Raw genomic sequence first — 243,793 nt, 5'->3', positions numbered from 1 at the left:
CCAACTATCACTCCCAACTGAGTGCTAAATTTTGTCACACTTGGGCCAGTGTTAGGGATTCCATATTTTCATTTTGCTATTTTGGAAGGAAAAAAATATCGTCTCACAGGTCTTCGATAACTAGTGAATCTGAACATTTTTCATATATTTATTAGCTATTTGTGCTTTTTCTCTTTTGTTAAGTGTACACAGCTGACTATATATATTTTTAAATATATAAAACTTTATTACAAATGTAACATGTCAATGGGGCACCTGGGTGACTCAACTCTTGCTTTCAGCTGAGCTCATGGTTTCACGGTTTGTGAGTTTGAGCCCAGGGTCCAGCTCTGCACTGACAGTGTAGGGCCTGCTCGGCATTTGGTCTCTCTCTGCTCCTCCCGTGCTAGTTCTCTCTGTCTCTCAAAATAAATAAATAAACTTAAAAAAATGTAACATGTCAATTCTTATCTAGTCTCAGTTAAGACACCTGCTCAAATGGGCAAAAGCAGCAGGGAAGGCAACCAGATGGGTTCTGGCTCTGGAGATTCAAGTCCAGGAGGCTTGCGGCCACTGTGGGAGAAATCGGGCACATTCAGATTGAGACACGTGGCAGCAAGGACTTGGGTGTGGTGTTTAAATAAACCCAACACTAGGATGTACCATCTATGTATTGCTTTCTGCTAAAGCAACAGATGATGGTGGTCTGGGGCCATCATCCCTGGAACGGCCTTTCTTTCTGATTGTTGATGTCAGGCTGGTGATGGCCTCACGACCCGCTGGCTGTAGCGTCCGGAAACAGACGCACATTTTCAGCGCAGAGTAAGCTCTTCCAGGAGCCAAACTGTCAGTTTCCAGAACCTTCTGCCTGATTTCCCCAGCCACTAGGGTCATGACCGGCCAGGAGAAGGAAGGCTGCCTGAGGGCTCCAGGACTGTGGAGGGTGCAGAGGCCACGCCAGGCTCAGACTCAGGCTCTGGTTCACTCTTTGCGCCAGGAAGGGAGCAGGTGCTTTGCTCAGGGAGGCAGGGGAGACGGTGGCCTGGAGGTGCGGGGTTCCGGGAGGCAGGCCCGCGGGGAAGTGAGGCCAAGACACCAGAAGTGGGGAGGGCTAGCAGGAGGCTTCTGTCAAAGCCCGCTTCTCACTGTGAGTTTTGTGCGCCTGACAGCGGCCCTTCAGCAAGGTGAATTCTTTCGGAAAGGGTCTCATTCACACACTGCCAAGACAGCCGCGACCTATTCTTGAATTCACACAAAAATTAAAAGCAAGACAACAGCCCGGCTAATTTAGCAACTTGCGGGATGCAGCTGGTGCTCCTTTGCAAGCCGAAAAGGCTCGGCCTTCCGGCCCCCACCCCCGCCCCGGGGAGGTCTTGCTGGAGTTATTTCGTATCCTGCAGCTCCAGGCCGGATTGTGACAGCTGAGTGACTTAGCTGGCACCGTGGGATGCGGAATGACAAAGGCTCAGAGCATCGCCCGGTGGCGGGGGCTGGTGAGGGCTGGCGGGGGAGGGCACGGCGGGCACCCGGCTCTCGATGCTGCCTGGGGGAAGCCTTGGTGTCTTCCCCCCTTCCATCTGTCTCTGTAAAATGATTCTTGTAGGAATTAAGTGAGAGACTTTTCCAAACCAAAAAGTGGTTACTACGGTGTCCTTACAGCCTGGAAGTGGTTGGGCCTCAGGCTTCTTGAAGGCTTGGCCTTGGACGGTTCTTTTCTCTGCAGCTGCCAGCAGCGCCTCCCCTTTCTCTTTTCCATCCAGTGCCAGGGTTCCTTCCTTCTGCCCCAGAGACCATATTGCTCTCCCTGGCCTCCCTCCGTCGTGCCTGGAGGTCTGGCCGGTCTGGCCAAGGGCCTCGGGCCTAGGTGACTGGGAGAGGGCGTGGGTTCTCAGGGTTGCTCCTGGTCCACAGGCGCCCCCTGGACAGTATGAGGAGGGCAGGTTGCTCAGTACTTCCCCGGATCCTGAACAGCCCCAAGCACCCTCATGGGGCAGTGGCCTCAGGGGGCCAGGCTGAGTGTAAGGTTGAGCCAGGTGGGAATTCTGATCTCTTGCCAACTGCTGACTCAACACCTGGGGAGCCACAGTTTCTTTGTTTGTAAAATAGAAGTTAATAGTATTTGAAAAGGAATTTTGTGATGATGAAATGAGCCAATTCAGGGAAATCAGTGCTCTAAGTACTGCCCAAGTGCTAGCTATTATTAATAATATAGTTACACTGAGCACCCTAAAACCATGTTCAGCAAACATGCTCTGTCAGTCCACTTGAACATCCTAAGTTCCCACACTGTTTATCCTTAGAGGTTTCGCGTGGAACCACAGAATTATACAACCCAACAACCAACATGAGCCCCCTTACTCCTCTAATTAACAGGAATAGCATGTGCTTCTAGCCACATTGCAAATCAGCTCCTAGGTCATTTGTCATTTTTTAGAGCTCCAAGACTAGGTTGAAGGGCTACAAAAAGGGTACTGAATGGATTGGGACAGAATTTCTTTCTCTTAATGTTTTATTTATTTTGGGGAGATAGAGAGACAGAGTGGGGGAGGGGCAGAGAGAGAGGGAGGCACAGAATCTGAAGCAGGCTCCAGATTCTGAGCTGTCAGCTCAGAGCCCAATGTGGGACTCGAACCCACAAAGCGCAGGATCATGACCTGGGCCGAAGTCAGACACTCAACCGATTGAGCCACCCAGGTCCCGCTTTTAATAACTTTTTTAATGTTTTATTCATTTTGAGGGGCAGAATTTCTTTCTCTTAAGAAGCAGCTGTATTCCCAAGGAATGTCCGTATTTCCAAAATCTCAACTTAAACCCTGGTAAGAAAGTTAATTATTTGGAAGCCAACAAAGTCACACTGAAGAGCTAAGGTTATTCTGACTTGCTTTTCTCCCCTGTTGGGGCAAAGCAGTAGATTCTAGCCTGAGAATGACATCATTGCTTCAGGCTTCTTCAGCTTTTATTCAGATGGAGAAACAAATCCACTTTTTAATTCTTTTGGTCTCAGCAATAGTTTTGCTAACTTACTATAGGGAGGTTCCAACATAACTTGATATATCTGGTGTTTCTGTCACAACCGTGGCTGGTGGGCAGTCAGCTGGGGTGTTTGGAGGAAAGGATAATTAGTGGGAAGGGAAGTGTTTTTACCTCGATGGCACAGTCACTGAGATGTATGTAAGAAAGGTATTTGTAAAGTATTGTGTTTTACGAATATATTAATTTAGGTTATGCAACCCTACTACCTGCTGTGGTAGACAAACTTCAACATCTCTTTGGCTTCACACAACAAAATTTGTTTCTCCTATTACATGTCAAAGCAAGTGGTGTGGGTAGGAAGAAGATTGGGGAGAATCTGCTCCATTCAGTCACTCAAGGGTCCAGGCTAATAGTGGCTCTGTCAGCTTGTAGCTCCTTATCTGGGACACATGACTTCTCGGATGCTTTGGAAGGGAAAGAGGGAGATGGAGAATTAACACCCTGATTCTTAACTTTCTTGACCCAGAAGAAATGCATACCACTTCTGCTCATTATCCATTGGCCGAAACTAGCCACATGGTTCTAACCTAATTGAAAGGAAGGCTGTGAAATGTAGGGGAGCACAGGGAATATCTGGTGAACATTAATCTCTCTGCCAGAGACTGGGATACTACAAACTACAAATCAACTGAACATGGAGTTACTTCAGGTCATTTGCTATGATTCAGGAAACAAAATCAGGAGCCGTTATAGACTGTTTACTAAAGGTTATCACTCAGTGTGTGGCATTACAATTGAAAGAAAACAAGAACTCAGTCCCAGCCAATAGATATGTGTCAAGTGACATCAGCCACTGAAGTGAGGCACATAAAGCGGATTAATAGGCCACAAACTCTAGAAGGGGGCAGTTAAAACTTTTGTGGGAATAGAGAGGAGTGCCTCAAAGTATGGAACTCTTGATCTTAGAAAATTAGAAGGAACTGGTTTCAATCTATGTATGTATGTATATATACAGTAGCAAAAAAAAATTAGCAAATGTAGTATATGATAAATAAAACACACCCATTGGTCAAATGCTAAAATGTTAAAATGTTCAAAGATATTCCTCAACAAACATACATAAACTTAGAAAAAGTGGTTTTAGATTTGGTAACAGAAAGTACTGTTTTACAGTGGTTAGGAAATTATCCAAACTTCATATATTTAATGAATGTGTAAAACACTGTATAAGAAATCTTTAAGCTTATGAAGTATATAGCCCAATTTATGAATTTTAGAAGACAGGCTTTAGATAAGCAGATAGATAACAGATTATTTTTTTAATGTTTATTTATTTAATTTTTTAAGGTTTATTCATTTTTCAGAGACAGAGACAAGAGTGTGAGTGGGAAGGGGCAGAGAGAGAGGGAGACACAGAATCTGGAGTAGGCTCCAGGCTCTGAGCTGTCAGCCACAGAGCCCGATGTGGGACTCACAGACCTTGAGATCATGACCTGAGCTAAAGTTGGACACTTAACCAACTGAGCCACTCACGCATCCCAATGTTTATTTATTTTTGAGAGAGAGAGACAGGATGAGTGGGGAAGAGACAGAGAGAGAAGGGGACAGTTTCCAAAGTAGGCTCTGCTGCTGATAGCAGAGAGCCCAACGAGGGGCTGAAGTCTGATGCTTAACTGACTGAGCCACCCAGGAGCCCCAGATAACAGATTCTTAACCTCTATTTTACTCAGTATCATTTATTACCACCATGTTCAAGGCCAGTTGGGGAATATAAAGGTGAACCAAACCCAATCCCAACCTTTAAGGAGTTTATGGCTAAGTTTGTTATGATCAAGCTCAATCATGTTCTCCCACAAGCGGTTTGTTACTAATACCAGGAAGGGCATCAAGCTGGTAAAATGGCTCACCAGACTGATCTCCTTAGCCTTTTTTGGGGTGTTTTATGTTTGTTAACTGGAATGAGGGGAGGTTGACTGCTGGAAAGACTATGTTAGGCTCTTTGTAATTCCATTGAAAATTGGAATTTTTCTAGACATGGAATTATTATGATATATGCCTACCGTCTGATAGTCTCAACATTCTAGTATGTTCTAGTAAGTTACTTTTTACTACTCTAGTTTCCTTAGCGGAAAAAAAAATTTTTTAACGTTTATTTATTTATTTATTTATTTATTTATTTATTTATTTAGAGAGGGTGGGGGAAGAGAGAAGGAAAGAGAACTGCAAGTAAGCAGGCTCTGCACTGTCAGTGAAGAACCTGATGCAGGGCTTAATCTCAAGAACCTGTTGAGATTCTTAATCTCAAGAACTAACAGAGTTGCCAGTTTCCCCCAAATTTCAAAATTGAAACAACTGGAGATCATTAAATTAACAGTTGGGTAGTTCAAATTTTCTTTGGGATAGCCTGATGCTAAAAACTGAATCCTTATTAAGACTCTCTTATGATTAGTGAAAAAAGGCCACCACACCTTTGAGTCTCAACAAAAAAAGATCCCTGAGAACTCTGTCCTCTCTAAAATTAGCAACATTTAGCTAATTTTGATATCTTTTACCACCCTCATTTCTTCAGAATTTCTCACTTGATGTTGAGGCATCCTGCTGGTTTGTATAAATCAATGGTTTTTTACTCTGGTGGCACAGGGTACTTAAAAAAAACCTGAGGGGTGCTTGGCTGACTCAGTAGAGCAGGTGACTCTTAATCTCCAAGTCATGAGTTCAAGCCCCATGTTGGGTGTGGAGCCTGGAGTCATGAGTTCAAGCTCTATGTTGGGCGTGGAGCCTAATGCAACAAAAACAACACATATGAAAGAGACACCCCCCCCCCCCATGAATGGGCCACACCTCCAGGTATATTTATTTAAGCAGCCTCAGGTGGTTAAGGCTGCTTAAGGTGGTTAAGCGCTAGGCTGGTTGAAAAATTCCTCAGGTGATTCTAATGTACACCCAGTCCTGGGAACCACAGGTATGTATGGATGGTGTTTCTTTATTAAGTACCGTTTATTGTCAGGTACAGGGCAGTTACACAAATGATCAAGCTGGTCTATGAAGTAGAAAAGCTAATTGAGGAAAACAGGAAGGCAAAATGTGACAAGAGAGTGTGATAAGCACTTTTATTTATTCCGTAGTTCAACAAATAATAACAGTGTACTTAACAAATGCCAGGGCTGGAGTAAAGGGTATGCTCAAAGTCCTATGGGCTACCTGCAAAGACCAGGAAAACTTCATAGAAGAGGCAGTAGCCAAGGAGGGATTGGGAGTAATCCTTCTTCAAGGTTTCCATCAGGTAAAGTAGGGAGGGCGGGTATGGCTGTAGAGGGAACAGTGTGTGCTGTGTATGGAGGAGTGTGTTGGGCTGGGAGAAGCTAGAGATGAGTGATAGGTTGTGTGCAGATGTACAAGCCTTAGAGGCAGATTAAAGAGTTTAGACCCAATCCAGAATGCATTTTAAAGACATTAAAGGCTTTTAAAGGATGCACAAATGGGGTATAGATACAGAACATCAGTATTTAGGCTATTCATACACAAAACTGTAGATTGAATTTGTTAGCCTATTTAAAACGATGATGTGACCTATCATCCCCAACCCCCTCTGCCCTTGACTGATATAGACATTGTGACCTTGTGGGGACAGTTTCTGGTCAATGATGAGAGAGGATTCCATGTGGCAGTGGGAAGTGGGATGCAGACCAATGCTTTTTAAGTGACTTACTGAAGTAAGTAGAATTCGCCATGTACTGAAGTCTGGACAAATCAGTTCGGGTTCCCTGTTTGCTGCTTGCTTACCTAATTTCCTTCAGAAGGACTTGTTAGTACATCTGTAAATGTGATACCTCTTATCAGGCTGTTTGACTTGCCTCAGAGCTAGTAAACAAACCCAATAGATCAAACCCTCCAGGTTTCCTTCAGCTCCTGAAGCTCTTCTGCATTCTTTTTTTACCCTTACTTAGGACTCAAGGACAAATAGGCCAAACCATGGAATCATCCCAGTACTAGAGATATACTTAACCTGGTTAAGACATTCACGGAATAAACATTCCTTTTCAGCTGGGGAAGAAGAGGATTCAGCCTAGCCAGTGGTTCTCCAATTCAGTGATCATAAGCTTGAAGTCAAGTCATGGGCTAAAAATGTAGAGCTGGGAACCCCACTTGACACCTACTGAATCAGAATCTCTGGGTAGGCCAAGGAAACTGTGTTTTAAGCACTCATTCCCAGATCATTTTGGTGCCAGTGATCTGTGAACCACACTGAGCAGTATAAATGTAGTTGTCAGTAATTCTGGCCTGAGGTGGCCACTGGCAGCTGTTTTGGGGGAGGGAATAGTGGTTAAATGAGCCCCTGGATTCATAATCGTCCAGCACAGTCAGCTTGCGAATTTTGCAGGATGCTTGGTTTTCAGTTCAAGTTATTTCTAGGTTAACTTCTTAATTGAGCTGTTTAGCTCAGCAGAGGACTTGAGATACCACAGATAAGAGACAGGTTTAGGAGTAAGCATTAAGTATCTCTGGCTGTGTTTCTGTTATCCTTTCCAGTCCCACTTAACTGAAGAGCCAGGATTTCTCAAAGGACAAGTAACTTTAGAGGGAAGTATCAAGGGGAAAGCAACACATTCCCTTTCCTTGCCATGCCCGTTAGAGAACTATGTTTGTTAAGAAAAGAATCTCAAAAAACACATCAAGATGTTGGCTAAAGATGTTTCTTCTGTGTTTGCCAGCTCCTGGGGTTACAGGAGTACAAGTTTAGGCAAATAAGGCCCATTTCTCTCTAAAGGTGTCTCTTCTTGATGCACTGGAAATCCATGTGGCTAACTCATTAGTGATAGCAAGTGTTAGATGCTCATAAATCTCCCACAATTCATTGGCTGAAGACATCTTAAATGTGGACTTTTTGGCTTTTAGTGTCTTTGGTTGCTTCTTTAGCGAACTTCAGTTTGAGTGTACAGATTTGGGGTCTTGAAACTTGTTTTCAATTAAGACATGGTTTATTTTTATTGCTTGAGATAAAATGCAGTCTGGGGGACTCAAATCTAAGTTACAAAATAATGTGCATCTGGGCAGACCATAGGGGGAAAAAAAAGAACATAAAGGCTAACTTGTCTGCCAGGATTCTTAAGTTTACTTAGTAACTTCATGGAGAATAAAAACCCCAGCACCTGCATTATAAAAAGAGCACACCTTATAAATGTCCTACTCTTTGAAATACCTAAATGAACTAGGCTGAATTATGAACTAATGGCTTGTAAAAAATTCACCTTGAGCCAGCTACTGAAGATACTAAATAAGAGATAAAGGCTGAGGAAACCCAACACGCTGTTTGTTTGTTTTATCAGTAATGTAGCTCAAAAGTAGCCAAGCCAGTGGTGGATGGGGAACTTTCCCTGTGTTTTGTTTCCCTGAGCTGAGCCTGCAAATGCCAAGATTTAATCTAAAGAGGTTTGTGTTTTAAAAACTAACAACCAAGTAATAAAACACCTATAAAAGGGGTTTATAATGGAACTGGTGACAGTTTTGAGTGTAGTATTACAACTCTTCTGCTCCCCTCTCCCTTTTTCTATTCTTTCATCCAACTCCGTGCCCTTTGTCTTAGCTCCTTTCTCACCTTGTTGTCAAGAAGCATGTAAGTAGGGGCAGCTCACACCCCAGAGGTGCAAGCATCTTTAAAAAGTGAAGTCTGTATTGTGCTCTGCATTTGATGACAGGGTTGTGCTGCTTGTTTTGTCTGAGATAAGTTGCTCTAACAAAGTACCTACCTAGTTTGCACAGTGGTTTTGAATGGGAAGTTGGAGATGCTGCTGCGGTGTCAGTGGCATGAGGATGTTGGGAGTCAACCAGGGCAGGAGGCCCGGGGCCTCTCCCTGGCACCCTGCCTCACCCTGCCAGAGCCCAAGATCTGCCTGACTCAAGGGACAGACTTCAGTCAACAGGTGGTTTTCCACCCAGGCCATCAAGCCTGAAACTTGGTTCTTTTACAAAGCCAAAGTTCTCCCCCTCCGGAAGAAATGGCGCCTCAGAAGGGAAACTTCATACTCAAACTCTGTAGGAGCCATTTCTCGAGGCTACTTTTCCTATTTTCCGAAGTCGCCCCTGCCAGCATCCCATCCATCCTCAGGAATAGCGAGGGACGGTCTTTTCAGTCTGGAGGGCGCTGGGAGGCACGAGGGCAGCGTGAGAGTGGCCTCGCCTGGGCGGCCAGAGGAGCCCCGGCCTCCCTCGTGTGGGCCTCAGGAACTCGGGGGGCCCAGGGGAAGCCTGGAAAACCGAACTTAGCCATCAGCCTTCGTTCGAACGCTGGCTAGAGGGGGAAGGGCCCCCCAGCGGTCTTTCCCCGACTCCCCCCCGCCCCCAGCACCTCTGCGATCCCTCTGCACCGCCTAAGAAAGCACTCAAAACGCAGCTGAGCTCCACAGCTCATCTCAGGCTGGGAGAGGGCATCTTGAGGGGGCAGTTTCCCCCTCCAGCCCACGTCTGACATCCCCACTCCCACCCAAGGATGCTGCCGCCGTGCCCTGTCCGCGGTCGCTGAATGTCACTGCTCCCTCTTCCTCCTGATCAGGGTAGACACAGCTCCCGAGGCATCTCCCACCCCAAAACTGCCGCGATCACCCGAGGGTGTAAGGCCCGGGCGGAGGACGAAGTTTGGGGCCCACAGCAGCGGGAGGGGGGACGCGTTGGCGAGGACCGCACCTCTTAGTCCCAGCCCTGGCGGGCACACTCCCCGCCCCAAACGGCCCAGGCTTCCCCATCCTCCCGCGGACACCGGCATCCCCGCCCTCCCCCGAGGGCGGCGAGCGGAGCCCCCCAGGGCGGAGGCAGGTACCCCCGGGGCGGGGACTGGGGCGGGCGGGGTCCAGGCTGCGCCCCCGGCCGGGCCGGGCGGGCTAGCTGGCGGCGCGGGGGGAGCGGGGCTGGGCGGCGCTGCCTCGGGCTCTGTGCGCTGCAGCCCGGAGCCGAGGAGGAGGAGGCGGAGGAGGAGAAGGAGGCGGCGGCGGTGGGTCCCGGGCGGGGGGAGCGCGGCGCTGCGGACCCGGGCGGCTGGCAAAGGACGAGGCGGAGGCTGAGGAAGGCAGCGGGGAGACCCGGGCTGCAGCAACAAAGGGCAGCAAGCGATTGGCCGGGCTGCAGGCGAGGTTAGCCGGGGACCGGGGTGGCTGGAGGCAGCGGCGAACGGTGCACGTGCTTGCAGACACGGGCTAGTGTGGAGCCGGGGGGTGCACGGCCGGCGGGTAGGGGCTTGCTCCCCCTCGGCATGGGATGGCGAGTAGGCTGCAGCGACATCGCTCTGCCTGCACCCGGCCTTGGGCTTGCAGGGTAGGGGTGTGTGGGGGGTAAGGATGCGAGCCAGGGGGCGGGCGAGTAGTCGCCCGGGACGGGACGGGAGAGGGTGGAGGAGGGGGCGGGATGGAACGCTCCGGGCGGCGCGCCCGTCCGCGCGCTCCACCGCGGGAGCTGGTGACTGAGAACCTCGAATTTTAACTTCGCGTGCCCGCCCGCGCGCGCCCGCCCGCTCCCACCCCTAAATCCTGCGGCCGCCGCCAGCGATCAGCTCTCACACAAACTTTAGCTGCGGGCTAGGGGATTTGGGGTTGAGTGGGGGAGGGGAGAGGGAAAAGGCCCTCTGATTGGCGTTGTATGCAGCCAATAAGGCCAAGCGCCTCTTCTGCCAGTAGACCCAATCCATTTCTAAAGGTTGAGGGGGTGGGTAGGTGGAAGTAGAGGTGGCGCGGTGTCTGGGAGAGAGAAAAAGGGCTAGACCAATAGGTGCCCAGAAGAGGCGGGCCCAGCAGTCTGTTGATTGGTACTGGCAGTGGACCCACCCCCGGGGTGGTTCCGGAGGGGGGGGGGAATGATGGGTCGAGGGGTGTGTCTATGCGGAGGCGAGATGACCGGCAGGAACCTGCCCCAATGGGCTGCAGGGTGGTTAGTGTGTGGGTGACGGACAGACCCGCAGGCCAACGGGTGGCCATAAGTGTCTGTGGTCTCCTCCAATGGAGCAGCGCCGGGGCGGGGCCGCGGCTCGGGTTTAATGAGACTCCATTGGGCTGTAATCAGTGTCATGTCGGATTCATGTCAACGACAACAACAGGGGGACACAAAATGGCGGCGGCTTAGCTCCTACCCCTGGCGGCGGAGGCAACGGTGGCGGAGGCGACGGCACCTCCTCCAGGCGGCAGCCGCGGCTTCTTTCTCAGGCAGCGGCAGCGCCCCCGGCAGGCGCGGTGGCGGTGGCGCGCGGCCAGGTCTGTCACCCACCCCGCGCATTCCCAGGGGGAGGAGACTGGGCGGGAGGGGGGGCGGAAGGTGGGGGAGATCGGGAGCTTGTGACGCCCCTCCCACAGGCCTCTGCGCGAGGGTCACCGCGGGGCCGCTCGGGGTCAGGCTGCCCCTGAGCGTGACGGTAGGGGGCGGGGGGAAAAGGGAGGAGGGACAGGCCCCGCCCCTCAGCGGGGCCTCCAGGGCAATGGGCGGGGCTCGAGGGTGGAGGGGGCGGGGTCATATCTGGGTGGGGGCGGGGCTCGGGTGGTCGGAAGGCGGGGGTTTGGAGGGGTTTTCTGAGTGGGAGTGACCTGGTAGGAATGGGGGGTGGGGGGGGCAGTGAGTGTCTGGGCAGGACTGGTGAGGGGGTGGCGGGTGGGAGGAGAAACTGGAGGTGTGCAAGCAGGTGTAAAGTGAGAGTAGGGAGTGGTGCAACATTGGAGATGTGGAAGGGGGACCGAGGGCTATGTGAGGGCAGGTGAAATGATGCAAAAGGATGGGATTGCAGTTATCTGAGGACAGTAAGAATAGATTTGGGTGTGGTGGATGTGGAGTGGAGTTGAGAGAGCAGTAAAGAGTAGATATCGGATTGGGGGAAATATTGGGGAAAAGTGAGGAGCAAGTACAGTCGCTGTAGTGAAGCAAGTATCTGGGTATATTGGCATATTGGAATTGTAAAGGAGGTTTGGGGTCTATGAAGCATTAAAAAACATGGAAGAATGGTATGGATATGCTTGTGAGAGTCTTGAACGATAAGACAGCAGAGCAGAACTTGCATAATATATCTGTAGTAGATCTTAGGAAGATGGGGGGATTCAGGGGGTTGAGAAAACGCGGCAGGTGTGAAAAAAAATGGGTGGGGCTGGGCAGTGGATCTAGGTGAATGTGATTTGGTGGACTAAACCAGGATTGGAGATAGGGCAAAGAAAGGTGTTAGTTTGGGAGACCAGGTTGTTGACAGGCTGAATTTCTTGGGTGAAACTTGAGCTGGAGTCTTGAGGTAGGGCAGGGTGTCTATTTCAGGGGGACACCTTAGTACTACCTTGGGAAAGACATTGTGTCTTTTGAATGTACAAGTACTAAAGTACTTGGTATGGCAAGAGTATGGGCAGAGTGCAGGAAATTAGTTGTGGGAGACAAGGGGCAAAGGCAGAGGGACTAGATTGTAAGTGGTTTCCTATGCTCCATGAAGGTGTTTAAGCTCTGCAATCGGGAGAAGGTGTTAGGATGTGATAGAGTATTGCACAGAAGTTGTGAGAGAATAGTGATAAAGAATGAAAGATGTGGAAAATAGGTAACGAGAACCAGTGAACCAAGTTTTAAGTATGTTTGGGGTGGAGGTACTAAGAAATTCAAAGTAAAGAGTATAGAAAGACTCTTCGGAATATGGACAGGAGGTGAAAGTAGCAAATGGGAATTAATTATGCTAGGATAATGTTAGTTTTGTGGTGCTCCAAAAAAGTTATCATTATTGTTTTGGTATAAATGTGAGTAAAGTACATTCTTCCTGTCTTACTTGTGTACCCTAGATTTTCTGGGATAGCCCTGAAATAACACACTCCCATTTTTACATAAATTCTTCACACATGTATCAAAATGAATTGGGGCAATCTTTTTATGTTTTTAAGAAGGATAGGAAAATATTGCATATTTCAGTAAGCGATAAGATTTTTACCTGAGAACTTCTACTTAGGGTTGAAGGTTGGGGAGCTGAAATGATGATTTAAAAAAAAAAAAAAAGGGAAGATAAAGGAAGGTTGTAACGTTAAAGGAGGAACTTAAGGGAATGACTGGTCAGTGCTGATGACATGGTCAGTTGAAGTTTTGCCTACGAGCTATACTCAGGCCTCTGAGTAAAGTGGGTGTTATGTCATTGCCGTTATGCCAGATGTTTATCTCATGTACTTTTTGTGAAGATAAGATGGAAACTGTCAGATGTAAGGCATAATGTGAATGAAAAGTAAAATAGGGTGAGTGTTGGAAGGTAGCTGAGGAATTTTAATAAGTAATTTTAATGGACTTCAAAAAACTTCATGGGTTTTTACATACCAGTTAGAAGAATCCTTAACCAACTGGTCTGGCTTTATTAAATGCCAGGATTCTTAACAGGTGACTTTTCAGTCTCTTAGATCGTTTTCCTCAAAATACCTTCAGTTTTCCACATGCGTATAATTGCTTGTATTTGTATAAAGTGAGCAGGAAGGAAATTGTTTTATGAAAGTGGGGATGTGTGAGCTATAGTGATCAGTCTTTGGTTGCAGAATGGTAATGATGCATGGATGGGAGAAGTGTGATGAAGGGATGTTTTTCTTCTCTTATAATGCTTGAATCTGCATTTCCAAAGCACCTTACAGCACCTTTTTGTAGGACTCACAATCTTGCACAATTTGTTTTTTTTTTTTTTAATCATCCATTCTACTGTTGCTGGATATTTGAGTTTTTTTTAAAAATGTAGTTTATTGTCAAATTGGTTTCATATGACACCCAGTGCTCATTCCAACAAGTGCCCTTCTCAATGCCCATCACCCACTTTCCCCTCTCCCCCGCCTCCCATCAACCCTCAGTTTGTTCTCAGTATTTAAGAGTCTCTTATGGTTTGCCTCCCTGCCTCTCTGTAACTTTTTCCCCCTTCCCCTCCCCCATGGTCTTATGTTAAGTTTCTCAAGATCCACATATGAGTGAAAACAATATGGTATCTGTCTTTCTCTGACTGACTTATTTCACTTAGCATAATACCCTCCAGTTCCATCCACATTGTTGCAAATGGCAAGATTTCATTCTTTCTCATTGTCAAGTAGTATTCCATTGTATATATAAACCACATTTTCTTTATCCATTCATCAGTTGATGGACTTTAGGCTCTTTCCATAATTTGGCTATTGTTGAAAGTGCTGCTATAAACATTGGGGTACATGGGTCCCTATGCATTAGCACTCCTGTATCCCTTGGGTAAATTCCTAGCAATGCTATTGCTGGGTCATAGGGTAGTTCTATTTTTAATTTTTTGAGGAACCTCCATACTGTTTTCCAGAGCGGCTGCACGAGTTTGCATTCCCACCAACAGTGCAAGAGGGTTCCCGTTTTTCCACATCCTCATCAGCATCTATAGTCTCCTGACTTGTTCATGTTAGCCACTCTGACTGGCGTGAGGTGGACTGGTGTCAGAGTGGACTCACAATCTTGCACAATTTTTTTTTTTTTTAATCATCCATTCTGTTGCTGGGTATTTGAGTTTTTTCCACTTTGGGGAAATTGTGTACAAAGCTACTATGAGTGTTCTTGTACTGTCACGTGGGTACACGTGTGCATATGTTTCTCTAAGGTGTACACCTGGGAATGGAATTGCTGGTACATAGACAGGGTGACCATTTATCCTAGCTTATGCCTGTTGTCACAGTGTATAACCCGTTTAATTCACAAAAGTGTCTGGATGATGAGTTGTATGATCACTCTAGTCATGAGGTATGCTTGTCTTCAACTTGACTAGGTACCAGACTGTTTTACAAAGTGGTGTACCAGACCACAGTCCTTCCTATGGTATGTGAGAATTCCCATTGCTTCTTGTCCTCTCCAGAACTCCAATTCATAGCTTTTCAAATTAGCCAATCTGAATTGCATTTGACTGGTTAGTAATCAGGTTGAGTGGCTTTTCATATATTTATTGGCTACTTGGATTTCCTTGTTTGTAAAATTCCTGTTCAGTTCTGCCCCGTATTTATTTATTTTTTAAACTGGACCTTGTGTCTTTTACTGGTATTTCAAAGTTCTTTATTTACTCTAGATACCGATCCTTTGCATATGTATGTTGCAAACGTCTACTTCCATATTGTGGTTTGCCTTTTCACTCTCTTTATGGTGTCTTTTAATGAACAGAAGTTCTTCATTTTAATGGAGTCAAATTTATTGGTGTTTTCTTTATGGTTAGTGCTTTTTGTGTCCTGTTTTAAGACTCTTTTCCCACACTTAGGTCAAGAAGATATTCTTGTATTATTTTCTAAGATCTTGATTGACCTTAAAAGATCTATGATTATGAGTAAAATACACTGTTCTTGACCCCATCCTTGCCATTACAAATCTATTCTTGGTTTGGCCACTTTCTTCTGCTCTGTCTTGAATTTTTACTTGTGCTGACTTCCCCTGTCTCTTAGGAGAAAATGGTCATATAGACAGAAATTCAGCTAGATTAGATTTCACAGGTCTCCAGCTGACTTGTATTGCCCTTTTTCCTTTTATGAGCTTGCATTTTATTGTGTTCCTACTATATGTCTGCCACCATCCTTGGTTCTTTCATATTTGTTATCTCAACTATTCCTCTTAACAGTTCTGCAAAACAGAGATGTATAATCTTTTTCATGGAGGAGAAAACGGAGACTTAGATTGATTGACATGTCCGATATCCCACAGTTTAGGTAGCTGGCAAAGTGGGGACTTGATCCCTGAACTCTCTAGGTATGTCTCATCCCAGCATACCTCCTTGTTGAATAAGATTTCAGATGCCTATTTGATAATATCCAAAATCAAGGAGAGTAACTTTCTTACCTATAATGTAACATGTCCCAATTAAAGCACATGTAGTTACTGTGAAACTCAATAAAATTATTGACAATAAAATTATTGACTCTCTGTGTATATTAAAGTAAGTAAAGTTAGGGGCACCTGGGTGGCTCAGTTGGTTGAATGTCCGACTTCAGCTCAGGTCATGATCTCCTGGTTTGTGGGTTTGAGCCCCATGTTGGGCTTTGCACTAACAGCGCAGAGCCAGTTTTCAATTCTCTCTCTCCCTCTCTCTCTGCCCCTCCCCTGCCCATGCTCGTGCACGCACGCGCTCTCTCTCTCTCTCAAAAATAAATAAATGTTAAAACAAATTTTTAGAAAGTAAGTAAAGCTAGAGTAGTCAGTGAACCTTAGGGGGTCCTGGGATAGGTGATAGAGGTCCTGTAAACCCTTGAAATTGTATGCAAATGTCTGTATGTATATGGGTTCATTTTTAAAAATAGATCTTTAATTTTCTTGAGGTTCTCAAGGGGGAACCCTAATTTGTTTTCAGGCTGTACAGGATATCCTGTTTGAAGACATTTGTAATAAAGTTAATGCAGTGTTCTTCAATGATCTGTATTTTCAAAATAATCTTTTAAAAATTCAGAGTTTTTTTCCCCCAATACATTATTCTTAGTCTTTGTCATTAAAACCTGGTTAAAGCTAATTTACAATTAGGAAGAAATCCAGGATTGAATAGGAATTTTTAAATGCCAAAAAAAGACCTTCTAAATTTAGTTGATTATTTCTTAAATGAGAGTGCTTAGTTATAATATCATCATTACTAATCAGTGTACCCTGGCTCCAAAGGCCTGATGACTTCAAATGACTTTTCATCTTGTCTCTAAAATCCTCTGTTTTACAAGGGATCAAATTTCCTGTGAGGTTCCTAACAGTGTGATTAAAGTTTAGAGACTGAAACTATTGAGCGCTTAAATGTAGGAATGACTATGCAAGCCTAATTCTTGGGCTTCACCAGGAGATTTGGGGCATGTCTCTACTAATTTGTGATGATGATGCTGAAACTAATCTTTGCTAGGGATTAAGGAAGCCATAATAGTTTATTGATGGTTCAGTTATTGTTTGTTGAAGCAGATATACACAATTATAGTTTAATGACATAACAAGGATATTGTCAACTAGGAGAGCATGACATGAAAAATTAAACTTCCAATTAATATAATATGTATTAGTTGAAATGATAATTTTCATGGTGATTTAGCCTCTTAGAAATCCTTGGAAAACATTATTAGCTTGTGAATTGGAAACTCTCTATGTTAATGAGTAGTGAGAAAGAATTTAGTATTATTCCAAAAAAAAGGGGGGAATTTAATATTCATTTCAATTAACAGTTATTGAGTGCCTACTCTGGGCTTGCTGCTGAGTTAGACTCTTAAGTTGAACAAGATTGTTGTTGGGAGAGATGAAATACTGGTTGCTTTTGTTTGTTTAGTCATCCTTCACTCCAGTCTATACTGGATGGATATTATTGCCAGAGTGATTCAAACATTCAACAAATTTGTGCATGTGTGGGTGCACTTCACTATGCTGTACTGTGTCACTACTCCTGCGTTAGCTTCCTATTACTTCATATGTCATGTTCACACACCTCAGCCTGGCTTTTGTTACATCCAGCTTTATTTCTTCTCTTCAACACATACTGGCTCTAGGCATGCATATGGGCTCAGCGTCCCTTTTATTAGGCAGTTCATTCTTAGCTCCTGTGCCTTCTGCTAGATTCCCTTCATTCATTCACTGATGCATTCCTTTAACAAATAGGCACTGAACCCCTCTTATGTTCAAGTTGTGGTCCTGGGAAATCTAGGGGCATACAAAGGTGAAATCAAACATGAATCCTATTTTTTTTTTTTTTTTGATGTTTATTTATTTGGGGGAGAGAGACAGAGACAGAGAGGGAGAGAGAGAGAGAGGCAGAGAGGGGAGGACAGAGAATCTGATGTGGAACTTGAACTCACAAACCTTGAGATCATGACCTGAGCCAAAGTCAGATGCTTAACTGACTGAGCCACCCAGACGCCCCAAACACGAATCCTGTTCTTAAGAATTTCCCAATTCTGGTAAGGGAGAGGAGGTAAGCACATAAAGGAGCACAGTACAAAGTAGAAAATGAATGCTAAAATACTAAGATAGCTAAAAGCTTCCTGTTAGACAAAGACATGTAGGGCTTCTGAGAAGGTGTTCATTTTTACTGGACCATGAAGGATTTGAATTTTTACTTCATTTGGGTGAAGAAACTGGGCGGTTATCCAAGTTCCACCTGGTCTTTCAGGGTCCAGTTTATGTCCCATCCATCCAAGGGGTGTTTTACCCACTCAGCAAGGTAAAGTTACAGTTGTTTCCAGACTTTTTCCCTTTTGTAATCAGAGGAACCCTTTCTGTGAAGCAAATCTTATGGAGAGACCTATTATAAATGGGACAGTTAAAGTAGAGCTGCTTAGTTGGGTGCAAGGAGCTATGTGACCTTAGTGTTTAAGCCACAGGGGTACCTGCAGGTGATGTCCAAGACACTTACTCACAAGAGATCCAAGGAGTCTAGTTTGAAAGCCAGTGGAGAGACAGGAAAGAGTTTAGGTTTTAGCATTTGGATTAAAATCCTTCATGATTTAGTGGTCTGAAGTCTTGACCAAGTCATGTCTCAGTTTTCCTTTTGCAAAATGGGGCAACAATGCTACCTTACAGGGTTGTTTTAATGTTTACTGATAATCTGTGTAAAGTGCCTGTTCCACAGTACTATAATGGTTAGCATTATAGTTTAGTGCTTTCTTTTTTTTAAGTGATATATTGAGGTGAAATTTACATAATATAAATGTAACCATTTAAAGTGAACAATTCATTGGCACCTGGGTGGCTTAGTTGGTTAAGCCTCCTACTCTTGATTTTGACTCAAGTCATGAGATCTAGTCCCATATCCAACTTGGGATTCTCTTTCTCCCGCACTTTCTCTCTCTTTTAAAAGAAAGAAATTGAACAATTCAGTGACACTTAGTACATTCACAGTGTTGTGTGACCACCACCTTTGTCTCGTTCCAAAATATTTTTATCAATCTAAAATAAAATCCCTTACCCATTAAGCAATTTCTCCTCATTCCTTCACTCCCCGGGCCCTACCAATCTATGTTCCATGTATGGGTTTACCTATTCTGGATGTTCCATATAAATGGAATTATACTATATGACTTTTTGTGTCTGGCTCCTTTTCTAACAAATATCACCATATGGATGCTGTTCGATGTTGTCAGACAGCAGTATTTGTTAACTGAGGACACTATTTTGAGCAACTGTGCCAATAGTCTGTGCTGGATGGTTATAGAAGAAAAGAATTAAGGTCTCTTTAAGCAGTGTATGTTCTGTTTCAGAAGATACTGTTAAGATTTTTGGGTCCTCACTCAGTTACATAACAGCCTATGAAAAAATCCAGGAGCATATAAAAGTGAGAGAGCTAAAAATAACTTAGCAAGTAAGACCCAGGATGACAAAAGAGTAAACTCTATTGTTAATCTTTACTTTAAGCACTGTTTTTGGCTCATCTGTAATCTCATGACTCAAGTATTATGACATTGATTTTGAAACAACACACAGCTTTATTGAAAGCTGTGAGGAGGTTTCACATAATATTTATGATCCAGGGTATTTTGACTCTTCTTATGCTGACATGAATATTTCTGAATAGTGTTGATATTTATATGATACTAATGAAGCCAAAAGCTCGTGTTGGACTAAGCATTTCTCTAGATCTGTTTAGAATAGTTTGTAATGAATGATGTAAATACATCCATACAACCATATAATTTACTGATATTATTTTCTAGTTAAAAATAAAGTGATTGAAGCCCTTAGAAAATAGAATAATTTAATTTGATGTAGCGTGAGTCCTCAGAATTAATTTGGAATAATTCACTCCCTTTTTGGTAGCCTTTTAGTCCAACTTTCATTTTATAGAAAAAAATGAAAAGAGAATAATGATTTTTTAGGGTTGTTCTTGTGATAGAATGTCCTATCTACATGTGAAACAAATCTGGGTGCTCTGAAAAAGAGAAGTGGTGTGGATAATTGCAAATTGGGGAAAAAAGCATTTCTGTTGGACTTTTGAATGAATTATGCTTTTTTTTTTTTTTTTTGCTATAGATTTGTCTTTCTAGTTAGATACTGCTTAGACTAAAATTAGTTTTCAATCTATTCTCTTAGTGTATACCAATTTACAGCGTGGCCATTGGGATGTCAGAAACAAACTTGCCTAAGATTAAAAAATTTGCTGTGGATAATATACAAAGTGGATGTGTTTAGTTGACAATTGGCTACAGATAAGAGACTACTGATTCTGTTCCTCTCCTAGCTGTGTGTGTGTGTGTGTGTGTATGCTTTAACACAGATTCCGCTTGTAGCATAGAGCTGCTGAGTTACATCTGCTTCTGCCTAATTAACTCTGTTGGTTGGTGTCAGATGAGAGCTAATTTTAAGATTAAATTGAAGAGTGTGGTGTGTGTCTAGTTGGGGGAGGGGAGAAGGAGGATGTAAGGTTGCTTGGTTGTTTTGTATAAGATAAAAATGAAATTATTCACGGTATTGCTTTAAATTTATTTTTTGCCTTTGAAGTGAACATGATCACTGTTGTCCACTGTTGTCCTAAAGTATGATCTGTGTTAATACATATTTAGTATCGTGAAAGCTGGTACATCCTTCTCTTAGGTACAATTATTGGCCATATCTTGATTATCCAGTCAGTACATTGATGCCAGGTGACCTTTGGGTGAAATAGTGAAAGTTTCCTGGGAAAGTTAATACTGAGCTTCAAACAATAATTGACTTTTTTTCCCAGACAAAATGTTATACCTGCCTGGCTATTTGAGTAATACCATTTTTTTTTCCCTCATGATGAGATTCTTGCTTAGACTCTATCACAATCTGGAGGACAGATCTGGTTATCTTAAAGAAGAACAAAATTTCTTTCTTTTTTTTTGAGAGAGAGAGAGAGAGTGAGAGAGAGTGTGTGTGTGTGTGTGTGTGTGCGCGTGCGCGTGTGTAAATGAGCAGGGGAGGGGCAGAGAGAGGAGAGAGAATTTAAGCAGGCTCTGCTGAGCACAGAGCCCTATGCAGGGCTTGATTTCACAACTCTGAGATCATGACCTGAGCCAAAATCAGAGTTAGACGCTTAACTGACTGAGCCACCCAGGCACCCCCCAATTTTTTTTTTTTTAAGTTTGTTTATTTTGAGAGAGAGAGAATGTGCACATGCAAGCAGAGGAGAGCAGAGAGAGAGAATCCCAAGCAGGCTCTGTGCTGTCAGTGCAAAGCACCGCACAGGGCTTGATCTCACTAACCTGGAGATCACGACCTGAGCCGAAATCAAGAGTTGGACGTTTAACCAACTGAGCCACCCAGACACCCCCAAAATTTCTTTTTTTTTTTTTTTAACGTTTATTTATTATTGAGAGACAGACATAGAGCGTGAGCAGGGGAGGGGTAGAGAGAGGGGGAGACACAGAATCTGAAGTAGCTCCAGGCTCTGAGCTGTCAGCACAGAGCCCGATGTGGGGCTTGAACTCACAAACTACAAGATCATGACCTGAGTCAAGGTCGGTTGCCTAACCAACTGAGCCACCTAGGCACCCCCAAAATTTATTTCTTTAAGCACTGCTTTGGGGCTTCCATTTCCTGTTCTGAATTCCATGTTCTTAAAAACCCTTTAGTGGTAGGAAAGAGTTAATACAACACCAAAAGTAAAGTGCTAATAAACTCATAGTAGTTGTTTGTATTGGATAGTTGTGAAGATCCATAGATGGTTCCTGAATTTGAGGGATGTCCTTATGCCCAAATTAACATTTACTTTTTTTTCCTTTGGCAGATTTGCTTGAAGATCTGGACAATCTTCTTTTTTGTCATGGACTGTTAAAACATTTGGAGTTCCAATTCTGGTATTTTCCTTTATTTTATTATATTTTTAAGATATAAAATGTCAGTCTTATTGAAATGTGTTGATAATGGATATAAACAATTCTTTTGATTGTATGTAAAGATTGTGGTATTAGCTTGTCATGAAGGTATATTATGCGTATTTATTAGTTTTTGTTTTAATGTGTGTTCATTTACCTGTGTAACCAGAGTGCCTGAGAGCACTGTTGGATACTTTTCTGTGACCTCTTCTTCTGCTTCCTGCAGTTGTATTTTGTGCAATCAAATTAAATTAGTTGATTTATCCTAAATAATTACTTGGACATAGTGAAATGTCTTCTAATGAAATTTTGCCCCAAACCATTTTACTTTGGAAAGATGTGTCCTATTCTAAACTTACTAACACAGAATGATTCCATGTTCCATCTTGAAAGTAGCTGCACAATGAAAGCCAGTGATTTCATTCCTAAACACACCATTTTCCAAGTCTAACATTTTTTCAATGATTTATATAATGACACAAGGGGAGCGTTTATTAGATTTGCAGATGACATAGATGACAGAACCAGGATCCAAAATGATCTAACAAGTTGGAAGATAGACCCAAACCAACAAAATGAACTTGAACTGTAATAAATTTTAAATCCCGGCATTTATATTTGCACAAGGAAGGGAATGGAAGGAGTCAGCTTGACAGCATTTTTGAAAGAAGATCTGGGATTTTTTGTTGGACTGCATGCTTAGCATGAGTCAATTGTATGGCAAGGCTGTTAAGAAAGTTCATGTAACCTTGAGTTCCATTTATACTTGGATAATGCCCGGACTGCCAGATTTTAGGATGGACGTTAGCCAAACTAGTGAGCCAACCAAAAGAAGGAGGTGCTTGGAAACCATGTGGTAGGAAGTGTTAAGGGTGGATATGAGTGGTCTAAATAAAGTAGGTAGAATGGAGTTGACTTTTAGTGATTTTTTTTAAACAGTTCTTATTTTCAAATATTTGAAGGCTTGTCATATTTAGAATTAATAAGAGTTTTTTGAGATTGTTCTATGGAAGCCAGGACTAGAGGGTAGAAGTTAGGGGAGGACAGATTTTGGCTTTTGTGAACAAGAAATATATTATTACAGTTAGAGCTCTCCAACAGTGGAGAGAACTCCCTCAAAAAGCGACAAATTCTCCATCACTGGAAGTATTTTGAGACTTGATGGCCCATCTGTTGAGGTTATTGAACAAGGGATCTTTTACTGGATAACTAGGGATTAGATGGGATGACCTGTACAGTCCCTTTAGCCACACATTTCTGAATCTGAAAAAATGGAGTGAACCTACAGTTTACTGATTGCAAAGAGGACAATCCTTTTTAAACTGCCTCTTTCAAGCTGACTGAGCAAGTACGGTTCAGTGGCCCAGTTTTTCAGCAGCAGAGGAAATGTTATGTTTTTCATTATATCTGGCTAAAGTTTTGTGTTTTTTTTTTAATTTTTTTAAAGTTTATTTTTGAGAGTGAGAGAGACATTGCAAGTGGGGGAGGGGCAGAGAGAGAGAAACATAGAATCTGAAGCCAGGTCCAGGCTCTGAGCTGTCAGCACAGAGCCCGACGTGGGCTCAAACCCACAAGCCGTGAGAATCATGACCTGAGCTGAAGTTGGACGCTTAACTGACTGAGCCACCCAGGCACCCCGTATCTGGCTAAAGTTTTGAAGAAAGACACTTATTTTCCCTTTTAGATACATTAAATAAATAACCAGAGATAAATTTAATTTTGTATTTTATGAGACATGTTTCAAAGCATGTAGATATTCTATTAATGGAAGTGATGATAACTACTGTATATTGTATATTAGATATCATATTCACTTAATTCTCTTAATACTCCTGTGAGGGACATATTATTACCCTACAGGTAAGGTGACTGACACTCATCCAGGGTTTCTCCACTAGATGTTGGTAGAGCTGGTATTCATACCATTAGTCCGATTGCAGAGGCAGATCTAGCTGGAACAGACAGTTGTGGCTCAGGTGAAGATAGCACTGGACTTCGATTTTAGAATAATGGCATTTGAGCCTTAAGTTTTACTATTGACTGTAACCTTGAGTTCTGTCTTTTCCTGAACCTTAGCTGACCCACAGAATTGACTTGCAGATTAAATGACAAGTTAGGTGTGTGCATACTCTGTAAACTTTAAACTCTAAAAAGAGTTAAGATGTGTATATTACTAGTGGAAGGCAAGATTAGAACCCAGATCTGATCCATCTCCCAGGCGAAGGCACTTTCTTCTGGTGTTCTTTGCAAGTGTACCCAATATATAGATTGGCGATATAAGGTGGTTTTGTTGTACGCCAGAGGCTCTCAGAGAGCAATACCACTGTTTACCTGGAATCAGATTTGCATGAACCTTCCTTGTATTGAGCCAGGTATTAAGATACCTAGAATGGTATATTATTTAAAAGGTGAAGGGTTAAAGGGGTGCCTGGGTGGCTCAGTCGGTTGAGCGTCTGACTTCGGCTCAGGTCATGATCTCGCAGTTGACAAGTTCGAGCCCTGCATCGGGCTCTGTGCTGACAGCCCAGAGCCTGGAGCCTGCTTCAGATTCTGTGTCTCCTTCTCTCTCTGCCCCTTCTCTGCTCATGCTCTGTCTCTCTCTGTCTCAAAAATAAATAAACATTAAAAACAAAAAATTTAAAAAAAAGGTGAAGGGTTATGTTACCGTATTAGTTTCAGTTTTCCAACCTGTGGGTTAGAGAGTGTCACAGACCCTTTGCAAAGGGATGGGAGGATATGATTCCATAGAAGTGGCTAGATGACAAATTTTCTTATGTGTGACTTGGGTAATATCTAGCTGAAATAGAAGAATCAGGATTATTGGATTATTGCCTGTTTTAAGTTGAAGATTTTTTTTTTTAAGTATTTATTTTGAACAAGCATGCATGTCAGCAGGGGAGGAGCAGAGACAGAGAGAATCCCAAGTAGGTTCAGTGCTGTCAGCACAGAGCCTGACATGGGGCTCAATCCCACAAACTGTGAGATCATGATCTGAGCTGAAATCAAGAGTCAGACACTTAACTGACTGAGCCACCCAAGCGCCCCTCTCATCCTTATGATTTTCTTAATAACATTTTCTTTTCTCTAGCTAACTTTATTTTAAAAATACAGTATGTAATAAATATAACTTACAAAATGTGTTAATCAACTGTTTATGTTATTGGAAAGGCTTCCAGTTAACAGTAGGCTATTAGTAGTTAAGTTTTTGGGGAGTCAAAAGTTATAGGTAGATTTTTGACCATGTGGGGGTTGATGCCCTAATCCCTCATATTGTTCGAGTCAGCTATACTTTCATCAGATTTTTTGTGTCATAGACTTACTCTTTGAGGTTGGTTTTATGTTTAGAATAGACATATATCTTGAGCTACTCATGTAATGTTATTAATTTCAATAAAGGTTAATCCATTAAATAAGTACGTAGGTGTTATCTTTTCAGTGCCCCATAATGACTTCATAATAAATAACAAGTGAGAGTCCTAAAAAAATTCCCTTCTCAGACCGTGACCCAATTTCTGGTTAGGAAATATAGTCACTGTGGCTTTGTTACATAACACTTGCCTGTCATTACTTCTGTGGGCCTTTTGCATCTGAAAAGTAATACTAAAAAGTCTTTTATTTTTCAAAGTTCCGTTATTAAGGACCTTTTCCCCCTTTTTATCCTTTAAGGTCTTGATTTCCTTGTTAAAGATGTTCTTCACCCGAATGCAGTCTTTCCCGTTGGTCAAATAAGACAACTATCAACATTGCCTGTGTGTCCTGTTTTTAATCTCTTAAGGATGGATGTTTGTGAGGTTTTGTTTAATACGGTCTGGAATATTTTGCCCATTTGTTGAATTGTAAATGACTTTTAAATGTTCAAGTTCTGTTAAATACAAGGAGAACCTCTATGGGTAACTTTGGTATTGAAGAAGTCATTTGTCAACCATGGTAAAACTTGCAAACCCACTTTATACAGAGTGGATTCTTGAAGCTATACAGAAAATAAAAAAGCAAAAGCAAAGGCCCTCTGAAGAGAGAATCTGCCATGCAGTCAGCACTTCCCATGGGTTGGATAAGAAGACAGTCTCTGAACAGCTGGAACTCAGTGTTCAGGATGGCTCAGTTCTTAAAGTCACCAACAAAGGCCTTGCCTCCTATAAGGACCCAGACAACCCTGGGCGCTTTTCATCAGTTAAACCAGGCACTTTTCCTAAGTCAACCAAGGGGTCTAGGGGATCATGTAATGATCTCCGCAATGTGGATTGGAATAAACTTTTAAGGAGAGCAATTGAAGGACTCGAGGAGCCAAATGGCTCCTCCCTGAAGAACATCGAGAAGTATCTCAGAAGTCAAAGTGATCTCATAAGCACCACTAACAACCCAGCCTTTCAGCAGCGGCTGCGACTAGGGGCCAAACGTGCAGTGAACAATGGGAGGTTACTGAAAGATGGACCGCAGTACAGGGTCAATTATGGAAGCTTAGACTGCAAAGGGGCTCCCAAGTATCCCAGTGCTTTTCCATCCTCGCTACCACCTGTCAGCCTTCTACCCCATGAGAAAGATCAGGTAAGTAAAGACAATATATTCTAAGTATTGCCCATCTGCCTTGTACAGTTTCAGTTAAATTCTATATGTACAAAAGTTCTGAGTGAAGTTGAAGAAAATCAAATCTTTTGCTTTAGAGCAGGCTTTTATATTTTAAAATGTATATATTGTTTTTTAATATAAATTGTTCTATACTGTTTTACTATGTATTAGGGGTTTCCTTATTAGGAAGAATTTAATGTGATGATTATGCAATTTGTTTTTTAAACACTAGTTGCTAATTGGTGAGTGCTTGAAGGGACCTGGATAGTAACTTTAATCCTCCTTCATCAAGGCAGGACCATATATATTTCAAAAGTCTAAGAAAGGCCATTGTATATTTTTCTCTTTAAAAAATATTAAATTATTTGTAATTTATCTTTTCAGCTTTATTGAGGTATAATTGATACATTTTTCTCTTTATTATTTTCAGAGAAGACAGCTCTATAGACTAGTTAATTATATTAATACTGATAACCTGTGCATTCCTGGAATTGTTTTAATGTGTGACCTAAATCCTGCATATTTCAATTTGAAGTAATTTATTATTGTCTGATTCTCAGTGGGTGAAAGTGAATGTTTATTTTATGTCATGCCATATCTTTTACTGTTTAGTTTCTCTGGGTCTTATGTTATTTCTGGAGTATTTATACATATATGACAGTTTTCTCACTTATACATATAAATGACTTCTGCAATTTAAATCTTTGATCGAGTAGGATTTTTCTTTCATTTCAAAGCTACTGAAGGTGTCTCCCAAACTAAAACCTAAGTAGAGCAATAGCAAATTGTTTATAATAATTTAGGCCTTTCATTGTTGGCAGAAAGAGTAGTTGTAGGCATTGACTACATTTCTAGGAGTGATGGAGACACAAGTGTTAAGGAAAGTTGTGCACCTGATAGCTTGTTTTTCTTCTTTGGGTACTGCCAGCTCTTGAGATGGACTCTACTTCCCTCAGTGGTTTAAGCTGATAGAGACCCAGCTCTAGAAACTGGGTAGGACCAGGTGATTTGCCTTTCTAGCACTCCTTCCTTCCTTCCCTCCCTCCCTCCGTCTTTCTTTTTCTCTTTTCTTTCTTTTTCTTCTTTCTTTCTTTCTTGAATTTATTTATTTATTTATTTAGAGAAAGCATGAGTTGGGGAGGGGGCAAGAGGGTGAGAGAGAGAATCTTAAGCAGGCTCCATGTTCAGAGCCGAGCCCAATGCGGGGCTTGATTCCACAACTCTGGGATCATGACCTGTACTGAAATCAAGAGTGCTCACCGACTGAACCAACAAAGAGCCTAAATCATGATGATCAACAGACTGAACCACCTAGGTTTAATTTTTTTTAAGTACTCTCCATACCCAAAGTGGGGCTTGAACCTACAAACTCTAGGTTGAGGGTTGCATGCTGTACTGACTGAGCCAGCCAGGTACCCCCTAGTATTTCTTCCTTTCTTTTTTTTTTTTAACATTTGTTTATTTTAGAGAGGGAGAGAGAGAGAGAGGGAAAGCACACATGAGTGCAAACAGAGGAGAGGCAGAGAGAGAGAGGGGACAAAGTATCTGAAGTGGGCTCTGTGCTGACAGCATTGAGCCCCACCCAGGGCTCGAACGCATGAACTGTGAGATAATGACCTGAGCTGAAGTCGGATGTTCAACCAACTGAGCCACCCAGGCACCCCTGCATTTATTTCTTAATTTTATTTTTATTAGTTTTCCTCACATTTATTTTATCTTTTGGTGGTATTTGTGTTAACAACCCTCAATTCTTTGTGAGAAAATGTGTTCTTAAAGAAGTAAGTTACCTATAAAAAATTTTATTTTAATAATATTTGTTTCAAAAAAGTGTACTGAGTGACTCAAATCCTAATTCTTATGTCTGACAAAGCCACGTTAAGCACTTAGGTTTCTCATTAAATATTTTTTTATAAAAGCTTATATATACCATGAGGAAATTCCTTAAAGGAATGTAGATCCATTTCTTGATGGATTTGGATATCTTTGTTTTCAAAACCTGTACATTACCCTGAGGTATATTAAGATTTTATAATTACCAGGTACCTGGACTAATTCAGGCAGCTTTAGGTAATTTAATAGTATTTTTCAATAAATTTGTGATCCAGGTAGAAGTCACTACAAATTCCCCAGTCCCTTTTTTATCCTTTCTTTAACCTTGCCCATCATTTCTTGCTAACCTTATCATTTTTTTTTTTTCATGCGGCATCTCTTTAGAAGTATTTTTAGTCTAAAGGAAAATTCATGTCTGGAAGTGTCTAGGATTGAGAACAGAGTAATTTATTGCTTAGCATGCAATTGTTACTGCTCCTTCTATGATGCTGATCTTTTCATATTGTCCAATTAGCATCATCATAGAACAAGGAAAACAGAGGAAATGAGTCCTAGAATTTTTACTTTATGATTTTACCTGATCTAATTCTTAAAAAAGAACAAATAAAAATAAAAATCTTATCAAGTCAGTTTGGCCACAAGGTATTGGATTGTTTGTGTGGTATATTTGCAATAGTATTTTACCTTGGTGAAAATATAATATTGCCCTTTGAGATTACAAGTGGTAAATAGTTTAAAACCATGTAAAATTGGTAAGTAATTGTAATAGAAATTCTTAACCTGGGTCTATGAATGAGCTTGGGAAAGATAGGTCACAAATCCCCAGAAATCTAATATAAAGTTATCAGTATCCATGCGTTTTTCTAGGGTTAGGGCCTATTGCTTTTTGTTGTTGTTTTTGTTTTAATCAGATTCTCAAAGGGATCCAAAATGTCAAATAGCCAATGTAAGTATGTTAGTACTGTAGAAAATATTTGTTGTTTCTTATACTAAAACCATAATGTATTAATGGTTGGTTTTTTATTTTTCTTACTTTAGCTTCTGTACTTGGATCTGAATGTAGACTGGTTGTACTATGGTTTCGTGTATATAGGACTTTCTCTAATATATTCGAAGGGCAGATTATCATTGTTCTTGATGTGCTAGAAATTTATAGATTTTGCATTGTGGGAAGACATTTATTATATAAAAGACAACTGTACAGAGATGGAGTTATCTCACAATTTAGTCAACTAATGTCTCAGAGAAGTGTTTTTGCTGTGCAGTTCCATTTAATTGTGAAAATGAAACAAAAATAGTAAAAATAATAACTAACATTTCTTAAGTGTTAAATGCTGGCAGTATTCCAAGTGCTTTTACATTTATTATCTCCTTGACTTGTCACAATAACTGTGAGGGCCATAAGATTATTATCCTTGTTTTGCACATGAAAAAGTGGGACTCAAAGCCTAAGTAATTTGTCATATCACTTATAGAGCTAGTGAGTGGTGAAGCCAACATTCTAAGAAGATAGTGTGACTCCAGACCTCTTTACTGCTGGGCTGTATACTGGTTAACATTGCTGGCTTTTCATTAATAGTAAAAGTATTTCTTACATTTCCTCAACTGTTTAGAAGCTGTTTTCCCCCAACAAATAGATTTCTGGTATTTTAAATTTGATAGTTGCAGTGAGCTTATTACAGTTTTTAAAGCAGGTGCTATTTATAATATTAGCAATATGGAAAAATAGTAGGGAAAGTAGTAAATCTGTGTCTAATTAGATTTAACATCATCATCATTCCTATGCATGGCTGCTAGGAAGAATACAATGCAAGTTAAAATAGAAGGGCTTCTTCCTTTCTGAAATGTAATTGCACATCTTCTGATAGTCTAGAATTCAAATTGGATATTACCACACTGGCTCCTTAGCATAACTTCTTTGTATTTATTTAAGAAAGCTCTCTTTGGTGAGGTGATATGGAAATGAATTAAACCACTGAAGATAAAACTTTATCTTTGACTTGGTGAGGGAACTCCTAAAGGATAGTATTAGTGTTTCTCATTAAAAGTGGTAAAGCTCAATTAGGTCAGATTATGAGGACTTTGGAAAGTCAAATATTCTAAGAGAGACTTCAGTTATCACCACACACTTTGTAGCATTAAGATTCCATTTGAATATTTGAGCTTTAGCATTTTTATGAAATCAGTTCAATTTTAAACAGAGTCCTTGGTATTTCACTTTATTGGGAGTATTTTGCTATAATTTATTAAGTATCAAATATTGGTATGTTTCCAGTACAGTACAAAATAGGGGAATTCTCATTTTAGGTTGCTATAGTTGGAAAGGGAGATGCTTCTAATATCAGGTAGGTCTTTTGATGTTTTTTGTTGGAGAAATGAAATCTTACAGAAGCCTTCAAACAGAATTACAAAAACAATGATACTGTCCCTAAGAAAAAAAGTGAAGATGAGTTTATGGTCCAAAATGGGGCTGAGAGACAAAATTGTGTTAAAAATCACTTGTGGTCTTGGCTTGTTCAGTTTGTTATTCTGTTTGTCCCCCACTCCCTTCTAGGGAGATATTTTATTAGGGCTTTGGCAATGTTATTAGTATGAAATATTTCCATAAATATAATATTAACGTATGTCCTACATCACTTTTGTGTAAATGTCATAAATAAAAGAACTTTACTTTTAGATTCCTTTCTTTGGTTTTCACCACTTTGTCTTCGCCACTCCAGTCCCATTATCCCTGCCCTAGAGAGACCCTCCTTGTCTTTTTCTGGGACTTTTCCAATTGCCTGTACTTTGTGAAGGACCATTCACTAGTCCATATTGTTCTTTGATGTGGCAGGCTTCCAGAAGTCTCTCGGCCCTAGGGGAATCGTTCATAGTCTCAGACTCTGGATCTTTTTGGCAGAAATGTGTGTATTTTTTTTATCTGCTAATTATAGAGAGTCCAAGTGTCCTCCTCTCTGTTGACCTTCTTAGTTTTCCTTTGAATTGGTGTCCTTTGTATTGCAGATGTCACATTTCTCAAAGAGTGCTTAGCTATGTGTATTCAGCTGAAAGTTGGATAAAGCCCTAAACATTGCAAAATACACTCTTTGTATATATAACCTGAATTTTGGAATTGGTATGGATGAAAGTCAGTTTTAGAATGACTAAAGTCAGACAGAAACCTATTACAATGTGGAAGACTAGATAGATCAAATACCTGCTGTTTCAGGGTCAGGAAAGAAAAAAATATTGTAGTTTATGTTGTTCCTATAATTAAGCTTCAGTAGTTCTTCCAAATAGCAGACTATCTAAGCACTGCTTTTGTGAGCAGATAATACCAGTTGTTGAGACATTATTGAGAGAGCACTTGGATTGTCTCAAACTAGTTAGTTGGGTCAAGGGAAAGATAAAATGAGGAGTGAATGAGTCTTTTCTGTTGTACTCAGAGGCATGACAGCTTGTTCCACTTTTGAGCTTTTATCAAGATGAGACTTGTCTAGACTTCTAATGAAATAGGCTTCAGGTAAAGTAGCAACATTAGGTCAGGATTTTTGACTGTGAAAATGAGTCTTAAACATTCTTTTTAACTCTTTGGATCTTAAACAGTTTTGATACTTGCAGCTGCCTTTTTGGCAACACGTCATCTTGTCCTGAATGACACACACACACACACACACACACACACACACACACACACAGAGATACATGCATATACACACACATACATACATACACACATACATATGTATACATACACACATATGTATACACACACACACACACACACACACACACACACACACACACACACATATATATATATATAGTCTATTTTCTTATTTCCTAATGGTATTTTCCAAGCATTAGGGATGCCAAGGGTGTGGTGTTTTGACTAATTCTGGATATTTTCAGCAGCTTTCAGGGACTTACTGTTGTATTCCATATACCTGTTTGGCTTACATAACAGCTACATTTGTTATACTCACAGTGCCAAGAAAATCAATGTTTTATCACTTTGAAGTTACTTAACAGGTGATGTTTGCTAATTTATTATGATGGTATCTGGGATGGCAAAGGTTTTTATTCATTCTTTCTCTTCAAACCTTATGTAGTAAGTAGTATATTTTAATGTTTCTCAGAATGAAGGTCTATATTTTATGTATTTTCTTTGTACCTTAATGTACAAAGGGTACATGAGAAAATGCCATTGTTTTATCTTTGCAATGGCAAATTTTGATTGTAAATCCATGACTTCTTGTTTTGTTTACAAACAATTTTCTTGGCTGGTACATTAAACCACAGTAGATTTGATGAAACTGTTCATCTTTAGTTATGCCAACATTCAAATGTGAATCTGCATCTTAGGTACTTTGATCTTTCTGATCTATTAATATTTCTTAGTACATAAACATCAATTAGCTTACTAAATTAAAGTTAGCAAATGAGTCAGCCATGTAATTTGTTTGTGACATTTTGAGTTAGCAGGGCCATGAGAAAAAAATATTTTTATTTGTGTGGAGGTGCTCTTATCTCCCTGTCTTCAGGTGGTGATGGGAGTTTATACATGTAAGAAATGGAGGTATGGTGGTGCACTTTGTGAAATGCTAATCCCTATTATTGGGCTTCTGCTTGGGGCTGGACTGCTTTCCCTGAGATGTCTTCAGGAGTTGCAAACTGCATACTGTTGTTTTCCTTTTATAAATGAGCCTTTTAATTAGCAGAATATTAATGTAGAGTCTAACTTTTTTGTTTTATGAAAGGTAGTATTTTGAAAAATCTGCAAAATGAACTATATGGGCAAAAGTTCTAGAGTGGATGGTATTAGATTTAAACTGTGAATCTGGCCTTTACAAAGCTACAAAATAAATACTAATCAGTGGTGTAAGTAAAATCCAGGAAGGATTTGTGTTAATTTGACAAGTAGGTTTAGAGTTCTTTAGCCATTATTTTTTAGAAACCAGCTTTGTTCATACATCCTTTCTCTAATTTGCTTCACTTTTGATCTTTGATAAAACCAGCTGCAATTTTGTTTCATTAACAAACTTAACTGTTTAACAGATGTTTGTTTTGGCTTGATTGTGTCCTTTCTATTAGAAACAGCATAACATACATAGAAACCATGCTGAGCCTTTTCCTGTCTGTAGCTAGACAGGCGTTTCAGAAGAACAACTTAATTTTATTTACAAGTTCAATTTTTGTTCTTCTGTACTATTATTGTAGGTATACAAACATTTTAGCTCTTGTTCCCCCTGTCAGGGAGGTCTTTTGTTCTTAATCCTCCATCTGTTAGTCTGGTACCCTCCCCCTCCCCCTTTTTTTAGCTTTACAAAATCTTAGCATGCAGGGAAAAAGGTATTGCAGAAGAGGTAATTGAGATATCAATGACTCTTCTACAGTTCAAGGGAGGGAATGGGACTAGCCTGGTGAATTTAGATAATTTCTTCCATCTTCTTTGATGTCAGTAAGCTGCCATATGGACAGCAATGAGGCCTACAGGAAGGAGGTGAGCTTTGGTCTGGGCTGCCTGTGATACTCAAAGAGATGTGGGCTGGGAGCCAGAGGCAGGCAGTCCTTGAATGTTTCTGTAGTTGTTTCTGATGCGGCCAGTCCTGATTTTTGTCTGTGGTTTATTGCCATGCTTGTGACTCTCTTAGATCATACATGGGAATGATAAAATTCAAGAGAGGTAAAGTTTACATGCAGTAAGAGAAATAATAATAAGAGAAGCAAGGAATACTCAAACTAAAATAAAGTATTAAAGGACATCAAATTATGATTCCTATTTGATATTTGATCTTGTTTCCAAAACTGGTATTTTAATAATCATATAGGAGCTTCTACCTTCTATCAAAACCCAACCCTAGGAGCATCTGGGTGACTGGCTTAGTCAAGAGTGTCCCACTCTTGATTTCTGCTCAGGTCATGATCTTGGGGTTGTGAGATTGAGCCCCCGCCCCCCCCCCCCCCCCCCCGCATCCCCCTTGGGCTCTGCACTGGGTGGGGGGGCCTTCTTGAGATTCTCTTTCTCTCTCTCTCCTTCCCTCCCTCTTGCTCTCCCTCTCCCCCTCTCTTCCTCCCTCTGCCCCTCCCCTGTTTATGTGCACACAAGCTTGCCAGCCTCTCTCACAAACAACCCAACCCAGAGCCTTGAGATGTGAGTAATGCTGCAGAAAACAGGATCGGCTAGTGGAAGAATGTGGGATCTTTGAAGAACATTAGCTATTCCAGTTAGATTGCTGGCAGGTTGTGAGGAAACTAGAAAAGATAGGCAGTGGAGGGAACCAGAAAGGTATTTCCCCCTTAACTTTGTAATTTGTGAAATTGCAATATTTCAGAAAAGTTGAAAGAGTAATACAGTAAGTGCTGTATTTCTTTTACTTGGATTTACCAATTGTTAAGCATTTTGTTACATTTGTTCTTTCTCCCTCTTTTAAGTGTGTATGTATACACAAATACGTACACTTACTCATAATTTTTGGTTGAACTGTTCGAAAATAAGTGGTAGACACTATGATACTAAGATGTTATGACATTAAGTCATAATAATTATATACTGAGGAACATTTTCCTATTACTATTTTATGTAAGAAATTTAGTAGTGGAACAAGAGTGTTATCCAATAGACAGTCCATATTTTCCCAAATGGCTTCTTTTGTTTTTAATGTTTATTTATTTTTGAGAGAGAGAGTGAGCGAGCTTGAGAGGAGGAGGTGCAGAGAAAGATGGAGACACAGAATCCAAAGCAGGCTCCAGGTTCTGAGCTGTCATCACAGAGCCTCATGTGGGGCTCAAACTCATGGACCATGAGATTGTGACCTGAGCTGAAGTTGGGCACTTAACCACTGAGCCACCCAGGTGCCTCATAACTTTTGTTTTTAATCTGGGATCCAGTTAAGGATTGTACATTGCATTTGGTTGTTAAATCTTTTTTTTGTTTTATTTTAACTTTATTTATTTATTTTGAGAGCGATAAACTGTGCAGAGAGGGAGAAAAGAATTCTAAGCAGGCTCCACAGTGTCAGCACAGAGCCTGATGCGGGCTTGAACTCACGATCTGCGAGAACATGACCTGAGCAGAAACCAAGAGTCAGATGCTTAACCAACTGAACTACCCAGGCGCCTTCTTTTTTTTTTTTTTTTTTTTAAAGACAGTGAGAGAGTAAGCATGAGTGGGGAAGAGAAGGGGGGGGGTGGAGAGAGAGAGAGAGAACGAGAGAGAGAACATGAATCCCAAGCAGGCTCCATGCTTAGCATGGAGCTTGACATGACACTTGGGCTTGATCTCATATGACTGAGATCATGACCTAGGCTGAAATCAAGAGTCAGCTAAGCCACCCAGGCACCCTGATTATTGTATCTTTAGTAGAGAACCGTTTTCCCTCTTTTTTTTGCTTTTCACATCAGTGACTTTTTTTGTTGTTTATTTTTAAATTATTTTTTTAAATTATTTTAAAAAATATACTTTTGAGTATAGTTGACAATAATACATCAGTGACATTTTTGACAAGTCTAGGCCATTGTCTTATAGGATGTCCCACAGTTAGTGTTTATCTGATTGTGTTCTCATGATCAAAATCAAGTAAACATTTTTGGCAAGAATATTGTGGGAGTGATGTGTATTTCCTCTTGTCCTGTCAGGAGATAATATCCTTTTAGGTTGTGTCATTACTGGTGGTGCTTATTTGGCCATTTGGTTAAGGTGCTTATCTGTTAGATCTATGTTTATAATGGCATGTTTTTTTTTGTAGTTAGTAAGTAAGTAATTTGTAGAGTGATACTTAGACCATGTGAATAACTTTTCATTTGTGCGTATTATTTCCTATTAGTGCTACAACAAATTACCACAGACTTAGTGTCTTAAAACAATGCAGATTTATTGTCTTATGGTTCTATAGGTCAGAAATCCAACATGGGTCCCATTGGGTTAAAATCAAAGTGTGGGCAGGGGAGTCTCTAGGAGAAGAATGTGTTTTATCACCTTTTCCAGCTTCTGTGTGCTGCCTAAATTCCTTGGCTCTGGCTCCCTCCCGCATCTTTAAAACCAGCAGTACTGCATCTCTCAGACCATTTTTCCATAATCACATCTGACTCTGACCACAGCCTGGACAGCTTTTGAAGGATTCATGTGATTAGATTGGAGCCACTTAGATAATCCTGGATAATCTCCCCATCTCAAAGTCCTTAACTTAATCACACCTATAGGGTCACTTTGCCATATAAGGTGACAGATTCACAGGTTCTTAGCATTAGGAAGTGGACACTGGTGGTGTTGGTGGGGATGCATTATTCTGCCTGTCACACAGTGGTTTCAGTAACCTCACCTCAATTAGTTTTTACAGTGGAGGTTGCAAATCTTGGAAGGTTTGGGGGCTATGATATAACACGGTCTAAGTCTGCTTAGCAAAGAATGAATCACAGTTTATGAGGGTAATGCTAGCTGAAGGCTGGGAGTCAAGAGGCCTGAGCTCTAGGTCTGACGGTACATCCTAAATCATTTCCATGAGAGCAGGAACAGGGACTTGCCTCCTGCTTCCACTTAGCGTTTCTTTACTCACAAGTTGAATTGAAGGATGGATTTGGCACTAATAGCTTGAGAGTTTTTAACAATAGGAGTTTGGATATCCAAATGTTCCCTGAGAAGTGCATTTAAAGTTGTAGAGAGAAAGGTCTGTCTTTAAATGCCCACAGAATGCATAGGACAACTTAATAAGATAGGCTCTTTTGTGACATTTTAAATACTAAGTAACAACTGAAGAATTTTATGTCTATTATTTAAATTTGAATCCTCAATTAGAAAAATCTAAATAGGCTGAAAAAGAAACTGACTTATTTTAAAATGAATGATTATCATGCTTACAATGTTATGTCAATTATATCTCAATAAAGGTGGAAAAAAAGAAAAATATGCAGGTAGATGGATGTTGTATTTTCAGTTCTTAGTAAAAACTCAGGAAAGATAAATATCAAATCAAGATTCACAAAGGCAGTTAACCCCAAGGATTCTTTTCCTTTCATTTCATAGTGTTTTAGTAGAATCTTCTGCAGTAGCTGTACTTAGTTGGAATGTTTTAGAAATACTGTTCCAACTGTTAAAGAATAACAGTTTAGTTATCAGCCTATAAATGTGCTTTCTAGAGCTGATAAAAAAAAGATGATCTTCTCATCTAATGAGCTCTGACCCTCTGTAAACCTTCCAACTTACCTCATTTTCCACCAGCTATTGAAATATAACAAGATGCCAACAATTACATCCTCACAAAGCATTTATACCAACTTATAAAATTACCTCCTTATTGGAAAATTGTGTAATATCTTGATTTCAATTTAGCATGGCATGTTGGTTAGCAATAAATCTTACTGGGGTATGAACACAATCCTGCAGGCAGTTCACAGAGCATTGATCAGGTGCAAATTGTGTGTATTTTTCTAGCTTCTGAAAATTTCAGAGCAAAATGAAATAAATAGGCATCACTGAGATCAATGCTTTTTAGGTCCTATTTTAATCTGACATAGAAGAACATCGCCATGTATCTTGCAAGAAATGCCTTGACTCTCCTGAAATTCATTATTTGTGTTTTTGACTTTTGCATTTCCCCATTTTGTCTGTGATATACAACAGAAACAAAAGAATATGGTTAAAACATGTACCTTGTAAAGTGTGCATAATAAACAGTTCATACTAGATTTGAAGGCTCTATATAGAGTACATAAGAAGATGTTAATATTAAACTCTTACTGCTTACTATGGACCAGGCAAAGTTCTAAATATTTATTATATACAAAATACTATTCTATGGACTCTGAGAAATAAGTACTGTTATTAACGGAATTTTACAGATGAAGAAACAGACCAGAGAAATCAGTGATGAGGGTGGGAGCTAGATATTAGAAGTTCTTGAAAAGCTGGGTAATGTCAGTGTGCAGCAGAAGTTTGGGAATCACTGCCCAAGGCTAACTTTCCTTTATAGATGTGCAATAGAGTCTACTCAGGTGATTGAGGAAATAGTCTAGATGTGTTCATTGGACAAGGCCCTTGTTCCTCCTGAAAGGGATTTTGAGATGATTCTAAAGAAGGAGGCTCTGGAGCCAGAATGCTTAGTTCAAATCCTGACTTTTTCCATTGCCCAAGTCAAGTCTCTCTCAGTTTCCTCAGCTGACAACTGGAGATAGTAATAGCCCAGACGGGATAGGGATAGTTTGCTCCAACTGCCTAGCCCTCAGATAGCGAGGTAGTGAGCTTTTCCTGGGCCATGCTAGAAAGGGCACCTGAGCAGGGTCCAGGGTGTGGAAGGGGCAGTGGCCCTTCTGCTCTTGAGGGAAAAGTGTAAATTGATGTCCTTATCGTCTTCTAAAGAAGATCTCCTTTCCTACTGTACACTTGCTCTAGTCACACAGGCCATGAGTGGCTAAAATCCACATTTCTGTGTTGTTGTTTCCCTACTTCTTGTTATTTAAAAATCAGAAAAAGCATATGTTTTTAGAGGAATACATGCTCATTGTACAAAACTTTGAAAAATACAGAAAGGTTCAAGGGATGATGCACCATGACTGCAAATTTATTCCAAAGGTAATTACTGATAAAAACTGTTTTTTCTTCCACTCTTTTTTCCCTTACATGTATATATTTGTTATATTTAAATAAAAAGAGGAATATATTAACTATATATATTTATATGTTCCTTTCTACATTTAAAATCTATTGTGAGCCTTTCCCCATATTCCTTATTTTTTGCAGTGTGACTTTTTTTTTTTAAGTTTATTTATTTATTTTGAGAGAAGAGAGTGCGAGCAGGGGACAGAGAAAGAGAGAATCCCAAGCAGGTCCCCCACAGCACAGAGCCCCATAGTAACAGTGGAACCCAGAGCCTGCTGAATCTCACAAAGTATACCTGAGCTGAAATCAAGAGTTGGTTGCTTAACTGACTGAGCCAAGCCAAGTGCCTTACAGTGTGACTTTAAATGGCTGGTAGTGTTTCCTATGTCTTTGTGTTTTAACATTTTTTAAAATGTTTTTTATTTTATTTTTGACAGAGAGAGAGATACAGAGCACGAGCGGGGAGGGGCAGAGCGAGACAGGGGGAGACACAGGATCCGAAGCAGGCTTCAGGCTCTGAGCTGTCAACACAGAGCCTGACAAGGGGCTCGAACTCATGAACTCTGAGATTATGACCTGGGCCAAAGTCAGCGCTGAACTGACTGAGCCACCCAGGTGTCCCTGTGTTTCAACATCTAGGACATTCCTAACTGTTTTGCTATTACAGATAATACTGCTACTAAAAATTTGCATATACATAGGTAATTATTTCCCATAGGATAGATTATCGAAGGACATATACTGGGGCATAAACATGAATTCTTTTTCTAAGGCTTTTGGAACATATTGTCAAAAAGTAAGCTGAGCATGAGAGGCCTTAGGCATCTACTTGCTTCCTAGCCCTTTTTATCTTGCTAATGTGGTAGAGGGAAGAGTGGATTCCTGTTACTTTCCTTTGCAGTTCTTTGATTATGAATAACTTGAACATGTTTTATGTTTAATGGTCATTGTTCAATAACTGTAGTGTGATTCTCTCCTCATCCTTCATCCTGTACCCCAGAGGCAACTGTCTTCAACACTTTCCCCCCCCATCTTCAACTCTTTATGCCACATTTAGTCATTTCTTCTGGAAGTTAGAGTTCTGTATTTTTTTTTTTTAATTTTTTTTTTTTTAAGTTTTTATTTATTTTTGAGACAGAGAGAGACAGAGCATGAACGGGGGAGGGTCAGAGAGAGAGGGAGACACAGAATTGGAAGCAGGCTCCGGGCTCTGAGCCATCAGCCCAGAGCCCGACGCGGGGCTCGAACCCACAGACCGTGAGATCGTGACCTGAGCTGAAGTCGGATGCTTAACCGACTGAGCCACCCAGGCGCCCCTAGAGTTATGTATTTTTAAATAACATTCTTATAATGCTGTTTCTTGAATTTCAACTTTAGCCATTTTCTATTGACCTCTTGCCGAGGGAAAATAAGGATAAAGTTCTCTTATATGCATATTCCCTTCCCATTGTCTTTCATCTCAGTGTTAAGCCTTCATTTTTGCCTAGGTCATTATTTGTATTCCGTGTTTATATTTTTATGAGATTTTTATGAGTATGCAAATAGTATTCTATTGGAGCCGTGGAATATACTACATACTATTATCAATTTTTGTGATTTTTATTGGTTATTTTTAGAATACTCTTCCCCATCCTGAATTCAGAGAAGTCATTTACTAATATTTCCTTCTAGTTTTTTGTTGTCTTTAGTGGTGTCATACTTAAGTCATTAAAATCATCTATATTTTTATTTTGGTAAATGGTGTAAGGATCTGCTTTTTGTTTGCTTGCTTTAATAGCAAACTGATTGTTTCAGTAGAATCTATTACAATTCTTACTTTCCCCACTAATTTATGATGCCTTTAGGAAATTATATAGCAACTTTATATCAATCAGAAATCTAGATCTCTCTTAAACAGTTTCACTTTTTGCCTTTGAAAATTTTAATTAAATTAACTTTCCAACTTTTATTTCACTTAACCTCATTTAACCTGTGGTGCTGTCTGTCTCCAGTTTTACTTTGGAATGTAGGGGAGGAGGTGGGGGGAGCAAAATGCAATTGGCCTCCTTGGTGCAGTATTCCCATTTCCAAGGATTGCTGGAATACATAGATTCCTTGAAATCACTTGCCCCTTAAATTGTGCCGGACTCCAGAGGGTCTTAGCTGTGTCAGCCAGCCTGTGTTTCACTAACTTCCTGTCATCATTTTGTGAAACTGAGTGTTCCAAAAAAGGTTTATTTTAGCTGATTAGCTGTTGGCTTTAATGATGTAAATGCGTTTGTCAGAGATCCTTGCTGTATTAAATCTGACACAGTTGGAAGAGAGTGGGTTTCTTTTTGGGCATGCCTTGAGCTGTTGCTTATCAGACTCTGGCCCCTACCCTGCCGCCTGACTTTTCCAGCCACCTCATCCTCATTTACCATTGTTCAAAGGTTTACACTGGGCTGTAAATTTCCTAAACTTACCTTTTTTTTTTTTTTTTTAAACTGGTTTCTAATTTCATTCCATTGTGGTCAGAGAACGTAGTTTGTGTGATTTCAACCCTTTTTCATTTATTGAGGCTTGCTTTATGGCTTAACCTATGTTGTATCCTGAAAAATGTTCCATGTGCACTTAAGAAGGTGTACTCTGCTGTTGCTGGTTGGAGACATCTATAGATGTCTATTAGATCTAGTTGATTTGTAGTGCTGTTCAAGACTTCTGTTTCTTTGTTGATCTTATGTTTGATTATTCTGTTATTTAAAGTATAATATTCAAGAGTCAATAATTGTTAGATTGTCTGTGTTTTCAATACTGTCATTTTTTTCTTAAACTATTTTGAGGCCTGTTGTCAGGTGCATATATATTTGTTATTGCTATATTTTTGATTTATTGACCCTTTCATCATTATACAATGTCCTTTTTTTCTTCTAGTAAGGACTTTTATCTTGTCCTTTTTCTGTTATTAATGTAGCCAATTCACTTTTCTTTGGTTACTGTTTGCATGGTATGACTTTTTCCATGATGTTAATGAATACTAGTGATAGTGAATATGTTTTGGGGGTAATACTTCAATATGTCCCCTAAAACTTGATGCTGGTTTATGTACTTATTATGTTAATGAGGTTTTATCAGGTGTGGATTTTAAATTTTATTAAATGTCTTTTCAGGATTTGTGGAGATGATTTTTATCCTTTAATCTTTTTTTAAAATTATTATTTTTTTTGATGTTTATTTATTATTGAGAGACAGAGAGACACAGAGTGTGAGTAGGGGAGAGGCAGAGAGGGGGGAGACACAGAATCTGAAGCAGGCTTCAGGCTCTGAGCTGTCAGCACAGAGCCTGGCACAGGCCTTGAACCCAGAAACTGCAAGATCATGACCTGACCTGAAGTCGGATGCTTAACCAACTGAGCCACCCAGGCCCCCCTTCTCTTTTAATCTTTAATATCATTAATTATACTAACCAGTTTCTTAATATTTAACATCCCACATGTTCACGGTATGTTCTTTGTTTAATGAGTGACAAGTGCTTTGAATAGTACATTTTCCTGGCATATTTTAAAATTTCAGTCTTGGGATGCCTGGGTGGCTCAGTCGGTTGAGTGTCCAACTTTGGCTCAGGTCATGATCTCACAGTTTGTAAGTTTGAGCCCCACATCGTGCTCTGTGCTGACAGCTTCAGATTCTGTGTCTCCCTCTCTCTCTGCCCTTCCCCTGCTTACACTCCTTCTCTCTCTCAAAAATAAATAAACATTAAAAACATTTTTTTAATTTCAGTCTTACTAAATATACCCCCAATATTTTATAAACATGTCTGTTTAGTAAAGAAATGTTCTTATTAGTAAGCTTATTCCCTATTGCCAGTCCTTTTGTTATGCTTATATTAGGGGACCAGATTTTGTGTGTGTGTGTGTGTGTGTGTGTGTGTGTGTGCGCGTGCGCGCGCACGCGCGCGCACGAGAGGGGCAGAGAAGGACGGGGAGAGAGCCCTGCATGTTCTTCCCCTAAAACAGCTTTCCAAAGGCAGCCACAATTAGTGATTTGTATGTATTCTTCCAAGCCTCCTTTTGTGAATTAAAAAAAAAATTTTTAATTGCTTTGGAGATAGTTTTCTTAAAAAAAATTTTTTAGTGGTCGTTTATTTTTGAGAGAGAGAGAGAGAGAGAGAGAGAGAGAGAGACAGAGCATGAGTGGGGGAGGGGGCAGAGAGCAACAGAGACAGAATTCAAAGTAGGCTCCAGACTCTGAGGTGTCAGCACAGAGCCTGATGCTGGGCTCGAACTCATGAACTGCAAGATCATGACCTGAGCCAAAGTCAGACACTTAACCTACTGAGCCACCCAGGTGCACCCCCACTTTTTAAAAATTTTTCCTGAAGCCCTTTTAAAGCAGTTGTAAATAAATATTTTGTGTGTGTGTATAACAAAAAATAGATCCATACTTTGGTGTTTTTTTGTTATTTTGAATTTTTTTTTTTAAGATACATAAGAAATGTATGAGGGGCACCTGGCTGGCAATAGAGCATGTGACTCTTGATCTTGGGGTTGTGAGTTGGGTGTAGAGATTACTTATAAATAAAATCTTAAAAAGGTTTTTTTTTTTTTAATTAAAATAGTATGAGTGCATTCTTCTTGGGAAAGTTCTAATGCTAGAAAGAAAACAATGGCCCATACAAACTCCCTGAATTTCAGTCATCTTATCTGTAACATAGGAATAAAAAAATATTCTTCATGGGACCATCAATTAGGATTTGATGAGATAATGTGTTTAAGCACGTAGCACAGTGTTCAATAAAAGAGACGAGTTAGTTATTTTGAACACGTATCAGCTCTGGAGTTTCTAATGAAACGCATTTTGGCACGTAACTGTATGACCTGACAGTGATCTTTTGACTTTTGTCTTTGTTCAAGATCCTCTAAAAAAGAGAAGGTCTTAAAATATTTTCCTTCATAGCTTTGTGTGCTATAAATATAAGTTTAGTTTAATAGCAGAGGTCTTTTTTTTCTTCTTTATTAATTATTTACATTATTTTCCCCCTCATTCCCCTCCAGCCATTACTCAATTCATTGTTTTTGAAGTAAAATGTGCCTCCTTCACAATTTTTGCCAGTTTTATATATTGTCCGTATTAATGATTTTCTTAGTATTTTCTTTTAGATTATCCCACTAAGAGAGCTATAACAAACCAAATGCCTTGAGTAACTTTGGTTTCTGGACCAGATATTGGGGGATAATTAGATAATTTGAATTTGAATCAGATATTAGAGGAAATTAAAGCATTAATGGGGCTCCTGGCTGGCTCAGTCAGTAGGGCATGTGACTCTTGATCTCGAGTTTGTAAGTTTGAGCCCCACATTAGATGTAGAGATTACTTAAAAATAAAATCCTAAAAAAAAAAAAGACATTAATGTTAATGTGCTTCATGTGCTAATGGCATTTGGTTCTCTATGATCATGTCTTTGTAAGTTAGGATGCGCTTTCTGAAATATTAACGGTGAAGTGTTATGCTGCTGCAACTTGCTTTTAAATGGTTCAACAACAATTATAACAAAAGTGTGTGTGTGTGTAAATACGTGTGTATAAGTATAGATACAAGTGTAAATAAAAATATGAGGCAAAAATGTTAATTGGTGACTCTTGGTGAAGGGAATATAAGCATTGAGTGTACTACTTTAGTTTTTCTGTAGGCTTGAAATTTTTTAAAAATGTAAACTTGGAAAAAGAAATGTAATTAGAATACTAATTAAAAATTAAATCACCTCACTTTCTTTAATAGATCTGCTGAAAAAGGAAATTTTATTATTACCATAAGTGGAAAACAAGCATCCGTTGTCATAAATAGAAGGTAACCGTAAAAGTTACTTTCAAAGTTTTATTAAAATGTGGCTGGATCTTTTTATCTGCCAGGACTCTGAGCCTGAGGCTTGCTCTCTCAAAGGAACACTAGCAAACATTACAGAGGTGTTAAAGACATATTAGCACCAAACTGAAACTTTCTCCTTGACTTAATGAGAGAATATGAAAGAAAATTAAAAAGGGAATAGTTTTATGATTTTGTGTGATTCAGGTCACCTCAAAGCGTCACCATACTTGGGAAACACTGACTCCATTGATGTAAGTGTTAGAAAGAAAATAAACTTCTGTACTGAATTCTGCTTATAATGCTCTTCTATGTTGAATTGCCATCTTTATTATTTGGTAGTTTTGATCACTACAGATGCATGTAGAGCTGAATGGTATCCTGGCCTAAGGCAGATGTCAGATTTCGCAGTCTAAATTGTCGCTGGGTTTTTGCTCTGATGTTGCTCTTGTGGTTGAGGTTTTGCTGAGGTTTTGTTTTTTTTTTTTTCTTTCTTTTCTTTCCTGCTATATTGTTCCTGCTGTTATTTGGAAGCCACTAGGTTGCTTTGCCTCTTGAACAATGAAAGGATCCAGATCGAGTCTGCCTCACATTTTGTTATCCCAGTACAAGACTCAATTGAATAAAACATATTACCCATCTGGCCTGGAAATCTCAGTGGCACTCAAAATAACTTACTAACAAGTTGTTGGATCATGATATCTTGATTTTCTGAAAGTTCAGCTTCTTTTTAGCTGTTGCTAAGAGAGAAATTTCATTGACATGAGGGACACGAGGACATGTCTGCACGCTGCCAGTTGTTTTATAGGCATTTGGCTCTGCCGCCTTGCAGATGGTTAGACTCTGGGTGGTGGGTAAATGAAATGTGTGCTGATTATCTTATTGAATTAAGGTAACCTTTTGTCGTTCATTGAATTCTGTAGACCAGTTGGTCAGTGAGCAGCTGCTCTGTGTGGCTTGGTTTGAGTTTTGAAGCACACAAAGACTATCTTAAAGGGTGGTCAGTCTAATCCAGGTATTCAACAAAGCAATAGTGAAAGCCTTCTTCTCTTTTGACACTGTTTTCTGTTCTGATGGAAATGATTGAACAAAAACGTTTTTGCTTTTTGCTCAATTAACTAAGTGATTAAAGCAATGGTTTTTTGAGTGTTTGGCTGAATGCTTCAGAATTTTTTTGACCTAATGTTTTAAGTGGAAGAAAATATCTTATCCCAACATTTGATGTTAGAAGCGTTCTAATTTAATGGCAGAGTCTATGTTTGAAGATGCGTGATAGACTAATGGAATTGTTTTTTAAGATTATCTTCACAAATATTCTGGAAATTAAAGCATGCTTCAGTGGTGCCGTTTCTTGGCAAATTCTAGCTGTGAAAGTCTACCATATTTAAAATTTTTTTCTTAATGTTTATTTATTTTTGACAGAGAGAGAGACAGAGCATGAGCAGGGGAGGGGCAGAGAGAGAGGGAGACACAGAATCTGAAGCAGGCTCCAGGCTCTGAGCTGTCAGCACAGAGCCCGACACGGGGCTTGAACAGACTGTGAGATCATGACCTGAGGCAAAGTTGGACGCTCAACCGACTGAGCCACACAGGCGCCCCTAAAATCTACCATATTTTTATATGGATTCTATCTCAATGTCTGCAAACTGTTTCAGGTGGCTTCTTCTTCTTCTTCTTCTTCTTCTTCTTCTTTTTTTTTTTTTTTTTTTTTTTTTTTTTTTTTTTTTGAGTAAACTCTACCTCCGTTGGGGGGCTTGAGCTCACAACCCCAAGATCAAGAGTCACCTGCTCTACAGTTGATCTAGCTGGGTGCCCCAGGACTGCGAGTGGGGGCAGAGGGGGAGAGAGAGAGAGAGAAAGAGAAACAATCTTAAGCAGACTGTACACTTAGCCCATGACCCTGGGATCATGATCCAAACTGAAATCAAGAGTTGGATACTCAACCAGTTGAGCCACCCAGGTGCCCCAAATATTTTCCATTCTAAAAGTAAATTCTTTAAAAAGGCTTTTCCAGAACTCTTTGAACTTCCCATCTAAATGAAGTCCATTTAGTAATTCCAATGAAATGCTCTATACTTTTTCTTATTAGCCCTTCTTATAGTCTATATATTTATTGGTCTGGTTACTTTTTAACTTCAGTTGTCCCCTCCAGTTGGGAAAGCTTCACAAACACAGAGACCTTACTTCTTTGCTCACCTCTGTTGAATGAGTGAATGTGAATCATGTTTTCTGATCCTGTGTTAAAGGTAACATAAAGACATTTTATTTTATTTTATTTGTTTTGTTTTGCTTTGTTTTTTAAATGTTTTATTTATTTTTGAGAGAGAGAGAGCAGGAGTGGGGGAGGGACAGAGAGAGAGGGGAACAGAAGATCTGAAGCAGGCTTTGTGCTGACAGTAGGGAGCCTGATGCTGGGCTCCAACTCACAAACCTTGAGATCATGACCTGAGCTGAAGTCGGACGCTTAACCAACTGAGCCACCCAGGCACCCCAACATATAGACATTTTAAATGTGAGATTGAAATGGAAAGTCCTAAGGGCATGTTAGTTAATTGGAATTTCAGACTTTGGTTTGCATTTTACACTTGAAAGCTGCTCACTTGGGCTACTCTGTATCTTGATCTAGGATGAGGGAAGTCAAGAATCTATTTAATGATGACCAGTGAGTCTCCCAATCAGATACCTGCTAATTTCAAATAGATCCATTTTATCTCTTCATTTTCATTTTACTTGTTTGAACTTTAAATTGTCTATTGAAAGAGATTATTTTAGTTGCTTCTTTTCTCCTGTGAAACACTTTTATGAGCTAATGAAGCAAATTAAACAATATGAATGTTTGTAGTATAAAAGACATTAGGATTTATAACTATTTGAGACTTGAATTTGGTTGAAAGAAGAGATTGTATTATACCTAACCCTGTGGGATATACAGTGATTATTAGGAAGGTCTAAAATAAATCAGATACTTCAGGTGTGTAAGAAAGCCAACTGCCTGATACTATAACAATCTTACTAGGATAATCTGTAGATATCTGCAGATGGAAAAAAAAATAGAGTCAAATAGAAACAAAAGTCTTTTTTTTTTTAAGTTTATTTATTTTGAGATGGAGATAGCATGAGTTGGGGAGGGGCAGAGAGAGGGAGAATCCGAAGGAGGCTTCATGCTGTCGGCGCAGAGCCCAAACCCATGAAATGTTAGATCATGACCTGAGCCGATACCAGGAGTCAGAGGCTTAACTGACTGAGCCACCCAGGTGCCCCCAAAAGTCATTTTTAATGTCTGACATTCTAAAAACTGGTTTTGAACTTAGGGGTGAAGATCAGCCTTTGAGTCATTGGAAAGCAAATGGAAACAGGAGTTCATCTCAAACACCCTTCTCTTTAATTCTTCAGGCTTTGTCCATGTATCCTCTGCTGCCAGAGCCTGCTTGTTTCTTCTGTAAGCTCATCCTTCTCATGTTCCTGTGGATTCTTCCACAGCCCTTCCTCTCTCCTTTGTACTGTCCTATGTCATGATCCATGTAGCAGAGTGTTTGCTAAGTAACCACATACTCCAGAACTTGTGCTGCACATTCAACTGGAAGTTAGATGTGCCTCCTGTACTGGCAGTGTCGGTGCATGGATGTGCGTGTCAGGCCGAGACTAGAACCAGCAGCACTAGAAGAAAACTACCACTAGTATTAATTAGCAGAGATACACCCCTCATGTGGCCACATGTTACACGGCCATAACATTCTAGCAGCCTTTTTGCTTCTTCTGCTGCTTTTTTTCTTTTAACAGAGGTGTAATTGACATACAACATTATATTAGTTTCAGGAGTACAACATAATGGTGCGATATTTGTGTATATTGTGAAATGGTCACCCCAGCAAGTCTGGTTAACATTTGTTACCGTATGTAGTTACGGAATTTTTTTTTCCTGTTGTGAGAACTTGTTCACTTCTTCTTTGACAGCCTCCTCACCTCTAGTAATTTCTCCTCTGAACTATTGTAGCATTACTGTTTGTCTGTCTCATTGGTGCTACCTATAACTCCTCAGTTCTGTGGGCCTTGACATTATGGGTAATAGAGATGGAGACTATGTCGTTTTTAAAATTTAAATTAAAGTTTTTTTAAGTTTTATTTTAATTACCTGGTGCTCGTCGTCGTGACAAGTGGCACTCCTTAATCCCTATCACTTATTTCACCACCCCCTCCTCTGGTAACCAGCAATTTGTTTTCTGTAGTTAAGAGTCTGTTTCTTGGTTTCTTCATCTCTCTCTTTTTTCCTCCTTTGCTCATCTGTTTTGTTTCTGAAATTCCACATGAGTGAAATTATGTGGTATGTGTCCTGCTCTGACTTATTTCACTTAGAATTATATTCTCCAGCTCCATCCATGTTGTTGCAAATGGCAAGATATCATTCTTTTTACAGATGAATAATATTTTATTTGTGTGTGTGTGTGTGTGTGTGTGTGTGTACACCACTTCTTTATTTATCAGTCCCTGGACATTTGGGCTGCTTCCATATCTTGCCTATTGTAATAATGCTGCTGTGAACATAAGGGTGCATACATTCCTTTGAAATAGTGTTTTTGTATTCTTTGGATAAATACCCAGTAGTGTGATTGCTGGGTGATAGGGTATTTCTATTTTTAACTTTTTGAGGAACCTCCATACTGTTTTCCATAGTGGCTATACCAATTTGCATTCCCACCAACAGTGCAAGAAGATTCCTTTTTCTCCACATCCTTGCCAACACTTTTTGTTTCTTGAGTTTTTTATTTTAGCTGTTCTGACAGGTGTGAGGTGATAATCTCACTGTAGCTTTGATTTGCATTCCTTGATAAGTGATGATGAGCATCTTTTCATGTGTCTGCTGGCCATTCATGTGTCTTTTTTGGAGAAATGTCTGTTCATGTCTTCTGCCCATTTTTTTTTTAATTGGATTATTTGGTTTTTGGGTGTTGAGGTGTATCAGTTCTTCATATGTTTTGGATACTCTTTATCAAATATGTCACTTGTAAATATCTTCTCCCATTTTGCAAGTTGCCTTTTAGTTTTGTTGATTGTTTCCTTCAATGTGCAGAACCTTTTTATTTTGATGTAGTTCCAGTGTAATTTTGTGTTTATTTCCCTTGTCTCAGGGGACCTATCTAGAAAAAAGTTGCTATGGCCAGTGTCAGAGCAGGTACTGCCTATATTCTCTTCTAGGATTTTTATGGTTTTATGTCTCACATTTAGATCTTTAATCATTTGGCTTTGGCTATTTGGGGTCTTTTGTGGTTCCATACAAATTTTAGGATTTTTTTTGTTCTAGTTCTGTGAAAAAATACTGTTGGTATTTTGATAGGGATTGCAATAAATTTACATTTTGCTTTGGTTAGTATGGACATTTTAACCATATTTGTTCTTCCAGTCCATGAGCATGGGATGTGTTTCCATTTGTGTTGTCTTCAATTTCTTTCATTAGTGTTTTATAGTTTTCAGAGTATAAGTCTTATACCCATTTGGTTAGATTTATTCCTAGGTATCTTATTATTTTTGTGCAGTTGTCAATGGGATTGTTTTGTTAATTTTTCTTTCCACTGCTTCATTATTGGTAGAGAGAAATGCAGCAGATTTCTGTAGATTGATTTTGTGTCCTGTGACTTTACTGAATTTGTTTATCAGCTCTAGCAGTTTTTTGGTGGAGTCTTTTGGGTTTTCTGTATCATGGTATCTGTAAATAGAGGAAGTTTTACTTCTTCCTTACTGGTTTGGGTGCCTTGTATTTCTTTTCATCATCTGATTGCTGGGGCTAGAATTTCCAGTGCTCTGTTGAATAAATGTGTTGAGAGTAGACATTCTTGTCTTATTCTTGACCTTAAGGGAAAAGGTCTCAGTTTTTCCCCATTAAGGATGATGTTAGCTGTGAGTTTTTCATATATGGCCTTTATTATGTTGAAATATGTTCCTTCTAAACCTACTTTGTTGAGGGTTTTTATCATGAATGGATGTTTTACTTTGTCAAATGGTTTTTCTGAGGATAGAGAATATGTCTTAACCTTATTTTTATCATCCGCTCTGTGGTCTCTCTCTGCCTCTCCCCCCTTTTCTCCTCCCCCCCCCCATAAACAAACAAATTTTAATAAAGGATAATTTACTGTTGCCCAGTTGTGTGCCATAATTTACGTCCTCCTCATTTCTGTTCAGGAGCCTATTTTCCTTTTAGGTTTAAAGGGCCTGCACTCACTCTCTTGTTTCCCTGTTCTCTCAGATGGGCTAAGGAATAGACATTATCCTCACTAAACAGGAAATTGAGGCCCAGAGAGGTAGGGTCACACATACAGGAGTCAGACCCCATCTTCTGACTCCAAAACCAGTCCTTTTTTTTTTTTTTTTTTTTAATTATTATTATAATTTTTTTATACCACTGCAGGCTTCCCTTTCAGGCTGAGGATGTGTTAATCTTTCCAGCACTATAAACCACCCGGTTCTGGTGCGTGTTCTTGGGCTTTTTTTTTTTTTTTTTTTTTTTTTAATGTTTGTTTATTTTTGAGACAGAGGATGTGCGAGTGTGAGCGGGGCAGAGAGAGACGGGGACAGAGGATCCAAAGTGGGCTCTGTGCTGTGACAGCAGCAAGCCTGATGCAGGCAGGGCTCGAACTCATGAACTATGGGGTCATGTCCTGAGCCGAAGTCAGATGCTCAACCAACTGAGCCATCCAGGTGCCCCTAATCCATCTTGGTCTTATTCACCTTGGTAACCTTCACAGTGCTCACCTTCGGGCAATTGTTAATGTTGAATCCCTCCCAGTTGTGACTATATACTATCTACTGTCCTTCCTGTGGAAGAGAAGAGGTCTTATTGACTTTTATCTATCAGTGTGCAGTCTTACCCAGGGATGTCATTGACATGACCACTTTGGTTTTTTAGCAGTTTATTTATTAATTCTTTCATTTAGTCATTCAAAAATATTTATTGAGTGCATACTCTGAGCCAAGCATTGTTCTCAGAGTTCTCACCCTGCTTTCATGGAATTTAGATTTTCCTTGGACAGTTGATGATAAACAAATAAACCAACAAGGTAATTATAGACTGTAAGTGACATGAAAGAAATCAAGAGCAAAGTGAGAGAGAAATACCAAGGAGTGAGGCTGTAGACATCATGCTCTGGAAAGTTCCTGAGGAGAGATGAAAGGATGAGAAGGGGTCACCTGTGGGGAGAGCTTAAGGAGGGAACGCTTCAGTGCTTGTGTTTGAGGAAGAAAAAGGCATCTCATGTGGCTATAGCAGAGAGACCCAGAGAAGGGCAGCAGAGTTTAAAGCTGGGGAACAATATAGTCCGATTTGTGTTTTTAACATCACTGAGAGACATGATAATTAAATGAAATGTGTGTCCCTGGACTGGATTTTTTTTTTTTTTTTTTTTTTTTTTTTTTTGGCTTCCAAGGGCGTTATGAAGACAAGTGGCAGAATTTGACTATACATCAAATATTAGATAACAGTGTTATATCAATGTTAAGTGTCCTGAATTTGATAATCCAGTGTCTTTATGAGGAGAATGTCCTTGTTCTTAAGAGGGGTGAAGGGTTGTGATCTTTACAGCTTATTCTCAAATTGTTCAATAAAAAAAGAGGGATCAGAGATGGCAAATTGTTAAGAGGATATGTGTGTTTATTGTAATATTCTTGTAACTTTACTGTAGAGTTGAAAAATTTTCAAAATAAAACTTTAAAGGTCACTGAGGCTGAGGTATGGAAGAAGTTATGGAGGGGAAAGAGGCAGGCGGGCTCGCAGGAGGCTGTTGGGATGATGGCTGCACACACTGGGGTGTAACTGGAGAGGGAGAGAGGGGGACAGATCAGGAAATATGTTTTGGAGATGGAACAGACAGCTTGTTAATGGATTGGATGTGGTGGCCAAGGGGACAAGCAGGAGGTAGAAGTTGTTCCCTGGGGCTCCTTGATAGTTATGGACTGAATTCCAATAGAATCTTACCCTTCCTAAAGTGTGTTCACTCCCAGTCTGCCTTACTCAAGTCAGCTCCTCTATGGGTAGTTACCACAGGAATTTATTTCACAGGTGAGGGGAGGCCCAGGGAGGTGAAGTGACTAATTCGAAGTTAGCACATATAGGCAGAAAATTTATTTTCTTTCTCCCTTTCTTCCTCCCTTCTTCCCTCCCTCCCTCCCTCTTCTTGCTTTCTCTTTCTTTTCTTTTTCTTTTCTTTTCTTTTCTTTTCTTTTCTTTCTTTCTTTCTTTCTTTCTTTCTTTCTTTCTTTCTTTCAGAAAATTTACTTTCTTTACCCAGAAAACCAAAATGCAGGCATGGGATTAGTGCTCTTCAAACTGAATTCTCTCCCATTAGATTGTTGTGTAATCAATGAAATAAAGGGCTACTATCATCAAACAAACAAACAAACTGAATAAATAGCATGTACTTACCCATGTAGAAAGGGTAAATAATGTCTCATGGAACTTCTGTTTCAGTTAAATAGGTATATACTAGGTCATGATATAAAACATATTTTTTACTTTGAATTACAATCAAAAGTTGGAAAGCCATGCAGAGGATTGTTGTAAACAGAAATCTTGCAGTTCCCATGGGAGTAAGAAAGCAAAAGACAAACTCACTTGGGTGGCTACTGTTGGCTGTCTTGTGTTGTTTATTTCTTTAATGATTGATGGGCTATAAGTCAGTGTTTTCTTAGTTGACTTCATAGTCATCCCCTACTTTCAGTCTTAAAGTGCTTGCTTTGTGCCAGGCATTGTTCTAGGCAGTAGGAGTGAGGAGGACAGACATGACTCTCAAGCAGCTTACATTAAATGTGTTACCAAGTACAAACATAAGATTCCTTCAGTATTAAGTGATAGGTGCTCCAAAGATCCAGTAGGACTGGTCTGGGAAGGTGATGTTTGAGTTCAGACCAGGGTGAAACTGAAGATGCAGCTTTGCCTCAGGGAAGAGTGTCGCAAGCAGAAGCAGTAGCTGTGGCAAAAGCCATGAGTTGAAGACAAGCTAAGGGTGTCAGAGGGACAGAAAGATGGCCCTTGAAACTGTAGTGTGGGGATCCAGGCAGAGTGGAAGGAGAGGAGATCAGATTTAATATATTTTTTGAAGATAAAACCAACAGGACTTAATAATGAATTGGATGTAGGATGTAGAGGGAGGATGCATCTGGGTGGATAATGATGCTGTTTACTGGTAGGGAAGGCTGGAAGCTGATGCAGAAATGTGACTTGGGAGCCAAAGAAATCTATAGTTCTGTATCTGGCCATGAAGTTGAGAGGCCTGTTGGACATCCAGATAGAGACCCACGGTGGTCAGTTTGATAGTCAGGATCTTGGGTAGGAGGTCTGAACTAGAGATAGAAGTTTGAGACCCATGAGTGTATAGCTGGAATGGGGCTGATAAGCTTATCTGGGCAAGGATGTAGATCGGAAGAGCAGAGGTCTGAGGCCAGATTCCCAGGACAGGTAAGAGAAAGGAGCATCAGTGACAAAGGAGGAAAGCCATGTAGGAGCTTAGAGGAGAGGGGAGGACTTACTACCAATTTATGTAGCATTGACTCCCCACTTTTGAGCCCTGGACTTATTAGCAGTAAGGGAAGTTACTTATCTTGAGAACTTAATCCTCTGTGTGAGATATATATGCTTTAAACTTCTAAAATGTTTTATTTAATACATTGGTGATAATAGTACTCATTTCACAGAGCTGTTTGGTAAATTAAATTAGTTAATACACACAGAGTGCTTCAAACAGTCTCTGGCACATAGTAAGAACTTAATAACTGTGAGTTGTTTGTGGCAGTGGTGCTTATTATAAGAAATCAATTTGGGCTTAAGGTCTAGATTCCAGATTAGTAAAGAAGAAAGAGAATAGTAGTGTTGGCTTTTCATCTGAATGTGTTATGTGATTATCAATTTTGTTTAGCTGGTTCCCTGAGTTGCATGTTAAAGCAGTCTTGAACAATGAGGGGCCTTGTTACTAGAGTGCCATTAAATGGTGATATCAAGTGACCCTAAAAATCAAAGTAATGGAAAATTGTCTTTTTTTTTTCCTAAAATATTTAATTTGCTGTTTTTTCATAACATCTCAACCTTCCTTTCAAGGTCAGGAGGAGATACTAATTTTTACTATACTGCTACATCTTCACACAAATTATCATCTGAAGGAGCTTCTTAGAATTGACAAATGAACTTTGTTTTCCTTCCCAGGAGGAACTTGTTAAACCAATAAAGTTCAAAATTCTAATTCCCATTCCTTACTAGTGTGTACCATTTTATTCATCTCGAATAAACATACAACCTCAAGCACCCTACTAGGCAAATAGATTCCTTTTTAATTAGTGGTTCTATATACAGAATTTTATCATAGTGAAATTTATAAACCAAAAGGGAACAAATATTTACACTTGCAACTTCATGTCAACATTGCCCTGAAAATGTAAATGTATCTCCCATGTTTCTACTACAGCAGTAGAAAAATAAGCTTCAACTTCTTAGGAGCATGTCTGCTCTGTTATGTAGGGAATGTGGAAGATACATAGAAGTGTTCTTTCTTCGTGACTGGCATTAGTTTTTTTCACACAAAGACTTGTTTTATTAAAAGCTAATCTATATTTCTTTTTCTTTCTTTCTTTCTTTCTTTCTTTCTTTCTTTCTTTCTTTTTGTAGTACTATTTCTTAGGCATCTTTAAGTACCAAGGCAGAGTTTTATTTTGAGGAGTTATTGCTTTTGTAGTTACCATAAAGAATTATTTCTCAATTTAAGTAGACCTTTTTTATTCCAAGGCAAAATTAAGCCAACCACAAGGGTTTCTGGGAACAGAATAATGCCGAGGTTTCGTGTGTCAATATGAGCAGCCTAATACTTTACAAAGGAAGATTTTATTTATTTACTTAGTTATTTATGTTTTTTATTTTGAGAGAGAGAGCGCGCGTGCATGAACTGGGGAGGGGTGGAGAGAGAGAATCCCAAGCAGGCTCCGCACTGTCAGCATGGGGCTCCATCTCATGAACCACAAGATTATGACCTGAGCTAAAATCAGGAGTTGGATGCTTTACCGACTGAATTACCCAGGCACCCCTACAAAGGAACATTTTAAGTGATGCTTAAATAATAATGGTTTAAAGATCTCAACTGAAATGAAAAAGCTTATTAAAATGTATTGAAATAATTTAGAAAAGGGGGGATGATTTTGCCAAGATTTCGGAGAGGACTAATTTTTTTTCAAGGTTTTACTACAGTTTTGATTGAGCTGCATTAAATGATTCAGTCTAATTTCATCTATTACATGTAGTTATACTATTCCTGCATCCCAAAATGATTTTAGGTCACTTAGGTCATTAAAATATTTTTTATATAATAATCTGTTTTTCAGAGCATCAAAAATAATTAAGATGAAAGAACAAGATTAACCCTGTGTCTAGAATGAATAATTTAGTTCTAAATATCCTAGAAGCTAAGGAGAAAGTTGGGGTTTTTAAGATTTTCATTGTCAGATAGGGAAGCATAGAAGTTTGAGAAGAAAGAATTTTTTCCCTGCTTTTTCTGAATTTAAGGACAATTTATTTTGGATTCTAATCCTATATAGTCAACAATGAGTAATACCATTGACAGCCTTTCTTCCCACTCCTCTCTCCTCTTCCCCCAAAGGGAAACACCTGATTGTAAAAATAATGCATGCATACTGTTTATATTAAAAGAAAAATTTCAGACAAGTCAGAAATACATGTATTGAAATTTTCTTGAATGATACTATTTCTCAATTCACAGAAATGGGTGGCATTACATCATAACTAAATGGAGATGCTTTGTGTGTGTGTGTGTGTGTGTGTGTGTGTGTGTGTGTGTGTGTGTTTTTAAGACTTTTTAATATTTATTTTTTGAGAGAGAGAGCATGAACCGAGCATGAGCCGGGGAGGGGCAGAGAGAGTGCGAGAGAGAGGGAGACATAGGATCTGAAGCAGGCTCCAGGCTCTGAGCTGTCAGTAGAGAGCCTGACGCGGGGCTCGAACTCACAGGCCATGAGATCATAACCTGAGCCAAAGTTGGACACTAAACTAAGTGAACCACTCAGGTGCCCGTGTTTTTTGTTTTTAATTTTAACTAGGCCCCACACCCAACATGGAGCTCAACTCATACCCTTAAATGAAGAGTCCCATGCTCTACTGACTAAGCCAGCCAGGTGCCCTGGTGGAAACATTCTTGTGAGGCACTTTGATGATAATAAGTTTAGCATTTATTGGGCATCTCAGATTTGCCTGTACTAGGAATATAGAAATGAGTAAGACACCACTCTTTACCTTAAGAAACTCCAGGATTAGTGGGGTTCACTTAACTCATCAGGTAAGTGACTCATCAGATATTTCATATTCGCTGAGTACCTAATATGGATATAGTACATAGTGGTCAACAGGGTCTAGTAAGGTTTATCAGTAACTAACCATACAACTTATGCTAATGTTGTGTCTTGAGTGCCTGGGCTTGTAGGGAACAAATTACCTTGAGAGCAGAAAAAGAATTTTGTTTTGTTGGGGAAGACTTTCCCCAGAGGGAGGAACTTTTAGGTTGCAAGTTAGTATCACAGGGTACCAGATAGCCCAGAAATGGGGAGGGCGTTCTAGGCAGAGGGAATAGCAAGCCGAGTTTTGGAGGTGTGATCAGACCGTGTCTATGACCAGTGCTAAGTAGCAGATGGCCAAACACAGTGTATGGCTCAGGAAGTGTGTTGGGAAATGAAGCTGTGAAAAGATGGTAGAGTTGTGTCCAGCAAAAAGAAAAAAAAATTGGACCTTAATTTGTAAATAGACTTAAAAAAATTTTTTTTGTGTGTATTTATTTTTGAGAGAGAGACACACACAGAGTATGAGCAGGGGAAGGGCAGAGAGAGAGAGGGAGACACAGAGTCTAAAGCGGGCTCCAGGCTCTGTCAGCACCGGATTCCTATGTGGGGCTGGAATTCACTAACCATGAGATCATGACCTGAGCCCAAGTTGGACGGAGACTTAACTGACTGAGCCACCCAGGCACCCCTGGAAATAGGCTTTTAAGGCAGAGGAGGAAGGATTTATATTTTAGGTACAACACAGGTGGAAGAGCGGAACATTGATTGTGGGGTGGAAAGATTAGAGGCATGGATTGAGATGCTAAGTGAGGTAAGAACAGCATCTGTGTGGGTTGAGAGGATGAATCAAAATGCAGAGACATTTCTAATCTAAGTCGTGTGCTCTGAGAGCCAGGAGTCTGTGAAGGATGATGGTTGCAGAGGAGAGAACAGGGAATACAGACCTTCAAGGATTAGCCTAGGAAGTGGGCCTGTTCATTATTACTGTGTATTCTGAGCAGTTTTACTTTTCATTTTGTTTCCTTTAAGTAATAATTGTATGAGTAAATATCTTTTTTTTTTTTTTTTTAATACAAAAACTGCTCCCTCTTAGCTTATTCTGGGGATCGAGCCCACGATGTTGGTGTTCCTGCCACATCCTACCTAACTGAGCTAACTAGCCACCAAGCATCTAGCCCTCTATATTAGTAAGTATCTTTTTTTAAAATTTTTTAAATGTTTATTTATTTTTGAGAGAGAGAGTGGAGAGAGAGGAAGACACAGAATCTGAAGCAGGCTCCAGGCTCTGGTCTGTCTCCACAGACTCCGACATGGGGCTCAAACCCACGAACTGTGAGATTATGACCTGAGCCAAAGTTGGATACCCAACCGACTGAGCCACCCAGGCGCCCCTATATTAGTAAATATATTAACAGAAAGGTTACCTTTTGGGGGTACCTGGGTGGCTCTGTCGGTTAAGTGTCTGTCTCTTGGTTTCAGCTCAGGTCATGATCTCACAACTCGAGTTTGAGTCCTGCGTGGGGCTGTGTGCTATCAGCACAGAGCCTGCCTGGGATTCTCTGTCTCCCTTTCTCTCTGCCCCTCCCCTGTTCACATTCTCTCTCTAAATAAAATAAATAAATAAATATTTAAAAAATAAAATAATTAACATTAAGAAATTTCACTTTTATCCACAGGATACCTGATTATCTAATACATATAAATTTTTAAGTCTTTAAGAGTAAAGCCTCTTTATAATAAAATCAAACTTGTTTGAAAAATATTTTTTTAAAAGAAACCATCATAAAGATGCATGTGCCACTGTGTGGCCTCGAATTACCCTCTCCTCATTTAGGCAGATGTTGCAAGTTTTAGGACATCCTAGCCCATTCCCCATAGCCCTGGGGCAGAGGCAGGGGCAGTCTTCAGGCTGATACTGGATTTGGATACTGGCTCCTCCACCTTCAAACTACGTGACTTTGGGTCTTTCACTTTATCTTGGAGCCATAGTCTTCTCATCTGCCAAGTGGAAAGATTAGTATCTTTTGAAGCTTTAAAAGAAAAAGCATTTGTTGGTTCAAATTGGAACATATCTAAGAAAACTGGCTGACACTTTGAAGAGGCCAGTTTGAGGTTGTAGACTTGACATTCACACCTATTTCATGACCATGGAAAACAAACTATTCACATTTCAGCTTTTTAAAAATGACCCAGCTGTATACCCAGCAAACACCCCTAACCCATGTCTGGCCCAAGCCTTATTCATCCCTGAGCTCTTTTTTTTTTTTAAACCTCCTTGGTAAAATATACATACCTGCTGTAAAAAAAAAAAAAAAAAAAGAGAGAGAGAACAGTTTGCTCTTTTAAGTTCTTTTCCATGACTATCTTTAGGTCTGGAATAGCCAGACCTCTTAAGAGGTAGCTGCCTCTTAAGAAGTCTCACAGATAATGTAAGTTAGGGATATGCCCACCTCAAATAATGGAGAGCTTCAGTGGAGACTGAACATGTGGGAGTTCTTTGTCTCTTGCAGCAGTCGTGGGGAGTAACTCCGAGGCTGGCACAGCCAGCTGCCTGTACTGCCACAGTGTCATCCAGACCCAGGGCCCGTGCATGTCTCCCCTTCACCATCTTTAGCATAGAGGTTTTCCTCATGTTCTTAGAAGTAATTTCGTGTCTAGGCATCACTTCTCTATTCTAGCAGGAAACAGAGGGAATGGGCCAAGGGTAACAGCAAAAGATTTCTCTTGGTGAGGCTTTTCCTTCTTATCAGGAAATGAGGGAACCCCTTTCCCACCAGGGGCTTCTGCTTATATTCCATTAACCTGAGCTGAGTCACATGGCTATCCGTAGTGCAGGTAGTCACGGAGGTCAAGAAGTTAGCTTTCCAGTCTTCTTGGTTAGAAATGCAAAGGAGAAGGTGGTGGGAATGGGTTTGTTTGTATCAGTCTACACAGTAGCTGCTCTTCTTAGGGCAACATTATCTTACAGTTACCCATGTCTGGGTCTTATCTAGGATGACCAGTGTCCTGGTTTGCCTGGGACTGAGATTTCCTGGAATGCAGGACTTTGTGTGCTATAACCTGGACAGTCCTAGGAAAACCAGGATGATTGTTACCCTAGTCCTTTCATATTCTCTTTGGCAAATGTATCATCTCTTGAGGATGGAGCCACCTTGACTAGGCTTACAAAGACTGAAAAGCAGCTTAATAATTTAATTTAAAAAAATTTAATAACATAGGATAGTAACTTAATTATAAATTATACAAAATAATGACTAAACTATTAAATAATAATTCACAATGAGAAATAAGTGATATTGAATCAGTGGAGCATATTGGAAGAAGAACTTCATGGAGCTGCCTAATGCATGTGAGATTTTGACCAGGTATCTTAGAGCTGCAGTGTTGCCCAACTCTAGCGGGGCTCTGATCACAGCAGCCTGGGATTAATTCTGTAATATTTTTTAGTAATTGACAGATTACACCAAAAAGAATTGTATGTTATCTCAGGCAGGGTGTATGTGTGAAACTTTGTTACAGGCATGCACTAGCTAGCACACATGTAGGGGTGGAGTATTAGACATCAGAGGGTCTCCTGACACTGAGCTTTCTGCTGAGGTTGACCTTGAAAGCAGTCTTAATGGGGCACATGGGTGGCTCACTCAGTTAAGCATCTGACTTCGGCTCAGGTCATGATCTCATGGTTCGTGGGTTCAAGTCCCACATCGGGCTCTATCCTGACAGCTCAGAGCCTGGAGCCTGCTTTGGATTCTGTTCTCCCTCTCTCTCTGCCCCTCTCCTGCTTGCACTCTGTTTCTCGCTCTCAAAAATAAATATTAAAAAAAAAAAAAAAAGAAAAAAGCAGTCTTAATGTAGACCCTTGGTGGGTGACACGGTTGGGAGAATAGGATCAGAAAGAACCTTTTTTCCCCCTCCTCTACCCCTCTGCCTGAAGCTGAGATCTGGTCTGGATGGATGTATCTGCCGGCTGCAGGAATCCGGATCCTCCTCCTCTTCACTTCATTTAGAACTGGAGCCCTGCCCCTTCTTCAAGATTTCCTCTGCTCTCCTCCCTTCCCTGTTTGAACAGATTCCTCTTATTTCTCCTCTTACTAGGAGAAATAGGAATCTGGCTCACTGCCTCTTTTCCTTCACTTCATTATAAAACTGTGTGATGCATATTTTATATTTTCTTGCATGTTTGACTTTCAGTTAATATTTAATGATAATTTCATTCTGTAGACATCCTCTTATCTGATATCTTGGAACTCGTCCCTGTACCTCTTAATTCTAGCCTCTGATGATAAAGTTTTGTGGGGGTTGGGGGGGGGGAAAGTGTGCTATTTAGACATATTCTCTTATTAGTGAGGTATTACTTAGTATGTGACTAATGCTATGCGTCTGTAACCAGTTGTTGTTCCACCCCGTGAGTCCTGACGTAATTTAGAAAGAATTCTTTCTTTGTTAAAGACCTTTTCTACGTGGGCCACATGTTTACAGACCTATTTCGTAGTAATTTGTGGTTTTTTAGGTATGTCAATAGAGATGCTGTAGCAGTATGCCTGGATTCTGTTAGATAAACATTTTGTAAGATTGCTTACTTTAAAAAACTGTCTTTGTTTAAAAAGTTAATTTCTTCTCTAATGTCTTAGTAAAGAAATTTTTTAGTAAATCTGATAAATTCTAGTTAAAACATTTTGTTTTTAGTATTTTAAGCCTTTTAACATTTTGTTTTTTAATATTGTAAACCTTGAAACCTCTTGAAGGTTGATATATTACTACTTTTTTTTGTCTGCATACTTTCTTTTGAATTTTAAGAAATCTGTACTAGAATCTGTAACATGCTTAAAATATACTTTTGATGATCATATGGGTTTTTATTACAAACAGCTAAATAAAATTTTCAATGAATGATAGTGTACATATGGTAATATATTTCTCATAATTTATATGCTATTGGGAGAGTGACTCACGAACTGTTTTCTCTTGAGTTCCTGAGAGTTTATAAAAAGATTACAAACAATTGGCGACGGAATTGAAATAGTGAATGTGTAAGGTGGGAGGGAAAAATATTTCTCATTTGTTCCTCTCTTACCTTGATGAAATTTTTACCACTTAAAATTTTCCAGTAAATTCAAGGTCAGTACATGAGTCTAATATGGTTGTACCCATCATGGTCTAAGGATTTCCTGTCTTGTCACACGACATGTGTGTTCCCAGAGGAGAAAATACAGTTTGATTCCATGATGATAAATAGCAGTTCAAGGACACTGGAGTCAGGTAGAAAAGGATGATCACTGTTTGAGGACTATGAGGTAGTATGAAGGGGAAAGGAAGGGATGAAAGGGATGACATCACTAAGCTCCCAATTATTGGTCACCGCTAATAACTCTAGCTGCCCTTCTGGCAATATTTGAGGCATATATTTCCTTTGACCTTTACATTAGTAGGATGTCATAGGCCTTAGGATCCAGCATAAACCTGAGCTGAAAACAAATTGGAGTTGTTTGTGACTTGCTAGAGTTGTCCTTAAGGTAGAGCACATCTCTGTGAGAACTAGCGAATGACCCTGGCCAATTAAAGCTCAGTTTATTAGACAGTGTCATGGACAACCCAATGAGAACACACAAATACTTAGAAACATGTGTAAAATTCAGACTCCTAATGCACTGTTTTATACCTTGACACTCCTGGATAAGTTATCTTGGTTTTTACCCCCAGGCTTCCCCTTCTGTACATCGTTATCCACCTGGGTTTTGATTTATTTTTCATTGTGCACTTATTATCCCTCTCATTGCCTCACTCTGGGGGAGACACTTTTTCATTGCAGTGTGATGTAACTTTGCTGCCTGGGACTTTTAACTTGAAAGTCTTAATGTCCTAGAAGTCTACAAAAGAAATAGATCCTTTTTCTTTTACTCCCTATATGTGTGTTTTATCTTTTAAGGAATGATGGCATTTACTGAGGAGTGGGGTGGGGGATGCCCCAGGTAGAGGCTTTGTTTTCATTCACAGTTTCTTAACATACTCATGGCAACCTTGCTCCTAACTTCAGATTTTGAGTTCTTAGAGGACTTGGATGTTTTGGGTTTGTATGCATACATTTTGAAATCCCTGGGTTGAAAATTTCCTAGATGTTTGCACCCTCTACTCAACCTAGGACATTAAGGGTTATATACAAATTAGCCCCCTAAATGACCATTAACTAGAAATGTTATCTGTCCAAAGAAAGGATTCATGTGACTCCAAGTATGCGTTACCCTCTACATAGCATATTAATTTTGGCAACAGAGATAGATGAGAATTTTGCTGCGTTTAAATTTTTCATTGTGATGAGACAAATCTATTATTATAAAAGCTCTACTCATCAGTGAGAGTGTTTCCTTCTGTTGTTTTAATTAAAGGAGCAGTGTATTTTTAAATTTAATTATGGCACTTTGATGATCTGATACTGGCTTCAAGCTAAGAGTTCTTTAGGTTTCCAAGATTTATGATGCATCTAGAGCAGAGCTGATCAAAAGAATGACAGAAATCTTCAATGTCTACACTGTTCAACAAGATAGCCACATGTGGCTGTTGGGCACTTAAAATGTGGCTAGTGAGACTGAGGAATTAAATTTCAAATTTTCTTTAAAATTAGAATTTAAGGGGTGCCTGGGTGGCTCAGTCAGTTAAGTTTCTGGCTCTTGATTTCCACTCAGGTCATGATCTCACAGTTGTGAGATCGAGCCCTGTGTTGGGCTCTGTGCTGACAGGGCAGAGCCTGCTTCAGAGTCTCTCTCTGCCCCTTTTCCTGCTATCTCTCTCTCTCAAAATAAATAAACACTAAAAAATAAAATTAGAATTTAGTCACACATGGTTAGTGGTTACCATATTAGATAGCACAGATCTAGAGCATGTAGAAAATGTCCATTTAGTATAATGGCATCTTGGGCTTTCAAGTTTCCTTATTTTTTGTTGGGAAGTTGAGGCAGGTTAAATTTGAAATTGATAATGGATAGTATTGCTCTTAGCCATAGGGAAAGACTTCTTTAATGAAGATGTGAGTTTATCAGACTTAAATATATTAGAAGTGAACTTTTTTAAGAAGGTAAATATTCATTCCAAAAATAATTCCAGTATAATTAATTGAACAAATATTTCCTGTGTATAAAGAATCATACTAACTCTGGAGGTCAGAGGTGAGTGGAACTTAGGTGGTCCCCTCAAGGAGCTTTCTATTTGAGTTTCTGAGAGGCTTTGATAGGCCAAAGGGTGAGCTCTATCCTTGAGCACAGAATGCCTCGTGGGGCATTATCATCAGGATTTGTCCTCAGTGCTTTGCAGGAGGACTGGATCCATAACAGTACGAAGAGGAACTGTTTATATCTGGGAATATAGAGTTTCGTATCAACTCTGACATACAAGATTAATTTTGGTTGAGAGAGGGTTGAGGTAGGATTGGGATTTCTTCAGGTGTGCAAGAAGTCCTACTGAGTTCCAGATGTGTTTGAGCAGGCCCTTCGGGTCTTCTCCACTTCTGGGAGATGGACTTTCCCAGGACTCTGGAATGCTGGAGGAAGGGACATTGGACATGGACCCTTCCCCACCCATGCGCCCCCTTACCTAGGTGAGGAGGAATTCTTGATAATGCTGAGTTTGGCTCAACAACCAAGAGTGTCTAATGGAGGTAAATATTCCCTTAAACAGAAATACAGAGATTGTTAGACAAGCCAGATTTTTAAAAGTCACAGTAAGAATCCAGTTTTTTTCCCCCTCCCAACTGGCAAGACCCTACCTGAGTTCACTTTGCTGTGCTCTTAGTTGCAAACCCAAGGGCGAAGGAAAAGCCACAGAAAAACAGGTTGCATCTACTGCTACTGAACAGCCACCTTACATACTCTGTGTTTTTAGCTAAATAAATCATGAACTTATAGCAGAGAAGTGTATGTTCCCACCAGTCTATGACCCATCTACAACCCTGTGCTTCCCACTGAGCCACTAACCAGAGCTCACTGAACACTGCTTGGAGTCAGGGAACTCGGAACCCAACTGTCCTGGGCCCTCTTTCTGGCAGTTGGGTGAGTTGTGAGGGCCTGAAGGGTGAAGCTCAGACAGGCTGGAGCAGTAGGTTATAGATTAAGAAAGGGAGACTGTGTAAACAGTGGTGAGCTGGACACAGAGGAATTATTGATCTGATCTTATGGTGCAGATGGAGAAGGAGAAGAGCCCTCCTTTTCCCCTCTGCTCCCTGGAACAGGGGACTTGTGTCACGTGGACTGTGTCTTGGCAGCTGGGCCTGTCAGGATCAAGTCAGCAGAGTTACCCAATGCTCTGGGGTTTGTTTTTGCCAGGTCAGGGATACAGTAGTTCTGCAGGCAGTCTCTTATATCTGAGACTGAGAGAAAATGGGGAGATGGGTTAACAGTCTTCACACGAGTGACCAGACACTATTGGCTCAGGATCTCAGCCATGAATAGTGGGATGCTTGCCTCTCTGTGTGCTTGGTCCTTGGTGTCTGGCCTTGAGCCATGATGTCAGCCTGGCTAGGCTGGCACATGTAGCCTGGAATGGGTTGGCGCACATTGCCTGGAATGGGTTAAGCTTCTGCTTCAGACAGTAAGGAAGGGAACTGGCTAGTCCTTCCTGAAATAGTGCCCACAGGCTGGCAGAGCACTGACTGGCACCTGCCCCTTTCAGAGGTGGGCTGGGGATAATTGTAGAAATTTTCCAGTGTATGAGTTGTGAGAGTACCCCAAGCACTGTCAGGCCAGAACATCAGTGGAGCTTGCAAAGAATGGGTTAACTATTAGAAGAAAATATTTCCAAAAGTAAGGTAATCCCGAGTACAGATGAGAAAAGATGGGTAAATTTGACTTTTTAAAGATTTGGAATGTCTGTATCACTAAAGACAAAAATGCAAATATAATTAAAAGATAAATGGGAGACTGGGAGAAAATAGGCCATGTGTAATAGACAAAGGATAAATACAGAGAATATAAGGAGCCTTCTGCAAAACAATGCGATATTATTTTCTCCCATTAGATTGGCAGAAATTAAAAAGATTAATAATCTGTTTTGATAACTGAGGAAAATGGGTATCATTTATATATGGTGAATGTATTTGTTCAGACCTTTTTGGGAGGGCAGCTTGGCACTATTTATGTAAATAAGGCCAGGTATCTTTGATTCAGTAATTCTGTGTCTAGCAATATACACATGTGTACACTCTCATCCCATCATTGTTAGTAATAGTTAAAATATGGAATAATTAAATACATGGTGGTATAGCCAGCATATGGAATATTATGCAACACCTAAAAAAAATGTAGATTGGTAGGCAGCTGATGTGGGAAACTCCCCCTGATATATTTTTACTGAGAAAAATAAATTATAGAAATACCACATTCATGTAAAAAAAAAAACTTGCAAAACTAGATATATTTCTATATGTATTGTATTTTATAGATTCTGTATGTGTTGTGCATATGAAATCTCTGTATAAAATCATTTCAATTCAATCCATGCTTTTCATGGATTGTAAAGCATGTTTTTCACATGTCAACATTTCTAAAATCAGTATATCTAACAAGTGGTGGCATGGTTTAATAGTTAACTTTTTTTCTTTCTTGGTGAAGCATAATGTATATTCTAAGTGATAAGATTAGATTTAGTGGCCAACGATACATAAATGCATTGATAAAGGACTCTTAGGAAGGACTGAGATGGGATTGAGGAGATGTCAATAGACACTTGACTTCACCTGTATCATATGTATTATTTGAAAAAAAATTTTTTAACAGTGAAAATGAATTCCCTTCTCTGAGCCATATCTCTCTACCTCTGACCTTATACTTGATACTGAGCTTCCTCTGAGAACTTTAAGGCCCAGACAGCTAAGAGATTGTTCAGCTCCATTAAAAAGCTAAGTAGCTTTAAGATTCAATGAGAGAGAATTGTGTGCTGAGGTCCAAGGGGGAACAAGACTCTAGAGCCCAGGGCCAGTGCTCCATCTTAACCTCCACTGTCTATGTGAAGAGGCTGAAGGTTTCAATCTACAAGGTGGTGCCTGGTTAGCCAGGGGTAATTACTGCAGGGTTCCCCATCTACCTATTGGGGCTTCCCTCTGGCAAACCCAGTCGGTGGTATCCCATCCACTGTTTGGATGAGGAAATTGTATGGTGAGGCAGAAGATAGGCCAAACGAAGGAGCATTACCAACGACATTGAAAGGAGAATGGATTGTCTTGGTAGAGAACTGAACCTTAGTGGGGAAGAGCCAAAGTAGTTAAATGGGTTTTTATATCTGCGAGGTGTAACAAAGCAGGTAGAAGATGACCTGCCATAGGTGAGGGGTTTGGTGTGTTGTGCCCTGAAGGCTGGACCCTGGGATCCTTCTGTGTAAACAGGGTATTGTATGGGTGTCTCCCCATAAGTGAGAGCTGTGTTGTGAAGATACACACTGAAAGTTTAATAGTGATGTTATAAACAAAGGTGCCTATTAAAAAGGTACAGAGTGTAGTCTATTATAAGAGAACAGCCAGAGCTGTGGGAGCCAGAGGAAGGAAAGAGCAGTCGCTGGAAAATCCAGGAAGACTTCTTGGCCAAGGTGTCATTTGGGGTAGTAGAATTTGGATTTTTAAGGAGGGATGCAAAGGAAAGGAAGGAGGGCTCACCACTGTGAACGGAGGCACAAAGGAGAATATGAGCAACTGTGTGAGCAGTACAGTTTCCTTGGTACAGGCACACAAACGGGCATATAGAACAGGTATATAAAAGGGAAGCAGTAGGAAGTAAGATTTAAACAGGTAGCTTATGACCAGATCACAGAGAGCTGAGAATGTCAGGTTTAGGAGTTTGACCTTGACTCAGTAGGCTCATGTTTTACATTTAATCTTTGGGTTACCAGGTATTTTTGTAACATCACTGGTTTAGCTTTTATTTAATTCAGTCACTTCAAGTTCATTTTCTAAGGGTTTATGATATAGGTTTGAATTTTATGTTAACAGTATATGGAACATAGGAGTTTCTTGCACGTACTACAAACTTTGGTTTTTCTCTCTGCCTGCCTGCATTTGCAAATAACCACTTCACTTTCAAAGGAGATGCTAGTATTTACCCCTGCCTAAATGAAAGTGAAGAACGGACTCCTGCATGAAGAGGTGACATTGAACATGAAAGATGTACAGAGTAAAGTTAGTGAGAGATAAAAATGGGTGAACATTGTTTAAGCAAAGCTGTGATCCATATTCCCTTTGCTCTACCATGATCTGGAAAATCTTTTGTCCTGGCAATTCCTTACAGCCTTCTTTTAAACCTGGCCACCTTTCCATTGCCAGCTCAACCTCCATGTTAGCTGATGCTACTACTTCAAGCGCTGCTTTGGGTAGGGAGCCTCCTTTCTGGATTCTGGCTTGGGCTCCCCAGGTGCCTTGCTGAGCTGAGCTGACCTTAGGAATCTGAAATGTAGAGGGTCAGTTTGCAGTAGGGAAATGTGGTAGCAACTTGCTTTTTTTTGCCATGATGTAACTTAATCAGATCCTCTTGTTTTTCCCTGAATGGTATGAGCAGTTGCACTGAAATGCTTACTCATCTGTGCCTGTGATGCTTTAAAAAATAGTAATTTTACTAATATGTTACAACATGCATTATTTATTATTTTAACAAATGGATTTTTAAACAAGCAACAATTTACAAATTTAAACATGACAATTAACATGATATGACATAAAAAATTAAATAATCTCCTCGTGTCTTTGTTATCAGGATTGCATTAATGATCTTAGCCCTTCTGGGAGCTTTCATTTTTTAACTCTGACTGATGATGGCAGACTGTGGTGGTAATATGCTTTTATAAATTATTTTTTAGATAAAATGATATTGGCATGTAATGTGGACTGCCAGAAATAACATTGTTTATCATTGCCAGTATTGTTTTGTTTTGACTTATATTCTGAGTTCTTTAAAGATGTCCACTATAGGTTGCATACTGGTGGGCTGTGGTAGGGTTTACCTTCTGCTTGGAAGCCGGTGTAAGTCAAATTGATGGGGCTTTGGGGTGATGGTGGGGTTTGGATCTGACAGCCAAGAAAGAATTCTTGAAGACATCTTTGGTGCAAAAGTGATTTTATTAAAGCACGGGGACAGGACCCACGGGCAGAAAGACCTGCACTGGGGTTGTGAAGAGGGGCTGCTTATATACCTTAAGGTTGGGGGGGGCGGTGGTTAAGGACAGCATAAGTCTCTAAGGAATTTTGGAAGCAAGGTTTCCAGGACCTTGAGAGACTAGCTGTTGTTAGAAAAACACCATTTATTACTGTTTAGTAAAACCTCAGTCATGAGACCCTTCAGATGTATTACCAGGCCATATGCTTGGAGTATAATTACCAACATATAATTGGGGGTTAAAGATAAAGGAGGCTTGCAAAGGAATTTTTATGTGTTTAAGGAGACTCACAGGATCCTGGGGGGTCAGGATAATGTTAAGCCAAGATCCCCTTTTGCCCCTAGCAAAAGCGAAGTGTCATCATTGAGGCAGCTGAGCTCCTAGAGGAAGGTCACTGCCTGTTTCAAGGACTTGTCGATGAGCTGTAGGCAGTAAGGGAATTTAATTTTTCATTTGCCTGTGTTTCCCACATAAGCACTTAAACCCCCTTACATCTTGATGAGGGTGATATTAGGGCTCCAGGAAACAGAGTCTATAGGTTTCTGGAGATTAGGCTACGGATAAGATTGCCTTTTTGTTGCCGTTTACTAAGTTATGTTTACTAAGTTATCCGTAAACTGAAGGAGACTCCTGTCTTGCATGACTGTGATCTCTATCAGTCAACCATCTGCTTTCTTCCCTTTCCCCTACTCTTGGGCAGCCAGCCAGGAGTGTCCGAGGAATATCACACATATCCCGCCTGGGCGGGGGGAGGTGCTGTTACCCTGTACTTCGCCCTCAGCTTGTCCCGCACTACCTCATTAAAATGAGGGTTTCCTGTTCTCGCCTCCTAGGAGTTATGGCGTGGGTTCACTACTTAGGCCCAGCCCTCTGACTGCTCTTACCCTGGAGTTTGAATCGGGAGAGAAAGTTCTAAAATGCAGAGACAGTTAGTGGCAGAGTTATTAGTAAAATTACCAAGATTTCCTTCCTGCATAGTCTTACTTGAACATGGGCCTAGCCTTTACTTTTGTATATTTTGCACTGATACCTCTAACCACCTTTGTGCACATAATCAGAACTTTTCAGCATTGGGTGGCAGACAGTCCAAGCTTTTGTGTGGTAACACAGCCTTCCAATCAACGGTTTGTGTTCAGTAGTGTTGATATCTTCTTCTGTGCTTGTTTGTGCTGTTATTTGACTTTAATAGAGTTGAATTTCACATTGTCCTCTGAGGAATTTTAGGCCTCATGGAGGTACCTTGGGCACCTGATAACAAAGTACCTCAGTTTGATGGAGTCCTTATGGTTTTTCTCTCCTATTATTATACAGATATATTACAGCAGGTTAAATGGGAGTTTTCCTGTTGTCTAAAATTTTGATCCAGGTCCCAAAGCTGTTGCCAGTAGGTGTTAAGTACGCACATTGTCTGAAGAGAGACTCTAGAATCATCCATTGCAGGGTTTGTCAAGCGGTGGCCAAATGGGTTTAACAACTATTATGCCCTCCACCCTATAACCCAGGCTGTGTCAGGGAGACTAGAAATGGATTCCATGCAAGGAACTCCTAGGAGTAGAGAGTGTTCTTCCCTGGGGGAAGTGAGAGTCCCCTCTCTCTATCCTCCTCCCAGTCATTTGAGAGAGGCCTGAGCTGGTATGTATGGGATTAAAATGGAATCCTACGGAAGAGTTGTTGAGACTGTAGTGTGTCTCTCCTGGAGTTTGGAGATATTTGTGAGCACAGATACTGAAAGCAACGTTGTGGCTGGAGCTACCCTGGGGGGTGGGAGGTTAGTGTGTGGAGAGGGGACAGCAAATGCTTGACATTTCCTGCTGGCCAGGAGGTCTGCCTGGAGGGCAGCTGTGAATCATCTTGAAAGACTTTACCTGGTACAAAGACAGCCTGCCGGGCCAGCTGTGTAGGACCCCAGCAGAAAGAAGCTGTGGGTGAACTACAGGGGCAGGAGCTGAGAGGAGGTGGTGAGAGATAAGCCAAGGGCCCCCATTGCCTGCATTTGAACTCCTGCAATTGGCAGCTGTTTTACAGGCCAGGGGACCACAGACGATTGGATAGACTTCTCTGTTTCCTTTTCTTCACACTTGCCTCCTGTCACTCTCTGACCCCTGCCCTGTCCTTACACTGGTATCAGGGGAAAAGCTTCACATTGGATGAAATTGGTTTTGATTTAGACTAGATTGGACCTGAAAGTTTGGCTATATTCATTTAAGGTCATGATTTCTTTTTTAAACTCTAGCTAACCCTCAGTAGTTCTAGGTTACTGAACCCTGAAAACTCCATCCATGATGGAACAATCAACAATCTCAGCACCAGTAGACTAGAGCTGTATTTTGTAATTCTGTGCAGTTTCATTTATTTTGTGCCCTGCAGATTTCAGGCATTCAGCTTACCAGTAATTACTGTGTCATCAGAAAAAGTTGAAACTTCACTCTAAACAGAACACTGTAAATTTGGTAACTCACTGTACAGCTAATACGTGTTGTTTTCCCATATTGACATTAGGAACTCTTTATGAATTAGCCTGGAACTTTGTAACCTTTAATTGTAACTTTTTGTTTTTGTTACTGGTTTGTTTGTTTTATTGTGAAAAAGATAACATAAAATTTACCATTCTAACCATTTTTAAAGTGTAAAACATATAGTACAGTATGTTAAAAAAAGTATAGGATAGTAGTGTTATGTGTGTATTGTTGTGTAACAGTTCTCTACAACTTTTTTATCTTGTAAAACTGAAACTCATTACCCATTAAACACTAATCCCTTCTCCCCCAACCCTCCTCCACACCCTTAACTACCATTCTACTTTTAAAAAAGTTTTTTTTTAGTTTATTTTTTTATTTTGGGAGAGAGCACAAGTGGGGGAGGGGCAGAGAGAGACAGAGAGAGAGAGAGGCCAAGAAAGAGAGAATCCCAGGCAGGTTCTGCACTGACAGTGGGGGCTGGAACTCATGAGCTGTGAGATCATGACTTGAGCTGAAGTCAGATGCTTAATCAACTGAGCCACCTGGGCACCTCTAAATATTTTTAATATTTTATTTAAGTAAAGGGATTTAAGTGTAAAGACACCAAATGTGGGGCTTGAATTTATAATCCTGAGATTAAGATTATGCTCTGCCAACTGAGCCAGCCAGGCGCCCCTAACTATTCTACTTTTATGGGTTTGATTACCATAGATACAGTAAAGCCTTGGTTTGTGAGCGTAATTCATTCCAGAAATATGCTTGTAATCCAAAGCACTTGTATATCAAAGCGAATTTCCCCATAAGAAATAATGGAAACTCAGATGATTTGTTCCACAACCCAAAAATATTCATATAAAAATGATTACAATACTGTAATGTAATACAAAATAATAAAGAAAATACAATAGATAAAAAAATAAATTAACCAACCCTTACCTTTGAAAGCTTTTGTGGCTGGTGTGAGGGAGAAAAGAGAGAGGAGGGTTATTCTGTAGGACGACTTTCACTATCACTAACCAAATCACTGCTATCTCTTGGCTCAATGGAATCTTCTTCTGCATGGGGGCCATTGTATACTCTCACATGGATGTTGACTACAGTACAGTATTAAACTCTTGTCAAATATTGTATTTAATGTAACTGGCAATAAGGCAGCAGTGGAAAGGGTCTATATCTGTAGACACCCTGGTCTTGAATGAAGCAAAGCATTTCTCAGCTTACTCTTGTAGGGAAAAGCAAAGGACTGTCCATAGGAGCTTTGAAGTTACAAAACATACACTAGTGCCAGTTGTGGGCACCTCCCAACATTCTGAAAAATCACTGATTTCTGCCAAACACCACTGCTTGAGACTGAGCATCTGAGCATGGGAGACGATCACCCACAGTCCCACAGCGAGTGAGTGAGTGAGAGAGAGAGAGAGAGAGAGAGAGAAGAACCTTTGGCTCAGTTGTGATCATGTGACATTTGGCGTCATATACTACTCATACTGCAATTCATTGCTTGTTTGTCAAGTTAAAATTTATTAGAAATGTATGCTCATCTTGGGCAACAGTCACAGAACAAGTTACCTGCAATCCAAGGTTTTACTGTATTTCACATAAGTGGAATCATGCAATATTTGTTTTTTTTGTGACTGGCTTATTTAAGTTAGCATAATATCCCCAAAGTTTATCCATATTGTAGCATATGACAGGATTTCCTTCTTCTTTTAAGGCTGAGTAATATTCCAGTGTGTGTATATATGACAGTTTCTTTACTCATTCATCTGTTGATGGGCATTTGGGTTGCTTCCACCTCTTGGCTATTGTGAATAATGCTGCAATGAACATGTTGCGAATACCTCTTTAGGATACTGTTTTCATTTCTTTTGGATATATTCCCAGAAGTAGGATTGCTAGATCATATGGTGATTCTATTTTTAATTGTTTGAGAAGCCTCTATATTGTTTTCCATAATGGCCACAGGAAATTACATTCCCAGCAATAACACGCAAGGGTTCGAATTTCTCCACATCCTCACTAACACTTGTAATTTTCTGTTCTTTTGATAGAGGCCATCCTGATGAATGTGAGGGCTTCTCTCATTGTGGTTTTGGTTTGCGTTATTATTATGATTAGTGATGTCGAATTACTTTTCATGTACATGCTGGCCATTTTCAAGTCTTTTGCCCATTTTAAAAATCGTATTTTTGGTTGTTGAGTTGTAGCAGTTCTTTTTATATTCTGGATATTAACTCTTATCAGATACATGGTTTGAAAATATTTTCTTCCATTTCTTAAGTTGCCTTTTCATTTTGTCTTTTAATCATATATATATACACACACACACACACACACACACACACACGTGTGTGTGTGTGTGTATTGCAGTTAAAACAGTATAATTGTTAAATACTTTGGAATACTGAAAAGTTTAGGAGATAATAGGACAGATTTTGATCAGGTCTTAAGTATCTTCCCAGCAAGCCCCGTTGAGTAAGGCATAAAGCTTGAACTAATTCCATAGTTTGACTGAAAGAAATACTCTTCCATAATCCTGCTTCCATCAATTTCTCCAGCTTTGTGCATCCCATCTTCATGCCTCCTTATTATCCCCCACTCCTCCTCTGCCCAAAGATTCCCTAAAATACTCTGTTTCATCCTTGGTACTGTTGTTTCTTTTACTTGGACTATGGAATGCCTTCCTTCCCCTCTTGTTTCTTCCTTCCCCTCTTGTTTTACCTTGTTTTTCAGACTCCTTCTTCTGTAAGACATGGCTCAAAGGCATCCTGGGTAGCTCAGTCGGTTGAGCATCTGACTCTTGGTTTTGGCTCAGGATGAGATCATCATCTCACCGTTTGTGGGTTCAAGCTCCCCATCGGGCTCTGCAGCTGGCAGCATGGAACCTGCTTGGGATTCTCTCTCTCTCTCTCTCTCTCTCTCTCTCTCTCTCTCTCTCTGTTCCTCCCCCACTCGAGCTATCTCTGTCTCTCTCAAAATAAATGAATGTAAACAAACAAAACAAAACATGGCTCAAATGTGGAGATTCTCCACTCAACCAGTCAGTCACAGCTTCCTTCTCTCCATAACTTCTTAGATGTCGCTTGTGTTAGAACACTTGTCTGGAGGTAATATGAGGATCTTTATAACCCTCTTCCCTTCTTCCCCAGCACTATAAGCTTCTGGAGCATCCAGCTTGGTGTTCTCTTATTTTTCCTTCATTCCTGAGGATCTACCATAATATCTGGCACATGATGTATCTCTACTTTTAATGATTATGGGTGGAAAGAAAGGGCAAGTGCTTTTTTTTAAAGAAACAACAGAACTTTTACCAATTGTGCTTCTAAATATCCTTTCTCTTTTAATTTTATCTGGTAAGATTTTGGCAGCTAATTGTGGATTTTATGAACTTACACTGGGTTGCTTTTGTCCTCTGTTATAAAAGCAATAATTAGTGGAAATGATCCTTTTGAGAGGTTGCTTAATGAATTCTGCTTCATTTAAATGTGCTGCTTTAAATCTTATTTCAAATAAACTGTACTAATGCCCAAATTATTTCACTGTAGCTCAGTATTGAACTAAAGTATTATGATGATTAATTTCCTTCTGTTAAATTCCTCGTAGTCTTCTCTGGTGGTTGTGGTGGGGCTGAACAATCAAAAAAGAATTTATTGACTTTACATTTAGTATGGTTTACTCTGCTTGATTATATCGTTCCAAGTATGAATTTGTGTGTGGTATAAGATTTTGCTGTATTGGAGTTCTGTTAAACAAATTACTTTGTATTTTATTAACTTGGTGTTTAATGGTTTAAGATTTCAAAAAGCCTTTTCCTAAGTATTTGAATGCTTTTATTACAATACCATGGCCTAACCTGGTCTCACTGCATCCTTCTCCACCCTTGAAACAAGCCCAGGCACAGACAACACACTCAGGCACACATCCCAGGGAGCCCTTCCTGCTCCCCTCCTCCTCACCTTAGCATGACATGAAATGTCTGTTCCGGAAATAATCTGATTGTATACCTAGAGCAGTGCACATAGAGTGGTGGCCCATGTCTAGTAGCCATTGTTTTGCAGCTCCCCTCCCCGCTGTGGCAGCCCACGGGCATGTGTAGCTTCCTGTTGGTCCATTAGGTTGATTAGTTCCTTTAACTTCCATTAAGCCTTGTGGGCAGGGGACGTCCAGTAAGGCACAACTACCTGGAGACTTTCTTTTTTTCTGTTACCTCGTAACAAGGCATGTTGCTTGCATCCTGCAGAATATAAAAGATGTACTGAGCATCTATTTTATGTGGTAGCAGTGAGCTTCATCTGAGATGGACTTGATTTTTAAATGATTTCAACTTGCGTCATGATTTAAATCACTAGTCAGGAAATGTCAGCTTTTCTATAAAAAATACATCTTATTAAAAATTTAAATGTATTCATCACAGTTCACTTTCAGTAAATGAACACTATGAACCTAAAAGTAGGAATCTATGTTGCTTTTTTGATTCCAAAAATTGAAAATTTATGAACTATTCTGTTTCTTAGTACTTGAAAATTTCATAGGAAGTTAGCTAGAATTCAGTTGCAGATATTTTTGCTGTGTTAAATTAGCTTTTTAACCGTTATACCAAGCCTAGCATAGACATTTAAAATTTTTTTATTCTACAAAACACAATAGGCCCTTATATATATTTGCTGGACATTTTCTTTGTCAATAATAAACTGTTTAATAAAAACAGACAATAATAATACCTACTATACAACTTTTTTCAGTACATGTGAAATGTATTTGTAAACCAGGCAGAGTGACCTAGAATTTGGAGCCTCATGAGTTGAGGTGTGTAGCTTCCTTGTTTTGTAGTCACTGGAGGCAGGGCTTTGATGGGGAACTCTGTAGGCCATAAAAGGACCTGTCTCTTGTACCGGCCCTGTGACTTTGTACAAGTTGGGATTAATCTCTTTGAGCTTCGTTTTCTCATAAAATTGGAAGAGGATTAGGATCATAGCACATGATATTAACTACTTTATTTTTTCTAGATTCTAGATTTTTCTACTTCTATTTGTATATTGTTTTTATTTTTGAAACGATGTTTTATTTATTTTGAGAGAGAGAGCAAGAGCACGTGTACAAGTGGGGGAGGGACAGAGAAAGAGGGAGAGAGAATCCCAAGCAGGCTCCGTGCTGTCAGCACAGAGTCTGACATGGGGCTTGATCTCACGTGAAATGTGAGATCACGACCTAAGCAGAAATCAAGTGTGGGATGCTTAACTGACTGAGCCACCCAGGCGTCCCTGTGCGTTGCTTTTAGATGTTGAAATTCAGTGGATTTCATCTCAGTGGGCCTTCTGCCCACTTATATAGTGGGTAAGGTGGGTATTACTCTTGTGAAGCTAAGAAAACAGGGTCAAGAGAAATTTTGTGTATTGTCTGTTTTATCTTCACATGGTCAGTCAGTGGCAGAGCAAGAACTCCTGCTTGGGTCTCCTGACTTCATATCCCGTGGTCTTTCCATTGAAATGCTATTTAATATGCTGTGGCAGAAAAAAAGAAGCAATTCTCTACTAATAGTCACCTTCATTTTCCAATGTAATTATACCTTCGGGGAGAAAAATGAACCTTTGATTTTTCATCTCCCAAATTATTCCTTAAATTAGACAATATATCACCATTCTAAGTGGATTTTAAAAATTCCACGATCCAACAAATGGCTCTTGAATAATTTTTCCTTAGCTTCAAGTTGGATTGTAGAGGTTTTAATGCAGGAATCTGTACACTGTAACCACTTCTTTGGGGATGAAGTTGATCTCTACTCCTGAAGAGTGATCGTCTGTTTTCTTGTAAAGAAACCTTAACACATGATGTTTGGCAATATTGTAGTGAAACAGAGTCCACAAGTAACACATCAATACCAGCTTCTTTATTTTTGGTCAGTTCTTACATAGCTGGAATGTATAATCCTTGTTCTAGTCTATATTGAACTAACTACCTACATTATTTAAAACACCTTAGGTTTAGGAAGCCTTCATATTTCTTTTTTCTTTTTTTTTTTTTTAATGTTTATTTCTGAGAGATAGAGACAGAGTACAAGTGGGGGAGGGGCAGAGAGAGAGGGAGACATAGAATCTGAAGCAGGCTCCAGGCTTGGAACTGTCAGCACAGAGCCTGACAAGGAGCTCGAACCCACAAATCATGAGATCATGACCTGAGCAAAAGCTGGATGCTTAACTGACTGAGCCACTTAAGGCGCCGCCTTTATATTCTTTTTAATATACAGCAATAAGAAATTTAAAACTTTAAATCAATTACACATATGAAACAGTAAGAAAGCAGTGCAAAATAAGAATCTCTGGGTAATGTAGAAGCTGAAGTTCTATAGAACTTAAGAGAGATCAGTAGGATTTCGTACAGCAAGCATGTGATTTAACTGTGCCTTGGGTCAGAATAGCATGTTAATAGTTACCTAGAGACATCTAATATTCAAAACAGAAAGTGGAGGTGGACTAGACTCAATTGGCTCCTGTTGTCCAGAGGATGTGGTCAGGGCTGTTTCTCTGCATCTTGAGGTCTGCTCCCTCCCTACACGCATTTTGCATTTTGGCTCTCTTCTTGGGATGGGAAAATGGCTGCCCATATGTCCTGCCAGGTGAGCAATTCCAGCCCCCAAAGACTTTTCTATCCTGGCATGCATATAGAAACACCCTGCCTGAGGCATGTGCCCAACCATTAGACCAGCCACCGTCCCCAGAAGCCTGGGGACAAGGGAGTAGGGGTGGGGAGGGCACCGTGAGTGACACCTCTCCAGGACCAGTAATGGAAGTGGCGCTCCCCAGAAGAAAGGGGGTTGTGTATCAATAGAAGGGAAGATAGGAAATGTGCATAGCAGCCACAAATTATAGCAGTTACAGTCTATGGCATATGCAGTTTTTAAATTGTTCACTGGGTTCAGTTATAGGGGACACATACCTGTCACCTGTCAGGTATGGGAGACACCAAAAATACTCTTAAGTAATTCTAGACTGTTTGTCTGGTGTCATTCCCTGTTATAGGAGTTTTTAAAGTAGCAAGTCTTCAACTACTATTTTAACTAATGCACCATGAAAGTTTATACTCTTAGTGTCCCAAATGTTTGTGCTTTAAAATATTTATATGTGCCTTTTATAGTCATGCTTTTGTAAGTTAAAAAAATGTAGTCACCATGGTCATCTATTTGGATGTGGCAACCCTCCATTTTATAAAATAATTACTGTTGAATCAAAATTTTTGCTCAACGTGTGCTATCAAGTTACCTATCAAAGCCAACTGAATGAATGATTAAAAGGTTCAGATCAAAAGCAACTGGCTTAACTTCGTGGAGGTTTTCATCCTTTAATTTAAAATGTGTCTGTGTCTAACTGATTATCTCTCACATTTTGTAAAGAAATATTGACGTCCTGTAAAGTGTGCGGTGACCTCACTTCTGGCTGTGTGGGCAGGTTTCACTGCAGGCCTCCAAAGCATTGATATTCCTGTAACCTTTGAGGCAAGATGTGTGTATAGTGTATTAATGAGCTGGTTGAAGTGATGTACAGTAATTTCATCCTTGGGTAAAAACAGATGTGAAAGATTCTGTTTTAATATTTAATCAGGCTCCAAGCCTCTGTTGGCTTGTTTAAGTTGACCTGACAGCATTATACCTGGAAACACTTTGAATTAAACTCTGAGTGCTTGACCTTGTTCAAACAGTTGTAATTTAATAAGGCTGCTGTCTTGGTGGAGATAGCGTGGCTAATAGGCAAATCCTTTTCTGGCTGGGATTGCTCTGTTTGTGAGTGCTGGGGGTGGGGAGATTCAGAGATTCCCATGTTCCCACCAGCTTTTGGGAGGAACTAGACAAGAAGTAAAAAAAAGAAAAAAAAAAGAAGGAAGAAAGAGAATAAAAGCAAAATTAAGAAATTGTCTTTTAGAGCACCTTTAAACACTTGTCTTTTATTTTAATTTTTAGCCTTATAGAAATAATATTTTTAATGTCATTTTACTTGGACTCATTTTGGTCAAAAGGAATGAAAAATCGTTTATTAAAAAGTGGGGGCTGGAAAATTCTCAGAAATCAAAGGAAGAGCCTTAAGATGCTAACTCTGGCCGAAGGTCCACCTGTCCATCCATCCCTCTGTCTGCCCATCTGTCTGCCATCCACCCATCCATTCTCCTCTAGTCCCATCTGCTTTCTGTCTTTGCCTTCCTTTGCACAGGGCTTGCTCTATTCCCTGCTCTCCTGTGTTGCTTCCTCCTTCACTCTGTAGCTTTTCTTCTACCTCATAGCATCTGTTTATTCATCATTTCTGTTCCCCATGCTGTCAGTTTGTTGTGGCCCTTATTAGTTTCATCTCTCTTATATCCTTTCAGCTCTAGTTTCTGCTATTAACAAGTTTTTCTTGTTCAGATTTCAGATAATGGGGTCTCTACTAACATGTTGTGTTATATAAAAACTGCCTGTGTTTTCCAGATCAGGGGGCTGTGGCTATGCACAGGACAGGTTTTGGCTTAAAGGAAACATCCGTTGGACTAAATGCCATGACTTCCCCAATATAAATGTGTGTGTGTGTGTGTATGTGTGTGTGTATACTATATGTCTATATGTATTTTTTTCCCCTGGTTATAAAAGTGCTACATGCTTATTGAAAAAAATGAGAACATTTAAAAAATTAATAAAAATGTAATTTAATTAAAACCTGCTATAATCCCACTATTGAGCTAGCTAACAACTTTGGTATATTTCTTCTTATATTTTTTCTTGTTTACACATGAAAATTTGTGTATGCATTAAATACTCCCCAAATTAAGATTTGGTAATTTTTTCATATTGGTAATATTTTAAAGGTCTACATATATATTAGTCACCAGTGACATTTGTAGGAATACTTCTGGCTATGAGCATTGTGTTAAAAGCCCTGCAGTTTGGTGTGAATATTAATTCTTGTACTTCTGACTATATTAAGTGTGGCATCGTTAGTCATTTTATATTATCTTCTCTTCAAGTTGCATTACTTATCAGTCCCTTTGAGAGGGCTTAACTTGTGTGTATTTTCATTTTGTATGTATTTCCATGCTTAACGTAGCGCCTCATAGTAAGTGGTTGTTCAGTGTTTGGTCTATGCTTTTTGCTTAGTTCTTTTTAAATGTAATTTCTGTGTGTGCTCAAAGTATGTTGATAAAGGAAATACCCTAACTGCTTTAAGATGAATTCAATTTTTGACAGTCCATGTGTTATATGAGATATCTTCTGTAGGGAGCTGACTGGTTCTTCTCTTTCAGGAATGCTCCCAGGGCTAACCTTCATTATCTTACTAGATTTGCCGTGGTCTGGGGTCCCTGGGTGGCTCTGTTGGTTAGGCATCTGACTCTTGATTTTGGCTCAGGTCATGATCCTAGGGTCGTGGGATTGAGCCCTGCGTTGGGTTACACACTGAGTGGGGAGCCTGCTTAAGATTCCCACCCTCTTCTCCCCCTTTCTCCCTCAGCACTTCTCCACATCTCCCAGTCTCTCTCTCTCTCTCTCTCTCTCTCTCTCTCTCTCTCTCTCTGTCTCTGTCTCTAAAAAGATTTGCCATGGTCTGGTGTGGTAGGCAGAATTCTAAGAATGACCTCTTTAATGACCCTTGCCTTTTGTGTAACCCTTTGAGTTTGAGTGGAACCTGTGAATGTGTTGAGGTAGCACTCCCATGATTACATTACTTCGTATGGCAAAAGTATCCAGGTTGGCTAAACTAATCACACAAAGCCCATTGAAAACAGTTTGTTCTGGTTACTGGGAAGAAAGAGGTTAGAAGCATGAGTAGGATTCAATTAAGTGTGTTGTTGCTGGCTTTGAACATGGCGGGGACATGTACCAAAGAATGTGGTTAGCTTCTAGAAGCTGAATGTGACTCCCCCAGCTGACAACCAGGAAAGAAACAGGGACCTCAGTTCTATAACCACTGGGAACTGAATTCTGTCAAAAACCAAAATTATCTTGGAAGTGGATTCTTCCCAAGAGGCTCCAGATAAGAGCCCATCCTAGCCAGAACCTTTATTTTGGCCCTTTGAGACCTTAAGCAGAGAACCTAGTCAAGGCTGCCTGGACTTGTTTTAAGCCACTGTGCCAGTAGAAAACGAATATATTTCTGGGTCTGGCTGATTCTAAGCTTTGTGAGATTATTCCTGACTTTCTCAGGATATCAAGGGTAGAGCTTTCTTTTAGGGACAGACTTGCATTAGCCTAGCCAAAGAAATAGATATATGAAGTCAGGGGACCAGTAAATTTATTTGTTTGCCTGAGGAGTAATTGTCCCAAGGACCAAGATAGTCAGTTTGTATGGTCAATATATTATCTCCCTGAGGGGAGACCTGTGTAGGAAGCCAAGCTTCTATTAGTGAGCATGGCATTTAACCAGAACAGTTAGATGATTGGAGTTTTTCTGTCTCACAACAGGGATGCCTTACCTCTGTCCTGGACAATTTTTAGATGGTCACTGCCAACTTATCTGGAGACTTGCTGTATTAGTTTTCAGTTGCTGTGTTAACAAGTCACCACAGTTGGCAGCTAAAACCAACACATTTAACATCTGACTCCTCATAGGTCAGGAGTCCAGGCATGGATTAGTTGGGTCCTCTGCTCTGGGTCTCACCAAGCTGAGATCAAAATGTCAGCTCAGGGCTGTGATCTCATCTGAGGGTTAGGGTCTTTTTCCAAGCTTACTGACTATGGGCAGAGATCAGTTCCTTGTGGTTGTAAGACTGAGGCCCTGTGCTCCTAGAGGGTGTCTTGCTACATGGCCCACTCTACTGCATAGCTTTTTGTTTCTTCAAGGTCATTTTGACCATCTCTTATATGCTTCCCATCTTTCTATTCTGTGGTCCTCTAAAAAACCTCGGTTGGATTAAGGCAAGCCCATCCTGGATGATCTCCCTCCTGATGGGCTCAAAATAAGTGGATGTGGGATCTTAATTACATCAGCAACCCCCCCCCCCCCCCCCCCGCCTTGGTCATATAACATAACCTAATCATGGGAGTGAAATCCATCATACTCCTGGTCCTGCTCACACTCACGGGAAGTTGTACATTCTAGAAGGCCATCTTAGAATCCTGCCTACCACTCCATTAGTCTCTGCATCCACTGCTGACTGACCACCTTGCTGTCTGACACTTTCTTTCTATAGCTGCGTTAATGTATCCAGCGCTTAGTGGTCCAGGCTTGGAAACTATTTCGCGTCCCCAAAGTTACTACATAGTTCTACTCTTCTTCAGAATGTGTTGATCTTAAAGTTTATATTTGTGAAGGCAATTTTATTTCTCTTCTCTTTCTCCCTTACTAATTGAGGGATGGGATGACGCATAATGTCTACTGTAATTTCCAAGGTCCTGACAGCAGTGGCCTCTCTTTGTAATTTTATGGTCTAAGGATTTTAGATTGTTAAACAGATTCTACCCTCACTGAACTTTTGAGGATTATAACTTAACTTTCTACTTACTAGATAGAGAAATTGAGAAGAAATGAGTTGCTTGCACAGTTAAATTTTTAACCGTTGAAGAAATGCAAATACATTTTTACTTATTTATTTCCTGCATTCTCTCAATGTGATGACTTCCAGTAAAAGGCATAGTCTAAAACTGAAGCAATTAAGAAAAAAATTTTCTATTATGGGGATTTTGACAGTACATAAACATAGATGTCTTTGCTCATTAAAATGAATGCTAAGGAGTCTAGAATGTTTTCATGAGGTAGATTTTTGCCCATCTGTTGTGAGAGATCATTGCCTCAGGCCACAGTGGCCAGGAATATGGCAGAATTAAACCTGCCTCACTCTCTAGGGAAACTGTCAAGAAATGGGCAATGAATTAATAAGTAAAAAGTGTTCTGTGAGCTATAGGCAGTCAGTTGTTGATTGATAGAAAAGGTAGGAGGAAGGCTAATGGAAGATGACATTCAAACTCAGCTGTTGACTCTCAAGTTGAGTAGAACTTGGGATATTTGCTGTCTTTTGCTCATTTTTCCTGAGTGGTAGTAGCTTGTAGGTTAAACCTGCAGACCTGGAAATCGTGCTGCACAGAGTAAATCCTCATTCTCCCATTTACCCCAGTCTCCTGAGCCTCTCTTTCCCTATCTGTGAAATGAAGGTTAAAAGAGACATGCTGTAAGACACTTTTACTGGATGCTGAGTGCTGGTACTAATGGTGGACCAAGGAGAGGTGGCTATGTGGGAGCCATCAGCCCCAGCAGAGAGAAGTTAGAATTGTTTAGCATTGCCAGTGCAAAGTGATAATAAAAAGCAGACTGACTTTTAGTCAGTTTATTACTGTTTTTAAATTCTCTACAGACAAGGTATCCCCTTATTCCCTGCACCATGGGTAGACTACTCCTTCTGTCCTCTTGAAATGCCATTCACTGCCTTGCATGTAAGTGTCCAAAATGTATGCTGTTACTGCTCTTCTCGCATTTGAACTCAGCTCAAATGTTTTCATTAATATCTTTTCATTAGAGAGGAAATGCTTGGTAAACATGGTCTAATAGAAGTATGTACAAAAATTGATGGAATAAAAATAATGAGGCATTTTTAGTATAGTTTGTAAACGATTAAGGTTAAAATACAGCAAATCTGACCTGAAAAATAGAAAAATCAAATAACTGATTAATCAAAACATATTTTTGCTTTTTCTCTGTCTGAATCCTAAATTTTGTGATATTTATATTTCAGACATGTACACGAATACATGAAATGTATCTTTTGGTCTTCCATTTTTGTCTATAAACCATGCTTAAAAGACTTTAGTGAACAAACTTATAGTGTAAGCCTGTGCTTGGCAATCAAATGATTTCCAGTCTTGGCCTCAGCCCACTTTCCCTGACTCATTACCCCAGACTCTCTGTTCAGCTAAATTTATTGTCTCTCTGCTCTGCTACTTCTGGAGCTTCAGCCCCTGGAACACTTGCTCTCCACTCCACCTGTCCCAAACTACCCATCCGCACCCAGCTGCACAAACCTGCCCGGTCCCAGTTCTGCAATTTTTTTTTAAGTTTATTTATTTTTGAGAGAGAGAAAGAGAGAGAGAGAGAGAGAGCGAGCGAGAGAGAGCATGCAGGAAGAGCAGAGAGACGGGGAGAATCTCAAGCAGGTTCCCCACTGTCAGCATGGAGCCAAATGCAGGGCTTGAACTCATGAACCATGAGATTTCATGACCTAAGTCGAAATCAAAAGTTGGACACTTAGTCAAATGAACCACCCAGGCGCCCCCACAGTTCTGCAATTTTAAGTCCCTTTAGCTCAGGGAAACCTCTCATTCCAGACCCCTTTACTGCACTTTAGTGGTGCTAAATCCTTACTGTACTTACAGGGCTCATTCTTCCTGCCTACAGATGCTGGTTGAATTTTCTCATGACATTCAAGACTGGGTGGTCTTTAGGTACTGCAGAGGGTGGGCTAAAGCTGGTGGAAATGGTCACTCCTTTACTTGCCTTCCTCAATTTCTCTTGTCCCATTCTCTTTTCAGGACACATTCTTCTCACATCTACCTCTCCTCTCCACTCTCACTACAGACAGCCAAACCCACCAGAATTTGCTTAGACTAAGTAGGCGAGAACCTTCAGAATAATTCAGAAGGGATCTTAGAGATCACTCACTGCAGAAGTCTCTTGAAAAGGGTTATCCTGTTCTGTTTGCACACCTCCAGTTTCCAGGTTGGCTGCCCTGTTTGTCAGGTACAACCTTCATATGGAGCCTAAAACTTCTCTTCCCTCTGGTGCTCTCCAGTGCAGTTGTATCAGATAAGCCTTTCACAGTGTGAAATGTGTTAAAATATTAAGTTATTCATTTGAATCTTGTGAAATTGGTGATGTTGGACTGTTTTTGACCTATAAAAATGGCAACTTTATATGGGTCAACCTAATATATTCTTCTTGATTTTCTGCTTTTCCAGTTTTATATTCTTCTAGTTAAATAATGTTCTATCCTTTAAGTCTTTAATAGAAGTTCTTGGTTCCTTTTTACTTTCTATATATTTTTTTTATTATTTTGTGTTTATCCTTACCCCTGTAGACCCCAAGGATTTGACCCACTGCAGCTCAGATTCTACCTTGGCTTCTCTTCCCCGGATGAACTAGAGGAACTGTGAATTGTTCCCCAGATTCTCAGAATTTTAGACTCTGAACCAAGGTTTTCTTTCTTTCTTTCTTTCTTTCTTTCTTTCTTTCTTTCTTTCTTTCTTTCGTTCTTTCTTTTTTTTTAAATTAGGCTCCACACTCAGCATGGAGCCCAACACAGAGCTTGAACTCACCACCCTGAGATCAAGACCTGAGCTGAGATCAAGAGTCAGACACTTGGGGCGCCTGGGTGGCTCAGTCAGTTAAGTGTCTGACTTTTTTTTTTTTTTTTTTCAACTTTTTTTTTTTTTTTTTTTTTTTTAATTTTTGGGACAGAGAGAGACAGAGCATGAACGGGGGAGGGGCAGAGAGAGAGGGAAACACAGAATCGGAAACAGGCTCCAGGCTCCGAGCCATCAGCCCAGAGCCTGACGCGGGGCTCGAACTCACGCACCGCGAGATCATGACCTGGCTGAAGTCGGACGCTTAACCGACTGCGCCACCCAGGCACCCCAAGTGTCTGACTCTTGATCTCGGCTCAGGTCATGATCTCAGGGTCGTGAGTTCAAGCCCCACATTAGGCTCTTCGCTGGCAGCTTGGTGCCTGCTTGGGATTCTGTCTCTCCCTTTTGCCCCTCCCCCACTGGTGCTCCTTCTCTTTCTGTCTCTTCCCTGCTCACTGTCTCTCGCTTTCTCTCTCTAAATAAATAAATAAACTTTAAAAAAAAAAAAAAAAAGAGTTGGACAGTTAACTGACTGAGCCACCCAGGTGTCCCTGAACCCAGGTTTCTTAATCATAATATCCACAAATATAAAAAATATGATGAGGTTAAGGGTGGTGGGAAGTAAATAATGAGGACATGAAAAACCCGAAAAGTAATGGTAAAACATGGTTATCTCAGCCTTACTGAAGTGTAAATGGGGCCGGGCCTGTTCCCTAAAATCAATTGCAAAATTTATCCTCTTGATTGTGTAGAAGGATGGTTTCTTGTCCAGTTCTTTATTGGCTAGATATTAGTTCTTTACCTTTTCTTTTTCAGATGAACTTTTGTGGAGCAGTTGTAGTATTTATGTGATAAGCAGAGTGCCTAGCTTCCAAGCCCCACCCTTAACAACTTAGATCCCAAACCATTTTCAGGGAGGAAGTTAATATACTTTTGTATTCAGCTGTCTCTTTCCCCTAATGTTCTCACTGGTTTACTCTCCTGCTTTATTGAAGTCGTGGACCTACTGAGTAGGATGGGACATAGGAAAGACCTTCCATTGCCCTTGCTCTATTAATCAGTCTTCGGTTTTCCAATAAATTTGTGAATTCGCCTGTCTTTAAGCTCATTTGTCTTTAAACCATTTTTCTCATTTCTCCATAATTATAGCATGAAAAGAATGTATTACTTGGTTTTGTGGGTGGCATTTTCTGTCACTAAGTTCCAACAACCTTAATCAAAGTTGCAGTTTAGTGCTTAGTGACTCTCATGTTGGCTTCATTCATTCATTCATTCATTTAAAGTTTTTGCAGAGAGTAAGTGCAGTGTTTTCCTGTCATTTTCTGAATTTTTGTCCTATGTGTGTGCGTGTGCGTGCAGGCATACGTGTGCCATTTGCTCACGTTCAGATTTCTGGCATCTCAGCCACTCCCCTCGACTTTTCAGACTTACTGGACTACAAGTCTGCAACCTCCTTGTATATAAGAGGAAGTTTGTCTAGGCCTGGAAACTTGAACTTCTATAGAGCAGATAGCATCACTCATCTTTTATGGACGAAGGCAAGGAGTATAAATGTATATATATACATATATATATGTTTATATATACATACATACATACACATACATGCACAGAAGCCATGTCCTCTCTTACCATTTCTTCTCCCATCTTGGGCTTGAGTTGTTTATCTTGTCTAGCCTACTCCTTGCCATTTTCAAGATCCTTTCCTTTGACTCTTGAGAGAGGATTTTGTGTGTTTTTCTTCATTCTTGGAAGAACATATTTTTAATATATTTTGAGATTGGGTACTTTATTTTGTAAAAGATCTTCCTTCTGAAATCTTCACAGTAATATTTTTCTTTGATTTCTGTGAGTAGCCTAGCAAAATGTGGTATGTGTGAGAATATTTGGTAAACACTATTTGGATTCCTCTGAGATTCATGCTCTTATGTATATGTGGCTCTATGTGGGAACATTTTTTTTTTAATCAGTTGAACATAATTTTTAACTGTCTTCACTCACTTTAGGTCTTGGTCTACCTGCTATTCATGCCATGCTTATAGAACAATGTCATTGGTTTCTCTTGATGCCTTTTCTTCTCATTATGATTTATTATTATTCTTTTGTAATATTTGAGATTCTTGCATCCATTGCAAATTATCTTTCTTTTAAAATTTTTTGATACATTTTCTAGAATGACTGTGTTATGTCCATAATCTGGAGGAAGAACATAGTGTTTGTGATTATATATATATTTTTATTTTTAAGTAATCTCTGCACCCAACGTGGGGCTCAAACTCAGCCTTGAGATCAAGAGTTGCATGTTCCACCGACTGAGCCAGCCAGGTGCCACTGGGATTACTTTTTAAAAAGCAAATTGTTTTCCAGAATTATATTTCCTTTTATATTACAAAGGATTTCTAGACTGGTTTCCTTCTAAGCATATCTTTAGTAACTATTGAGTTCAGCGTACAAATAATCCTAATTTCTAGGCTGCCTGGGCATGTTCCTCGAATGTCTTGTATATATATGTGTGATAAAGGTTGAAGGGGAGAGGGTTGGAAGAAGAATCCCAACTTGTAATAGATTTTCTCAGCTATATAACTTCCTATATTGTGAATCTGTTTATGCAGAAGTTCAGCCATGTGTCTTGGATTTAGCTCTCTGTATGTATTGTAGAAAGGTTATTTATTCTGTGGGCACTTTGCTTTCCCCTTTTTCTCCATTTCTCCCTTTTTAACATCAATTATAACACTTGTGAATGCAGTTTGCAATATGGGCAGCCATATTCAATTTTTAGGCTTTCAAAATTGCAAGTGCAAAGGAAGCTATGATGTACTATCCTGTATTTTTTAAAAATTATTTTTAGAGAGAGAGTGTACTAGTGGGGGGAGAGAGGTAGAGAGAGAGAAAGAATCTTAAGCAGGCCCCACACTTAGCAGGGAGCTTGACACGTGGCTCGATACTGTGACCCTGGGATCATGATCTGAGCTGAAATCAGGAGTTGGACACTCAATCAATCAAGCCACTCAGGTGTCCCTGTCCTGTATTTTTACACATATTGGGGCACTTTCCCTCATTTCTTGCTACGTGGTATTGCCTAGTTATGGCCAAGTTCATTATTGACTCATGTAATTTAGTGCTCTCCCTGATGTCCACGTCTCTGTGATGGAGCAAGCAGAGTGATCGTGTCGCAGTGTGCCTGCTTGGCAGGGGCTCTTTAACATGGCTCCCCAACATCGACCCCAGGGGAGTCTGCACCTGGAGCAGCTGTCTGCCCCCGACAGTAGAGTGTCCTTGTTGCTATTGATTGGGTTGTTCAGTCAAGTACAAAAAAGGATCTAACCATAAATGGTAGTTATATGGTGATCCTGAAGATAAATGTCATGTGAAGTATTACTTGAATTTGGGATATAAAGAGAGGAAAAAGAGTAGGTAGAGTAGTTAGAGGGTTGGTGTAACAAGCTATTCAGTGTAGTTATTTTGTATGTTGGGAAAGTCTGCAGATATCTTTTATTAGGGAAATCTGTAGTTAAGCACCCGCCTGGTAAAACTTTCAAATAGATTTGTAAATACTGTCATAATGTTAATTGCTTCTAGAATTCACAAAGATTGAATTAGACTTGGGTCGTTGTAAAGAAGTGCATTCCCTGACATTGGTAGAGCAAAAACTTGTATTTTAGTAATTTGCCCTTTTGAGAGAGTGCACAATGGTGAAAGAAAACTTGTATGCCCAAGGCCTGCTAATAGATCTGCTTCTGGAGACATGAAAAACCTGACCTGTGGGCATCACCTAGGGCTTCCCTAGCAGACAGCTGTGCCTAGCACCTGTGCCTCCTGCTTCTCCAGCTCTCGCAGGCCTGTACAGCAGACCCGGCCTCTAGCCTAGCATGAGCTCTGTTATTTATTTAGCAAGACTGGTAGCATTTTCTTCTGACAGTGTATCACTGTGCTTTCTCAAAGTATAATTAGTTAATCCAGAAATTAAAAATCCTAGGACAGAAAACAGATGCTGTTCTCACACACACATACAAAAAAATGAGAAATAAAATTCAATCAAATTTATTATTTAAATGAATTCTTTTTAAATTGAATTGTTATGTGGGTAGCCTTCAGCATAATTTTCCTGATATTAGATGCTTAAAACTAATTTGGATTTAGTTAATTCAGTATTTATCATGTTTAATTCTTATTTACTGCAAAGATTAAAGCAATTTATTTCTTCTGGAAAATTTTAGGATCTTATGAGTAAGGGACTTCAGCCAAAATTGGTAACTTTTTCAAGCAGCTGGCTCAAGAAATTAGGAATTTCTTTAATTATAAGCCATCTTTTTTAGAATTCAGCAATTTAAAAGTCCTTCATAGCTATGTTATGATTCCAATGTGCACTCATTACAAATTGATTTGTTTTTCTGTTGACACATTCTACTTTGTATTCAAAGCCCAATTTTATACAGTTTCTTTAAAAGCAAAGAAAACATCTTTGAAAATACAGCTTTTCATTAAAACATTCTCACTTTGGCAAAAGTAGTGGTAAACATAATGATAAATTATTGCTATGTGTAGCTTAAGAGATCCAGCTGTTTAAAGCATCAGCGCAAGTCTGTATGTGTTTTTGAGAGTCATGCTATAGGCTGATAAATACATACCTCATCCATACATTCCATTGTAAGCATTCTGATTTTTCCTTGCTTCCTGGAATAGACTATGCTCCATGTACTTCCACTTCTCTTCATATAAGGTGCCTCATCTGCCAAGAACCCTACCTCACACCTCTACTCCCTTTGTCTAGCTAACTTGTGCTCACCCGTTAGATCCCCGGTGTAAATATGCCTGAATTCTGGGAGACCTTCCCTGCCTAGATCCTGAGCTTCCATTGCCTCCTGTTTTTCACTAACAGGACACAATCACATTTATTAGTATTGTCTCATTGTAAACCCCAGTAAAGCCAGGGCTTTATCTTTCTGTATCCTCCACTCTACCACAATGCCTGACGCATAATAAATTTCAGGGAATATCTGTAGAATGAAAGAGTGTTTCCTTTCTTCATCCTAGGTCTTTCAGACAAAGAATTATCTAGTTACCTTTGTCTGAAATCGAAACGGTTTCAAAAGATTACATGTGCTGGTGGATCAGTTCAAATCCACCACTCCAACATTGCCCATTGCCACTGTTACCGGTGTTCCAAAGATGATTTAAAATTCAGTTATATTCCTTGTGATTGGAGCACTTATAATTTTTTTTATACCTATGTTGCCATTGTCGTGACTCTGTGAAACATCATAATGCCTTAATGGTATTGTAGATCACTTTTGCATGTTCACTTCCATCTATAGTTCTAAATGTTTTATTGAATTGGTGCTTTCCTTGATAATTGATATTTTTCCATAAGTTAAACTGACCTCACATTTATATTTTTACAATCTAAACAATTTTACCAGTGACATAGTTTTCTATTCTATTTTGTAGCATGGTGCAGTGCTTTTTCTATAGATCTTAGTTTTATGTCAAGTGATGTGTCAGAATGAAATACCTACCCAGTAGTGCTGCATTTCATGTATTATGATCTACATATTCTTCTGTGTATCACCGAATTTCATATTATCTACAGAGTGCTTATGGTGATGGCTCAGAGCCATGTATCTTTATTGACTATATTGGCGGTAGGCATATTTGCAGCTGTATTAAATTCGCTTTGTACTTCTTACATAATTTATTTGCTTGGCCTTGTTTTTTAATTATACTTAATGCATGTGTTCATGAATTTATTCTTGGTGAAAATTCAGACTGTATACATATGGCAGTGGTTTCTTTGACCTGACCCATTATTTATTTACATTGTGCATCTGAGTACTTTGTATGAAACTGAACATTTCCTTGTGACATTTCTATAATTTTGATGAAATAATCCAATTCTTCAAGCATTTTTTTTTTTTAATTTTTTTAACGTTTATTTATTTTTGAGACAGAGAGAGACAGAGCATGAACGAGGGAGGGGCAGAGAGAGAGGGAGACACAGAATCCGAAACGGGCTCCGGGCTCTGAGCTGTCAGCACAGAGCCCGACGCGGGGCTCGAACTCATGGACCGCGAGATCATGACCTGAGCCGAAGTCGGACGCTTAACCGACCGAGCCACCCAGGCGCCCCTCTTCAAGCATTTTTAAAAAATTATTTTGAAAATAATACAGAAAAGTTACAAAAATAGTAGATTGGTATATACCCCTTACCCAGCTTCCCCCAAAGTTAACTACTTACATAACCATAATACTGTTATTAACCAGAAATTCACCCGTATAATGCTATTACAACTATTTTTTAAAGTTTATTTATTTATTTTGAGAGAGAGCACATATGAGCACATGATGTGAATGAGGGAGGGGCAGAGAGAGGGAGAGAGAGAATCCCAAGCAGGTTCATTATTGGTATAATGCTATTAAGTAAACTACAGTCCTTAGTTGAATTTCACCAGTTTTTCACCCACTCTATTTTTTCTGTCCCAGGATCCAGTTCAGGATCCCACATTGCCTTTAGTTGTTGTTTCTTCTTTATCTCTTCCAGCCTGCCACGCTTCCTTGTTCTTTTCATTTTCTTTCATCCCCTTAGCCAATAGTGTGGAATGCTTACTATGGCCTCATCACTAAGATTGGTCTTGGAAGCAGGGAGATAAAAGAATGGGAAAGACATGACCCTCACCTTCTTGCTCCAATGACATAGACAGCATATATACAATGGCAACACAATACTTTAGTACCTTCTATAGAAGGCATTTGTACCATATGAATAGAGAGAAGAGAGTTATAGAGGTAGGTTTTCCAGAAGAAATGACATCTGGTAGAGGTCTTACAGAATGAGAGAACTTTTGTTTTTGGAGAACTGGCATGAAAGAGGAAGACATTGTGAGCAGGCAACAATATTTGGCATGGGTGCATGAATGACTGTGGTGACTTTGCAAACTGGCAAATACTGAAAAGGAATGGAGCATAGGATATATGGCAAGCATAGTGAGAGATGAAACTAGAAATATAGTTAGGAACCACACATTTCATTGTTTTTAAATGATAGATAAATATATTTATTCTCATACTTCTGAGTCAAGTTTTGGCTTTTTTTTTCTTTTTCTTTTTCTTTTTTTTTTTCTTTTTTTAAGAGAGAAGGAGAAAGGGTGGGGTAGGGCAGAGAGGAAGACTGGGGATCTCTCCCATGTGAGGAGACGATGACATTAGCCGAAGTCTCAGCGATGACCTGATGCCCAATCACTCAATCAGTTGAGCTACTCGGGTGCCCTTTGGCTTTTTTTCTTTTTCTTTTTTCTTTTTTTTTTTTTAATTTCAAGTTAGCCATACTTGAACTTTTAATTTGTGATTCGTGTTTCTAATTCTAGAAGGCACATTAAGATTTTATTGTCTTTTTGGAGAAACAGAAAACAAATAATTATTTTTAAGTCTTTCAGTAGCACCTAATATTTTAAAAGTTCTCATAATAATGATAATATGAATTCATTGTATAATATCTATTGAGCAGCTATTATGTGATAGGCACTGTCTTAGGTGAGGGACATAGCAGCAAAGAAAACTGAAAAATTCCTGCACATTCCAGTGGTTCTGGTTGTAATATAATTTTACCTTTATTTCACATTCTTGGATTATTTTTGCCAGATATAGATTCTGGGTGGTCAATTTCTTTGGACATATTGAAGATGTTCCATTGTCTTATGACTTTGTTTGTCAGTCTAAGGCAGGTGCCTTTTCTGTTTTTTAAGCTATTTTCTTTGGTTTTTATCTTTAAAGTTTAGCTATGATATGCCTAGATACAGATAAATTTCACTTTGCTGTGGCTCTGAGGATTGGTATCTTTCATTAGTTCAGGAAAATACTCAGCCATTATTTATTTACATATTGTTTCTGCTTCATCCTTTTTCTTCTCTTTCTGGGTTTTCAATTAAACATGTTATAATTTCTCACTATATGCCTTGTGCCTTTTACCCCCTCTTCTGTATTTTTCATTTTTTATCTCTCTGAGCTATAGTCAGAATAATTTCTTCTCAATTGCAATTTACTAATCCTCCCTACAGTCTAATCTGCCATTAAACTCATTCATTGATTTCCTAACTTCAATTATTACATATTTGTATATTTTAGTAACATGATTTTTAATTTTTAAAAAATGTTTATTTATTTTTGAAGGAGAGAGAGAGTGTGTGAGCAGGGGAGGGGCAGAGAGAGAGAGAGAGACAGAATCTGATGCAGGCTCCAGGCCCTGAGCTGTCAGCACAGAGCCAGATGCAGGGCTTGAACTCATAAGCTGTGAGATCATAAGCTGTGACCTGAGCCAAAGTTGGATGCTTAACTGACTGAGCCACCCAGGAGCCCCTATATGATTTTTATTTAGTTATTTTTCTTTAAAAATTTTTTTTTAAATGTTTATTTATTTTTTGAGAGAGACAGAGGACAAGCTGGGGAGGGGCAGGGAGAGAAGGGGACAGGATCCTAAGCAGGCTCTGCGCTGACAGCAGAGAGCCCCATGTGGGGCTCAAACCCATGAACCATGAAATCATGACCTGAGCCAAAGACAGATGCTTAACCAACTGAGCCACCTGGGCACCCCAGTTATTTTTCAAACTTGTCACATTTTATAGTTGACAGTTGCCGAATTTTTGAGCTTGGTTTTTATCTCTTTGAATATAGTAAGGGTGATTGTATTTTAATCTTTGCTTGTATTTTCAATATCTGATATTTCTGTGGGTCTGATGCTGTTGTTTATTGTTTCTGCTAGTTCTGACTCATGGCATCTTTACTTTTCATGTACTTGATTATATGTTGGATTTTTTTTTTTTTTTTTTTTTTTGAAAAAATACTTATAATTTGAGGTCTAGAATTTCCATGTGCTTCTGCCTTATGCCTGTGTTGAGCAATTCAAGGCCTCAGTCCAGGTTCACAATTCAGGTATTGTGATTTAGGCTGCAAATCCATGTGTAGGCTCATTATGTATAGTTCATGCCCCTGCTCCCCGCCCCCCCGCCCCCCCCCCATCTTATGTGTGGCTCAGCTCACATTAGGGGTTAGCCTACTGGAGACCCCCAACATTTTAGCCATAGAGGCCACCACAATTTCATCTCAGGTTCTCTTCTAGATTGGTAGATAACCTCAGGACCAAAGTGTCTCCGAGGGTTGGGATTATTGCCCCAGCTTCCTTTTCTCACCAATCTTGGACAGATAATTTAACCCTATCTCAGCTCTTTTGGTGCTTATGTGAAGTTATATTTCTTTTCTTCAGCTTTTTACATGTCTTTTTAGCAGGAGGATTGGTGTGAATTGCCTATTCTGCCATCAGCAGAACAATGTCTCCAGCATTTACTGCCTAAACTCTATCAATGTTTTAGTTGGATTTTTTTTTTAACATTTGTTAATCTTAGCTTTTCAACCAGATCATAAGCTTTGTGGGTGAGGGCTTTGTTTTATATTTCTTATCTGTATCACATAGCATTTATTATAATGGTAACTGGAAATTGGTTTTTTATAACTATCTCTTGGTTGATTGATTAGATTAAAGCAGCAGTTTTCCAACCTCTGGTGTTTTCCCCTCTTTGTTCTTAAAGCTGCTTTTGTCCCTCAAAAAGAGATTTGTTATAACTTAAAAATAGCATGTCCATTTTTTTCCTTTCCTTTAACTGTTTCACCCCAGGGTGAGAAAACCCAAATTAAACTAACCACTAAAAGCCTTACATAAAGTGGTGTGGTACACAGGGAGCTTTTCTGAATATTAATTTGTGTGTGTTCTAAAAGGAAAGATTATTTAGATGTTTGGGAATCTAAGATTTTGGTAATGAAAAATTTATATAATGATTTCTTTTGAGCTTGATTTGCTGTTGATTTTTTTTTGTTTCTTCCATTTCGCCTTAAATGGTTTCCTAATGTAAATGGATTATTATAATCTAAGTATTTTTAAAGTTTTACTCAGTACAAAGTTTCTTCTTTTTTGTGTGTCTACCCAAGTATGTTCTAACCATAGAGTAAGAAGCTGTAGATGTGCTTCTCTTATTATCTTACATTAACATGCACCGAATACTTGGTATATTAAAATTGAACTTGCCTATTATATTCTTGATCCCCTTCCAAATTTATCCTTGCTTTGGTGGGCAGCGGGGAGATCCCAAAACCAGGACTGCAAGACCCTTATAATTCTTCCTCACCATTGGTTCTTCAGTACTTTTGGCAATTCTCTAATGGCTGCTTGAACTATTGGTTGTCAGACTAACCTGATTTGTTTCACTTGTAGACGAAATGGCTTAAGCCACTGTTGATTTTTGTGGCAGCTCAGTTGCTTGGAGCAAGGTGCTAATGAGACATGGGTCATAGGTCCAGGCTCTGAGTGGGTTGGTAAGCTTTGCTCTGGCCCATGGCCACAGACCCTGACTCCCCCTTGCCAGCTGTCTTGCACATGTATGCCATGGCTCATTATGGGGACAGAGCAGGGGGTGTAGATAAGACAAGGCAAATCTATCATCTCTGCCAGAAAAGACAACTCCTACTGATAGGTCAGTAACCTTTTCGTTGGAAGAACAGCACATTAGTGTTAGCTTCCATAGACATGTCCATCTGAGGCTTTTTCTTAAAATAACTTTTGTGATTGTATGGGCTGTCTGAAGCAAATCTAGAATAGTGCTCAATTAAAAAAAACAAACCTGAGTATAAGGATGCCACTTTAGTTTGTAAAAGATCTTTGTTCTCAAATCAGAGATTTTTTTTTTAAGTGTCTCGCCCATTATATTATATACCACGGGGAGAGCTTTTAATTTTTTTTTTTTTTACGTTTATTTATTTTTGATAGAGACAGAGCACAAGTAGGGGAGGGGCAGAGAGAGAAGGAGACACAGAATCCAAAGCAGGCTCCAGGCTCCAGGCTCCGAGCTGTCAGCACAGAGCCTGATGTGGGGCTCGAACCCACAAACCGTGAGATCATGACCTGAGCCAAAGTCGGACGCCCAACCGACTGAGCCATCCAGGCGCCCTGCAAATCAGAGATTCTTAAGTCAAATTTGATAACGCACTAGAAATGAACTACAAAATTGCTATTATGAAGAAACCTATCAAATTTAGGAACCATCTTCCAGGCAACTTTACCTCCACCCTAAACCAAAAAAAGGCCCTTTTGATCCTCCAAAGAGAAATAAAGGAAGTAGGGAGGAAGGAAAGAAGATAGATACATATATAGATAGATGGAATGGTGCTCAAAGATGGAACTTTTCTAGAAAAGCATCAGAGTTTGGTCTTTTAGAGCATTTTAGCAGGTAATATCTTGAAGGGCCCAACAGATAGTTGAACAGATTTTCCCTTTGGGGACTTAGTTTTTGTGGTCTAAATTAATCTGTCTAGGGGCGCCTGGGTGGCTCAGTTGGTTAAGTGGCCAACTTCGGCTCAGGTCATGATCTCACGGTCTGTGAGTTTGAGTCCCGCGTCGGGCTCTGTGCTGACAGCTCAGAGCCTGGAGCCTGTTTCAGATTCTGTGTCTCCCTCTCTCTGACCCTCCCCCGTTCATGCTCTGTCTCTCTCTGTCTCAAAAATAAATAAACGTTAAAAAAAAATTTTTTTAAATAAATTAATTAATCTGTCTGGGGATTTAGACATTTCTCCATGATATATTTCGAGTTCATAGATGATCTGATTCTGTTGCGACTTGAATTCTTACTTGGTATAAAACAAAGGAAGAGGGGAGAGTGTGTGCACACGTGCTTGTGTGTGTGACTTCCTAAAGGTATTGCAGGCTCCATGGTAAACTTTTTGGCTTACGTCAGTGAATCCTAGAGTATGGTGTTGTACCACTGGTGGTGGACTGTGGACAAACACCTCCTTTCTATAGTCCTACTTTTAATACATATTAGAGGTGGGGTGGGGGAATGCTTGCTTCAAACCTGTCATTTCATGGATATTATTGCTTAAGATGAGTTTCTTTTTATATACATTTTTTAAAAGAGCAAAAGTGAGTCAAGTTAAAAAGTTAGAAGATAGTAGCACAGGTGATATGTGGATGAAGCAAAATCACTGAGGGTAGTCTAGGAATGACAGAATTGGGAAACACTGAATTGTGCCTTGTGGCAGAAGAAACCACAGGCCTTCAGAAGCAGGCAGAGGTTATTGGAAAGATTCAAGTCCTGATATTAACTAGAAGGTAACTAAGTTGGTTTCTTAAGTTCCTGTTTACTGCATGCAGGCTCAAGATCTTAAGAGTTATATTTAATACAGATCTTTGAGAAATAAACTCAAGACAATTTTACTGAGGAATTATGGGCAAACAATCCTATTGTTAGAAGTAATGTGGAGTGCGAGAAGTCTCACATTCATTCATTCACTTATTCATTAATTCAACCAATATTTCCTGAGCACTTACTGTATGTCAGGCACTCTTGTAGGCACTGGGTATATAGTAAGGAACAAAACATGCCTCTGCCCTCATGGAATTCATTTACATTCTAATGGAAGAGACAGATAATAAACCAGTAAATGTATAGTATGTCACCTGGTGATAATTACTATGGAGATAAGTAAAGAAGGGTTAGTGAGTGACAGGGTTGGGGAGACAAGATGGCTATTTTAATTAGTTTGATTAGAAAGGCCTCCCTGAGAAAATGATATTTGATTCTGAAAGAAGTGAAGGAGCATGCATGCTTGGGGAAGGAGTATTCTAGAAGGAGGGAAAAGCCACCCCAAAGTACCATGATAATGAAAGTGTGTTCTGACATGTTTGAGAAATAGGAAGGAGGCCAGTGTAGCTGGATTAAGTGAGAAGGGCCAGTAGTAAGGGATGAGGGTAGAGACAGGAAGGAAGGGCTCCAGCCAAGCCTTGGGATCCAGCATAAGGCCTCTGGCTTGGTTTGGGAGCAAGTTGGGAAGCCTTTGCAAGGTTTTGAGCAGATGAGGAAGATAATCTGACTGACTTGTTTTAACAAGGCTGCTGTGTTGAGAATGAATTAACTGTAGGGTAGCACCGAGGAGGCCAGCTTAGGAGGGTATTGCTGTAAATCAAGCAAGAGATATGATGGCTTAGACTAGTGTTGACGGTGGAGATGGAGGTCAGATTCTGTATATATTTTGAAGTAGAGCCAACAGAATTTATAGATAGACTTCAGTGTACAGTATTATAAAAAGAGAAGACTTCAAGGTTATTGGCCTGAGTAGTTGGAAGGATGAAATTATCATTTACTGAGATGAACAGAGGTAGTAGTGAGAGTAAAGGGAAAAGACTGCATGTGGTAGAAGGTGGGCTGTACCTTTAAATTTTTTTAAACTTATCTTTATTTAAAATAGTCCTACTGCTTGCTCCAGTACACACAAAGGACCTGTACTTGCTTTTATTCCGAATTTGTTACTGTAGATTTCCTGGAATACTTCTTTAAAAACTATAAATAACATTGTCATAATATAGTTCATTTTGCTCAGAATTTTTTTTTTAACTTCCTTCATAAGCTCTTGGCTTCCAAATAGCAATGTATTCTGCCAATTTGGTGACTAATTGGGTTAGAGGTTAAGAGCAAGACATTCTTATAAACATCAATGGGAGTGGTGTATCCAAATGAAAGCTTTTATTAGGCAAAGATTCAAAGAATGGGAATGACTAAAAAATATGTTCCAAGTGAAGTGAATATTAAGAGTTTTAACTTTGAAAGGAAGGTACATTACCCTTGGAAATACCTTAGGTTGGATGTTTCTGACTTAATTCTTCTGGTCAGGTTTCAAAAATGAAGAGGTATTCATTACCAATGAACATCACTTTTTAATCATGAAATTGACATTTAAAACTTGGAAATTCTACTACTTGCTTCTCACTGTGCTAATTGGACATTCCAGTCCTTTTGCCAAAAAAATAGAATGTTGGGTTGCGTGTCTTGCAGCCAAGAGAGCCACTCTTCTGTCTTTCCATAGGCCAGTTAAATGTTTCCTACTGCTCTGTGATGAAATCAGATGATGGAATCTGTCAGTTTGCTCTATTGAAATATTTTTTTGCAACTTTGTTTTAATTGAGCCTTTGGGACATAAACTATTTCTTAACATTTGAAAGCTGAAGGTCTAATACTGGAATTTATGGGATGTTAGAAGAGATCTTTTAGCCTCTATATCCAAACCAAAATGTAAAATCTCTTTTTTTCATTGTGGGATAATCATTCTATACTTCCCTCCCCCTAGGCCTCACCCCTACTCCCCCCCCCCCCCAACCCACAAAATTTTCAATGAAGAGGATTTCCTAAGTAGGTCTAGGGTTAGTCTGTTCCAGTCTTTCTTTATAATAGCATTTCTTTTTGATAATCCTCACAAAGGCACTGGTAATCACAGTGGTTGGCAGAGAATAAAGCATTCTGTGAAACCTATACCTGGAAATTGAGTCACTTTTATTGCTAAATTTCTTTCACAGAATAACATAGGTTCTGCTGGACAAGTATTTGTTATAAAAGCAAATTATTAAGGGGCAGAAACTGTCTGTATAGGGTTATGTGTAGGAGGATAGCTGAACTGGATTATTTGTTCCTTTATCTGTGTTTTCAAAGCTCTTTAACAGTAACTTTTATAACACTCATTACATAGTGTTATCATTAGTTTTTAGGTGTCATTCTATTTTGTAGAGTGGGAATTCTTTTATAACACAGTGCCTGATAGACCTTTATTCATTCACTGAAAGAATGTATTGAGTGCTCGTTATGTGCCAGACATGGATATGCCATGTGTGCAGGAGATAGAGCAGTAAGCAGAACAGATGCAGTTTGTACCACAGTGGAGCTTACAACCCACGGCGGGGCGGAGGGCAGGGCAGCCAGGACACAAATCATCACACAGATAGATAACCATGCAGTTGCGATGGCAGTAGGTGCAAGGCACAGTGGCTGTGTAACTGGGTATCCAATATGGATACTAATAGGTACATTGTGAACGCAATAAATAATTGTTGAATTTGATCTTGGAATTGGATGGACACTTGAAGTTTTAGACTACTCAGAAATGAAATGTGTTTTTAAAAACAAGACCCCACTGTATGTATATTGCTTAGGAGAGAAGATATAAATGATTTATTTTATGTAGTTTTAATTTTTTTTTTTTTTCAACGTTTTTTATTTATTTTTGGGACAGAGAGAGACAGAGCATGAACGGGGGAGGGGCAGAGAGAGAGGGAGACACAGAATCGGAAACAGGCTCCAGGCTCCGAGCCATCAGCCCAGAGCCTGACGCGGGGCTCGAACTCACGGACCGCGAGATCGTGACCTGGCTGAAGTCGGACGCTTAACCGACTGCGCCACCCAGGTGCCCCTATTTTATGTAGTTTTAAAAATAACCTGACCCAGGTCCTTTCTTGGGCTCATCCTCTGAACATGTTGTACATGCTCTGGTCTTCTTCACCTACCCATGTACACAGCCTACACCTTTCAAGACCCAGCCTACACGCCACCTTCTTCCTTCCATGTCATCTCACAACCACTTTAGGACAAGGACCACTTTATATTTACCTGGAAAATCCTAGAGGTTGGTCCTCCACTTCACATGGAGGCAGACAGAAGTTCAATGAATCAGTGAATCTGTTTCCATACCTTCCTTGGTATATATTGGAGACCTCTGCTTGGCTCTCCCAGGAAGGAGTGACCTCTAGTCAAGTCCCCTGTGTGTCTCATTTGGGGATAGCCATCCTTCCTCTTCTTATACAGGGTTGTGAGGATTAAATGTAATAGTGAAGTGAGAGTTTAGCGTATTCAGTAAATGTAACAAGGCGGTGGAGTCATCATAATCAACATTAATTATTACTACACTACTGTTGTTCTTCAGAATGCACATTCCAGAAATATAATTGAAAATCTTACTGAGGGCACCAGTGTTCTAGGTTTGACCTGGATGTAGACGTAATGAACAGTTCTCTACCAATTAGTGTGTTGGCCCAGCATAGGTGCTTGACAAGGCCCCTTTCAGACTTCTGTACATCACTTCAACCCTCCACCCCGATAGTACAGACTGCTAATGAATTAGGAGTCCTATCTGTCAACTGGCAAGGGACTGCCTAGAGCAGATTCCTGTGGAGTGAGACCTCACTGTTTCTGTGAATATAAAGAAACCTCTCAGGAAAGCCTGAATGATTCAGGAAATCTGAACTGAGGAGCCAGCGGCTCGGCAGGGGGCACCTCTCTTTGGCTGACTAGAGCCTGCTGTAAGAAACATTTTTTTTGACCCTGACAGACTTGTTGAGGAAATTGAAAATCTCCTTTAAAAAAAAAAAAAAAAAAAGTTCATTTAAAATCCTTTCTGGCTTGGAATATCAGGAAGTCATGATGGGCTAGATTGTTCCCTGGGCGGCCAGGGGATAAGGAAGCCTCAGGAAGCCCTGGGTTCTCTCAGGCACCCATTTCCGCAGCCCCTCACCCCTCACCCTTCCTCAGGTGTCTTTCTCAGGCAGGCTTGCAGCGGAGAACGCTGTTTTTCCTATCCACTTGCCTTTGTGGATACCCCCTGGCCATTTGCAAGCATCCAGTACCACTGCAGTGCATCTGGAGACTGGCAGCTTTACAGTGATCTTTGCCCTTGGACCCTGTGCTCTCAGCCTAGGGACTATGCAGATCACAGTGGTCATAGTGCTGCTTTCCAGTGCTTGTAGATAGAGAAGAGGAGGCTTATGCCAGCTGACCCAGGTCATGAGTCAGATGTCTGAACTCATCAACAAAGAGTGCTCCAGGGGAAAGAAATGGTATATACCAGGCATTTGATTATTTGGAAATTTCTTTTAACTGGAGCTCCTGTATTTCATCAAGGGTAATAATGGATGGGTGTACAATGCAAAACTCGAGGAGAATAAATTGTGTTTTGTATACCTGGTAATATCCTATTCTTTACTCTGCTCAAAACGGGTGAAATTGTTAATCCTACCCTATTAACCAGGATATTGGAATCAAGCAAGTATCCCTTGCCTGTGCCAGATGCAAGAGTTGGTTTTCTCTTTGCCTGGTTAAATTATCACTTAATAGGTAAGCAATATTTTGAAAGTCTGTTATATCCTGATGGTGCATTAGGCCCTGAAGAGGATGTAAAACGTTTAAGACCCTCTTCCAAGAAACTAGTGGTGTGATTGAGGGGATAAGACTTACACATGTGAAACAGAGAATGCTAGATGGTTTCAGTAGGAATCATTGTGTAATAGTGTATGATTTCAGTTTTAAGTACTATGCGGGAAGGAAAAAAAGATGAAAAGTAAATATTATTTAGTAAAATCTTCCAGTACAGGAGAAATAAATGTTTGCAATATTTTCTATTCTCTCAGTAAGAAAAACGTGAATTACTGATTTAATCACCATGGAGAGCCTGGATTTTATTCTGTACCTTAAAATCCTTAGCTTAACCTTTTTGGAGAAAGACATCTTTAGTTTTCTTACATAATTCTTCAAAAGATTTCATAGTCCTTTTCTTGAAAAATTAAGACATCAAGTCGGCAAGTATTTACTGAGCACTGACCTTGGGCCAATGCATGTACATTTTTTAGTTGTTAGACCACAGTAGAGTAACCCTAGAATAATGCCTTGTATGATGACTTTGATAAGTGCAAGATGGTGAGTTGAGCTTTAAGCCAAGAACCTTGGTTTTCTCTTACTGAATGTTTTTCTCTTCTGTTGTATGGTAGGACTTAGAAAATGTTTGGACTGTTTTTGTCGAAGGTGTGTTCTCACCCTTGTCAGGGTTTGTTTAGTGATTTATAATTAGATAAAAATTTGCAAAGTTTTTCAGCTCTATGATGGGAAATGCTATGTAATATGAGGTAGTGGTGATTTGGGCCTCGTCACAGATCTGCTATGATTCTATGCCTATCTCTACCAGAGATTCTTTCCTCTTAATGGAATTTGAAAGTAATCATTTATCTTGAATGAAATTGGTTTCTTCTACCTAATGCTGGGGAATTTAGTTTTCTAACTGGAATGTCTGATCTATTTTATGTGCCTGCCAAAAAAAATCCCCAAATACTGGCCGCTTGAGCTCTGGCTAATGTTTCCAGGCTCTCTGTTTTGAAAACATTCCGTTTCCACCCTGTGTTACAGATGCTCTTGCATACAGTGAAATCCTGTGATAAATATTTTTCAGTGAACATAAAGTATTTGAAAAATAAACGAATGGCAGTGTTATCATTAGTCATACATTGACTGAGTGCCACCAGTGTGTTCATCGTCATGTGTCGGACATAGTCCAAGACACAGTGCCTGCATTTAGTGGTTTTAGAGTCTAATTATCTGTGAAATGGTCATGTTGAAAAAAACCAAGGAACCATCGGTTGAACAATTTGTTTGCAATTATGATTAATAACCTGCTCTGGGTAATTAATGGGAAAATATATGTGGCTCTTACTGGGCTGCTAGTTTCAGATATATAAGCAGTAAGTGTGTACTCAGAGTAATTCATAGTAAATAAAATAATTTTTTTATACATCCTAGATCTCTTTCTTAACTGTGTTTTAACCCACTCAAGAAAAAAGTGAGTGCAAACAGGTGGTTCTGCCATTCTTTATGGTAATGTTGTTTAGGGCTCAAAAATCCATCAATAACAAATTATATTATTTGAAAAATGATTGCTTTTCACAGACTCATTATCCTTACAATATTTCGCCTTTCGAGATTATTTCATGATACTGTGAAAATACTTAATATCTATTTAGGCTTCTTTTGTCCTGCACATACAGTATTTATTTTGCATTAGATAAAATGAAAATATATGAAGAATAGGTCTACAGAATGTAAATATCTATTTGCTTTCAGTATTCAGATGGGAGTTTTGTGGGCAAAGTATTTAACAATGTTTGTGTAAATTTACCTGTAAATTTGACTCACATAGACTTAGCTGAAATGAGATGGTGAGTATAGATATAAAAATTTATGGGGGCACCTAGGTGGCTCAGTTGGTTAAGCATCAGACTCTTGATTTGAGCTCAGGTCGTGATCTCATGGTCATGAGATCAAGCCCCATATTGGGCTCTGTGGTGACAGTGCAGAGCCTGCTTGGGAGTCTCTCTCCCCCCTCTCTCTCTGCCCCTCCTGTGCGTGCGCGCGCACACACACACACACACACACACACACACACACAGTCTCTCTCTCTCTCTCTCTCTCTCTCTCTCTTTCTTTCTCTAAGTAAGTAAATAAACATTAAAAAATTTTTATGTATTTGAGTAGGATTTCCCCCACTTGTATATAGGTGAAGTTTTTGGTAATTTTTTTTCCCAAGAATGATTATATATGGTCCACTTGATTCCATTATAGAAACTTTTTTTATTGGATGTGATAAGAATTGATTGGTTAATTAAAAAAATTGGTTAAAAGTAAGGAATAGAAAGGAGCGCCTGGGTGGCTCAGTTGGTTCGGCGTCCAACTTCAGTTCAGGTCATGATCTCACGGTTCTTGAGTTTGAGCCCCACATCGGGCTCTGTGCTAACAGCTCAGAGCCTGGAGCCTACTTTAGATTCTGTGTCTCCCTCTCTCTCTGTTCCTCCCCTGCTTGCACTCTGTTTCTCTTTCTCAAAAATAAATAAAGATTTAAAAAAAAATTTTTTAAACTAAGGAATAGAAAATGATATATAAAAACATTTAGTTAATATTTTAACTTAATAAGATACATATATTTGCCAGTTATATAATGGAGGCTCCAGGCTTTTCTTTGAGCATGGGTTGGATTTCCCCATCTTTTTTGTCAAGAATTTTCAGTCTCAGTTTCCTTAGAGGTACTTGTGAAGCAGTCTGAATACAGAGTTCTTCTAGATTATGATTTTCTCCAAATCTTATAATAATTTTTTTCACTGTTATTCACACTGATCTAAAAACATTCAACTAAATGTCTATAGAGACTATAACTCTTTTTGTATGCATAGGTTATTGGATGTTGGAGAACAGTGTTGGTGAAGGTATTTAATTACAGTAACAGGCATAACTCACATAAACAGATTTGAAAACACACAATTAAGGACAGAACTCAACAGGTGGAAGCAGAAGTGCACAGGTGTCCTGGACAATAGTTTATTAGCCAATAGCGTTGAGCATTTTGTGGGGAAATAAAGAACTCTGTATTGCTGAGGCTGTCACATGGTGGACAGAGAGCTTTGGGCTTTTTGTTTGTTTTTTTATTTTGAGAGAGTGAGAGCAAGCAGGGGAGGGGCAGAGAGAGAAGGAAGGAGAGAATCTCAAGCAGGCTCCTTGCTGAGCATGGAGCTGGAAGTGGGACTTGATCTTATGACTATGAGATCCTGACCTGGGCCAAAATCAAGAGTAAGACGTTAAACTGACTGAACCACCCAGGCTCCCCTGCTTGTTTGTTTTTTAATATGAGGCTTTTGCCAGTTTGGTTCTCCATCTGAAGGATCTCCCTTTTTTCCCTGTTCCTGCCTGGATCCTTGCTCAAGTCCCAAGTCCATATATTTTAATTGCAATAGCCACCACCCCTCCCTTTGTATCCATGTCCTTAACCTCTGCTGTTTGTTTCCAACTAAAATCTCTCCCACCTTCCATTTAAAAATTTGCATCAATGGGGTGCCTGGGTGGCTCAGTCGGTTAAGCGGCTGACTTCAGCTCAGGTCATGATCTCGCGGTCCGTGAGTTGAAGCCCCGCGTCGGGCTCTGTGCTGACAGCTCAGAGCCTGGAGCCTGTTTCAGATTCTGTGTCTCCCTCTCTCTGATCCTCCCCCGTTCATGCTTTGTCTCTCTCTGTCTCAAAAATAAATAAACGTTAAAAAATAATTAAAAAATAAATAAATAAAATAAAAATTTGCATCAAAATTCACCTCTTTATAGAAGCCCTATGTATTGACTCAACTCAACTTTATACTTCCATTGATAATTTATGTTCTATCTGTACAACTTTAATGAGACAAACTTCAAAAACCTGAATTTTAGTATCAAGTAAGTCCTGTATGTAAAAAGTGTGCAAATATTTCTTTGGTCATATGAACTTCTAAAAGAAAATAGGACAAGTTTTCTTCCCTAGTTTTATTGAGATACAATAGAATGTAACAATTTTTGGGATGTTTAATTGTCAAAACTGTTCCCACTACCTTCATTAAAAGAAATTTTTTTTAATGTTTATTTATTTTTTGAGAGAGAGAGAGAGAGAGAGAGAGTGAGCAGAGGAGAGGCAGAGAGAGAGGGAGACACAGAATCCGAAGCAGGCTACAGGCTCTCAGCTCTCAGCACAGAGCCTGACATGGGGCTTGAACTCATGAACGGAGCTCAAACTCATGAACGGCAATATCATGACCTGAGCTGAAGTTGGATGCTCACCCCACCCTGCCTTCATTTTAAAAGGGATAGAGGTAGGGAAAAAACTGTGACCAAGGAACTGGCCTTTGAGAATGTGACTTGCTAACTTTCCACAGTATATACTATTGAAGAATGCAAGAAACATGTGTTTGTGGGATTTTGTTGTCTGACAGCATGTCCTTGAATTGCATATGTATATTCATTCCCCATGTAATTTGTAAGCTCTTAAAGGCACGGGTCATATGTTCTCAGTCTTTGAGTTTTCTATGGCATAATGGGTAGAGAGTCGGTGCTCTTGTAGCATGTGAAATAAGTAGCAGGTACTGAAAAAAATGTTGGCCCAAAAAAAAAAAAAAATCTATATTAAATACAAAACAGCTCATAGCTGCTAACATTTTTTAAATTTAATTAACACATGCTATACACTGTCTAAAGTACTTTATATATGTGATCTCGTGTAATTTACACAACTGTTGTTACTCCCATTTTACAGATACAGAAACTAAAGGAAGAGTCAAATACTTGGCTGAGGTCATACTAGAAAATAGTAAAGCTAGGAATCAAACCTTAATAAGTCTGATTTCAGATTCTATGCCCTTAATTCCTTTCCTACACAACCTTTCAGAAACTTTCTTTAAGAAGTTCTGAAAACTTAGATGAAATATAAATTTTCTCTTAACCAGACTAAATGAAAAGCTAAAAAGTAATCCTTAGTAGAAGTAGATTTATGCTAAATAGGAAGCCTTGGAAAGACCTCATTAGCAAATGAGAGACTGGGAGACCAATCATGGTATTGTCTGCTACCCAATGAGAACAATATCTGCTTATGCTGTGAACCCTTTCATTTATACATACAACACCTGAATGAGGAATGTATATTTATCAGCTCTCACATCTCATTGCTGGGCGACATCAGGGAGCTCTTTTTTTAGGATAGCTGTCCATCTGTTCTCCTCTAGGAACTCCTGGATCTGTGCCACTGCCACTTGGCTGCTGGCTTCAAGAGAGCCTAAATCAGTGAGTTGCTCACACCAGGGAGAACAAACAGGCTCTTCTCCTTAAAGTGTCTGTAATTATATGACCATAATTAGAAATAAAACCTTCTTTATATAATTTGCAGCTCATGAGGAAAGACTTTCTGCTTACACACCATTTTCCCCTCTATTGTCTCACATGCAGATCAGGAAATAGGTTACTTGGCCTAACAATAGACCATTGAATCTAGTGGAGAGATCCAGATTCCCTACACCCCCTCATTTTGCCTTGTGGCCTTGGGGTTATCCCTGGCCCTTCCTCAGCCTTTGGTGTGTAGTGTTACAGGATTTGCTAATATAGCAATATAGGAGGTATTGCATGTGGTAACCTTAATTTCTTGCTCTTAGTTCTTTGGGAAAAAAGAGATAACCCAAAAATAAATAATTCATGAGTAAAGATACTAGTTTTGTTGCTTGTTTTTGCGGGTTGAGTTTGTTGTCATTATTGTAAACATTAACATTGTTGGGGTGGTTCTACAGTGTTCAAAGAGATTTAGGTCACTGTTGATTTTTGCCTGATGCTTTGGGATTGAGTAGATGCTGATTAATTCATGAGCCCCAACTGCAAGGTAGATGTTCAGTATCGATTAGATATGCCCCTGGTTGTATGCTGTTAAAAAGGAGGACTCAGTTGTGAAATACTCCTAAAGCTAAATCAATAAGCTACTAAAGTTGTTTCTCTCCATAAATGTTTATATTTTATCCCTTCAATGAAATGAGAAAGACTGGTAGGAATTCTGTGATCCGGACTGTTAAGAAAACTGGTCATATCTTAGGAACAGTATGCTTGTATGTTAACCATTCCAGATGAGTATAAATTATTCATATGCACATCTTAGCTGAGGATAACTGACTTAATGGAGGAGACAACATAACAGTTTTCTTTGGAAAATTATCATCTTTATTCTGGTGACATGGGTAGAGAACTTTGCTCAGAGCATGCCCAAATACCACTAAAAATTTCAAGGGATTTGAGATATAGTTCCTCATAGTGTAAGAGTTTTAAAATGTCTATGACTTCTGTTATGATCATGGCCAGTAACTGCTAAGCAATTAGCTGTACCAGCAAAGGCATTAGGAAATTTTCTGCCTTGGCAATATTTTCTGAAGACTATTGAATTTAGAGCAATTTCTTGCTTTTGCCCCTCAACATACAGACTTGTCCAGAATAACAGCAGTCTTTAGAAATCATCATGAAATCCACTAAATTCAGTAGTTTCTAGGCCTGTCCATCTCCTCTCCTTGCCTTGTCTTCCAAGTTCCTAGAGTGGGAGATTACTCCCGCTGTGAGGACTTCCTGACCATGCCTACCCCTTCCTTGAATCTTTACAGTGGTTTCTCATTTCCTTTTGGATCTACTATAGCTGTTCACCCCATGCATCAAAGCCAGTCACCAGCAGGCTCTGGATTATCTCATTACTCTCATCTGCTGCTTAGGTCCCCAGCTTTCTCTCTCCCTCTCCTGTCTGTCTGTCTGTCTCTCTCTCTCTCTCTCTCTCTCTCTCCCTCCCTCCGTGTCTCTCTCTCTCTCCCTCTCTCTCCCTCCCTCCCTCCCTCCGCCTCCGTCTCTCTATCTCTCTCTCTCCCTCTGTGTGTGTCTCTCTCTCTTTCCCTCCATCTCCCCCCCCCCCCCCCCCCCCACACACACACACTCATTTCAAGTTGCTCTAGAGAGCACCATGCTTGTGGAACTCATTACATTAGTCTTTTGAGCCATCTCCCAAGCATTGTCATTTTCTTAGACTCTTGTTCTTTTTTCTTCTGGTCTAAATAACTCCTGAAATCCCATCTTCTGTAAAAGTCAGTTTGAATTAAGTGGAGAATTGCTGATGGTCTCCTCTTCATCTCCTTTCACAATAATAGACATCCCATAGCTTCGTCCTCTAATATTCACTCCCATTATAAACTCCCCTCCTCTTCCCACTTCCCAAATGACCCTTGCCCTTGACTTATGTGTAATAACAGTGTATCCCATTCCTGTTCCGGTTACTGTTCTTCATTTAGAGACTCACATGGGGGTGAACTAAGCAGGTTCTAAGGTCAACTGCCTGACTTGGAATCTGAGCTCTACCATTTGCAGCTGTGCTCTTTTGGGCCCATTATGTGAGCTGTCTGTGCCACAGTTTCCTCTTAATAAAAGTGGGACAATAATAACACCCACCTGAGATTTTGAAATAATTGAAGCACTTCACACAGTACCTGGTGCAAAATAAGTATGCAATAAATATTAGCTGTTATTATTATTATTATTAACAGGGTGGAGATAATGAAGGGCACACCGCCATATTTTATATACACACACATCTACACATACACATTCATAGTTACATAGTTTGGAAAAACATTCAGAATTGCGATATAACTTTTTTTAAAAAAAGAAATGAAAAAATACATATTTGTAAACACAAAACACACAAAGTAAAGTTGAACAAAATCCTGGCTGAGGCAAGGGTTCAGGAAGCACTGTACCAGTTGTTTCTGCACATCCACTAAAGATCTGACATTAGTGGTTTGGTCTTTGCTTAAAAGCACCAGAGCCCCGCGTCCAACTTTTGATTTTGGCTCAGGTCATGATCTCACGGTTCGTGGGTTTGAGCCCTGTGTCAGGCTCTGCGCTGTGCAGAGCCTGCTTGGAATTCTCTCTCTCTCTCTCTCTCTCTCTCTCTCTCTCTCTCTCTCTCCCTCCCTCCCTCCCTCCCTCTCTCTCTCTTTCTCTGCCCCTCCCCCATGCACTCTCTCTCAAAATAAATAAATAAATATTAAAAAAAATAACTAAAAACTAAAAGCACCAGAGCCCCCATATGTATGTATGGGCACTTGCGTGCTGTTGTGTGTAATGATTAGGGTGACAGGGTTTCTTTAAGAAAATATCAAAAGCAGACACTAGTCTACCTAATTCAAGTAAACAAAAGAGGAATTACTTAAAATTTAAAAAGGGGATAGTGTAAGGGACAATACCTTCTTTAAAAATGACTTGGGGCGGGAACTGTTCACATAAATCTGGATCTTTTTATGCATACCCCTTTAAAGTCAGATATATCTTCAGTGCAGCTTGTATTTGGCATGAGAATAATGAATTGCTTTTGTTTTCCTGATTTTGTTGCTTGTAAATATTCTGTTAAGGAATTTTATAAACATGGTGAAGGTAATCCCGGGCTGATGTGTATATTTTCTTTCTTTCCTTTTTTTTCTTTCTTTTTCTTTCTTTCTTTCTTTCTTTCTTTCTTTCTTTCTTTCTTTGGTGTATTTTCTAAGTAGAAAACCTACAAGCTTATATTGATTACTTACATTTAAAATATTGACTAGATATTAGTGGATTGCTTTTAAATTAATGTGTTATTCCTGATTTACCAGGAGTGTATCAGTGAAACATTTATTTAGAAAACAGAAATAATTTTAAGTAGGAAAATGGAATCTTCTAAAAATAACAATAAATGATTTAATGTACTGATGTTGTTTGTGTGATATTGGTGGACCCAGAAGTATGAAGTGTGCATATGACTAGTAAAGCCATAATAAATATATATGTTTTTATTGACATTACTCATATCTGAGAGGCTGCTACTCTTGTTGGTATAAAAATTTCTTGGATTTCCTTATTTTTATTTATTTAGGTCATTTCACAACTTCTATCATTTTAGGTTTATTAATGCCTGTTTTGTAAAATTATTAGAGAAATTATGAGGGAGTGTAACATGAAAGAGGTGACCAGAGCTACCCTATTTCATGTTTATAATTTTCATTTCTTTTCAAATGTAGATTTATTCCTAGTGATACAAATTGCTGTTTTCTTTGGCAGGCACTAGAAGCAAGTCTATGTGAAATTATGTAATGTCTGAAAAGTTATATTCATGATTAATTGGCCTATCCGAGAATGGTATTTGTGTGGAATAAGGCGATCATGCTTTTTATTTGGCATTGAGTTAAAGCGCCCCTGTTCAGATTAGGTTACTCTACAGGGCTTTTTGACTGAGAACTGTATGTTTAGCTTGATCTCTAAAAAGCATAAAATGTAGCTTCGAAGCCAAATATGCTGGAATTCATATTGTAACCAAAGTTAGTCTTCGGATAACTTCAAAAGCAACCTCTTTCACTCTGTCACACTTTAGTTAACAAATAAAGCCAAGAGATTTAAAAGCAACATTATCAACTCTGTGGCCTTTGAACACATAGCCAGTCTTGATTATCCTGGGATGGATTAGTCATAGTGTCAAATAATAGTTTAAAATTCCTCCTGACCTTGATCCAAACTGATCAGTTAAAACGAACTATTTATTTATCTGAACTGGGCTTTACAGGAACTAGAAAGTAAGGCCTGGAAATAATTGTCTTCTCCTATGTGTCAACTTGAGAAATGATGACATCCATTACTACAGAGTGATGTTCAACTTGATAACCGGAGACAGGGCTCTGCAGTGGTCCTGGAGCCTAATTGTCTTGGGAAAATCAACTTCATTTTTCTCATCTATAATGTGGAAATAATAGTATTTACCTTCTGATACTTTAATGATTAATTAAGTGCTTACACAAATATCTGTTCAGAGTGAGTACTCTTCAAATGTTTGCCGCTACCAATCCCTGTCACTACCACTGCTGCTGCCACTACTGCTACTAACTACAAGTGCTCCCCTATCAGCTACTACTGTGACTATTATAATAGCTCCTCCTTCAAGGCCTTAATGCCAGGGTTTTGCTCTTTGGTGAATCCTCATCCTGAAATGGGAAATCCTATCCCAAAGTTGAATATTAGTAATTTGGAGGTTACTGTTTAAAAGCGTCTTTATTCTTACTACTTAAAGGTATGGACCACAGATCAGCAGCATCAGGATCACCAGGGAGCTTGTTAGAAATGTAGAATCCTTGGCCCCATCCCAGAACTGCTGGATCAGAATCTGCATTTTACCAAGATCTCTAGGTGTTTTGTTTGCATTTTAAGGTTTGAAAAGTACTAATCTACGTAATTTCCCGTCAGCCCCCTCCTCCTAAACTATCCTCAAAATCATCTGAATAATTTAGAGATCACTACCACCAGTGGACTACCAACAGTATCACGTGAGCCAGGCCTTCACAGTAGACATATGGCAGGTAATTGGAAAGAGAAGGAGGTAGGGAGAGAGGAATAAAAACCATGCCTGACAATACTAATGTTATAATTCTCTAGATGGGTCTGTGCTTGCTGACTTCAGATTGTTCTTTGTTGGGACACTGATTATGGAGAAGAATACTGAAATTTTATGAGTTGATGTCTGTCAAATTTACTTTGGAGAGTTTCCTTTTAACTCACAGTCTCAGCAATTATTACACACTCCCCCCTTTTTTTTCTCTTATACACACACACACACACAGCAGTTCTCTTATGATCATACTTTAATTAACTCTTTGGTTTAAAGATGTCCTTTATGTGCTGATCCTGCAAGATCATTGAATAAGAGAGTAGCAGTTAATTTACTGTTCTTCTCTCTGTTGTTTGGCTAGTGTTTTTACCGCTGTGTGGCTTGTTTCCTTCAATGTAAATGTTGTGAGGATATACAAAAACATTGATGAACCGCGAATTATGAATGGTTGTGGAAGCAGAGCTTTATTTGTATTATCATATAATAGGGGAGAAGGAAAAGTACTCATTTTTGTTTTAAAATATGAACTTTGAATCCATTGTTTGTAAATTGATTAGAAAAATTTAAGTTAAATTGACAAGAAAAAATTGATAAAATGTTAGCAATATACAATAGCACAACTTCATGCAGTTACAAATGTCTGTGTTGTGTGACTTGGCAATCTCACATCTAGGAATTTATCCTACGGGTATATTTGCACATTCAAATGCACACATGTACATTTTTGTAGAAGCAAGAGAGGTAATAACCCCAATATCTATTAGAATGAGAGTGGTTTAGTTGTACCTCACTTTTGTTTTTTCCTTTTTAAAGATGTTACATGTTTGTATATGCTAGGCCTGTCAACAAAACTTTGGAAAGGGGATTTGAGTGCCCAGGGATTAGACATAACAGGGAGACTTCTTTTCTACTCTGTATATCTTTGTACTTTTTTTTGTAACCAGGTATATATGTAATTTTTAAAACAACAAAATAACCCTAGCATTGAAGATATTTAAGCCATGTCTTTTTAAGTAAACTCTCAATGTAGGTCTCAAACTTGTGACCCCAATATCCAGAGTAGTATGTTCCACTGACTGAGACGGCCAGGTGCCCCTTAAGCCATATCTTTTAACACTTAAGTATTTTTTTGTTGTTGTTACTTTTAAAGCGTGTTCACGTATATAAACTCATGTCTCTGGGGCTCTTAGACCTACAGTTATTAAGAGTAGGCAATGAATCTCAGTAGTCTCATTGCTTTGTACTTAGTGTCCCACTCTTTAGACTCTCCTGAGCATAAACTGCTAGATATCCTAATCACTGGGAGCAGTGATTCTTAACCTGGGGTACCATTGGAATCTTCTTGAAGCTTTTAAAAAATTAAGATTCCTAATCCAACCCTAGATATATAAATATAAATTATAAATATAAATATTAATATTAATATGTGTGTGTATGTATATGTATATATGTTAGGGGAGGGGCAGGAAGAGAATCTCAAGTAGACCCCACACTCAGTGCAGAACCACACAGAGCCCGACCTGGGGCTCGATCTCAGGACTGCAAGATCATGACCTGAGCCAAAATGAAGAGTCAGATGCTTAACTAACTGAGCCACCCAGGTGCCCCTAGGCACACATATTTTTAAAAAGCTACATAGGTGATTCTGCTGTTCACACCTGGTTAAGAACCACTGTCTAGAGAACAATTCCTGGTAGGATTACTCTTGTACTAAAATACTAGCTGATATCCCCTCCCTCCCAAAGCCTCCAAGGAGTGAATGAGTGAATACTCTACATCCAAGGGAAAGGGAGTCTCACTCTGAATAGCCACATGGCTCTCTCTGTTGTATTAGGATAATTATGAAAATGACAGTGATGATAACAAACCAGGTTTCTGCATTGGAATCAACATTTTCTGCGAATTAAGAACATTGACAGTAAATACGGTAGATCAAAAGCTGGTTCTTTGAAAATCTCCAGATAGATTGATCCAAAAAAGGAGGAAAACACAAATTAACAGTATCAGAATAGAAGAGGGGACATCACTAAAGATGTAAAAAAGAATAATAAAGCAATATTATGAGCAATTTTATGCCAGTAAATAAACTTGGATGAAATGGGAAAATTCCTTGAATGTTCAAATCACCACAGCAAACCCACAAATGTGCCAGTGCACGCATGTGCGCGTGCACACACACACACACAAATCTGAATAGCTCTATATTTTAAATTTTTTTTTTTCAACGTTTTTTATTTATTTTTGGGACAGAGAGAGACAGAGCATGAACGGGGGAGGGGCAGAGAGAGAGGGAGACACAGAATCGGAAACAGGCTCCAGGCTCCGAGCCATCAGCCCAGAGCCTGACGCGGGGCTCGAACTCACGGACCGCGAGATCGTGACCTGGCTGAAGTCGGACGCTTAACCGACTGCGCCACCCAGGCGCCCCTGAATAGCTCTATATTTATTAAAGATATTGAGTTCATAATTTAAAACTGGGCTACAAAGAAAACTCCAGGTGCAGACAACAGAGGTAAATCGTGAAGTCTATCATACATTCAATAAGGCAAATATTAGAGAATTCTTTCAGAAAGTAGGGGGAAACACATTCCAATTCATTTTATGAGACCAGCATTACTTGGATACCAAAACTAACAAAAGACATTGCAAAAAAGAGAAAATACGGAACAGTATTCCTCATGACATAAACACAAATCTTTCAAAAAAATATATATTGGCAAGTTAACCAGAAACATATAAAAACGATAATATATTGAGGTTTATCCAGAATGGGATTTATCCAGAAATGCAAGGATGGTTTAATACTTTAAAATGAAGACAACATTTGATTATCTCAATAGACACAGGAAAAGCAATTGACAAAACTAAAAATCTATTTATGACTAAAAAAAAAAAAAAACCTCTCAGCCAACAAGGAATAGAAGGAACTTCATCAGCCTGATACAAAGCATCTTAAAACAAAGCACATAGCTAACATCATTACTAATGGTAAAAGACCAACCACTTTCTTCCTAAAGTGAGGAATAAGACAAGTATGCCTCCTTTCATCATTCCTATTTAGCAGTGTACTGGGGTTCCTAGCCAATGTAATAAGACACGATAAAGAAATGAGAAGCATACAGATTGGGAGAAAGAACTAAACTTGTCTCTAGATTTAGATCATAATTGTCTATACAGAAGATCTTTTTTTTTTTTTTTAATGTTTACTTTTGAGAGAGAGAAAGAGACAGAGTACGAGCAAGGGAGGGGCAGAAGGAGAGGGAGACACAGAATCCAAAGCAGGCTCCAGGCTCTGAGCTGTCAGCACAACTGACAGTCGGACACTCAACCAAGTGAGCCTCCCAGGTGCCCTATGTCTACATAGAAGACCTTAAGGAATCTTCTATAGTGGAAAGCTACTAAAACCAGGGTGAACTTAAGTAAAGATATAAGATTAATATACGAAACCTGGTTGTATTTCTATATAGTAGCAACAAACATTCAAAAATTGAAATATCATTTACAATAGCATCAAATAATATGAAAGGATATAGGGATAAATTTAGCAAAATATAAACAAAAGTTTAAAACTAAAAACTGTAAAGCATTTTTGAAAGAAATTAAAGAAGATGTAAGTAAATGGAGAAATATCCATGTTCATCAATTGGAAAACTCAGTAAAGTTTCAAAGTCAATACTCCCCAAACTTATCTACATAGTCAACACAATCCCAGTAAAGATCCCAGCAGACTTTTTTCTAGACAAGCCAATTTTAAAAGTTATATGGTGATGCAAAGAACCTAGAATAGCTAAAACAAATTTGTAAACAAAAGAGGAAAGTTGAAAAAGTAATACAGTGGAAAGAAGAAAATTCTCTCAATAAGTAATTCTGGAATAACTGGATATATATATATATATATATATATATATATATACAGAAAAAAGTGAATTTTGATTCTTATCTGACTCCATATGCAAAAATTAATTAACCAAAAATGGGTCATAGACAATATAAGAACTAAAACCACACAATCAGAAGAAAATACAGGACAAAGCCCTTGTACTTGGGAACAGACAAAGATTTCTTAGGTTTGACATAAAGATTAGAATTGATAAATGGGATCAAAATTAAAAACTGATATTTTTCAAAAGAAATTGTTAGGGAAATGAAGAGACAAGCCATAGTATGAGAGAAAATATTCACAATACATGTATTTTATTATATGTATACATATGTACAAAGGACTTGTATTCAGTAGACATATCTGAGAGACTCTTACAACTCAGTAAGACAACCCAATTTAAAAAATTGGTGTTGTTGGGGCACCTGGGTGGCTCAATCCAACTCTTGGTTGTTCAACTCTTGGTTTTGGCTCAGCTCATGGTCCTAGGGTCGTGGGATTGAGCTCTGTGTCCAGCTCCACCCTGAGCCCACGCCCAAGCCTGCTTGAGATATTCATTCTCTCTCTCTCTCTCTCTCTGCCCCTCTCCCCCACTTGTGCCCTCTCTCAAATTAAAAATTAAACATTTTTTTTTTAGAAAAGGTGTTACAGGTTGTGTTCTTCAGCAAGCAGTTTCTGAGAGAAAAGTTTTGTGTGTAGGATATTTATTAAGGGATGCCCTTAGTATTATCACCTGCAGTGAGAGGAAGGGCAACAAAGCTGCATCAGGTAGAGAGAGGAGTTGAGCAGTGATACAGCTTCATAATAACCTTGGCTGACTTCATATGTAGTTCTGGAGCTAGATTGGTTCTTCAGAGTTGGGAGAGAATCTAGACAAGAGTTGGGTCACGTTGAGCATGCCTTTATATTACTTTATCAGTCAGTAATGAGGACTTGTACTACTTGGATGTGGGCCACCCCAGAAAGGGGCATGTCCCATGACCTTGGGTGACATGACTCTACAGCTGAAGCAATCCCTGAAGAGAGTGACAACTGAAAACTACCGGTAGCATTCTCACTAGCTGGGGCAACAGATTTTTCACCATAAAAGGGTCTGGCAGTATGTTGCAGTAGACCTTGATGACAAGCTGAAGAGTCTAACAGAAAATGCACAAAAGAAGGTATATGAATGGCCATTAAGCACATGAAAACATATCCAACATCATTAGCTATCAAGGATATACCAGTTGATAAGCACAATGAGACAGGCCTATGCACTGTCTAGAATGGTTAAATTAAAAAGACTGGCAATGCCAAGTGCAAGTACTGGGAGTATAGAATGGTACTATCACTATGGAAAAACTGACACTTTCTATAAAGTCCAACATGTACTTACCATTATGACCCAGGAATTCCATTCCTGAGTATTTACCAAAGAGAAATGAAAACATACATACAGAAAGGCTTTGACACAAATGTTCATATAAGCTTTATTCCTACAGCACAAAACTGTAGGGTGCGAGGTGCTTGGGTGGCTCATTCTGTGGAGCAGCCAGCTCTTGTTTTCAGCTCAGGTCATGATTCCAGGGTTGTGGGATCAAGCCCCACATTGGGCTCCCTGTTGAGCATGGAGCCCGCTTAAGATTCTCTCTCTTCCTCTGCCCCTCTTCCATGATCGCTCTCTATCTAAAATAAATTTAAAAAACACAACACTACAGTGTGCAAATGTCCATCAATAGGTGAATGGATAAACTAATTTAGATATATGGATACATTGAAGAATAAACTATTCACATGCAACAATATGGATCGATATAAAAGAACATGCTGTGTATAAGGATATAACAAAATTGAGTACATACTGTATGATTTCATATATAAAATTCTAGAACAGCCAAAGTAACATAGTGTTAGAAAGCAGATCAACAGTTGCCTGCGTCTACAGAGGAATGGGACTGCAGAAAGGTTTAAGAGAACTTTTTTTATTTTTAATTCCAGTATAGTTAACATACAGTGTTATATTAGTGTCAGATGTACAATAAAGTGATTCATCAATTCTGTGCATTACCCAGTGCTCATCATAAGTGTACTTTTAATCCCCTTCACCTATTTCACTCCTGAGGCAACTTTCTGAGGTGATAAAAGGGTTTTATTTCTTAATTGTTGTGATAATTATATGACTATATGTATTTGTCCAAACTTTAAAAGGGTGCATTTTGTTATATTTTTTTATACCTTAGTAAAGTTGATTGTTTTTTTTAAGTAAAATTTAAGAAGAAAAACAAATGAGGGTTTACGTTAATGAGGGATATTAGTTGTTCTTTTAACTTTGTTTTCTGGTAATGTTTTCATCTGATTTGGTATCAGAATTATGCTGGCCTAGTAAAATTAGTTGAGAAATATTTCCTCTTTCTCTGTTTTTTGAAATAGATCATGTAAGATTGGTATTGTATTCTTTTTTAAGTTTATTTATTTATTTTGTGTGTGTGTGTGTGTGAGAGAGAGAGAGAGAGAGAGAGAGAGAGAGAGAACAGGAGGAGGAGGGGCAGAGAGAGAGGGACAGAGAGAATCCCAAGCAGGCTTCACACTGTCAGCATAGAACATGACGTGGAGCTTGATCCCACAAACCTTGAGATCATGACCTGAGCCAAGATCAAGAGCTTAACCAACTGAGCCATTCAGGTGCACCTGGTATCTCATTCTTAAATCTTTGAAAGATTTAGCCAGCAAAGCTGTCTGGACCTGGAGTTCTTCATAGGGGTTTTTAAGTTATGAATCCTTTTTTTTAATGGATTTAGAGTTATTCAGAGGTTCTATTTCCTCTTGTGTTGGTTTTGTTAATTCAGTCTGTCAATAAAGTTATCATTTTATCTCCGTTGTCTAATTTATTGGCATAAAGCTGTTCACAATATTTCCCATCATTTTAATATCTTCAAGATCTGTAGTGATATCTCCTTCTTATTTTGGTAATTAACTTTTTTCCTTTTCTTGATTAATCTAGTTACAGGATTTTAATAAAGTTAAGCATCTTCTTACCTTATGACACAGCAGTTCCATTCCTAGGTATTTACTCAAGAGATGAAAACACAGGTCCACAAAAGTACTTATGTAAGAATGTTCATAATAGTTTTATTCATTTTAACTCTAAGCTGAAAACAAATGCTGGTCAACCAAAGAGAGAATACACAAGTTTTTGTGTATTTTATAATAAAATACTAGTCAGTAGTAAATAGAAATGTATTATTGATATGTAGCAGTATGAATGAATATGATAATACAGTGAGTTGAAAGAAATCCCACTAAAAGAATTTGGTCTTTGGCTCCATTTACATGCAGTTCTAGAGCAGACCAAATCACACTATGGTGGGAGAAATCAGAGCAGTAGCTGCTTGGGAAGGAGAGTAGAAAGGAATTGACTGGGAGGAGTCAGGAGAGAACTTCTGGGGTTACGGAGTGTTCTGTATCTTGATAGAGATGTATGGGTTACAAGTGTATGTGTTTATTCAAAACTCCGATCTGTCCATTTTCATTATATGTGAAATACACATTAACTTGGTTGTACAATAATGTGAATGTACTTAGTGCCACTGAACTTTACAGTTAAAAATAGGTGAAGTGGTACATATTATGTATCTTTTACAATTAAAAAAATGTAAGAGGGTCATTGTGAAGGTTGTAAATGGGCAAACAATTAAAAATTCTTTATTGTCCCCCATAACCTTGTGCTGTTATATTCTTATTTCTTTATTTACCATTTATATACTAAAGTAAAAATGTAATTTAGAAGATGATGAGAAAGTACCAAGTATGAGAAGTAATGTTATATTTATATATTCAACACATTTATCAAATATCTACAGTGTGTATAATTCTTCATTACGTGTGGCAATTTAGATAAACAAACCAAGATCTCCTTCAAAGAGCTCACTGTGTACTAAGTTTTGACTTAAAATATTTTTAAAAAAGATTTCACAGAAATAAAGAGCTTTCCTCTACCTAATGAATACCCTTTAGTAGATTTTTGTAAGACTCGAAAAATTCTAGGAAATTGAGCTTAAAAATCTTTGCCCCAAGGCGCCTGGGTGGCGCAGTCGGTTAAACGTCCGACTTCAGCCAGGTCACGATCTCGCGGTCCGTGAGTTCGAGCCCCGCGTCAGGCTCTGGGCTGATGGCTCGGAGCCTGGAGCCTGTTTCCGATTCTGTGTCTCCCTCTCTCTCTGCCCCTCCCCCGTTCATGCTCTGTCTCTCTCTGTCCCAAAAATAAATAAAAAACGTTGAAGAAAAAAAAAAAAATTAAAAAAAAAAAAATCTTTGCCCCACGGGAAAAGCCTATGACATCTGGTGTTTCTCTTCCTGGCCTTGCTGTAACTTGCATTGGTAGGGGTGAGGCTTATGTTTTGTGCAATGATGTGCAGCCTGCAGTGATGCTGGAGCACCAAAGAGCAGAGTGTCACCAATAATGTTCATATAAGTGCTTGGGTGGTGCCTGACCTAAAGCATTAGTAGATCTAGAATCCCCACCACAAAAAGGTTTAGGGCAGACTCCAAAAAAACAAGGTCAGAGCTCTTGACATTCAGATAGTGATTATCCAAACAATCCTCATTTCCTACCGCTTATGACTCCTGTAATTGAAAGGGTCAAAGATAGTCTGAAAGTGAGGAAAAAACAAAAGCAGGAAAGTCAAGGGCATGGAAATTCTGTACACCAGATGGTTTATGTGCCCACAGGGCAATTGAGAATTAAGTATGTTAAAGGAACTACACTACTTCTGTTGGTTCTGTGACAACAAGCACTTGGAGTACCAATTATATTCTGTTTGGCATAGTTGGATGCCGAGTAAACATTAGTAACTTATTGAATAGTACATAGCATCTCAGCTGACATATAAAACTCTGTGAATGCAGAACATTGCCAGGGGCGGTGGTGGTGGTGGTGGTGATGGTGATAATATTGACAAAGTGACTAACGTGGTTTTTCTAGCTTGTTAATATCCACCTACCTGTGTCTCCTCTCTTCACTCTACTTCCCTATTTGGATCTAATTACAATATATTCAGTAGCTTGTGTGTCCCCTGAGCAGTTAATGTAGCAATTCTTGGTGGAATTGGTAATGAGAATGGCTGTGATTCACATTGTGCCTAGGTGGACTAGTAGGCACTACATCTAGATTAAAATGGATGCCTTGGGGCAACTGAGGAAGCCAGCTATAGGATTCAAACTATAAGACATTCTGGAAAAAGTAAAACAATGGATACAGTAAAGAAAGATAAGAAAGGGAGACAAAGGATCCAAAGCAGCCTCCATTCTTATAGCAGAGAGCCCGATGTGGGGCTCAAACTCACAAGGTCATGACCTGAGCTAAAATCCAGAGTTGGATGCTTGGGGTGTCTGGGTGGCTCAGTTGGTTAAGTGTCCGACTCTTGGTTTTGGCTCAGGTCACGATCTCACGGTTCATGAGTTCTAGTCCCACATCAGGCTCTGTGCTGGCAGTGCAGATCCTGCTTGGGATTCTCAATCTCTCTCTCTCTCAATAAATAAACTTAAAAAAAAAAATGAGTTGGATGCTTAATGTACTAAGCCACCCAGGTGTCCAGAATAGACAGATTTTTTAGGGCAGTGAAAATACTCTGTATGGTACCATGATGGTAGGTACATGTCATCATAAATTTGTCCAAACCCATAGAATGTACAACACCAAGAGAGAACCCTGATGTAGTCTGTGGGCGATAATGATGTGTCAGTGTAGGTTCTTCACTTATAACAAAGGTACCACTCTGGTGGAAAATGTTAATAATAGCGGGGGGTGGGGGGCAGGGGGGGTCTATGCATGTGTGGGGCAGGGGAATATGGGAAATTTCTGTACCTTCAATTTTGCTGTGAACCTAAAACTGCTCTAAAAAATAATGAAGTTTGAAAAAATACATTAAAGATTTGTGACACTTGAATATGAATTGATTTTAAAATTCCATTTTTCAAAACCTAGAATAGAGTTTATATTATATTGCTAATATTGTGACATGCTTGCCAAACAGAATAGTTTGTAAATCCTAAACAGACTTCCTGTAACCATGTGTTGAATTTCCAGCTGTGTTGAATCAGACTTTGATCCCTCTTAAGAAGATAAATGCAGTATCTGCAGTTTCTAATGGTAAGGGTGGAGGAGAGATGTTCAGATGAAATCTTAAAAGCCAAGTCCCTGTCCAGATAAGAAATTAAAGATGCTGGGTAAGCCAATATTATTTCATTGGCTTCCCCACCCCCATTCAAATTTGTAGGCTTTACCCCCAAAAGCAAAAACAAACAAATAACAACAACAACAACAAAATATGAGATGTTATTGTTAAATGCAGTGTACCAGATTAGATTTGATTCCTTCCAATAGAATCACTTTCCTTAATCAGCACTCTTATAAATGGCATACCTGCCTAATTAGAACAAGTTCTAGACTACAGATACAGTGTGAGCATTTCAATTAGCTCCACACAATTGATAACTGTTGGGGCTGAGGTTCTTAGAAAGTCTTCCCCTCCTTCCTTTTCTTATTTCTTTTTGGCCATGCTTTTAATGTTTTATACTTTTGAATCAGCCTTTTGATTGTGTGCATTTCCCAGTATTGGTCATTGATACTGTTTTTGTTTCTAAGTGATTCTTTAAATGAAAAAGGAAGTGACATATTTATGGATATGTATAGTGATGCTTTTAAATATTTTTATTTTATTAGATTTAATTTACTTGTCACTCTTAAAATACAGAGAACCCTCTTCATGGTGACAAGAAGGTAAAATACAGCAGTCACATTTAAGATCTCCATACATTAGCAATAATAAATCCTTTTGCCCAGAGTAATGCAGAAACTCAATCCAGAGCCAGTAGGATAATGTAGTGCTCCTTCACAGAACCAATTACCCACAGAGAAGTATAATAAGCAGGGGAGGCGATATAATAAAAATCTATATGGTAAGTGTAAAATTATGGTAAAATTGTTGCCTGTGAAAAGTCTTACACTAAGTATATCTCCAATTATCTTCTGGAAAAATTATTTAGACATATATTGAGGTCAAAATTCATAATAGAACTTCAAGAACAGCCTTAGAGTAAAACAAAAGGGTCCATTTGTGTAGAGAAAATGGCAATAGACATGTTACAAACAAGGTTCTGTTGTGACGCTGAAGGATCTGAAGTAGTCCTGATACTGCCATGAAAGTGAGCTGGTCACCAAACCTTCCTGCAGAGGCATGGCTGTACTGACCACAGTGTAGCACATGCCGATGGGAACAAGATAATCCTCTTAAAATTCAAGACATTTTAGATCATCACAGGAAGTCTCTACTTTTAGAGTTAGTGTATTTCCATAGACTACATCTTACGGCAGATTGCCCTAGAGGGAAATCCTGAGTGTTCATGATCTATATCCTAATTAGAAGTGGGCTTGATCAGTTGAATAAGTGGGTTAAGTGGCAGGAAATGAAATCTAGTTCTTTATTTGGTAGGTATCAAGCAGAGTACCTAAGTGGCCAAAAAAAAGAAAGAAAAAAAAAAGAGTTACCCTAAAAACAATGTAAACATTTTTCAATCTCTCTTGTCCCACTGCTATCAGTTGTGAAGTTTGTGGGAAATTATTCACTACCAATAATAAAGCACCAGAGTTTGTAAAATACTAGGGTGGCTCAATTGGTTAAGTGGCCACCCATTGATTTTGGCTCAGGTCATGATCTCATAGCTGTGGGATCGAGCCCTGCATCAGCCTCCATGCTTAGCGTGGAGCCTGCTTGGGATTCTCTCTCTCCCCCTCTCTCTGCCCCTCCCCCAGTTGCTCTCTCTCTTTCTCTCTCTCAAAATAGATAAACGTTAAAAAATCTAAAAAAAAATTGTAAAATGTTTTTAATAAATTGAACGGATTTAATGCTCTTGTTATAATTTTGTTATTCTCACTGCAATGTATTCATCTTCCTTGACTATTACTACTTTTTTTTGTATTCTTTCTTTTCTTTTTTTTTTAATGTTTATTTATTTTTGAGAGACAGAGCACAAGTTGGGGAGGGGCAGAGAGCCAGGGAGACACAGAATCCAAAGCAGGCTCCAGGTTCCCAGCTGTCAGCGGAGAGCCTGACGCGGGGCTCCAACCCACAAACTGTGAGATCATGACCTGAGCGGAAGAGGGTCGCTTAACCGACTGAGCCAACCAGGCACCCCTTTTGTATTCTTTCTTAAGAGGGAACAAAGGCAAGGAGGCTCACAATTAGGTACTGGCACGGCCTCAGATCTATTTTATATATAACCTATAGTGAGTGACTTATCGCTGAGCAAGCCCCAACCCATTGTGGTGAGATAATTTCCTTCCAGCTGATATTTAAATTTTGGTTCTGTCTTGTCAGGTTATACCCAGAAAAGTACAATTGTGCCCGAATGGTCATTCATTATAAATGATGAGAGTAGAAAAAAAACCTTCAGATTAGACAGTGATGGAAGCCATCTTGCCACTGATGACTGCTTTACATGTCATATTATAGTTATTAAGGATATATGTTAAAGGACAATACTCTTTGGAACCTGTTGAACCAGAGGATCCACTTCCTAACCTAGAAGCAGTTTGTTCATCTATTCAACAAATGTACTTTGAAGCTGGAGCTACAGCGGTGAACAAGGTCTCTGGCCTCAGAATGGAGCTTTGATAGTTCAGTAAGTGAAACAAAATAGGCAAATGATAGAATCTGTCAATATGTCTAGCAGTAAGGAATGCTATGAAGAAAAATAAAGCAAGGCCTGGGGGATCCAGAGTGGTGCTGGTGGAAAGCAGTTTCAGAGAGAGAATGGGCAGGGATCAGCCTTTCCAATAAGGTGATATCTGAATCAAGCTCCAAAGGAAATGAGGGACCAGCCTCGGGAAAGTGGAAGAGCAAAGGGCTTGCAGTCAGCCGAATGGGTCTTTCTGTCTTGATAGTTATGTGACCTTAGGGAGGCCTTGAATTTACCACAGCCCTGTCTCACAGGCTGTGTTTGTCACTAGTGAGACACTTGAGGAAAGCATTTTGGTAAACAGCAAAGCATTACCTAAACATCAGGTTTCAGTACAAGATGATAAAAGGGTGCAATTTAAAGACATGCATACGGAAGAGCCTTTTTATACAACTCATTCTGAGTTACTGAATTAAGTTGTCTGAGCTAAAGTGTTGAGAACACTCTCCAAAGATGAACTGCTTGACACTTAGGTATAAAGGATTTATGTTCGTCTTTGTTTACTGTTGTGGTAGTATTCATTTACAATTTTGTATTTGTGCCTTACTTCCTTTGGCATCTTTTTCTTTTCTCTTTCTTTGAGCTTTCCTTTTATTAGATCAGGCCTCTTGGCTCTCAGTTGAGACATTTTCTATCCTATTCTTTTATTCCCTGATTAATTCATTTAAAAAAAACACACATAACAACTCTCTAAAATTAATATTTATCATGGAGACTCACAGAGTCAAAGTCTATTATATAATAATTCTAAACTCCACAACAATTCATTTGTGCTGATATTTATTAAGGACTTGAAGTTGTTTGTTCTTTTTATTTTTATAAACAAAGTGAATTTTGCAGTAATCATAATATTTGAATAGAGCTTTATAGTTTACAAAGCACTTTCACACATTCACATTTGGACTTTAGTGACCCCAGAGCCAGACAACGCAGACACTATTGTGCTGCCCTATTTTACCGATGAGGAAACCTGAGGTTCAAAGATCAATATTTAAATCCAGGTTTTATAATGATGTAAGTATGAATAGATGAATGAAAAATGCTGAGTTTTTAACATTTGGAACTACTTAAACGGTGTGTATTATAAGTAGATTTAAGAAGGTTCTAGAAGACTCGAGATGAATCATTCCATAGGGGATGATGGAAAGAGAGAGCTGTGTCCCTGATCGTTGTGATCGGACGTCATGGAGACAGAGCCTCTTTTTGTGTCATTGTCAAAGAAGATGTGCACCTGGCTCCAATCTAGCATGAACTTTTATTTTTCTTTACTTACTTAGACTGATGTGATTTACAAACATGTTGTTTACTTTAGGGCAGAAACAAAAGTAGCCATAAGCAAATATAAAGCTAAAAATTATCTGAATTAATTAATCCAATTATTTAATTGGAATTAAACCCTGTTTTCTCAGAAAAGGTTATTTTATTTTGTGGTCAAGGGTGCTGAGGACTTTTAAAATATCTTTTTAAGTAAAATAGAATCAATAAAAAAAATTAGAGCAGAGCTGGGAAGAGCCTTAGATATTATCCATTCATGGAACCATTTAAATATCTGATCTCGAAGGGACCTTTGAAAAGTCCCAGATCTCCAATTTGTGTGAGGTTGCTTTGTCTACTGTGGTACCCTCACTGTCCTGATGGAGCCCATCCAGCCTTTCCATGGTCTCTACAGATTACAGGGGCCATCCCAAAATAATCCATTCCATGAAGACTGTATGATACCACTTGTATGAGGTACCTAGAATAGTCAAACCCATGGAGACAGAAAGTAGAAGGGGGGAAATAGGGAGTTAGAATCTAATGGGGACAGTTTTATTTAGTTTGGGAAGATGAAAAACTTCTGGTGATGGGTGTGGTATTGGTTGCATGAATATACTTAATGCCACTGAACAGTATACTTAAAAATGGTTAATGTGCCGGGGCGCCTGGGTGGCTCAGTCGGTTAAGCGGCCAACTTCAGCTCAGGTCACGATCTCCCCATCCATGGGTTTGAGCCCCGCGTCGGGCTCTGGGCTGACGGCTCAGAGCCTGGAGCCTGCTTCCAATTCTGTGTCTCCCTCTCTCTCTCTGCCCCTCCCCCGTTCATGCTGTGTCTCTCTCTGTCTCAAAAATAAATAAATGTTAAAAAAAAATTTTTTTTTTAAATGGTTAATGTGCTAAATTTTGTGTTGTGTATAATTTACCAAAATTTTTAAAAATAAAGAAAGAAAGCAATTAAAAACAATCCATTCGATTTCTGGACATTTCTGTTGGAAAGTTTAACTCCTTCTACCAGAAGCCCTGTTCAAGTTTATATTCCGGAGCTATGGCAAGTTTCCCTGGATGAAGACTTCTAGCTTGTCCCTTCCGAGCAATCTGTTCGAGGCTGACTAGCCCCAGTTCCTTCAAAAGGTCATCCTATTTTGTTTTATTTTATAATTTACCTGAATCATTATCAGGATAATCTTTTGGTTCTTATTCCATATGTATTGCTCTCTTTTCCTTGCTTGTTCAGTGTGTCTCCCTTTTAATTTATTTGTTGAAGGAAACTGGGTCATTTGTCCTCGAGAGTGTTGGTACTTGCACCAACACTATAATGAGTTGACAGTTCCTCTGTCCTCTATATTGCCTGTGAATCATTAATTGGATTGAGATTCTTTATTTTATAAATGCTTGTAATCCAATTACATAAGAATCCATTGTTGATCTTTTTTTAATAGTGGAAGGGGTACTGTTTTAGCCCCTACCCCCATCCTCAGTAATTTGTTTGGAAAATTGTACACATGCAGAAAAATTGAAAGAACAATATGTTGAACACCCATGTACCCTTTACATAGACTCACCAACCTTTATCACCTTTAATACATGTACAAATACACAATTTCCCCCCCTGCATCTTTTGAGCCAAAGTTATCAGGACACTTTACTCCAAAATATTTTAGCACATGATTGCTAAGAATAAGGACATTCTCCCATAGAAACACAATTGTATTGATGTAGAAAATTTATGTTCTACCTAATTTATATATTGTCTATGCTTTTTGTATTTCCCACATCATCCAAATAATGTCCTTAATGGCTATGGGTATTATTATTATTTTTAATCCAGAATCTATGCAAGGATCACAAACTGTATTTAGTTTTCAGGCCATCTTAGTCGCCTAAATTGGTTCTGTGCTTTATTGGGTCTTATGTGACATTGACATTTCCCAAAGATTCCAGGCCAGTTGTTTTACAGAATGTCTCTAAATTTGGATTTGCCTGATTGGTTCCTTATGATTAGATTCAGGGTAAATAATTCCAGCAAAAATACTATGTAGGCTGTGCTGAATCCTTTAGTGCAACACTTGGGAGGCACATGATGTTAGTTTGTCATGTACTGGTGATAGTGTTGATCACTTGGTTAAGCAGGTATCTCTATTGTAAAGCTACCTTTTTGCTTTGGTGAACACAGAGTTGTGTTTCAATTCCAGTTCCACAGTTGAACTCATGCAATTTTAGAAAAGCTACCTAACTTCTCAGATCCTCAATTGCCTCCCTAAAATGGGTGTTGTATAAATATTTCTGGCAGAAGTGTTAAGATAATTAAATGAGATAGCGTATAAAGTGACCTCTAATCTATCAGCTACACCAGGACCTTTGCACGGGAGATGAGGAGGAATTGCTTCCTGAGCAGGTTGCAGAGTCAGAACCTATCCATGGATGTTAATTCTCCAGATTAGTTTGAAATTTTCAGTAATGTTGATAAGACAATGTGATCAACACGTTAGGTACCTTTAGGAAATTTCAAAGAAAGTGATTAAGAATTAGGAGATGTTTGGTTTCATTTTCAGACCTCTTAAATATGATTTGTCTGCAGTGGTCTTACGTAGAATCGAATTGCCATTTATTCAGACCTCTTTCTGACTGCAATCCATTTTAATCTATTACCAGGGATTATTTTTTGAAACAGTTTATATGAAGTCTGATTGAGAATAGTGAATCATAATAATTTTGTGACCCATTTACATGCATTACTGTAAAAGTTTCATTTCTTACAAGTGACAATTTTTTAAAGTTAATTAGACTCGGCTACACTGAGGTTAGCAAAAAGTGCTTTGAATTATCAATAATTCAGCAGGGCAGACATTTCTGTATAATGCAGTGGTTTTATAGAGTATTGTGAGATAGTTATCCCTAAAATAAATGGTTGTGAGCATACATCAGCGTGGTGGGGTTCACTTGAATGTAGCGTGAAGTGATAGCATCTATGCTTTCTATTATTGGGCAGAGTGTGGGACATCAGTCTTTCTGGCCATGAACTACTAGCAACCTTTGTCCTTTGTGTTACCTTTAGTTAAAAACGAAAAATGAGCACGAGTGCTGGCTGATGGCCATGTCTTTCTCACAGCTAAAAATTCATCAGGGAAAGAAAAATGGGATTGCAGATTTGGATTTGTTTCATTGCATGAATGATATGTGACATTTTGTAAATTATTTATCACCGCAAGGATGGCAGCAATGGCTTGAGCATTGTTATATCAAATGAAAGCAGGAATCCCATTAGTACAAGGACTGGGTTTTAGCTAGAATCTATCAGGGGAATGTTGTCACTTTAAAACCAGATTGTTCTTTTAATTGCTATTTAAAGGAACAAAAGTGTTCCCAAGGTACTACAGTTGAGCAGTTGCAAGTAATAACTATGGATCCATAATTATGCAGTGCTGATTATCTGGCATTTAAAAAATTGTGGCTGGAGTCAGTGACCAATTTGTTGTTGCTTGTCTTTTTTGGTTTTTCTGGTACAAAGTGTTTTATACTCTGCTTTTTAACTGTGGCTACAAAAATACATTTGCATAGCTACTTCAGAAATTAAAGCCTGTGCATATTAAGAGAACAAATTAAACTGAAAATAAGGGCAAGATAACGAATACTCACATTGTAGGATGAAATTAATAATCATATTGAACAATTTTGCACATCCTCAGTCATAAGATGAATTGTGTTTTTTGATGACATGTTTTCACAGTGAACCAAGACATTTGTTGAAATCATTATAACCATTTGAAATCGTATCTTAGAGATGAGGGTTTCTTCTTTTAACTAGCATATGTTCCTTCCGTTTATTCAGCTAACATATATTTTGAGTGCCTACTATGTATCAGGCAATGTATTAATTAGGCATTTGGGACAGAGTAGCTGAACAACTAAGGGTTTATTTTGTGCTGATACATACTTAAAAAGTTAGACCTTGCAAAATCTTATTCTTAATTTACATTAAAAAGATTTATGATTATGCTAACTTTTCTTGCCCTGAATTTTTGATTCTTGAGATTCAAATATAAATACATATAGCTACATTCAGATGGCTAGAGACAACATGTGTGAAGCCTTGGAATATGCAATAAAATTTTAATTTTCATACAGTTTTGGCTGTTCAAAATAAATGTGACCAGATCTGTAGACACAGTCAACTTATTCATATGAATGGGAATATTAGCATCACTGGTAGTCATAAATAACAATGCAGACACTGAGATGTATATGCAGACTTATACATTGTTAAAAGCAATTTCCTCAGAGGCAAGGGGTACTAGGGGATTAGACAAATGTTTTGTTTTTTATTTTATTAATGTGGGGATGTCAGAGATTGAGACTTTATCTCCTTTGTGTGGCATGGTGTGGTTTACTTTGGAAGACCTTGGTGCCAGAAAGACCTTGTTAGTGATCCTTTGAGCTTCCCAAGTGATCTCACAGCATTTTAAAGTTCTTGTTTATTATGTCACCTAACAACATGCCAATATTGTATATCAAAAATTTAAGAGATGAATAATAGTGGCCTGCACTAGAACATTTGACAAAGTTTAGTTAAACAATCTGAACTAATTAGATGGTATTCATAAATTATAATGCTGAATAGATGAATCAATTTATTATAAGCGTATGGATTATGGGAACAATTGATATTTCAAGTGAATCTGTTTGTTTAATCTCTGTACCCAATGTGGGACTTGAACTCATGACCCCAAAATCAAGAGTCACATCCTCTACCGACTGAGCCAGCCAGGCACCCCTGAAAAGAGTCTTTAATAATATTCATTTCAGGAAGGTTATATAATATATAAAGGTCTTAGATTTCATTGGCTTAATATAAATTACTTCTGAATCTTACTATTAGACTTCAATGCATTATTCAGGTAATACTTTAGCATCAAATGACTGAAGAGATTTTTTTTTAATTAGGAAATGTTGTTTTGTATCCCTTACTCAGCATTTTCTCTTTGTTAAGGAAATACATAAGAAGCTTTGAGTTTAATATTTTGTCGTTAATTTTGAGATGGAAAACTGAGTATTTTTTCATTTTAATTTTGTCACAGCCCCGTGCCGACCCCATTCCGATATGTAGCTTCTGTTTGGGGACTAAAGAATCAAATCGTGAAAAGAAACCAGAAGAACTCCTCTCTTGTGCAGATTGTGGCAGTAGTGGTAAGTTGGTATTTTTTTGTATAGTTGCTCCTCTATAACTTGTATGCTATTTATATCTCTATCAAAACTGCATTTGTTTTTTAAAGCAATTATTTGGTAATAGCATAGGCTTTAAATTTAATAAGTAAGTGCAACTAGAGAGGAAACGTGTGTTTATATTAGCACTGACATAAAGGTACCATGTATGTTTATATAGTAGTAGTAGTAGTATTAATATTTATAATTAAGCTTTGATTTCATACCAGCATTGGTAACTCAGTGTGGAGTATTTTGCAGGAAAATTCAGTGTAGAGAATTCTATGTTTTCAGGCTGAATACAACTAGAATCGCTTGTTTTATATAATAGGCAGTCTCAACTTAAGAGATCCTGGAGTTGGAATATATAGTGTTTCAGGTCATGACACCTACTGGTGAGATACAATATTACAACCCAGCTCTGTGGAACTCTGAATGAAAGGGACAGTGTTCTGGAAACTGCAGGACAGAGTCAAGAAATCATCAGGCATGAAAAAATTCAGATTGCCTAGAATAAGATAGGAAAAGAGTGGTCTATAAAGAAGGCGATGTTGAAATCAAGGAATTGCTGGGTAAGGACACTGGACCAATCGTTGGCAAATTGTAGTATTCAGGATGCTGTCAAGTAGCTGTCACCTGTGCTTTTTTCCTCAATCTGAGTTTTTAAGACCACATCTCCAGTTCTAAAATGGAAAATAAAAGTCAAATTGTGCTTACCAAGCCGGTCTTCCTTCTTGCTAATTAGATGATAGTTGCCTACATTCTCTCTTTCTCTCTTCTCTCTCTCTCTCTCTCTCTCTCTCTCTCTCTCTCTCTCTCTCTCTCTCTCTCTCTCTCTCTCTAGTTGTATGTATGCATATACACACACAGACCCTCCAGCCGACTGAGTGGCAGTTAATTGGATTAAAAAAATAATCTCTGTTAATCTTTAAATTTCCTTCTCTCTGTTCTTCTCTCTTCTATCACTTTTCCCCCACAGTGTTATTTTAACATTCATAAGCAAGTATTTCTGTAGTTATAATTATCTTTAAGAACAACAACAAGACTGCAAAAAGCCACAGAATACCGTCATTTAGGAAATCAGTATAGTGTAGTGGTTAAGAACAAACTCAAGAGCCAGCCTTGCCCCAGTTCCTGTACATTGAGTTAGTTACTTAACTATTTTGTGCCTTGATTTCATCACTAGAAAATTAGATATTGGTAGCACCTACCTCTTGGATTTTGTGGGAGTTCAATGAAAGAACACAGGTAAATAGCCTAGCACAGGGTCTACAGTAACTATGGTAAGTGTGCTGTAAATGTCAGCCATTGTCATTATTTGCCATGTTTGCTGTTGTCCTTGATTGCTCCAAGTAATTTCAAATCTTATCACCATTTTTGACAGCTGTTTGATGGTTGGATAGAGGAAATGTTTCATGCTGAGGAATGACAGTGTTGTGTAATGATTCTCCCTCCTCCTATAAAGGTTTAACTTGGTAGGCTGTATGTGGTTCTGCAGTTTTCAGGACCCTTCTAGGAAGGGAGAGCCTTGGAAATAAGACATTTCAAACTCTGCCTGAGAAATGCATTCTGACAGTCTTTTTGATGGGCTTTACAGATTCATTAAAATTCTTTACCTGCCCATGGTATCATGGATAGTGACAAAAGGGCATGGAAACATTATCTGTATGTTCAGTTTAATAAATTTCAACCCTCCAATCTCCCTGTTTTATCCTGGTAAAGTAGTCCCTCACTCATCACTTCTGACTCTGGAGTTATCTTTTGGGTTTTCTCACGAGGCTCATTCTGAATGAATTATTCTTTTGTTTAACTGCCTGATCAGTTTAGTGGTGTTCACTTGTCTAGGGTTTACCCTTTGTTATTTTTAAGGTGGTACTTTAAAAACTACCTTCACTGGTTTTTTTTTTTTTTTTAGTGTATCTATTTGTCTGGATGCCGAGACAGATTAAAAGTGCACTTAAATGTGGGAAGAAAAGTTCCCTTCATATATTTCCTTACCTCTGCTGATACACTTACTTGAGTTGATAAGGAATTTGAGATCATGATCTACCAGATCATAACTTCAAGGCCTCCTTCACAAGGTATAAAGGTGTAATTCTAAACAGGTAGATCTTAGATTTTCTGATGTAATCAATCTCCTTCGTCTTTCCCAGATTGAAGACCTGCCAAAGGAGAGGTTTGATCTCCTTTATACTTTGAGGTCACCGAAATTTTTTCCCCCTAAAGTTTCTTATTTTACCAGGGTATGTAGGTGTAATGTTAGGTTTTCTCTTCAAAAACACTTTTGTTTTCTCTTTTAACAAATGGAGAATGGACTAAGGATACTGTCTGGAAGGCTTATATAACTAGGGTCATTTTGTGAGCCGGCCTTTCCTCCTCCTTTCAGGTAGAAAAAGCCAGAGGCTTTGGAGTCAAGGTATGGGTCATGGCAGAAATTCAAGCCCTTGGGGGCATCGTGTCCCTTTGTTTAGGATAGAGGATCTCCAAGAGCTGCTCTGGACTCCACCATGGGGACTGGCTCAGTGTTGAGGTTCACCTAATATTCCCTTCAATGTGCTTTGCCAGTCTGGATTTAGCTACTTTAGTCAAAACAACAACAACAACACTGTTCCTAGCTCAGGGCGATGCATTGTAGACATTTACTTCATCTGGTACATCAGAGGAGTAGACTTTGTTATTTGCTACTCTTTAAATAGAAGAATCAAAATAAAATATGGGTCTTCTTTGGAGAGCTTGGGGGGATTCTTGTAGTTATAATGTTCTGTTGTGACACTTGATAATTATAGAGGAAAAAACAATAACATAGGCTGGCATGGCTCAACAGTACCCTCTAATAATGGTAGAAACCCCATTGTCACAGTCCAGTCCAGTTTCTCCAATGGGAATTACAGAGTGGTACCCCTAGTTGGCCTTATGGAAATGGCCACTATCTCACACTCAGAAGAGTCCCCTGGTTCTAGGATTGAATTGAAACTGTTTGTAATGATCAAAGGACTCCCTAATGTAAAATGCTCATGTGAAAAAAATACCCAAAGCAGTATAAAACCAGAAAAAGGAAATATAGATGGCAGCCTATAAGGAGGATCATTCTTAAATGTGTTTCCCATATGTGCCTTTTGGTTTGTAGTGCCTCTGTCTGAAGTACCATTTGTATGATGTCACACTTAAGCTCTGCTTAGATTTCATAGATGAGAGTAATAAATGTTTCCTTCTCCTTACATCATAAAGTAAGCCAATTAGAAATGTCTCTATTTTTAAAGTGGCTTAGTGCTGCAAATGGGCAGTACTTTATTTAACTATGTTTTTCCTGCTGAAAGTTCCTTTGAGAAAATAATTCAGGTTTACAGACAGTAAAAATAAGAGGTGAGGTGCCGAGTGCACGGAGCCCCAAATGTGGTTTTCCAGTTTTCTGCTTGCTGGCTGTGTAAGTGCAGTTTTCATATCTGTAAAATGTGGAGGGTGATGTCTGCAGCCCTGCACCCATAGCGCTGTTGTGAGCATCCAGTGAGATAATGATATGAAGATTATCGGTAACTATAAAACATTACACAAGCATGAAGGATTATTCTAACCACTAATACGAATGAGGGAATCATCAGATAGTCTTCAGGTCTTTAGAAATGTTGGGACTAGGAAGTGATTTTACTTGACTTTCATGGATCAGCCTACTTTGAAATTAACACTGTTATATTCTCTTTGCCTCATTAAGACCAAATTATCTTTAATTAGCTTCACATAAGTATTAGATATTATACCAAATGAAATTTTGTGTCTGCTGCTCAGATTGCTGGGTGGTTAAATCTTACTTACAGATGAGTTGTGTGCATGTGTGTTTTCAAATTAGCAAATCTAAGATAAGTGTACAGTTCCAAATTACAGCTTTATTCTAAGTGGAAGCTCATGGAAACTGGAGACAGAGGCCGCTGTGATGCAGCTGGGAAGGCAAGAACCACACCTTTGTACAGTAAAGGGAGCACAAGCTGTGGCATCAGATGTCATTCTGCCCTCAGACCTGAAGTCTCTGCTGGGTTTCTTTAATTGTGTGTTAACCCTGAACAAAACTTGCCTGCCTTCTTCTCCCAGACTGAACTGGTAGGTGCAGTATGCAGATAAGTAGGTATATAAAGAAAGATCACTCGTTTCTTTGGGTCACTGTGAGAAAATTCCCAGGGATTGGTTGGTTAGTTATCCAGTTTCACACCAAGTCGATACTGATTGAATGATTAGGTTGGGAAGGAGACCCTTGACTACAGAGAAACCTAAAGATGGACTCCAAAGAGGAATACATAGATTGGAGGAGGAAGGACTGATGAACCCCACCTTCTCCAAGCCCGCAGCTGGATTGATTATCTAAGTGCAGAAACTTTGCTCATGGCCTTTTATTTCACTGAAATTGTGCTTGTTAGGATTAACAGTGACTTCCATGTAGCAAAATCTGAAGGTCACGTTTCAATCTGTATCAGATTCTAGTGCACATCTCTCAGTTGACACCAAGTAGTCCTCAGCCCCGTGTGGCCCGTTGAGAATCTTTTTCCTTAAGTGTTCTTTTCCTTTGGCTTCTGTGATCTCATATTCTCTGTGTTTTCTGTCACCACTTCCTTCTCTCTATATTTTTTGTTAGCTTCTTTGTCTCTATCCATCCCCTAAATGTTTCTTCAGGCTTCTGTCCTTAGCCCTGTGCTTCTTTGCTTCATAGCTTCAGATACTTAGATATAAATGCCTCCAGAATTTCTCCACTTGGATGCCCTGTAGGCTTTGCAGAGTTAAGTATCCCAAACAGGCTATCAACCTTGCAGTGCCCCTGCCACCCCAAAACAATAAACACTACGATAACAACAGAAATCTCAGCAAACTGACTTCTTTCTTCTCCTCAGGGATTTCCCATTTCAGCGAATGGCTATTCAGTCAGTTCCACAAGCCATCCTGTGTTCTATTCTCACACGAAGGAATCGCTGAAAATACATGGATTCTGTGTCCTAATTTATATTACACATCCTCAGTAAATCCACACACTCCCACCAAACCCGCTCAGATCTGCTATTATAATAACCTAAATATAATCTTGACTCTCTTTCCCCTCCTCATCTATTTTCCATGCTGCAAGGCTAAGTGAAAGTTTTAAACTTTAAATCTATTCACAGATTTAGTGGCTACCAATTACCCTTAGGAAAAATCCAAATTCTTTAATATAGTCCCCAAATCCTCTTCAGATTGGGCTCCTGTTCGACCTATTTTGCATCACTACCCCCACCCCGTATATTGTGCACACTAGTTCTGTTGAACCTTTCTTTTGTGAGTGTGCCATGTTCCCCTGTCCCTCAGCACATTCTGGCTTCTCCCACCTTGCCCCTCAACTGGTCCCATCTAATCCCATTCATCCTATGGGTCTCTTCTGTAGGAAGGTGTTCTTCTAACCTGCTAGATTCGCCTATATCTCTGAGCTGCCCATTGTCACATATTAGTTTTAATTCTTATTTAATGTGTCTCTTTCCTGCTAGACTATGCCTGTCTTGTCCTCACCCTGTCTCAGATGGACAGATGGTTGATCAGATAGCCAGTCCGAGGGTCCCAGTGTCAGAGTGTTTATTAGTTTTCCATTGGTGCTGTAACAAATTACCACAAAGTTGTTGACGGAATTCATTTCCTTGGGTTTGTTTCTAGGACCAAGACCCCCATTTTCTTTTTCTTCCTTCCTTCCTTTCTTTCTTTTTAAATTTTTTTTAACGTTTATTTATTTTTGAGAGAAAGAGACAGTGTGAGGGGGAGAGGGACAGAGAAAGAGGAAGACACACAATTAGAAGCAGGCTCCAGGCTCTGAGCTGTCAGCACAGAACCCGATGCGGGGCTCAAACCCCTGAACCGTGAGATCATGACCTGAAGCTGAAGTCGGATGCTCAACCAACTGAGCCACCCAGGCGCCCCGTCTGTCTGTCTGTTCGTTTTCTTTCTTTCTTTCTTTCTTTCTTTCTTTCTTTCTTTCTTTCTTTCTTTCTTTCTTTTTCTTTCTTTCTTTCTTTCTTTTTCTTTCTTTCTTTCTTTCTTTCTTTCTTTCTTTCTTTCTTTCTTTCTTTCTTTCTTTTTCTTCCTTCCTTCCTTCCTTCCTTCCTCTCCCTCCCTCCCTCCCTCCCTTTCTTTTCTTTTCTTTTCTTTTCTTTCCCTTTCTTTCTTTCTTTCAACAAATACTTGTCTATATGTGTGTATATGTGTGTGTGTGCATATATATAATATATTATTTTAATTCCAGTTTAGTTAATGTACAGTGTTATATTAGTTTCAGGTGTACAATATAGTGATTCAACAATTTTAAATATTACTCAGTGCTCTATCAAGGTAAGTGTACTCTTAATCCCCTTCACCCATCCCCCCACTCACCTCCCTTCTGATAACCTTCTGTTTGTTCTCTAGATAGTTAAGAGTCTGATTCTTGGTTTGTCTTTTTTCCCCCCTTTGTTTTGTTTCTTAAATTCCACATATGAATGAAATCATAGTATTTGTCTTTCTCCGACTGACTTATTTCACTTAACATTATAATCTCTAGATTCATTCATGTCATTGCAAATGCCAAGATTTAATTCTTTTTTATGGCTGAATAATATTCTCTCATACACACACACACACACACACACACACACACACACACCACATCTTTATCCATTCATCTATCAATGGTCGCTTGGGCTGCCTCCATAATTTGGCTATTGTAAATAATGCTGCTATAAACATTGGGGTGCATATATCCTTTCAAATTAGTGTTTTTGATTCTTTGGGTAAATACCCAGTATTGCGATGACTGGATCATATGATAATTCTATTTTTAACTTTTTTGGGAACCTCCATAATGTTTTCCACAGTGGCTGCACCAGTTTGCATTCCCACCAACAATGCACAAGAATTCCTTTTTGTCCACATCTTTGCCAACATTTGTTGTTTCTTGTGTTTTTCATTTTAGCCATTCTGACAGGTGTGAAGTGGTAACTCATCATAGTTTAGATTTGCATTTCTCTGATAAGTGATGATGAGCATTTTTTCATGTGTCTGCTGACCATCTCTATGTCTTCTTTAGAGAATTGTCTATTGGTGTCTTCTGCCCATTTTTTATTGGATTATCTGTTTGTTGAGTGTTCAGTTGTATCAGCTCTTTATATATTTTGGACACTAACCCTTAATCGGTTATGTCATTTGCAAATATCTTTTTCCATTCAGTAAGTTGCCTTTTAGTTTTATTGATTATTTCCTTCACTATGCAGAATCTTTTTATTTTGATGTAGTTCCACTAGTTTAATTTTGCAATTATTTTCCTTGCCTCAGGACACATATCTAGAAAAATATTGCTACAGACAGTGTCAGAGAAAGTACTGTCTGTGCTTTATTCTAGGATTTTTATGATTTCAGGTCTCACATTTAGGTCCTTAGTCCATTTTGAGTTTATTTTTGTCAATGATGTAATAGAAAGTGGTTCAGCTACATTCTTTTGCATGTAGCTGTCTAGTTTTCCCAGCACCATTTGTTGAAGAGACTATCTTTTTTCCTATTGCATGTTCTTGCCTTCTTTGTCAAAGATTAATTGACCATATAATCATGAGTTTGTTTCAGGCTTTTTATTCTGTTCCATTGATCTATGTCCATTTTTGTGCCAGTACCATATTGTTTTGATTACTACAGCTTTGTAGTATAATGTGAAATCTGAAATTTTCATACCTCCTGCTTTGTTTTTCTTTTTCAAGATTGCTTTCACTATTCAGAGTCTTTTTTGTTTTCATACAAATTTTAGGGTTGTTTATTCTAGTTCTGTGAAAAATACTACTGGTATTTTGTTAGGGATTAGGGTTAGGTTAAATCTGTAGATTACTTAGGGGAGTATGGACATTTTAACAATATTTGTTCATCCAACCTGTGGGCATGAACGTCTTTCCATTTCTCTGCATCATCTTAAATTTCTTTCATCAGTGTTTTATAGTATGCAGTGTAAAGTCTTTCACTTTTCTTGGTTAAGTTTATTCCTAGGTATTTTATTATTTTTGATGCAATTGTAAATGAGATTGTTTTCTCAGTTTCTCTTTATTCTGCTTCATTATTAGTGGATAGAAATGCAGCAGATTTCGGGGGCACCTGGGTGGCTCAGTTGGTGAAGTGTTCGACTCTTGATTTCCGTTCAGGTCATGATCTCATGGTTTGTGGGTTCAAGCCCCACATGTCTGCACTGACCGTGTGGAGACAGCTTGGGATTCTGTCTGTCTGTCTATCTCTCTCAAAATAAGTAAATAAACATTAACAAAAAAAGAAATGCAACGGATTTCTGTACACTGATTTTGTATCTTTCGACCTTACTGAATTCATTTATCAGGACTAGTTGTTTTTTCATAGAATCTTTTGAGGCTTCTATATATAGTACCATGTCATCTACAAATAGTGAAAGTTTTACTGTTTCCTTACCAATTTGGATGCCTTTTATTCCTTTTTCTTATCTGATTGCTATGGCTAGGACTTCCAGGACTCTGTTGAATAAAAGGGGTGAGAGTGGACATTCTTGTCTTCTTCCTGACCTTCGGGGGGAAAGCTCTCAGGGTTTTCTTGTTGTTTTGTTTTGTTTTAAGATTTTATTATTTTTTTAGTAAACTTTCTGTCCAACATGGGGCTTGAACTCACAACCCCATGACCTAGAGTCATATACTCTACCAACTGAGCTAGCCAGGCACACTCAAAACTCTGTTTTTCACCATTGTGTACGTTAGCTGTACCAAGATCCCCATTTTGTTGTTGGCTGTTAGGTGAATGACATTCCCTGCTTCAAAAGGCCACCCATATTTCTTGGCTTCTGGTCTCCCCTTTCTTCCATCTTCAAAGCTAGCAAAACTGGGTGGAGTCTTTCACATCTTCCTTTTATCATCTCATTTTACTAACCCGTCTGGGTTAGTCTGGAAAAGATGCTTCTGTTTTTAAGTACTTCTTATTAGATTGGGCCTACACATATAACCCAGAATAATTTCCTCATCTCCAGACCTGTACCCTTAGTCATATCTGCAAAGTTCTGTTTACTGTGTCAGGGAATATATTTACAGGTTATATAGGGATTACAGCATAGACATCTTTGGGGGGCATTATTCTGTCTACTACAAAGCCCATAGTTTTTTTTCTCCCACAGAGAAAAAGTTTTTACTTCCTCCAAAAATTATTTTTACTGGTTTGCGGTTTCATTGGTATTTTTTTAATTTTAAACAGTATTCCTTTGGTTTTGCTAGATAAAACTGCTGTAAGCGACTATGCTTCATATGTATTCATAATAAGAAAGAATGAGTGAATAAATACACATTATTCTTTCAAATCTGGTTGACTGCACATCACAAAACAAACTCCAAAAAGACAAACAACTATGAATTGTGTGAGCAGAGGGAACTTACATTTTAGAGGGAATTGTTGAGTTTTTGGAATGGGTAAATAGGAGGTAAGGAATTTCATTATCAATAGCATTTTTTGTCCTTTATCTAATTACTATAATTGTGTAGTGGTGTTTCAAGCTCAGTTACAGTCTTTTGTGTTAATTTAAAGTGGCCGTGAGAAAATAAAATGGAAATGTTTCTTCATCCCTCAGCATCCTTTACAGAATCATAGAAATTTAGAGCTGGAAGGGATCTATGGCCAATTCTCTTGAGCTAAATAAAGGTAAGATTGCTGCCTAAAGGGAAGATAGGCTGAAGATTTTAGAATTTGACAGGGTAGCTTAAATGGTAGTTTTGAGATATAATAGTGCTTAAAGTGAGAGAAAGCAATAAGAGGAGGAATATTCCTTGCTCTTGATTGACAGTGGCTGAAATCCTTTAATTTTTAAAATGTGTAATTATTAAAAAGTATTTTCCATAGGATCTTGGTGAGAATAAGTAGTAAACTAAAATAAGATGTGAATTACCTTAGTTACTGGATATTAAGCTAAGGTACAAAAGCAGATTTAAATGTAGAGAAATTCAGTGCATGAAATTGAGGTCATATGTGCTGGTGATGTATGACTTACAGGAAGTAATAAAAAGGGGGGGAAAAGAAGTAAATGGTATACTTTTAAGCTGATGGGACCCATTTTAAGCGTGGAATTTAAATTGCTGTTCTTTAAAACTTGAGTTCTTACCCCCATAACTATATGGGGGGGGGGGTGAGGGAGAACCCTGATCAAAGTAGATCTCTCCCCTCTCCTTTCAGAGTACACTTCTTAAAGTAGGCAAGCAAGCTGTCTTTGTTTGCTATTCCTGAGCAGAAAGAGGTGATTGATACCATTTTTATATATTTAAACTTCCTCCCCCTGTACTCGTTTGAATGAGAGGAACCCTTCTAAAAGAATGGTGTCATAGGTTAAATGCATCTGCCTGGGTGTCTCTGAAGCCTGAGTTTGTAATCCTATGACAACATTTTATTTGCTCAACATCTTAAATACAGATGTTTAGAATTTTTTTTTTTTTTTTTTTAGCTCAGGAATAGTGTGCTTTTATTAACGGTATTGATGATTGATTTTGAATGTTTTTACTTCAAAAAGCCAAATCTCCTAGTGGGTGGAATTTTATGAAGCACCTGTTAAGCTTTAGGGAGGAGGACCTTTTTGGCAGCAACCCAAAAAACATATTTAAACAATGAGCCTGCCAAAGTCAGGAAATTATAAAACAGTTTTGAAATTGCAGAATCTGCTTTTTTTATTACCCTCAGGTTTCTTTTGCAGCTTGGTTATAAGTTCTTTCACATGGGATTTACTAATGTTCTTACTATTTTAAGACCAGATTTAGAAAAAATAAAATCAGGTTTAGGGATCTCAGGTTTATGTGATAAAAGACCATCACATTTTAAACTGAACTCCCTTCCAAAGAGACTAGGCTCACACTCCCAAGCCTTTTGGAGGAATCTATTACTCAGTGTAGGTTGGGTGGCTTCCTCGAATGGTGTTGCTGCTTAGGGTCTCGAGTTTTGCTCTGTGAAGTGAGTGCTGCTAGATAAAGTGTGCCCAAAACTGTGTGGAAAAGGTGAGCACTCAGAAAAATGGGGGAAACCTGCTGAGGGTGTTCTTCTTGGCATATTCCATTTGACGTGGATCTTCCAACTTCTTAACTCTCAGATTCACAATTTCTGCTTCTACTTTCAGAATTTAAGTTCAAGGACCAGGGGCAAGATGGCAATAGTATCTTCTTTCCATATCCCAGCAATGGGGTATTCTCTGTATACTGTTGGTTTATTATTATTATTATTATTTTTTTTTTTTGGCATTTATAGTTGTATTATTAAGCTGCCCATTTTACTTAGCTGTCATTTTAAGTTTTATGATTCCAGTATGCAGAGCAGGAATTATTTGAACTTCCGTAACTCCTCTCACCATCCAGCACACCAGCAAACTTTGGGTCATTGGTGGCTGATGAGGAGGGCCAGGGCAAGAGGTTAACAGAAGGCACGGGAATGAGAACATGATTTGAGCATGTTATCTTCAAGTTCTCCAAGACTTTTGATTGGAACCTGGTATAAATTTGCCAAATTTCTCTTAAGGAATCATTTGTATAATCACTCAGTTACATACAGGGGAAAAAAGGCAGAGAGGGAAGTATCATTTGGATTCTCTGATCTTTTTGTATTTTCCAGTTCTTTAGGTCTTTAACTGGCATTATCACTATCTATGAACAATGAGGGAATGGGAGTTTAAAAAAATCTAAAGCACCATTCCCATAAAGCAATTTGCTTTTTATTCTTGTAGGACACCCATCCTGTTTGAAATTTTGTCCTGAATTAACAACAAATGTAAAGGCCTTAAGGTGGCAGTGCATCGAGTGCAAGACATGCAGTGCATGTAGAATCCAAGGCAAAAATGCAGTAAGTATGGCTTTCAGTAGTCCATCTCCAGGTAAATTGCTAGCTCTCAGTGTTAAGGTTTGTCATTCTTGTAGACAGTTGCTATTTTCTATTTGAAGATTTAAATACACGTGATTTCAAGTTTCAGCAGGGATCATGGTACCCCTTCGTTATATTTAATTACTGTTAAGCAGATAATAAGAGAATTTGTGGCCTTTTACAGTTAGTTGGTTTCAGTCTCAACGACTCTCTAATATGTTATCTTACAGGATAATATGCTTTTTTGTGACTCCTGTGATAGAGGATTCCATATGGAGTGCTGTGACCCCCCACTTTCCAGAATGCCAAAAGGTGAACTTTTAAAACATAGTAAAAATGTGTTTTATTACATACTCATTAGCCTTGTCCAGCTCAGAGGGATACAGATTCCTTAAGCACTTTTTCATCCCTTCCACCTTCTTATACTTGTGGGTTTGGCACATGTTGTGAGCAGAGAAGTGTAAAAGCATTTAGTTTATGGGTAATGTAATAAAGACTCTAATTCAAGCACAAGGGTAAGAAAGAGACCATTCCTTTCCCAAAACCATTCCCTTATTAGGATCAATTTAGATTAGGTAGGTCAGAAGTTTCAAACACTCTCCATGTTATTCAGTACCATGCTCAGAGGTGAGAAATCACCTATTTTCCATAATGGTTGTAATGATGTCTCCAAATTCCTACGAAATGAGCTACCCCCATTTTCTTGGCCATTAGTTGATAATTTGAACATGAGCATCGGAACTATTTTATATGGGTATATCCATATGGAATATGGACTTTTGTCTCTGTCTCAGTCTCCTTTCATCATTTTATAATATATTAAACATTAAAAATAACTGCCATATTACAAAATTTATTCATTTTTATTGTGAAAGATTTAGTAAATACAGAGTGGCAGAGCAGAATAAAAAGAACAGTCCATTAGGAATTCCCTCTCAGCTCGCTACACACCTTTAAAAAGAAACAGAACATTTTATACATGTTTTTGTAATCTTTTGTTTTTTCCATCTTTATAAGATTCTAACATCCTGACATCATTAAATGTTCTCCTAAACACAGTTTTCAATGAGTGCATAGAACTCCATAGTATAGATCTGGGGTAGCAAACCTGTTGACTATGGGCCACAGTTATACTTTGTTGGTACATATACATATACATATACATATACATATACATATACATATACATATATTTTGAAGTCTTCTTTAAAGGCATTACAGGTGAGCTGATACAATATTTTTAAAATTTTGAATTTGCTTCCTTTAGGTGGAGTATGCATGTTGCCCCAATCTCACTACTCCCTCTTGTCTTGAATTCCAGCTTGCTTCAGTTGGGTGGCTCCTGAACATATTTGATTTTGCAACACCATGTATAAACAAATCATAAGTTACTTAACCCCCAATGGTGGATATTACAAATGTTTTCAATTTTTTCTATCCACAATTATTTCCTTAAGATAAATTCCTAGGGGAGGAATTGCTGGATCAAAAGCTGTGTACATGAAAGGTTCTATCAGTTTTCAGACAGACCACCAGTGTGTGAGAATATCTGTTTCCCTGTATTGTAACCAACACTTACCATTACTCTATTTCATTGAGTCTGAGACACATTTTATAAAAAATCAGATGCATTTTATAGTCCATAGTGTCTCATTCTTGATGAAATACAGTGGTATTATTTACAATTTGTACCAATTTGATACAATAGAAAAAAGGTCTGATTCTTTTTTTAAGTAATGACATTGAACATATTTTATGTTTGATTATTAGCTATTTGTATATCATTGTAAAATGCTTGTTTTTACCCATTAATCATTTTTCTGTTGGGGTTTTAACCTTTTCTTACTGATTTGTAGAAGTTCTTTATATTTTTATATAGTCCAGTCCATGAATCTTTTTCTTTATGGCTTCAGTCTTAAACGCCAGTCATGCTTAAATTAAATAAATAACCACATATTTTTCCTGGTACTTGGTAACATTTAATTTTGTCATAATATTCATCTGCCTAGAATTTATTTTTATAAAGGATAAGAAATAATTCTTTTCCTTCCATATAGATGGTTATTTGTTCTGTCACCACTTCACTGAGTCATTTCATCCTTTCCTCACTGACTTGAAATATGACCTTTTTGATAGGCTAAACTTCTATAGGTTTCAGTTGTTTTGGTATAAAAATTCTTATCCAGTGACCTGTTTCTCTATACCAGATGTATAGTTTTAATTCTTGTAGCTTCAGAGTCCTTAAAAATTTTTTTTTAATTAAAAGTTATATTTTATACTGATTTTTTTTTTAAGCGTGGAAGATTTCCAGAAAGAAATAAAATAAATTCCTTTTTCCCAGAGATTCTAAAAACCAATTAACTTAAAAACATCTCCCTCTAATCAAAAGATATCTAATATCCGGCAGGATCGGGTTTTCATGTGTGTTTATGTGGTGGAGGGAGGTTTGGTGACATGTTGCAGAAAGCCTCATAGAAGGGTTCTGAGATAGGGACAGCCCTCTGTTCTCACCACCTTGACCCTGGTTGGGGCAGGGGCGGGGGTGGGGGGAGTGACCTTTAATGAAGGCTTCCTGAGGAGAATGACAAAAGGGAATATCTACGTTCTAGAGTAAAGTTCTGCATACAGGCATATATCCTTGGACAGCTTATTTCCACTGCAGTTTATATTTAATATCTCTCCTAAAATGAAACATTAAAATACTTTTCTCATATATATATTAATTCAGGGATGTGGATTTGCCAAGTCTGCAGACCAAAGAAAAAGGGAAGAAAACTACTTCATGAGAAAGCTGCACAAATAAAACGACGATATGCAAAACCCATTGGACGACCGAAAAATAAATTAAAGCAACGATTGTTGTAGGTTGAGATCTTATCAAAAGAAATCTTTTATCTTATGCTTTAAAATACAGGCGATTGTAACCCCCTCAGATTCTATTATCTTTTTAGCATCGTTTTAGAAACTCAAGGGACAAGGAATAGTGCTCTTTTTGCATAGCTGTGGAAATTTTTTGAAAATAACATTTTTAATTACAATTGGCATTTGGGGATCTTCTGTTGGCAGTATCTGTGATGATAAGTGACATTTTTCAAGCAGCAAGATGGAAGCAGAATGTAAGAATTGGAAAGAATCATTCTGCCTACTTTATTACTGGCTGAGCATTAGAAGAGCTTAATCACATAAATATTTTTGTGGGGATTTTAAAACAAGAGAGGGATTTGTTCACATCTATAGTGAATCTCTTGTCACTCCAGATAGCTTTTTAGAAACACGACTTCTCTTTTCTGGTGCTAATTTAGTATTACAACATTTAAGATCCCTTGTATGAAATAGGAGTTTCCAAGAAACCTATAAATGACTCTCCTCGTGTTTGCACACAAAGAGTTAGAACCATTCAGTATGTGCACATGTGTTCAGATATACAGATGAAATAATATGTTCGCAGTGGCCTGCACATCTACTATGATAATCTACTAACCTGTTGCCATGTAGTTGCCATTAAAGCCCAGTGGAACATTCAACCAGAGTTACTTAGAGAAGTAGAGAAAAGATAAGGGGAGAAGTGGATGTGTTTTTTTAACCTTCGAATATAGAATTGGCTTTCAACATCAAATAAGGTGTTAATAAATGAAATCAGCAGAGTTGCATATCTGAAGTAGTTCTATCAATAAGACCTTCTCCAGTCTCTTTAGGCTTTAGTGAAAGGGTCATTGTGATGTAGAAATGAATAGATGCTCTGCACACACTGTGAGCAAACACCAGTTATCTTACTTGTTACTCTTCCCCCTAATTTGATCTGAAGCACTTCACTACCTTACCTGCTCTCAGAAAAACAATATTCTCCTGCACCTCTGTCTCCCAGAGGAGAAATAGAACAATGAATAGAGTTTTCTGTGAAAGCCCTTTTAACTGGTGGACATATTTAAATGGAATTTTTGTTAATTTCTAGAGGCACACATGAAACATTTATGAATAAAATCTTTCATATTAGCATCATTTGAAGTAGAATTTATATGTTTTTGCATTCATCCTGTGTAAGCATTGTTCTCAAAATGGGACTGTATCCTTAGGGCCCAATTAAAAAAACCAAATTAGGATATAAACTTTCTAAACAAAGGACACAGCTGAAAATTGCATCTGGCACCAGTCCTAACTTTTTGTTTGTCCAAAATTGTCCTTTGAGCTTAGGAATTTTTAAGACAGTCTAGGGAGTTTTCCTTTTTACATGCTTTATAAGCATATTATCCTTTCTGGGCAATCGATTCCAGATACAGTCCAAATGCGGTATTGTAATGTGAAACATTTTAGCTTGGATGACTGTTTATTGGTAACCCTTCCTGTGACACAAGATCTCCAGTGAGATCTCCAGCGTTAACCCGATTTGGCTCTATCAATGGTGTCGGGCAAAGCTCCTGGCCGCAGAGCTGCCTCAGATGAGCCCGGTGGCTCACCCTGTCGTTCTGCACCAGAATCCACTTGAGCCGACTGCTGAAATTCATCATTAATGTGCAAGATGACCACTAAAATGTGCTCTTCTGTTTGTAATTAAGATATTTTTATAATTTGATATCATATCATTTTCAGGCTTCCATTTCTTCATTATGAGCCTTCAGCTAAATTGATAATTTTGAAAGTGCATTCTTGGGCCCCAGCACTACCATAATTCACATGCAAATGTTTCTATTGTATAAAATTCTGCTGCAAAATGGGTAGCTTTCCAAGCCCTAGCCTGAGGTGAAGGCAGGCAGCTGCTGTTCCTCTAAGCAGCTGTGGTAGTGGAGTGACCTCTGGTCCATGTTGACCACACAGCTGTATGGCAGAACCAGCGTCAAATGAACTGAAATAGCGTACAGAGATTCTGATGCCAAGTATCTGATAATGACCATGGTAAATGTGCTGCTTCTTCACCAGACTTTCCATGCCATGTCTGACCCGCTGTAGCTTTTCTTTAATCATTTCTTCAGTTTTTGCTATTGTTGTCCTTTTCTCAGCAATATTTTATGCTGTAATTAATCGTCTCCTCTACTTAGAGAGTATTATTGGTTATGTTATCATCCTAAGCATAAACTGCCCAGAGGAAGAAGCTTTCTTTAACATTTTCTTAAAAAAAAAAAAAGTTACTAATTTATAGACCTACCCAAATTCTATTTATATATAAATTTTCCAATTGAGTTAAAATTGCTTCTGATTAGATAAGCTTATTCTTTCACTTCTAGATAATACGACTTATTAAAAGACGTAGGAAACCATAATTATTTGTGACTACACAAGGGGTAACTTTTTTATTTAAGTATAATGAAGGCATTTGTGTTATTTTAGTCTCTTCAAAACTTTTCTTACTCCTATTGCCCTTGGGTCCACATGGCTTCTTCCAGTGCCTCTTGGATGGGTCCTGGGAGAATCATGACATGCAAATGTGGCGGCTGCTACTTGTTTCTACAAACATCTCGGTGGAGGCACACACACAAAAATAGTTCTTAGGGTTGCAGTCCAGCTTCTTAAGTTTAAGCACAATGAATGCATCTAGTTGCTATAAATTTGTTTTCGATACCTTTATAATTCTATTATTAAATGCTGATACTATTCTCTAAATTTTTGCCTAGGTCTGTAACCAGTGATGAAGGATCCATGAATGCATTCACAGGAAGGGGGTCACCTGGTAGGGGTCAAAAGACTAAAGTCTGTACCACACCTTCATCTGGTCATGCTGCATCTGGGAAGGACTCAAGCAGCAGATTGGCTGTTACAGACCTCACTCGGCCTGGTGCCACCACCAAAATCACCACCACCTCCACCTACATTTCTGCCTCTACACTTAAAGTTAACAAGAAAACCAAAGGGCTCATTGATGGCCTTACTAAGTTTTTTACACCATCACCTGATGGTCGCAGATCACGAGGTGAAATAATAGACTTTTCAAAGCACTACCGTCCAAGGAAAAAGGTCTCTCAGAAACAGTCATGCACTTCTCATGTGTTGGCTACAGGTACCACACAAAAGCTAAAACCTCCACCTTCTTCACTTCCACCCCCAACCCCCATCTCCGGTCAGAGCCCCAGTTCACAAAAGTCCAGCACTTCCGCCTCTTCTACCTCTCCCCAGAGTTCTTCCAGCCAGTCCAGTGTGCCCTCCTTTAGCAGTCTTACTAATAACAGCCAGCTGAAGGCACTCTTTGATGGACTTTCTCATATCTATACCACTCAGGGACAGTCTCGAAAAAAGGGACACCCAAGTTATGCACCACCCAAACGTATGCGTCGTAAATCTGAATTATCTTCCACGGCAAAATCTAAAGCCCATTTCTTTGGAAAACGAGATATTAGAAGTAGGTTTCTTGCTCACTCCTCCTCCTCTAGCTGGGGGATGGCTAGAGGACGTATTTTTAAAGCAATTGCTCACTTCAAGCGAACAACTTTCCTTAAAAAGCACAGGATGCTAGGCAGATTAAAATATAAAGTGACCCCTCAGATGGGGACCCCCTCACCAGGGAAGGGGAGCTTGACAGACGGAAGGATTAAACCTGATCAGGATGATGGTAAGCAAAAGGTCAAAGCTCCAACCAAACCTGCGTCCCGTCCCTTTCTCCCCAACCCCGAAAACAATAAATCAATCAATTCCTATTTGTCACATAGGTCTTAGCTATTTCTCTTGTTCTCACTTCACTTTCATACAGAAGCAGTGAAACTTTGACCTTTTTCTAATGCTGACTAAACCTCCAAAATCTTGGTTTTTTTCCAACTAATACTCTCCCACCTTTTATTATTTATTTCCATCTGTAGTGACACTAGGACCCCCAGATGCCTTCATAGTGTTGCTTATGGCTTTGTAGTCCCGCATGAGTAGCCACTGTCATGCTTCTGCCACGCACTTTGCTATGCCCACCTCCTCAGCCCCAGCGCTGCCTGCACACGCTGTCAGCGCTTCCCACGGCAGGGGGGTGGGGGGGGTTGGGGTGGGTTCAGCTGCTCATTTCAGCTCCCTCTGCTCCATTGCTTTCTCATGACAAAGTTCATCCTGCTTCCTTCTCAACAACGCCTGATCTGTGATCCTGTGAAGTGTGCTTTTGGGTGAGAGTGTGTCTGTGTGTGTAGTCACAGTAGGGAGAAAACTGATTTCATGATTTCCTTGAACAAATTGGCCCGTTACATTTGCTACCCTTTATAAAACAAAAAACAAAAATGTGTCATTTCGACAACGTGGTTGATATATTTTTTTTTTTTAATCTCAAAAGGGGTAATGGGAATTCTATAATGAGACATTGATGTAATTTCTGATCTCAGTTGAAAAATATGATTTTGCTTTGTGTTACTTTTACTTTCCCTCATTTATTTATTGAAACTATAAACAGATGACAGTGGTAATTCAGATAAAAATTTGGGTCCAGCAGGGAAAGGGCACTGCTGGATCTTTGAGCAGTGCTTGGATATGAAAGCTTCTAAAGCTTAAAAACAATCCCTATTTGCCCGCTATGCTAATTTGGTGCCATTTTGGTAATATATGGTGGTTATTCATGATTCAAGTCAGTGAATACGCTTTCTGCTGGTTTTACATGACAGATACTGAAATCAAAATAAGCATCAAACAAGAAAGTACAGATATAAATGTGCTTGGAAACAAGGATACCGTTACTGAAGAGGACTTGGATGTTTTTAAGCAGGCCCAGGAACTTTCTTGGGAGGTAAGGCCAGGATACCACATTATAGCAACAAGGATAATATGTGAGTTTTACATAGATGACCATTATGAAATTACTGCTTTGATTTGATAGAAAATCCCCCTCAAAATCCTTTGTGGTCCTTTAACTATTATCATGATGGTTTTTGTGGAAGAAGATATAGGTTCAAAAGCAGTGGCTCTGTAGAGTTTTCTGTACTCTCAAAAGTTGATAAGGGCTCAGCTGGTCTCACAAAAGGTAACAGCAGCTGAGGCAGATTTGGGAAGGTGCTTCTAGGTGTGAAGGACTAGATTTCTGATTATTTTTGCTGAAATTTAGAAAATAGTTTTAAATGGTTAAAAAGAAGAACATCACGTTTAAATTTACCAGTCCATCTTCCAACACAGATGGTCAGCCATATGAAAAATGTCTTGTAATTTTAACACTTTGGCATTGATTAAGGCAATATTTTGTTGCATGATCAGCTATAATCACTTTTAGTTTCATTGTCCAGTAATTTATTTAAATGTTCCCACTTAAAAGAGTAACTCTAGTTAGTTTATTGTCACCAAAACATTGAAAGGTAAGGCTTTGGGACTTCCCAAAAACAGATTTATAATGAAGTATGAATTTTTTATGTCAGTAGACCACATTTAGTTTCTTTGGCAAACTATTCACAAAGCGACTCCCTATCCTACCTAACCCACCTCACTTTCTTTTTTCTGGGGGGAGGGGGATAGCAGTAGTCTCTTAAGCTTTATTTTTCGTAGCAGCCACTTGGGCTAAATACTTCTGATGGTTTCTTATTTAAGGGGCTATTGGATACTTCCATTCCTCATTCTGCTCCTTCAGTATGCTTTGTAATTGTTTTCATTTGGCTAGGATAAATGTCAAAAATTCTCCCAGTCTTTGAGATGTGAAGTCCTTAAATATTATCAAATTTCCAGCCTACTCCTGGCATTCATAGGTAGACATGATGAACAACAACAGGCCATTATCTGAAACATGTAAACATTTAAGCCCTTCCTTTCTTTCCAACACAGTAACACCGGCATTTCATTCAAGAACATTTCTTGTCTGTATCAGGCACTGTGCTAGACACTGGGAATAACACAGTGAATCAGGAAGGCAAAGTTCTTAACCTCGTGCTTGGAGTGAGGGGAGTAAAGGAGATGGATATTAAAATGCAGACTTTCACAATCTTAGGATTGTGATTTCACAATTTTGGGATCACTGGTAGTTCATGGAGGAACAGTGCTCATGGAGGAACTGTAAGAGTGTGTAACAGCCATGTCATCTTATAATTTACTCAGTTATAATACATTGTACCAGATCATGAAATTCAGTTCAATAGACATTTTTATGTATTTACCTTTGTACTCATTTCCTGTCTTGGTAATACTGTTTCTTAGGGTATTTGTTTGTTTGTATATGAATCTTACACTGAATTTATTATTTTACAAGGCCCTATGATGTGTTTTCAACAACCTGAAAATTCACAATTAAGATTAGTGTTCTGTTCTTGATAGGTTTTCATATCCACTAGTGAAAGAACCAAAATGTAAGTGAATAAATTCTCTTCTAATACATGTATTTTATTTCCTTCCTTTTCTTTTTCTCTGACAGAAAATAGAGTGTGAAAGTGGGGTGGAAGACTGTGGCCGGTACCCTTCTGTAATAGAATTCGGGAAATATGAAATCCAAACCTGGTACTCCTCGCCTTACCCACAGGAATATGCAAGGTAATGGAATATCCTGGAAGGTCTATAACTTTAATGTCATGTATGTGAGGAATGGGAATACTCAGTTCTAAAGCAAGAATTAGATGATTTTTTTAGGACATAAATTTAGATCGTCGAATCCAAGTGCTTCCAAGTCCAAGACTATTACTTTGTGCCAGCATCGTTTTATACTAGTATTCACTGTTCTATGTAAACTCCTTCCACTCCTTTGTTACACAGGCATTGTAAATTTTTCCTTTTAGCTTTTAAGACCATGCTTTCTCTCTGGTTAATTGGACAACTGTTCTTTGTGTTTGAAACCAAATAAGGAGGAAAAAACCTAGCCATTGTAAAATACTTGGTAGTTTCTTCTCAGTTGCCCTTTTCATTTTCCTAATTAGGCTTGTTAGTTTTCTCTCTGATTTCTGACATTTTGTTTTCAAGTTTTTTACAGAAATGTAGCAGAAGAATGAAAAATCAAAGAAAGTAGGTGGTCGTGGGTAGCCTTAAGAGACCTTTCCCCAGATCTTTTAGAACTATTTGTGACTAACTTGTTAAAAATGAAGAGAAAATAGTGATATTAGAGTCTTCTTTTGTCTTGATTTAAGATTAGCTGTGAAATTGTCTTGAACTAATATATCTAAAAGTGGGTATCTTGTGAACAGATTTCTTCCTTCTGATACATCAGGATACACTTTAATAGTATCAAATGTTTTAGCCTGCAAAGTTTCTGGTAATCTCAAACTTGCTTTTCTTCTAGAATAGATCTTGTCCTTTTCTCTACCTGATGGGTGGCTAACCCGTCATCTACTAGAGAAAATGAGGAGGGTGTTTTTAGAAGTTCAGTGGCAGAGTAAGATTCAGGAGTCTTGGTTTCTCTTTCCAGCTTATATCACTTGCCTAGGTGTTCTTGAACAATTTTTTTAAAAAATACTTAGGAGCTTTAATTTCTATGGATAATCATAAGTCATATGTTCTGAGAGCTTTGAGTAAAATTTGTATATAACTCCAAGATTTGAAGTTACTATTATCTGAGTCTGTAGCTAATTTTCCCCCAAATCATTCTATCCTTTCCTATACCCCAAAGACCTAGAAAGTGCTTCTAAACATTTTCTTACAATACTAGCAATGTGTTTAAATGTGATCGGGCACACATTAAAAATGTTACAATTTTAAAGGTGGAGAAAAAGTCATCATGGGTGAGAAATCTGTGTAATGTTATTCAGAGTCAGTGGAATTGGTAGAAACTAAAATCTTTTTGATTTTTCTACATTTATTGTCATATATATTTATGATAACAACTATATCCATAAATGGAAATTTTAACAATTAAATTCCAGGACTTCTCTGCCTTATAAATCATTTTTTAAAATAATGAATTCACTTTCCTCCGGGTAAAAGACTATTACAGTTACACCACTGACCATATATACTGTTGAAACTATGACATGAAATCTGAAATTTGAAAAATGTGCATGGTTATCTGACAAGAGGCCATCTTTATTGTCACTTTTCCGAGTAGTGGTTCCAAGTCTAAAAACCTGTCTGTTTGTATGACATTTCTAAGGAAACAAATTATTTGTTCACAAAATAATGGCAGCAAATATTATTTTACTGAAAAAAAATGTAAGGTTTGTACATTCTCTTTACTACTGGCTTTCTTTTTTTTTTCTTCTTTTGAAACGATTTCTTTCAAATACTGTTGTAGAGTCTTATTATGATTTGGAGAAAATTGAACGATGTTTAATATTTTTTTCCCTGAACAGTATAATCAACCTGATAGATTCTTTGATTTTAAAATTTTAACAGATTACCAAAGCTTTACCTGTGTGAATTCTGTCTTAAATATATGAAAAGTAAAAATATTTTGTTAAGACACTCAAAGAAATGTGGATGGTTTCATCCTCCAGCAAATGAAATTTACCGAAGGAAAGACCTTTCAGTATTTGAGGTAAGCATGTGTAAATAAAAAACTCAGCTTGTGAAACCTAGTACTTACAGTTGTTGATTATGTACTGATTTGTTTCTAGAAGGTACACAGTATATTCGATTTCAGCATTCAAATTCAGACTGCTCTGTAAAATATCTCCATGTTTTGGAATGTTTAACCATATTGAGCAACCATTTAGATTGATGATGAATTCCTACTTCATCACATTAACTTTTTTGTCTTCTCCCAAATCCCTGTCTGCACCAGATATATTCACCAGTGAATTTATGATCTTCTCAGCTCTTTGTAAATTCTACTTTCTTTGGCAGGAGAAATTAGCTTTGTTCAGCAGCTCCAGCCAATGTCTGGCAGGTGCTCACTCTTCTAGGGAATTGAGCAGCTGTACATATCTCCTCAGTACACAACCACCTGTGTTTCCATCCATTTCTTGGCAGAGTGGATAATCCTTTTGGTGAGACCCCAGCAGATGTTGGGACTGCCCCCCTCATCTGGAGAGATGGCCACCCCTGGAGAAATCTGCTGTTCACAGGAACCCCTTGTGGCCACGTGTCTGTCATTGTGGGTTCTTAAAGACATTTTGTGTTTTCAGAATTGATTTAGTAGCAAAGGTCTTTGCCTGTATACCGTTTCATTGTTTAATCATATTCTGTTGTCAGTTTCAAGGATCCAGTTGAGCTGTGTCACTTGTGCCTTGAGGAGACCATGCCTCTCTTTTGTGTTATTACCTGTTCTCAGGGATCCTTAATTCTCTCCTTTATTCTCGTTTCTCCAGTTGAGCACTTCCATTGCCCTGTCTTATTTTCTTCTGTTACCCATCTTGGTGCATTGTTTTCATGCATGGGTGCTCAGAACAAGCCTTCCTTACATAGACGTGATGTCTTTTTTTTCTCTGAAATACACTTTTTCCTTAGGTTTCTCTATTTTTGAGTTGTTCCGACTGAAATTTATTATCCTGCCCCACATTTCACTTTAGTTCTGGTCTGTAATGTCTTGCATATATTTAATATTGGGAAGAGTCACACATAGGTTTCTCTTATTGTCTAAACTACCTCTCGCAGACAAGACAGGGCCCACTACTTGTTCCAAAGGCTGATCAGAGAACACAGTAACTCGAGCTGCACCTTAGCGTTTTTTAAAGACCCTCTTCCTTGTTATATCAGGCTCTTTTGATAAGCCTAAAGGAAGGAAGGGTATTGTTGCTGGGAAGATTTAATAATATAGTAGTTCTTAATAAAGGGTAGGCAGAGGGTTTCTCAGCCTGGGCACAATACACTTTTCAGCCTAAATAATTCTTTGATGTAGGGGCACCCTGTGCATTGTTGGGTGTTTAGTAGCATCCCTGGCCTCTATACTAAATGCCAGTAGCAGCACATTGCTTCCAGTTGTAACAAGCAAAATTTCCTCCAGACATAGCCACTGTCCCTTGGGAGTCAAAATCACTCCCATTGAGGACCCCTGGGCTAAAGGGAGATCTGAATGCAAGTTGCGTAGTCTTGGGATGCTACTTAGTCAGCCCCACCTAACTGAGTCAACAGAGCTATGTTCATTTTAAGTAACTGTTAAGTAAATTAGTATGAATCTGCTTGTGGGGTTGAAGCTCTCATAAATCCTAGGAGAGTCTTCCAGTCTCGTTAGGCTGTTAAGAATGGTCTGCTATTTCAGGGCAGGTGCTTTTGAACCATAGCCAAGATGAGAGGGGAAAAATGAAAAGCCAATTAGTAAAATTTATACATAAAAATATTTGAAGGAATTGGATTATCTGTGCCAAGATCTCTAGTGTAGAATCCGAGTTAATACTTAGAGAACAGCATGTAGGAAACTTTTCTCTTAGCAGTTTCCTAAGTAACTTATAAAATAAATGAAGAGTAATCATAAATTCCTATTTTCTTGTCTTTATCCCTCTTTAAAGCATGGATATTAGACCTTACACAGCTGATAAGAATTTGCTTCAGCATCGTCCTCTCTCTGTTTTTCTGCTTCATGGACACATACATCTCTGTCTTTCCTTTTTGTAATGTCCTATCATTTCCAAAAGGACCATACTCTCAAATACATAAAAACTTCCTTTAATTAAAGAGAGAATTGTATCCTCTGTATCTGTTGCCCATATTTGATTATGTTGCTATGTGTGGGACCTAGGTTTCATCCAAGGGAAATAGTTATATGAAGTCTAAAAATAATTTGTGCAATATGAGAACCTGTATGGTCCACAGGAGACTGGAGAATGGTCAAGTTCATTGTTACAGAGCTCTGGTTAGCAAATATCCATTTCCCCTAAGAATAGTGCTAGGGAAATTCTTGAATCTGCTGTGCTTTTGGTTTTCAACATGTAACTACATTTGATCAAAGAAATTGGCATCTGTGCCTAGCCTCCTGTCTATAACTATCAGTATCACAGCTTGATTCTTTTATTTTGAAGACAAGTAGACTGTAATCATGGTACTTATTGTAGGTTGAAATTCATCTCACTTTCTCAGTAAGTATTCCCAACATAGAAATTTGATCTCTTCCAATTATATTTAAAATGATGCTTGGGATAAAACCAAAATGGAATCCTCTTTTGCTAATCTACACTTCTGAGGAATCAGAATAATACTGTTCATTTATTTCATTTTTACATGAAGTCCTTTTGAAAACAATGTAAAGTTTAACTTCCTTGAGCAGTATTTTGATGTGTTGACATTTCTTTAATTCAGATTTACTTCTTTCAAACAGAGAAGACATGCCTGATCATTTTTTACTTGCAGTACATTACAATTAAAAATGACTCTTTCACTGGTGCTTTTGGCTCTCTTCAGGTAGCTTAAAGAGAAATTTAAGCTAACTTAAATTAAATTGAAGCTAACTTAAATTCACCCTAATTTAAGAGAAAAAATGGAATTTTTATTTGCCAAGTGACAGCTGTTTTCTGGTTGACTTTATATGTGCTTAATGGAGTATTTTAATCTCTCAGTTTGGGATTTGGAAATAAAATTATATACTTTCCCAAATATCATATAAAAATGATTTTATATTGAGCAATATTTTTATGTTAAATAATGTTGTCTGTTTCTCTTTGCTAGGTTGATGGGAATATGAGCAAAATTTATTGCCAAAACCTTTGCTTGTTAGCCAAGCTCTTCCTGGACCACAAAACGTTGTATTATGATGTCGAGCCATTCCTTTTTTATGTCCTTACAAAAAATGATGAAAAGGGCTGTCATCTGGTTGGATACTTCTCTAAGGTAAAACAAGAGCCAGTATGACCTTCATTTTCGTATTCAAAATGTTTTTGGGAGAGCCCAGTTCTTTGAACAAGGCCTTTTTTTATGACTATAATTTGAATAAGTGACACATTCTGCAAAGCTCGGGTTCTTGTTCAGAGCTTATTAAGACAAACAAACAGTAAAAGTTGTGCCTAGAAAGTGTGTAGAGGACCTCAGCACAGTTTGCTGCTGTCTTGACTGTCAGCAACCATGTAATGTTATAATTGCTGCCTTGCAGACCACCTAGCATCTTTGATTTTTTTTTTTTTTTTTTTTTTAATGTTAAGCTTATTTTCCTTTCCCTCCCTAAGTGGTGTCAACCTGAAGGTTTCAGAGTAGTGTAGCATTTAAGAGATGGTTCTCATTTCTCCTCACTGTATTCCCTCTGTGGTCATCAGTATCGCAGTGAGTTGGAACGTTGGCATTTGGACAGTCAAGGTGATATAATGACTGGGTTTACTCATTTGTCTTTTACACTCTATGCTATTGTTTTAAGATCTAAAGCAGCCTCGCCTTTAGAAAGCCTGAGTATCTCCAGCTGTTAATACAGGGAAGCCCTTGACATATTGAGTGGTTACAGTTTGTCTTTTTTACTCACATTCCTCTGTTCAAAGGCTTCTGAAAATAACTCATAGGCAATAAGGAAAAACTGAGTCAGGTAATAAGCTTAACTTTTCTTAGGCACCTACAAGATAGTTTAATGTGCCAGGGTGGTAAATTATAAGATTTCTATGCACACGGTAAATGATCTGAACCCTGTATTTTATTTATTTTTGATACATTTTTGCATGTTGAGTAATAAATGAATTTTAATGAATCTTACATAATGTAAATGGAATGCTTTACGGAAGTGTCATTTTCATGGAATATCAAAAGATAGAATATATATGAAGGTCCTTTACAAACTGCAATTCTTCTAAATTTGAGATTCAATCCAGAAGTCGTAAATGAAACTGTGAATGAGTGACAGCATTCATGAGAAATAGCCTCAGTATTTTAATCCACACATTTGGTAAAGCTCCAAAACAACAAAAAAGACAAAGTTAATTTGCACATAACAGATTCAAAAGATGACAGAGCATTAACACAAGATAAAACAATAAATAGGAAATCTGCTTATATAATGTGTAAAATATCTTACCTTTGTATAGGTTTATAAAAATCGTTTTCTCCAATCACTCAAAAAGAATAGTGGTCATGGGGTGCCTGGCTGCCTCAGTCAGTGGAACATGTGACTCTTGGTCTTGGGGTTTACATTCAAGCCCCACATGGGGTGTAGAGATTACTTAAAAATAAAATCTTAAAAAAAAGGAGACAAGAATAGTGGTCATGATTTTCCTTCCTGTTAGAAAATGGCATTTCTTTAAATGTGTCTGTATTTTAATGTAGATGCTTAATGGTGCCTGCTGTTTTTGGTCCTGCCTTGTCTCAAGTTGGCCTCTGGGTCTAGAGTTGATGGTGTCTGTTAAGGTTTTAGTCTCTGCCTCTCTTCTCCCAGGGGACCCACCATCATACTTAGAACAAGCTAAACTTTTCTCATTTTGTCACAGCTTCTTTTACAGCATGGCAGCAACTACTGTTATCTCTTACTGTACATGGAAAACTCATTCTTTGGCAGTGATGTAAAACAAAAATCTAAAAAACAAGCATTTAAAAAGTCTAGGTGCATGCACATTAAACCATATTGTAATGTGCCATTTGGAGTGTGAAGGACTATGGCCCTTTGGGGTTATACTTAAACCAAATTCTAGAGGTTATAGCCAGAGGAATGTCCAAGATGTCCTAGAAGAGTTCAGTGTAAATCATTCCATGCTTTTGACTTCCCAAACAGATAGTAGTAGATGATTTTAAGCAGGAGAGAAAGAAGAAACAGTTATTTTATCCATAGATTAGAATTTAGCTATAGTAACACGTGTTAAAGGGTGGGGTGGGGTGGAGGGGAGGGTTGGACTGTATTACAATGTCTAAAGGAAGGAATGGTTTGGGACCAAAAAAAATGACATAAAGGAGGAATCCTTTCAATCCACAATACTTGTCTTTTTAGATAGAGTGACTCATTTGTCTGACTTTGCAAAGAATACTAATTACTTGAACCCTTGGCACAATGTGCACATCCAGTGATGGACAGTCCAGTTTCTTAGGGAAACTGACACATGATTTCTTCCTCCTCATTTCTTAGAGACTCCCAAGGACAGCTACAAATGTGCAAGTGTTGGGAGCACATCTTTTTCACAAAGAAGTCTCTAATTCTGCCCTGTAGGGTTTTTTCCACAACAATTTCCTGTGATCTTTCAAATAGGTTCATTAAAGATCTGGGTGTTCTGAAGTTATTCTTTCATGTGGTTAGTACCATTTGTGGTCAGTCTTATTTGTGGTTTATATTTGGCCAGAGCGTTCACAACCTCAAAAGCCTTTTCCAGATCTTCTCGGTGCAGGCTCTGGCTGCTTCTGTGTACTCTCAGTTAAATATTGCTGCTCTGATGCCACATCCTATGAAGATTGCAAATTTTTCCTTAACTATAAGAACTGCTTCCCTCCATATTCTTCTCATTCTTCCTCCTGGTTTTATACTGTTGGTAACATTTTGGCCTCATTTTTGTGTGGAGGCTTTGGGGTTTCTTGTTGCTCTTGTCTTTTTTGTTTTGATTTGTTTTCCTGGTTTGAAACGCAGATTGATTATTTCTCGAGCTTTTTACTTTGAATGTTTATCCATGAGACAGATGTATTTGTGCCGCTCTACCTACACATACACTATTTTAGTTTTCACTGGTCAAGGCAGAAGACAGATGTTACAAATTTGTAAGTTATTTAGCAAGGTAGCCAGCTAAATCCTACCTTAACCCCGTGGGTGACTCTCTGGATGGTTTGTTGTTGTTGTTGTTGTTGTTGTTGTTGTTGTTGTCGTCATTGTTTCCCCACCTCCCAAGTTGTCTGAGCAAAGAAGTCATTTCTTGCATAATGTCTGTGTTCGGTTTCATTTGGCTCATATTTACTTGGATTCTTTATTCATATTTTATGGTACCAACTTTCAAGTATAAAAATGCAAATTGAGAGGCATGCCTGGAGTCGATGGTTTGTTGTTAGCTGATAGTTTGATTGATCAACACAGTAGGATTATTCTGCTTGATCCTGACCTAACACATTGGCTCACCTTAGTGGTCTATTGTACAAGGACACTGGCAGGTGCAGGGAATTGCCCACTTCAGCAGAGCTCTGACATACTTGATCTGTTTCTCCTTCCCTCAGGAAAAGCTTTGCCAGCAGAAGTATAATGTCTCCTGCATAATGATCATGCCCCAGCACCAAAGGCAAGGATTTGGACGGTTTCTCATTGATTTCAGTAAGTGAAGTGCTTTACTCACTTTCATGATCCAGGGAACTGATGGCTGTTAAAGGAAAGAGTAACACATAAAACTTTATTTAACATACTTTGTTGTTTTTATCAACAGATAACAGGTTTTCTTTTTATATTTGCATAGGTTAGAAAATCTTCCTCAAGTGAAAAATGTACTGCTGCTCACTTATTGTGCTCTAGGAAATTGAGACTAGATTTCTCAGCAGTGTCACTAGCTCACAAAGCCATTACCCTGAATGAACCGGCAGAATTACATTCCAGTCCATGGTGCTCATGCTCATTAGCACCAGAAGAGGCAATTATTTGTGATTAAAGCTAAAGGAAGTATTATTTAAAAGGATTTTCAGCTTTCTAAAATTTTACCTATAATCTTATCAGTACAGAGCAAGAAAGGGATATCTGTATTTAGAAAAACAATTCTTTAGGTGGCTTATCCGATGAGCCTTTGTACTAGAAATAACTACCTTGTTTTGTTAATTTCCCTTTTTTATTATAGAAATTATTACAATGTTTTATCTAGAGGTTGCCCAAGAAATTATTTTTTATACACAATTGTATCTTCAGAGTCTCTTCGATTAAAATTGGAATCCTCTATAAAAATATGCACAGGATAATGTAAAAAATATTGGTAGTTTTTCCTCCTTGTTTATATTATGTAGGGTATGTAAATGTAGTGCTAAGGCGACGTATGAAGAATTGATTCAAAATATCCAAGTAACACAAAGGCCAGGTATCTCATGATAATAGTAATTTCTGACCATGTAAAAATCTGTCACTAGGAACGGTGCACTCCTTCATTAGCAGATTGTAGTTTATCTGATTTTAAACGGAAAGAAGGAAAATGTAGGAAATGACTTCATCTTCATAAGGTGCATATCACATGCAAAAACCACAGTGTAAATATGCTCGAGGAAAATCATCAAGAAGTAATGTTGAGTTCAAATCTATATTATAAGATACTGAAATATTAAAGCTGGGGTATGAAATGACCATATAGTAGTTTTGGACTGATTTGCACACTTTATTGACATTGAAGGATATTGTTCTTTTTTTTTTAAGTATTTTTTATTGACTATTTTTATATATTCAGATAACATTTCTAGTTATTAATTAATTATCTTAGTCTTATTTTTTGTTTCCTGATCTAGTTATCCTATGGAGGGCCATCTTACTAGGAGTTTACCATTTTTATCTTACAGAGTTCTAGGTGCAATCACTTCTATGGGCAAGTCCCTTTTTTTGTGTGGCCACAATTTAGAAGCTGTTCATCAACATTATAGTTTCTAATGTGCATAGCAACCATCTGAGCCTTAACCTTTTGATACTTTGAGTATCTGCATGCCCACAGAATAAGGCAAGCTCCTTGGCTCAGTGTTCAAGGTCTCCCAACACCTAGTTCCAGCCAGTTTTTTGAAGTGTTTTCATGGGCTAATCTCTTTTTCTGTAGATTTTCTGAGCATGTTTCCATATTTCCGTTCTCTGTGCAATCCCTTCCCTGAAATGACCACTTTTTCCTTCTCCAGCCTCAGTCTGTTCAGAATCCTACCCATTATTAAGAGCCACCTCAAGAGCCTCTTCTGCTTGATCCCACCTCTTGGAGATTCATCTCATTCCCTTCTTGGCTCCATATCTCTCTGGCATAGCACTTAGACTCAATTCCTGCTTTTGTGGTGATAACTGATGTTGAATGTCATATTTCCAACTCACTGTAAACTCCTTGGGTAACTTCTTTGCTTTCAGTAGGACAGTACAGTCAATAATCTGCATTGGATGTATTTTTTTCTTGTTTTGAATTGAATCTCCAACGTGATATATGGTCACTGCCCACAATAACTTTCCACCTAAAATTAAAAAGGCACTAGTACTGACTGGATAAAAGTGCAAGTCTCTAAATATGGTAGCATCTTATTTGTACAACACAATCTGGTAATGAGGCGTTTTATTTTACATAAGAGAATAACCCAAGAACAAAGACATTCCCTTCAAGTACTAAATCTTTATGTTAGCCACTTTAGTGAAAACTGTATTTGAATCTGCCCTGTAATTTTAAACAGGAACTATGGAGCCCATTGGAACTTTTCTGGATTGCTCAGGGCCATCATGACAAATGCCATCCATTAGGGTGTGCCCGGGTAGTACAGTGCGGAGGGTATATTTTTAGATTTTCTCTTTCCTGTACCCTTGACATTGCCCCTAACATGAGATTGGGTTAAGGAGTGTGGGTGAATGATTTGAATGAAGTTGGAAAGGAGTTGGTGTTATTCCTTCAGAGGAATGGAAACTAGGGGACGGATTTTATAATACTCAAAAAATGGGAACTGGTGTAAGCCCAATAGAAATTAAATTTAAAGCCAAAAAAATTCCTTGGTCACAAAGGTTTTAAAGAAGATAGAGTAGGCTGCTGAAAAAATTGCATCTCCTTCTTTGGAGTTACTTAAAATAATGGTAGATAAATATCTTCCCAGAATGATTTAGATCCAATCTTACAGAGTAAGGAGATAAACCCCATGACCTCTCATAATCCTTGTCAACCTCATAATTAATTCAGAACTCAGGGCAAAACAGATAACCAAGGTTACTGCTTTTCTAAAATGTGCTATGTTTTTAAGTTCCTTTGAATGGTTAGATTTATTTTATTTCTATTTTGTACGTGAGCCTGAGGGACTTTTGGTCAGGGGATATATTTTCAGTAATTCAAATAAAGTTGTAAGGCAGGAAAATGTTTTGTCTATAGTAACTGCTAGTTTAGGAAGCCAAAACGAGATAGCAGTAGGAAGAAAGCTGTCGCTGCCCACTTACACAAAGGATTAGAGATACAGGTGCAATGCATTGTGTAGTGTGTATGTAAAGAACTGCAAATCCAGAGCTTTGAACGCTATTCTCCAGGATAGTCCAAATAGGAGGAATGGTCATGTATGGGATCAGATGCTGCCCTTGGAATAAGTTGTTTTCTCACTCTTCCCGGGATAGCCTGTCTCCAGTTTGTCAGAGCATGGCTCCCCAGTACGTCATTTGCAGAACTTGGCCAGAGTGATTGAAGGGTACCAGCTCCCAGCCTGCTTATAAACCACCTCATGGGTTTTGTGACTCTGCTCAGAACTTAAGTGGGAAGTGAAAGGAGTGACAAGGTTGAAGCTGGTAGCACATCTCTTTCTCCTGGAATCTGAGATTCCTTCTCTTAGTCAGGAAATTTTTAAGTCCTCCCCATCTCTGTCCACACGCACATACACACACACCTCAATCATGAGTTCATACTGTAACCTTGCATTCCAGATCAACACCACCACACGGTTTTATTCTATCTTTCCACATTTCCATATTTGTAAGTCTCTTCTCTGACAGTGAGAAACTGGACTTGCAATTATCCACAACATATTTCCTTATGTGCTCAGCCCTAGACTACACATTAAGTAGTTGCAGAATTGCTTACTCATACCATCTAGAAATCCAAACCTCCTAACTAGAGGTCAATATTTGTATATGGGTTTTTCTTTTTTTTTCAACTTTATGTTGAGTGTATTTAGTCAAAATACTGTGTTCAAATGTTACTTGACTTCATTCTTTTTAATTTTTCCACCTTCAGTGTATTCATTTGAAATATAGTTAGGCTTATTTGTTTGTTATCCACATTTCAGTTTTTTTCTCTGTCTTTGTTGCCTTTTGTTTTGAAAACATAAAACATGATTTTCAAAGTTAAAACTGTATTAAAGGGTACACTCAGAGAAGTGTCACTTCCCTTCTTCATTCCCTCTACCCACCCCCAGCCCTCAGTTCTTTCCTGCAAAACACCAGCCTCATTGGTTTCTCTTTTATCCTTCCCATGTTTCTTTTTGTACAAATGAGAAGATGTGTGTTTTCTAATTTCTCCTCCTTTCTTACACAAAAGTGATCATACTATAGATAGTCTTTTACAGTTTGCTTTTTTCCACTTAACTGAAAACGCTGGCTCACTCCATTACTACTTCCTAGGGATTTTCTTTCTGTCTTCTGTAGCTGCATGGTACTCCAATCATGTGGATGTCCATAGTTTATGCACCTGCTCCCCTGAGCATGGGCATAGAGGGTGTTTCCAGTATTTCACAGTTTTAAAAGGGTGCAATGAGTAGCCTTGGGCACATCCTAATGTAGCAGTTTTAGTTTGTTATGTATACTGTTGTTTAGGACTCTGCTTGGCTGGGCAGTAGATAAGCTGATAATGAGTTGTCTTTTACTCAGGCCTGCAGAGCCAGAACCCTGCCTGGGGAGCAGGATGCAAAACCCATCCTCCTCAACTGACCCAGTGAAAGCAAACTGATTCAGCAGTAGGTTGCAGAATGTTGTGCCAGGTAGTGGTGAAAGAAGTTGGCATCATTAACTTACTGGTGTGTTTGTTGTAAATGCACTTATCTGATTCTAAACTGGATAATGGAGGAGAACGAAAAGAGTGACTTCATTTATTTTTTACCTCTTCGTGAAACGTTTGGTGACTAGGGGCACCCTGGTCTACACTCTACTAAACACCAGTGCCAAAAATGAAGAAGACATAGTTCTTTCTGGGTGGTCAAGTTCACTAACAAGTCAACAGTTGCTGGATAGTATGTTCGTATAGTATATATTGGGAGCTCATAAGAAGTTGAATGAAAACATTCCTGACTAAGGGGATCTAAATCATGACCGTGTGAGGAAACACATCAGATGTTTGGGCAACTACGAAAGAAACTCCAGGTAGATGAAATACTTAGATAATTAACAAAAAATGAAAACACAAAAACTTTTAAAAAGTGAAAAAAGGATATAAAATTATATGGTCTTTGGATGGTCAAAGACATCCTAAGCAATAAGCATTAAACCAATGAAAGAAATCACAAAAGAATATACACATGGGATTGACTATATAAAATGGTAAAATGTATTAATATTTAAAAGCAACCATAATGGGAAAGACGTTGGCAACACACATGCCAAACAACTCTTTGATGGCTATAGTATTTAAACAAATATTTAAAAGGAAAGGTTTGATAGTGTTAAAGCATAAACCTTAATAGAAAAACGAGCAGACAACATAGAGGACATGAATGCAGAACGCACAGAAAAGGAGCATCCTTGGTGACAGCCACACTGCTGACATGTACTGAGAGTCTCCTATGTGCCAGCCACTTTCCTAAGATTCCTGACCCATCCAACCCTCACAACGCCAATTGAGACATTTTATTCTTGGTATATGTGTAAGGAAACCAAGGCACAGTTAACACAAACAATAAATAGTGCACCTGCAATTTAAGTCCGAGCACTTGGACTCTTAGCCTCTTTGCTCCAAAGTCTGTCAAGTACAAATGGCGAATTAAAATGTGGGGGGAAATGGTTGGTGATTTAAAAATATAAATTCAAATAACTGAAAGATTATAATTTTTTGCCTACCAAATTAGCAAAGCCTTTAAAATATACCCATATTTAAGTTGACATAGATGGACACTGTTACATTTACACTGGAAAAAGTATAAATTGTTAGACATTTTCCAGAACTTTGACAGTATATATCAAAAACATCTGAAAGGGATTTATTCTAAGAAAATCAACATACTTTAATCAGTATGCATTAATTTCATATTTAATGTAACAACATGTTTTGTGTTATTTTTTTAAATACTGGACATCCCTCCTCACTTCACCCTCTTCCCCAATTATAGCAATATAAACTCATAGTAGAAAGTTAGAAAAACATAGATAAATTACCAAGAGAAAATTAAACCCCTCAGACTTGTGGTACTCAGAGAGTTAATGTTTTAGTATATTGTCTGTCACAGTGTCATTATTTATTAATAGAAACAAAAACTGAAATAGCCTTGATAATTCAAAGATAAGAGAGAACCATTCCCCTGAGAAAATTGTGGTACATCCATATAATGGAGTATTATTAGCTACTTAGAATTAAGAATTATGTTCTAAAGAATTGTTAATAAAATAACAAGATGCTTATAATAAGCAAATTTCAAAATTGTGTGTGTGCACACACACACACACATATATATATGTTCTCAATTGTGTAAAAAGTATACGCAAAGAAAGTAAAGAAACACAGTTCTAGATCATCTCTAGAATTAGAATTACAGGCAATTTTTCTTTTCTTACTCATACTTTTTACTGTAACTAAAAAGAAAACTAAGAAAAATCTGTGAAGGCCTGACCTAGGGGAGTGTGGCAATGAGGCTACATGGAAACAAGGCAGGTATTTTCCTGTTTATTCTGCAGCAGGTAGATCATGTTGCCTTCACTTTGATTTTGAAGATTCACATGCAGCTTTCCTTGGAGTTTGGAGCTCAGCAGGGGTATGCATTAAAAGGAGCTACTGGCATACTGGCATAGTGGGCATACTGTGGTAGTTGAAACCATAGTTGTGGGTGAGGACAACCCGGGGAGAGTGTAGGGAAACAGCACTGAGGGTGGAGTGCTTGAAGTTCCAACATTTTAGGGACTAGAAAGGGTTTTGAGGATGAGGAGGTTATCAAGGAAATTGAGAAGGGTCCAGAAGTAGGAAGAGGATTGAAGAGAATGGTTTCAGGGAAGCCAAGAGGTCAGCCTTGCAACAACAGTAGTCAAAATCATAGCTGATCTTTGTGGACCACTTAAGTGTGTCAGGCACTTGTCACCTACCTGAATTACACAGGTTAATTTGCTCAATCCTTGCAGAGACCTAAGGAGGTTGGTTACTGTTATCATCTCTCTTTTGGAGGCACAGGGACACTAAGAAACTTGTCCAAGATCACTCCCCAGCCAGTGTTTAGTGCCCCAGAGAAGATTAATACACAGTGTAAGAAATATACTTTCGAGGACTGTGGTTTGAGTGGAATTTTAAAAAGTGAATTCAGAAAGCTTGACCATCAAGGGCTGGGGGCACAGGAGCCTGGCTTTTGTTTTTAAACTCCAGAGATTGGAGCACTGGTGGAAAGAAGACCGGGGAGTAGTGACGGGAAAAAACAAAAAGTGATATCTAGATGGGTTGTTTAATACAGATTCAGAAGATGGGGCGCCTGGGTGGCTCAGTCAGTTAAGTGTCCAACTTCAGCTCAGGTCATGATATCACGGGCCCTGAGTTCGAGCCCTGCATCGGGCTCTGTGCTGACAGCTCAGAGCCTGGAGCCTGCTTCGGCTTCTGTGTCTCCCTCTCTCTCTGACCCTCCCCCGTTCATGCTCTGTCTCTCTCTGTCTCAAAAATAAATGAACATTAAAAAAAATTTTTTTTTAAATACAGATTCAGAAGAGGCATTTGATGAAATTCAATCTTCTTTCCTTATTTTAAATAATCATACATACTAACTAGAATTATAAGAATTCTAAATCTTATTATTAACTCTTTTTCTTGTTTGTTTTAGCCTTGGCATAATCTTGGGGAAGCTATAAAGGGTAGATGATAGTGGGTCCAAAAGTCTACAAACTTACACCTTTGGTTTTTTTGAGACTAGTATATAGGCAACATGTTTATCAGTTACATAAATTATCTGCTAACTGTACATTTAGGCTTTTTTTTTTTTTAATTAGTGTCTGTTTATTTGTAGACTAATCATGTAAGTTTATAAGCAGATTCAATTCTTGGCTTTCTTTATCCAATATTAAAATATCCTGTAATGTCTCAGGGTTTATCCTTCATGGAATAGGACTCAAGAGGAAGTAGGAGTGATTGAATTAGGTACTCATTTCAGAAGTCTCCTTTACTGACCTTTTCTGTGATTTAAATAGAGGGGTTTCACTGTGGGTTTCATGAGGAGTATCTACTATTTAAAAACTAAGTCTGTATTTAGTGAGTGCTGCTGGAAGGTGGGTGCAGATGACCCAGTTTTGTGCCTACAAATAATGACTTCGGTCACATTTTAAGTATAGTTAGCAATGTTCTATGTACTTCTCTTTTCTTAAAAATGGCGCATGCACACATGCGCGTAAGAAAATAAAAATGTAAGAAAAATAAAAAATATAAGAAACCTTGAATACAGCTTAATATCTAGTTTTTTTTCTCACTGAGAATTAGCAGGTTAATCTTCTACACCTTATTCTTTAGCCCTTTTGGTTCTAATGACAGGCATCTATCTCTTAGTTAGGTACCTAGAAAGTCCCAGGCTTATCTTTTCTTAGTCTCCTTTTTAAAACTCTTGGCTGGTTTCCTAAGGAAGTGCTCCTTAGAAAAAGAACGCATTTTCTACCTGGTTTCCTGCTTCCTACTTCTCTGCCCTTCTAGGTCCATCAAGGAGAATTAGAAAGAAAGCTACATACCTCATCTCTACCTAGTGATCTTGAGAGGGTAACCATATCCTCTCTCAAAGAGAAAACTTCTTCCTCCACATCTTAGATCCTACTGGCTTAAATGTTGTAATGTACGATACCTAAATTCAGGAATACATGTCATAGTAGTTGAGATTGTCAGCTAGCAACTTCCAGTTTTAACAGTCTGCCTTCTAAATACAATTTGAGTTAAACTTAAGAATACTTTTATTTTTTAAAAAATAGAACTACCCTACGACCCAGCAATTGCACTACTAGGTATTTATCAAAGGGATACAGGTATGCCGTTTCAAAGGGACACATGCACCCCAGTGTTTAGAGCAGCACTATTAACAATAGCCAAAATATGGAAAGAGCCCAAATGACCATCGATGGATGGATGAATAAAGAAGATGTGATACACACACACACACACACACACACACACACAATGGAGTATTACTTGGCAATCCAAAAGAATGAAATCTTGCTATTCGCAACTATGTGGATGGAACTAGAGGGTATTATGCCAAAGGAAATTAGTCAGAGAAAGACAAATATCATATGACTTCACCCATAAGAGGACTTTAAGACACAGAACAGATGAACACAGGGAAGGGAAGCAAAAATAACTTAAAAACAGGGAGGGGGACAAAATAGAAGAGACTCTTAAATATGGAGAACAAACAGGGTTACTAGAGGGGTTCTTTGAGGGGGGATACTAAATGGGTAAGGGCCATCAAGGAATCTACCCCTGAAATCATTGTTGCACTATATGCTAACTAACTTGGATGTAAGTGTAAAAAAAAAAAAAAGAATACTTTTATTCTTTTATTTTTTATTTTTTAAGAAATTAAGTTGAATACAAACCAAGCTATGACAAACTTTGATTTTGTTTGTTTGTTTTATTTTGAGAGAGGGAGAGCATGAGCATGAGCCAGTAGGAGCAGAGAAGGAGAGAAAGAGAATCCCAAGCAGGCTGTGCACTGTTAGTGCAGAGCCCGGTGCAGGGCTCAAACTCACAAACCATGAGATCATGAACTTAGATCAAGAGATGGATGCTCAACTGACTGAGCCACCCAGGCACCCCTAAGTAGGAGTGTTAATTTAGGAATCCAGTTGGTTGGATTCTAGTAAGCCATGTTTTACCTGACTGTTGGTAAACTCTAAGGAGCTGAGACTGTATATACAGAGGTCACTAACTTCTCTCTGAAGACAAGTCAAGTATAATTTCAGGATAGGCAGGTTCTTCCCAGAAACTGGGTCCTAGCCTGACAAGCCCTGGTGACATATCCCATTTCTCTAGCAAGAGTTTCTGGGCGTCGCTGCACTTTCCTTTAGGTGATCCAAGAATGGTTATAGGTAAGCTCAGATCGTAATACCTTCAGCCCCATGGTGGCCAGAACTCAGATGCCTCTCACCTCATCCTTAGCAGCCTTTTCCTTTTACCCCAGCGAGACATGTGAATTTTGTCTCATCCATGATGGGGTAGAGGTCATGAAGCACACAATTGGGGCATCGTTTCTCCCTTTAGGTTGCAATATAAATATTTCACTCTCCCCCATTTCTGAGCCCCATAAGCCAAGCATCAAAGGTGCGTTTGAGGGACTGTAACAATGGCTCTTGGGGACATGTTATATGACTTAAACCCTCTTATTCCCTGTAAACAAATTGAATAAAGGAGCTATAAATTTGACATGTGGTATTTATTTGCTTATGCAACTTTTGCTTAATCGTTTTGTCTTTTTTCAGTGGCACTGACCATAAAAAATGCTAAAGGCTGAGCAAGTGCAAAGTCATTTAGAAAGTTGCATGGGTCTTTCATATATTTGTTGTTTATTGCCCATTTCCTTCACCAAAAGTAAGATTCCCAGGGGTAGAGACTGTTCTCTAGTCCCACCTCCTAGAAGAGCCTGACACGTAGTAGGTCCTTACTATTTGTTTAACTAAATGTTAAATGAATTACCATGAGGGGAGTTTTCTTGATATGCTTTCTCTCCCCATATGTGATTCTTATGAAGAAGAATTTTGTTTTATTAGAACATCATCAGTCAGCTGTTGGTTCACTTCCTTCCAAATGCTGTCCGGTGTGCCCTGCTCCTTTCGAGGTCTGGTGCTTTTGTTTCAGTGCAGCCTCTTCAAAAGAAAGAAGATTGCCATTATCCACTATAAACCTCAGGCAGAGATGAGGGCTATGACAGAATTCACAGTTACACACAGTTGGTTGGAGAAAAACTTCTTTTTTCCTGACTTTTATCAGATAATTCATTTCTTTATGCATTTATTTTGGAAGGAAAACTCCAACTTTACTGTTCAGGAACTGTCAGGAAAGCTTTTTGCTTTGCGTAACTTTCCCCAGCAGCTCACCTCCCCGGGTGAGCGCAGTCAAAGCGATCACTAATGAATAGTAAGTTAGGCTTTTGAAATGGGGCTCAAGTCTTTTCCAGCCTTTTCTGAGAGAGTAACCCGTCTCCACACCTCCACCACGACACTTGATCAGACCAGCAGCTGTGTCTTCAGAGTTTTGCTGGCTTTTGTTAGACATGTTTTGACTTCTAGAATCAAGTATAATTTTATATTATAATATTTTAATAGGATTCTAGTTTATAATATGATAAGGAAAATGACTACTTTTCCTTATTTTCTCATTATGTCGCGCTAAAAGCCTTTGCCATGACTGTTTATTACACTGGGCTGAAATGCAATATATTTTAATATGTTAAAGATAACATCAAGGTTGAAAATTGAGCTCTCCGTGATTTATTCAGAGGTTGACTGTTACCGAATGCATTGAAATGAGTTGCATGAGGCAGTGTAGCTAACGATTTATTTATGTATCTTTTTTTTAACAAAGCTTGTCATAAATAAGAGCAAATAAATATAGCTCTTATGCAATAGTTTGTATTCATTGTTTCAATGAAAACATTGTAAATATGAAGCATACAGTCTGTAGCTACCATTTTGCCTTACATAGTTCCGATTTTTTTCAAGATTTGGCACGCAGGTGGATTTTTACTAATCTTTTGTCTGTTTGGATTTCTAACATTGACTGGCATTTGTAGTGAGTCATTTCGAAATGCTGCTACCAGGGAAATTCTGTTCACATAATTAATATCGACAAACCTGTGTTCAACAGTAAATGGAACCTTAACAGCACCATCACGAGATCAGGCTGATTCACTGCTGAACTCCAAGCCATGAGCACAGTGGGATACACATAGTAGGCGTGCCAAAGAAAAATTTGTTGTGGGAGTGAGTGAATAAAGGCATGCCCAGATCTTATCTGTGCTCTTCTCTGTGTCCCTGACAACACCTGCCTCATTCACCTGGCTGCCTTATGGCAATTGGTGCTTAACCTGAGATCTCTACCCAGTCTCTGTGTTTTCCACTTCTTTATACCCTCCTCACTTCCTTCAGTAAACATGCTTTACGTGGGCTGTACCAGGGTTGGCCTAGGTGATAAGGATAAAGGATAAAGGTGAGGATGAAGGATGCCAGCCTTGCCCACAGAGCCATGGGTGGTCAGACACACAGGATTCATCCCAGGTGTGTGATGCTCCGTGTTTGGGTGGCTCACGGGGTTGTGCCAGTACTGAAGGGGAAATGCCTCCAACTCCCTTTTCATTTTCCCAGTTAAGCAAATGCATCATCAAAACAAGATCAAGAAAGATTTTGTTCTGATTGGTTGAGATTAGTACTATACCTGGTTTTAGTTTCGAGGGAACCATTCCCCTTGAACGTATTTTCCAGCTTGTAGAATTATGTTTGAAACACAATATTCTAAGGTAAGAGTTGGATGATGTCCTCTCATAATGGTATTTCTATCCAGCACATCTATAATTTCAGCTGCCTGTAGGGTAGTATTTTTTTTTTCCACATCAATTTGTTTTGGGTGAAGCAAAAGATTTTCTCTCATTTGTTTAGAATTCTGGTAGGAAAATACGAGTTAGGAATCTGAGTTTTTTCCTCCACCATCAATTTGTGGTTAGTTTGTTTTTACTGTAGTATTAGTCCTACATTTTTACATGTACTAATACAAAAACCTCTGTTTTGTAATTTTTTTCTATGGAGTCCTGCTTTGGGTTAACATCGTAGAGGAGCTCCTTTTTTCAACAAAATTGTTTTAAATTAAAATTTTAAATGGTTTCAAATAGCTGAGTGGATTAAGAGCAATTCAGTTATGCATGTAACTATTTGTCCACATTGAAAAATATATATATAATGTGATTATATAGCAGAAGGAATTGAGAAAGTGTTGGTGACATCTTGAGAAAATATAGGCAGACCTTACTGTATACGGTATATTTGCATATATCCTTTTTGGGGGGCAAACTGAATCATTTAAAGTGAAGTAGAGTTCTTAATGTAAAAAGGAGCATTTCTTCATTCATACTAGACAACAAGGAAGAAAAAATTACTAGGGTCTTGTCAAAAGGATTCAGGATTTAACTTGAAGAGGTTCCCACTGGACAACGAATATAACAGTAAGGACAACAATTGCGATTAAAACTCATTAAACTCACACATTTGTAATGACATTTAAAAACAAATTAAGGGGCTCCTTGGGTGGCTTAGTTGGTTAAGTGTCCAACTTCGGCTCAGGTCATGATCTCACGGTTCGTGAGTTCGAGCCCCACATGGGGCTCTCTCCTGTCAGTGCAGAGCCCGCTTTGGGCCTCTGTCCCCCTTCTCTCTGACCCTCCCCCATTTGCTGTCTCTCTCTCTCTCTCTTCCTCTCTCTCAGAAATAAACATTAAAAAAAAAATTAGAGGATGATAAGAATCAGTTAATTATCTTAAAAACTGGCAAAAAAGCATTGAACTTGCCTTTCCTATATGAATGATACCACTGAGTAACCAAATAGTAAATGAGGGAAGACATCTTTTTTTTTTTAATAAAAAAAAAAAAAATGATTACTATTTTTTTTTTTGAGAGAGAAAGAGACAGAGTACAAGTGGGGGAAGGGCAGAGACAAGGAGACACAGAATCCAAAGCAGGCTCCAGGCTCTGAGCTGTCAGCACACAGTGCACAGTCCAATGCAGGGCTCAAACTCACAAACCACGAGATCGTGACCTGAGCCAAAGTCGGACACTTAACAGATTGAGCCACCCAGGCGCCCAAAGGGAAAACATCTTTTTATAAACATATTCCAACTAACAAGTGAAATGACAGAATTAAGATATGACCATTTTGCAATTCTGTCAATGAATTAACTGATCTACCTAGACATCGAACTTCAACAGCAGCACACATTGTGAAAAGGGGGACAACCAGAAATTACGTGTCTCCTGATCAAGGGACATACCGTCACCTATAGTTTTGCCAGAGGATCAAGCCTAAAGTCTGATCAAGCCTCTGGCATTTTTCAGAACACAGAGGAAAGAGAAATAAATTGAACCGCATCACGTGAATGCAATCAGCAAAAACCAGACTGTGGAAACTCTGTAGGTCAAATGGCCCTAGTTCATCAATAGATTAATAATAAGGAAAAGAAAGGGGGTGGTGAGGGGAACCCATAGACTAAAAGAGACTTGAAAGATATGTTTTTTTTAATGGACAATACTATATTGTAGTACCTGGGGACATTTGAGTGATAAAAGTATAAAGAAACACAAAGGATTGTTATGAAAGTTGGGATAGTGGTTACTTGTGAGGGGAAAAGGAGGGATGATTGGGATGGGACGAATGAAACGGTTTTCAGGACGGCTGGCAAACTTCTATTTCTTGGTCCTGGGTGATGATTACAAAGGTAATCAGTAAATGTTATTTGTTTAATGGCATTTTCTAGATCTGTGTTTTATTTTTGCCTTTTTTGTTTTTTAACAAAAGTGAAGGTCTTAAAATGGGAGTTCACACCCAATGGTATCTATTTTGGAGCTTAGATTTTTGTAACTCTTAAAATGAAAACTTTGGTTTATTGGTGGCATTATGTTAATGATGTTTTTAAAAGAGATACAGTTTTTCATCTTTACTGCTTTAAAATCAAAATGCAAGTACATGGGTATTTGGATATTGGGATCTTCTCCACTTCAGACTTTGCAGAGCCAGGTTTTTTTTTGAAGGAAATGTACTGAAATTTACCAGAATCATATCCTCTGAAGTGCTGAGTTGAGTCCATTAGAAAACTGCATTCCTGTAAATTGTGCTTCCACTCTTAAACCTGGAGAAGCATAATTCAAGGGTGGTGTGTTAACAGATAGTGATAAAATGGTGTATTTAGACAAAGAATGGCCGGGCAGGTGTGGATGGGGGAGAAAATAGGGAACAGAGAGGCCATAGAGATGGAGAACAGACACTGTAGCATTCGAACATCTCTTGTTGCCTTTCTCTCCATCCCTCCATCTGTCTCTCCCCTTTTGCCCTCCCCTCTCTCACCCTGTCTCACTTCCTTTCTCTCTCTTTTTTTCTTTTTTTGATATAAAATGAGGGAAAGCAACACTGGCAGACACCATAACTATATAAAATTGCCCTTCCTTCCTCCTAGAATGCTGGGTGTTCAGCAGTTCCGATGTTTGGGACAGATCTTGAAGCACCAGGAACCATGCTTTACAAAAGAGAAAAGATGTTAAAATTTAGATTTTAAGAAAGGGAAGGTAAAAGCCTGGAATGTCTTAAAATATGCTGAGATGAAGTCTTGCTGATTATTTATTGCAAAACAGGCTTCCTTCTTCTTAAGATGATGGTTCTCTGTTCATAGATTAGAAGCTCTGCCCTGTGGTTTGCCCAGTGTTGGAGCTATTCCCCATGAATTTCAGGAAGTTAATGAGATTTTTTTCCTACCAAAGCAGAAGATATGTCTGAGGACTCTGACAGCCTTCTACCCCTGCAGCTTTTCCCTTGCATCCTGTTAAAAACTTGGAAACCATAATGAATGTTTTTAGAGAGAAAATAAAATGAATGACGCCTGTGAATTTGTTTTAAATGTTGTTTATTTTAACAAATAATTTAGATAAGTCTTTCCTGAAAAGGAAGAGAAATCATCAAGTTTCATCAATAATCTGGAGCTTTTCAGAGGATTACTTTGAAATATCTCCCTGCCAACTTTTCATAAATTGAGTATAACCTTTCTTTGACCTTATCACACATAATTAAATAGCTGTTGAAGGGTTAAAACCAACTAAAAAGCAATTCTGTATCTTGATCTCTATTCTCCTGCAAAATTATACAGGAAGTTTCTTTTGGTTCTCAAGCGGGGTAATTACAAGAGACAGTTACATAATTTACAGTTTCAATCTGCTCGTCCATAATCACACACTTCCACCTAGTTGTATATACCCCCATGAGTATCTGCCTTGTACTTTGATTTGTAAATGATGATTGCAGTGTGATTGATTGCTTGCCTGTAGCATATTGAATTGATTCTTAAAAATGAACTTTAGCTGTTAACATGTCTATTTGAGTTCCTGTTATTTATGTAGTTTGTGGTTCTTGCGTTCAAGCAGATGCATAGTAGTTAAGAAATTAAACTCCCAGAGCTTTTTTCCTTATTAAATTTAGAAAAGGGAGTGTCTGTATACAACCTAACTAGAAGAGTGCCTGGAACACAGTAGGCACTCAACTGTGGAACACACTACTAAACCATTCCAGTCCTTTGAAAGTTGAATGGAGATTCTTTGATTGACAGTGACCCCACAGTAGAAGGCTTACAGGGATAATATTGGTATATCGTGGCCAAAGCTGGGCTAATATTAATACATTGTTACTGAAATCTCAACTCTTAAGTGCTGCTGGCACTTAAGGGAGGCAATCTCAACAGTGGATTTGGAGAAAGCTATCGCCTACTAACTGAAGGGGTAGTAACTGACGTCTTTAAGTATTGCTGGTGATGATATTTCATACGGTTTTGTGTTTCCCAACAGCTAACGTCTGATTTAGCCCATTTGGACTTTAAGATTCCTGTAGGATCAAAGGCTAGATGCCTACATGACACCAAATCTGCTGGCAAACCAGCCAGTCTCTTGGTTGAACACCTCATGCCACCCCAGCTTCCACCCTACCCTGTATGTGCCGCATGTGTGTCAGAATGGGCTCGGTGGTAAGCCTGTGGGGACACCACCATTTATTGCCAGAGGCTTTTTACCTCAAATCCTGTTTGAAAGAGAAGGGGAGATAAATAAAAAATCAGCTTAAAAGAGAAGTTTTCGATTTCTGTAGACCAGTGGGATAGGACTGTTTGTCTGGATGACCTGAGGAGAACCGAAGATAGTTTCTCTACCTTTACATTTTCAGCATTAATTGATCGATCAGATTGGGTGATGGTCTATGCTTTGATTTTAGAATGTTATCTCAAAAACTGACAGATTCCCTTTGAAATGTAATTCAAAAACAAAGAAAACTTGTAGAGAGATTTGTATTCTCTACTTTTTCCTTTCTTCAATCTTGCTGTATATCGGTGTTTGCTGTGTGAAAGCTTATCACTTAGAATTACAACATTCTTCTGTTTTAGAAAATTATAGCTGGTACACACACACACACACACACGATTTGGGGTGGGTTGTGGGAGAACAAATGGAAAGGAGAGTCGCTTAGGGCTTGGTTCTGAAATCACTGGCAGTGTCCACGCTTCCCCCTTAGTCTACGGGTAGGATTAGACCTTACAACGAGATGTGAACTTTCACAGCTACACCCACAGAACCTCAGACCTATAATAGTGAGCAAAAGAAACTCTAGTTTTTGCTTTTATTAGCTTACTTAAGGAACATTTCCATTGTAATGTTTTAGCAACAGGAGAATGGTTTTACAGGTGAAGCATTACAAGTTATATGCAATTATTCTCTTGGAGCAGTTGTGTTTTTTGAAGTATGCATGTTTTTAATGCAGTGTTTAAAAACTTACAATTTCTCAGTGGTAAATTTTTGTTAGCAGGATTTTGTTTCTTAGAAATTGTGAAAATTTTAACTGAGTTTTAACTTGGAAAAATTAAATTAATTTCTGAAACAGTTTTTCAGAATGAATCTCTCACGTGGACTTTTACCTATTTATAAGAATGGAAATAATTTTAAAATGCCAAAGAGTTTCATCTTAAGAATTTTGTGTGTGTGTGTAAATTTGTTTTTCCTAAAATGTGCCAGGATTTAAAAGTGATTTGAGCTGCGGAAAATCAAAAGAGGTCAAAGAGGAGGGCATTATTCTGACATGTCTTTCAAATTTGTATTCAAAGGCCATGATAGTGCTTTATCATTACCTATTTAGATGTGCCTCTGGGGGTGAATCAGAGCTTTAGTTAGATTTGTAATAGGCAGTGGGCTTCATGAAGAATGTGGTTACTTCCCAGTTATATTTAAAGTTATTTTTAAAAATTCCTCCCCAAACAGTTTAGTTTGGGAATAAGTGATATTGACGAGACCTCTTGTTCTCTTATCATTTAAACCTTTGTCAGCGATGCAAGGAAATTGAGAGACTGAGTCTATTTCATATATGGTCATTTTCTTGGAACAGAAAATTATATTCTCCTAATCCACGAGGCCAGAACCTTGCTGGTGTGGTGACTCAATGCCATATATAAACAAATATTCCTTAAACGTCTAAATAAATAAAACTCCTGTGAAGTCTGTCACAGAGCTTTCTTTCCCCAGTGACCATCTCCTCCCTAGCCTCAACTCTTAGATGTGTCCATTTCCCCCAGGATTCACCATCTACTTGGATTTGTCATTAGTCACCACTGCTACTAGCATAGCCCTTTGGGGTGGCAGAGGTGGAGAAGGGGGATTGGTGTTTACCATTCTGGCCATGGTGTCATCCTCAGGACCCTTTGCTTAATATAACCCGTAATGCATCTGTGACCAGACTGGCCTGAAAGAAGCAAGAGTTGAGATTGGGGTAAGGCACAGACATCTGTAGTTTGTAAAAGCCCCTACGAGATCCTAATGTACAGTCAGGGTTGAGAACCATTGGGCTAGCCTAGAGGATAAAGAAAGGAGAAATAGACATTCTTGGTGATTTAGATTATCAGTTACACAATTACCATTAATTCACTTTTGGCCTCTGACTGTGTCATAGAGGTCTGTCTCTGGCCCTGGTCATCCTCAATTCAGAAGCGTGTTCACAGGTGTTTCACCCTCCTCAAAGGGCACCACAGAGGGAGGAGCATCCTCTTTCCTGCTGCCTGATGCCCTATTTGTGAGTTCATATAATAGGTGAGTTCCTATATTCCCTGGGTGACTGACACACAGAATGACCACCTCCTTCAAGGGAATCCACACCCGGTCACAGAATCATGGAACTCATCTGTTAAGTTCCAGCATGATCTGTAGGTTGTGCACAAACACACAGCGGCAGGGGAATCATGCCCCTACCATACACACCTTCCACTGGGTAGGGTTGAAGAAGCATCATTCCTCTTGCAGTGGACTTGGCCAGGAAGCCGGGGGGGTGGGGGTAGTACTCAATTCAATAAGAAAGTCTAGAGGTACCTCCACATAACTGAGCCAGAGCCCAGTATCCTAAGCAGTCTATGAGGAGCTTGTGAGAAGAGAGATCTTAAAAGGGCACTTAGAGAGACAGTCTAGTTTGTGACCCAGAGTAACCAGCCTTTCTTCCCCAGAGACCCGCTGTCTCCTTCCTCTGGGTTTCACAAGCTCAGACCATTTTCCCAGGGACACACTTAGGTCTTCGAGAACATTTGGGTCTTTGTTTCATCTGTCCTGGGACTGTCTCAGGGTTCTTCTGACGCCCTCAAGCAGTCATTGTTATTGTGGTTTGAAGGGCTTGCTGTTTCCTAAGGATAGTCCTTGAAGTTAAGGACTTAAGGGCCAAAGGGAATTTGGGGGGCACAGAACTATTCTTGCTGTGAACTGCAGTCGCCACTTTCTTAAGATCATTACTGAGGCAGAATATGTGGGGTTTTTTTCATGGCTTCTTTCTTTAATTAAATTTATATTTGGGTGGTTAGCTGGGGGGTAGGGGGAGGAGAACTTTTGTCTGAGGCACTGGAGTAAATGGAATGATTTTCAGATGCCTAAGGGAAAAGTAAGAAAAGCTCTTCTTAATCTGACCCTATAGAGCAGTCGGTCTTCTTCTTTTTGTCCACATTTCCTTTCCCCTACATGAAGTATACCTGGTCACCCAAACGATCACCTTGAAATTTCATTCATTTACTATGTTGAACAATGATAATAGCTAACACCTATGTTGTGTTTCAGTAACATGCCAAGCATGGTTCTGCATCCTTTGTGCTTATTCATTTAATTCTTACTACAACCCTAAGAGATAGGTATGATTATTCTCCAAATTTTATTGGTGAGGGACCTGAAACACAGATTAAATAACTTGCCCAGCCAACGTCACGTAGTTGGTACATAGTAGACCCTGGATTCCATTCCAGGCAGTCTGGCTCTAGCACCCTTGCTCTTAACCAACCTGTAGTGCCTCTTATGACCTGCCATACTTTATTTAGTAAATGCCATATTGTTTTAAAATACCTGTGGCCTTGGTGCCCAACTTTTAAAAATTCTTGTCAGTTTTTATGTAAAGCGGATAGTCTCAAAGTATGATCCAGGGACTCCTGGGGATCCCTAAGGCCGTTTTAGGGACTCTACAAGGTCAAAACTATTTTCAAAGTAATACTAAAGTACTACTTGTCCATTTCACTCTTATGAATGTACATTGGCATTTTCAAGAACTTTCATGACCTGTGATAATCACAACAGATTGAGTACCAAAGCAGATATGAGAATGTAGCTTCTCTCTTAAGCCAGACATTGAAGAGATTTGGAAAAATATGAAACAGTGCCAGTCTCCTCACTATTTTTTTTAATTTTAGACAATATTTTTTCGTAAAAAATATGTTAACCCTTAATGGGTTTATTGGTTCTTAATTAATAAGTATTTGTCAAATTTCTCTAAAAAATTAATAGATAATGGCTCTTATAAACAGAAGCTCTTAAATAATTTTTTTTTTTTTTTAATGTAAAGAGGTCTAGAAACCAAAAACTTTGAGAACCACTGATTTAACGTATAAACCCTTGGAATGCAAGTGTGGCCCATAGTATAGGAACTTGTTAGAAATGTAGGGTCTCCGGCCTACTGAATCAGAATCGAGTTGTAATGAGAGGTGACTGTATAATGAAGGTTGAGAAGCACAGGCATAGAATTTATGAAAAAAGCCACTCAGCAACTCAGTGATCTCTTGCTAAATATCAGTCTGGTGGGGCTTTGGAGATTCCTGGACCCACTTCTCTACCACCAAGTTGCTGGGTGAGGGAGGTCTCCTCGCCAAGCTGAGATTGTTTAGTCCTCCTATCCAGTGGCTCTCCTATTGCATACGATGGTTTTAACATCCTCATCAAAACCAGCAGTTCCATAGCAGAATTTATAGCAGTGGTCCTCAAATTTGTGTGCATCATAACCACCTGGAGGGCTTATTGAAACAGAAGTGCTGGGGCCTTCCCACAGTGTTTCTGGTTCATAGGTCTAAGAATTTGTGATTTTAACAAGTTACCAGGTGATGCTGATACTGCCAGTCTGGGGGACTTCTATAAGAAGTAGACTGAGAAGTCTGTGGAAAAGTCAAGCAATATTTACTCTAAGTTGTTACGTAATTAATTACTTCAAGCCCATAGAATTGTGAGAGAAATGTCTTAAACATTCACATTTTCTTTTAAAAAAAAAAATTTTTTTTTTAACGTTTATTCATTTTTGAGACAGAGAGAGACAGAGCATGAATGGGGGAAGGTCAGAGAGCGAGGGAGACACAGAATCTGAAACAGGCTCTAGGCTCTGAGCTGTCAGCACAGAGCCCGACGCGGGGCTCGAACTCACGGACCGCGAGATCATGACCTGAGCCGAAGTCGGACGCCCAACCGACTGAGCCACCCAGGCGCCCCAAACATTCACATTTTCAAAACCAACCTCTTAAAGTATAAAATATCTCAAAAATTCAAAATTTCCATTTTTGCTAGGGAGGCATCTATATCTTTTAATAAATGGATGGGGTGCCTGGGTGGCTCAGTCGGTTAAGCAGCCGACTTCGGCTCAGGTCATGATCTCACGGTCCGTGAGTTCGAGCCCCGCGTCGGGCTCTGTGCTGACAGCTTAGAGCCTGGAGCCTGTTTCAGATTCTGTGTCTCCCTCTCTCTGACCCTCCCCCGTTCATGCTCTGTCTCTCTCTGTCTCAAAAATAAATAAACGTTAAAAAAATTTTTTTTAAATAAAAAAATAAATGGAAAGTAGTAAGAAATCAGGCAGGTCACAGGTCATCTGGAGCACTCTAGTTCTCTGAAAACAGTAGGAAGAGTAAGGTTCAGCTTCCTTTTTTACTAATTGCAAAATCATCACAAAATTTCAGCAGGTTCTTTATCACTATTTAAACTGATAACACGGGGGCGCCTGGGTGGCTCAGTCAGTTAAGCGGCCGACTTCGGCTCAGGTCATGATCTCGCGGTCCGTGAGTTCGAGCCCCACGTCGGGCTCTGGGCTGACAGCTCAGAGCCTGGAGCCTGTTTCAGATTCTGTGTCTCCCTCTCTCTGACCCTCCCCCGTTCATGCTCTGTCTCTCTCTGTCTCAAAAATAAATAAACGTTAAAAAAAAAAAAAAATTTTAAACTGATAACACGCCGATCATCCACTTGGTCACAGGGCTGCTTAACCCTAGAAACCAGTAACAGATGACACAGACCAGTGAATTTCCATCCTTAATCATGAGATACATGGTTAGAGCCATCTGATTTCCTCTGCTCAAGACCTGCCATAAATCCCTGGCCTGGTGTCAGTTCCCAGGCTTGCAAACCCAGTGCTGTCTACTGATAATGAACCTTTCAGCAAGGTTTGCTGAGCTAAACAGGTGTCTGATGAAAGGTGTGTAATCCTTGAAGATTATCTTCTCCTAAAAGCAGCCAGTAACCCCAGACTCACACAATCCAGACAGATGGGAATTGGGAGTAGCTTGCCAGAGTTCACACTTTGTATTTGAGGAGGTTCATATGGTTTGGTTCCAGATGGTAGAAGATGAAGGTGTGCAGGAGTGAAGAGTGGCTGCCTTTGTGGGGGGAAATCCTTATCCATGAAAATTATTCCACTTCTGGTCCAGCCTACAATCTTGAAATATTACTAGTTTAAAAGGAAGGAATGTTTCACATTAAACAAGGGTTAGCCTTGCAGTTAATACGCTGGGAGCTCAATTAATTTGGGAATTTAGGTCTGCAAAAACAAATCTTGACCTTGTCCAGATAGTTCCTTCCTTATCCTAAAAGATCTGTTTACACAAAGGCAACTTTCTACCACTTTAACCATTTCAAACACAAGCAATCATGATTCTCTTACTACAAGTAGGTCAGCCTGAACAGAGGTGAGGTAAATTTGGGTTCTACGTAATCAGTACAGCTTAGACATGCTTACCTTTTGCAGACACAACATTGGTCTTAACTTTCCCTTTAAGCAAACACCTTGATAATCTTTTGAATTAGTGTGTGGTCCATACACCAAAACTGAGACCTCACCTTCCATTGGGTAAGTAGTTCCAGTGAAGCAAAAGAGAAAGCCACCTTTCTGTAGTATCAAGATAGTTGATGTGGGTGAAGAGTTGATGGGCCATTTTCCAATTACAAGTCTCCTGATCACAGAATAAGTGCTGTTCACCTGCACCTCTAGCTCACAGACAATTTAAAGGTAATAATTTCACCAGCAATTAATTATACTGCAGCTACTGGGATTTGTCCTCCAAACACCACTTTGTTTTTAGTCTGAACAGCCAGGTTTCCCCAGAGATAGTTCTGGTTTTCTGATTCAGAGTGTCCTCCATTAAGGAAAGGTGTGAGAGGGGCACCTGGCTGGCTCAGTCATTTGAGCGTCTGACTTCGGCTCAGGTTATGATCTCACGGCTCATGAGTTCGAGCTGCGTATCGGACTCTGTGCTGACAGCTCAGAGCCTGGGGCCTGCCTTGGATTCTGTGTCTCCCTCTCTCTGCCCCTCCCCTGCTTGTGCTCTGTCTCTCTCTCAAAATAAATAGACGTTAAAAAGAAAAGGAAAGGTGTGAGAGCACCATGGGAATCTGTTCACCAGGGGTGTAGTGTACTTGTTTCAGATCTTCAGGATAATACACCAGCTTCCAAGATAAGTGCTTTTTATTTCCCTGCATCTTACATCAATTATTTGGAATCTTTTTGGTAAGTTAAATTTAAGAGCTGTAACATTAAATCACCACATCACTATAATTACTCAACAACTAAATGAACTAAATGTTCTTACCAAAAATTGTTCTGTCAATTGGCTATATAGTAATTCTGATTTGAGGAGCCTAAAAAAAGTAGAAGGAAATAAAAGATGGCTAGAAATTCATTATTTAAATCATTCCGTGTTAAAAGGTCAGAGTAGTGAAGTGCTACCAGCTACAGCTTTTTTTTTTTTTTTTTTTAATGTTTATTTATTTATTTTTGAGGGAGAGGGAGAGAGAAAGAGACAGCATGAGCAAGCAAGGGGCAGAGAGACGGGGAGAGAGAGAATCCCATGCAGGCTCCACACTATGATTGCAGAGCCTGATGCAGGGCTCAGATTCACACACTGTGAGATCGTGACCTGAGCCAAAATCAAGAGTCGGATGCTTAAACGACTGAGCAACCCAGACGCCTTCCCAGTTACAACTTTTTTGAGGGAAAGTGCTGCAGGTAAAATTTAAATTCTGTATTACAGCAACCTAGTCCACCTATGGAGTAGACGTGGACATTTTTTCTTCTAAGCTATCCATTTTAACACATTACAAGTGATTTCACTTAACTGGTAAGGAATCAGAAATTTACCTTTGGTCATTCTTATTTTGGAGATGAATTGCATTTAATCTAAACATTTCTCCTTTCGGAGGAGACTTCATGGACTCATAAATGGCTCTCAGCTTAATGCAAGTTCTTTCCATTGCTATAAGCCCCTCGAGGGTCTCATGAGTCAGAGAAGGAAAAACTAACATCAGGCAATGCAGTGATGCCTTTGGACCATGGCATTGTGTGGTCTGAAATGCTGGTGCACATCATCCCTGAAGACCTACTTGATGTTTTCTAGTTGGAGTTTTGGTTTGCAGTTTTTCTTCCCCAGCACCCAGGAAATTACCACTTGCTGGCAGGTGTTGGTTACCTTCCTGCTTTTTTTTTTTTTTTTTTTTTTTTTTAACGTTTATTTATTTTTGAGACAGAGAGAGACAGAGCATGAATGGGGGAGGGGCAGAGAGAGAGGGAGACACAGAATCAGAAGCAGGCTCCAGGCTCTGAGCCATCAGCCCAGAGCCTGATGCAGGGCTCGAACTCACGGACCGTGAGATCTTGACCTGAGCTGAAGTCGGATGCTCAACCGACTGAGCCACCCAGGCGCCCCAACCTTCCTGCTTTGTAGCCTTCACTAGTGCCATACAGAGGTGTTTGCTGTGAAAATCCAGTGGGCTTCCCGGGCTCAGTGTACACATGCTCCCTGCCACCACCTCCCCAACCCCCTTCAAGTCCCAGGACTCTCCCGTGGCAGTGTCAGTCACAGACTGCGGATTGTGTCCGAGAGTGTCCCAAGAGATAGCCACTTAGCGAGGTGGGAATTGCAGGTGCTGAAAAGTTTATGCCTAAAGGCTCTCCACAGACCCCAGGTTGCCTGAGAGTTCCAGTGGCCTGACCAATTTAGGCTGAGGCCATGATAAGCTATATTTGTACTGCCTCGGGGTGTGAAAACATGAGCAGCTGTATAAAGTATGTTTTGGGGGCATTTTGGCTGAGCCCAGGGTAGAGACTGAGGGAAGAGAAGACAGAACAAAGAAATCCATGTGCTTCCTGGGTAAGACTGCTCATAGTAGAACCTAAGGTAGGAAGGGCACATACCGCCTTCTGACCACTTAAGTTGTATAGAAAGCTTTCTGTTGAGCTGAGAGACTGAGGCTTTCTGTCCCTAACTGGGAGGTTCAGATAAGAACCAGTGAGGGACTGGGGATCAAGAGGATAGTTCCACAGCCATGATACTATGGTCCTCTCCTCTCGCAGTAGTACAGAGCCGGGTCCTCCAGCCAACTGAGTAGATTTCTCAGCATGTGCCAAGCACTTAGGAGGCAGGTGATGGATGTGCCAATTATCTGTGCTCTGGGGTTTGGGCACCCTTTGTACTTGAGCGACAGAGAGCTCTTCTCCATATTGACAGGGCATGATCTGGGCTGGATTCAGCACCGTGGTCATCACTGTTAGCATTCCGGACACACTGCTCTTGAAAGCCTCTGGATGCAGCTGAATGACGTGTCGACAGTGGTTTGACTGTAAAATTTTGTGGTGCTTGTTTACATTCAATCAAATACATTACTCTTAAGCATGAGTTAAAGAGACAAATAAGTCAAAAGACTGCAGGAAAGCCTAAAGTTAAATGTATGCTTATTCTTTATCATGGCATTCAGATTAAAACCATCAAAATGCAAAATGCTGTGGTTACACCCCTATAGGGTGTAGGTCAGTTTGGGTTTCTTGTTCTATATTTCTGCATTATTTACAGTGATTTTGAGAGGCAGGAAAATGCATCAGAGGCTTGATTTTGTCCTTCTAAGAAAAAATCCAAAATTGAGAAAATTCTTGAGAATGCAGCCATTTTGGAAATGTAGATAAAGAAGAAAAATGCTGAAGATTTGGGTGGTTTACAGAGCAGCATGATTTTGTAATTGCTGCCACCTACTGTATGTGGTTGATGTTTGTTTAAATTTAGGAAGTTCATGAAGGTGAGGCTATTGAAATTGATAATTAGAGCAAGGTAGACATCATTAGTTTACAGCATTCCTTCTCTACTCCATAAGTGGCTCTTAATTACCAAGACAGCCGCCAGCTTTCATTCATTACCTTCAAGTGGATTTAAAGTTTTAAATCATTTAAAAAATCCCTTTGCCAAGAACCTTCACAGTAATGCTGCAGAACGCATATTCAGAAGCTTACCATGCTCGGGGATTTCCTGAGTATACATAAAACAGTTTGTTTTAAGGAGGTTGTTTTGTTTTAATTTGTGGGAGCAACATTCTGGGGTTGGATTATAAATTAATTTACATGAAAGAGGTGAAAATAGAGCTAGTAGAGCTGATGTGAGTTGCAGCAGTCGACTTAAAAGACATTCTTTTATTAGTCCTAAAACAAAGCTTCAGATCAGCCGGCTAGTTAAATGTAACAAGCAATATAGAATCTGAGTCAACAGAGACCCTTCTCTTTTATTAAGATCCAGCTGTCAAAGGGTCATTAGGTCCTTCCTGTGGAAAACAACTTGCCCATTAATGTTTAGGGTGGTCCCTTGACAGGATTTCTAAGTGCCTGACATTTCGATTTTGAGAAAATCTAAAGCTGGTGGGAAACTTGGATGTTGAAATTTATCAGAAGTAACGTCCTCAACCTTAGCTTTGTTAAATATGCCATGATGTATATTTGAAATGCAGCCTCTAGCAATGTGAATTGACTTACAGTGCTACTGTAAAGGATTCATAAGCATAAACTTCATGGAGATCAAATCACTATAACTGGGAAGAGACTGCATACATAAAGTTTGATGTGATGTTTTTACCTTATTGCTACTTATATTATTTTGAGGGGCCCCTATCCCAATGTCTAAAAACACCACAGTGAAGTCATCTTTGGCTTTTTCTGCCCTAGGCTATTTGCTTTCTAGAAGAGAAGGCCAAGCAGGGTCTCCTGAAAAGCCACTCTCCGATCTGGGCCGTCTCTCCTACCTGGCCTATTGGAAAAGTGTCATCTTAGAATATCTCTACCACCACCAGGAGAGGCACATCAGCATCAAGGCGATCAGCAGAGCTACAGGCATGTGCCCACATGACATCGCCACCACTCTGCAGCACCTCCATATGATTGACAAGAGGGATGGCAGGTGAGTACCGATGCCGGGGCATCACTGGCTGCCTCTCAAGCATCTTATACCAGAAAGTGTCCCAGGAGTTAGGTGGCCTCATTCCAGTTTAAGATAAGAGGTTCCCCCAAAGGTGTTATCAAAACCTTTCTCCTAAACAGAAAACAGGAAATGATACTGTTTGCTGGTCAGATTTCAATTTGCTATATTTTTTCATTGATGAGCTCTCTGATTTTTCCTAACCTAGTAGCATTTGTCAACGTGTGTAGGTGAAATGAAATTTCAGCTTTTGATTGCACTTTGTTCTGCCTCATCACATTACAGATTTGTCATCATTAGAAGGGAAAAGTTGATACTGGGCCACATGGAAAAGCTGAAAACCTGTTCCCGGACCAATGAACTTGATCCAGAGAGTCTAAGATGGACCCCAATTTTAATTTCTAATGCTGCAGTTTCTGAAGAAGAGCGAGAAGCTGAGAAAGAGGTAATGATTGACTTCATCTGCCTAAGTTGTGTGACTTCACTCCTGCAGCATTCTTAGGCTGAGAAAGTCATTAACATCGTTGTCAAAGGCTTGGTTATGTAGAAAGAGCTTGTGAAATGATATGGCACTAATTTATCCTAACTGAGGTTGCATGGTAAGACATGATAATTTTATTGAATTGAGTATGAAAAATGAAACATTTATCATTGATCACAAAGCAGCATTTTTCACTACTGACAGCATGTAATCAGATCACATTTGGTGCTGAGCTCCAAGGCTGCAATGTCAATCGATTCTTTGTGTTTATGAACTTGCTTAAAGTGCTCCATGCCAGTGAGCATGTAATGTAGTGATAAAGGACTCAAATCAATTCGCTGCATCATTAATACTGCTAAATATCCCATGAAACCCAATCTTCTTTGATTTGTTATCCTAACTGATGCAAAAGAGTCCTGAGATGATGCAGCTGGAATGTTGCTTGGCTGGCTGACTGTTCTGTTCAGAAACAACTTAAGAGATCCTTTGCCTTTGATCCTTAGAGGCTGTGTCTTAACTGCCCTTTCACTGGCCCACCATTTTTACCCTCCCCCCCCCCCCCCCCTTAGGCCGAGCGGCTAATGGAACAAGCTAGCTGCTGGGAAAAGGAGGAGCAAGAAATCCTGTCCTCTAGAGCGAACAGTAGGCAATCACCTGCAAAAGTACAATCGAAAAATAAATATTTGCATTCCCCGGAGAGCCGGCCAGTGGCAGGGGAGCGAGGGCAGCTTATGGAGCTGTCTAAAGAGAGCAGTGAAGAGGAAGAGGAGGAGGAGGAGGAGGAGGAAGAGGAGGAAGAGGAGGAAGAGGAGGAAGAGGAAGAGGAGGAGGAAGAGGAAGAGGAGGAGGAAGAAGAGGAAGAGGAGGAAGAGGAGGAGGAAGAAGAAAATATTCAGAGTTCTCCTCCAAGATTGACTAAACCACAATCAGTTGCTATAAAGAGAAAGGTATGTGTGTTTAGATTTTCAGTGAGTCAGTTTCAATCAAATCTTATTTGTCATTGCAAACATTCTATTAGTATTTGTTTCACTCTCTATTCTTTAGAAGTAGTCTGTTTGTATTCAGTCCTGCTGATCATATATCATCATCCTTTATCTTACAGTCATGATTGTGTTTACTTTTTGAGGTTAGTGCTGTTTTGTTAAAGTGGGGACAGGCGGGCTTCCTAGTCTAGTAGTTACTGCCACCTGCTGGTTTGTGGGACTAGAGAAGTCAGGCTATGCGAACAGAAAAGGACCCTGGAGAGCACTTCAACCACCCTTCAGTGTGTTTTGATGAAAACACCAAAGCCTAGGAAGGCTAGGAGACTTGTCCAAGGTCATACAGCTCCACAGAGATGGAGCTAGGACCAGTTGAGTGCTCAGACTCCAACCCCAGCACTCCTGATAATATTATTTATCGTAATATTCTATATTATATAGATTATATTATTTTATATTATATAGATGTAAATAAATTTATTCTATATTATGTAGATAAATAACATTATATTATAATATTCTAACAATTCTATGCGAAGAACAAGAAAAATATTATCAGAAAAATATTAATATTTTTCTTGTTTTTCGCATAGAATTGTTAGAAGGTACTTCAGGCTCTCCATACTGATGCTGATGTTTTGCATTGGTGGCCAAGTACACAATTTCTCATAGCCTGGTGGTCACTGTAGATATACCTTGTGCACAAGGTAAAAAATTGATCTTGTCTTTAGGTGATTGTTTAACCCAGATCTGATATTTTTGTCTTCAGTATCTATCTGTGACATAGTAAGGAACCAGATATTATTAGTATAGCTAAGACTTACAGAAATAACACAAGTGGCAGCTCCGCCCCAAGGCCATCCTATGTACTGTGCGTCAAAGAACCTGCTGTTGTAAATCCCAGCTTGGTGCGCTTTCTTCTAAGCCTGATAGCCTTTTAATGGAAGGGCAGCTGTGGGGAAGGGGTAGAAAAGAGCTCTCCATAAAGTAAACTTTAGACTTGTGAGTAATCTTGGATTTCTTACCAGACAAATGTATTCAGGTATTATGTATACTACAAAAGAAATCTGTTTTAAAAACAACAAAACCAGGATTATCCAAGGTACGATATGGACTCCCATCATATAAATTGATTCAACTTAAAGAAAAGTAGTTCTTTGGGGTGCCTGGGTGGCTCAGTCAGTTAAGCGTCTGACTTTTCGGCTTGGGTCATGATCTTGCAGTTCATGTGTTCAAGCCCCGCATCAGGCTCTGTGCTGACAGCTCAGAGCCTGGAGCCAGCTTCAGATTCTGTGTCTCCCTGTCTCTCTCTGTCCCTCCCCTGCTCACGCTCTGTGTCTGTCTCAAAAATAAACAAACATTAAAAAACTAAATAAAACTAGTTCTTTACATTGGTTGTACTCACGTTTGGGAAAATTAGTGAGTTAGGGAGGGCAGGCCAACTGGGAGTGTTAATAACCATAAATGTTAATTACAGAATATGATTATCAGGTTTATATGTGAACATTCAGAGAGTTAATGTGAGCAACAGTAATTCTTGGATACAGTTTACTTAGACTTTGAGTTTTTGTTGTTGTTGTTGTTGTTGTTGTTCTTTAGAGAGAAAGAGAGAGACAGAATATGTGAGCAAGGGAGGAGCATAGAGAGAAGGAAAGAATCTCAAGTAGGCTCCATGCCCAGTGCATGGGGCTCAATCTCATGAACCGTGCGTGAGATCATGACCTGAGCCGAAATCAAGAGTCGGGACACTTAACTGACTGAGCCACCCAGGCACCGTAAGAGTTTGAGTTTTAACCAAGCATATTGAACCTTCTTTGCAATATATTTTAAATAATTTTTCAGGCTCACTATTGACACATTCCATTTAAGCAGCAAATCTGTTATTCCTATATTTTAATTTTGTTTCATTAAATGCTTTTTTGCATGGGCAAAAGTATTTTATAATTGCTACCAACCTGTAGTACAATCAGAAAAAAATTTTTCGTATCTTCTATAAATAGGACAGATTTCACATGTCTTTTAATTTTTTAGATGCCTTGTATAATAAAATACTTTATAAAGTTGTCAGTTGCTGACATCCCTGTAGTCACCAATACATGACTCTCTTAACATTTTAAACATTAAATAATCCTTTCTTCTAGTACCCTATCTTCTTCCCTTTTCATTGTTCCTGAAGTCTTATGAAATAGGGAACAATTAGGTTAACCTTGTATGCCATCAAACTTCCTGTAGCATTTTGCATAGAGAAGGTGCTCCTTGAACAGTTATCAAGTATTAAATGAGTGACCCAGTGGCTAGTTGGTTATTGCAACATTTATGGAAACATCTGTGTCCATGAGGACTTAATAGCTATAATGTAGAATATTGAAGTCTGCAAGTACCATAGGAAAATATATTCTAGAAAAGCAAACCTTAGCTTTTTCAAGTCTACAGTTCAGCTGCAGTGATGTTCCCTCTCAAAGCATCTTCTTGAGTAAACAACTGTTTTATTTGGAAAACACTTGCCTGTGTAGTTGGAGCCCGAGAGGGATGTTAAACATCAAATGGAAGGTTAAGTACAAAGGCATTACAGAAGTCTTTACGTGTAAGATTCTGAGACATGCCTTCAGTACATGTTTGCTGCATATCAACTCAACCATTTAATTTCTCATGAGCTCTTATGTATTGTTTGGAATTAATTTCAGCGGCCTTTTGTACTAAAGAAGAAAAGGGGTCGTAAACGCAGGAGGATCAACAGCAGTGTAACAACTGAGACCATTTCCGAGACGACAGAAGTACTGAATGAGCCCTTTGACAACTCAGATGAAGAGAGGCCAATGCCGCACCTGGAGCCTACCTGTGAGATTGAAGTGGAGGAAGATGGAGGGAAGCCAGTCCTGAGAAAAGCATTCCAACATCAGCCTGGGAAGAAAAGAAAAACAGAGGAAGAGGAAGAAAAAGACAATCATTGTTTTAAGAATGCTGACCCCTGTAGAAGTAAGTGGAAGAATTATAAAAATCTTATCCTTGTGAATATCTTGTGTGTTACTGCCAAAAGGCAGGCACCTGAAGTTACACCCAAAGGCATCTCTGAGGTTGTGTCGACCCACCAGGAATAAGTGCTCATCTGTCTATTCTCATTCATAAAAGGTTCTATCCCTTCTTCCTGGAATTGAATTTTATTTTAAACAACTTCTAAGGCCAGAACATTCCTCTAGGTGGGTTCATCTTAGAAATTGGCTTGTCCTCAAAAACTTTGAAGTCTCTCAGTAAGAAATACACTGCATCTCCTTGATTCTACTAAGTACTTTTTTTCACATTAAATATTTCCAGAATCAGGGTTTATATTACTGTGAGCACTGAATACAATAATTTCTTTTTTCCTATAAAAAATCGATGGCACATCTTATAATTAGTGGTGTCTTAGGATATATTATTATCAAGAATCATTTCAACTCACCCACACCATCAGTATTAGCTTTGATAATATAGGATAATGTAGAAATCAGGAAATTGTCCTTCCTTTTAAATTACTAATTCAAAATTTGCTGTTGGCAGAGATACCCCACCCCATCCTCTAAAAACAAATACTAACACCAGTGAATCAACTTTGATATCCAGTTTAAAAGCAACCATTCCTTGCCTTTTGGGCTGGGAACTTAAGCTCCCAGCTGAATCATGAGGATTTGTGGGGCAATCTATCCACTCTACAGCTGAAATGCCTGTATTTAAAAACTTATTCCAACATCTCTTCCATCTAGGAAGAGGCCATCTCATTTCTTTGGGAACTGCAGGTATCTCTCTTGCTTTTGAAAAGTCACAACTTTAAGGGCATGAGCAAGCATCTTCCTGACTTTTATAATTGATAGGTATACTATTACTACATACAGTAGTGTCCTGAGGGAATAACATCTTGCCCGGGGTATAAAGAATCTCAAGCCTTTCCCCCCGCCACCCATTTCTTTAAACAAACAAACAACAACAACAACAAACTATAGCAAGGCACCATTTTTTGTGTGAACATTGAGCCTTATTTCCAGTTCTTAACTCCCTTCTCAGGAGCCTGTAAATGAATCATCACTACCTTTTATTCTCCACTTTGTGCCATTTGTCTTTAAAATCCTAAGTGGCCATATTACTTCTGATTCCTTTCAAGATCTTCTTTCTTAAAAAATTATTCATCAGAAAACTCATCTTCTGATTTAGAGAGGTGTTCCTACAAAAGCTGTAGGTCCAGTAACATGTGGACTCCAGGGGCAGTGGCATGGTTATTACTGTGAATAGAAATGAAATCATTTGAGCATCTTGCGGTGACTGTTAATTGGGTGTTGTACTTTGAACTTCTGAAGGAATCCCTCTACATCACTTACGTGTTCTCAGCTAGCCAATTTGAATGTAGTACTTACAGGTAAGTTTATGGGTAATCCTTTTATTACCTAAATGAGCTAAGGCTTACCCTGCTCTGCACTGACTGGATTAGAAATCCCTCCATTCTGACAAAAAAAGATCTCTGTTCCATATTGAATGTAAAATCTTCTGTTTGTTCTCCACAGTAATGTTTGTAATAAGGCTGTTTTTCTTTGTAAAGCTTTTCCTTTACATTGACTCCTCCAGGAGATGAGTTTGAGCTTTAACTTTCTAAAGGTCTCATGAAGACTTAGGTATTTTATATTTGCATTTATTCATCTATTTATTTGTTTGCTTGCTTATATTTCTACAAATATACTTACAAATTGGTTTATATTCATATGTGTAAAGGTACAGTAAAAATAATATTAGCTGAGTTAAAATGAACATGACAGTTTTGGTTTGTTTCTTATTTACTTTAATATTCAAACCTTACATTTGAGCAACAAATTGATCAAAATACAATGTGGACAGAATTAGTGATAAAAAGAATGCCAGTTGTTTAAATATCCAATTGTTTCATGGTAACTACATCATAGTTTGTATCATGCAAAAATGATGATCCTCTAGTATAGATAACAGATGCATTTGTATTTTGGAGTTATGTCTTCATTTGTTTCGGAGGTACACAGTTTATTATGTCAGAGAGAACATTCAAATCAAAGTAAATAATGTCATCCGAGATCATTTAAATCTAGTAAATGTCCACAAACAGAAATTTACTTTCTCAGGACAGATATGTGAGTTATGCTTCTATTCATTTTACATTGTGGAATGAATTCCAGGCTTTTACATCAGAGAATGTCTTATTTGTTAAACTCAAATAAGAGTATTATAGTTGTCTGTATCCGTGTGCTTTCTATAAAAAGCACAACTTTCTGTCGGAGGTCGGGAGGGAAGGGGAGAGAGGGAATATACAAGACATATTACTTTCCCAGACCTGGACTGTTTACTCGGTTTATAGCACAATATGATTCTGTATTCGTTTTGATTATGTCTTTATTATCAACTCTTGAAATCAAAAGCAGTGTTTACTGATTAATTGAAAAGAATGAATTCAAGTTGTTCAAGGTTATGCTTTCTAAGACTTTGTTTTTCTTCCTCTCGTTTCTCTCTGTCTCCTCGCTAAGACAATATGGATGATGATACAGATAACTTGAAAGAAGGCAGTAGAGACAATCTTGAACCTCTAAAGTGCAAACAAGTGTGGCCAAAAGGAACAAAACGTAGTCTATCTAAGTGGAGGCCAAACAAAGAGAGGAAGACCGGATTTAAACTGAACTTGTACACCCCGCCAGAAACACCCATGGAACCTGATGACCAGATAACAGTAGAAGAACAGAAGGAGACTCCAGAAGGCAAAACCAGCCCCACTCCCATCAGGATTGAGGAGGAAGTCAAGGAAGCCGTGGAACCCCTGCTGCCTCGGGATGAAAACACAAGGGATGAAACATGTGCACCGATAAGTCCAAATAAATCACCAGGTGAAAAACCAGAAGATGATCTAATCAAACCCGAGGAGGAAGAAGAGGAGGAGGAAGAAGAGGAAGAGGAGGAGGAAGAAGAAAATGTAGAAAAAGACCCAGGTGGTGCTAAAAATCAGGAAAAAGAGGAACCAGAAGTCTTCACGGACAAAGAAGATCCTGTTCCTCTGGATGATCATGAAGAGGAGGAGGAAGAGGATGAAGAGCCATCTCACAATGAGGGTCATGATGCAGATGATGAAGATGACAGTCACATGGAGTGTGGAGAAGCAGAGAAGGAAGAACGCCCAAGAGAATCCTTTAAAGAAGTACTAGAAAACCAGGAGGCTTTTTTAGACCTTAGTGTCCAGCCTAGTCATTCGAACTCAGAGGTCCTAATGGAGTGTGGCGTTGACCTTGCAGCTGCGTGTAACAGTGAACCTAAGGAGCTTTCTGGAGACACTGAAGCTGCACCTGAATCTGATGAGGAACCCCCAGAAGAACAGGCACAGAAGCAGGACCAAAAGAGTGGCGAAGAAGTGGATTCTGAGTTCAAAGAGAGAAACACGACGGCCATGGAAATTGACTCTGAGACCGTTCAGGCAGTTCAATCTTTGACCCAGGAGAATAGTGAACAGGACGACACTTTTCAGGATTGTGCTGAGACTCAAGAGGCCTGCAGAAGCCTACAAAACTACACCCATGCAGACCAAAGCCCACAGATAGCCGCCACTCTAGATGATTGCCAGCAGTCAGACCACAGTAGCCCAGTTTCATCCGTCCATTCCCATCCTGGCCAGTCAGTACGTTCTGTCAACAGCCCAAGTGTCCCTGCCCTGGAAAACAGCTATGCCCAAATCAGCCCGGATCAAAGTGCCATCTCCGTGCCGTCTTTGCAAAACATGGAAACCAGTCCGATGATGGATGTCCCGTCAGTTTCAGATCATTCCCAGCAAGTCGTGGACAGTGGATTTAGTGACCTGGGCAGTATCGAGAGCACAACCGAGAACTACGAGAACCCTAGTAGCTATGATTCTACTATGGGCGGCAGCATTTGCGGAAATGGCTCTTCACAGAACAGCTGCTCCTATAGCAACCTCACCTCTAGCAATCTGACACAGAGCAGCTGTGCTGTCACCCAGCAGATGTCCAACATCAGCGGGAGCTGCAGCATGCTGCAGCAAACCAGCATCAGTTCTCCCCCAACCTGCAGCGTCAAGTCTCCTCAAGGCTGTGTGGTGGAGAGGCCTCCGAGCAGCAGCCAGCAGCTGGCTCAGTGTAGCATGGCCGCTAACTTCACCCCACCGATGCAGCTGGCCGACATCCCTGAGACTGGCAACGCCAACATTGGCTTATATGAACGAATGGGTCAGAGTGATTTTGGGGCTGGGCATTACCCACAGCCATCAGCCACCTTCAGCCTTGCCAAACTACAGCAGTTAACTAATACACTTATTGATCATTCATTGCCTTACAGCCATTCCGCTGCTGTAACTTCCTATGCAAACAGTGCCTCTTTGTCCACACCATTAAGTAACACAGGGCTTGTCCAGCTTTCTCAGTCTCCGCACTCTGTCCCTGGGGGACCCCAAGCACAAGCTACAATGACCCCACCCCCCAACCTGACTCCTCCTCCGATGAATCTGCCACCGCCTCTTTTGCAACGGAACATGGCTGCATCAAACATTGGCATCTCTCACAGCCAAAGACTGCAAACCCAGATTGCCAGCAAGGGCCACGTCTCCATGAGAACCAAATCGGCATCTCTGTCACCAGCCGCTGCCACCCATCAGTCTCAGATCTATGGGCGCTCCCAGACTGTAGCCATGCAGGGTCCTGCACGGACTTTAACGATGCAGAGAGGCATGAACATGAGTGTGAACCTGATGCCAGCCCCAGCCTACAATGTCAACTCTGTGAACATGAACATGAATACTCTCAATGCCATGAATGGGTACAGCATGTCCCAGCCGATGATGAACAGCGGCTACCACAGCAATCATGGCTACATGAATCAAACACCCCAATACCCTATGCAGATGCAGATGGGCATGATGGGAACCCAGCCATATGCCCAGCAGCCAATGCAGACCCCGCCCCATGGTAACATGATGTACACGGCCCCCGGACATCACGGCTACATGAACACGGGCATGTCCAAACAGTCTCTCAATGGGTCCTACATGAGAAGGTAGGCAACCTGGGCAGTCACAAGATCCCCCTGGGCATCACTATTGGATTGAATCTGCACAAATACCTTCGAAGAGTACGATTTCAAAACCAGCAATTGGTGTGAATGCAAAAACATTTGTTGGCACCATTTATTTAAAAAAAAAAAAAAAAGCTGTATGCAGCAGAAAGCCTTATACAAGTTGTTTTTCTTTTTTTCCTTTTTCTTTTTTTGGTATCTTTGTTTCTGTTACTTTTATATGAAATTCTCTGCAAAGGAAGGCCTCTCTGGACTACAATTTGAAGGCAGCCACTTGTTGTGCCTGCTTCCATGAAATGATGTGGATATCAAGCCCCGCCCCACCAAATTACCTGTTTTAATACTGAACCTAGAACTTTTTTTTTTCTTCCCTGTCCACTCCATGTAAATGCCTTTAGCATTTCAGTTATTGTATATTTTGTTTAAGGTGACACTTCAGCATGCCGCTAATGTCTTTGTTAGTGACAGTGCATTTTGTAGTACTGTACAAGTGTTGTGCTAACAGTAAGCCATTTCTTAAGTTTTTTGCCTTGATTAGGGTGCCCTAATTTGAGGGTTTAAAAAAAATTATATTTTTGTTAATTATAAAACTGTAAAGAGCTATAAAAGCTATTCCCATTTGGTTAGTCAAAAGGGGTTTTATTGCTAAATGTTTGGTGTAAAGTTGAGACCCTTTTCCATTTTGGTGACAGATTTCTTTGGGGAAAAAAGGCAGCTTTCTGTTTTATAAATGCAGACTTCTGTTTATTGAATGAAGCATATCTCAGTGTTTATCTGTCAGGTTTTGAAACATTTCATATATGTCCAAATACTTGGCAGGATTTAAAAAAAAATAGTGAATTTGGTGTAAAGTTGCTATTTTATGGAAATGCCTCTAACTTTACATTTTCATTCCATCTGTAGATTTTTCTATCTTTATAAAATATTGGAGTTATTTTTTAAGGAAAAATAGAGAAGTAGCTTGTGAATAGCTCAAACTAAGCTTACAAATCGCATGTAAAAAAGCAAAAAAAAGTTATTTGTGTCTGTTTATATTGCTTCCTTTTTTGTAGCCTTTGTACCTGTACAGGGTGACTGTAAGGGCCAAGCAGGAGAGGCGTAATCCTTGTATAAAATAGGAGCCAGCGACACTCTTGTATTTATCTGTTCTCTTTTTAGTCAGTCACTTCAAAAAAAAAGAAGAAAAAAAACAAACAAAAAAAAGCTGTACATTTTAACATAAAATAAATTATGATGAGCCATTTTTAGCCTCTTGTGTCCTGTCATATTATGATTGATAGAGAATGACCAATGGAACTGTATCATGTGTCACATCTCAGAACACATACACATTTTGGGAAAATAAATTATTTAGTGTAAATTGGAGTTATGAGATTTTCTGATTTGTTTTGACTTTGGGGGAGGGGGTTGGCAATAAATAAGAGTAATATCTAATAAAACCATCACATATACCAAATACCTATTTAATAAATTAATTTATAATGGATTTTAATGCTTTTCATGAAAGTTTATTTTATGCTGGTGCATACCTTCTGTATGCCAATCATTGTCTTTAAAATAAAGTGAATTTGTTTTTTTCTTTTTGACTTTGATCTTCATTTGCAAAGGGATCCTATACAAATATTCAGTTGCCTCATCTGTACAGTCTGTGTAAACACCCCTCAGGGCCTTAGCACAGTGGTAGCAAACTTCATTTTTATAAAAGTTAATACCAAAACACCCCATTTGGGATTGTACGTTTGAAAAATCATCTCAAAAAAAAAAAAAGGTGTGAAAGTTTTGCTCTTGTGAATGAATGATTGGATGTTTTCTTTAGAGTCTAAAGTTTAGACCAAAACCAAAAAGTCATTAACTGACTGTTAAAACAGTTTATTATTTGAGCTTCTAGCCTAGAAATAAATGCCTCACTTGGCATCCATGGGAACTGGCCCATTAAGCTCCCAATGTGTCTAAATGTGGGTGCTCATGACTCTCCCGTCACTTCTTTTATATCGCGCAGAGGGAGAACGTTTTTCCATCAGTGGTTCAACACAGATCAAGTGTTGTACTGACATAGACACAAACTTTCAGGTAGACTCAGAATAAAACCGAAAAGGCAGGCTAGTGCACATGCCCCAGGATCACAGGACACTGTAGAGGGAGGAGGCCCGATGGGGTTTTGCTTTGCGCTCTCACCCTTACTAGGTTTCCTTCACAGTTACAAAGCGTTCTGGGTTTAGCGTCTGGCAAGACGTTGTCTTTAGGTCCTTTCTTTCCACAAATGCCCAGTCCATGAGGGAATTCTCTGTAGTGGCTGAGGGAGAGCTCATGAAAAGACACTTCTGCAAGGGCTTTAGTCACAAAGGGAAGAAGTGAAACTAATGGGAAGGAAAACCTAATCCAGCTTCAGAGAGAGAGGTGATGGTGTGCTGCTAGTTCGGGAGTAGCCATGAATCTTAGCAGCCCAGTGGGTGCACCTGTCAGGCAAGAGGCTGCCTGAGCCTAAGAGCTGGGGTGGAGGCCTGCTAACAATCTCATATGGAAGCTTCCACAGGCCCCATCTTGAAACCTTCACGTATGTAGTCTCTTTCCTCTTCTGTTGAGGTCCTTTGGGACTGAGATTCCCTTGTGTTTTCCTTTCGCCATGGCCTGCTAATCACACCCTGTGGTTTGTGTGAAACTGGGGTTCCATCACCCCCACACCCTGCCTTCCTCACAGTCCTCCAGGGAGCTTGTGGGCAAGTTCTAGTCACTGCCCCAGACCTATCAGATCAGAATCCAAGAACACTACTGGGGACTCCTTGTGTCATAGGCTCCCAAGGGACTGCAGCATATCCAGGTACAGGACCCCCTCTGCTGGCCCCTATCTCCAGCATTCATGGGCAGAACAGAAAGGCTTGGAGGAGAGAAACTGCTGATCTGAGGTGGCCTCAGAACACTGCACACTCTTCCTTACTCACCCATTCTCACTAGAGAAAGCAATTCAGACCAAAATGTGACACCAAGGATCCTGGAAAACAGGAACTTGGATTCATCAGAACTGAAATGGAGTCACCATTAGGTTGAGATTCATTAACAAGCCATGTTTTTTAAGCCCAGTAATCTGTTCTTTCATTTACCTTATAAGAGTCTTGAGTGGTCATCAGCTGTTGACCTTTTCTTTTGAATCGCTCAAGCGGTGCCTACCCAGGTGTGAAGGCATCGGCCTTCCTTGCCGACACTCTGTTTCAGAAATGATGACTCACAAAACTGTTACCAAGCTTTCATAAACAGCCTTCCCACGTGATCCACATGCCTACCCTGTGCAGGAAATGGGGCCATTGTCTCTGGTGTCGATGAGGAGATTGGGCTCAAAGAACCTATCTTAATTGCCCAAACTCACTCAGCTAACATTTGGAAGCTGAAACAAACCCGGTTCTCCAAATGGCAGCTCTTCTTCCTACACGTAACTCTGAAAAGACCGTAAGTTGTCATCTCTCTGATTTCAAGGCTCAGCTAAAAAATTCACAATGCTACTGGAACTATTAAGTGCCATACAAATAAACTTTACTTTGTTTTAAGCAAGCATTGTCTCCAGCGTACAGTCAACATTCAGACTACCAGTACTGTTAAATTATGAAACTGTGCCCAGGTGTCCATAATTCCACACTCCTGGTTTTTCTTCTTCCTTCTCTGTACTCTTTCCTGGTTTTCCCTCTGCCACCCAGGCCCAGCTCTAAACACTGATGTTGAAGCACTCAGGCCGGGGACTTCCTTTTCTCATTATCTCACCCAGGGTAATGAGTTCCAACACCACCTACGCACAGATAACACCCAGAATTACACCTCCAGTTGTGAACATTCCTCTGAGCTCCTAGATTCAAGGTCCAATGACACGGGATACTTTATGTATGTCTTACAGACGTAACTGGTGATCTCCAGCCCTCTCCCCCCATTTCTGCCCTGGTCAACCTCATCTCCATACTCAGGCAAGAAACCGAATCAATAGCTTTCATTTTTCTTTGCCCTCTCATCAGGTTCTGTCGACTCTCCAGGATAATTCCAAAATAATCTTGAGTAGTAGTCCCCTGGGGCTGTCTCAGTCCAGGCCACCATCCTCTCCTGTCTAGGGTTCCAACAGCTTCCTGTCTGGTCTTCTTGCCTCCCTTCTTAATTCCCAACAATCCATTCTCCATACTTCAGCCAGAGTGATCTCCTTAAAACATAGGTCATGCCATTCCCCTGCTTAAAACCATTCGGTGGCTTTTCTCTGCACTTGAAATAGAATCTAGCTTCTATAACCCACGTCTTCCAATTTCCCCCTACCTATGGGCTCCAGCTTCACTGAGGGGCGTTTCCTCAAAGATATACCTCTTTACCACCCTGGGGCTTTCACCAGGGCTGTTCTGTTCCTCAGCCTAGAATGACTCCCCCTTTGGAGGGTGTGCTCCTTCAAGTCTCAGCTCACCCCATCTCCTCAGGTCTTCGCCCCATCCCCAATTGTCCTTCACCTCAGTACCTGTTTGCCTCATTGCACTTTATCACAACATGCCTTTTTGTTTTTACTTTTGGCTTCCTAACCCAATTTTTGGCATGCGGTAGGTTCTCAATGAATACTTATTGGCCAAATAAATAATTTACTTCTGAAGACTTGAAATGCTTTTGCAAAAATTTCTGTTCCTCCTTTCTCCCACCTCTGGCCCCCAGGAGCCATCTTGCAGAGACCAGAATTCCAACTTTAAAGTTCTCTGCTCCTGCTGTCCTCAGTAAGACTCACAGCCCCACAAAGAGATGGGCCCATGTAGGAAAGTATAGAGAAGCTCAAGAGAACACCAGCATTTCATCCTACTGTACATCCCACAATGGATTCATTTAAATGTAAGTATGTCATTATGATGTATTAAATGTAATATTTCATTAAAATGGAAATACTAATTTCTTTCTAGACAAGGAATATATTAGACCTAGGAGATAAATGAGTTTTGAGTGGGTTATTGGAATCCTGTGATGGGAAAGTCCAGGTAGGTGCCTCTGGGACCCTAGAGCTCCTTTTGGTCTATATCTCTTTCCCATAAGCCTGTGTATGGCTCCCCTCACACTCAGATCCAAGCCCTTATGAGGACCTGACTACTCTTGGACCACGATGACTCTCTCAGAGCAGTCCCAGGAAGCCAGGCCCAGCCACCAAGGGCCCAGGCCACAAGTCCTCTCCTGTGGCACAAAATCAGGGCAGCCCACCTAAACTCACAGGGAAGTTTTACAAGGCTGCTGGGCCCCCCGACACTATCCTTCCTCCATCAAGAACTTCCTCTTTCATTCTGCTGAAAACCATAACCAAATCGAAGGACCAAGCCCCTTTTCATATTTTCTTCCACAGGCATTTATCGCACTCTTTTTGCTTTCTCCAGGCAGTTTTCGTTTCTGGTCCTTGACCTCTGGCATCTCCATCAGCATTTCTCTTTGGGTTCTGTCTAGTTTAGGGTTCCTGGTTCCAGAAGCCATCTCTATCTGCTTGATGTCTCCTGCTGTTTTCTCCTCGAGAATGAAAATCACACAGGCAGGGCGCCTGGCTTAGCTCTCAGGGGCAGGGAAATTCCACACCTGAGCTCACCTGGCTGCCTTGTTCTCCCATTCCACAGCAAACACATTTGCAAATGCTTTCTGGTATGACTGAAAACAAGCCTGTGTTGCTTTGACTAGAATCAAAATGAAAGGAGTTTCTCCAAGTGCCAGTTCCCTAAAGAATATCCCCCTTCTTTTTTCCAAAATTGTAAAGTTAAACTTGTCCACAATTCGTTGAATTTTTCTGGGTGGTGGCAGCTCTGGCTAGGATTCTGCGAGCCCTGGCTCCCGAGGAAGGTAGAAGAGCACAAGGCAGGGGCCAGTGTACGGGACTCAGGACAGCACCACCACCCCCCACCCTCACCCCCGCCCTATCCCTAATAAATGAGTTGCTCTCTGCAGGTTGCAGACAGCGGCATCTATGAGTGGTGATCCAAGCCTGGGGATTCCGTGGAAAAGAGGATGCAGGAGATGGTAAGGAAATACAGATGCCCCAGAGAAGGGGCCTGCTAATAAGCTATGCAGACTCTTCTGTAACACAGCTCTCCCGGGCACTTTTCTGCAGCTAAAAAATAAATTTATATTTTACAATTATTTTTTAAGAATGTGACTTTCGGGGGCACCTGAATGACTCAGTTGGTTAAGCGTCTGACTCTTGATTTTGGCTCAGGTCATGGTCTCACGGTTCATGGGATTGAGCCCTGTGTCAGGCTCTGTGCTGAAAGCCTGAAGGCTGCTTGGGATTCTCTCTCTCCCTCTCTCTCTCTCTGCCACTCCCCTGCATGTGTGAACTCTCTCTCTCTCTCTCTCTCAAAATAAATAAACATAAAAAAAAAAAAAGAATGTGACTTTCAGACAAAGCCAAACATTTAATCACAGCACAATGGCTACGTATTTTCCAATCCTTTTCTGCTTCCATCTTACCAGAAAATAATAATAATAATAATGACAATAATAATAATAAAATACAGGCACCTTTGTGCAGAACTGTGTGCTCATCTGTAACCAATTCTGCTGAGAAGGCAGTCTGCCCCATTCTGCTATGAAGCCAAGTCCTCATCCAGGAGGCAGATTTGAATCCCCCCCCCCCCCCCATTCATCAGCATACACCTGAGAAGTTTAAGATTGAAGGAAGTCAAGCTTTGGTTCACTGTCCCAGGTCACAGGGCAGGGCTATTTCAGCCTCCCTCTCCGTTCCCGAGTCTCTCTGTGTGCCCTGCTAGGGGTGCTATGGCTCCTTCTCACCAGCCTTCTCACTGTTGTCACTGTGCTTGGCCTGTCGCCTCTGCTGCACCAGCTGCTTGTCCAGTTCCCGGAGCTGCTTCAGAAAGCCCCGGTTGGGTAGGACACAGCGGTTCTTGGCCACTTGTTGAATGGCGTCCACCAGGGTCATGTTCTTGTGAATCATCAGGTAGGCCAGGACCAGGGTTGCTGAACGGCTGCGGCCCATGACACAGTGAACCAGGATCTTACCTGAAATGCAGTGGGAAGAAGAGGTACCACACTATACTGGTAATCATTGCATTCTTCACCACCGTGTGCTCTTGGGGGGAGGGGGGGAACACAGATTTCCCTTAAGAATATCCTTGATGAAGCAATACAAATTAATTTTTATCAAATTTCAGCCTTTGGTTACACTTCTGCTTAATATTTTGCGTGATGAAATGGTATGTACACTTAAAGCACTTGGGCTGAGTGCCAAAGTAAGATGGTTATCTCAAGAACAAGCACATAGGAGGTAGAGTTGCAAGCTGAATTAGCCACTGTTTCATGAAACACTGTTTTTAGTTAAAAGAGCAAATGACAGAAAAACCATGATAATTCACACTTGGATATTTGGCAGACTTTGTCTCAGAAGTGAACAAAGTAGGGAGCCTGGCTGGCTCAGTTGGAAGAGCATGCAACTCTTGATCTCAGGGTTGTGAGTTTGAGCCCCACGTTGAGCGTACTGATTGCTCAAAAATAAAATCTTAAAAAAAAAAAAAAAGTGAACAAAATAGGCCTTTCATGTCAAAGGAAATAACCAATGGTGTTTGTTGCCAGTGAAAAAATTCAGGCTTTTGAGGAAAATAGAATTTTGGAAAACTTGTATCTATTACTGTGGGGTTGACAGTTTCCCAATACTTTTAGATTTTTCTGTTAAGATTGGTGGTGATATTAACAAATGTGTTCTTTTGATAACATACAATGAAAAGTGTCAACATTTGGAAGATCTACATAACTTAGTGAACCAATATTTTCCAAATGACCAATGTGGGATATTACAAAGTCATGCGTGAGCAAAAAAATCCATTCAAAGTGCAAGACAGACCAATGGATTTTCATATAACAGAGTACGTATGAAGTTTATGTATATGGTTTCCGATTGCAAGGCATCATAGCTAGCCTTTAAGAAACTATTACTTGACAAGTTTTGGTGTAGTATTAAAGAAAAATATCCATAATTACCAGAAAAGGCTATTAAAATATCCTTCCCTTCTCCATCTACATGTCTGAATGAAGCTGGATTTTCTTTATATACTTCAACCAAAACAACACCACCATGGCATCAGCTAGGCCTGGCTTCACAGTGTGAAGCAGCCTCTGCACCCTTCAGGTCTGCATTTGGTAGTGCTCTCGAGCTCACACAGTAGTACATCAATGTGCGTTATCTCATTTTATCCTTAACAGAAACTTCAAGGTTTCATTATCATCATTCCTGCCTCACAGATGGGAAACAGGCTCAGAGTGGTGAAATGACATGCCAGAGGTCACCCAAAAAGCAGGTGCCATGGCTAGAAATAGTTAAAAGCAACTTGTTACTGAGGCCCTTCTGTGTGCTAGCCGCTGGCCACTGTGCTCAGGGGACAGAGAAAGTAATGAGATTAGGCTCTCCGGCTGTCCCCACCAATGCCATCCCAGTGGCTGCCCTCTCCTGTGTTTGTGGGATAGGGGCAGCTTGAGCTATGTGACTTGTGACCCCAGTGATGTCTCTTCCTGAGTCTCAGGCCTGTGGCTCAGAAGGATGACCAAAAAGACACTTATGAACATCACTGAGCTTATGGAACATCAGGATATGAGAACAGCTTGTTGAAGAATACTTCTGAACAGACATGGCTCCCCCGTGTCCTTCTCACCGCCACCCCCTCACCTGTGCCAGGGGACCATGCCCAGGACCATGCCCAGGCAGAGTGAGAAATCCAAGAGGGCCTGACCATCAGGCACAGGATTCTCTCTCCCCTCCTCCCAGCTGGCAAGGCCTGCACATCTTGCCCATCAGGAAGAACTCCATGATGGCCTCTCCACACACACAGGGCTGGCACAGAAAGGTGCTTCATAAGGAACTGTTCATTTTGTCACAATTCATTTTCACGAATCTCCACAAGCTTACCAGGCGGCCCTGCAATCCCACCTGCCATGATGCTGAGCTACAAGAGTGTGACCGCACCACATTTCCCTTGGGCACATTTGCTAGAAAGGAAGGCAAGAAGCAGGGCCTGCTTCTTTTTTGCTGGGTCGGGTTTGGAGGAGGCTGGCCCTGGCTCTTGCATGGCATGGTTGTGCTCCTGGACTGGAATGTCTACCTCTGGCATTCTAATCCCCACAGACTGTTCCAGAGGCTGGCTGGCTTCTTGCCAGCTGTGCTGATAACTAAAGCGTTTCTTCCTCTCCTGGCAAAAAGGGTAATTCTTTCTGTCACGACTAAATGCTTGAAACAGACGAAAGCTGTAGTTCATTAAGTCTTTTGGGAGCCTGAAGTCTGTTAAGTGGGAGGAGGGGAGGGGAGAAAAATGGCAAAGGGAGATGGAGGGGGTTGGAAGAGAAAGGGGGAAGGGAGAGAAGGGCGTGCTCAGCTCCAGCAGAAGCTCCTGGAGCTGAATTTTGGTTTTACAAAAGCGGCGTGAATGCTCTCAGCCGTGTGAGCTTGGTAGGTAGGTCTTCCTCCCTTGGTAAAGGGCCTGTCTCAGCACCCTCCAGGCGCTGCTGTCTCTTTGCTCTGTGGCTCTGCTAAGCACCACCCTTTGGGGCCCAGCATTGGGTGGTAAGAAAGCTCTCAGAGGGTTCAGGAGACAAGGGCAAGGAGACCTGCACGGGGCCTGCTCCTGGCATGGCCCATACTGGAGAAACTAGGAGGCTCTCTGTTAGACACCAGCCAGAGTTAGGGCCCTAAGTGAAGGCAGCTTTGTCAGGGCACACATTTCCTAGATCAGTGGCTTTCACTTCTTTGTGTGCCCCCTGAAAACACAACACACAGTTCACAGTTTACGTGTACATAGCCCTACCTCGCCCCCAGATCATCCAAGTACATTTTTACATAGCTTACCATACTCGATCAGCACGACAGACTGATGATGAAATTATCATCTCCATTTTACAGAAGAGATAATGTGCAAAGAAGTGAGCGGCCCTGTTTGCACAGCTGGGAAGTGACAGAACCATGCATGATTTGAGACCAGGCTCCCTGACACCAGATTCAGAGCTCTGTGTGATATCACAAGTGTGTGTGTATCAGACAAAAGTTCCACAAGGTAATATGAACTTTTACTACGTGCAATGCATGCTGCTATATTCAATTATTGTCTAATCAATTCATTTTTTTTAAGGCAATGCTGGGTGCACTCACTAATCTCATTTTATGACACACCAATAGGTCACAATCTATGTTTGAGAAATGGTGATTTCAATTTAATAATTCCCCTTAGCCTTTACCAAAAGGTGAATTCCCACAGTCTTATAAAGAAAACCCACATCCAGAATCTCTGCTGCTCCCCAATTGCGTATTTTCAACTGGTGACCAAAAGATAGGCCTCTGTCACTCAAATCGTATATACAGGCCAAGCCTGTTACCCACCGACCCCACCAACCCCCACCCTCAACTCAACCCCACCCCTGCCAGCTGTGCCCTCTCATAAACAGCCTCCTTCCTTGGTTTTGGGGGATGCCCTTTGCCTGTCTCTTGCTCACTCACCTCCCTCAGCAGCCTGCAAAGGCAGCATTCATACTTCTCCCAAAACACTTCTGGGGGTGTGGAAGTCATCAGAAGAAGGGTCCATGTTGTGTTTTGAACTGCTGGGGGCCAGGCCTGTGTGTGCTGCAGTAGGGCAGGGGATCCTTAAAATACCCTGAATATCTTGTCTGGTTAAAGCTTGGAGGCACCAGAGGACCACGCTCCTGCTCAAAAGCAGACTCGCTTTGTTTATTCATACCTGCCTTAGCCATAATAGATTTTAAGATGCCTTCAGAAGCAGGCTGTGGACTGTTTAAGAAAAAGAAAGAAAGAACAAACAGAGAGTGGTGATACTAAAATCTGATCTTTAGAGCCTTACAGTATCTGCCCTGGGATTTCCTAGAAGATTTCATTAAATTAAGCCCACACTACTTCACCTTTGAGGATGCCATGGCAGGAGGAGTGTAGGCAGTCCAAATGGGGTTCCCATGGCAGTATTTTGTCAGTACTTCTTTCTCTGCTGAAGAATGACAAGTTGTTTCAGATGTCATAACCAGCAGGAGTGCCTCACCTTTCATGATTTTTGGTGACCTCTTATACAGTTAGGTCACCGAGTGCTCAAAATAAGAGCAAAGGACTCTCCTGAGAGGTCCGAATGACAGAAGGAATTCCCGCTGGCCTCTGATCAGCTCTGTGACCCTGGGCACATCACTTGGCTTCTCCAGGCCTCTGTTTCCCCAGCTCTTGGGGAAAAACACTGGACTAGATTATTTCTGAGATTTCCCAAGAGTGACTGCGGTTGCCTGGGGAGTTCTTTCGGAAGAGATGCGTCAGGGTAGGATAGGGGTGGGAGTGGGCCCCATGGGGCTCACTACAAGCCCTGGGCACAGCTCTACAGCACCACGAGAAAGGTTTTTTCAACAAGAATAAACAAGACTGGATGTGAGGGGCAGCAGTGAGAAACAGTGTACGCTTGGCTGAAACTAGCCAAGGAAGAACAGGAAAGACAAGAGAGGGGAGAGAGAGAGAGATGCCTTGCCTTTGGGCCAGACTGTCCATCAACACCTCTTACATCAAGAGTATAATAAGAAACATACGAGTGATCCTGGCTCTAAAATGCTACAGTAGTGTCCCCTAGATCTCCAATGAACGACTAGACACACCACATGGCATGAAGGCTGAGCACATGCCATCCCCACTGGATGGAGTCTATGACAATGTCATTGCTGGGCTAATGAGTATTTTTATTTTGTTACTCTGACTACTTAGCACAGGTTACAAACTGATAGTCACTGGATATCTTTTGTTTGGCCTTTGAAGTATTGTAAGAAGTTTTCAATTTGTTGCCAACACTTAAAAATTGGGCAATTTCACATTAAAATCCAGATTGGAAACTTTTCCTGAAAAATCAGATCTACCACATTTGCACTGATTCTCACAAGATGCTGCCTGAGACTGAATAGCAGCTGCCCCCTTTGGAAAATGTATGGGGCTCTCCACTTAGCTAAAAGCACCCTCTACCCACACTCCTCTGCTTTCCACACAGCTAGCTTCATTTTTTTTTTTTTTTTTTTTTTTTACATTCCCTGCCAGGCTCTGCAGAGTTCACATTTGATTTGAGCCCCAGACTTGAGGATATTCAATTGTGAAGGGCACTGAGAAGGGACCCCAGCCTCCCTCCTGGCAATGAGGTCATGTCCTGCTCGCTTCACTAGCCAACTATTCTAGTCCCACACTCCTGCCCACTGATTCTAATCCCTGCATGTTCTCTGATCTGGGCATATACTTTTCTCTCTTGACCCTTTCTTTGCTAGGTGCTTTTGACCATATGGTCCATTAGGACCCACACGGGCCTGACATTGCCACATCAATGCTCTGTGATCTGCCCAGGCCTAAGTATGACTTGAGAGCCCCATTCTTTCCTAATTTAGCAGGGGTGGGGGGTGGGGGGTGAAAGACTCTAAAATGTTGTGCCAGGAACTGAAAACAAGCTGTCATACGAGTCTATTGTACTAGTTCAAAGTTGGAATGTCTTTTTTCCTTTTGGGATTGGAAACTTTATTATTATGATGCACACATGCTAGTGTGGTTATGTGCTTCATGGTGCACAACCTCTCTTTATCAAACACATCTGAGAACCTGCTGTGCACCAGGTTCTCTGCTAAGTGTTCTATGTGGGTTACTCCTGATCCTCATTATAACCTTTCAGGGTAAATATTTTCATCACCAGATTGAGAAACCAAGGCTTAGAGAAATCACATTGTTAGTAAGTTGTGAATTTGATCCCCCCCCCCCCCCCCCGTCTTCTCTAAAGCCTGCCAGACCCCTTCCATTAAGAGAAAGTTTGAAGATACAGTAATGGCAAAAGAGTACATTAAACAGAAACTGAAGGATTGGGTTGTTGTAGCTTTTTGTTTTTTCTTGTCAAATATGTTTTCAGTTAACTTCAAATAATCTGAGGCAAATTTTACCTCATGTTGATGAGTCAGAGTCCAGTTGCTTTTTGATACTGCTTGGAAACCCAGAATGTGCATAATACAAAAGATGGTCCATAAATAGACTCATAAAAGCAAGACTTTGAAATGAAGCATCCTTTAATATAAGCACTTAGGCTCTGTAGGTTTTTCTTCTTTTCATTGTGACATTGCTTTCTGAACCAAAATAATGGCAAATCCTTGGTGCCTATGGCTACCTGTGGGGCCAGGACCACTTTGGGATGGCCATCAAGGTCTGGGACTTGGCCTGCGCCCAACCTGCAGATTGCAAATTCCTGAAGCAGGCCAGCTGGTCAGGCAGTGAGCCTCATAATCCCAGACTCTTGTGGCAAGAAAGGGTTTCAGTAGCTGGATATCCTGAATTATGTGATGGTCCTATAAAGGAGTATGACGCGTGTGTCTGAAATCAGAGCACAGAGGAGGGAGTTGAAGTCCCTCTGGCCTCTATAAAATGCCCTGAGTTACACCCTGCAGCAATAACTGCATATTATTTTACCCCCAATGCATACCTAAGCCATGCCTTTCTCTCTAAAATAGCCTTGTAGACTTAACCTGGATTAGACCAGCTAAAACTGTATTTTGAGTGCAAGGACTAGCACTGTGATTTTAAAAAATGGATAATTGGGGCACCTGAGTGGCTCAGTCAGTTGAGCAACCGAGTTTTGGTTTCAGCTCAGGCCATGATCTCCCAGTTCATGGAATCTGAGCTGAAATCAAGAGTCGGACACCTGACGGACTGAGCCACCCAGGCACCTCCACATGGTTTGTGGGATTGAGCCCCTGCACTGGAGTCTATGCTGACAGCTTAGAGACTCCTCGGGATTCTCTCTCCCCCTCACTCTTTGTCCTTTCCCTGCTCTCTCTCTCTCTCTCTCAAAATAAATAAATAAACTTAAAAAAAAAAAAAGAATGGATAATTAACCTTGGGAAACTTGGACACCATGAGTGCAAAACTCAGATTCTCAAATATATTTTGCCATATATAAAGGCTAGATTGTCAGCTTTCTATAGGAGGCCTAACTAGACGGAGTATGTGGGAAGGAGGGGATTGGCGGAGGCTGCCAGCTTGGTTGGTTGGCAGGAAAATCTGAAGTCTCTCCATAGATTCCCAGTCAAGTCAGCTTCCTGAAGGTTTTCTGGCATTGAAGCCCCTAGCTATTAGTCAGGTTTGGGCGCAGGCACAATTAGTGTCTGGGCTGTAGTCCCAGGTTTGAGGGCATCCAGACGTCCCTGCTGCTCCAAGGATTGCTGATGAGCCTTAGGGGATTGGGATTCAGGCCAAAGGCCTTTCCTCTGAACCCTCCCGATCCCGATTCCCCACAGAGGCGATCAAGGCCCAAACCCCACCAGCCGCATGCTCAGTGTGGTTCTTGTGTTCCTGGGCCTCAGACATTCCCAGCTTAATCACACACAACCCCCGCAGAACCGGCTTCAACAGTGTGCAGATCCCGCCTCCAGCCAAGGTGAGGGGCGGGGCTCGTGGGGCGGGGCTTCGTGGGGCGGGGCTTCGTGGGGCGGGGCTTCGTGGGGCGGGGCGGGGCCTCGGGCGGGTTTGTTGGGGTTGGACCACCAAGGGTCACAGGTCTCTTACTGTGGTCGTGGCTGAGCGCTGCGTCGATGAAAGCGGCCGCCGGGTAGAAGAAGACACTGAGGTCGAAGGTGGGCAGGTCGTCCGCCTCAACACCGTGGTATTCGATGGCCATGTCGCTGTAGTAGTCGGGCCCAGTGTCCACGTTCCAGCGGCCGTGGGCTGCATTCAGCACGTGCGTGAAGCCCGCCTTCTGCAGCCCGTAGCGGTCCAGTGCCGTAGCTCTGGGCACGAGCGGAGAGGCTGGTTGGCTAAGTGGTGTCGTAGCCTGGATCTAGGGTGAAACTCGGGGCCCGCCAATGGGTTTATGCCATCAGTTCCAAAATAAAACCTAGTCACTGCAGTGAAGGACTTCCCTGGTCCAAAACCCTGATTACTGACCCCTTGACCGCTTGTTTCTGGCTAGGCTGGTTCGAGAAGGGAGAGAGTGGAGGGTGGGGTAGGTGAGCTAATCGATTGTCCATTCATTCTTTCATCATTCACCATAAACAGAAGAGCTTAGTGCTAGACACTATGGTGGTTGCAGGAGTGCACTTGTTACCTGCCAACTCCCCTAGAAGACCGCCAGAATAATCTGTTCATCCAGCAAAGCTGAATGTAAGGGAGGGGGTCACCTTCACAGAGCCTCAGGAAACCCTTTAAAGCAGGTCACTCCTCTGAACCTTCCAGACGTTTATAGGGTTTGGTGGGCTGGGGCTGGAACGACTGATTTAAGATGGTGTTACAGTGCAAAGATTTTATTGAGATTGGGCAAAATTCTTGACATTGATGTTCACAGGGTTGGTGAACACGGTGCAGAACCCTTGCTTTGATAAGTGAATCATTGCCTAGTTTGGCAAAGCGTTTTTCTAAGGAGAGGTATTTGAGCTGTCTATTGTTTGAGTTGATTTCAGGAGCCAACAGTGAAGTTATTTTCTGATTTATAGCCTTACCTTTCTAGACAGGAATTTCCAGGAAGAAAGAATAAAGTCATGTTGAAGTAGGTGGCCTTGGAATATGCGGCAGAGGTAGGTTGTCAGAGGAACCAGGAGTTATTTCTGTCTAGAAGGGCCAAGGGAGGCTTTATGGGAGAGGGCTGTTTGAGTTTGTCTTACTACAAATGTTAACATGGTGATGGAGGGGAAGAGGGAAGCAAGGGCAGGGAATTAGCACTACTTACAGTGTGGAGGCTGGAGATAATGAAGCCCTTTTAGGAAATGCTTATTATTTCCTGCAGTCAGTCATTTATCACAAATAATGATTTAAAATCTATTGTGTGCCTGTCACTGTCCTGGGTGCCGATGGTGCAACAGTGAACAGGTTAGTCAAGGTCTCTCGGGACCTCACTCTCAGACACTGCACTCCCTTCTACCTCAAACCCACTATGACTGAAGGATGAAATAGCAAAAAAGTGGGGCAACTGGGTGGCTCAGTCTGTTGAGCATCCGACTTCGGCTCAGGTCATGATCTCACGATTTGTGGGTTCAAGCCCTGCATCAGGCTCTGTGCTGCCAGCTCAGAGTCTGGAGCCTGCTTCAGATTCTGTGTCTCCCTCTCTGCCCCTCCCCTGCTCATGCCCTGTCTCTCTCTGTCTCTCAAAAATAAATAAATGTTAAAAAAAATTTTTTTAAGTTCAGATGGCAGTAAAAGCTGTGCTGATGACTGTGGTCCTGCTTTATGTAAGGTGGTCAGGCAAGGCCTTGCCAGGAGGTAGTATTTGAGCTAAGAGTGAGGGATGAGAAGGAGTTAGGCAGGGGTAGAGTTGGAGGAAAAGTGTTTCATCCAGGCCTAGGGAACAGCAAGTGCCAAGAACAGAATGGAAACAAGCATGGCTGCAGTAGCAAGGGGGATAGTGGTACAAGAGGAAGTTGGAGACATAGGCAGGGGCTGGGTCATGGTAGACCTTGTAGGCCAAGGAAAGAGTTTGCATTTTACTCTAAGTGTGGTGGAACATCACATGCTACAGAGGGTTTAAGGAAGAGGTGAACATTGTTTACTTTTTTAAAGACCAGTCTGGGGATGTGTGGAGATGGATTGGAGAGGGGGAAAATGGAAGCAGGGAACTCTGTTGGAGACTGTTGCAGTTGTACAGCCAGGAGAGGAAGGTGGTTGGACCAAGGTGGGATCACAGCAGGGCTTGCTGAGGGACTGGGAGAGGGGCAGGGAGGAGGAGGCTGGTATGGCCAGAGCATAGGATGTGAAAGGAGAGGAGAGGAAAGTCTGGAGGAGTGTGAGGTTGGAACACGGAAGTGCTTGGATCTGTATTTGGGGCGGGGGGGGGGGGGCGGGTAGGGGCGGGGGTCAAGGAGAGTGGTTGAGGAGGGGTGATCCCAGCTAGAATTTAACAGCACAAAGAGCAGTCTACAGCTCAGGAAAGATGACAAGGGCCTGGAACCATAATAATAAGAGGCCAGAAGTGACATTTTGCTCCAGCTGAGGACTCATCTCAAGGTCACTGGTAAAAGGTAGACAGAAGGGACCATATTGGGTACCAACAGTGATCAATACCCTGGGCCAAGAGGAGCCTTGCAGCAGGAAACATGCCACGGCCCCTTGGCCAAGGGCCCCCCATCTGTTGCTGGTTTCCTGGAGCTTTTTCTTGGTCGTGAGAGGAACCATGATGGAGTCCAGTGTTTGGGAAAGAGAGATCCAAACACAGGCATCGAGCTTTTAAAAACATTTGCAAACAGCCCATTGGAATTGAGCTGTGGAATGGTGGAGAGTTCCACCAACCCCCTCAGCTAGACTTTGGTGCTGCCATCCTGACTATGGACTACATTCTGCTTTCAGTTTTTCCTCAGAAAGACCTGTTTTTCATTTTTCTTCTTGTCCCAAAGTATGCATACAACAAACGTTATGCTTTTGGGACATAGATCTGTGCTCAATTAATGCCTCCACTAATGCAGTCCATCTTGCTGAGCAGCAATCCACCTCACTTTGAGGTTGAGCTCAGTGGAAAAATTAAAATGAACTGTCCTTGACAGGAAGTTCCTACCCACCATAAAGACTGTTATCTCTGAGTTCAGCAGCTGGGTTTCAACATAATCAAATAGTAGTTTGAATAAATAGCAATTTGCACTTTGTCGCTTTTGGGGTCAAGGATCAGGGTAAATATGTGACAAGACTCGTTGCATGACACCTCCACAGTCAGACCACAGAGCTGGTTTTAGCTGTCCAAGGGAGAGAAAAGGGCTCCTGGGGAGGATCAGACCTGGTGGGTGTCTGAGGCCCACTGCAGGTTTTGGGGCGTCATATGGCTACGTGAGCCAGGAAGGGAGGCGGTGTCCTTACACACCACTCTGGGATTTCCCCCAGTTTCCTCATTCAGAGTCCTCCTCTCCTTTCCTCCTTATTTACTCAGAGTCGAGTTGAGAGCTCAGAAGAGTATCCATGGCAAAATGAGGATCTGCAAAGAGCAAGTCTTAGTAGTCTTGGTATATAGTGGCTGTGATGGAGGCAGATCCCCAATTGGTCCAAATGCCTGGCTCAGCAATTATTGGGAGTAGGATGGGTCAGAGGGTTCTCCCTAGCACTGTATTGTTGTTTTCTTAAATTTTAGGGCCATCTGCTTATGTATGTTATGTGGGGAAGAGACTAAGAAATATGCTTCTGCTTTGGAGAAAAGCTCAGGAGAAAAACAGACTTGCCAACTTACCTCTAGAATCTAGATGATGCAGGAGCCTTAGTTTCTGGTTGAGTTAAAAATCCTTATGTAAGCAATTTGTTTATTTAAGAAATTATGTCATAAAAATGTGTCATCTGATTACAAAAATAACACTTGCTCAGTGCAGATTATGAAAAACAGGGGCGCCTGGGTGGCTCAGTCAGTTAAGCATTCAACTTTGGCTCGGGTCATGATCTCACAGTTTGTGGGTTCGAGCCCTGTGTCGGGCTCTGCTCTGACAGCGTGGAGCCTGGAGCCTGGAGCCTGCTTCCTATTCTGTGTCTCCCTCTTTCTCTCTCTCTCTGCCCCTCCCTGCTCATGGTCTCTCTCTCTCTCTCTCTCTCTCTCTCTCTCTCAAAAATAAGTAAACATTAAAAATTTTTTTAAAAATATGAAAAACATATTCCTTCCCACATGCAAAAAAATCACCTGCATTTCTACCACCTAGAAATAAAGTCTCTTTGCTTTTTGATATAAGATTCCTCAGTTGCTTTTCTATGCATAGATTTAGATATTTTATATAGAGATTTGTTTGGGGGGTACAATACTACATGTAAGTTTCAAAACCTTTGACATGGTGATAAATTGTAAACATCTGCCTCTGTCGACATACAGCCTTCAATAGCGGCCTGCTGTTCCATTCTGTAGGGCAATCTCAATTTTACCTCACCAAGCCCCTACCTCTGGATATTTGTCTCCTCTCTCCCCCTCTTGCTCTTGCTCTCTCTCTATCTTTATCTCTTTCATGAAGAGGGAGTGGCAGGCATTATAAGAAACACTATAAATGAACAACTTTGCTTTATTTCTTTGGGCACATCTCTGATTATGTCCTTAGAAGAAATTTTAAGTAGAATTTTGGGGTCAATGGGTATGAGCATTTTTAACACATGTGCTGTGTTGCTAAATTACCCTCCTTAAAGCTTGCTCATTTTGCATTCTTTGCTAATTTCACTGGCAAAAAAAAAAAAAAGGAAGAAGAAGAGGAAAAGATATCTCATTTTCATTCATTGTAGCAATAAGGCTGGACATTTTATCACACATTTGTTGGACTCATGCAGTTTACTTTTGAAGAACATTGCCGTATCTCTGTTTCTGACCCAATTCTCTTTATCTCCTCTCACTGTGAACCTCTGGCCTGGCCCTGGATTCTTACTGCAGATTGGAGGGCCAGAGAAGTGACTCCCCTCTTGCATGGCCCAGTTTCCTCATTCGGAGTCCTCCCCTCCTTCCTCCTTATCTGGCCTGACCCAGCCTCCTTTCAGCTCCTCTGAAGTTCCTTCAGGAAGCTTGTTTCAACCCACTACCCTTGAGGAATGGCGAATAAGAGCACTCTTGGTGAAGCAGTCTCCTTGGGCAGCACTCCTGACATTCCACTTTTCCAGGCCTCTTGCCGCCCTGCTGATCCCCAGCGGAAATACCTCAGCATCCACCCCAAAGCCCATTCCGTCCCACTCCCCGGGGTGTATGCTCTGCCGCAGAGGGGAGGAGGGACATGCATGTATACATCTATTCAAGCCCTCCCTCAGCTCCCTTGTGGTGGGAAACCAGCTGCTCCCACATTGTCAGGATTCTACATTGGGCACTGAAGAAAGTCCAACAGTGACTGGGCGTTCTCCATATCCTTGTGTCTGTGAGGACCCACCTATTTCCTGCACCTGACTGTGGACTCTTGTTTGCCAATAGCCCGTATCCTGTACTCTGGCACCCTGTTCATTCTGGTGCATATGACACTTTGGTGTTCGCGTGTTATTTCATGGGCATGACCCTGATGGAGACCTTCTCCTTTGGAGTCTCGACCACACCTACTGCTTACAGGTGGATTTTAAAAGCAGGCATATTTCTAGCTTTTGATCTCCATCAATTCTCCATCAATTTCATCAATGAAAGTGAAATTCCCTGGCTTTCTAGTTTCTTGGGTGTTCTTGTTACTTGCTGACGATGAAACTGTTTGGTTTTGAGGCCCTTCAGAACACACAGGGCTGGCAGGTGCAGTTTATACACTTACACTGCTGCACGAGCTAAAACAACTGAACCTCTGGGACCTTCAGCTTTCTTTCTTTGTCAAACTGAACCAATTACACTGGCAGTACTTTTCCTTACAGGATTCTTGTAAATTGAATGATGCCATACTCGAGTTTCTTTGAAAGGTTAAAAGATAAATTTAAGAGAAGAAAGCAGTAGAAAGATGTACAGCAAAATGTTATCAGTGGCTATCTCTGGGTAAAGGGATTATAGAGAATTTTAATTTTCTTCTTTTTGTCTGTGTTTTGTAAATATCCGTGATGAGTAGGTCATATATTCACTTAACATGCAAGTGTTTACCATGATTTTTATTGATGTTTTCTTAGTTCTTGGGAGACACTGGCTATTCAAAGATATAAGGTGACTCCAGCATTTTTAATTCTTGTTAGATATCCCTTCATCATCTGCCCCAAGAAGGGAGGCTAAGAGGGGAAAGAGAATACTCGGAGGCTTGGATTTGAGAAGTGATATTGTATTAATAATTACACTAGGCATTTTGCTAACCATGAAAGTTGATGTTGCTTCAGGCCTTCACTGAGAAGCCCACTGGAAAAGCCCAGCCAGGTCTCCCCATTCACTTTGCCCATGACTGGTGCCCAGTTGTATCTAAGTCACCTTTGGTACTTGGAGGTTCAGAATCCAGGCTTTCCAACTCTTTCCACTAACATTCAGCACGTTAAATTGGCAACCGTGGCTGTTTTCACTGCATCCTAAACCACGGTCCACCCTGGAGAAGCAGGTCAAGTTTGAGCTCTGCTTGGTGCCTGAAGGCTGAGTTAATTCCTTCTTTTTGTGGGGAAAGGTTGCAGCTGTCCAGGTGTCCGGGAAGCCCTCTCAAAGGCTGAGGGCCAGCTAAGCTGACTGACTTGCTTTCTCCTCACTTTCCAGCCTCCTCAACTACAGGCCAGGCCTGGAGATGCCTCTGCTTTCAAGGCTGTTGGTCTGGTTGGGAGGAGAAAAGCAGAAAGGGCAAGATAGCAAGACCACTTGAAAGTGAGCTCAGGCTGAGTAGGGCTGACCACAGGGAGGAATCAGGCTTTAAGGGGAAGGGCAGCTGTCTGTTGATGACCTCGAAAGCCAGACCTTGGAGGCAACTATAGTTTTAATAAAAATGGAGAGCTGCTCAGCACCCCTGCCATTCAAGCAGCAGAGCAAGTTAGCGCCGTGGCGTTGGCTCACGGGGATGCTGACATCAGGAGGGAGAAGAGAGATTTCTCAATTTTCCTGTTCCAGCCAAGCCTATGGGAGGCTGTCCTGCCTGGGAATTTGCAATCACTTTGACAGTAACCAGGATATTTCCCCTCCTGCTGACTACAAGGGAAAAAAAGAAAAATGAAAAAAGATTTCTCTAAGCAAATGAAAAATGTGAATGAGATTAAAGAGAGAATATTTAAATTACAGAAACTCAGTGCTTTCAAGCATACTCAAGCACTTTTGAAGCACCCATTTAGGGACTGCTGATTGATAAGAGGCGATGAATTATTCTTATCTCATCATTGACGCAAGTCCCTGGCTCTCTGGAGGGCAACACTTGGTTAACCTAATTTGAATCTAATTTGAATGACTTAAAAGTAATAAAACAAGTATGTGCTTGAACCTAATGAAGCCTAATTTATTTAATAGCACATTTCTTAAGGAATTTTATTTTAGAGCTGGAAGAGACCTTTGAAATCATCCTTGTATTTTACAAATAAAGAAACTGAGTCCCAGAACAGTAAAATGTTTTGCCAAAGGCCACACATAATGACCACCAGCACGGGGGCTTGAACTCTGTGCCCTGAATCCCATTTGAGGCCTTTTGCCCTACTCCATCCATGCTGACCCTACAATTCCCACTTGTAGCAGATTCAGACCCCCTACCTAGCTGTGGGAAATGGGTGGGAAGAGGGTGGCTGTGCCTGGAGCCAGGATGACATTCTGGTGAAAATCTCTGATCATCGGCCCGTTTTCTTGTCCCAGTGCCTCCACTGATCCAGCACACTCGACACCACCCAGATCCTCACAGGGCTGCAGTGGTGGTGTCAACTCTGCCCTCCCCGGGCTGGTAAGCAATAGGGACTTCGAGTCATCAGGCACTCCACGTGGTGAATCCTCTCGGGATAATCTTGGATTGAGAAAATGCTGTAGAAGTTCTGAAATCCACAGGCCCATTGGGTTTTGGTGTGGCACTGCCTCCTTAGGCCTCAGGCCACCTGGGTTCCTGGAAGGCCAGGACAGTATCTGTGGGGGCAATTGAGGCACGAGCCTGAAAAAGCCCATTAGGAGGTAACTTCCTTGCAGCCTGAACTTGAGTTCATGATAGCATCTCATGGGAGAAATTTGACCAGGAGTGTTTCCCGTTTCAAGGCTGCCCTTAACACAGAAGGACCTTAATGGCAAAGCACAATGACAGTTCTTTATCTTTTACACTGTGAGCTGAGTTTCCAGAACCTGCCTGATCTGTAATAGTTCACACTTATTGGGTGTGCCACACACGGTGCTAAGTGGCATATGTATTAACTCATTGAATCCACATCTTATAGGTAAAGAAATTGAATCTCAGAAAGCATGAGGGACTTGCCCAAGGCCACATGGAGACCAGTGTTTGACTAGGCACTGTGGCTTCGGAGCAGATGCTCAGCCCTTCTGCCTCTCTCCATGAAGAAGCCCTTGAGGGAAGAGGAGGGAGAAAAAGTGACCTGCTTCTTTGGGCTAAGTCTGGTCCCCAGAGGGTCCCAGGCATCACCAGCTACCCCAGGACATCCATCCTCACTCCTGGATCCTAACCACCCTCACTTCCAGAGCCTTGATACTTACCTTTCAAAAATTGTAGGTGCTTTTAAGGAAAGGAAGAAAAAATCAAGCTAAATGCAACTTTCAAATTAAAACTGAGACTTTGTGCATGAGGAGCCAGCCGTGAGCTTTTTGCTGCTTTGGGCAACACCTACAGAGAGACCAAGAAACAAAGGCAACCTTGCCTGCTCTCAGCAGGGTTTTAACCTCCATGTGGCTGCATTGGCAGTGGAATTAATTGCTCTCTCAATAAGCATTTGTGAGTCTCATTAGCCTTGTAAGCTGGTGTCTAGGAGGGACCCTGAGCAGAGATGAGGACAAGCACCATGAAGCATCATGCCATGCTGACTTGTGCCCCCCGTCCCCACTGTGCACGCAGGTCACACACACTGACCGTGGAGCCTGCCTAGACTGTATATGTGTGTGTTTGTTGTGGGGCTCTACCAGGCAGAGCTGGAATGAATCGAAAAGGCAGTAACATTTTCTTGGTTGAAGGAACAAGGTTGCGGTCAGATGTCAAGGAGGCAAGCATATCTTACTGCATCACACCCTGTTGTCTGGCACTCTGTTAACTAGAACTTGACTGTTTTGCTCAGACACTCAGTGGCTTCCTGAAGAGAGTCGCTCAGTGGGCATTCAGTCTTCCACAAGCTGGCCCTGACCTACCTTCCCGTGTTTCTTTCTCACTAGGTAACAATAATGATAACATTTGTATTTGTCTTACAAAACGTTCTCATATTCCATATTTCTTTGAATCTTCATACTGATCATTTTTGGAGATGAGGGCATAGGCCCAGAAAGGTAAAAGGACCCGCCCAAAGCCACTACACCTGCAGTAGATTGTGGCTGTGGTCGATTATGCATTACCACTTGGAATATTTGACAGGTTACACTTTCCTGTCCTATTAACATGAGGGTTTGGCTTGAACTTGCTTTAGCCACTAAAACGTGGGCAAAAGTGGCATGTGTCACTTCTGAGTCAGCTCGTGACTTTCCATGGCCCTTCTCTCCAAGAAACTGGCAATATCCCAGATAGGGGCTGCTCCGTCAGCCTGGGTCCTGAGGCCTAGAGTGACGTGGATGTGGAGCAGTAAGAATTGGCCCCCCATGGACGTGGCATGTGCATGAGAAATAACCCTCTGCTGTGGTAAGCCACCAAGACGTTGGGGTCATCTGTTACTGCAGCACAGCTAAGTCTGAGCTGACCACATGGCGGTCAAACATAGCTCAGTTCTAGACACCCTGAAAGTGTACATCTACCACATCTATCCCTGGTGTTCTAGACACACCATCCTGCTTATTCTCACCTCCGTGCATTTCTTCATCTTGCTCCCTCTGCCCAGAACTCTGTTGAAATCCTACCCATCTTCCAGAGTCATGCTTGGAATTCACCTCTTCTGTGACACTTTCTCAGAATCATAATAGTACCAAACACTTAGTGGCATTTACTTACTATGTGCCAAGCACTTTACTTGTTTTAATTCATTTCATATTCACCCCACGGAATGAGCCCTATCTCTGTTGCCACATAAAGTGAAGAGAGGTAAAATAAGTTGTCCAAGATCACATAAGTGGTGGCTGGCAGAGCCAAGACTCGAACCCCACACTCCTTCTATTCCACTACCCCTTCTCCTTCTGTTCCCTGTTACATTTCTACACATCTCTTCTCCGTAGCTATAAAACAGCTTCTTTATCTGATTGACCACATTTCTTTTTCTTTTCTTTTTTTTTTTTAAGTGTTTTATTTATATTTGAGAGAGAGAGAGAGAGAGAGAGAGAGACAGAGTTCGAGCAGGGGAGGGGCAGAGAGGGAGGGAGACAGAATCCGAAGCAGGCTCCAGGCTCCCGAGCTGTCAGCACAGAGCCTGACGTGGCGCTTGAACCCGTGAACTGTGAGATCATGACCTGAGCCAGTCAGACGCTTAACTGACTGAGCCACCCAGGCACCCCTTTTCTTTTCTTTTTTTAAAGGTTTTAAGTAATCTATCACTTCTCGGCCTTTTGGCAAAGATCAAGTGACGATTTTAAATAATCTCTACACCCACATGCAGGGCTTGAACTCAGAACCCCGAGATCAAGAGTCACATGCCCCACCGTCTGAGCAAGCCAGGTGCCCCTTGACCACATTTTCTTGATCTGAGTTTAGGTATAAGTTATACCACTTACTGGTGGTATGACCTTGGGCTGGTCACTTAATTTCTCTGAGCCTCAGTTTCCTCTTTGTATTCCCCACAGCTCCTAGCAAGGTTCCCAGTAAATACTAACTGAGCAAATGGATAAACTTTCTGAGCCCTGGTTTGCCCATTTGTAGAATAAGAGTAATAATGGTACTTCCTTCATAGGAAGGCAGGTTGTTGAGTTTAAATGATGCCTAGCAACAGGGCACAACACACAGTAAGATATATACAATACGACAAGCTATTGTTATTAATTATTATAAGCTATAGGAAATGTAAATATAGTGTATCAAATACAGAGAAAAAACTTCTCACTATGCAGATTGAGGAAAGCTAGCTTTATGGCAGAAGTGACTTGAGTGCTTTTTGCAGAATGTATAGAATCTGGACACTGAAAGGAGGTAGGGGGCAGGGCATTTTAGGCAAAGAGAACGGCATAGATAAAGAGCCAGAGACAGTGTAGATCTTAAAATCGTAATCTCTCTTCCCTCAGGTATACCACTATTAGGGTCATATCTAAGGAAATAATCCTAAATATGAAAAGATTTTATGCATAAAGATGTCCATTGCAGCATTAATTATAAAAGTGAGAACATAGAAATAGTGATATGTCCAACAATAGGGAAGTGGTTAAATAAATGACCTTACATCCACCTGATATATTATTATCTGATAGATAATATTATATTATAATTAAAAGTATGAGAAATATGTCATAAGGGAAAAGTTTATGAATGATGCTATGTGGGGAAAAAAGATAAAATGAATAATCAATATGATTACAACTACATAAAAATAAGTTTTTTTTTTTTTTTCAACGTTTTTTTTTTTTTTATTTATTTGTGGGACAGAGAGAGACAGAGCATGAACGGGGGAGGGACAGAGAGAGAGGGAGACACAGAATCGGAAACAGGCTCCAGGCTCTGAGCCATCAGCCCAGAGCCTGACGCGGGGCTCGAACTCACAGACCGTGAGATCGTGACCTGGCTGAAGTCGGACGCTTAACCGACTGCGCCACCCAGGCGCCCCTAAAAATAAGTTTTAAAACCAAAATAATACACAAATTCCAGCTGGAAATCCTGTCCCTTGATTTCTTATCCTTAAGAGTAAGGAGTAGCTTCAGAGTAATGGGGTTTGGTGATTGCTCTGAGAAATTTAAGTTTTCTTCCTTACATTAATCACTACTTTATTATTAGAGCTAACCTTTATTGAGTGCTCACTACGTACTAGGCACTGCACAGATACTTTACATAATTATCTCACTTAATCCATACAACCCAATGAGGAAGATTCTCTTGTTAACCTACTACAAATAGAGAAATTAAGACATATATTTATACAATAAACATATATTACTTTTATAATAGGAAAACCATATATTTACTGAATTTAATATTTTATAATTAAAAGATAAGAGATTCAGATCCTCGCCCCCCCCCCCCCATTTTGCTACTTCAATGATAAAATACACATTGTTGTGCATATTTCCTTACATATTGATACTATTATTTCTAGAAATCACATTTCTTAAAGTGATATTTGGGGTCAAAATGTATGTGTACCTTTTTAAATTTTGAGCTAATTTTGGAGTTAATCTTAGGGAAGTTGCAAAACCAGTACAGAGATTGTTTGGCAATAAAAAAGAATAAAATACTCGTCCATGCTATAACTTGGATGAACCTTGAAAACATTATGCTAAGTGAAAGAAACCAGACACAAAAAGTCATATATTATGATTCCATTTATATAGGAAATGCCCAGAAAAGGTAAATCTATAGAAACAGAAAGCAGATGGGTGGTTGCCTAAGACTGAAAAGATGGAGAATGGACAGTTTTCAGGTGGTTTCCTTTGGAGGAGATGAAAATGCTTTGAAATGAGTGGTGCTGGTTGTACAACTTTTTAACTATAATAAAAAAAAAATCACTGAATCTGCACTTTAAAAGGGTGATTTTATGGAATGTGAGCTATATCTGAATTAAGCTGTTATTTAAAAAAAAGAAAACAGGGGTGCCTGGCTGGCTCAGTTGATTAAGTGTCCAACTTTGGCTCAGGTCATTATCTCATGGCTTTGTTGGTTCGAGCCCCGCATCAGGCTCTATGCTGACAGTGTGGGGTCTGCTTAGGATTCTCTGTCTCCTTCTGTCTGTGACCCTCCTCTACTCCCTCTCTCTCTCTATCTCTCTCAAAAATAAACTTTTAAAAAATTTAAAAAAAAAAAAAAACAGTACAGAGAGTCCCATAAACCCCTCACTGATGTTCCCCTAATGTTCACAACTGGGAAACGATTGGATAAATCAGAGTACAGCTCTCCTATGAGACAGTAAAAGTACCCATAGCATGATTCCTTTTTTTCTCCTAAAAAATTATTTGAAAGAAGCAAAAACCCTTTATATGTGTGTGTGTGTTACCTTACATTTGCAGCAGCACACATAAAGTAGTGGGAGTATGAAAGTGAGCTTAATACTGGTTACTTGGTGGCAGAATTAAGGCGGACAGAGGGAGATTAGCAGTTTGTTTTTATAACCCTCTATTTAGTTTAATTTAGTATAAAAAGACATGTAATTTTTCTAACTTTTTCAATTTAGAAATATTAAGGAGGGGCACCTGAGTGGCTCAGTGGGTTAAGCATCTGACTTCAGCTCAGGTCATGACCTCGTGGTTCGTGAGCTCAAGGCCCACCTGGGCTCTCTGCTGTCAGCATGGAGCCAGCTTTGGATCCTCTGTCTCCCTCTCACTGTCCCTCCCCCACTCGTGCATGCAATCCCTCTCTCTTAAAAATAAACAAACATTGAAAACACTTTTAAATATTAAGGGGAAAAAAAGGCAAGGGATGCTGCCCCTGGATTTCCCATGACTAGGCAGTCATCTCCAGGTTTTATGCAGCATGGTGTTTATTAACATCACACACGCAGGGGTCCTACACCATCAGCTCCTGGGAGAGATGGAACCTGAGCAGGAATCCTGGGGAATAGATGGAGGAGTAGGAGTACTGGTTAAGATAAAAGCTTCTGGGTTAGTCAGAACTGCGTTTGAATCCCAGATTCTGCCACCTACTGAGCTGTGGACCTTGGACCAGTTGCTTAACTGCCCTGTCCCTTGATTTCTTATCCTTAAAATGGGAGTAATTGGATGACTTTCATTGGGCTATAATGAAAACAAAATGAGCTCACTCATGCAAGATGCTTAACACTGTGACTAGAACATGGTATTCAGTAAGTGAAAGGAATTATTATTATTAATATTATTTATAGTAGACATTTTCCAGTTGTTGGAGGAATGGGAAATGGTGGCTATAAAAATCTAGAGGAGGGGACGGTGACCTCAACTTTGCTCGACCTACCATGTTCCCAACACATAAGTTGATGTGCTCCTGTGTCATCAATCTGAGAACTGACTTTGTTCTTGCCACTCTTATACCCAGCTAAAACAAAAGGCTCCGGTTCCCAGCCTCCCTTGCAGCTAGAGGCAGGGGAGGTCTTGGGAGACACTTTCTTCTGGAAAGATGCACTTACTTTCTCTTTATGTTTCTGTGGCCTGGATCCCACAGATGGTGGCTGGAGCTCTATCAGCACTATTGGCTCATGCAACAGCTTTGAGGAGGGAAACCATACCCTTGAGATGGTGGAGCAGAGCACAGGAGCCTGAGACGCTGATGACCCTGGAATCACCATGCCAGCCCCAGCTTACCTTCCTCTGCACCTCTTTTATATAAAAGAGAAATAAACCTCTATGTTGCATAAGCCCTTTCTCTGGGTTTTCTATAATGTGAAGATAAACCCAGCCCTAATTGAGTTCTCACAATACAACTAACCCAAAAAGCAAAAGCTCATCTAGGAGGGAGTGAGGGGTGTGAGCTGGGGAGGGGCTGGCTGCCTTCTCCTGGGTGAGGCCAGAGGTGAGGCTTGGCCTGCACACTTACTCATCGCCGATGTAGAGCTGGGGCCAGACCTCGTTGACATGAGTGTACTGGGGACTGCCCTTCCAGAAGAGACGCTCCAGCTCAAAGGCTCCGGGGGTACAGTAGTCCTCTGCTTCTACCTCCCCCTCCACCTTCGGCAGCAGCCTCTTGGCAGATGGGTAGGCATTTTTGAGACTTGTCTTTGGTTCTCTGGATGTCATTCTGAAGCCAAGGGATTTTCTTTCGTTTCTGCAATTGGTCATGAGAGAGGGTCAGGATTTGAGTTAGCAGGAGGCAGAGGTAGGGAAAGGCCTTTACAAAAAGAGGTGGGAATAAACTGATCTTAAGATTCAACAGGCATTTCCCCTGCCTGCTGTGCTTCTGCTTCTTTTCTCAGGCCACAGAAGTAACCAAGGAGGGCCATGATGGCAGTTAAACACTTCACCAACATTCCATTCTCCTTTAGCGCAGTAGTGCTGGGGGCCCTCTGACGTGGGCCGAGGAGGATTTGCAGCAGAGTCAAGACAGGCTTCAAGCCTCAGAAATCCCTGTGGGCAGCCAGTCCCTTGCCTCCTTTCTTTTAGCTTTTACCCCTTCTTTGTTCCTAGTTTTTCCTTTATCTGACTAAAATCTGCTGGTTCTGACCATTTTGAATCCTAATAGGAAGGGCCAGAAGATTCCTACCATTCCAGGCCTGGGATACTCAACACCTGCAGGGAGCCATTAGCCACGGGACAGGGCACACCTGTAAATCCAGAGCCCATTTGAGCCAAGCAGCCATGCACATTCTGGAATCTCCAGGAGCCCTCGGGTAGAAGGAGGCTTGGCTGCATGAGGGTTCCTCAATGCATTAGGACAGTTCAAGGCAATGTTGTTGGCTGCTCTCACGCTAGGGGCTGGCAGTTGTGCTAACTTACCAGGGGTCAGAAGAGATGTTCCAAGCTGTAAAGCTGTGTTTGCAGATTGAAATGCATATTTGGAGACCTTGTCAGGCTCTGCAAATGGAATGTGGGAGAAGAGTTTCCACTGTCCCCAAAGAAAGGAATTTGCTGTGGAATTGGGCAGTGTTTGTTCCCTGAGCTGAGTGACTGATGCATCTACACTCAGACAGCCTGAGGGGAGGTTATGCTCTGAGACTAGAGGCAAGGAGAAAAAAGGTAGAGTGACTGAGAAACGTGCAGGTGAGTGATGGGGAGTGAGTGTTATTCATTTAACAAATACTTAGCTGGCACTTACTTTGCACCAGGCACTGTTCCAGTGCTTTACAATTACTAACTCATTTAATCTTCTTAACAACCCTATGAGGTAGGCATTATTGTTATCTCTATTTTACAGATGAGGAACATTGTAAATTGAGGCTGTTTATAACACATGGTCTTAGTCTTCTGAGAAGCAAATAACTGCTGAGAGGGTGGGGTGAGGGTAGGGATGCATTGTGAGGGGGGAGGACTAGGGATTTGAAGAATGTAAAAAAAAGTTTGCTAGCTTCAAAGACCGCTAGGATCATGCCAGGGACTGAGAACACAACACAGAGAGGCTCCCGCTTGTCAAAAACAGGACAATTTGAGCATGATTAATAAAAATGACTGCAATGGGTTAAAACAAATCAGACATTTAAATCGTAACGACACTTAAAACAATTACTCACTGTTGGAAGATGTGAGGGACTAGCTCATTATTTTGAAGACAGACAAGTAAAGGGAAAGAATCTAGCATTTACTGTTCCTTTCTGATACAAACTGTACTACTGGGTAGATGAGGAAGATTTGCTCTTTTATATAAGTATCCCAGATAATAAAGATGGAAGAAAGCCCCTTTTTATAACACTTGATGAACTAATGGATATAGGCATTCAACTCTGACCGCTACAGAAGAGACAATCAGACATTATGGGTCTTCTGTTGGGAGGACATGCCATCACCAGAAGAGTCTTCTCTTCTGGAAAGAAAAACCTGTCTTAGCAGAGTCCTCAGAGTCTGAACCTAACAATTAATTTGCAGGAGATTCAAAGAACAGCTAAATTATACCATAGGTTTTTACCTTTTATTTTTTTATTTTTTTAAATTAATTTATTTTTTTTGTTTTGTTAAGGTAACTTTTTTCATTTCTAAATTTTTTAAAATTATTTTTTAATTGTGTGCACACTGTGTACAGTGTGCTAGGTTTTTACCTTTTAGAATTATGTATTGAAATATTCACAGATGAAATGATATGATATCTGGGATCTGCTTCAAAAATAATATACTTGGGGGGTGCCTGGGTGACTCAGTCGGTTAAGCATCCAACTTAGGCTCAAGTCATGATCTTGCGGTTCATGAGTTTGAGCCCTGCATTGGGCTCAGTGCTGCCAGCTCAGAGCCTGGAGCCTACTTCCGATTCTGTGTCTCCCTCTCTCTCTGCCCCTCTCCCACTCATGGTCTGTCTCTCTCAAAAATAAGTAAAAAACATTAAAAAATGATAATAATATACCTGGAAAATTCTAACAATATATTGTGTATGGGGTGGGGGGTAAAATGGAGGTATGTATGATAGGCAGGATTGGCCATGGATGGTGGTGGTTGGGGTTGGATGATGGTTGCAAGGTAGAGTTACTGTTTTTCTCTTTGTGTGTCTTTGAAATTTTTCATTAAAAAATGTTAAGAAGAGGGGCACCTGGGTGCCTCAGTCAGTTGAGTGTCTGACTTTGGCTCAGGTCATGATCTTGTGGTTTGTGAGTTGGAGCCCTACATCGGGCTCTGTGCTGACAGCTCAGAGCCTGGAGCCTGCTTTGGATTCTGTGTCTCCCTCTGTCTCTTTATCCCTCCCCTGCTCACACTCTGTCTCTCTCTCTCTCAAAAATAAATAAACATTAAAAGAATGTTTTTTTAAATGTTAGGAAGAAAAGGAGAGAGCTGAAACTGCTCTGGGGAACTGGATTCTCCCAAGTTTACAGCAGATGAATTAAAGGATCACTAGCCAGCAGTGTGTCTTTGGGGATCCTGGGAAGCCAGGATCCGTGACTTTCTCCTGCAGTGTCCTGAGTTGGGGGTTGGGGCAACAGAGGTGGTCCTTCTGTGGATTCTCTCAAAGTGTGATCTAAAGACCACCTCTGTCTGAATAATCTGGCACTTGCTAGAAATACAGATTCCTGGGTGGCACCCTCGACCAGAGCCAAGGACCTAGGAGTCTGTAGTTTTTTTTTTTTCAAAAATTTTTTACATTCATTTATTTTTGAGAGGCAGAGAACAAGTGGGAAGGGGCAGAGAGAGAAGGAGACAGAATCCAAAGCAGGCTCCAGGCCCTGAGCTGTCAGCATAGAGCCTGACGCAGGGCTCAAACTCACAACCCATGAGATCATGACCTGAGCCAAAGTCGGACGCTTAACCAACCAAGCCACCCAGGTGCCCCTAGGAGTCTGTATTTTAACAAGCTCCCAAGTAAGTCTGATGCTCATTGAGGACTGATAATGATTGCCCAAGCATGTGGCTAGAGAGTCAAGGAGCTGGTGAGTCAAGAGAAGGATAGCAAGGGTGTTCAAAATATGTTCTATCTTCTCATTGAAGTAGAGGCCATATCTTTAGCCCAGAATAAGGTGCAGGGCTGGGAGGAGGGAAGAGTTGGATGACCTTACCTGGAGATTCCCTGCCCTGTGTTGATTTCTCTAGGCCCAGTGTCTGACGTGTAGTGAATGAATGGAGGGTGTGAATGAATGACTGAAGGGTGGATGAATGAGGGATTGCGAGGCCTGTGCTAGGGACTCAGCCAGAGCTGATGAGGCAGGACTGAGCCTTTTAGCCAATGGAGGAGGGACAAAGGTGAGCAAAGTGCACAATGCAGGACGGATAGTCTCCTGTGGTTGCTTAGGCCCAAACTCTGCTCTAGGGCCTGGCTGCTGGTGTTTCCAGTCACAAAGGGAGGAGTTGTTTTCAGGGATGGCCAGAAACTTCTGCTGCAGGAAACAGCCCACAAAACCCTGTCTGCCACTAAGGAGGCCTCAGAAGAGGTGATTTTAGGGTGATGCTGGAGTAAACTGCATTCTGAAACCTCTGCCTGCCTCCTTTGATCACTGAAGCTGACCTCACCCTTGCTGAGGCTGTTGCTCCTTCATTACACTGTGGAAGGAGCCATCCCCAACCCCATCTCCGTGCTGAAAGCCTCGGCTGGATTTCCAGACAGAAGAGGAAGTGGTGCGGTCTACCCAGAGCGGCTTGGCACGCAGAGGGAGCTCTGGGATCCATTATCCTCCAGTGTGCAGATTTGATGGGGGAAGAGAACAAAGCGCAGAACAGTCCAGAAACCACAGACCTGTAATCTTTCCAAATCCTGAAGACGGCTTGTGTGCATCCCTCTCTGCATGGCTCCCAAATTTCTGAATCTCAGAGAAGCCGAGAGCGTCTGTTTCCCAGACCACAGCCAAAATGGAAGGGGAAGACAAATCTGTTCTGTTTGGTTTCCATAGATTCGACCCAGAGATTAACTGCCAAGGTCTTGATGACACACACAATATCAATCACGGGCTAAATGTCATAATGAGAACTGGGCAGGTTGTCAAGAGAGGCCTCCAGGTTTCTGTTACAGCTTCATATTTAAAGGTTCGGTCCCAGGAAACCAAATGCCAACTTGAAGGCTACTCGGCGTATGTATGGCATCAGCCTGTCTCCTCCTCAAAGGATAGCAGACTCAGGCTCCTTCCTGGAGGGGCCAGGAAGGTAACATAGAAGGGAGGTAGGGTGCATGTTAAAGAATAAAACAAACAAAAAAACCCTAACAGTTGGCCTCAGGTAGGAGACAACAGGGAGTGGTAGGGACTGTGGTAGTATAGAAAACAAATGCTCCCCTGAAGGGTGCGGCTGCTTGCCCTTCCCTGTGGGAATGTAAGCCAGATTGTCTGATATTTTTATAAGAAGTCAGAAAGCCAGAATTTTGTGAGAAATCCACTGGTTTTTAAATGTAGGCAGCTGAAGGAGATGCTGTTCTTGCCCTGTTCCATTCCTCAGCTCAGATTGCTGGGGTAGAAGTGGGCAGTTCCCTCCTACACAAAAGGCATCCTCCCTCAAGCCCCTGTATTTCCTTGCTCGAGGGTATTTTCTGGTCTTTGTGCTGGTCGGGCCTAAAATAAGAGGAGTTACCCTCGGAAAGTTATTTGCAAATGAGGGGCAGGAGTTGGTGGAGGATTACCCCAGCTTCACCGTCCCCCACCCCTTGCTCAGTGGGATCTCAGTGGGAAGTCTGTTCTCCACGGTCTCCCGGAGGCTCCGCCCTGTGCTCCAGCCCCAGTTGCCCTGATTGGTGACCTCACGCAAGTCCCATGCTGGCTCTCTTCCCTCAGACTTGCTTCACTCTGCGCCACACTCCTGGAGCACCTTGCAAATAAACAACTTGAATCCAAACCCTCGTCTCAGGGTCAGCTGTTGAGGGAAACTAACCTAAGATACTTACTACTAATTTTAAAACATTTGAAGATACTTTGATGACAGAGAATTCAGGGGCCAAGTGACACTTGACCACTAAGGCCTAGAGTGGCATTTCTCTCTGTGAAATGGTGGCCCTGACTTTCAGGTACTATTTCCAGGAATAATTAACACAGGGACCCCTTTTTAATTCTGACTCCGTTTCAGAATTTTCAATGGTACAGCTTAACGTTTGGTTAAAGATTTCCCCTGCCCAATGAGGGAAGGCTTTGAATGAATTCAAAACTATAATTGCAACACCATGATTTGACTTTATGTAAAAACAAAACAAAACACCTTATATAGTTTTGTTTTGTTTTTTAAACTGGAAGAAAAACATCAAAATGTCAATGCTGTGAGCAAGTGGCAGGACTCAGGGAGATTTTTTTTTCTGTTTTCTATTTTGGGAGTCTTTGAATAAATAATCATATTTTATAATAAATAACCATGTCTATATTTTTAAACTGTGCTGACCAAACAGAACAGCTGGGCAGGAAGCTGCCTGTGACTTCTAATTTGTGATTTCCACTCTATCTTACTTGCTCCCAGGACCTGGCCCTTTCCTGGGGCCCCTCTCCCTCCCTGTCCCTCTCTCCCTGTATTCACTGGCTTGAGGCCCTTCTCTGTTCTCACAGCTCCAACAATTACTCAAGACTCTCAGATCTACATAATTCATGTTCCCTAAGCTTCACTTTCTTCTTTGATAACATAGAGTTATAGGGGCGCCTGAGTGGCTCAGTCCATTAAGTGACTGACTCTTGGTTTCAGCTGAGCTCATGATCTCATAGTTTGTGAGATTGAGCCCGTGTCAGGCTCTGTGCTGACAGCATGTAGCCTGCTTGGGATTCTCTCCCACCCTGTCTCTCTCTGCCCCTCTCCCTGCTCCTCAGAGTATGCTCTCACTCTCAAAATAAATACACATTTTGGGGCGCCTGGGTGGCTCAGTCGGTTAAGCGTCCGACTTCAGCTCAGGTCACGATCTCGCGGTCCATGAGTTTGAGCCCCGTGTCGGGCTCTGGGCTGATGGCTCAGAGCCTGGAGCCTGCTTCCCATTCCGTGTCTCCCTCTCTCTCTGCCCCTCCCCCATTCATGCTCTGTCTCTGTCTCAAAAATAAATAAACTTTAGAAAATAAATAAATAAATAAATAAATACACATTTTAAAAAAAGGAGCTGTAACAAGAAGGGAAAGACGGTTTTAAAAACAAACAAAAGGGGCACCTGGGTGGCTCAGTCTGTTGAGCATCTGACTTCAGCTCAGGTCATGATCTCACGGTTCATGAGTTCGAGCCCCGCATTGGGCTCTGTGCTGACAGCTCAGAGCCTGGAACCTGCTTCATATTCTGGGTATCCCTCTCTCTCTCTCTGCCCCTCCCCTGCTCATGCTGTTTCTGTCTCTCAAAAATAAATAAACATTTAAAAAAACAAGCAAACAAACAAAAAACCTAACCTAAACTCTTTCTAAGGTGGAGGATGGGAGAAGCCAGGTAGAGAGATTCATTACTTATTTCAGTGGGAAAATGAAATCTCTATGTAGACCCCTATGCCTACAAAGACTGGCCAGGTAACCATGGAATGTGAGCCACAGAGCAGGCCTCCTGCTCAACAAAAATTACCATTTGAGGACCCTTTGGATGAGAAAAAGTTAAGTCCCGAAGCATGATTGGGAAGATGGTGATGCCAAACAAAGAGAGCTAAATTGTTCTATACAGGGGGGAGGGGGGGGTTCTGAGCCTCCTAGAACATTCCAGAAGAGGTGAGGGGCCCTGCTGGTGGGAAGGGCGGGAGGGTCACAGACAGCCATGTGTGTAGTGTCCAGGGCGTACGGTTCTGGGGAGAGCAAGGATTCCCAGTGCTTCACTGGGCAGTGCCCTAAAGCCATGTCAGCCCTCTTTTTTGTCACCCTAAACCTTGAAACTGTTAGATGCAACAGGCAGCTGTGTTGGTGGTGGTTTTGAGAAATCAAAGGGAAGGAGGCTTGAGCAGGTAGAGAGAAGAGACCAGAAGTATATTCAGTGTTCACCAAAATAATTAACACTGGTTATATACTTATTTTAGGATGATGAAATTATATGTGATTTTTCTTCTTCTTCTTTTTTCTTTTAAGAAAAAATCTATCCTAAGATTTCTGTGTTGAACATGTATTACTTGAGTATATGAAGGGATGGGGGAAGTCTGTGCAAGTTCTATTTTAGGATTGTTCTGGACAAAGGAGATGCTCACCCTAACCTGTGGATTAGGCACAGGAAGGTGACCTTCAGGACAAGGCCTAGCCAGGTGTTCCTTACATCTTGCATGGCACCGAGTGCCCTCCCAGTCAGTGTGAGCTCCCCAAAAGCAGAGCTGTGTCCTGCTTGAGGCCTCTGGTAGCAGAGTAGGTCATGTCAGAAAATCATTCTAATCCCTCAGTGCTTCCTGAGAAACCAGGGGAGAATTAAGTTTTGTGTGTCCTGAAGCTTATACAAATTGTATAAGAAAAGGAAAACCGGGGTGCCTGGGTGGCTCAGTTGGTTGAGTGTCCAACTTCAGCTCAGGTCATGATCTTGCAGTTTGTGAGTTCAAGCCTGCGTCAGGCTCTGTGCTGACAGCTCAGAGCCTGGAGCCTGCTTCAGATTTTGTTGCCCTGTCTCTCTGTCCCTCCCTGACTCGCTCTCTGTCTTTCGCTCTCTCAAAAACAAATAAACATTTAAAAAAGAAAAGAAAAGAAAAAGGAAAACCAAAGGGCATGTGGGTGGCTCAGTGGGTTAAGCATCTGACTTCAGCTCAGGTCATGATTTCGCAGTTCATGAGTTCGGACCCCGCATCAGGTGGGCACAAAGCCACACTTCTGGTAAAACACAAGTCCCGCTTCAGGTGAGCCCCACTTCTCTCTCTCTTTTCCTCTCTGCTCACTTGTGCCCTCTCCCCCCACCAAAAAATAGAAAAGGAAAACGAAATAGGTGCAGGGCTTGGAAGAGGGCTATTTAAGTGTGGGGTTCTGAAGCTTTGGGGTAAATCTACCTCTGAAACTTCCTTCCCCTCTGACTGCGGACAGACCTCAGGTGAAGAGGGCAGCACCCTTTCCTTGTCCCATGGCGTCAGAGCCAGCATCCTTGACTTGCCTTACCTAGTCTCGGTTTAGTCTGAGTCAGCCAACATTAGCTCTGGTGGGTCAAAAATGAGCATGAGTGGCTTTGTTTTCTTTTTGACTTCACCTCATCCCTTAGACCTGGCCCTGCCCTCCACCTCCAGGCTTTCCTCACACATCCCTCTGTTATGCACCAGGTATGGGCTGGCCCAGAGAGGTCTCTGCCTTCTAGAGGCTTTTGGCCTAATGGAGCAATTTATAAACTAATCTTCAGACAGTCTCCTCTCCCTTTGAAGTCATTCTGTATCTGTGCATGTGTGTACATTGCGTATTTACCTTCCTGATGCACTGGGATCATGGGGGAAAGTTAGTCTGTATTTAAATACATGCACACCACACTTCTTCCATGACACTACCCAAGTGGGGCTTGGAATGTGCCTTGAAAGAAGACAGAGAGTAAAAATGTTACTGTGGTTGGATAAATTTCTCTATTAGGAGAGCGATACCTTCTGCTGAGGTATGTGAAGGGATGGAATTTGGCAGCGATGTATGTATATAAATAAACATTTATAATTTACTGCAAGTCAGTGCTTGTCTTTACGCATCTTAAATCTATAAAAATGATCCCAACTAGAAAATAAAAGTTGTGGATTCTAAAAAAATTAAAACTTGGACGTGAAAACCCAGGAATTTTTTGTTGCCTATAATTTAATTCTTAACATATCTGACACAATCCAAGTTTAACAGATTTTTTTTTTCTTTTGGATTCTGGCAAGTATGTTAACAGGAGGCAATTATGTGAATTAATATAAAGTCCTTTTATTAAAAAAACAGAAATGCTTTCATTTAAAGAGGTAATTTAATATTCCTTCTGTGATGGTGTTGATGTCATAACTTGTTTGATTAACTCTTCAAATGGTTTCAAAGCGCTTCAGGGTGGTAATTTATGAACTCCTAATTGATTTCCCCAATCTTGGTTTGGCAGAGTTGAGCCTCCCGGAAACCATGAGGAGGCTGGACGCCCATACTCTACTTCCTTTTCAGACACGGGAGCAGGCTTGGATGGACTACCTCTGCAGCCTGGCCCCGGGTGAGGAAGAGGAGGCTCTAGTACAGGGACAAGAGACCATGACGTTGTTCCTGACTCCTAAGAGGCTCAGCTTTTTGCCTCCTCTGAAGATGTGTGGAAATACTGTAGGCAGTTTCACAGCTCGTGAATTCAGGAATAGATGGCCTTTTAGACCACAACTTACAAAAGCTATCTCCCACTGTGCATCACCTCAGAACATGAGGCTTCCTTGAGGCGAGAAAAGACGAGGTAGGGTGGACTACGGAAGTGTGGCCCTCACCATGGGCCCGCCACCTTTTCATTTCCCCATCTAGGCCACTATTACTCGTTAGGCCTGTCTCTGAGTACCGTACAGAGGAGGCTCTGGGCCTTGGGAAGGTTTTTGGCCAAGTACTCACATTTGAAGCTGCCATGAAAGTTCACTGAGAAATCAAGGCCTGGCAGGACCCAGGGAAATGATCATACAGTTATTACTTTTATTTGTTTTTATATGTTTTAATGTTTATTTCTTTATTTTGAGAGAGTGAGAGGAAGCGAGCACAAGAGGGGAAGGGGCAGAGAGAGGGAGAGAGAGAATCCCAAGCAGGGTCCGTGCTGATCAGTAAAGACCGCGAGATCATGACCTGAGCTGAAATCAAGAGTTGGACACTTAACGACTGAGCCACCCAGGTGCCCCCGTTGTTACTTTTATTGTGTGCCCAGTGATAATCTGCTCTCAAAACCTCCTAGACAGAATGACTGTCCTTACTTTACAGATGAGCAAAATGAGGGTCAGAGATTAGTAACATGACACCAGGTGGTAAGACTTGGGCTCCACCCAGGCAGCCACGTATCCCAACCCATGTCAGTAGACAGTCATTATATTCTTGGCCACAACGTTTACGCTCCTGAGGGTGGGCTTGGGCCTTTCAGTTTTGTGCTGCCATCCCCAGTGTGTGTCCCAAAGTGTGTGCAGTTGTGGAGAGAGCTCTCTCTGGCCTTGGAGTCTCAATACCTGGGCTTCAGCTTCCTCATCTGAGGATAGTGATAGTATCCACCTAACTGGTTCCTGGATTAAATGAGATGATATAACTCTTTGGTACATTGACACGGGCCCAGAAAATGTTCCACGAAAGGGGACAAGGAAGCAGTGGGGAGGCTGGATAGAGAATTCCCAACTGTGTTGGAAGCTAAGTTCTGAGCCAAAAGTAGGGACTATAGGTAGAACAGTTTGGCCAGGGCCAAGCATCTTTGTGGTATTGTTATGGTAGATGGGATGGGGCATAAATAAGCCTGAACATTTTCCTATGGGTGATGGGGCTCATTTGCTCGTGTGCAAAGTATAAGAAGGCTTTGGGGAGGAGGAGAAAGGACTCTCTCCATCTTGTTGATGTCTGGTGGCCATGCCAGACTGCTCTGAGACTTGACCTCCTATTTACTGTGGACTTGGTAGACCCACTTCCAGTGATCAAGGGTCACTGGAAGCAAAAATTCAAACACCGTCTGCTCTGGAGGCAGACTGCAAAGGACAAATGGAGCTGTGACCCCTGGCCCCACTATCTGGAGTGGCTGTTCCCTGGGACCAGACCCAGGTTGGAGTTCAGGCATCAAGGGAAGCGGGAGAGTGAGATGTCACCCCTGCTCCCACCCCACCAAGGGGCCCCAGAGCACAGTGCCTGTGCCATCAGACTCTAAGATACACTGGATTCTGGCCTTGACTACTGTCTGGGATGTATGATGTGGGCAAACCACTTCACTTCTTTGTGTCTCAACTTCCTCGTCTGAAAATGGAGATGATGAGGCACCTCCCTCATAGGGCTGTTGCAGTTCTGTGGAGTAAGTGAGTTAATACTTATAAGAAAAGCTTTTAGAACCATGCCTGACACATCAGCACCAGGAAACATTCAGATTCACAAGGGTTGTGCAGAGCCAACCTCTGGCTCTATGGAGGGCAGGCTGCCCCCTCCCCAAGTGGACTCAGCCTGGCCTCAGCAGGGTTACAGGAAATGCTAACAGCCAAGCCTCCAGCCTCAGTGCCCCTGCTCTGCTCCTCACCCCTTGTGGGATAGACAGTAGCCACAGGAACCCCACCCTCAGAGAGGACTCAGAGTCCCCTCCAACACAATCCATCCTAGGACAGAAATGTTCCCAGTGAGGGCTTCCAGCTTATCACATGGTGGAGAACCATTGCCTCCCTTGTCACCCTGCACACACATTTGCCCCCTAAAGAGGCCTCTAAGTCTTCAGACCCTCTCCCACGTCCCAATCCCCAACCCCAGGCCCAAGGCTCATTTCCCTGTACAAGACTCAGCTCAGAAGCCCTTCAACTGTTGTTTATAAATGTCCCATGGTGGGACCAAAGTGATTTTCTCATAAATAGAACAAGGAGGGGCTACAAGCCATAGGTCAGGGCAACTGAACAAATACCAAGTACCAGGGACACTCCGGTGCTGGGGCCATAAGTGAGGAGGCCTCTCTAAACATACATCTCATGCACCCTCCCTTCTGACTTGGTAGCTTTTTCCCTTGAACATTTTCAGGCTTTCCTGAACAGTCAGAGCTCGCAATCCCCACAGCTCTCAGGTTCCAGGCTCACAAGGAGCGGTTGGGCCACAGGAAAAGGGCACCAGAGTCTACGAGGTGAACCCTGCTCTGAGACACAGTATGACTTCCCACCTTCTTATCTACACATGCTGCCGTCTTGGTCAAGTGACTCTGTCCCTCTGTGACCCAATCTCCCCACCAACAGGGCGGTCATCCCCATCCTTATCCTCCCACCAGGACTGGGAAAAGCTTTAAAAATGGCCACTCACTCTTTCCAAATGATGCTTAGCATTATCCAGAACACAGAAAGAATTCTCACCCCTGGGATTTTGAGTGCCGTGTTTGTAATTTGTGCTGCCCTGCACATGATGTGAGTCACTACAGTGTTTCTATCACCCTTCCTGCTGAGATTTTTTTTTCCTCTCCACTAGCTAAGTGGACAAATGTAGAACTTTGCTGGAAACGATACGTGATACAATCCATCCAGTGCCTCACAAGGGCCCAATGAGCTTTAACCCACCCTATTATCCTTTAGAAATGGTCACTGAACTAGAACCTCAGATTTAGAGGGAGGGAAGTGGAGAAAATTCCATGGAGTCCCTAGAGAAAGATGGGGCAACAAGAAGCCTATCATACTAAAAGAATGTCAGCTCTTCTCTGCCACTCTAGAAACAGAGTAGAAAGGGGTCTTCTAAGCCCCACACCCAGACCCCCAAAGAACACTTGACTGGACCCAAGAGGAGTCAGCCTCCCCACCAAAAGTCCTTACCTGTGTGCGCTGGGGCCTGGCCGGGTCAGGAGGTGCTGGTCTGTGGGGTGTGTGGCAGCTGCACACCCGGCCACCTCGACTGGCATCCAAGAGCCTATTTTTAGGGTCAGATCTGCTGACGCTGACCTTGCGTGCTGCCCAGTCTGAGAAGAGACCCATGGCATCTGTTTGCAAAATGATGTGCCAGTGTGACCTGAAACCCTTGACTTTGGGAGACCTGTACCTGGAGCCCACACGCTTGTTCCTGGCCCAGCCACAGAGGCAGGACACATGGCTGTCCAGGGCGGGGACAGACAGGGGGATTTCCCAGCTTTGTGTTCTTGGGATGGACGAGGCCAGGTGTCTGTGGGGCCCTGCCCTGGACTCTGTTCCAGAACAACTGGAACAGGGGAGGTTTGCCAGCTAATGTGGAGCCTGTGGGAAGGTTGGGAGCACCCAGACTGGAGACGGACTCTCCATTGCCATTTTTTCCGGGAGTTTGGGCAGCCATCTCTGGGGGGTCGATGGAATAGATGCTGCAGTATGGGTGGGTTGTGATCAGTGAAACACAGCAGATAGAGACTCTGTAAGCTTGGGTTCATTTGCATTGTGTCATTTCATGTGAGACCTCCAACGAGTGTCCAACCTTCCTGGGCTTCAGTGGGGAAAATAATCATAATGCTGTCCTCTTGTGGTTATGAGGATTAAGTGAGATGAAGTATGGAAAATACTTAGCACAGTGCCTGGTACGTGGTAAACACTTTTAAAATGCTAGATGATAGGGGGCGCCTGCATGGCTTAGTCAGTTAAGCATCTAATTCTTGGTTTTGGCTCAGGTCATGATCTCACGGTTTATGGGTTTAAGCCCCACATCAGGCTCTGCGCTGATGGCGAGGAACCTGCTTGGGATTCTCTCTCTCCCTCTCTCTCTCTGCCCCACTCCCACTCTCTCTCACACATGCACTTTCTCAAAAATAAATAAATGGTTTTTTATTAATGCTCTATGATATTAGGATGCCCAAAATATTTCCAATCCAACACTTACTCCCAGGTCTTTCTTCCTGGTGGTGCCTTCTGTCAACCCCGCCTCCTTGGCTCTAGGTTTCTTTGCTCCAGGAGCCCCCTACCATGCCCTACTACTATGACTCTCCTTTTAAGTGCTGAGGGCCATAGTCCTGTCAAGGCTTCTCTAATATTCTATTAAAATCTTACCAGGGCTGCGGCACCTGGGTGGCTCAGTCGGTTGAGTGCCTGACTTCAGCTCAGATCACGATCTCAGGGTTCATGAGTTTGAGCCCCGCATCAGGCTCACTGCTATCAGTGCACAGCCTGCTTGGGATTCTCTGTCTTCCTCTCTCCCTGCCCCTCCTCCACTGGCATTCTCTATCTCAAAAATAAATAAGCATAAGAAAAAAATCTTTCCAGGGCTTCCTACAGTTCCTTATAATGAATGAGGTGTTTTTCCATCCTTCCCCATCCTGGTCACCACCCCCCACCCCAACTTTGAGCATACTTTAATGTGTGAAAGATTGGGGGGGAGGGGTCACCAGTCTCCCCATATACTTCACTTAACAGAGTCTTCTTGTGTTGGGGTCATTATATTGTCCTCTGCAACTCTGTATTCTGCAAACCAAAAATCCTCCCCACAATTTGCACGTTTAGCTACTGCCAGTGTTATTTAGGGGGATTATTTCTACTAGTATGTTTCATTGTGAAAGACTGCTTTTACTGATTTCTTGGTGCAAAGAATATTCACAAGGCAGAGACTCAGGACCTGAGTGTATAAAAAGGTCAAAATGTCAGGGCCCAAATGTCCTTGCTGTCAAGTGCTGGAGTCAGAGCAGCAGGGTCAAAAGGCCCTTCTGCAATTACCCCAGGAACTAAAGGAGTCAGAGATTCTGGAACTGACAACGGGTGAAGAACGATTTCTGTCTAGCTAGGAGCCCAGGGGGTGGTCCCAGCCCCTGCCCTAACCCCAGCCCAAGTCAAGGTTAAGGAAGCAAAAGGGACCTCTGAAGATGTAGGTTCAGCAGGGGGCAAAAATCAAATATCTAAAGACATCTGAGATAGATGATTAATAAGTGTGGGAGATAATATTTCACACTGTCTAGAGGGATGTTGAAATAAAGCCAAGAAAAAAATGGGGTGAGTTGCTGGATTATCTGCATTACAGCAGACCCTACATGTAGTTGATGAGAAGACTGGTGCCCCTCTCCCCACACCCCTCATGCCCCCAGTCCTTCACACATTAACATACGCCCAGGGGTGCCTGGGTGGCTCAGTCGGTTCAGTATCCGACTCTTGATTTTGGGTCAGGTCATGATCTCACAGTTCGTGAGATCAAGCCTGGCAATGGGCTCTGTGCTGGCAGCTTGGAGCCTGCTCGGGATTCTCTCTCTCCCCTCTCTCTGCTCCTCCCCCACTCACACTCTTTCTCTTTCTCTCAAAATAAACACTTAAAAAAATAATAAAGTATGCCTCAAAAAGTGTGACAAGAATAGGGAAGGGTGGGAAGCCACATCATTAATTATGAGGAATTATAGGAAACCCTGGGAAGATTTTATTAGGAAAGAGTGGTGGTGGTGTCAGGAGACATGCAGCCTGTCTTCTAGCAGCTGGAGGGCTGACCTGTGATGGAAACAATAGCATTCTCTGCACAACTCTCAGGGCAGAACTCAGGCAATGGGTAGTTCCCCCAGGTGCTGTCTTATGTGGACTCAGCAGACACACCATTATGCCAGGATGGGAGTGAGCCAGGTAACCAGCCGGACTTGGAGATGTGTCTGTCTGTTCCAAACTCCAAGGATAGTCTGCCAGGGTTCTGTGCAACAGCAAACTGCACTAGCGCAGGTAAAGTATGATCTGTAGAAACAGCTGTTATTTTCATTGTAGCTTCTTGGGAATTTACCTATGGCAGCATTTGACAAGGGTTTCTCCCTATGCCACTTCTCTGACCCACGTTATTTTCATTAGCAAACTTCTTTTCCCCAGAATCTCCCTGTGCTTTTCTCCACCACTCTTTGCCCCAACTTCTGTGGATCAGAATCCCACTTAGGCCCAGTGGTAAGTGTGGTAGGCAGAATGAACTCCCCAGCCAAAGATGTCCACATCCTAATCCGTGGGATGTATGTATATGTCATGTTACAAGGCAAAGGGGAATTAAAGTTGCAGATGAAATTAAGGTTGCTAATCATTTGACCTTAATATGGGGAGAGTGTCCTGGATCATTCAGGTGGGTCCAGTGTAATTACAAAGGTTCTTAAATGGGGAAGAGAGAGGGACACCTGGCAGGCTCAGTACGAAGAACATGTGACCCTTGATCTTGGGGTCGTGAGTTCGAGCCCCATGCGGAGTGTAGCGGTTAAATAAATAAAACTTTAAAAAGTGGAAGAGAGAAGCAGCAGAGGAAGTTGGCGTGATGCAGTGTGAGATAGACTCAACTCCTCTTATTGGTTTGGAAGATGGAAGGAGGGGCCACAG

General features: G+C 40.4%; 2 protein-coding genes and 1 long non-coding RNA gene across 11 annotated transcripts; 1 reads left to right on the top strand and 2 right to left on the bottom strand.

Annotated features, from left to right (window-relative positions):
• Positions 1-9,737: 9,737 nt before the first annotated feature.
• On the top strand, positions 9,738-200,014 carry KAT6B (lysine acetyltransferase 6B). Of its 7 annotated transcripts, none has more exons than XM_060642398.3 (18): positions 9,738-9,762; positions 21,602-21,671; positions 25,356-26,234; positions 131,962-132,070; positions 143,802-143,917; positions 144,166-144,247; positions 146,664-146,796; positions 149,542-150,473; positions 151,495-151,616; positions 153,219-153,334; positions 155,123-155,264; positions 158,327-158,488; positions 161,756-161,849; positions 188,668-188,899; positions 189,203-189,362; positions 189,968-190,345; positions 193,063-193,354; positions 195,895-200,014. In XM_060642398.3, exons 3-18 carry the CDS (start codon positions 25,614-25,616, stop codon positions 198,420-198,422), a joined length of 6,219 nt encoding a protein of 2,072 aa, XP_060498381.3. In that variant the 5' UTR covers positions 9,738-9,762; positions 21,602-21,671; positions 25,356-25,613; the 3' UTR covers positions 198,423-200,014. The 7 variants fall into 7 exon arrangements, with proteins under 7 accessions (XP_060498381.3, XP_060498380.3, XP_060498379.3 ...); XM_060642397.3 differs by lacking the exon at positions 9,738-9,762 and adding an exon at positions 9,885-10,076; XM_060642396.3 differs by lacking the exon at positions 9,738-9,762 and adding an exon at positions 10,650-11,186.
• On the bottom strand, positions 37,565-64,782 carry LOC132685281 (uncharacterized). The gene is made up of 3 exons (XR_009613034.3): positions 64,550-64,782; positions 64,378-64,452; positions 37,565-37,667 (listed from the first exon to the last, which is right to left on the bottom strand). It is a non-coding gene; the product is annotated as an uncharacterized LOC132685281 (long non-coding RNA).
• A 4,791-nt stretch (positions 200,015-204,805) lies between the features above and the next one.
• On the bottom strand, positions 204,806-240,433 carry DUSP29 (dual specificity phosphatase 29). 3 transcript variants are annotated; one of them, XM_060642406.3, is made up of 5 exons: positions 240,335-240,411; positions 231,764-232,150; positions 227,501-227,728; positions 212,970-213,190; positions 204,806-205,429 (listed from the first exon to the last, which is right to left on the bottom strand). In XM_060642406.3, the coding sequence occupies exons 3-5, from the start codon at positions 227,698-227,700 to the stop codon at positions 205,185-205,187; spliced, it is 666 nt and encodes a 221-aa protein (XP_060498389.1). In that variant the 5' UTR covers positions 227,701-227,728; positions 231,764-232,150; positions 240,335-240,411; the 3' UTR covers positions 204,806-205,184. The 3 variants fall into 3 exon arrangements, with proteins under 3 accessions (XP_060498389.1, XP_060498388.2, XP_060498390.1); XM_060642405.3 differs by lacking the exon at positions 231,764-232,150 and having other exon boundaries at positions 240,335-240,433; XM_060642407.3 differs by lacking the exons at positions 231,764-232,150; positions 240,335-240,411 and adding an exon at positions 228,397-228,477.
• Between the last annotated feature and the right edge of the window lie 3,360 nt (positions 240,434-243,793).

This window comes from Panthera onca, chromosome D2, assembly GCF_046562875.1.
Source record: "Panthera onca isolate mPanOnc1 chromosome D2, mPanOnc1 haplotype 2, whole genome shotgun sequence".
NCBI classification, from domain to species: Eukaryota; Metazoa; Chordata; class Mammalia; order Carnivora; family Felidae; genus Panthera; species Panthera onca.
The sequence above is the reverse complement of the archived record's forward strand: the minus strand, read 5'-3'. Positions and strand labels throughout refer to the sequence as shown.

Bases quoted from the DNA above. Each gene is read 5' to 3' on its own strand.
- KAT6B (XM_060642398.3), top strand. From the start codon at position 25,614: ATGGTAAAACTTGCAAACCCACTTTATACAGAGTGGATTCTTGAAGCT. The intron at 151,617-153,218 runs GTAAGGCCAGGA...TTTCTCTGACAG, and splicing joins CCCAGGAACTTTCTTGGGAG to AAAATAGAGTGTGAAAGTGG. The intron at 161,850-188,667 runs GTAAGTGAAGTG...TTTCTGCCCTAG, and splicing joins ACGGTTTCTCATTGATTTCA to GCTATTTGCTTTCTAGAAGA.
- DUSP29 (XM_060642405.3), bottom strand. From the start codon at position 240,420: ATGCCAGTCGAGGTGGCCGGGTGTGCAGCTGCCACACACCCCACAGAC. The intron at 227,729-240,334 runs GTAAGGACTTTT...GACCAATTGCAG, and splicing joins CCAGGCCCCAGCGCACACAG to AAACGAAAGAAAATCCCTTG. The intron at 205,430-212,969 runs GTAAGAGACCTG...ACTGCATTTCAG, and splicing joins AGCGCTCAGCCACGACCACA to GTAAGATCCTGGTTCACTGT.